The 282,095-nt window shown below is 41.4% G+C and overlaps 25 protein-coding genes and 1 long non-coding RNA gene across 42 annotated transcripts; 13 read left to right on the top strand and 13 right to left on the bottom strand.

The window, feature by feature from the left end:
* Positions 1-49,611: 49,611 nt before the first annotated feature.
* LOC125769787 (sodium-dependent transporter bedraggled) lies at positions 49,612-81,624 on the top strand. The gene is made up of 7 exons (XM_049438645.1): positions 49,612-51,136; positions 61,159-62,488; positions 76,098-76,872; positions 77,674-79,007; positions 79,355-79,858; positions 79,941-80,248; positions 80,323-81,624. Exons 2-7 carry the CDS (start codon positions 61,399-61,401, stop codon positions 81,187-81,189), a joined length of 4,878 nt encoding a protein of 1,625 aa, XP_049294602.1. The 5' UTR covers positions 49,612-51,136; positions 61,159-61,398; the 3' UTR covers positions 81,190-81,624.
* Positions 62,520-63,657, top strand: LOC125769819 (uncharacterized). The gene has a single exon (XM_049438702.1). The coding sequence runs from the start codon at positions 62,713-62,715 to the stop codon at positions 63,502-63,504; it is 792 nt and encodes a 263-aa protein (XP_049294659.1). The 5' UTR covers positions 62,520-62,712; the 3' UTR covers positions 63,505-63,657.
* On the bottom strand, positions 64,217-66,077 carry LOC125769804 (probable cytochrome P450 9f2). The gene is made up of 2 exons (XM_049438669.1): positions 65,820-66,077; positions 64,217-65,761 (listed from the first exon to the last, which is right to left on the bottom strand). The coding sequence occupies exons 1-2, from the start codon at positions 66,029-66,031 to the stop codon at positions 64,357-64,359; spliced, it is 1,617 nt and encodes a 538-aa protein (XP_049294626.1). The 5' UTR covers positions 66,032-66,077; the 3' UTR covers positions 64,217-64,356.
* LOC125769803 (probable cytochrome P450 9f2) lies at positions 66,198-73,543 on the bottom strand. 4 transcript variants are annotated; one of them, XM_049438668.1, is made up of 3 exons: positions 73,354-73,439; positions 67,778-68,055; positions 66,198-67,709 (listed from the first exon to the last, which is right to left on the bottom strand). In XM_049438668.1, the coding sequence occupies exons 2-3, from the start codon at positions 67,987-67,989 to the stop codon at positions 66,314-66,316; spliced, it is 1,608 nt and encodes a 535-aa protein (XP_049294625.1). In that variant the 5' UTR covers positions 67,990-68,055; positions 73,354-73,439; the 3' UTR covers positions 66,198-66,313. The 4 variants fall into 4 exon arrangements, with proteins under 4 accessions (XP_049294625.1, XP_049294624.1, XP_049294622.1 ...); XM_049438667.1 differs by lacking the exons at positions 66,198-67,709; positions 67,778-68,055 and adding exons at positions 68,232-69,751; positions 69,823-70,106 and having other exon boundaries at positions 73,354-73,427; XM_049438665.1 differs by lacking the exons at positions 66,198-67,709; positions 67,778-68,055 and adding exons at positions 70,883-72,360; positions 72,445-72,702 and having other exon boundaries at positions 73,354-73,543.
* Positions 73,828-75,916, bottom strand: LOC125769802 (cytochrome P450 9e2-like). The gene is made up of 3 exons (XM_049438664.1): positions 75,480-75,916; positions 74,159-75,411; positions 73,828-74,098 (listed from the first exon to the last, which is right to left on the bottom strand). The coding sequence occupies exons 1-3, from the start codon at positions 75,689-75,691 to the stop codon at positions 73,929-73,931; spliced, it is 1,635 nt and encodes a 544-aa protein (XP_049294621.1). The 5' UTR covers positions 75,692-75,916; the 3' UTR covers positions 73,828-73,928.
* Positions 81,625-82,421: 797 nt separating the features above from the next.
* On the bottom strand, positions 82,422-88,440 carry LOC125769786 (endoribonuclease Dicer). Its single transcript, XM_049438644.1, has 7 exons — positions 88,308-88,440; positions 87,885-88,223; positions 87,127-87,787; positions 86,706-87,046; positions 86,371-86,625; positions 85,835-86,282; positions 82,422-85,523 (listed from the first exon to the last, which is right to left on the bottom strand). The coding sequence occupies exons 1-7, from the start codon at positions 88,317-88,319 to the stop codon at positions 82,525-82,527; spliced, it is 5,055 nt and encodes a 1,684-aa protein (XP_049294601.1). The 5' UTR covers positions 88,320-88,440; the 3' UTR covers positions 82,422-82,524.
* A 310-nt stretch (positions 88,441-88,750) lies between these two features.
* Positions 88,751-93,651, top strand: LOC125769796 (vang-like protein 1). The gene is made up of 2 exons (XM_049438658.1): positions 88,751-91,779; positions 92,181-93,651. The coding sequence occupies exon 1, from the start codon at positions 89,895-89,897 to the stop codon at positions 91,656-91,658; it is 1,764 nt and encodes a 587-aa protein (XP_049294615.1). The 5' UTR covers positions 88,751-89,894; the 3' UTR covers positions 91,659-91,779; positions 92,181-93,651.
* Positions 93,652-103,039: 9,388 nt separating this feature from the next.
* On the top strand, positions 103,040-105,867 carry LOC125769805 (aarF domain-containing kinase 1). The gene is made up of 3 exons (XM_049438670.1): positions 103,040-103,354; positions 103,713-104,970; positions 105,038-105,867. The coding sequence occupies exons 2-3, from the start codon at positions 103,756-103,758 to the stop codon at positions 105,377-105,379; spliced, it is 1,557 nt and encodes a 518-aa protein (XP_049294627.1). The 5' UTR covers positions 103,040-103,354; positions 103,713-103,755; the 3' UTR covers positions 105,380-105,867.
* A 1,217-nt stretch (positions 105,868-107,084) lies between these two features.
* On the top strand, positions 107,085-109,981 carry LOC125769795 (uncharacterized). The gene is made up of 5 exons (XM_049438657.1): positions 107,085-107,400; positions 107,595-107,633; positions 107,866-108,137; positions 108,201-109,573; positions 109,640-109,981. Exons 1-5 carry the CDS (start codon positions 107,293-107,295, stop codon positions 109,783-109,785), a joined length of 1,938 nt encoding a protein of 645 aa, XP_049294614.1. The 5' UTR covers positions 107,085-107,292; the 3' UTR covers positions 109,786-109,981.
* A 1,057-nt stretch (positions 109,982-111,038) lies between these two features.
* On the bottom strand, positions 111,039-112,517 carry LOC125769823 (60S ribosomal protein L18a). The gene is made up of 3 exons (XM_049438708.1): positions 112,402-112,517; positions 111,697-112,053; positions 111,039-111,602 (listed from the first exon to the last, which is right to left on the bottom strand). Exons 1-3 carry the CDS (start codon positions 112,417-112,419, stop codon positions 111,444-111,446), a joined length of 534 nt encoding a protein of 177 aa, XP_049294665.1. The 5' UTR covers positions 112,420-112,517; the 3' UTR covers positions 111,039-111,443.
* A 307-nt stretch (positions 112,518-112,824) lies between these two features.
* LOC125769793 (cysteine--tRNA ligase, cytoplasmic) lies at positions 112,825-115,461 on the top strand. The gene is made up of 2 exons (XM_049438654.1): positions 112,825-114,836; positions 114,914-115,461. Exons 1-2 carry the CDS (start codon positions 113,109-113,111, stop codon positions 115,406-115,408), a joined length of 2,223 nt encoding a protein of 740 aa, XP_049294611.1. The 5' UTR covers positions 112,825-113,108; the 3' UTR covers positions 115,409-115,461.
* Positions 115,462-115,607: 146 nt separating this feature from the next.
* LOC125769798 (uncharacterized) lies at positions 115,608-125,278 on the bottom strand. Its single transcript, XM_049438659.1, has 5 exons — positions 123,843-125,278; positions 119,565-119,732; positions 118,465-119,494; positions 118,236-118,387; positions 115,608-118,151 (listed from the first exon to the last, which is right to left on the bottom strand). Exons 1-5 carry the CDS (start codon positions 124,032-124,034, stop codon positions 118,029-118,031), a joined length of 1,665 nt encoding a protein of 554 aa, XP_049294616.1. The 5' UTR covers positions 124,035-125,278; the 3' UTR covers positions 115,608-118,028.
* A 184-nt stretch (positions 125,279-125,462) lies between these two features.
* On the bottom strand, positions 125,463-127,369 carry LOC125769813 (eukaryotic translation initiation factor 3 subunit M). Its single transcript, XM_049438688.1, has 4 exons — positions 127,223-127,369; positions 126,822-127,102; positions 126,266-126,747; positions 125,463-126,193 (listed from the first exon to the last, which is right to left on the bottom strand). The coding sequence occupies exons 1-4, from the start codon at positions 127,265-127,267 to the stop codon at positions 125,844-125,846; spliced, it is 1,158 nt and encodes a 385-aa protein (XP_049294645.1). The 5' UTR covers positions 127,268-127,369; the 3' UTR covers positions 125,463-125,843.
* Positions 127,370-130,169: 2,800 nt separating this feature from the next.
* Positions 130,170-187,601, bottom strand: LOC125769816 (uncharacterized). 4 transcript variants are annotated; one of them, XM_049438694.1, is made up of 8 exons: positions 187,429-187,600; positions 177,596-178,069; positions 139,545-139,768; positions 138,612-138,756; positions 138,233-138,520; positions 137,455-137,568; positions 136,045-137,233; positions 130,170-135,669 (listed from the first exon to the last, which is right to left on the bottom strand). In XM_049438694.1, exons 2-7 carry the CDS (start codon positions 177,795-177,797, stop codon positions 137,169-137,171), a joined length of 1,038 nt encoding a protein of 345 aa, XP_049294651.1. In that variant the 5' UTR covers positions 177,798-178,069; positions 187,429-187,600; the 3' UTR covers positions 130,170-135,669; positions 136,045-137,168. The 4 variants fall into 4 exon arrangements, with proteins under 4 accessions (XP_049294651.1, XP_049294652.1, XP_049294653.1 ...); XM_049438695.1 differs by lacking the exon at positions 187,429-187,600 and adding an exon at positions 187,328-187,419; XM_049438696.1 differs by lacking the exon at positions 187,429-187,600 and adding an exon at positions 187,127-187,149.
* Positions 155,529-162,291, top strand: LOC125769831 (uncharacterized). The gene is made up of 2 exons (XR_007419109.1): positions 155,529-156,428; positions 156,504-162,291. It is a non-coding gene; the product is annotated as an uncharacterized LOC125769831 (long non-coding RNA).
* LOC125769799 (pickpocket protein 28-like) lies at positions 165,767-171,761 on the top strand. Its single transcript, XM_049438660.1, has 5 exons — positions 165,767-169,936; positions 170,004-170,252; positions 170,357-170,798; positions 170,893-171,053; positions 171,119-171,761. The coding sequence occupies exons 1-5, from the start codon at positions 169,773-169,775 to the stop codon at positions 171,753-171,755; spliced, it is 1,653 nt and encodes a 550-aa protein (XP_049294617.1). The 5' UTR covers positions 165,767-169,772; the 3' UTR covers positions 171,756-171,761.
* A 2,874-nt stretch (positions 187,602-190,475) lies between the features above and the next one.
* On the bottom strand, positions 190,476-196,097 carry LOC125769791 (uncharacterized). The gene is made up of 5 exons (XM_049438651.1): positions 195,738-196,097; positions 194,628-195,504; positions 193,678-194,553; positions 192,742-193,608; positions 190,476-192,664 (listed from the first exon to the last, which is right to left on the bottom strand). The coding sequence occupies exons 1-5, from the start codon at positions 195,982-195,984 to the stop codon at positions 191,986-191,988; spliced, it is 3,546 nt and encodes a 1,181-aa protein (XP_049294608.1). The 5' UTR covers positions 195,985-196,097; the 3' UTR covers positions 190,476-191,985.
* A 702-nt stretch (positions 196,098-196,799) lies between these two features.
* LOC125769790 (uncharacterized) lies at positions 196,800-200,806 on the bottom strand. Its single transcript, XM_049438649.1, has 5 exons — positions 200,457-200,806; positions 199,536-200,397; positions 198,567-199,472; positions 197,612-198,487; positions 196,800-197,554 (listed from the first exon to the last, which is right to left on the bottom strand). The coding sequence occupies exons 1-5, from the start codon at positions 200,701-200,703 to the stop codon at positions 196,885-196,887; spliced, it is 3,561 nt and encodes a 1,186-aa protein (XP_049294606.1). The 5' UTR covers positions 200,704-200,806; the 3' UTR covers positions 196,800-196,884.
* Positions 200,807-204,942: 4,136 nt separating this feature from the next.
* Positions 204,943-209,022, top strand: LOC125771602 (uncharacterized). The gene is made up of 5 exons (XM_049442376.1): positions 204,943-205,447; positions 205,520-205,623; positions 205,685-205,756; positions 207,360-208,214; positions 208,291-209,022. The coding sequence occupies exons 1-5, from the start codon at positions 205,357-205,359 to the stop codon at positions 208,915-208,917; spliced, it is 1,749 nt and encodes a 582-aa protein (XP_049298333.1). The 5' UTR covers positions 204,943-205,356; the 3' UTR covers positions 208,918-209,022.
* LOC125771601 (uncharacterized) lies at positions 208,957-220,832 on the bottom strand. Of its 6 annotated transcripts, none has more exons than XM_049442375.1 (9): positions 220,524-220,832; positions 220,174-220,474; positions 213,147-213,990; positions 213,022-213,079; positions 212,299-212,917; positions 211,697-212,210; positions 210,105-211,020; positions 209,464-209,577; positions 208,957-209,287 (listed from the first exon to the last, which is right to left on the bottom strand). In XM_049442375.1, exons 2-9 carry the CDS (start codon positions 220,340-220,342, stop codon positions 209,108-209,110), a joined length of 3,414 nt encoding a protein of 1,137 aa, XP_049298332.1. In that variant the 5' UTR covers positions 220,343-220,474; positions 220,524-220,832; the 3' UTR covers positions 208,957-209,107. The 6 variants fall into 6 exon arrangements, with proteins under 6 accessions (XP_049298332.1, XP_049298329.1, XP_049298331.1 ...); XM_049442372.1 differs by having other exon boundaries at positions 220,174-220,468; XM_049442374.1 differs by having other exon boundaries at positions 220,174-220,832.
* A 542-nt stretch (positions 220,833-221,374) lies between these two features.
* Positions 221,375-229,654, top strand: LOC125771657 (mucin-19). Of its 2 annotated transcripts, none has more exons than XM_049442485.1 (6): positions 221,375-222,510; positions 223,296-223,390; positions 223,482-227,506; positions 228,272-228,442; positions 228,524-228,652; positions 228,728-229,654. In XM_049442485.1, the coding sequence occupies exons 1-6, from the start codon at positions 222,215-222,217 to the stop codon at positions 228,875-228,877; spliced, it is 4,866 nt and encodes a 1,621-aa protein (XP_049298442.1). In that variant the 5' UTR covers positions 221,375-222,214; the 3' UTR covers positions 228,878-229,654. The 2 variants fall into 2 exon arrangements, with proteins under 2 accessions (XP_049298442.1, XP_049298441.1); XM_049442484.1 differs by having other exon boundaries at positions 223,455-227,506.
* LOC125771659 (BET1 homolog) lies at positions 229,268-230,581 on the bottom strand. The gene has a single exon (XM_049442488.1). The coding sequence runs from the start codon at positions 230,282-230,284 to the stop codon at positions 229,931-229,933; it is 354 nt and encodes a 117-aa protein (XP_049298445.1). The 5' UTR covers positions 230,285-230,581; the 3' UTR covers positions 229,268-229,930.
* Positions 230,582-230,809: 228 nt separating this feature from the next.
* On the top strand, positions 230,810-232,419 carry LOC125771658 (transmembrane protein 19). Of its 2 annotated transcripts, none has more exons than XM_049442487.1 (3): positions 230,810-231,076; positions 231,150-231,325; positions 231,393-232,419. In XM_049442487.1, exons 2-3 carry the CDS (start codon positions 231,205-231,207, stop codon positions 232,268-232,270), a joined length of 999 nt encoding a protein of 332 aa, XP_049298444.1. In that variant the 5' UTR covers positions 230,810-231,076; positions 231,150-231,204; the 3' UTR covers positions 232,271-232,419. The 2 variants fall into 2 exon arrangements, with proteins under 2 accessions (XP_049298444.1, XP_049298443.1); XM_049442486.1 differs by having other exon boundaries at positions 230,811-231,076; positions 231,147-231,325.
* A 15,077-nt stretch (positions 232,420-247,496) lies between these two features.
* On the bottom strand, positions 247,497-248,615 carry LOC125766922 (uncharacterized). The gene has a single exon (XM_049433019.1). It carries the CDS (start codon positions 248,405-248,407, stop codon positions 247,565-247,567), a length of 843 nt encoding a protein of 280 aa, XP_049288976.1. The 5' UTR covers positions 248,408-248,615; the 3' UTR covers positions 247,497-247,564.
* Positions 248,616-263,375: 14,760 nt separating this feature from the next.
* Positions 263,376-281,096, top strand: LOC125771510 (uncharacterized). 4 transcript variants are annotated; one of them, XM_049442194.1, is made up of 5 exons: positions 263,376-263,702; positions 263,786-264,647; positions 264,713-265,600; positions 265,662-266,507; positions 266,585-267,997. In XM_049442194.1, the coding sequence occupies exons 1-5, from the start codon at positions 263,459-263,461 to the stop codon at positions 267,231-267,233; spliced, it is 3,489 nt and encodes a 1,162-aa protein (XP_049298151.1). In that variant the 5' UTR covers positions 263,376-263,458; the 3' UTR covers positions 267,234-267,997. The 4 variants fall into 4 exon arrangements, with proteins under 4 accessions (XP_049298151.1, XP_049298150.1, XP_049298153.1 ...); XM_049442193.1 differs by lacking the exon at positions 266,585-267,997 and adding an exon at positions 280,352-281,094 and having other exon boundaries at positions 263,395-263,702; XM_049442192.1 differs by lacking the exons at positions 263,376-263,702; positions 263,786-264,647; positions 264,713-265,600; positions 265,662-266,507; positions 266,585-267,997 and adding exons at positions 276,959-277,421; positions 277,505-278,366; positions 278,438-279,385; positions 279,447-280,274; positions 280,352-281,096.
* Positions 267,991-275,302, top strand: LOC125771511 (uncharacterized). The gene is made up of 4 exons (XM_049442197.1): positions 267,991-268,386; positions 268,473-269,331; positions 269,398-270,306; positions 274,263-275,302. The coding sequence occupies exons 1-4, from the start codon at positions 268,143-268,145 to the stop codon at positions 275,140-275,142; spliced, it is 2,892 nt and encodes a 963-aa protein (XP_049298154.1). The 5' UTR covers positions 267,991-268,142; the 3' UTR covers positions 275,143-275,302.
* Positions 281,097-282,095: the final 999 nt, after the last annotated feature.

The raw sequence follows: 282,095 nt of genomic DNA, 5'->3' as shown, positions 1-282,095 counted from the left end.
TCCTCGAATAACTTCTGGCACAGACATCTGAGGGCATGGCCGTCCAAGAAGAAAATGTAGCCATTGGTGCCATCTATCGACCACAGGTTAAAGATTGGCGATCCGTTGGATACCGACCGAGTTATAGCCAAAATTTGGTGCAAAATTGAGCCTTAGTAAATTTTCATTTTTTTGATTTTTTTGATTTTTTTATTATTTTTCACTCTTTTTTTTTATTTAAAGCATTACTTGAGTGAAAAGAAACACATTGCAACCAATTGGCATTAAAATAAATCAATTTTATTTTTTTTGCAAAATTTCTCAAAAAAAAACGTAAGGGGTAAGCCTTATGAAATTTTCGAGTGGAAAATTTTTTTGAAATTTTTTTCTGATTTTTTATTCTTTTGTTTATTTAAAGCATTATTTGAGTGAAAAGAAACTTATTGCAAACGAATTCGCAATAAAATATATCACATTTAAAATTTTTGCTGAATTACTCAAAAATGAGGAAAATTTTACATTTTCTCAAACAGGGTAAAGAACTTGGTTTCTCGAATAACTTCTGGCACAGACATCTGAGGGCATGACCGTCCAAGAAGAAAATGTAGCCATTGGTGCCATCTATCGACCACAGGTTAAAGATTGGCGATGCGTTGGATACCGACCGAGTTATAGCCAAAACTTGGCGCAAAAATGAGGAAAATTTTACATTTTCTCAAACAGGGTAAGGAACTTGGTTCCTCGAATAACTTCTGGCACATACATCTGAGAGCATGGCCGTCCAAGAAGAAAATGTAGCCATTGGTGCCATCTATCGACCACAGGTTAAAGATTGGCGATGCGTTGGATACCGACCGAGTTATAGGCAAAACTTGGCGCAAAAATGAGGAAAACTTTACATTTTCTCAAACAGGGTAAGGAACTTGGTTCCTCGAATAACTTCTGGCACAGACATCTGAGGGCATGGCCGTCCAAGAAGAAAATGTAGCCATTGGTGCCATCTATCGACCACAGGTTAAAGATTGGCGATCCGTTGGATACCGACAGAGTTATAGCCAAAATTTTGTGCAAAAATGAGCCTTAGTAAATTTTCATTTTTTTGATTTTTTTGATTTTTTTATTATTTTTCACTCTTTTTTTTATTTAAAGCATTACTTGAGTGAAAAGAAACACATTGCAACCAATTGGCATTAAAATAAATCAATTTCATTTTTTTTGCAAAATTTCTCAAAAAAAACGTAAGGGGTAAGCCTTATGAAATTTTCGAGTGGAAAATTTTTTTGAAATTTTTTTCTGAATTTTTATCCTTTTTTAAATTTTAAGCATTATTTGAGTGAAAAGAAACTTATTGCAAACGAATTCGCAATAAAATATATCACATTTAAAATTTTTGCTGAATTACTCAAAAATGAGGAAAATTTTACATTTTCTCAAACAGGGTAAGGAACTTGGTTCCTCGAATAACTTCTGGCACAGACATCTGAGGGCATGGCCGTCCAAGAAGAAAATGTAGCCATTGGTGCCATCTATCGACCACAGGTTAAAGATTGGCGATGCGTTGGATACCGACCGAGTTATAGCCAAAACTTGGCGCAAAAATGAGGAAAACTTTACATTTTCTCAAACAGGGTAAGGAACTTGGTTCCTCGAATAACTTCTGGCACAGACATCTGAGGGCATGGCCGTCCAAGAAGAAAATGTAGCCATTGGTGCCATCTATCGACCACAGGTTAAAGATTGGCGATCCGTTGGATACCGACCGAGTTATAGCCAAAATTTGGTGCAAAAATGAGCCTTAGTAAATTTTCATTTTTTTGATTTTTTTGATTTTTTTATTATTTTTCACTCTTTTTTTTATTTAAAGCATTACTTGAGTGAAAAGAAACACATTGCAACCAATTGGCATTAAAATAAATCAATTTCATTTTTTTTGCAAAATTTCTCAAAAAAAAACGTAAGGGGTAAGCCTTATGAAATTTTCGAGTGGAAAATTTTTTTGAAATTTTTTTCTGATTTTTTATTCTTTTGTTTATTTAAAGCATTATTTGAGTGAAAAGAAACTTATTGCAAACGAATTCGCAATAAAATATATCACATTTAAAATTTTTGCTGAATTGCTCAAAAATGAGGAAAATTTTACATTTTCTCAAACAGGGTAAGGAACTTGGTTCCTCGAATAACTTCTGGCACATACATCTGAGGGCATGGCCGCCCAAGAAGAAAATGTAGCCATTGGTGCCATCTATCGATCACAGGTTAAAGATTGGCGATCCGTTGGATACCGACCGAGTTATAGCCAAAATTTGGTGCAAAAATGAGGAAAACTTTACATTTTATCAAACAGGGTAAGGAACTTGGTTCCTCGAATAACTTCTGGCACAGACATCTGAGGGCATGGCCGTCCAAGAAGAAAATGTAGCCATTGGTGCCATCTATCGACCACAGGTTAAAGATTGGCGATCCGTTGGATACCGACCGAGTTATAGCCAAAATTTGGTGCAAAATTGAGCCTTAGTAAATTTTCATTTTTTTGATTTTTTTTATTTTTTTATTATTTTTCACTCTTTTTTTTATTTAAAGCATTACTTGAGTGAAAAGAAACACATTGCAACCAATTGGCATTAAAATAAATCAATTTCATTTTTTTTGCAAAATTTCTCAAAAAAAACGTAAGGGGTAAGCCTTATGAAATTTTCGAGTGGAAAATTTTTTTGAAATTTTTTTCTGAATTTTTATCCTTTTTTAAATTTAAAGCATTATTTGAGTGAAAAGAAACTTATTGCAAACGAATTCGCAATAAAATATATCACATTTAAAATTTTTGCTGAATTACTCAAAAATGAGGAAAATTTTACATTTTCTCAAACAGGGTAAGGAACTTGGTTCCTCGAATAACTTCTGGCACAGACATCTGAGGGCATGGCCGTCCAAGAAGAAAATGTAGCCATTGGTGCCATCTATCGACCACAGGTTAAAGATTGGCGATGCGTTGGATACCGACCGAGTTATAGCCAAAACTTGGCGCAAAAATGAGGAAAACTTTACATTTTCTCAAACAGGGTAAGGAACTTGGTTCCTCGAATAACTTCTGGCACAGACATCTGAGGGCATGGCCGTCCAAGAAGAAAATGTAGCCATTGGTGCCATCTATCGACCACAGGTTAAAGATTGGCGATCCGTTGGATACCGACCGAGTTATAGCCAAAATTTGGTGCAAAATTGAGGCTTAGTAAATTTTCATTTTTTTGATTTTTTTAATTTTTTTATTATTTTTCACTCTTTTTTTTATTTAAAGCATTACTTGAGTGAAAAGAAACACATTGCAACCAATTGGCATTAAAATAAATCAATTTTATTTTTTTTGCAAAATTTCTCAAAAAAAACGTAAGGGGTAAGCCTTATGAAATTTTCGAGTGGAAAATTTTTTTGAAATTTTTTTCTGAATTTTTATCCTTTTTTTAATTTAAAGCATTATTTGAGTGAAAAGAAACTTATTGCAAACGAATTCGCAATAAAATATATCACATTTAAAATTTTTGCTGAATTACTCAAAAATGAGGAAAATTTTACATTTTCTCAAACAGGGTAAGGAACTTGGTTTCTCGAATAACTTCTGGCACATACATCTGAGGGCATGGTCGTCCAAGAAGAAAATGTAGCCATTGGTGCCATCTATCGACCACAGGTTAAAGATTGGCGATCCGTTGGATACCGACCGAGTTATAGCCAAAATTTGGTGCAAAAATGAGGAAAACTTTACATTTTATCAAACAGGGTAAGGAACTTGGTTCCTCGAATAACTTCTGGCACAGACATCTGAGGGCATGGCCGTCCAAGAAGAAAATGTAGCCATTGGTGCCATCTATCGACCACAGGTTAAAGATTGGCGATCCGTTGGATACCGACCGAGTTATAGCCAAAATTTGGTGCAAAATTGAGCCTTAGTAAATTTTAATTTTTTTGATTTTTTTTATTTTTTTATTATTTTTCACTCTTTTTTTTATTTAAAGCATTACTTGAGTGAAAAGAAACACATTGCAACCAATTGGCATTAAAATAAATCAATTTCATTTTTTTTGCAAAATTTCTCAAAAAAAACGTAAGGGGTAAGCCTTATGAAATTTTCGAGTGGAAAATTTTTTTGAAATTTTGTTCTGATTTTTTATTCTTTTTTTAATTTAAAGCATTATTTGAGTGAAAAGAAACTTATTGCAAACGAATTCGCAATAAAATATATCACATTTAAAATTTTTGCTGAATTACTCAAAAATGAGGAAAATTTTACATTTTCTCAAACAGGGTAAGGAACTTGGTTTCTCGAATAACTTCTGGCACAGACATCTGAGGGCATGGCCGTCCAAGAAGAAAATGTAGCCATTGGTGCCATCTATCGACCACAGGTTAAAGATTGGCGATGCGTTGGATACCGACCGGGTTATAGCCAAAATTTGGTGCAAAAATGAGGAAAACTTTACATTTTATCAAACAGGGTAAGGAACTTGGTTCCTCGAATAACTTCTGGCACAGACATCTGAGGGCATGGCCGTCCAAGAAGAAAATGTAGCCATTGGTGCCATCTATCGACCACAGGTTAAAGATTGGCGATCCGTTGGATACCGACCGAGTTATAGCCAAAATTTGGTGCAAAATTGAGCCTTAGTAAATTTTCATTTTTTTGATTTTTTTGATTTTTTTATTATTTTTCACTCTTTTTTTTTATTTAAAGCATTACTTGAGTGAAAAGAAACACATTGCAACCAATTGGCATTAAAATAAATCAATTTTATTTTTTTTGCAAAATTTCTCAAAAAAAAACGTAAGGGGTAAGCCTTATGAAATTTTCGAGTGGAAATTTTTTTTGAAATTTTTTTCTGATTTTTTATTCTTTTGTTTATTTAAAGCATTATTTGAGTGAAAAGAAACTTATTGCAAACGAATTCGCAATAAAATATATCACATTTAAAATTTTTGCTGAATTACTCAAAAATGAGGAAAATTTTACATTTTCTCAAACAGGGTAAGGAACTTGGTTTCTCGAATAACTTCTGGCACAGACATCTGAGGGCATGACCGTCCAAGAAGAAAATGTAGCCATTGGTGCCATCTATCGACCACAGGTTAAAGATTGGCGATGCGTTGGATACCGACCGAGTTATAGCCAAAACTTGGCGCAAAAATGAGGAAAATTTTACATTTTCTCAAACAGGGTAAGGAACTTGGTTCCTCGAATAACTTCTGGCACATACATCTGAGAGCATGGCCGTCCAAGAAGAAAATGTAGCCATTGGTGCCATCTATCGACCACAGGTTAAAGATTGGCGATGCGTTGGATACCGACCGAGTTATAGGCAAAACTTGGCGCAAAAATGAGGAAAACTTTACATTTTCTCAAACAGGGTAAGGAACTTGGTTCCTCGAATAACTTCTGGCACAGACATCTGAGGGCATGGCCGTCCAAGAAGAAAATGTAGCCATTGGTGCCATCTATCGACCACAGGTTAAAGATTGGCGATCCGTTGGATACCGACCGAGTTATAGCCAAAATTTGGTGCAAAATTGAGCCTTAGTAAATTTTAATTTTTTTGATTTTTTTTATTTTTTTATTATTTTTCACTCTTTTTTTTATTTAAAGCATTACTTGAGTGAAAAGAAACACATTGCAACCAATTGGCATTAAAATAAATCAATTTCATTTTTTTTGCAAAATTTCTCAAAAAAAACGTAAGGGGTAAGCCTTATGAAATTTTCGAGTGGAAAATTTTTTTGAAATTTTGTTCTGATTTTTTATTCTTTTTTTAATTTAAAGCATTATTTGAGTGAAAAGAAACTTATTGCAAACGAATTCGCAATAAAATATATCACATTTAAAATTTTTGCTGAATTACTCAAAAATGAGGAAAATTTTACATTTTCTCAAACAGGGTAAGGAACTTGGTTTCTCGAATAACTTCTGGCACATACATCTGAGGGCATGGTCGCCCAAGAAGAAAATGTAGCCATTGGTGCCATCTATCGACCACAGGTTAAAGATTGGCGATCCGTTGGATACCGACCGAGTTATAGCCAAAATTTGGTGCAAAAATGAGGAAAACTTTACATTTTATCAAACAGGGTAAGGAACTTGGTTCCTCGAATAACTTCTGGCACAGACATCTGAGGGCATGGCCGTCCAAGAAGAAAATGTAGCCATTGGTGCCATCTATCGACCACAGGTTAAAGATTGGCGATCCGTTGGATACCGACCGAGTTATAGCCAAAATTTGGTGCAAAATTGAGCCTTAGTAAATTTTAATTTTTTTGATTTTTTTTATTTTTTTATTATTTTTCACTCTTTTTTTTATTTAAAGCATTACTTGAGTGAAAAGAAACACATTGCAACCAATTGGCATTAAAATAAATCAATTTCATTTTTTTTGCAAAATTTCTCAAAAAAAACGTAAGGGGTAAGCCTTATGAAATTTTCGAGTGGAAAATTTTTTTGAAATTTTGTTCTGATTTTTTATTCTTTTTTTAATTTAAAGCATTATTTGAGTGAAAAGAAACTTATTGCAAACGAATTCGCAATAAAATATATCACATTTAAAATTTTTGCTGAATTACTCAAAAATGAGGAAAATTTTACATTTTCTCAAACAGGGTAAGGAACTTGGTTTCTCGAATAACTTCTGGCACAGACATCTGAGGGCATGGCCGTCCAAGAAGAAAATGTAGCCATTGGTGCCATCTATCGACCACAGGTTAAAGATTGGCGATGCGTTGGATACCGACCGAGTTATAGCCAAAATTTGGTGCAAAAATGAGGAAAACTTTACATTTTATCAAACAGGGTAAGGAACTTGGTTCCTCGAATAACTTCTGGCACAGACATCTGAGGGCATGGCCGTCCAAGAAGAAAATGTAGCCATTGGTGCCATCTATCGACCACAGGTTAAAGATTGGCGATCCGTTGGATACCGACCGAGTTATAGCCAAAATTTGGTGCAAAATTGAGCCTTAGTAAATTTTCATTTTTTTGATTTTTTTGATTTTTTTATTATTTTTCACTCTTTTTTTTTATTTAAAGCATTACTTGAGTGAAAAGAAACACATTGCAACCAATTGGCATTAAAATAAATCAATTTCATTTTTTTTGCAAAATTTCTCAAAAAAAAACGTAAGGGGTAAGCCTTATGAAATTTTCGAGTGGAAAATTTTTTTGAAATTTTTTTCTGATTTTTTATTCTTTTGTTTATTTAAAGCATTATTTGAGTGAAAAGAAACTTATTGCAAACGAATTCGCAATAAAATATATCACATTTAAAATTTTTGCTGAATTACTCAAAAATGAGGAAAATTTTACATTTTCTCAAACAGGGTAAGGAACTTGGTTTCTCGAATAACTTCTGGCACAGACATCTGAGGGCATGACCGTCCAAGAAGAAAATGTAGCCATTGGTGCCATCTATCGACCACAGGTTAAAGATTGGCGATGCGTTGGATACCGACCGAGTTATAGCCAAAACTTGGCGCAAAAATGAGGAAAATTTTACATTTTCTCAAACAGGGTAAGGAACTTGGTTCCTCGAATAACTTCTGGCACATACATCTGAGAGCATGGCCGTCCAAGAAGAAAATGTAGCCATTGGTGCCATCTATCGACCACAGGTTAAAGATTGGCGATGCGTTGGATACCGACCGAGTTATAGGCAAAACTTGGCGCAAAAATGAGGAAAACTTTACATTTTCTCAAACAGGGTAAGGAACTTGGTTCCTCGAATAACTTCTGGCACAGACATCTGAGGGCATGGCCGTCCAAGAAGAAAATGTAGCCATTGGTGCCATCTATCGACCACAGGTTAAAGATTGGCGATCCGTTGGATACCGACAGAGTTATAGCCAAAATTTTGTGCAAAAATGAGCCTTAGTAAATTTTCATTTTTTTGATTTTTTTGATTTTTTTATTATTTTTCACTCTTTTTTTTATTTAAAGCATTACTTGAGTGAAAAGAAACACATTGCAACCAATTGGCATTAAAATAAATCAATTTCATTTTTTTTGCAAAATTTCTCAAAAAAAACGTAAGGGGTAAGCCTTATGAAATTTTCGAGTGGAAAATTTTTTTGAAATTTTTTTCTGAATTTTTATCCTTTTTTAAATTTTAAGCATTATTTGAGTGAAAAGAAACTTATTGCAAACGAATTCGCAATAAAATATATCACATTTAAAATTTTTGCTGAATTACTCAAAAATGAGGAAAATTTTACATTTTCTCAAACAGGGTAAGGAACTTGGTTCCTCGAATAACTTCTGGCACAGACATCTGAGGGCATGGCCGTCCAAGAAGAAAATGTAGCCATTGGTGCCATCTATCGACCACAGGTTAAAGATTGGCGATGCGTTGGATACCGACCGAGTTATAGCCAAAACTTGGCGCAAAAATGAGGAAAACTTTACATTTTCTCAAACAGGGTAAGGAACTTGGTTCCTCGAATAACTTCTGGCACAGACATCTGAGGGCATGGCCGTCCAAGAAGAAAATGTAGCCATTGGTGCCATCTATCGACCACAGGTTAAAGATTGGCGATCCGTTGGATACCGACCGAGTTATAGCCAAAATTTGGTGCAAAAATGAGCCTTAGTAAATTTTCATTTTTTTGATTTTTTTGATTTTTTTATTATTTTTCACTCTTTTTTTTATTTAAAGCATTACTTGAGTGAAAAGAAACACATTGCAACCAATTGGCATTAAAATAAATCAATTTCATTTTTTTTGCAAAATTTCTCAAAAAAAAACGTAAGGGGTAAGCCTTATGAAATTTTCGAGTGGAAAATTTTTTTGAAATTTTTTTCTGATTTTTTATTCTTTTGTTTATTTAAAGCATTATTTGAGTGAAAAGAAACTTATTGCAAACGAATTCGCAATAAAATATATCACATTTAAAATTTTTGCTGAATTGCTCAAAAATGAGGAAAATTTTACATTTTCTCAAACAGGGTAAGGAACTTGGTTCCTCGAATAACTTCTGGCACATACATCTGAGGGCATGGCCGCCCAAGAAGAAAATGTAGCCATTGGTGCCATCTATCGATCACAGGTTAAAGATTGGCGATCCGTTGGATACCGACCGAGTTATAGCCAAAATTTGGTGCAAAAATGAGGAAAACTTTACATTTTATCAAACAGGGTAAGGAACTTGGTTCCTCGAATAACTTCTGGCACAGACATCTGAGGGCATGGCCGTCCAAGAAGAAAATGTAGCCATTGGTGCCATCTATCGACCACAGGTTAAAGATTGGCGATCCGTTGGATACCGACCGAGTTATAGCCAAAATTTGGTGCAAAATTGAGCCTTAGTAAATTTTCATTTTTTTGATTTTTTTTATTTTTTTATTATTTTTCACTCTTTTTTTTATTTAAAGCATTACTTGAGTGAAAAGAAACACATTGCAACCAATTGGCATTAAAATAAATCAATTTTATTTTTTTTGCAAAATTTCTCAAAAAAAACGTAAGGGGTAAGCCTTATGAAATTTTCGAGTGGAAAATTTTTTTGAAATTTTTTTCTGAATTTTTATCCTTTTTTTAATTTAAAGCATTATTTGAGTGAAAAGAAACTTATTGCAAACGAATTCGCAATAAAATATATCACATTTAAAATTTTTGCTGAATTACTCAAAAATGAGGAAAATTTTACATTTTCTCAAACAGGGTAAGGAACTTGGTTTCTCGAATAACTTCTGGCACATACATCTGAGGGCATGGCCGCCCAAGAAGAAAATGTAGCCATTGGTGCCATCTATCGACCACAGGTTAAAGATTGGCGATCCGTTGGATACCGACCGAGTTATAGCCAAAATTTGGTGCAAAAATGAGGAAAACTTTACATTTTCTCAAACAGGGTAAGGAACTTGGTTCCTCGAATAACTTCTGGCACAGACATCTGAGGGCATGGCCGTCCAAGAAGAAAATGTAGCCATTGGTGCCATCTATCGACCACAGGTTAAAGATTGGCGATCCGTTGGATACCGACCGAGTTATAGCCAAAATTTGGTGCAAAATTGAGCCTTAGTAAATTTTAATTTTTTTGATTTTTTTTATTTTTTTATTATTTTTCACTCTTTTTTTTATTTAAAGCATTACTTGAGTGAAAAGAAACACATTGCAACCAATTGGCATTAAAATAAATCAATTTCATTTTTTTTGCAAAATTTCTCAAAAAAAACGTAAGGGGTAAGCCTTATGAAATTTTCGAGTGGAAATTTTTTTTGAAATTTTTTTCTGATTTTTTATTCTTTTTTTAATTTAAAGCATTATTTGAGTGAAAAGAAACTTATTGCAAACGAATTCGCAATAAAATATATCACATTTAAAATTTTTGCTGAATTACTCAAAAATGAGGAAAATTTTACATTTTCTCAAACAGGGTAAGGAACTTGGTTTCTCGAATAACTTCTGGCACAGACATCTGAGGGCATGGCCGTCCAAGAAGAAAATGTAGCCATTGGTGCCATCTATCGACCACAGGTTAAAGATTGGCGATGCGTTGGATACCGACCGAGTTATAGCCAAAACTTGGTGCAAAAATGAGGAAAACTTTACATTTTATCAAACAGGGTAAGGAACTTGGTTCCTCGAATAACTTCTGGCACAGACATCTGAGGGCATGGCCGTCCAAGAAGAAAATGTAGCCATTGGTGCCATCTATCGACCACAGGTTAAAGATTGGCGATCCGTTGGATACCGACAGAGTTATAGCCAAAATTTTGTGCAAAAATGAGCCTTAGTAAATTTTCATTTTTTTGATTTTTTTGATTTTTTTATTATTTTTCACTCTTTTTTTTATTTAAAGCATTACTTGAGTGAAAAGAAACACATTGCAACCAATTGGCATTAAAATAAATCAATTTCATTTTTTTTGCAAAATTTCTCAAAAAAAACGTAAGGGGTAAGCCTTATGAAATTTTCGAGTGGAAAATTTTTTTGAAATTTTTTTCTGAATTTTTATCCTTTTTTAAATTTAAAGCATTATTTGAGTGAAAAGAAACTTATTGCAAACGAATTCGCAATAAAATATATCACATTTAAAATTTTTGCTGAATTACTCAAAAATGAGGAAAATTTTACATTTTCTCAAACAGGGTAAGGAACTTGGTTCCTCGAATAACTTCTGGCACAGACATCTGAGGGCATGGCCGTCCAAGAAGAAAATGTAGCCATTGGTGCCATCTATCGACCACAGGTTAAAGATTGGCGATGCGTTGGATACCGACCGAGTTATAGCCAAAACTTGGCGCAAAAATGAGGAAAACTTTACATTTTCTCAAACAGGGTAAGGAACTTGGTTCCTCGAATAACTTCTGGCACAGACATCTGAGGGCATGGCCGTCCAAGAAGAAAATGTAGCCATTGGTGCCATCTATCGACCACAGGTTAAAGATTGGCGATCCGTTGGATACCGACCGAGTTATAGCCAAAATTTGGTGCAAAAATGAGCCTTAGTAAATTTTCATTTTTTTGATTTTTTTGATTTTTTTATTATTTTTCACTCTTTTTTTTATTTAAAGCATTACTTGAGTGAAAAGAAACACATTGCAACCAATTGGCATTAAAATAAATCAATTTCATTTTTTTTGCAAAATTTCTCAAAAAAAACGTAAGGGGTAAGCCTTATGAAATTTTCGAGTGGAAAATTTTTTTGAAATTTTTTTCTGATTTTTTATTCTTTTGTTTATTTAAAGCATTATTTGAGTGAAAAGAAACTTATTGCAAACGAATTCGCAATAAAATATATCACATTTAAAATTTTTGCTGAATTGCTCAAAAATGAGGAAAATTTTACATTTTCTCAAACAGGGTAAGGAACTTGGTTCCTCGAATAACTTCTGGCACATACATCTGAGGGCATGGCCGCCCAAGAAGAAAATGTAGCCATTGGTGCCATCTATCGATCACAGGTTAAAGATTGGCGATCCGTTGGATACCGACCGAGTTATAGCCAAAATTTGGTGCAAAAATGAGGAAAACTTTACATTTTATCAAACAGGGTAAGGAACTTGGTTCCTCGAATAACTTCTGGCACAGACATCTGAGGGCATGGCCGTCCAAGAAGAAAATGTAGCCATTGGTGCCATCTATCGACCACAGGTTAAAGATTGGCGATCCGTTGGATACCGACCGAGTTATAGCCAAAATTTGGTGCAAAATTGAGCCTTAGTAAATTTTCATTTTTTTGATTTTTTTTATTTTTTTATTATTTTTCACTCTTTTTTTTATTTAAAGCATTACTTGAGTGAAAAGAAACACATTGCAACCAATTGGCATTAAAATAAATCAATTTTATTTTTTTTGCAAAATTTCTCAAAAAAAACGTAAGGGGTAAGCCTTATGAAATTTTCGAGTGGAAAATTTTTTTGAAATTTTTTTCTGAATTTTTATCCTTTTTTTAATTTAAAGCATTATTTGAGTGAAAAGAAACTTATTGCAAACGAATTCGCAATAAAATATATCACATTTAAAATTTTTGCTGAATTACTCAAAAATGAGGAAAATTTTACATTTTCTCAAACAGGGTAAGGAACTTGGTTTCTCGAATAACTTCTGGCACATACATCTGAGGGCATGGCCGCCCAAGAAGAAAATGTAGCCATTGGTGCCATCTATCGACCACAGGTTAAAGATTGGCGATCCGTTGGATACCGACCGAGTTATAGCCAAAATTTGGTGCAAAAATGAGGAAAACTTTACATTTTATCAAACAGGGTAAGGAACTTGGTTCCTCGAATAACTTCTGGCAAAGACATCTGAGGGCATGGCCGTCCAAGAAGAAAATGTAGCCATTGGTGCCATCTATCGACCACAGGTTAAAGATTGGCGATCCGTTGGATACCGACCGAGTTATAGCCAAAATTTGGTGCAAAATTGAGCCTTAGTAAATTTTCATTTTTTTGATTTTTTTTATTTTTTTATTATTTTTCACTCTTTTTTTATTTAAAGCATTACTTGAGTGAAAAGAAACACATTGCAACCAATTGGCATTAAAATAAATCAATTTCATTTTTTTTGCAAAATTTCCCAAAAAAAACGTAAGGGGTAAGCCTTATGAAATTTTCGAGTGGAAAATTTTTTTGAAATTTTTTTTCTGATTTTTTATTCTTTTTTTAATTTAAAGCATTATTTGAGTGAAAAGAAACTTATTGCAAACAAATTCGCAATAAAATATATCACATTTAAAATTTTTGCTGAATTACTCAAAAATGAGGAAAATTTTACATTTTCTCAAACAGGGTAAGGAACTTGGTTTCTCGAATAACTTCTGGCACAGACATCTGAGGGCATGGCCGTCCAAGAAGAAAATGTAGCCATTGGTGCCATCTATCGACCACAGGTTAAAGATTGGCGATGCGTTGGATACCGACCGAGTTATAGCCAAAACTTGGCGCAAAAATGAGGAAAATTTTACATTTTCTCAAACAGGGTAAGGAACTTGGTTCCTCGAATAACTTCTGGCACATACATCTGAGAGCATGGCCGTCCAAGAAGAAAATGTAGCCATTGGTGCCATCTATCGACCACAGGTTAAAGATTGGCGATGCGTTGGATACCGACCGAGTTATAGGCAAAACTTGGCGCAAAAATGAGGAAAACTTTACATTTTCTCAAACAGGGTAAGGAACTTGGTTCCTCGAATAACTTCTGGCACAGACATCTGAGGGCATGGCCGACCAAGAAGAAAATGTAGCCATTGGTGCCATCTATCGACCACAGGTTAAAGATTGGCGATCCGTTGGATACCGACCGAGTTATAGCCAAAATTTGGTGCAAAATTGAGCCTTAGTAAATTTTCATTTTTTTGATTTTTTTAATTTTTTTATTATTTTTCACTCTTTTTTTTATTTAAAGCATTACTTGAGTGAAAAGAAACACATTGCAACCAATTGGCATTAAAATAAATCAATTTTATTTTTTTTGCAAAATTTCTCAAAAAAAAAACGTAAGGGGTAAGCCTTATGAAATTTTCGAGTGGAAAATTTTTTTGAAATTTTTTTCTGATTTTTTATTCTTTTGTTTATTTGAAGCATTATTTGAGTGAAAAGAAACTTATTGCAAACGAATTCGCAATAAAATATATCACATTTAAAATTTTTGCTGAATTACTCAAAAATGAGGAAAATTTTACATTTTCTCAAACAGGGTAAGGAACTTGGTTTCTCGAATAACTTCTGGCACAGACATCTGAGGGCATGGCCGTCCAAGAAGAAAATGTAGCCATTGGTGCCATCTATCGACCACAGGTTAAAGATTGGCGATGCGTTGGATACCGACCGAGTTATAGCCAAAACTTGGCGCAAAAATGAGGAAAATTTTACATTTTCTCAAACAGGGTAAGGAACTTGGTTCCTCGAATAACTTCTGGCACATACATCTGAGAGCATGGCCGTCCAAGAAGAAAATGTAGCCATTGGTGCCATCTATCGACCACAGGTTAAAGATTGGCGATGCGTTGGATACCGACCGAGTTATAGGCAAAACTTGGCGCAAAAATGAGGAAAACTTTACATTTTCTCAAACAGGGTAAGGAACTTGGTTCCTCGAATAACTTCTGGCACAGACATCTGAGGGCATGGCCGTCCAAGAAGAAAATGTAGCCATTGGTGCCATCTATCGACCACAGGTTAAAGATTGGCGATCCGTTGGATACCGACAGAGTTATAGCCAAAATTTTGTGCAAAAATGAGCCTTAGTAAATTTTCATTTTTTTGATTTTTTTGATTTTTTTATTATTTTTCACTCTTTTTTTTTATTTAAAGCATTACTTGAGTGAAAAGAAACACATTGCAACCAATTGGCATTAAAATAAATCAATTTCATTTTTTTTGCAAAATTTCTCAAAAAAAACGTAAGGGGTAAGCCTTATGAAATTTTCGAGTGGAAAATTTTTTTGAAATTTTTTTCTGAATTTTTATCCTTTTTTTAATTTAAAGCATTATTTGAGTGAAAAGAAACTTATTGCAAACGAATTCGCAATAAAATATATCACATTTAAAATTTTTGCTGAATTACTCAAAAATGAGGAAAATTTTACATTTTCTCAAACAGGGTAAGGAACTTGGTTCCTCGAATAACTTCTGGCACAGACATCTGAGGGCATGGCCGTCCAAGAAGAAAATGTAGCCATTGGTGCCATCTATCGACCACAGGTTAAAGATTGGCGATGCGTTGGATACCGACCGAGTTATAGGCAAAACTTGGCGCAAAAATGAGGAAAACTTTACATTTTCTCAAACAGGGTAAGGAACTTGGTTCCTCGAATAACTTCTGGCACAGACATCTGAGGGCATGGCCGTCCAAGAAGAAAATGTAGCCATTGGTGCCATCTATCGACCACAGGTTAAAGATTGGCGATCCGTTGGATACCGACCGAGTTATAGCCAAAATTTGGTGCAAAAATGAGCCTTAGTAAATTTTCATTTTTTTGATTTTTTTGATTTTTTTATTATTTTTCACTCTTTTTTTTATTTAAAGCATTACTTGAGTGAAAAGAAACACATTGCAACCAATTGGCATTAAAATAAATCAATTTCATTTTTTTTGCAAAATTTCTCAAAAAAAACGTAAGGGGTAAGCCTTATGAAATTTTCGAGTGGAAAATATTTTTGAAATTTTTTTCTGATTTTTTATTCTTTTGTTTATTTAAAGCATTATTTGAGTGAAAAGAAACTTATTGCAAACGAATTCGCAATAAAATATATCACATTTAAAATTTTTGCTGAATTGCTCAAAAATGAGGAAAATTTTACATTTTCTCAAACAGGGTAAGAAACTTGGTTCCTCGAATAACTTCTGGCACATACATCTGAGGGCATGGCCGCCCAAGAAGAAAATGTAGCCATTGGTGCCGTCTATCGACCACAGGTTAAAGATTGGCGATGCGTTGGATACCGACCGAGTTATAGCCAAAATTTGGTGCAAAAATGAGGAAAACTTTACATTTTATCAAACAGGGTAAGGAACTTGGTTCCTCGAATAACTTCTGGCACAGACATCTGAGGGCATGGCCGTCCAAGAAGAAAATGTAGCCATTGGTGCCATCTATCGACCACAGGTTAAAGATTGGCGATCCGTTGGATACCGACCGAGTTATAGCCAAAATTTGGTGCAAAATTGAGCCTTAGTAAATTTTCATTTTTTTGATTTTTTTATTTTTTTATTATTTTTCACTCTTTTTTTTATTTAAAGCATTACTTGAGTGAAAAGAAACACATTGCAACCAATTGGCATTAAAATAAATCAATTTTATTTTTTTTGCAAAATTTCTCAAAAAAAACGTAAGGGGTAAGCCTTATGAAATTTTCGAGTGGAAAATTTTTTTGAAATTTTTTTCTGAATTTTTATCCTTTTTTTAATTTAAAGCATTATTTGAGTGAAAAGAAACTTATTGCAAACGAATTCGCAATAAAATATATCACATTTAAAATTTTTGCTGAATTACTCAAAAATGAGGAAAATTTTACATTTTCTCAAACAGGGTAAGGAACTTGGTTTCTCGAATAACTTCTGGCACATACATCTGAGGGCATGGCCGCCCAAGAAGAAAATGTAGCCATTGGTGCCGTCTATCGACCACAGGTTAAAGATTGGCGATGCGTTGGATACCGACCGAGTTATAGCCAAAATTTGGTGCAAAAATGAGGAAAACTTTACATTTTATCAAACAGGGTAAGGAACTTGGTTCCTCGAATAACTTCTGGCACAGACATCTGAGGGCATGGCCGTCCAAGAAGAAAATGTAGCCATTGGTGCCATCTATCGACCACAGGTTAAAGATTGGCGATCCGTTGGATACCGACCGAGTTATAGCCAAAATTTGGTGCAAAATTGAGCCTTAGTAAATTTTCATTTTTTTGATTTTTTTTATTTTTTTATTATTTTTCACTCTTTTTTTATTTAAAGCATTACTTGAGTGAAAAGAAACACATTGCAACCAATTGGCATTAAAATAAATCAATTTCATTTTTTTTGCAAAATTTCCCAAAAAAAACGTAAGGGGTAAGCCTTATGAAATTTTCGAGTGGAAAATTTTTTTGAAATTTTTTTCTGATTTTTTATTCTTTTTTTAATTTAAAGCATTATTTGAGTGAAAAGAAACTTATTGCAAACAAATTCGCAATAAAATATATCACATTTAAAATTTTTGCTGAATTACTCAAAAATGAGGAAAATTTTACATTTTCTCAAACAGGGTAAGGAACTTGGTTTCTCGAATAACTTCTGGCACAGACATCTGAGGGCATGGCCGTCCAAGAAGAAAATGTAGCCATTGGTGCCATCTATCGACCACAGGTTAAAGATTGGCGATGCGTTGGATACCGACCGAGTTATAGCCAAAACTTGGCGCAAAAATGAGGAAAATTTTACATTTTCTCAAACAGGGTAAGGAACTTGGTTCCTCGAATAACTTCTGGCACATACATCTGAGAGCATGGCCGTCCAAGAAGAAAATGTAGCCATTGGTGCCATCTATCGACCACAGGTTAAAGATTGGCGATGCGTTGGATACCGACCGAGTTATAGGCAAAACTTGGCGCAAAAATGAGGAAAACTTTACATTTTCTCAAACAGGGTAAGGAACTTGGTTCCTCGAATAACTTCTGGCACAGACATCTGAGGGCATGGCCGACCAAGAAGAAAATGTAGCCATTGGTGCCATCTATCGACCACAGGTTAAAGATTGGCGATCCGTTGGATACCGACCGAGTTATAGCCAAAATTTGGTGCAAAATTGAGCCTTAGTAAATTTTCATTTTTTTGATTTTTTTAATTTTTTTATTATTTTTCACTCTTTTTTTTATTTAAAGCATTACTTGAGTGAAAAGAAACACATTGCAACCAATTGGCATTAAAATAAATCAATTTTATTTTTTTTGCAAAATTTCTCAAAAAAAAACGTAAGGGGTAAGCCTTATGAAATTTTCGAGTGGAAAATTTTTTTGAAATTTTTTTCTGATTTTTTATTCTTTTGTTTATTTGAAGCATTATTTGAGTGAAAAGAAACTTATTGCAAACGAATTCGCAATAAAATATATCACATTTAAAATTTTTGCTGAATTACTCAAAAATGAGGAAAATTTTACATTTTCTCAAACAGGGTAAGGAACTTGGTTTCTCGAATAACTTCTGGCACAGACATCTGAGGGCATGGCCGTCCAAGAAGAAAATGTAGCCATTGGTGCCATCTATCGACCACAGGTTAAAGATTGGCGATGCGTTGGATACCGACCGAGTTATAGCCAAAACTTGGCGCAAAAATGAGGAAAATTTTACATTTTCTCAAACAGGGTAAGGAACTTGGTTCCTCGAATAACTTCTGGCACATACATCTGAGAGCATGGCCGTCCAAGAAGAAAATGTAGCCATTGGTGCCATCTATCGACCACAGGTTAAAGATTGGCGATGCGTTGGATACCGACCGAGTTATAGGCAAAACTTGGCGCAAAAATGAGGAAAACTTTACATTTTCTCAAACAGGGTAAGGAACTTGGTTCCTCGAATAACTTCTGGCACAGACATCTGAGGGCATGGCCGTCCAAGAAGAAAATGTAGCCATTGGTGCCATCTATCGACCACAGGTTAAAGATTGGCGATCCGTTGGATACCGACAGAGTTATAGCCAAAATTTTGTGCAAAAATGAGCCTTAGTAAATTTTCATTTTTTTGATTTTTTTGATTTTTTTATTATTTTTCACTCTTTTTTTTTATTTAAAGCATTACTTGAGTGAAAAGAAACACATTGCAACCAATTGGCATTAAAATAAATCAATTTCATTTTTTTTGCAAAATTTCTCAAAAAAAACGTAAGGGGTAAGCCTTATGAAATTTTCGAGTGGAAAATTTTTTTGAAATTTTTTTCTGAATTTTTATCCTTTTTTTAATTTAAAGCATTATTTGAGTGAAAAGAAACTTATTGCAAACGAATTCGCAATAAAATATATCACATTTAAAATTTTTGCTGAATTACTCAAAAATGAGGAAAATTTTACATTTTCTCAAACAGGGTAAGGAACTTGGTTCCTCGAATAACTTCTGGCACAGACATCTGAGGGCATGGCCGTCCAAGAAGAAAATGTAGCCATTGGTGCCATCTATCGACCACAGGTTAAAGATTGGCGATGCGTTGGATACCGACCGAGTTATAGGCAAAACTTGGCGCAAAAATGAGGAAAACTTTACATTTTCTCAAACAGGGTAAGGAACTTGGTTCCTCGAATAACTTCTGGCACAGACATCTGAGGGCATGGCCGTCCAAGAAGAAAATGTAGCCATTGGTGCCATCTATCGACCACAGGTTAAAGATTGGCGATCCGTTGGATACCGACCGAGTTATAGCCAAAATTTGGTGCAAAAATGAGCCTTAGTAAATTTTCATTTTTTTGATTTTTTTGATTTTTTTATTATTTTTCACTCTTTTTTTTATTTAAAGCATTACTTGAGTGAAAAGAAACACATTGCAACCAATTGGCATTAAAATAAATCAATTTCATTTTTTTTGCAAAATTTCTCAAAAAAAACGTAAGGGGTAAGCCTTATGAAATTTTCGAGTGGAAAATATTTTTGAAATTTTTTTCTGATTTTTTATTCTTTTGTTTATTTAAAGCATTATTTGAGTGAAAAGAAACTTATTGCAAACGAATTCGCAATAAAATATATCACATTTAAAATTTTTGCTGAATTGCTCAAAAATGAGGAAAATTTTACATTTTCTCAAACAGGGTAAGAAACTTGGTTCCTCGAATAACTTCTGGCACATACATCTGAGGGCATGGCCGCCCAAGAAGAAAATGTAGCCATTGGTGCCGTCTATCGACCACAGGTTAAAGATTGGCGATGCGTTGGATACCGACCGAGTTATAGCCAAAATTTGGTGCAAAAATGAGGAAAACTTTACATTTTATCAAACAGGGTAAGGAACTTGGTTCCTCGAATAACTTCTGGCACAGACATCTGAGGGCATGGCCGTCCAAGAAGAAAATGTAGCCATTGGTGCCATCTATCGACCACAGGTTAAAGATTGGCGATCCGTTGGATACCGACCGAGTTATAGCCAAAATTTGGTGCAAAATTGAGCCTTAGTAAATTTTCATTTTTTTGATTTTTTTATTTTTTTATTATTTTTCACTCTTTTTTTTATTTAAAGCATTACTTGAGTGAAAAGAAACACATTGCAACCAATTGGCATTAAAATAAATCAATTTTATTTTTTTTGCAAAATTTCTCAAAAAAAACGTAAGGGGTAAGCCTTATGAAATTTTCGAGTGGAAAATTTTTTTGAAATTTTTTTCTGAATTTTTATCCTTTTTTTAATTTAAAGCATTATTTGAGTGAAAAGAAACTTATTGCAAACGAATTCGCAATAAAATATATCACATTTAAAATTTTTGCTGAATTACTCAAAAATGAGGAAAATTTTACATTTTCTCAAACAGGGTAAGGAACTTGGTTTCTCGAATAACTTCTGGCACATACATCTGAGGGCATGGCCGCCCAAGAAGAAAATGTAGCCATTGGTGCCATCTATCGACCACAGGTTAAAGATTGGCGATCCGTTGGATACCGACCGAGTTATAGCCAAAATTTGGTGCAAAAATGAGGAAAACTTTACATTTTATCAAACAGGGTAAGGAACTTGGTTCCTCGAATAACTTCTGGCACAGACATCTGAGGGCATGGCCGTCCAAGAAGAAAATGTAGCCATTGGTGCCATCTATCGACCACAGGTTAAAGATTGGCGATCCGTTGGATACCGACCGAGTTATAGCCAAAATTTGGTGCAAAATTGAGCCTTAGTAAATTTTCATTTTTTTGATTTTTTTTATTTTTTTATTATTTTTCACTCTTTTTTTTATTTAAAGCATTACTTGAGTGAAAAGAAACACATTGCAACCAATTGGCATTAAAATAAATCAATTTCATTTTTTTTGCAAAATTTCTCAAAAAAAACGTAAGGGGTAAGCCTTATGAAATTTTCGAGTGGAAAATTTTTTTGAAATTTTTTTCTGATTTTTTATTCTTTTTTTAATTTAAAGCATTATTTGAGTGAAAAGAAACTTATTGCAAACGAATTCGCAATAAAATATATCACATTTAAAATTTTTGCTGAATTACTCAAAAATGAGGAAAATTTTACATTTTCTCAAACAGGGTAAGGAACTTGGTTTCTCGAATAACTTCTGGCACATACATCTGAGGGCATGGCCGCCCAAGAAGAAAATGTAGCCATTGGTGCCATCTATCGACCACAGGTTAAAGATTGGCGATCCGTTGGATACCGACCGAGTTATAGCCAAAATTTGGTGCAAAAATGAGGAAAACTTTACATTTTATCAAACAGGGTAAGGAACTTGGTTCCTCGAATAACTTCTGGCACAGACATCTGAGGGCATGGCCGTCCAAGAAGAAAATGTAGCCATTGGTGCCATCTATCGACCACAGGTTAAAGATTGGCGATCCGTTGGATACCGACCGAGTTATAGCCAAAATTTGGTGCAAAATTGAGCCTTAGTAAATTTTGATTTTTTTGATTTTTTTTATTTTTTTATTATTTTTCACTCTTTTTTTTATTTAAAGCATTACTTGAGTGAAAAGAAACACATTGCAACCAATTGGCATTAAAATAAATCAATTTTATTTTTTTTGCAAAATTTCTCAAAAAAAAACGTAAGGGGTAAGCCTTATGAAATTTTCGAGTGGAAAATTTTTTTGAAATTTTTTTCTGATTTTTTATTCTTTTGTTTATTTGAAGCATTATTTGAGTGAAAAGAAACTTATTGCAAACGAATTCGCAATAAAATATATCACATTTAAAATTTTTGCTGAATTACTCAAAAATGAGGAAAATTTTACATTTTCTCAAACAGGGTAAGGAACTTGGTTTCTCGAATAACTTCTGGCACATACATCTGAGGGCATGGCCGCCCAAGAAGAAAATGTAGCCATTGGTGCCATCTATCGACCACAGGTTAAAGATTGGCGATGCGTTGGATACCGACCGAGTTATAGCCAAAACTTGGCGCAAAAATGAGGAAAATTTTACATTTTCTCAAACAGGGTAAGGAACTTGGTTCCTCGAATAACTTCTGGCACATACATCTGAGAGCATGGCCGTCCAAGAAGAAAATGTAGCCATTGGTGCCATCTATCGACCACAGGTTAAAGATTGGCGATGCGTTGGATACCGACCGAGTTATAGGCAAAACTTGGCGCAAAAATGAGGAAAACTTTACATTTTCTCAAACAGGGTAAGGAACTTGGTTCCTCGAATAACTTCTGGCACAGACATCTGAGGGCATGGCCGACCAAGAAGAAAATGTAGCCATTGGTGCCATCTATCGACCACAGGTTAAAGATTGGCGATCCGTTGGATACCGACCGAGTTATAGCCAAAATTTGGTGCAAAATTGAGCCTTAGTAAATTTTCATTTTTTTGATTTTTTTTATTTTTTTATTATTTTTCACTATTTTTTTTATTTAAAGCATTACTTGAGTGAAAAGAAACACATTGCAACCAATTGGCATTAAAATAAATCAATTTTATTTTTTTTGCAAAATTTCTCAAAAAAAAACGTAAGGGGTAAGCCTTATGAAATTTTCGAGTGGAAAATTTTTTTGAAATTTTTTTCTGATTTTTTATTCTTTTGTTTATTTGAAGCATTATTTGAGTGAAAAGAAACTTATTGCAAACGAATTCGCAATAAAATATATCACATTTAAAATTTTTGCTGAATTACTCAAAAATGAGGAAAATTTTACATTTTCTCAAACAGGGTAAGGAACTTGGTTTCTCGAATAACTTCTGGCACAGACATCTGAGGGCATGGCCGTCCAAGAAGAAAATGTAGCCATTGGTGCCATCTATCGACCACAGGTTAAAGATTGGCGATGCGTTGGATACCGACCGAGTTATAGCCAAAACTTGGCGCAAAAATGAGGAAAATTTTACATTTTCTCAAACAGGGTAAGGAACTTGGTTCCTCGAATAACTTCTGGCACATACATCTGAGAGCATGGCCGTCCAAGAAGAAAATGTAGCCATTGGTGCCATCTATCGACCACAGGTTAAAGATTGGCGATGCGTTGGATACCGACCGAGTTATAGGCAAAACTTGGCGCAAAAATGAGGAAAACTTTACATTTTCTCAAACAGGGTAAGGAACTTGGTTCCTCGAATAACTTCTGGCACAGACATCTGAGGGCATGGCCGTCCAAGAAGAAAATGTAGCCATTGGTGCCATCTATCGACCACAGGTTAAAGATTGGCGATCCGTTGGATACCGACAGAGTTATAGCCAAAATTTTGTGCAAAAATGAGCCTTAGTAAATTTTCATTTTTTTGATTTTTTTGATTTTTTTATTATTTTTCACTCTTTTTTTTTATTTAAAGCATTACTTGAGTGAAAAGAAACACATTGCAACCAATTGGCATTAAAATAAATCAATTTCATTTTTTTTGCAAAATTTCTCAAAAAAAACGTAAGGGGTAAGCCTTATGAAATTTTCGAGTGGAAAATTTTTTTGAAATTTTTTTCTGAATTTTTATCCTTTTTTAAATTTAAAGCATTATTTGAGTGAAAAGAAACTTATTGCAAACGAATTCGCAATAAAATATATCACATTTAAAATTTTTGCTGAATTACTCAAAAATGAGGAAAATTTTACATTTTCTCAAACAGGGTAAGGAACTTGGTTCCTCGAATAACTTCTGGCACAGACATCTGAGGGCATGGCCGTCCAAGAAGAAAATGTAGCCATTGGTGCCATCTATCGACCACAGGTTAAAGATTGGCGATGCGTTGGATACCGACCGAGTTATAGCCAAAACTTGGCGCAAAAATGAGGAAAATTTTACATTTTCTCAAACAGGGTAAGGAACTTGGTTCCTCGAATAACTTCTGGCACATACATCTGAGAGCATGGCCGTCCAAGAAGAAAATGTAGCCATTGGTGCCATCTATCGACCACAGGTTAAAGATTGGCGATGCGTTGGATACCGACCGAGTTATAGGCAAAACTTGGCGCAAAAATGAGGAAAACTTTACATTTTCTCAAACAGGGTAAGGAACTTGGTTCCTCGAATAACTTCTGGCACAGACATCTGAGGGCATGGCCGACCAAGAAGAAAATGTAGCCATTGGTGCCATCTATCGACCACAGGTTAAAGATTGGCGATCCGTTGGATACCGACCGAGTTATAGCCAAAATTTGGTGCAAAATTGAGCCTTAGTAAATTTTCATTTTTTTGATTTTTTTTATTTTTTTATTATTTTTCACTCTTTTTTTTATTTAAAGCATTACTTGAGTGAAAAGAAACACATTGCAACCAATTGGCATTAAAATAAATCAATTTTATTTTTTTTGCAAAATTTCTCAAAAAAAAAAACGTAAGGGGTAAGCCTTATGAAATTTTCGAGTGGAAAATTTTTTTGAAATTTTTTTCTGATTTTTTATTCTTTTGTTTATTTGAAGCATTATTTGAGTGAAAAGAAACTTATTGCAAACGAATTCGCAATAAAATATATCACATTTAAAATTTTTGCTGAATTACTCAAAAATGAGGAAAATTTTACATTTTCTCAAACAGGGTAAGGAACTTGGTTTCTCGAATAACTTCTGGCACAGACATCTGAGGGCATGGCCGTCCAAGAAGAAAATGTAGCCATTGGTGCCATCTATCGACCACAGGTTAAAGATTGGCGATGCGTTGGATACCGACCGAGTTATAGCCAAAACTTGGCGCAAAAATGAGGAAAATTTTACATTTTCTCAAACAGGGTAAGGAACTTGGTTCCTCGAATAACTTCTGGCACATACATCTGAGAGCATGGCCGTCCAAGAAGAAAATGTAGCCATTGGTGCCATCTATCGACCACAGGTTAAAGATTGGCGATGCGTTGGATACCGACCGAGTTATAGGCAAAACTTGGCGCAAAAATGAGGAAAACTTTACATTTTCTCAAACAGGGTAAGGAACTTGGTTCCTCGAATAACTTCTGGCACAGACATCTGAGGGCATGGCCGACCAAGAAGAAAATGTAGCCATTGGTGCCATCTATCGACCACAGGTTAAAGATTGGCGATCCGTTGGATACCGACCGAGTTATAGCCAAAATTTGGTGCAAAATTGAGCCTTAGTAAATTTTCATTTTTTTGATTTTTTTAATTTTTTTATTATTTTTCACTCTTTTTTTTATTTAAAGCATTACTTGAGTGAAAAGAAACACATTGCAACCAATTGGCATTAAAATAAATCAATTTTATTTTTTTTGCAAAATTTCTCAAAAAAAAACGTAAGGGGTAAGCCTTATGAAATTTTCGAGTGGAAAATTTTTTTGAAATTTTTTTCTGATTTTTTATTCTTTTGTTTATTTGAAGCATTATTTGAGTGAAAAGAAACTTATTGCAAACGAATTCGCAATAAAATATATCACATTTAAAATTTTTGCTGAATTACTCAAAAATGAGGAAAATTTTACATTTTCTCAAACAGGGTAAGGAACTTGGTTTCTCGAATAACTTCTGGCACAGACATCTGAGGGCATGGCCGTCCAAGAAGAAAATGTAGCCATTGGTGCCATCTATCGACCACAGGTTAAAGATTGGCGATGCGTTGGATACCGACCGAGTTATAGCCAAAACTTGGCGCAAAAATGAGGAAAATTTTACATTTTCTCAAACAGGGTAAGGAACTTGGTTCCTCGAATAACTTCTGGCACATACATCTGAGAGCATGGCCGTCCAAGAAGAAAATGTAGCCATTGGTGCCATCTATCGACCACAGGTTAAAGATTGGCGATGCGTTGGATACCGACCGAGTTATAGGCAAAACTTGGCGCAAAAATGAGGAAAACTTTACATTTTCTCAAACAGGGTAAGGAACTTGGTTCCTCGAATAACTTCTGGCACAGACATCTGAGGGCATGGCCGTCCAAGAAGAAAATGTAGCCATTGGTGCCATCTATCGACCACAGGTTAAAGATTGGCGATCCGTTGGATACCGACAGAGTTATAGCCAAAATTTTGTGCAAAAATGAGCCTTAGTAAATTTTCATTTTTTTGATTTTTTTGATTTTTTTATTATTTTTCACTCTTTTTTTTTATTTAAAGCATTACTTGAGTGAAAAGAAACACATTGCAACCAATTGGCATTAAAATAAATCAATTTCATTTTTTTTGCAAAATTTCTCAAAAAAAACGTAAGGGGTAAGCCTTATGAAATTTTCGAGTGGAAAATTTTTTTGAAATTTTTTTCTGAATTTTTATCCTTTTTTAAATTTAAAGCATTATTTGAGTGAAAAGAAACTTATTGCAAACGAATTCGCAATAAAATATATCACATTTAAAATTTTTGCTGAATTACTCAAAAATGAGGAAAATTTTACATTTTCTCAAACAGGGTAAGGAACTTGGTTCCTCGAATAACTTCTGGCACAGACATCTGAGGGCATGGCCGTCCAAGAAGAAAATGTAGCCATTGGTGCCATCTATCGACCACAGGTTAAAGATTGGCGATGCGTTGGATACCGACCGAGTTATAGCCAAAACTTGGCGCAAAAATGAGGAAAATTTTACATTTTCTCAAACAGGGTAAGGAACTTGGTTCCTCGAATAACTTCTGGCACATACATCTGAGAGCATGGCCGTCCAAGAAGAAAATGTAGCCATTGGTGCCATCTATCGACCACAGGTTAAAGATTGGCGATGCGTTGGATACCGACCGAGTTATAGGCAAAACTTGGCGCAAAAATGAGGAAAACTTTACATTTTCTCAAACAGGGTAAGGAACTTGGTTCCTCGAATAACTTCTGGCACAGACATCTGAGGGCATGGCCGACCAAGAAGAAAATGTAGCCATTGGTGCCATCTATCGACCACAGGTTAAAGATTGGCGATCCGTTGGATACCGACCGAGTTATAGCCAAAATTTGGTGCAAAATTGAGCCTTAGTAAATTTTCATTTTTTTGATTTTTTTTATTTTTTTATTATTTTTCACTCTTTTTTTTATTTAAAGCATTACTTGAGTGAAAAGAAACACATTGCAACCAATTGGCATTAAAATAAATCAATTTTATTTTTTTTGCAAAATTTCTCAAAAAAAAAAACGTAAGGGGTAAGCCTTATGAAATTTTCGAGTGGAAAATTTTTTTGAAATTTTTTTCTGATTTTTTATCCTTTTTTAAATTTAAAGCATTATTTGAGTGAAAAGAAACTTATTGCAAACGAATTCGCAATAAAATATATCACATTTAAAATTTTTGCTGAATTACTCAAAAATGAGGAAAATTTTACATTTTCTCAAACAGGGTAAGGAACTTGGTTCCTCGAATAACTTCTGGCACAGACATCTGAGGGCATGGCCGTCCAAGAAGAAAATGTAGCCATTGGTGCCATCTATCGACCACAGGTTAAAGATTGGCGATGCGTTGGATACCGACCGAGTTATAGCCAAAACTTGGCGCAAAAATGAGGAAAACTTTACATTTTCTCAAACAGGGTAAGGAACTTGGTTCCTCGAATAACTTCTGGCACAGACATCTGAGGGCATGGCCGTCCAAGAAGAAAATGTAGCCATTGGTGCCATCTATCGACCACAGGTTAAAGATTGGCGATCCGTTGGATACCGACCGAGTTATAGGCAAAACTTGGCGCAAAAATGAGGAAAACTTTACATTTTCTCAAACAGGGTAAGGAACTTGGTTTCTCGAATAACTTCTGGCACAGACATCTGAGGGCATGGCCGTCCAAGAAGAAAATGTAGCCATTGGTGCCATCTATCGACCACAGGTTAAAGATTGGCGATGCGTTGGATACCGACCGAGTTATAGCCAAAACTTGGCGCAAAAATGAGGAAAATTTTACATTTTCTCAAACAGGGTAAGGAACTTGGTTCCTCGAATAACTTCTGGCACATACATCTGAGAGCATGGCCGTCCAAGAAGAAAATGTAGCCATTGGTGCCATCTATCGACCACAGGTTAAAGATTGGCGATGCGTTGGATACCGACCGAGTTATAGGCAAAACTTGGCGCAAAAATGAGGAAAACTTTACATTTTCTCAAACAGGGTAAGGAACTTGGTTCCTCGAATAACTTCTGGCACAGACATCTGAGGGCATGGCCGTCCAAGAAGAAAATGTAGCCATTGGTGCCATCTATCGACCACAGGTTAAAGATTGGCGATCCGTTGGATACCGACAGAGTTATAGCCAAAATTTTGTGCAAAAATGAGCCTTAGTAAATTTTCATTTTTTTGATTTTTTTGATTTTTTTATTATTTTTCACTCTTTTTTTTTATTTAAAGCATTACTTGAGTGAAAAGAAACACATTGCAACCAATTGGCATTAAAATAAATCAATTTCATTTTTTTTGCAAAATTTCTCAAAAAAACGTAAGGGGTAAGCCTTATGAAATTTTCGAGTGGAAAATTTTTTTGAAATTTTTTTCTGAATTTTTATCCTTTTTTAAATTTAAAGCATTATTTGAGTGAAAAGAAACTTATTGCAAACGAATTCGCAATAAAATATATCACATTTAAAATTTTTGCTGAATTACTCAAAAATGAGGAAAATTTTACATTTTCTCAAACAGGGTAAGGAACTTGGTTCCTCGAATAACTTCTGGCACAGACATCTGAGGGCATGGCCGTCCAAGAAGAAAATGTAGCCATTGGTGCCATCTATCGACCACAGGTTAAAGATTGGCGATGCGTTGGATACCGACCGAGTTATAGCCAAAACTTGGCGCAAAAATGAGGAAAACTTTACATTTTCTCAAACAGGGTAAGGAACTTGGTTCCTCGAATAACTTCTGGCACAGACATCTGAGGGCATGGCCGTCCAAGAAGAAAATGTAGCCATTGGTGCCATCTATCGACCACAGGTTAAAGATTGGCGATCCGTTGGATACCGACCGAGTTATAGCCAAAATTTGGTGCAAAAATGAGCCTTAGTAAATTTTCATTTTTTTGATTTTTTTGATTTTTTTATTATTTTTCACTCTTTTTTTTATTTAAAGCATTACTTGAGTGAAAAGAAACACATTGCAACCAATTGGCATTAAAATAAATCAATTTCATTTTTTTTGCAAAATTTCTCAAAAAAAACGTAAGGGGTAAGCCTTATGAAATTTTCGAGTGGAAAATATTTTTGAAATTTTTTTCTGATTTTTTATTCTTTTGTTTATTTAAAGCATTATTTGAGTGAAAAGAAACTTATTGCAAACGAATTCGCAATAAAATATATCACATTTAAAATTTTTGCTGAATTGCTCAAAAATGAGGAAAATTTTACATTTTCTCAAACAGGGTAAGAAACTTGGTTCCTCGAATAACTTCTGGCACATACATCTGAGGGCATGGCCGCCCAAGAAGAAAATGTAGCCATTGGTGCCATCTGTCGATCACAGGTTAAAGATTGGCGATCCGTTGGATACCGACCGAGTTATAGCCAAAATTTGGTGCAAAAATGAGGAAAACTTTACATTTTATCAAACAGGGTAAGGAACTTGGTTCCTCGAATAACTTCTGGCACAGACATCTGAGGGCATGGCCGTCCAAGAAGAAAATGTAGCCATTGGTGCCATCTATCGACCACAGGTTAAAGATTGGCGATCCGTTGGATACCGACCGAGTTATAGCCAAAATTTGGTGCAAAATTGAGCCTTAGTAAATTTTCATTTTTTTGATTTTTTTATTTTTTTATTATTTTTCACTCTTTTTTTTATTTAAAGCATTACTTGAGTGAAAAGAAACACATTGCAACCAATTGGCATTAAAATAAATCAATTTTATTTTTTTTGCAAAATTTCTCAAAAAAAACGTAAGGGGTAAGCCTTATGAAATTTTCGAGTGGAAAATTTTTTTGAAATTTTTTTCTGAATTTTTTTTCTTTTTTTAATTTAAAGCATTATTTGAGTGAAAAGAAACTTATTGCAAACGAATTCGCAATAAAATATATCACATTTAAAATTTTTGCTGAATTACTCAAAAATGAGGAAAATTTTACATTTTCTCAAACAGGGTAAGGAACTTAGTTTCTCGAATAACTTCTGGCACAGACATCTGAGGGCATGGCCGTCCAAGAAGAAAATGTAGCCATTTGTGCCATCTATCGACCACAGGTTAAAGATTGGCGATGCGTTGGATACCGACCGAGTTATAGCCAAAACTTGGCGCAAAAATGAGGAAAATTTTACATTTTCTCAAACAGGGTAAGGAACTTGGTTCCTCGAATAACTTCTGGCACATACATCTGAGAGCATGGCCGTCCAAGAAGAAAATGTAGCCATTGGTGCCATCTATCGACCACAGGTTAAAGATTGGCGATGCGTTGGATACCGACCGAGTTATAGGCAAAACTTGGCGCAAAAATGAGGAAAACTTTACATTTTCTCAAACAGGGTAAGGAACTTGGTTCCTCGAATAACTTCTGGCACAGACATCTGAGGGCATGGCCGTCCAAGAAGAAAATGTAGCCATTGGTGCCATCTATCGACCACAGGTTAAAGATTGGCGATCCGTTGGATACCGACAGAGTTATAGCCAAAATTTTGTGCAAAAATGAGCCTTAGTAAATTTTCATTTTTTTGATATTTTTGATTTTTTTATTATTTTTCACTCTTTTTTTTATTTAAAGCATTACTTGAGTGAAAAGAAACACATTGCAACCAATTGGCATTAAAATAAATCAATTTCATTTTTTTTGCAAAATTTCTCAAAAAAAACGTAAGGGGTAAGCCTTATGAAATTTTCGAGTGGAAAATTTTTTTGAAATTTTTTTCTGATTTTTTATTCTTTTTTTTATTTAAAGCATTATTTGAGTGAAAAGAAACTTATTGCAAACGAATTCGCAATAAAATATATCACATTTAAAATTTTTGCTGAATTGCTCAAAAATGAGGAAAATTTTACATTTTCTCAAACAGGGTAAGGAACTTGGTTCCTCGAATAACTTCTGGCACATACATCTGAGAGCATGGCCGTCCAAGAAGAAAATGTAGCCATTGGTGCCATCTATCGACCACAGGTTAAAGATTGGCGATGCGTTGGATACCGACCGAGTTATAGGCAAAACTTGGCGCAAAAATGAGGAAAACTTTACATTTTCTCAAACAGGGTAAGGAACTTGGTTCCTCGAATAACTTCTGGCACAGACATCTGAGGGCATAGCCGTCCAAGAAGAAAATGTAGCCATTGGTGCCATCTATCGACCACAGGTTAAAGATTGGCGATCCGTTGGATACCGACCGAGTTATAGCCAAAATTTGGTGCAAAATTGAGCCTTAGTAAATTTTCATTTTTTTGATTTTTTTTATTTTTTTATTATTTTCCACTCTTTTTTTTATTTAAAGCATTACTTGAGTGAAAAGAAACACATTGCAACCAATTGGCATTAAAATAAATCAATTTTATTTTTTTTGCAAAATTTCTCAAAAAAAACGTAAGGGGTAAGCCTTATGAAATTTTCGAGTGGAAAATTTTTTTGAAATTTTTTTCTGAATTTTTATCCTTTTTTTAATTTAAAGCATTATTTGAGTGAAAAGAAACTTATTGCAAACGAATTCGCAATAAAATATATCACATTTAAAATTTTTGCTGAATTACTCAAAAATGAGGAAAATTTTACATTTTCTCAAACAGGGTAAGGAACTTGGTTTCTCGAATAACTTCTGGCACAGACATCTGAGGGCATGGCCGTCCAAGAAGAAAATGTAGCCATTGGTGCCATCTATCGACCACAGGTTAAAGATTGGCGATGCGTTGGATACCGACCGAGTTATAGCCAAAACTTGGCGCAAAAATGAGGAAAATTTTACATTTTCTCAAACAGGGTAAGGAACTTGGTTCCTCGAATAACTTCTGGCACATACATCTGAGAGCATGGCCGTCCAAGAAGAAAATGTAGCCATTGGTGCCATCTATCGACCACAGGTTAAAGATTGGCGATGCGTTGGATACCGACCGAGTTATAGGCAAAACTTGGCGCAAAAATGAGGAAAACTTTACATTTTCTCAAACAGGGTAAGGAACTTGGTTCCTCGAATAACTTCTGGCACAGACATCTGAGGGCATGGCCGTCCAAGAAGAAAATGTAGCCATTGGTGCCATCTATCGACCACAGGTTAAAGATTGGCGATCCGTTGGATACCGACAGAGTTATAGCCAAAATTTTGTGCAAAAATGAGCCTTAGTAAATTTTCATTTTTTTGATATTTTTGATTTTTTTATTATTTTTCACTCTTTTTTTTATTTAAAGCATTACTTGAGTGAAAAGAAACACATTGCAACCAATTGGCATTAAAATAAATCAATTTCATTTTTTTGCAAAATTTCTCAAAAAAAACGTAAGGGGTAAGCCTTATGAAATTTTCGAGTGGAAAATTTTTTTGAAATTTTTTTCTGATTTTTTATTCTTTTTTTTATTTAAAGCATTATTTGAGTGAAAAGAAACTTATTGCAAACGAACTCGCAATAAAATATATCACATTTAAAATTTTTGCTGAATTGCTCAAAAATGAGGAAAATTTTACATTTTCTCAAACAGGGTAAGGAACTTGGTTCCTCGAATAACTTCTGGCACATACATCTGAGAGCATGGCCGTCCAAGAAGAAAATGTAGCCATTGGTGCCATCTATCGACCACAGGTTAAAGATTGGCGATGCGTTGGATACCGACCGAGTTATAGGCAAAACTTGGCGCAAAAATAAGGAAAACTTTACATTTTCTCAAACAGGGTAAGGAACTTGGTTCCTCGAATAACTTCTGGCACAGACATCTGAGGGCATGGCCGTCCAAGAAGAAAATGTAGCCATTGGTGCCATCTATCGACCACAGGTTAAAGATTGGCGATCCGTTGGATACCGACCGAGTTATAGTCAAAATTTGGTGCAAAATTGAGCCTTAGTAAATTTTCATTTTTTTGATTTTTTTGATTTTTTTATTATTTTTCACTCTTTTTTTTATTTAAAGCATTACTTGAGTGAAAAGAAACACATTGCAACCAATTGGCATTAAAATAAATCAATTTTATTTTTTTTGCAAAATTTCTCAAAAAAAACGTAAGGGGTAAGCCTTATGAAATTTTCGAGTGGAAAATTTTTTTGAAATTTTTTTCTGATTTTTTATTCTTTTTTTTTATTTAAAGCATTATTTGAGTGAAAAGAAACTTATTGCAAACGAATTCGCAATAAAATATATCACATTTAAAATTTTTGCTGAATTACTCAAAAATGAGGAAAATTTTACATTTTCTCAAACAGGGTAAGGAACTTGGTTCCTCGAATAACTTCTGGCACATACATCTGAGGGCATGGCCGCCCAAGAAGAAAATGTAGCCATTGGTGCCATCTATCGACCACAGGTTAAAGATTGGCGATCCGTTGGATACCGACCGAGTTATAGCCAAAATTTGGTGCAAAAATGAGGAAAACTTTACATTTTATCAAACAGGGTAAGGAACTTGGTTCCTCGAATAACTTCTGGCACAGACATCTGAGGGCATGGCCGTCCAAGAAGAAAATGTAGCCATTGGTGCCATCTATCGACCACAGGTTAAAGATTGGCGATCCGTTGGATACCGACCGAGTTATAGCCAAAATTTGGTGCAAAATTGATCCTTAGTAAATTTTCATTTTTTTGATTTTTTGATTTTTTTATTATTTTTCACTCTTTTTTTTATTTAAAGCATTACTTGAGTGAAAAGAAACACATTGCAACCAATTGGCATTAAAATAAATCAATTTTATTTTTTTTGCAAAATTTCTCAAAAAAAACGTAAGGGGTAAGCCTTATGAAATTTTCGAGTGGAAAATTTTTTTGAAATTTTTTTCTGAATTTTTATCCTTTTTTTAATTTAAAGCATTATTTGAGTGAAAAGAAACTTATTGCAAACGAATTCACAATAAAATATATCACATTTAAAATTTTTGCTGAATTACTCAAAAATGAGGAAAATTTTACATTTTCTCAAACAGGGTAAGGAACTTGGTTTCTCGAATAACTTCTGGCACATACATCTGAGGGCATGGCCGCCCAAAAAGAAAATGTAGCCATTGGTGCCATCTATCGACCACAGGTTAAAGATTGGCGATCCGTTGGATACCGACCGAGTTATAGCCAAAATTTGGTGCAAAAATGAGCCTTAGTAAATTTTCATTTTTTTGATTTTTTTGATTTTTTTATTATTTTTCACTCTTTTTTTTATTTAAAGCATTACTTGAGTGAAAAGAAACACATTGCAACCAATTGGCATTAAAATAAATCAATTTCATTTTTTTTGCAAAATTTCTCAAAAAAAACGTAAGGGGTAAGCCTTATGAAATTTTCGAGTGGAAAATTTTTTTGAATTTTTTTTCTGATTTTTTATTCTTTTTTTTATTTAAAGCATTATTTGAGTGAAAAGAAACTTATTGCAAACGAATTCGCAATAAAATATATCACATTTAAAATTTTTGCTGAATTGCTCAAAAATGAGGAAAATTTTACATTTTCTCAAACAGGGTAAGGAACTTGGTTCCTCGAATAACTTCTGGCACATACATCTGAGGGCATGGCCGCCCAAGAAGAAAATGTAGCCATTGGTGCCATCTATCGACCACAGGTTAAAGATTGGCGATCCGTTGGATACCGACCGAGTTATAGCCAAAATTTGGTGCAAAAATGAGGAAAACTTTACATTTTATCAAACAGGGTAAGGAACTTGGTTCCTCGAATAACTTCTGGCACAGACATCTGAGGGCATGGCCGTCCAAGAAGAAAATGTAGCCATTGGTGCCATCTATCGACCACAGGTTAAAGATTGGCGATCCGTTGGATACCGACCGAGTTATAGCCAAAATTTGGTGCAAAATTGAGCCTTAGTAAATTTTAATTTTTTTGATTTTTTTGATTTTTTTATTATTTTTCACTCTTTTTTTTTATTTAAAGCATTACTTGAGTGAAAAGAAACACATTGCAACCAATTGGCATTAAAATAAATCAATTTTATTTTTTTTGCAAAATTTCTCAAAAAAAACGTAAGGGGTAAGCCTTATGAAATTTTCGAGTGGAAAATTTTTTTGAAATTTTTTTCTGATTTTTTATTCTTTTTTTTATTTAAAGCATTATTTGAGTGAAAAGAAACTTATTGCAAACGAATTCACAATAAAATATATCACATTTAAAATTTTTGCTGAATTACTCAAAAATGAGGAAAATTTTACATTTTCTCAAACAGGGTAAGGAACTTGGTTTCTCGAATAACTTCTGGCACATACATCTGAGGGCATGGCCGCCCAAGAAGAAAATGTAGCCATTGGTGCCATCTATCGACCACAGGTTAAAGATTGGCGATCCGTTGGATACCGACCGAGTTATAGCCAAAATTTTGTGCAAAAATGAGCCTTAGTAAATTTTCATTTTTTTGATTTTTTTGATTTTTTTATTATTTTTCACTCTTTTTTTTATTTAAAGCATTACTTGAGTGAAAAGAAACACATTGCAACCAATTGGCATTAAAATAAATCAATTTCATTTTTTTGCAAAATTTCTCAAAAAAAACGTAAGGGGTAAGCCTTATAAAATTTTCGAGTGGAAAATTTTTTTGAAATTTTTCTCTGAATTTTTATCCTTTTTTTAATTTAAAGCATTATTTGAGTGAAAAGAAACTTATTGCAAACGAATTCGCAATAAAATATATCACATTTAAAATTTTTGCTGAATTACTCAAAAATGAGGAAAATTTTACATTTTCTCAAACAGGGTAAGGAACTTGGTTTCTCGAATAACTTCTGGCACAGACATCTGATGGCATGGCCGTCCAAGAAGAAAATGTAGCCATTGGTGCCATCTATCGACCACAGGTTAAAGATTGGCGATGCGTTGGATACCGACCGAGTTATAGCCAAAACTTGGCGCAAAAATGAGGAAAACTTTACATTTTCTCAAACAGGGTAAGGAACTTGGTTCCTCGAATAACTTCTGGCACAGACATCTGAGGGCATGGCCGTCCAAGAAGAAAATGTAGCCATTGGTGCCATCTATCGACCACAGGTTAAAGATTGGCGATCCGTTGGATACCGACCGAGTTATAGCCAAAATTTGGTGCAAAATTGAGCCTTAGTAAATTTTCATTTTTTTTATTTTTTTTATTTTTTTTATTATTTTTCACTCTTTTTTTTATTTAAAGCATTACTTGAGTGAAAAGAAACACATTGCAACCAATTGGCATTAAAATAAATCAATTTTATTTTTTTTGCAAAATTTCTCAAAAAAAAAACGTAAGGGGTAAGCCTTATGAAATTTTCGAGTGGAAAATTTTTTTGAAATTTTTTTCTGATTTTTTATTCTTTTTTTTTTATTTAAAGCATTATTTGAGTGAAAAGAAACTTATTGCAAACGAATTCGCAATAAAATATATCACATTTAAAATTTTTGCTGAATTACTCAAAAATGAGGAAAATTTTACATTTTCTCAAACAGGGTAAGGAACTTGGTTTCTCGAATAACTTCTGGCACAGACATCTGAGGGCATGGCCGTCCAAGAAGAAAATGTAGCCATTGGTGCCATCTATCGACCACAGGTTAAAGATTGGCGATGCGTTGGATACCGACCGAGTTATAGGCAAAACTTGGCGCAAAAATGAGGAAAACTTTACATTTTCTCAAACAGGGTAAGGAACTTGGTTCCTCGAATAACTTCTGGCACAGACATCTGAGGGCATGGCCGTCCAAGAAGAAAATGTAGCCATTGGTGCCATCTATCGACCACAGGTTAAAGATTGGCGATCCGTTGGATACCGACCGAGTTATAGCCAAAATTTTGTGCAAAAATGAGCCTTAGTAAATTTTCATTTTTTTGATTTTTTTGATTTTTTTATTATTTTTCACTCTTTTTTTTTATTTAAAGCATTACTTGAGTGAAAAGAAACACATTGCAACCAATTGGCATTAAAATAAATCAATTTCATTTTTTTTGCAAAATTTCTCAAAAAAAACGTAAGGGGTAAGCCTTATGAAATTTTCGAGTGGAAAATTTTTTTGAAATTTTTTTCTGATTTTTTATCCTTTTTTTAATTTAAAGCATTATTTGAGTGAAAAGAAACTTATTGCAAACGAATTCGCAATAAAATATATCACATTTAAAATTTTTGCTGAATTACTCAAAAATGAGGAAAATTTTACATTTTCTCAAACAGGGTAAGGAACTTGGTTTCTCGAATAACTTCTGGCACAGACATCTGATGGCATGGCCGTCCAAGAAGAAAATGTAGCCATTGGTGCCATCTATCGACCACAGGTTAAAGATTGGCGATGCGTTGGATACCGACCGAGTTATAGCCAAAACTTGGCGCAAAAATGAGGAAAACTTTACATTTTCTCAAACAGGGTAAGGAACTTGGTTCCTCGAATAACTTCTGGCACAGACATCTGAGGGCATGGCCGTCCAAGAAGAAAATGTAGCCATTGGTGCCATCTATCGACCACAGGTTAAAGATTGGCGATCCGTTGGATACCGACCGAGTTATAGCCAAAATTTGGTGCAAAAATGAGCCTTAGTAAATTTTCATTTTTTTGATTTTTTTGATTTTTTTATTATTTTTCACTCTTTTTTTTATTTAAAGCATTACTTGAGTGAAAAGAAACACATTGCAACCAATTGGCATTAAAATAAATCAATTTTATTTTTTTTGCAAAATTTCTCAAAAAAAACGTAAGGGGTAAGCCTTATGAAATTTTCGAGTGGAAAATTTTTTTGAAATTTTTTTCTGATTTTTTATCCTTTTTTTAATTTAAAGCATTATTTGAGTGAAAAGAAACTTATTGCAAACGAATTCGCAATAAAATATATCACATTTAAAATTTTTGCTGAATTACTCAAAAATGAGGAAAATTTTACATTTTCTCAAACAGGGTAAGGAACTTGGTTTCTCGAATAACTTCTGGCACAGACATCTGAGGGCATGGCCGTCCAAGAAGAAAATGTAGCCATTGGTGCCATCTATCGACCACAGGTTAAAAATTGGCGATGCGTTGGATACCGACCGAGTTATAGCCAAAACTTGGCGCAAAAATGAGGAAAACTTTACATTTTCTCAAACAGGGTAAGGAACTTGGTTCCTCGAATAACTTCTGGCACATACATCTGAGGGCATGGCCGCCCAAGAAGAAAATGTAGCCATTGGTGCCATCTATCGACCACAGGTTAAAGATTGGCGATCCGTTGGATACCGACCGAGTTATAGCCAAAATTTGGTGCAAAAATGAGGAAAACTTTACATTTTCTCAAACAGGGTAAGGAACTTGGTTCCTCGAATAACTTCTGGCACAGACATCTGAGGGCATGGCCGTCCAAGAAGAAAATGTAGCCATTGGTGCCATCTATCGACCACAGGTTAAAGATTGGCGATCCGTTGGATACCGACCGAGTTATAGCCAAAATTTGGTGCAAAAATGAGCCTTAGTAAATTTTCATTTTTTTGATTTTTTTGATTTTTTTATTATTTTTCACTCTTTTTTTTATTTAAAGCATTACTTGAGTGAAATGAAACACATTGCAACCAATTGGCATTAAAATAAATCAATTTCATTTTTTTTGCAAAATTTCTCAAAAAAAACGTAAGGGGTAAGCCTTATGAAATTTTCGAGTGGAAAATTTTTTTGAAATTTTTCTCTGAATTTTTATCCTTTTTTTAATTTAAAGCATTATTTGAGTGAAAAGAAACTTATTGCAAACGAATTCGCAATAAAATATATCACATTTAAAATTTTTGCTGAATTACTCAAAAATGAGGAAAATTTTACATTTTCTCAAACAGGGTAAGGAACTTGGTTTCTCGAATAACTTCTGGCACAGACATCTGAATGCATGGCCGTCCAAGAAGAAAATGTAGCCATTGGTGCCATCTATCGACCACAGGTTAAAGATTGGCGATCCGTTGGATACCGACCGAGTTATAGCCAAAACTTGGCGCAAAAATGAGGAAAACTTTACATTTTCTCAAACAGGGTAAGGAACTTGGTTCCTCGAATAACTTCTGGCACAGACATCTGAGGGCATGGCCGTCCAAGAAGAAAATGTAGCCATTGGTGCCATCTATCGACCACAGGTTAAAGATTGGCGATCCGTTGGATACCGACCGAGTTATAGCCAAAATTTGGTGCAAAAATGAGGAAAACTTTACATTTTATCAAACAGGGTAAGGAACTTGGTTCCTCGAATAACTTCTGGCACAGACATCTGAGGGCATGGCCGTCCAAGAAGAAAATGTAGCCATTGGTGCCATCTATCGACCACAGGTTAAAGATTGGCGATCCGTTGGATACCGACAGAGTTATAGCCAAATTTTTTTTGCAAAAATGAGCCTTAGTAAATTTTCATTTTTTTGATTTTTTTGATTTTTTTATTATTTTTCACTCTTTTTTTATTTAAAGCATTACTTGAGTGAAAAGAAACACATTGCAACCAATTGGCATTAAAATAAATCAATTTCATTTTTTTGCAAAATTTCTCAAAAAAAAACGTAAGGGGTAAGCCTTATGAAATTTTCGAGTGGAAAATTTTTTTGAAATTTTTTTCTGATTTTTTATTCTTTTTTTTATTTAAAGCATTATTTGAGTGAAAAGAAACTTATTGCAAACGAATTCGCAATAAAATATATCACATTTAAAATTTTTGCTGAATTACTCAAAAATGAGGAAAATTTTACATTTTCTCAAACAGGGTAAGGAACTTGGTTTCTCGAATAACTTCTGGCACAGACATCTGAATGCATGGCCGTCCAAGAAGAAAATGTAGCCATTGGTGCCATCTATCGACCACAGGTTAAAGATTGGCGATCCGTTGGATACCGACCGAGTTATAGCCAAAATTTGGTGCAAAAATGAGGAAAACTTTACATTTTATCAAACAGGGTTAGGAACTTGGTTCCTCGAATAACTTCTGGCACAGACATCTGAGGGCATGGCCGTCCAAGAAGAAAATGTAGCCATTGGTGCCATCTATCGACCACAGGTTAAAGATTGGCGATCCGTTGGATACCGACCGAGTTATAGCCAAAATTTGGTGCAAAAATGAGCCTTAGTAAATTTTCATTTTTTTGATTTTTTTGATTTTTTTATTATTATTGTTCACTCTTTTTTTTATTTAAAGCATTATTTGAGTGAAAAGAAACACATTGCAACCAATTGGCATTAAAATAAATCAATTTTATTTTTTTTACAAAATTTCTCAAAAAAAACGTAAGGGGTAAGCCTTATGAAATTTTCGAGTGGAAAATTTTTTTGAAATTTTTTTCTGAATTTTTATCCTTTTTTTAATTTAAAGCATTATTTGAGTGAAAAGAAACTTATTGCAAACGAATTCGCAATAAAATATATCACATTTAAAATTTTTGCTGAATTACTCAAAAATGAGGAAAATTTTACATTTTCTCAAACAGGGTAAGGAACTTGGTTTCTCGAATAACTTCTGGCACAGACATCTGAGGGCATGGCCGTCCAAGAAGAAAATGTAGCCATTGGTGCCATCTATCGACCACAGGTTAAAGATTGGCGATGCGTTGGATACCGACCGAGTTATAGCCAAAATTTGGTGCAAAAATGAGGAAAACTTTACATTTTCTCAAACAGGGTAAGGAACTTGGTTCCTCGAATAACTTCTGGCACAGACATCTGAGGGCATGGCCGTCCAAGAAGAAAATGTAGCCATTGGTGCCATCTATCGACCACAGGTTAAAGATTGGCGATCCGTTGGATACCGACAGAGTTATAGCCAAAATTTTGTGCAAAAATGAGCCTTAGTAAATTTTCATTTTTTTGATTTTTTTTATTTTTTTATTATTTTTCACTCTTTTTTTATTTAAAGCATTACTTGAGTGAAAAGAAACACATTGCAACCAATTGGCATTAAAATAAATCAATTTCATTTTTTTGCAAAATTTCTCAAAAAAACGTAAGGGGTAAGCCTTATGAAATTTTCGAGTGGAAAATTTTTTTGAAATTTTTTTCTGATTTTTTATTCTTTTTTTTATTTAAAGCATTATTTGAGTGAAAAGAAACTTATTGCAAACGAATTCGCAATAAAATATATCACATTTAAAATTTTTGCTGAATTGCTCAAAAATGAGGAAAATTTTACATTTTCTCAAACAGGGTAAGGAACTTGGTTCCTCGAATAACTTCTGGCACATACATCTGAGGGCATGGCCGCCCAAGAAGAAAATGTAGCCATTGGTGCCATCTATCGACCACAGGTTAAAGATTGGCGATCCGTTGGATACCGACCGAGTTATAGCCAAAATTTGGTGCAAAAATGAGGAAAATTTTATATTTTATCAAACAGGGTAAGGAACTTGGTTCCTCGAATAACTTCTGGCACAGACATCTGAGGGCATGGCCGTCCAAGAAGAAAATGTAGCCATTGGTGCCATCTATCGACCACAGGTTAAAGATTGGCGATCCGTTGGATACCGACCGGGTTATAGCCAAAATTTGGTGCAAAAATGAGCCTTAGTAAATTTTCATTTTTTTGATTTTTTTTGATTTTTTTATTATTTTTCACTCTTTTTTTTATTTAAAGCATTACTTGAGTGAAAAGAAACACATTGCAACCAATTGGCATTAAAATAAATCAATTTTATTTTTTTTGCAAAATTTCTCAAAAAAAACGTAAGGGGTAAGCCTTATGAAATTTTCGAGTGGAAAATTTTTTTGAAATTTTTTTCTGAATTTTTATCCTTTTTTTAATTTAAAGCATTATTTGAGTGAAAAGAAACTTATTGCAAACGAATTCGCAATAAAATATATCACATTTAAAATTTTTGCTGAATTACTCAAAAATGAGGAAAATTTTACATTTTCTCAAACAGGGTAAGGAACTTGGTTTCTCGAATAACTTCTGGCACAGACATCTGAGGGCATGGCCGTCCAAGAAGAAAATGTAGCCATTGGTGCCATCTATCGACCACAGGTTAAAGATTGGCGATCCGTTGAATACCGACAGAGTTATAGCCAAAATTTGGTGCAAAAATGAGCCTTAGTAAATTTTCATTTTTTTGATTTTTTTGATTTTTTTATTATTTTTCACTCTTTTTTTTATTTAAAGCATTACTTGAGTGAAAAGAAACACATTGCAACCAATTGGCATTAAAATAAATCAATTTCATTTTTTTTGCAAAATTTCTCAAAAAAAACGTAAGGGGTAAGCCTTATGAAATTTTCGAGTGGAAAATTTTTTTGAAATTTTTTTCTGATTTTTTATTCTTTTTTTAATTTAAAGCATTATTTGAGTGAAAAGAAACTTATTGCAAACGAATTCGCAATAAAATATATCACATTTAAAATTTTTGCTGAATTGCTCAAAAATGAGGAAAATTTTACATTTTCTCAAACAGGGTAAGGAACTTGGTTCCTCGAATAACTTCTGGCACATACATCTGAGAGCATGGCCGTCCAAGAAGAAAATGTAGCCATTGGTGCCATCTATCGACCACAGGTTAAAGATTGGCGATGCGTTGGATACCGACCGAGTTATAGGCAAAACTTGGCGCAAAAATGAGGAAAACTTTACATTTTCTCAAACAGGGTAAGGAACTTGGTTCCTCGAATAACTTCTGGCACAGACATCTGAGGGCATGGCCGTCCAAGAAGAAAATGTAGCCATTGGTGCCATCTATCGACCACAGGTTAAAGATTGGCGATCCGTTGGATACCGACAGAGTTATAGCCAAAATTTTGTGCAAAAATGAGCCTTAGTAAATTTTCATTTTTTTGATTTTTTTGATTTTTTTATTATTTTTCACTCTTTTTTTATTTAAAGCATTACTTGAGTGAAAAGAAACACATTGCAACCAATTGGCATTAAAATAAATCAATTTTATTTTTTTGCAAAATTTCTCAAAAAAAACGTAAGGGGTAAACCTTATAAAATTTTCGAGTGGAAAATTTTTTTGAAATTTTTTTCTGATTTTTTATTCTTTTTTTATTTAAAGCATTATTTGAGTGAAAAGAAACTTATTGCAAACGAATTCGCAATAAAATATATCACATTTAAAATTTTTGCTGAATTGCTCAAAAATGAGGAAAATTTTACATTTTCTCAAACAGGGTAAGGAACTTGGTTCCTCGAATAACTTCTGGCACATACATCTGAGGGCATGGCCGTCCAAGAAGAAAATGTAGCCATTGGTGCCGTCTATCGACCACAGGTTAAAGATTGGCGATCCGTTGGATACCGACCGAGTTATAGCCAAAATTTGGTGCAAAAATGAGGAAAACTTTACATTTTATCAAACAGGGTAAGGAACTTGGTTCCTCGAATAACTTCTGGCACAGACATCTGAGGGCATGGCCGTCCAAGAAGAAAATGTAGCCATTGGTGCCATCTATCGACCACAGGTTAAAGATTGGCGATCCGTTGGATACCGACCGGGTTATAGCCAAAATTTGGTGCAAAAATGAGCCTTAGTAAATTTTCATTTTTTTGATTTTTTTGATTTTTTTATTATTTTTCACTCTTTTTTTTATTTAAAGCATTACTTGAGTGAAAAGAAACACATTGCAACCAATTGGCATTAAAATAAATCAATTTCATTTTTTTTTGCAAAATTTCTCAAAAAAAACGTAAGGGGTAAGCCTTATGAAATTTTCGAGTGGAAAATTTTTTTGAAATTTTTTTCTGATTTTTTATTCGTTTTTTAATTTAAAGCATTATTTGAGTGAAAAGAAACTTATTGCAAACGAATTCGCAATAAAATATATCACATTTAAAATTTTTGCTGAATTACTCAAAAATGAGAAAAATTTTACATTTTCTCAAACAGGGTAAGGAACTTGGTTTCTCGAATAACTTCTGGCACAGACATCTGAGGGCATGGCCGTCCAAGAAGAAAATGTAGCCATTGGTGCCATCTATCGACCACAGATTAAAGATTGGCGATCCGTTGGATACCGACCGAGTTATAGCCAAAATTTTGTGCAAAAATGAGCCTTAGTAAATTTTCATTTTTTTGATTTTTTTGATTTTTTTATTATTTTTCACTCTTTTTTTTTTATTTAAAGCATTACTTGAGTGAAAAGAAACACATTGCAACCAATTGGCATTAAAATAAATCAATTTCATTTTTTTGCAAAATTTCTCAAAAAAAACGTAAGGGGTAAGCCTTATGAAATTTTCGAGTGGAAAATTTTTTTGAAATTTTTTTCTGATTTTTTATTCTTTTGTTTATTTAAAGCATTATTTGAGTGAAAAGAAACTTATTGCAAACGAATTCGCAATAAAATATATCACATTTAAAATTTTTGCTGAATTGCTCAAAAATGAGGAAAATTTTACATTTTCTCAAACAGGGTAAGGAACTTGGTTCCTCGAATAACTTCTGGCACATACATCTGAGGGCATGGCCGTCCAAGAAGAAAATGTAGCCATTGGTGCCGTCTATCGACCACAGGTTAAAGATTGGCGATGCGTTGGATACCGACCGAGTTATAGGCAAAACTTGGCGCAAAAATGAGGAAAACTTTACATTTTCTCAAACAGGGTAAGGAACTTGGTTCCTCGAATAACTTCTGGCACAGACATCTGAGGGCATGGCCGTCCAAGAAGAAAATGTAGCCATTGGTGCCATCTATCGACCACAGGTTAAAGATTGGCGATCCGTTGGATACCGACCGAGTTATAGCCAAAATTTTGTGCAAAAATGAGCCTTAGTAAATTTTCATTTTTTTGATTTTTTTGATTTTTTTATTATTTTTCACTCTTTTTTTTATTTAAAGCATTACTTGAGTGAAAAGAAACACATTGCAACCAATTGGCATTAAAATAAATCAATTTTATTTTTTTTGCAAAATTTCTCAAAAAAAACGTAAGGGGTAAGCCTTATGAAATTTTCGAGTGGAAAATTTTTTTGAAATTTTTTTCTGATTTTTTATTCTTTTTTTATTTAAAGCATTATTTGAGTGAAAAGAAACTTATTGCAAACGAATTCGCAATAAAATATATCACATTTAAAATTTTTGCTGAATTGCTCAAAAATGAGGAAAATTTTACATTTTCTCAAACAGGGTAAGGAACTTGGTTCCTCGAATAACTTCTGGCACATACATCTGAGGGCATGGCCGTCCAAGAAGAAAATGTAGCCATTGGAGCCGTCTATCAACCACAGGTTAAAGATTGGCGATCCGTTGGATACCGACCGAGTTATAGCCAAAATTTGGTGCAAAAATGAGGAAAACTTTACATTTTATCAAACAGGGTAAGGAACTTGGTTCCTCGAATAACTTCTGGCACAGACATCTGAGGGCATGGCCGTCCAAGAAGAAAATGTAGCCATTGGTGCCATCTACCGACCACAGGTTAAAGATTGGCGATCCGTTGGATACCGACCGGGTTATAGCCAAAATTTTGTGCAAAAATGAGCCTTAGTAAATTTTCATTTTTTTGATTTTTTTGATTTTTTTATTATTTTTCACTCTTTTTTTTATTTAAAGCATTACTTGAGTGAAAAGAAACACATTGCAACCAATTGGCATTAAAATAAATCAATTTCATTTTTTTGCAAAATTTCTCAAAAAAAAACGTAAGGGGTAAGCCTTATGAAATTTTCGAGTGGAAAATTTTTTTGAAATTTTTTTCTGATTTTTTATTCTTTTTTTTATTTAAAGCATTATTTGAGTGAAAAGAAACTTATTGCAAACGAATTCGCAATAAAATATATCACATTTAAAATTTTTGCTGAATTACTCAAAAATGAGAAAAATTTTACATTTTCTCAAACAGGGTAAGGAACTTGGTTTCTCGAATAACTTCTGGCACAGACATCTGAGGGCATGGCCGTCCAAGAAGAAAATGTAGCCATTGGTGCCATCTATCGACCACAGATTAAAGATTGGCGATCCGTTGGATACCGACCGAGTTATAGCCAAAATTTTGTGCAAAAATGAGCCTTAGTAAATTTTCATTTTTTTGATTTTTTTGATTTTTTTATTATTTTTCACTCTTTTTTTTTATTTAAAGCATTACTTGAGTGAAAAGAAACACATTGCAACCAATTGGCATTAAAATAAATCAATTTCATTTTTTTGCAAAATTTCTCAAAAAAAACGTAAGGGGTAAGCCTTATGAAATTTTCGAGTGGAAAATTTTTTTGAAATTTTTTTCTGATTTTTTATTCTTTTGTTTATTTAAAGCATTATTTGAGTGAAAAGAAACTTATTGCAAACGAATTCGCAATAAAATATATCACATTTAAAATTTTTGCTGAATTGCTCAAAAATGAGGAAAATTTTACATTTTCTCAAACAGGGTAAGGAACTTGGTTCCTCGAATAACTTCTGGCACATACATCTGAGGGCATGGCCGTCCAAGAAGAAAATGTAGCCATTGGTGCCGTCTATCGACCACAGGTTAAAGATTGGCGATGCGTTGGATACCGACCGAGTTATAGGCAAAACTTGGCGCAAAAATGAGGAAAACTTTACATTTTCTCAAACAGGGTAAGGAACTTGGTTTCTCGAATAACTTCTGGCACAGACATCTGAGGGCATGGCCGTCCAAGAAGAAAATGTAGCCATTGGTGCCATCTATCGACCACAGATTAAAGATTGGCGATCCGTTGGATACCGACCGAGTTATAGCCAAAATTTTGTGCAAAAATGAGCCTTAGTAAATTTTCATTTTTTTGATTTTTTTGATTTTTTTATTATTTTTCACTCTTTTTTTTATTTAAAGCATTACTTGAGTGAAAAGAAACACATTGCAACCAATTGGCATTAAAATAAATCAATTTCATTTTTTTGCAAAATTTCTCAAAAAAAACGTAAGGGGTAAGCCTTATGAAATTTTCGAGTGGAAAATTTTTTTGAAATTTTTTTCTGATTTTTTATTCTTTTTTTTATTTAAAGCATTATTTGAGTGAAAAGAAACTTATTGCAAACGAATTCGCAATAAAATATATCACATTTAAAATTTTTGCTGAATTGCTCAAAAATGAGGAAAATTTTACATTTTCTCAAACAGGGTAAGGAACTTGGTTCCTCGAATAACTTCTGGCACATACATCTGAGGGCATGGCCGTCCAAGAAGAAAATGTAGCCATTGGAGCCGTCTATCAACCACAGGTTAAAGATTGGCGATCCGTTGGATACCGACCGAGTTATAGCCAAAATTTGGTGCAAAAATGAGGAAAACTTTACATTTTATCAAACAGGGTAAGGAACTTGGTTCCTCGAATAACTTCTGGCACAGACATCTGAGGGCATGGCCGTCCAAGAAGAAAATGTAGCCATTGGTGCCATCTATCGACCACAGGTTAAAGATTGGCGATCCGTTGGATACCGACCGGGTTATAGCCAAAATTTGGTGCAAAAATGAGCCTTAGTAAATTTTCATTTTTTTGATTTTTTTGATTTTTTTATTATTTTTCACTCTTTTTTTTATTTAAAGCATTACTTGAGTGAAAAGAAACACATTGCAACCAATTGGCATTAAAAAAAATCAATTTCATTTTTTTTGCAAAATTTCTCAAAAAAAACGTAAGGGGTAAGTCTTATGAAATTTTCGAGTGGAAAATTTTTTTGAATTTTTTTCTGATTTTTTATCCTTTTTTTAATTTAAAGCATTATTTGAGTGAAAAGAAACTTATTGCAAACGAATTCGCAATAAAATATATCACATTTAAAATTTTTGCTGAATTGCTCAAAAATGAGGAAAATTTTACATTTTCTCAAACAGGGTAAGGAACTTGGTTTCTCGAATAACTTCTGGCACAGACATCTGAGGGCATGGCCGTCCAAGAAGAAAATGTAGCCATTGGTGCCATCTATCGACCACAGGTTAAAGATTGGCGATCCGTTGGATACCGACCGAGTTATAGCCAAAATTTGGTGCAAAAATGAGCCTTAGTAAATTTTCATTTTTTTGGTTTTTATGATTTTTTTATTATTTTTCACTCTTTTTTTTTTATTTAAAGCATTACTTGAGTGAAAAGAAACACATTGCAACCAATTGGCATTAAAATAAATCAATTTCATTTTTTTTGCAAAATTTCTCAAAAAAAAAACGTAAGGGGTAAGCCTTATGAAATTTTCGAGTGAAAAATTTTTTTGATTTTTTTTTCTGATTTTTTATTCTTTTTTTAATTTATTATTATTAAAATGTAAGTATTATTTGAGTGAAAAGATACTTATTGCAACAAATTCGCATTATAATATATCACACTTAAAAATTTTGCTAAATTGCTCAAAAAAATGGTAAGGCTATAGCCTTAGGAAATTTTCAAATGGTAGCGCATCGCACAATCGCTCCTGTGTGTAGCGCTCCGTACGGAGCTACCTCTTTTTCCCGTGGGCTGTGCGGGAGCACACACAATAAGATGAGCGGAGCGATTAAGGTACCTCTTTCGCTCTTGACCCAACACTACTCACCACGGCTACATGCTGACACTCGTGAGTGAGTAAGTGAAAAAAGAACCGCTAAAACTCCTTGTGCTGAGTAAACGAAAATTGATTCAATACAACGTTTCAACTCACTATCTCACTCTTACTCACTTTGCACATCTCTACTACGCACAGCAATGAGTCATCCCGATCCATAGTACCGTGTGAATTTGATTGCCCCCAGCTGGTTACGGAGCACTGCTAAACGATTGATTGACGAAAGCGATAAGCGTTATCTTTGTAAGTGAAACAATTTTCATTTCAGTCGACTTCCATATGGATAGATAATTGCATTAGACATACTATAAAAAGATTTGCTAAACATAAAATCAATAGCTACTGATAGTGGCTATAGGCTACAGATTTATTGGCTGTATGACTACGTTATCTTTTTGCACTACAAGATACTGAAATCTGTGTTCAAAGCGAAATGAACTGGTATAATTCAGGCTTAGGGAAGTTTTCCATTTAAAAAAACCGTGTGTGAGGCTTATGCTACTATACATAACATGAGTTGTATGAGGACCTTAGTATTGCGCAACGAATTAGGCTATCCAGACAATGGTGAATTGGTCAGTTCAATAGACAACGAAAGACTCAAGGTTAACCAGTCTTCCAGCACGTGTTACTTGAAGTTCTGTATACTATGTATCAAGCACATGCGGACATTGCTGAGCTTCCGTGTATTGAATAGTTGTAGTGCGTAGATGATACTCCCATGGCCATGAATAGCATGAGATTTGTAGAAAGAAATCGGGATCCCATCGCTTGAGGAGAACACCTGTACTACACCTGAGTGCCATGATTGAAGTTGATGAGATGACAGTTTCGTGACGATAAATCTGAAGACGCTCAATCAAAGGCAAGTTAAAGTCGTCTAAACGTGAAGACATCCACTTCTGAAGTAATTCATTCCATTGATCTTTCGTAAATGTCGTCGTATGTCGTCTATTCTCGAGTTCGACAAGATTTCGTCAATATATTTTTATACCCATAGTCACATCTTTCAATATCCCTGTCTCCGTACACGACGCAAAGATAGTTAATGAAAAAATAATTCTTGAAAAATGTAATATTAACATGAAGTAATTGATGAATGCCTTGGACCTGGAATGCGTGAAACATAAGTCTTTGCGTACATTGTTTTATGATAAAAATTGATTAAAAAATAGAGCACAGAATCTGTAATCTGTAAATGGACGCACATTTCACAAAAACCGCAGCATAATTTTATGTTGACTCACAACATCATTGCTGCGCGTTATATGTTGTTATGCTCAATCTCTTTCTGTTGGTGGCAGTTTTCTCTCTTTCTCTCTCTCTCTCGCTCGCACAGAGCGGAATTGTACGCGTGTGTTGGTAAGGTTTCGATCGATCGAAACAGGAAACCATAGCAATGCGTCAACACACACTCCCACAGCAACCTAGCGAAAGAGTGAGCAGAGAGAAAGAAACACCGAAACAGCGTACAGTACGCACGTACACGCACTCGCGCGGGTGATCGTGTCCCGCTTTGCTGTCCCGCTCTAGCCGCAGTGCACTTGCCGCGCGCGCGTTAAGGGTTGAAAAGGAGGACCAAAAAAAAAGCAGATTTGTGCGTGTATTGTAATGCATTAATGCTTTGCTGAGAGTGTGAGCATGATCGCTATGTTTCGCGAGAGCGTTGTGCGCCCACTCAGCTCAGGAAATGGACTAACGGGGCACCATAAGACGTACCAGCAGCAGCACAGACAGCAGCACAGTGCGAGCGTCTTCTGGCAGTCCAAGTGCTACGCCACCACCACACTTCTCACCAAGCGTCCGGTGTGTGTGGCAACGGTCTGCACCGTCTTGTAGACACAGTTGCTGGTGAGATACGACAGTGCAGCTGCGAATGCAAATCAGCTTTATACGGCCAACGGTGGAACGGTGACGTACGTCCGTGCGTACCTTGCAGGATATCCGATCTGCGGAAGTAGGCAACACTTCGCCCACAACGTTTGCGAGTGGACCACATGGTTCGGCCTGCGGGGGGCCACAGAATTCAACGACCTTTTGACGTTGGGGCACGGTTTCGCTTCCGTCCGAGAAAAGTGCATCACAAAGCGGGTGTGTTTGTGTTTGTGTGTTTAGTGGGAAAGTGTTAGTTGCTGCAATCCTTTTCCCAAAAAAAAAAATCCAATTTAATTTGGCGATCAGTGCCAGAGAGGATACAGCAAGTGTTGTGTGTTTTGGCAGAGTGTGTACAACAAGATCCTCGAAAGAATCATTTGCGTGAAGAAGCTGTACAGAAGAAGGCGCTTTTAGTTTCGAGGAAAGAAAAAAGAGCAAAAAGAAATAAGCCAAGTGTAACTGAATTGTATGTGGAAAAAAAGAAAGTATCTCCAGCACAGCCAGTGTAATGTTATTCCTGTACATTGCCTTTTTGCGGTGAAGCATTTAAGTGAATCGAGCTGAGACGCGGTTATCGGTGCGTTCTGATCTGACACACGATCGTACGACGGTCCCGCGGTGCAAAGAGTGTGTGTTGGTGGCAGCGAGTGGCAGCGTACCATTCTAAACCTTCCACACGGAACAGATTGTGTGTGCGTGTGTGGTTGTGTTTGATAAAGCGACCGATTGCGTTAACGATCTCGTCATCTCGTCAGCGCATCTTCAAGACGGCGAGGAAAAGGCCCTGCAGCCCTGCTGCAACAGTAGCGTGTAAACGACTCAAGCTGATCGCAGACTAAAGATCGCGGGTACGTAATGATGTGTCACCAGGTGAAGTTCAAACCTTCAAAGCCGCGAGTTTGGTTTCTCTGTGCAGTTGTTGTTGTTGTTGTTGTGGGGGCTTTTTTTGTTCACCACTCTTGCATTGAAGAAACAGACCAAAGAGGCAAACGAAACCAAACCATCGAACCGGTTTAGATTTCGAATCGTAACTCCCGGAGGCCCAGAATCAGGTATATGGGAAACGCAGCAGCTCTTACGTCTCTCTGTGTGTGTGTTTGTTACCAAAACTTCATCCACTTGTTTCAGGTAGCTTTTGGTTTAAAATTTTGCCAAAAATTATTGCCCAATATATAAAACAAAAAAAAAACACAAACACAGGAAAATCCACCATACTGTGGTGAAGGGAACAAACACGGATCGTTTGCAGCCCGATTTTACTAACCGACCAGATTTGGTTGGCCAATCTTGGGCCGTTCCGAAACGGCACAACCGAGAACACCGTTGATGCCGTGTGTTTTATGGTGGTTGTTTTCTTCATTCTTTCTTTCTCATCGTTTTTGTTGTATTTGTTCACCTCCCATGCACTCTCTGTTGTGGCCATTTTCTTGTGCAGCACCAAACAGTTTCCTTCCAACCGGTGGGGTGGTTTTGTTTCATGTTATCATGTTTCGGGTGCAGAACTGGAGAAGAAATCAAGCACAAAACAATCCTCGCTCTACCAGCAGCTCACACGTTTCGATGCTCACGTTCTGGATGTTTGTATGTGTGTCGTTGGTAGTTTTATTAGCTTTTGCTAAGACCCCCTTCCCGAGCTCTTTATCTTACGATTGGCATCTTCTCGGTAGCTTAGATTTCCAAATGGCAACCGTGTAGTGCCTGCCAGTAGTGTCTTGCGAAAGTAACGGAAGCCTTCCACAACTGTGTGCACGGGAGCGAGCGCGCTTGGCGGTCTCTGGAATTAGACAATGCGCTATGGAGATTTTCATTGCGTAAAACGAGAAAAAACCAGGTCAATGAACAATCGGCAAGAGGGCTTCCGTCAGAGAGGAACTTGTTTTCTTTTAGTTTTAAGCCAAAATGGATGGGTTTTCCCTTCTGGAGATAGCTCTTTATCATGGGAGTTCTGGGACAGTAGACAGTATGTTAATAGACACAATAAATGTTGAGAGAAGAAGGCGAATGATCTTCTGAGGTCTTTTAGAATTTTGATGAAGACTTCAAGGGTTTTATTGGAGCAACAATGATCAACATCGAATGTCATCAGAACGTGGATGGAAATCTCTGGAGGAGGTTGGAGCGTCTCAGCTTTTCCCTTTGACGTACAAAAAGTAGATCATAAGTTTTCAAGATTTCTAAAACCTCATAATGCTTAATTGTTGATCGAAAAACAGGACCGGATATCACATGTGAATGTTGAGATACGAGTGACAAGTTTGACCTCGTAGATCGTTAAGTCTAGAACCGAGAGAAAGAGCCATAGACGACTCTCCATAGGTGACGAATCATTCTTAGCCTGAACTGTGATGAATCTATCACTATCATGCAAAGAAATAGACTAACCAGCATCTGGTGGATTGGTCAGGTCATTAGAAACACATCAGACGACCTAATCTGCGAATTCTCTTTACGCCGTTCACATGGACAGAGAAGTCACGGAAGGCCTCAGCTGAGCTCTAGTGAAGACGTTGACACATCGCTCGCAAGAAAGCTTGGGAAAAGTGACTCCAATATGAAAGTGCTGAATTTTGAGTAGATCAGCGAACTACTGCACACGAGTCCCAGGTTTTTGGCGTTGATGTCTTCGTTTTAACAAAAAAGGTTAAGGGTGAAGTCTTCGCACTTGACACGTCCCACATAATATAAGAAGCTCAGATTTTGAAAGTCCAACGTACATAGACTGTAGGACAAGCCCAATCTATAAAACCATAGAATGAGTAAAGTTACTAACACGCAATCTTCGCCAACATTTGTCAAATGGTACAGAACTAGCCAGTCTTTTAGTCAGTGTATTTCACTATCTCTCTCTTGTTGATCCTCAGACATCTGTTGATGTTGGATTTGATCCTCGGTTCTGCCGTACGGAACAGGTGCCGTTTATCACATACACTATCGGGTCGCCCCCTATCCTAGAGAACCTAGAGACTAGAGAACCTATCCAAGTCTATTTTACATATATGACTTTAAAATCAATAAAACCATAGAACGACTAAGTTACTGATGCGAGATCTTCTCCAACTTTAGTCAAATTTTGGAGCTAATGATCAGGCAAAGAAGTTCACTTACATTACACATAAGAAAATTACTTGAAGTTGCATTTTTTTCCAGTTGTTTTTTTTCATTAAAGCGTCCTTGCAAACACTTTTAAATACAACAGTCATAAGCTAATCAACTGACTAATGAAAACATTCCACTGCCCAGTTAGCATGAGGTTCAATTAATGCTGATGCCGTCTCGTTGTAAAGAACGAATGAAAGGGATCGTGTAGCATACATAAAAACAAATCAAGCACAACGGTAGCCAGTGGGCAATATCCGCGTCCTAATAAGGTCGCGACCATTTGCCTGCTGCTGTGAGACAACTAAACGTGAGTCACACTTTCAGGTCGATCGAGGCCACGGCATGATCTTGCGATAATAATAAAAAAACGCAGTTTCCTCTTTCCCCATCTATCGATCAAAGAAATTGTCATCATCAGCTCGGCTGATTGTCGGGTGGTTTATCCGACACTTTGTGAAGGCCATCATATCTCCTGCGTTTGACTCATTTGTGGCTGATAGTTCGGAACGTCGTTAATGCCATGCCATCCAATCTCTGCCCTTTTCATCGAGCGCCCACTTTCCCTTTACACACACATACACATATGCAGACACTTACTCTCACATACACGCGGTTTATCGTTTGTTTCCGCAAATTTTCCCTTTTTTACCTTTGCTCACACGTATGTGGTACACGGTTCAAATACGGCCTATTAAAAAAGAGAGAAAGACGAGAGAGAAAAAAAAACATCAAAGTACACAAAACAAAAAATAAATAATGTAAAGCAAGGTATAAAATTAAAGTAAAAACAACACACCGAAAAATAAACAAACAAAAAAATGGCAATAGATGAAAAAACTAAAAAAAACGATACCACCGGAGAGCAAAAGCGTGCTGTTAATCTTTGTCCGTTGAGATACGGGCGCGCGCGTATGTGATGTGCTTTTTTTTTGTTTGATTGTTTACTTATTGCCTTCTCTAGCCACTCATCCTATAGCTTTATTTAGATTAGGGCCATCATGGAACACTTTTTCCTCCGTGGCAGTGAAACTAGGCCACGCGGAACCGGGTTTATGATGCGCGGAGCATAAAATCGGCCCGATGCTGTATGAAGGCGTGCGCCCAGTTTGATTTTATTGTGGCGCTTCGCCGTGGTGTTGGTGGTGGGCGTGCGAAGGATGATAAGAAAATTTTTATCACCTCTACACTACGTGTTTAGAAAGGAAGGTGAACACTCTTTATACATAGTAAGAATATAATGTCTTTCTTGGTTGTGCTTTCTTTCTACTAAGTACTTTCTATTTGATTGCATCTTATATATGACAGTTAAGTGCAATTGCAGCGAAACCACAGTTTGTTTTCACTTGTAATTCATCATTGTGGGTACATGCTAAAATGTTTATTTTTTTCCTTAAAAGAAGGTTTATTCGCTTCCCAAATAATACACGCTACAGGGTGATTAGTAGAAAGTGTTAGAAGCTTAAAACACTGGCGGCCATATTTTTTTTATTTTGTTACGAGTCCAAACAAAGCTTTCAAAATGTGTTCCAGCTATATATGTGCTTCAAATTTCTACACGCTGCTCAAAAAAACGTTTATTTTGTGATTTTTTTTAGTAACATGAATCAACCGATAAATATTGAATAAAAGGTAATGGGGGAAAAATAATTAAAAAATTATCTGAAAGGAAAATATTCAAGTATTATAAAAGAATAAATAATTCTTTCTGCTAGACCTTATTGATCTCGATTTTATGACAAAATGGCGAACGTTTAAACGTTACTTTGTTGAAAAAAAAATCAAAATTTAAACTGAAAACATGTTCGTATTTTGTTGCATTTGAACAGAAACGAATTTAAAAAATGTGTTAAGAAAAACGATTTTAAATACCAAGAAAATATTTTTTTTAGAACATTTAGGCCCTTTGACCGTTTGTCAAATATTGACCACGCTGTATATTTAGCCGTAATGTAAAAATAACAATTAAAACCTGAAAAAGTAAATGGTAGACCATTTAATGCAACGGAAATAACTGTTCAGCAGAAGCGATGTAAATAACATTTTGTTTTTACTACAGCAGATGATTACATTAATTTTTCATCCATTGAAACCGGAAGTGGCGATCTTCGGTTAACTTCTCAAAAATATGAAAGTAGTTATACTCTTAATCAATCGCTCATTTTCATCTTCCCATTTCAGCCCCACGATCAATTTCCCTTTGCAATTGAGTAAATTTTCTTTCGCAATTTGCCCTCTGCACAAGCACAACAACTTTTGATGGGCCTTTGAACCTCACTCGAAGCCAACAATCGATTGTGTTCACATCAAAGTTTTTATGTTGCATTTTGGTTTTTTTTTGCAACCGGTGTTTGTTTGTAGGCCATTTATTTTGTTATATTTCGTTCTTTTAAATGATCGGTTTTTTTTTGTCTTTCGTGTATCGGGAGGAATGGAGGGTAGTTTTAATTTATTTTCGCAATGAATGTGCAAACGGTGGCGTTGTTGTAGCTGTGGCATGGGTACCAAAAATTCGTTGCACCCACCTTCCCAAGGACGCACTGGTTGAGTTTCGGGTGGAAAAATACGAACCACGCACACAACAGAAGCAGGGAAAGCCAAAGTTTTAAACTATTTGACGATAGGATAGGTTGGGTGGGACCCCCCGGTCAAGGGGGGTGGGTTGGGGGGTGGATTTTTCGCTACGCTTTGTATGGTTGTGTCGCGTGGCCAAAAATTAAATTCAAGGTTCTCCTTCCTTCACGACTCACTAGTCACACTCACACGTACGCACAATTTTTTTTCCAACTGTGGAACGGCGCAAGTTTTGCGTAATTGCACTTTTGCGCATATATTTCCTTTTTGTTGTTGCGTTTGTCACCTTTGGCGCGTTACGTTATGCATCCCATACAATGGTGAACACCTAAATGGGGAGCAACAAAACCTCGTGGCTAAGGAGGTTATTAGTATTAGCTGACAAAAGCCACCCGCAGCCAAACACAAATGGATGGCGATGATGAATGGAACAGAGCGGATCACGTTTCAACGGGCGAAAACTGTGACGTGTGCGGGCTGCCGCGTTTAGCACGTTTTGCCAGGCCAATCATATGTTTTGTGTGACGCATCTGCTTCGTGTGTGTGTTGCGTTTTGGCAGGTTTTAATTTCTTTTCTTGTGAACGTGAAGCAAACATTACAACATTACAGTTTATGAAACAGCGTTGGAGTTTCGAAGAAGTTCCAAATTTGATGGCTCAGTGGAGAGATGGAGATCAATGATGTACGCCAAAAAAGTGGAAAATACCCTGCGGGCAAAATAGCTCAGTTTTAGCATGCTGCCTCTGTTACTCCTACACGAATACAAAATTTTTTCGTGTAGGAGTAACAGAGGCAACATGCTAAAACCGAGCTATTTTGCCCGCAGGGTACTTACAAAGAAATGGGATTGTAATTTTTATATTTTTTATTGATTTATTTTTACATTTTTTATTGATAGAATTGAAAAATTGAAATCCCTATAACTATTCAATATTGCACCTTTAGATTTTCTTTAGACTAGAGATGAAAATAATCACTCTCTTCAAAGAGTTGAAACAGAGTGAAAGAGTTAATATAGGTATGGAAATCTTTTACTCACTCTTTTGAGAATCGTAAAAAATGCTCTTCGACTACACTCCTTTGTGTTTTAACTCACTTAGTTGCTCTTTTTAGATTTAAATCACTTTATTTCTGTGATTAGTTATTTAATTAGCTTCACTTGTGTAAGGGTAATTTATTCGAATTTCGATGGCTGAAAATAATTTTCTTCGTTCTTATTGAGTGATTTAAATTCAAATAGATAAAAAAAACATTTTTATTTACTCTTATTAAGTGATTTGAATCGCAAAAGAGCGAGCCGTCAGTCGGCGCAAAGTGTGAGTGAGTTTAGACGGCAAAGAGTGAGTAAATGATTCATAAAGTTTGAGATGAAATCATAAGGATTAAACACACTCACTTTAACTCAGTTTGCCACCCTGTAGTGATGTGAATTTAAAGGTGGATCAGTTGATCTTATCTGATCCTTGTCTAAAACATCTGATCCGATCTAATAATAAAAGATCAAATAATCCGGGATCACGGGATGGCGATGTGATCCGTTATGATCCGGGATCTCTTTTGTACGATGTGATCCGTAAACCTCGTCATCTAACGCGTCACATAAAACAAGTCTTATGATGGTATGATGATGGTTGAAGAATTCTTAAGAATAAATTTTTAATATTTTAATGCAGTTCAATCGAATTATTCAGCTTTTAACGGGAATAAGAACACAGTAAAAACCCCGAAAAAAACCCGAACTCATGGGACATCATTGTCAGAGAAGTATCAACACACTATTTCCAATTTAAATAATTTAGTTTATGAAAACTACACAAATGTTTCTTCTATACGTTCAGTCCCATAAATCCCGAGAACCTCACATTGAGGTCAGTGAGTGCTCGAAGCGATTAGCCGTTTGGCATTTTTCTTTTGTTGCTGTCTCTCGTAAATGTTTCGTCGCAAATACAAAAAAAGAAGTGAAGAAGCCACAATAATAGTCGGAAAAAGGAAAACCATCCATTGAAAATAAACACCACGATATGGGCTGTTTGGGCGCTTCCATGAGGATGGACACGGTGGAAATGGTTGGTGGGGAATAAACGAAGGGAAAAACCTCACACCCGCTTAAAGTGAAATCTGCTTCACCTTACCGGCGCCGGTACCGTTATGGGGGGCTGTAGTTAAGCTGTATTATTTTTTTTTTTGCACCTTCTGGCACCGGCTGTCTCGAGTGGGGGGAAACCATTCCGGTATATTCTCCCTTTGTATATGACCCGTGACCCAGGTGGACGAACGAACACCCAGCGCCATATGCGATGCGGGATCGACACGAGCCGTTCCTAACACCCCGAAAAGTGTGGTGTAACGCTTGTGGCCAATGCTGAAACCCGTAGCGTTTTTCATTTTATTACGAACTTTATACACACACACTCATATCCCGTACCGCATCGCGTCCAGCACACGGGGAACACAGGAAGGGACAGCTCGATTATGCCAATGTTCTGCTCAATTTCCGCCTTCATTAGTGTGATCCGCTATAGCACACGTGTGGCACCAGGCATGGACGAGATTGGGGTTTTGCCAGAATTTACCGAACTCTACTCATTTCCGGCCAAGAAATCTGGCGAGAGGAAAGGAAATAAAGAACACGAAAAACAGACCCATCGGTAGGGTTCGTCACCTGTGGACGAATCAAGTCTTTCATACGTACGTGATGCGGTTTGCAGGGGTTTTCGATTCCATCTGGGGAGGTTTGTACGGTGCGAAAGGGGGATTTAATTTTATACACCATGATGGGTGCAGTTGTTAATAGGATTTGAATGTAGGGACCGGAAATGAAACGAAAATACTTGATTGGTGTTTTTTTTTTCTAATGAAAAAGAACAATTTTTGAAGGGGTTTTTTTTCTTTCTTTGGCCCCAAAATGTAGCTTGACCTTATTTACTTTAGTAGTTTGTTAGTTATTAGTGTCGACACATCTTAAATATATTATGTAGCTCCTGCTTAAGTCATTCATCCCATTGTTGTATTCTGGATTTGTCTTTTATAAGAAGTTGTTTTACATTTTTTTTACACAGCTTTAAACGGTTACATAAATTACATAAACAATACAACCATGTGTAAAATTGAAGAAAAAAAACCCTTAAATGTTAAACTTTTTTCAAATGTCCAAAACCAACCAACCGTGACAGTGCTGGCAGGCACACAAGCATAACAGCAAAAACAGCAACGAAAAAACTCAACCCGCACGTGCATATGCACTCCCATTCGCACGTACGACACGTCGTCTTTCGCTTTTGTTGCAAACATATAGCTTGCTACAACACAGCAGCGACCTAAAGCCTGTGCGCGGTTCCCCAAGAACTCGGTACCGATGCCGCCGGTTTCATGCTTGGCTTTCATGTCCACCCGCTCGGTTTGTTGTGCACGAAATAGTTTCCTGTTATGGTTCAGTGCGTTTCGGTATAGAGTTGGCCGGCGATCCGTGGTTGAGATGCGTTTTTTTTTCATCGCAATTGGTGGAGTGAGTTGATGGTGGAAATCCAACTCCCTCTACTTTTGCAAATGGGTGGGGGTTAGGTTGAAGGTGAATAGAAAATGGTTAAAAAGTTGCAGCTGTCTCCGGTGCTGTGGTTGCGGAAAGCTGAACCAACCAACCAACCGACCGAATGATGTGGAAAGCGAAGGTGCATCGCACAACACAATTGTCCATTATGCTGATGCCATCCGATCCAACCCCAGCAACGCTTCTATTAGGAAAGGAAATTCGGTGCCCGATCGGTTGGCGCAAAGTAAAGCAAAACAAAAAAAGAAGATGGAAAACAACCACAAACCGATATTAGAAACGATCGATTTCGATGATGAAAATTTGATGGAAATATGAAAAAAAGGGAAACTTCTTCGAAACGATCAATTAAAAGATCGCGATTTCATACGATGCGTTCGTGGGTTTTGTTTTCTTTTGTTTTTGTTTTCGGTGAATTTAATGCAGCTTTCTTCTGTTCCGCCCATACGATGGAACTCTTTCTTTCGTCTTCAACTTGAAACTGTATGACACATCATACATTATTCCACCACCGAAAACTGCCATGCCTCTTTTGTAAATTTAACATGATCATTCATTATGAGCAATGAAGCGTTTCTGCTTCGGTCTGTCGTGTATCAGGAAGAGAAGGATTTTATTGTGAAATTCGCTATAATCCATAGTGCGCAAATAAAGGTGAACGGCTTTTTTTTCGTTAATCATTATCAACATCATTATCATTATGTTCTAAAATGATGTAAAACAATAAATTTCTTCATTGATATTTGTATATTTTTTAGTAAAGATTATGGATTTATCAGGTTTTTTGATTTTACTTTCTGCAATTAAGCAATTCTATTTTTTATTCCAATTTTTTAAACTTGGATTTTTTTCTGTTAAGAAACTAACCAGCAATTAAAAAACGTTCAAAACGCTTGGCTCTTCTAATGCTTGACAAAAATCAACGAAAGATAGGTTTCGTTATTTAAAAGTACAGTAGAACGTCGATTATCCGGGGGTCGATGATGCCGTTTAATCAATTTCCACTGATATACTATGATAGTCCTTTTGATGCTTAACATGATTCTGGATCAAGCAAACGATTATCAAATAACAATTAAAATTTAGAACGTAAAATAAAATCATTTCAAATATATCGTTTGGTGACAATTTTAATAATTTTAACCAACCTGACATCAGTACAAATGTTCATCACGGTTGAACAGCTGTCAATTTTCGGCGCACGGTTAATCCGCCCCCGTACGATCGACGTTCTACTGTAGTAGTTTTAACATTAGAACTACCGAACCCGTTATTTCGAAAGAGCCGATTGCTTATATTATTTTTTTTGCGTTAAACTTTTTATAAAACCGTATGGTAACCCCTGCCACATTTTTATGAGTTTAAATTTAGTTTAAGTTTTTGTATTAATTATAATCACACTTTTTGGGGATCCTTTTTTGTGGTAAAGCTAAAGGTTATTGTCTATCAAATCATTAATCCAATTATTTTTAAAAATTAAATACACATTATTCTTCAAATTACATTCCATTTGGTGATGTAAACTGTACAAATAAACAATTAAGAACAATAAAATAAAGAAGTAAAAGAATAATAATTTATTCTTCCATTCACGAAATTTACAAAAAGGTTAATACTTTGGTCTTATTTTGTTTTTTTTTTTGCTATTGCAGAACTACCTACCCAGCAGACTGCTCGTCGTACGCGATGTACCACGGTGAAGGCACAGCTCGTATGAAGCAGGAAGTGATTGGATCGGTACGTGGTACCAATATAGCACCAGCGTGCGAACCTGCCCGGTGCTAAGTTGGCAGCGCAGTCGATGGAAGGGTAAACGATCGTTAGTTCACTGCTGCTAACATCTACCACCTACGAGCGGCACTAAAGTCGTTACCGTTTGCCGGCTTAAAAACATGGAGGAAGCTGTAAATCATCTCGCAAATTCACAATCAACAGCCAAAACGATGGCGGACGGTGTGATCCCGGACTATTGTACGCTTCCGCGACCACCGCGACCGGCCCATCGGTTGGCATCGGTGGCAGAGTACACCGAGCAGCGACAGCAAGTGCCTGATCGGGATACAACCAGTGGTCACTTCTACACGTTACGGCCAAAGCCGGCCAACATGGGTGCCGTTGGTGGGCGTTTAAATCCCACCGTTGGTAGCTTCCGGCGGGAACCAACTTTGGAGGATCTTGCGGAATCGAACCGAAGCTTACTGTACGAGCAGAACATGAGCACGTTCGAGAATTTTTGCGAGCGGCGTAACAGTGAGCAGCAGCTACAAACGCACCAAACAGAGGAGAATGATTGTAGGCAAGAGCTTGGTCCGGAAGGTTTGGGTAATTTCTGTACGCTGCGCAAAGTGCGACGATCGCGCAGTGGAAGTGATAGCGTACAAACGCAACTGTCCGAGACGAGCCGGCATCCGTTCGGTGGTGCGTACTGTACACTCAAGAGGAAGAAGCTGCAGTTGAATCGAAAATTTGTGGAAAGCTTTCTGGAAGATCCAAATGCGAAGGTGGTAGACTATCTGTCCGAGTTGGATGCGTACCTAGACGAGATGGATGGTGTGGATGATGATGATGTGTGTGGTGAAGTTGATAGTGAAGGTGATAGTGGAAATGAAGATCACTCTTCCCTGCGAGAGTCGTCAGAGCTGGACGGCAAATGTCAAAGTGCAAGTGAAGAACCAGTTGGCGATAGTTTAAAGTATTACCAAACGCAGATACGGCCTAGTGACGCTAGTGAGAGTGGTGTGACGTTAAACGATGTTTATCAGGAGGATCGTATAAAGTTTGGTGACATCAAGCATTTCTGTACGCTACCGAAACAGAAGCGTACCCAATTTCTGAACGCGTTCAAGCGTGGTGCTTCCATGCGTAGATCGGTCGTTAGTCAACGGAAAGTGACCGATGACTGTGAACGGCATATCCAGCATCCAGACGAAAGCAGAATGATCGGGTGTGACAGATCGGTTGAAACCAGGCAAAATACTAATGGTGAGTTACTAGATTGTACCAGAGTTCTTAAAGTTAAGAAATGTTGGATTAATGTTTCAGTGATGAATATTGAAGGATCCAAGTAGCAACCGTGACTAGCTTTATATCCTCAAAAAATTCCTATATTCGTATCTCCAATCTCAGCAACCTTTTGCTAGTAGTTGTACTACCATCTCCATCGGTATCTAGGCGATGATGTGTACAGTAAAGTAAAAAAGAAAACAATGGAAGAACAACTACAAACATCTTCCACGGCCGAGTTTGAAGCACTCTCGGATCAACTGGCCGAGCTTGAGGAACATCAGCTCACGATTGCCGAATCAGACCGTGCCTTAGCCGCACTGGAAGCCAAAATTGCAGTTCGCAGACTAAAAAGTGGTCGAGCACCCGTCTCACCACTTCCATTCTCCCACTTTAAGGCCTTCTGTCTCGATTGGGTACGGAAGTGTGAAACGGCGACGGAAAAGATTCGCTTCGAAACGCGTGCCATCGAACGGCAGAATATCGACCAGTGTGCACTGATCGAGCAGAAGCGTCAAAGCATCGGTAACGATGCGCTCCGTGTACAGCTCGAGAGCTTCGCAATCGAACGGCTTGTAGATGAGCGTGATTTGCGAACCGCACAGCACACCGACTACGAACTGCGGCGGCTCGGTGCGGAAGTAAAGCGTGAGATGTTAATGGAGAAGTTGGCACTGTTCGAAACTATCCAGCACCATGGCCAGCTGAGCGAAACTGTGAACCAGTGGCGTAAAAAGCTCGAAGATGTAAAAGCCCAAATCGAACGTACCGATCGTGAGGTAGAATTATTGGAGCGTCAGAACGAATCGTTACGTGCCAAGTTGCTACAAAATCCACTGCCAAACGTACGGCAGATGGCTAACCGTGCGGAGGAATTGAACCGCCTCCAGACCCAACTCTTTCGCCGAGTAAAGCGTGGAGTACTGGATGGCACTATAAGAGTTCCCGTAGGCAAGGGCAGAACGGCAAGAACCGAAACCGAGAACAGTACGTAGCGACGCACCACCCAATTGCAAGATAATTCGGTTAAACTCAATTGACCTAAATTAATCGCACGCTGGTGTCGCGCACGAGGGTGAACGTGCTGGACCAAATTCAATAAAGTAAAAGCCCATTCATCAACCCGCACACGCTTTGGTGCAGTGAAACCGGCTGTAATCGGATTCAGTTCGTCACGATCGCGTTACGAGTTAAAGGAGTAACTAACCATGCCTTGAGTCAAGTTACCCGAGAGCCCTATCCTAAGTGTAGTCGTTGATCTCGGTTGACATGTTTCGGTCGACAGGGCACAATCGTTTTTTTGCATGCAACATTTGGAGTAGCTAACAAGGCTAATGTAGATCTTGTTAGGCGTTGCTCTGTTATACGAGAATAGCCCCCCGATTTCCCCCTCTTAGCAAATTTGGACATGAACTTTCTCAAAAAGACGCGATCTCAAGTCAGACGCGATTGCAATTAACACACCCACGGGGTGAGTGTGATTGTCAATGGAACAGAGTGCGAAACAATCGAACATGTTGAGTCATAACACGTAGTAGATGCATTGAATATACAGATTGAAAAGTAGATAACAGAATCACTCACCCGGTGGGTGACAACGGGCCGATGTCATTTAAAAGTTGTCTGCTATCCGGACGGAACTGGAAGAACTTACTATCTTTTGAAGTACCTAACCGATCAAGTACTTCCTGTACTCAATGGTATATACTTTATTTATAAAATGCTCCACGATACATTTGTATGCAAGTAGTAAAAATAGGCCTCGTGTATCATATGATTCCTGAGTAGACATCTTTGTAGACATAGAATATTGTTATTGTGTTCAGTACAACATTGATAGGAACCTCTCAAGAATGTCTAGGTTTAAAGTTTACGTAGATACCATTCTCACTGCCCAATGCTACGAACCCTTTTTGTAGTTGTACCGGAACTTCAGTGCGTGGAGTACGTTCGAACGTAAACTCCTTCAGCAGCTGGTATATGATGGCTTTTACCTCCATCAGTGCAAAGCGTGACCCTATACAGTTCCGTGGTCCGATCCCGAAAGGCAAGTATGTCCCCGGCTGGATCTTATCACGATTCGACTCACTGAAACGTTCCGGGTCGAATTTCTCCGGATCCGGATAGTACTGGGGATCGTAATGAAGGCCAACGATCGGGATAAACACTACCGTACCCTTGTCGATAGTGAACTCCACACCGTTCTCATTCTGTACCACGTAATCCCGGGTGCAGATCCGATCGGTTGACGGAGCGGGACTCCATTTGCGCAGTGACTCCGACACCACCATGTCCATGTACTTCATGTGCTGAAGTGCTTCGTAAGTTAAGGGCTTTTGTTGGAGATCAATATCCGTTGCTACTATTTCTTCATAAAGACGGTCCTGAATATCACGGTTGAGCGTTAGTTCGTATGCTAAAAATGTAAGACAATTCGCGACAGTATCAAACCCGGCCAGAAAGAAGATGAGACATTGGGCTACGAGTTCCATTTGGGTCATTGTTTGATAATGCTGCGAATCCACAGCGCCCACGTCGGATTCTTGTGCCGTGGCAAATCCTTCGGCGAGTGATTCTTCTTGCTCTTTGTGCCTTTTTAGTATTCCTTTTTTGGCTTGCATTAAAAGGTGAATCATGTCCGGCCGTACAATACCTTGCAGTTCTCGCGTTTTCTCCGTCTCGAGAACAATTTCGGCGAAGAACAAATTTAGCTCCCGATCGAACAGGTCCACTTCCAGCTTTTCCATTATCCAAGGAAACAGACGGTAGGCGAGAACTTTCAGCAAAACTTTGAAGCGTGCAAAATCGATCATACGTTGTCCGTTGGTGTAGAAGCTGTTGGTAGAATCTCGGAATGAATCCACCTTTAGTCCGAATGCGCACGATGCTATCACGTCTGTAGTGTAGCGAGAGAACACTTCCTTGAGTTCGTAGCACTGGCCATTCGTGTCCGTCTGCTTCTTGTAATATTGAACCATTCCTGAGCTACATTCGACCACCTGCTGGAACATCTGACGCATCTTGCTACCGGTAAAAGCGGGACTGAGCGTTGCCCTCATATCACGCCACTGCTGATCGGACAGAGCAAAAAGCGTCTTTCCAAACAGTGCAATCGAGTCGCGATCCAAGTTGCTTCCGAAGATAGGCCGATGGTTAACGAAATGGTCAAAATCTTTGACGGCGATTTGCTTTATAAGGTCCGGATCGCGCACCACAAACACGGGATTGATGAGGTCGAACATTCCAAACACCCTGGAATGAAACGGGCATAAATGTGTTTGTCTTCTGCTGCGTGTCCTAGTAAACTTACTTCACCCGTTCGAAGCGATTGTAGATGGAGCGCATAAAGTCGTACGAAGAAACCTTTCTCAACAGCAGGTGGCGAGAGCTACCGAATAGTGGTTCGGATGGTAGACAAGGGATGGGTTTACCCTCAAAGTACCGACTGTTGCGAGTGATGTACGCGTAAAACAGACCGAGAAGTAACAGCAAGAGCAAAGGACTAAGTAACAGCAACGCCATAATAGTGGTGTGAATTTACTGTCCAATTCCTGAAGGAAACGGTTGTCTATAAGTAAGCAAAAAATGCAAACAGGATTAGAATTAAACCGTTCATTCGCCGTCTCTCTTCATACACTGGTTAATCCATACGCCAGATAGAATCAGAATAAGAATCTCAAAAGTAAAGTAGTTTCAGTTTTTTTATTGTCCACTATTTGTGCAGTACTTCTGCGGAGATTATACATTGCTGGACGAGATTAACAAACATCAGCGATTATGCGCATTAACAGGTGCTCATCGTATCTAAATGCTCTTCCGCGGATTCAACTGCACGTAGATTCCTTTTTCTGGCTTAAGAGGTGTTAATCCTTTAGCCAGTTTTATCGGAACGGTTGTGCGCTCCGACCGATTAAACTCGTAGTTTAATAGCAAATGGTACACGATAGTTTTAATCTCCATCAAAGCGAATCGGGATGCGATGCAGTTACGTGGCCCTACTCCGAACGGAATGTACGCACCCAATGGAATTTTTTGTCTGTTCTCTTCATTGAACCGTTCCGGATCAAAACGATCTGGATCGGGATAGAAGTTTGGATCGTAATGAAGTCCGGCAATAGGTATAAACACGGTAGAACCCTTCGGGATAATGATTTCTGGATCGTTTGAAATTTTGTAGTCCTGATTACAAAGACGATCGGTACCTGGTGCTGGGTCCCATTTTCGTAGTGCCTCGGAAACAACCATGTCTAGATAGCGCATACCTTGCAGTGCATCGTAAGTGAGCGATTTTCCATCCAGCGACTCCGACACTTGTAGGATCTCGTCGTACAGACGCTGCTGAATGTCGGGAGCTATCGTCACCTCGTACACAAGGAATGATATCAAAGTCGCGAGCGTGTCAAATCCGGCCAAAAAGAACAAAAGACACTGAGCTACCATTTCGCCCTCACTAAGCGGCACGGTGTTCTTGGAAAGGTTCTTCTCATCGTTGGATTCTTTCGCCACGGCAAAGCTCTCCATCTCCTCACGTTCTTCGTGCTGATGGCGTAACCTTCCTTTGCTAGCTTGCATTAGAAGCTGAATCAGATCGGGACGTACGATGCCATGATGTTCCCTCTCCTGAATCGACTGTCTGAACAGCTGCGTGAAAAAATCGACATGTTTGCGATCAAAAATGTCCATCTGCAATCGTGCCATCAACTTCGGGAACACCTGAAAGCCCATCATCTTGAAAAAAGTCGTCCAACGACTGAAGTTCGATAGATCTTTGCCATAGCGCAAGAACACGTTCTGCTTATCCCGGAATGAGTTGATGCGTACGCCAAACGCGCAGCAAGCAATAACGTCGTTCGCGAAGCTTATAAAAAGATCCTTCACGTCACACTCCTGTCCAGGTGGGTCCGCTAGTTCTTGTACCATATTTTCACTGCACTCCACAATCATGGTAAACATTTGGCGCATCTTGCTACCGGTAAACGTAGGACTGAGCGTGGTACGTACGTCACGCCACCGTTGGCCGCTAAGGTTGAACAGTACTTTCGAAAACATGATAGTAGCGTGGTCGGAGTTCTTACTGTCTGCCGATATTAATGGTCGATGGTTGATGAAGTGATCAAAGTCTTTCACCATGATGCGCTTCACTAGCTCCGGATCGCGGATAACAAACATGGGCGTTAGCATCTCAAACATTCCGAACAGCCTGCAATGAAAAAAGGAATAAACGCATTTTAACCATCAGAAAACCTAAGACAAAAGGGACATGATTACTTTGCATCCGGGAAAAGTTCATAGTTGAAGCGTACGAATTCATTGAACGAAATCCTCTTCATCGCTAATCGTCGATAACTTCCAAACAATGGCTCTACCGGTAGACATGGTATGGGGAACTTCTCGAAGAATTTATTGTTACTCGTCAGGTAGATGTATAACGCCACCAGCACCGATACGAATCCAATCACAAACACTATGTTAACCTCCATTTTACAACAGCTTTTGTGTAGAATACTCCACGTCTACTACCACAATCACTGCTGCAATGGAAAGTTCTGGAAGAAAAGAACGTTGAAGATATGAATATTCACAAAATAGCTGTTTAGGACACTTTCCTTTTGTTCCACGTGTGTTTCATTTCTTTCATGAGCTAATCTTCCAATTTTTGGTTGGAATCAATCAAATCCATTCGTAACATGAAAATTCTTGAAGAATTAAAACTTCCGAAAAGTACATTATATCCTTGCTTTATTCCCATTTTTTGTGCAATACTGATCGTTATACAAATATCGTAGCGTGTACTAAAGGTATGAGATTCTTTGTGCATTTAAATATGACTTCTATTCCTTCTGCTCCTTCTGCCGTGGCTTCAACTTTAGATAGACGCCTTTCTCTGCTTGCAAAGGCGTGAACCCCTTTGCCAGTTGTATCGGTACTTGGGTGCGATCGCAGCGCTGAAACTCATAGTGTAGTAGAAGATGGTAAACGATGGCCTTTACCTCCATTAAGGCGAATCGGGATGCGATGCAGTTACGTGGTCCTATGCCAAACGGAAGATAAGCTCCCAATGGAATTTTATGTCGATTTTCTTCATTGAATCGCTCCGGATCGAACCGATCTGGATCGGGATAGATATGTGGATCGTGGTGCAGTCCAACGATGGGAATCGATACTATAGCACCCTTTGGGATAACGATATCAGGAGCATCACCCTCACCGACCACCTTGTAATCTTGGTTGCATTGTCGATCAGAAGCTGGATTGGGTGGCCACTTGCGTAGGATTTCCGTAACAACCATGTCTAGATAGCGCATACCTTGCAGTGCATCGTAAGTGAGCGATTTTCCATCCAGCGATTCCGACACCTGCAGGATCTCTTCGTACAGACGTTGCTGAATGTCGGGAGCTATCGTCAGCTCGTACATTAGAAAGGACATTGAAGTGGCGACTATGTCGAACCCGGCTAAAAAGAATATCAAACATTGTGCCACCATTTCCGCCTCACTAAGTGTTACTACATTCTCTGGAAGGTTCTTCTCATCGTTGGATTCTTTCGCCGTTGCAAAGCTCTCAACCTCCTCACAATCTTGTGGCTGATGGTGCAGCTTTCCTTTGTTGGCTTGCATAAGCAGATGGATCATGTCTAGCCGAACGATACCGTGCTGTTCGCGTTCCTGGACCGAATGTCGAAATAGTTCCGTGAAGAATTGTACATGTTTGCGATCGAATATATCAATCTCTAGCCAAGCCATTAGCTTCGGAAACACCTGATATCCCATGATCTTGAGAAAAACATGCAGACGACCGAAGTTCGTCAGGTTTTTGCCGTAGCGAAAGAAAACATTGTCCCTGTCCTGGAATGTGTTGAGGCGTACTCCAAACGCACAGGAAGCAATAACGTCATTCGTGAAGTTTATAAAAAGCCCCTTTAATTCGCACTCCTGAGCGGAGTGTGCTAATGAATGTATCATGTTTTCGCTACACTCCACTATTAGGGAAAACATTTGGCGCATCTTGCTCCCGGTAAACGTAGGACTGAGCGTGGTACGTACGTTTCGCCATCGCTGTCCGGTAAGGTTAAAGAGTGCCTTCGTAAAGATGACGGACGAGTTGTTGGAACTCGCGCTGTCTGTCGAAATTAACTGTCGGTGGTTGATGAAGTGATCAAAGTCTTTCACCGTAATAAGCTTCACTAGCTCCGGATCGCGAATAACAAACATGGGCGTTAGCATCTCAAACATGCCGTACATTCTACAAACAAACAAAAAGAAAAACGATTTAGTACCTAAAACAATTTTCAACAAAACGGCGGATGAACTTACTTTGCATCGGGGAATAATGCATAACTTGAGCGAATGAAGTCAGTTAGCGAAATTCGCTTCAGTAACATCCGCCGATAACTTCCGAACAATGGCTCTACCGGTAGGCATGGTATGGGGAACTTCTCGAAGAATTTATTGTTACTCGTCAGGTAGATGTATAACGCCACCAGCACCGATACGAATCCAATCACAAACACAAAGTTCACCTCCATTTTACAACACTATTACGTTAGATTACTCTACGTCCTCTAGTATCACAATTACGGTTTATGTTTATGGGTACTCTGTAATAAAAATAGATGAAGATTGACGTTATTAATGAATTATTAATTCATGTTGACTACCAGAAACCGTACGAAAAACATACACACTTTATCTACACAATGTTTTTGGCCTCCTGAGATGAAGTGCACAGACCCCAAAAAAACAACCACAGCCCTCCCCACCAAGCTGGCCACCACGTTTTCTAACTCCGATCGCAAATTGAACGCAAAATGAATAATTAAACACTGTCCTACTACATGATGAGCATCATCACCATGAGTAAGCTTCCCACACCTATCGCCATGTTGGTTATTAATTCCACTGTCTGATATATCTTATCAATGGTTCCGACTACACAGTTCATGGAGTTCAGTCAATTTAGATGTCGATTGGGTTATACCTCGTGTCTTGCTTCTGCCACACGTCCGACGACGTCATAGAGAGAGGAGAATAAAAAACAGCGAAAAGTTCATCTTTGTACAACTTCTCCTGACTCATCAGCCAATGACAATTATCATTCGTGAATTCTCAAAACTGGTTTGCTTGGAATGTGTTTCTACCGTTAATAAGACAATTTGGCAATGGAAGATAATATATTGGCGTTTTTTTGTATTTTTCGAAACGCCAAAGGTAACATCAGCTTAATTCCTGACCATAAAAGGACTACATGTTATCAATTGATGTTATCAGCCATTTTTAGATAACTGAACTTATCTCGCGATAGTCCCGAAGATTCCCTGGGGTAGTTTCTTTACCTATAACTTAACATTAAATGATAACGATACTAAAATTCCCCTTAGTTTTCATGATTGAATTTTATTCAAGGTGCTTTGTTCGATTATGCTGCACATTGGATTCCCTTAGTTACTAAGCTTACGCGGCTTAAAACGAATCCAGATGCCCTTTTCGGCTGCCAGCACAGCCGGACTATGCTTCAGCTTTAGTGGCACCTGCGTTTTATCGGAACGTTCGAATGTAAAGTTCTTCAGCAAGTAAAAAATAACTGACTTAACCTCCATTAGAGCAAACCGGGATCCGATGCAATTCCGTGGCCCAACTCCAAATGGAAGATACGCTCCCGGGTTGATTTTGTGACGATTTTCCTCATTAAAGCGCTCCGGATCGAATCGCTTCGGGTCGGGGAAGTACTTCGGATCGCTATGTAAACCCGCCACCGGTATCATGACGGTGACACCTTTTTCGAGTTTGAACCGCAATCCTTCGCCATCGTCGAAGGTGTAGTCCCGGTTGCAGTACCGATCGACCATCGGTGCTGGCGGCCAGAGACGCAACGATTCGGACACAACCATGTCCATGTAGCGCATACCCTGCACGGCTTCATAGTTCAACGGTTTACCATTGAGCTTCTCGTCCACCCCGATGATCTCCTCGTAAAGCCGGTCCTGTACCTCCGGGTGTAGCATCAGCTCGTACGCCAGAAATCCGAGTGCGGTCGAGATAGTGTCGAAGCCGGCGAGGAAAAACAGGAAGCACTGCGCTACTAGCTCCTTCTCGGACCATTCGCGTGTGATCGCCTTCTTACCAACGGCTGATTCGTGCACCGTCGCAAAGCCCGCATCCTTCACGTCCGGTTCGTCCCGCTGATGGCTCAGCATACCTCGCTTCACCTGCATCAAAATGTTGATCATGTCGTTCCGCACGATGCCCTTTTCCTCGCGCACCTTCATATTGTCCATAATCATAGCGTGGAAATGTTGGCACATCTCCTTATCCATCAGCTCGATGTTTAGCTTTAGCATTACCCGTGGCATCATTATGAACAGCATAAAACGGATGGATGGCCAGAACGAGGTAAAGTCCAGCAGCTTCTTTCCACGCTTGTAGAAATCATTTTCTCGCTCGGAAAACGAATTCACCTTAATGCCAAACGCAATCGATGCGATCACATCGTTGGCCAACCGGGTAAAGATATCCTTCATCTCGTGCACCTGCTTGGATTCGTCTGCCCGCGCTTCATCCAGAAGATGCTGCACCATACCCTGGCAACTCTCTGACATTAGCTCGAACATCTGGCGCATCTTGCTGCCGGTAAATGCGGGACTAAGCGTGGCCCTCATATCGCGCCACTTCTGGCCACGCAGCATGAACAGCGAGTTGAGGAACATGTTGTCCGACTGCATGATATCGTGTTCATTCGGCACGAACGGCGTGTGATCGGTGAAGTAGTCAAAATCCTTTACTCCAATCTGTTTCACACATTCCGGATCGCGCAGCATCAGGTTCGGGGTAAGGAAGTCGTACGCACCGACCACTCTTTAGCAATTTGTGAAGAATCGAAATCGTTGATTAATTTGGACAATAATGATGGCGATAGCCATTGCTCCTTCCACAACTTACTTCGCATCGGGATGTATATTGTACACTATCTCGACGTGCTCGATCATGTCCCGCTGGCGTAACATAATAGGACCGGAACTACCGAACGGGAAGGTAGGCTTCAGGTGTGGGTACGGTTTGTCCAGAAAGTAGCGATACCGGCTACGGACGTAGTAGTATAGCAAGGCCAGAATTGCGGCAATGGCCGTCATCGTCACCAAATCGAACGCCATCGTACTAACGTTGCTGCTTCTGCTGCTGTTCGTCACCTAAAAGTAACTGAGCACTTTTGTAAAGAGAGAAACTGGTTTTGCACTTTTTTATGGGGCTTCAACGCCACACCGGCTGTCGTTTGTTTGATAATGAAAGCAATGCGTGTGTGTGTGTTGGACGCTGTATACTAAGATTAGATTAGAACACACTTGAACTCTCGACTTGACAGACAACAAAACATCAAGTGTTTACTATGGGCGTCGATATGGCAACCATTCATGCTACTATAGATACATGGGATGTTACTGTTCGAATTAAAAATATTAAATGATAACGCATTCACACACATCACTGCGTACGCTATAAGCTTGTGAACGCCACCAGTTTTTTAAGTTTACTTGTAGATAAACGGTTGTAGTTAAATCTTCGTACTGGAAAAGTCCGTACTATTGTACACATATCCGAAACATTTTGCGACGCAAAACCATGGAACCATTTTTTGGGTAAAAATGACGCAGCATGCATACACCCTACATTCCCGCTGGTGATGATCTCACTTTTTGGGCAAACAATATGCCCCCAAGTGAAAGAATCCAACCAAAACGAATGTAAAACATGTGTTTGTGTAAAATTTATGTACACCAGCAAGAAAAACGATGATAAGAACACAACAATCTGGGACACATAAACACGATATTCACACTTTACTTCACTTACTTGACTTATTTCGAAAGCTGTTGAATATGTCCGTTCGGCCAAACGCGTTGTCCAGAACTAACCAGCGGCAAGCTGTCCGGAATACGCGTTAGTTGCCTAGCGTTGATTAATGAAGGCGTAGCGTTAGACGAACGTATATACGTACACACACGCATGGGGAAGGTTTGTATTGATGTGACCTTCAAACAGTGTGTGCCTTCCGGATGCCATACATACGGAGTGGAGTGGGAGGACTAATGTTTGCATGCTTATTTTTGGAAGAATCTGAACGGGGGGTGGTGGGGAGGGGTTGATACTTAAACTGACTCAGCATATTTTTTTCGGGAGTGTTAATTTCGGTTGACGAATGGAGGAGACAGAGAGCGATATTTTTTTGTGGTTGTATCTCTTACCAACCGTAATCTAATAATTATGGTCAAATACCGAAACGATCCGCAAACGGTCGGTGGCCAACAACAACGCAAACTCAACAGGCGTGATTGGATGATTATATATTATGCTGATATTTTAACCTATAACAACTACAGATATTAAAATTATCACCAACTTGTAGCATTGTTGCGTTGCGCTCGATTCTAGCTGCTTCTCGACTGGAACTCCAACCAAATGCCCTGTTCGGTTTGGAACTGGGTAGATGATTTTTTCAACTTTAATGGAATCTGCGTTTTCGAGTACGGTTTCACGTGGAATTGTAGCAACAAATAGTAAAGGACCACCTTCGCCTCCATCAGCGCAAATCGGGAACCTGTGAGATCGTGAACAATGCATTACATTTCGAATAGTACATTCGAATAGTGCAACTTACCAATGCAATTGCGTGGCCCAGCACCAAACGGTAAATACGTGCCACTTTGAATCTTTTTCTTGTTCTCCTCATTGAACCGTTCCGGATCGAAACGTTCCGGATTGGGATAATACTGCGGATCAAAGTGCATACCGACGATCGGTATGAAGATCAGCGCACCCTTGTCAATGGTAAACTTCGCACCGTGCCCATCATCGCACTGATAGTCCCGGACGCACTCCCGATTCAGCACCGTAGCAATCGGCCATCTTCGAAGTGTTTCCGAAATGACCATGTCCAGGTACGGCAGCGATTGCAGCTTTTCGTAGCTGAGCGATTTCCCTTCCTCGAGCGACTGTTCCGATTCCTGCACTTCCTCAAACAACCGTGTCTGGATGTCGTCGTTAACTGCCAGTTCGTACAGCGCGAAGGATAACGTCCAGGAGATAGTTTCAAAACCGGCAAAGAAGAATATAAATGCCTGCGCAATCAGCTCCGTGTCGGACCAGACACGGTCGTGAGCGCGTCGCCCAACGTGTGACTCCTCGACAGTGGCAAAGCCGTCGCCCGTTCCCGCTTCCTGCTTTGGTTCTTCTGCCTGCTGATGCTTCAGACTGCCCTTCTTCGCCTGCATCAAGAGTTCGATCATGTCCGGTCGGAAGATGCCCTTATCCGCGCGTGTCCGCATCGTCTCCAGAATCGTGTCGCGGAAGAACCGATTCTCTTCCGGTGTAAGAAAGTCTATGTTTAACCGCATCATAAGCTTTGGCGCGAAGGTAAAGCCTAGCATTTTAAGCACTTTTACAAACGATTCCTGATTAGTAACCGATCGGGCCATGCTGATGAACTGATTTGCTGGATCGCGGAACGAATCCACCTTGATACCGAAAGCGGCCGTTCCGATTACATCATTTGCAAAGCGCGTCATTACATCTTTCATCTCAAGCTGCACGCCGGTACCACCGGCCTTCTGCTCTTCTGACCGGAAATGGGCCACCATCGTTTGGCCGCATTCGGCTATCAGGGCGAACATGAGACGCATCTTACTGCCGGTAAAGGCAGGACTGAGAGTAGCTCTCATATCGCGCCACTTTTGTCCACGCAGCGCTACAAGCGAATTGGACAGCAGCAAGTGGCTGTTCCCCTCTGTATCCTCAAAACCGGTAGTCATATGGTCGACAAAGTAGTCGAAATCCTTCACCGTGATCTGTTTCACCAGGTCTGGATCACGCACTATATAGGCCGGCTGGCGCAAGTTAAACGTACCGTGTATTCTAATCACGAAAGAAAAAGATTATAAAAATTTCATATTCGTCGCAGGGGGCATTTATCTATCTCTTACCTCGCATTTGGAAATGCATCGTACAGATTTTTAAAGTGCTCAAACAGTGTCACCTTCTTCATCAGCATTGGACCAGCATTACCGAACAGAAACGATGGTTTCATGAACGGGATGGGTTTGTCCGCAAAGTAGAAGTTATTTTTCGTAACATACCGGTAAACTGCCACACACAGGCCGACCAGAAGGGCCAGCGTTATTAAACTGATCTCCATACTGAAGCCGTTTAGCGTCGCCTTCCTGGATGACTCACTCCAACTTTCAGTGTTGTGTTGTTTTTCCTCTTCTATCTCAATGACTACTTTGTCGAGCCGTTCGCTACGTACTGAACGTTTGGCAAACTTAACTGCCTGTTGCCTTTATATTCTCTATACACATTCGTATCCGCCCTCACAAACACTAGCAGCCGGGCAAAAAGTGTGTAGCTTTACATATAAAAAGATTACGCATCGACCGGGAGGTCCATACTATCTTGGGGAAAAAAACCGGCGTCAACTGTATTATTGAAGATAGGCATTTTGTTCGTGTGAGCGTAGCGTTTGTTCTCACTACCCCATGTGTTGGTTTCGTTCCGTTCATGTTTTCTCATGCTTTTTTTTTGTTTTCTTTCCTTTCTCCCAGGCCAAACATCGACCGCCACACTGCCCCGATATGGTCAATCATGGAACGATGACGACGTTCCTCCACATCATCATCCCAGCTGGCATCGTCATTCGATGCGCAAGAAGCACCTGATTGAATTGCCCGAACAAGAGATCATCGAGCTCAATCCGTCCGCAAATGTAGCAGCAGCAGCAGCAGCAACACTATCCAGTGTCGGTAGCAATGAATCTCTTTCAGGGAATAATGAATTATGCTCCATTACTACCCTGCCAATGGATGAAGTACTACCGGCAACCCAAACAACTAGCGTAATACCTTCGTTGGTAGTGGCGTTACCTCCATCACCGGTACCATATGTCGAACGAACTGATCGAGAACAGATCGTAGCGTCCGCTCCACCTGCCTCGGTTTCATCTTCACCCTCACCACAGCTGCTCGAAACCGATCTGGATGGGATCGTGCAGGAGCGTCCACCGCGACAGGCAGGACGTCGGGCACAGTCACAGCCACGCATCGGTTCAATTACGGTTGTGCGGGATGCAACCACGAACGAGCTCATCATACGTACGAACAGTGTGCCAGGGTCTCCTACGGCACCGCCATTAGAGGACCTGAGACCATCGCATCAAGCCAATCATCACCAGCATCGTCAACACCACGATGGCCGCTATACGGGCGAGTCGGAAGGTAGCTCGATAGGCAGCTCACGGAATCCGAGCCCGGTGTCGCTGCTATCTACGACAACTACATGTAGCTCGATTGCATCAGCTACTGATAACGCGATAACCGACAGGTACTTGCTTATCTATGTGTTCCCCTTTCACAGAGTTCCCAAAAAAGGAAATGTACTCACATGAATCACCTCGACCATTATCCATCCGGTGTATCGCTGATGATTGATGTTAGCATAACAACGTTGGGCAATACACCTCCACCAACCTGCAAGAGTATATATGCAAATAAAAATCTGTTTACTCTCACTCACGGTGACTTTGCAAAACGTCCACGTTTTACGTCTTCACTTTTCTTTGTATTGGAATTTTTGGCTGTAAATAAGCAGTTGACCCACAATGCCATTTTGGAAGCTCGGAAGACATTTTCATTCGAAAGCCAGATTTCTTGGCTGCTTAGATTATCAATTTCGAATCCCGCGTCATGTTATATTCAGCTCCTACTATCCTACCATACACTGTAGCTAGAACCGTGTACAGTGTGCCGTTACCGTGGCAACCACATTAAACAAACTTGCCTCAACTTTGCTGCACTTTGAAGCATATTGATATTTTCCCACCAATGCAGCGCAAGTAGGCAATGTCGTGACGTGGAGAGAGTGCTGCATAGCACAAGTTATTACGCACGGTGCACTCAGACTTGACCTAGTCCTTGACATTGGCCAAAAATCGCCCCACCCGGAAGTACGTCGGGGATATCAAAAGCAACGCCAGAAAAGTGCCAACATGTTTTACAACTGTGGTGCAAAAGCTTCAGTGTTTACGCTACCATTTAACGATCTGTAACTAGAAGTTATAAGAATTCGCTTGAATAATAGGTACAAGTGAGGTTATTAATGTTACTGTTTTGTCTTGCCTTGCAGGATACACCGTACATCGGAAGCACCGTGTGATGGATCTACGGATATCGGTTCCTTCTCGAGGAGCAGTGATGTAAGGGATGATCTCAGCACCGTTGTTAGTTCGATTCCCGCCCGTTCTTCTGTTAGCGGGCGAAGACTTCGTAACAGCTCAACCAACTCAACTGGACAAGGTACGCAGGTGGAAGAACCCTCGGGAGCTTCATCCGGACCGGAAGATCGTACTGTGACCGGCGAGGACGAATCGGAAGCCGATGCCAGCCCCCAGCGTAGCAGTAGCCGCCGTAGCGATGGACGACCGAAAGCCCGTTGGCCGCACGCCATCTCGCGCTCGCTAGCGACCACCTTCTGTACGCTTGGGCTGTTCAACATCTCACGCTTTGCCGTGTTTAGCGTCCATTTTGGGGCTAACTTTGTCGTGCAGTTTTTGATCTTCTCGCTCCTGTTCGGCATACCGATGCTGTGGCTACAGATGGTGCTTGGTGCACGGATTCGCGGTGGCCCTGTTACGATGTGGCGTATCAGCCCTATCTGCAAGGGCATCGGAATAGCGCTGCTAGTTGCGCAAGCCCTCATCACCCTGTACTCGGCGATCTCGCTTGCCTGGGTGCTGGTGTACTTCCGCGATGCGTTCATTATGCGCGAAGAGAAGTATCGCTGGCAGGAACCGTTCGAACCGTACCGTGGTGGTGTGGTGCAGGACAATCAATCCTACCGACTACCGGACACGGTGGCGGACTACTTTAACGGTGTGGTACTGCAACGCTACTATCTCGCACAGCAGGCATCATCCATTCCGGTCGGGTACGGTGGACGCAATCTGCCACCAACACCGACGGCTTCCCGCACCAGCGGCATTGGAGCGATACGCTTTCAGCTCGCGTTCAATATGGCCATCCTGTGGACGCTTGTGTTTGTAACACTCTGCCGTGGCATACGCTCACTAGGGAAGATCGTCATTGGGGTGTTTCTTGGTGCGTTCGTTGCCCTAGCAACGGTTTGCGCAAAGTTCCTCACCTTCATCAACTACGATAGCGTGCAGAACATTTTCCCGGCGACGGATTGGCAGGACTTCTTTCTCAACTCCCGCAGCTGGACAAGTGCGGCCCAGGAAACCTTCCTAACGTGGGGCCTACTCGGGGTGTCCGTCTATGCGATTAACTGTCGAAGCAATCGGAAGGGAAGCTGTAATGCGCGAACGCGCCGAGAGTTGCGACGTGACGCGTTTCTGGTGGCGTTCATCACCCTCACCGTGCTGATGCTGGCCGCCGTACTGGGCAGTGCCTGTGTGCAGATATTGAACAGCCGTGGCTATTACTACTTCCCAGGATCGTACGGTAAGTGTTTTGCAGAGCAGCAAGTAGCCTCTTCTGTTCCATTGTCTTGTATTGAAGGTTAGACATGGATAAAATGGATCTCAAATCATTTAAAACATTCATGACCATCGGAAGACTTATACCTACATCTTTGAAAACATGAATCTCCAAAGATTAATTGATCCTTGATTAATTTATGCTTGAATGTTTCGGGCTTTTGTAAATAATTCGAAATTCATCATTCATCAGAGAGTCACGAATCTTTGAAGTATCATGAATCTTTTAAGAGTTGATTCATGACTCGAATGGCTCCTTTATTGAAGATTCATATCAATAACTCCTCCATTATGTTTGCTTCTTTTTACCAGAAAATCTTGGCACAAACGTTTTCCTCCGGCCGGCCAATCAACCGCTTCCGCCACAACACGCGACCATGCCCAACCGGTGGCTGCTCCGCTATTCGACCGTTGTTGGTGAAAGCTTTAAACGATCGTACGCCGATCCGAGCCGTGAATCCGGCTACCAGGCACTGCGCCTCGTCACGGAACTATTCCCGGCAGCACTCGCTGCAGCAACACCGGAGCACATTGCGCCGATCTGGGGTTTGGTCGGCTACATGGCGCTAGTGCTGTTTGGTTTGGGACAGCTGTGCGTCATGTGGAAACCGATCGCTGGCGCTATCGGTGATGCACCGTCCTCCATCTTGCTGAGCTGCGTGACGGGACTGCTGCTCGGGATGCCACTAGCAACGGAAGGTGGCATCAATGTCGTGCATTATCTCGACACAATTCTCGGTGCAGCCTGGTGGGTTCTGTTGCTCTGGATCGGTCACATCCTTGCATTGTTCCTGGTTCGTGGTCGCCCATTTACGAGTAAGTGTAGCCGCGTGTATGGAACGCCACACAAACACTTGATCCTTTGGTGTTAATGGATCGTTTGCTTATCGTTTTGCAGGTGACATTCTAGTCAACGATCTGCAGATACTGCAATCGTTTTCGGCATTTGTAGCATTCGCTTGGAACTTTCTGCTACCGATTGGGCTTATCTTCATGTGCATCATCCAGTATCGGTTGTCTAACAGTGCCGCTCTTTTCAACTGGTCAACGTCGACGATATCGTCAGCGGGAGCGAACAATTACTGGCCGCTATGGGCTCGCCAGGTTGGTGGCTTTGTGCAAGTTAGCTTTCTGCTGCTAGTTCCAATCGTAATGGTAATACAAATCTATCGCTATCTGTGCCGCGGTCCACCTGATATTCTGGACGTAAGTTTAGCGCAACGAACATATATACATTATTGTCCACAAATTTAATCCCTCCCTTCTTTCTATATTTGTAGCGCGTAGATTTACTACTAAGACCACCGATAGATGGCGATACTAGCAACTCCATCCGTAATATGCATTCGCGCCGTGCAGCAGCATCTTTGCCACTGCAGCAGGGCACTTCTGGTGCCGGTTCCGGTCGGGACGGTTCCGAACCGACCATTACACTTTCAATGGATTCACGATCGGTTCGTGACACCGATGACGCACCCCCAAAGTATACACCACCACCGTCTTATACCACGGCCACCGGGGCACGCATTGCTAAGCTGTTGCGCAACAGTATCCGACGCAGTGTGCGTCGGCTAATAGGAGAACCGAGCGGAAGTGCACCATCTATCCGACAGCGCACAGCACTGCCCCAGACGGCAGACATCCAAGCTGCTAATCCTTCTACGGGCGATGAACTTCCACCGCCGGATTATTGTTCCGCCCTGCAGCAGTTCGGTGGTCCGTGTGTGAACACTGCAGGGGGACTCGAGCTAAGCCACCATCCAGCAGCACCTCGCATTCTCTACAATTCGGCCACGCTGGGCAGCGGTCGACGGTATCGATCGCTTAATGCAACGGGTGATACAGCACAGGAGACATCACACCAACCAAACTTCACAGCATCCGATGTGCGGCAGATACTGCGACCGGGCACTAACCAAGTGACGGGACCGAACGGTGGCTCATGCTTTACGCAAACGCTACGCAACACGCTGCTGCGCCGTGGGCACTCGATGGAAAATCTCGTCCTAGCCGCCGCTCCACTAGGGGATTCGAGCATTATCACACTGCACGGCGAAGATGACGATGAAGACTTGTACGATGATGGTAATCGAACACCGGGAACCAGAAGACGGGACGCCACAATGGGACGTGATTCGGTGATATAGATGGAATCGAACGAATGGTTGCAAACAGGGGAGGGGAGACCTGTTTGAGAAAGAAAAAAACAAACAAACAAAATACACTAATCTGTGTATGCTTGTGCAAAGAACAGCCGGTAGAAACTGTTGAGGAGATTATAGATTACTTATGTAATGAGTAGATAGTTGATGCGTGCAGGGAAACCATACCAAGGGGAATGGTGCCAGCATACGCTTTGTAGTAGAGTTAGCCCGTAAGACGAGCATTTTCACACACAAAAAACGTGCTCAAACGATAACGATTTCTAAACTGTCCATCTGCACCAAGTTGCTGTGGCTGGCTGCATGTAGCATTAGTTTAGTTCAGCTTGTACGAAAACATCGTAGACGACGACATCGCTGTGAGGATTTTTTTCTTCTCTTTAATAATAAAAAACATCGTTTATTTATTGGTTTCTTTAACATGCTTTACGTGTATCAAGCATTTATTCTTACTTACTCGTTATATAAGGCAATAATAATTTTATTTTTAATTTAAAATGTAACAATTGCGGAAGCTCTTTTCTCAGGATCAGTCACACATAGCTGGCTGTGTAATACGCGGACTCAGTAACACTTCCCGTCTGGGTTCAAATCACCATTTGGACCATGTGTCTTCCTAAAACGTGCGACCTAGTTTTGTTAATACGAATGTTTCATGCCCCACATATTATCGGCCCAGATAAGAAAAGCGTTCGGTTATTCTTCTTCTATATTCGAGTTTGGATTACATCCTCCTACATATGTTCGTTGAACTCTCCGTTGGCCCGTACATACTCAGAAAGCTTACCGAACTCTATGATTGCCTTCGACTTCTACGAGTCATATTGGCGGATTGGCTGAAGCCTTAGAGTACGGATGATTACATATAGCTAAAATAATGTATGCATTAACAAAATGGACAAATTATAGCGATCATCCTAATTAATTGTCGTCTTAGTGGTACTTCCTCTCTGCTACATAACTCTATTGTTATTTGTTTAAAAAAACCTTTGTTGGTATTGCAAGGTGGACCGTTCGAAGAGCCAGCTAAAACTAAACTGTCTTTATCACTCGAATTTTCAATGGTTAAAGCTATGACGACTTGAAATTAACATTGATTTACGGAAGTAGCAGTCGAGGCGGACCACATTTTAGGAATGATTACCAAATATCAATTTTTGTTCAACTTTCATCGTGAAAGTGTTGTAGCGTATTCTAAAGAGAGCAAAATTATATGATTGATCTAACACAAAACTAATTTTAATTAAACCCTCGTAAGCTAACAAAGACAGACACGGAAACATACAAAAAAACAAAACGTAAACATTACGCGTTAGCCATTTATGCCATTTTGCTCAAGGCAATCTTGGCGGCAGCACGGCGAGCATCTTCCTTGTTCTTGCCAAAGCCGAACACCTTTTGCCGCTGGGACCGATGAGTGTAGGTCAGCTTCACGTACACCACCTCATCATCGACAATCGGCGCACTGAAGTGTGGTTTCGCTTCCGGATGTTCGAACAGCTGCCGTACGACCTGAATCGGAGTATCGTGGCTGAACGAGGCAATTTCATCGCGCATCAAACGGTAGCACACCTGCCACACGACGTTCAGATCGTTCTTGCTGTCGAGGTAGATGGCACCGATCAGTGCTTCGAACACGTCGCCCAACACCTTTGGCACATCGACATATTCCGCCATCGGCATGTCCGACTCTTCCGTCAGCAGGCGGACCCAGTCGCCAGTGCGATTGTTGTTGTACCGCTGCACATCGACAAATTTGCCGATCGTATCGGTCAGCATCGGTGACTGGGAGAGGATGTATAGGTGCAGCTCGTACCGTACCAGCACGCACGCCAGATTCACGTTGTTGACCAGCGCCGAACGAAGATCGGTCAGCTGACCGGGTGACATCGTTGGATTGCGCTCGAAGATGTACATGGAAACAAGAAAGTCCAACACGGCATCGCCGAGGAATTCGAGCTGCTGATAGGACGAGGTCATAGATTGCGACATGTACGAACTGTGCGTAAACGCTTGCAGCAGGTAAAGGCGGTTCTGGAACTTATACCCCAGTATCGACTCGATCCGGTCCGGATTGCACAGCAGCTGGTCCACTTTGTGGCGGACAGGGTAGTAATCACCGATCGGGTAGTTAGCCGTACGGAGCAGCATCGATACGTCGGCGTTCTTCGGTATCACGCCTAGATGTGACAGAATGCGGAACGAACGCTCATACCCGACCGTCTTCACGCACACGCCCATCAGTGCTTCGGTCGCGTCCGCTACCACCTTGTCCGCGATTTGCACCCGCTGCAGCACGCTATGCAGTGTGGAACGGGGCGGTTGATCGATTTTTTCGATAAGCGGCAAGAAACACTCGATAGTAGCTGCCGTCGCGACACCCAGCTGCACTTCCTCCTCGGACAGCTTCAGATTGTACAGCAGCGCGGGCGACTCGTTCGCCTCGATCATCGCCTTGCGTATGGGGAGCGGTACGCTCGACAGCGGTGGCACCCAGTCGTTCTTCGGATCGAACGTGTGCACCTTTATCTTGCCGGGCAGCCCGCAGTTCATCGCACAGTACACCAGATTACGATTGCTCACCATGCGGCTCTTGCAGAACGTAAGGTACCCTTCATGCCAGCTGGTGTGCCGGAACAGGGTGAACACCGATACGCTGAACTTGAGAAACGCGTCCCCCAACACCTCGAACCGCTCGAGATTGAACACATCGCCGGACGATTTGGTGGTGATGGCTTGCAGCAAATCTGCCTGCTGCAGGCATACGTTGGCCGTATTTTCCATCGTTAGCTTCAGCATCTTTATCTCGTTTGCCCGCCCATACCCGTCGGTAATCGCGAGCAGTGGCCGCTTCGGATCTGCTTCCTGCTGTACCTCTTGCTGCAGGTTCAGCTTTGACAACTCTTGCTCAACGTTGGACTCGGTCAGCGAACGATATACGCTGTTCGTAATCGCATTCGCATTTGGGTTGTGTTTATTCACGAACAACGCATAATAGTCCAGATCGATCTTGCTCAACGTATCCCAATTGCGATCCAAATCTTTTGGCTCTTCTTTGCTCTCCCAGGGATACGTATACCGATCAACCACCGATGCCGATTCGCTGTGTATCTGTTCCAGCACGCTGAGCAAATGCTTACGATCGGGCTGTTTTACATCGCCCGGTACTGCGACCGTTCCCATCCTTTCATTGCACACTTCCTCCTCTTCCTCCTCCTCCTCCTCATCGTCATCTTCTTGTTCATATCTTTCATTCGATTTTTGACCCACAGCGGCCAGCAGCCGGTCGACAGGAAGATCTTCCAGTTTTACGCACTCCAAACATCCAACCTGTGCATTCGTGGCCAGATCTACCCGGATTTCTTCCGCCAGCAACAGATAGTGTACACGGTGCAACGTGCTCGGTAGCAAAGTTGCCTTCAACCAATAATCTGCCGGAAACTCATAATTATGCACCAGCTCCGGGATCAGTATTTCCTGAAACTCCCAGAACCGCGAACGGTTGGTAGTAGCACCGCTCGCTTCGCCACCCGGATGCAATCTGTTCAGGCTCGTCGTAATGCCTTTCACCTCGATCAGGAACTGATCGTCCCGTCGCACAACCACCTGATGATGTTCGGTCTTAAAGTAATCCTCGTACGAATCATACTTCTCATTCGGGAACGCACTCGTTGGACGCAAATCTTCACGCACCTGTATCACCACATGATTCTGATCCGGATCATTTTTGTACCATGGATGGACAACCCGGAGCTGATATTCTTGCGGCTCAAATCGCAACTGCTGTCTCGCACGAGTGCTCAGTTCCGCCGCCGGTCTTAAATATTGGAACTTTCTCACCAGCTCCCAATCGATCACCTCCGAGCGTAGCATCGGCACAATAAGAAACCCATTCTCTTCCGGCAGCGCGTCCAGTACCGTGAACGGTTTCCACACCTTTAGCAGATCGCGAAACAGCATCAGATGGAAACGCTTCAGTTTTTGCAGCTCGCCAGAGTCGGGAACTAGCGTTATTGGAACGGGTGTCGCCACTACATCCACCTCGATCGGACCGAGCGTAATGAACAGTTTCATCTTTGCCAAGGGAGGTAGCTTATTGCGCGTCAGTATGCCAAAGTTGTTGCCGCTGTTGTACAGCTCATTAAACAACCGTACGTTCTCGATACGATCGCGGGCATCGAAATCGGCACGCATGCGAATGATGTACACAAAGCAACCTTCACCGTCCGCACTCGGAGTACCACCCATCGTTTCCTTTGGGTAGCAAATTTTATGGCCACGTACGTACTTCATCGTTCCCGGTTGGCTGTTTTTCGGTTCTTCGGACATGAGGTGGGTAAAGAATAGAACGGATTAACGTTTAATTGAATGATTTTAAAGTACAGGTGTTTCCAGTGGAGCCAATTCTAGCTTATTATCAAGTTGAAGTGGAATATGTAGTGAAATATTTAATATTCTTTACACCTTTCTTCCTTGTATAACTTCCACAGCTCGAATACGTACTGTTCCATCCGTATACAGTGCAACACAGTGAGTGCTACACATTCCAGTTCAACTTGAAAAGCGTCCAGAAATGGCTTCAACTTTCTTACTTGAGCAAGAAATCATTGAAGTCACACCCATTGCTTACCGTTTGACATTTTGCGCCAATGCTGGAAGTACTGTTCGCTTAATTCATCTATCTTATCCCGTGTCGATATTGGTAGCAAATTCATATTCAATTCACCGGCCTCGTACAATTGCTTACACGCATTAAATGCGGCCGACTGTTTGGCCAGCTTCACATTAGCCATCGGCTGTCCGCAGATCGTTTCGCGCACCGTTGATTGCAGCGGCAGATTCACCGTTACGATGATGTTGTTTGGTGGCTGATCGATACGTTTCCACGTAACGCCACTATCCGTGAACAGATCGCGCGGCATGCTCATGCAGTACCTGTTCAGCAGCTGTACTGCGGAAAGCACATCCAGCTTGGCTCCGATCGGTGTATAAAACGGCGGTATCATATCATCTAGCAGTTCCTTCTCTACATCGGTTGCCAGCGGTTCTGGGCGATTAATTGTTTTTCCAATCAATTCCTATTTGGTAAAAGTAAACCAAAACGTACATAAATGAGATCACACACACACACAGCGCTATTGAGTGCAAAATGGCAAATCAATCTACCTCTTTCAGCCTAGATTCGATAGCTCGGTACGTTCTCATACGGCTTGTAAATGCTGCACTGTCCTCTATCGATGCCATCATGACATATTTGCTAGTTTTCATCCTAGCCCTTCCCTTCGATTGCATGAATGAGGAGTACGATTTTGGTTCATCGAACATGATCACCATGTTACATATTTGCAAGTCTATACCCTCTTCCAGCACGTTGGTCGAACACAGTACATTAATCTTGTGCTTGCGGAAATTTTCAAGTACCTACGAGAGGGAGAGAAAGAGAGAGAGAGAAAATATAAAACCAGTTACATTGCATCGATTCATTCTCCGTTAATCCATACCCGACGATCTTCCTTGTTAGCGAGTATCATTTCAATGGATTCCTCCATCGCTGCATTATTGCCTACGATAAAGTCCGGCTTCACAAATGGTTCCTCCGTCGGATCGTCGCTTTTTCTTTTAGCCAAAAAATAGATCTTTATCAAATGGTAAAGAACTTTCGCGGTAAAGCGCCGTGTCACAAACACCAGTGCTTGCTTCTGCTGGTCTTCCGATGTGCGATATGACATGTCAAGATACTGGAGCAGTTTGCAGGTTCGGTCACAGGAGAAGTTCATTATTTGCTTTTCCACGCTAAATCCGCTCATTGCCTCAACCAAATCATGCCGTATCACGTCGCAAACTATTCATGAAAAAATTGTTTATTTTTTGTTAGACAAAAAACAGCAAAACCTTTCGAGCGCACCATCTACAATTACTTACATGAAATCGCTGCACGATACACTTGTCGTGCTTTGTTGCACTGGGCCTGACGTTTGCTAACTTCCAGCTGCACAATCACCGCCAGTATTGCTAGTGATGCCGAATACAGGCCCAGTTCTTCCATTTGATTTTTGAACTCGTTTAGCGCCTTCCTCACTTCCTTGATCGGTTTCGAACTGGTCTTAGTCAATGTTCGAGGCGACTGTGTCGAATACTCCGGTAAGTATACATCCTCTATCCATTGCAAGAAATTCTGCATCCGCTTCAGTATATCAACACACACCGGTGACAAATGCATTGTTGGTTTCCGAAACGGAAGCATTATTTCTTGAGGGTTGGTGGAAAAGCTGCTCACATTTGCGTACTCTTCGTAGTTCGACACGGTTGCTATGGTTGCATTGAACGTATTTTCCAACCGCTCCAACTCTGCCGGCACTTGTGTCGGCATCTTTAGCTCCTTGTACAGCAACGTACCGGAAAGACCCATGATGCGTGGCCGATCCTTGGCGGGGGCCGCAATTATTTCCTTCATTATAGCATGCATCGGATGTTGTCCGACGGCCCGGTGACATTCATCGAACACAATCAGATTAATGTTTGACGGGTTCATGTAACCATGCCGAAGCACATCCAGCAAGATTTGGGCGGTGCTGATAATAATCTATCAGTAGGTACAGTTCAAAGAGAGAAAACATATTGTTCAGTAAGTGCTTTCTTATCCCAGCATTGTTTCCCTATTTGTAGACGTTTTTTCTTACCTGCCCTTCGGAAAACTCCTTGTGCCAACGATCGCTTTTCCAGGCATCTACATTAACTTCACTGGTGTACAATTTTACGTTGAATGGTAGATGGCGGACAAAAAACTGTGCCTGCTGCTTCGCTAGTGCCACCGTGTTTGCGAGGAAAAATGTACGCTTACCACCATCCTCGATCTTGTTCTGCACCTGGTAACTTATCTCCTTCATCACCATCAGTGCGATGAACGTTTTGCCGGAACCGGTCGGCAGATAAACGATGGTGTTTTTGGCCATACATATCTCCTTCAGCTGCGTTTGGTAGCTGCGTGGTGCGAAATCCTCCATCGGCGGTTGTTCTCTCTGTAGTTGTTGGTGGGTAAATGGTTACTTTAGCACGAACGAAATAGAACTGCATTCGGTCTGACGAACTGAGGTAATGCTTACCGTGGACAACATTGTATGCGCGTCGTGATGTAAAATTGCATCAACTATTTATGATTCATCAAATACGTGCCGGTCCAGTAGGCCGTGCGTTTTGAGCCTGTGTTGCACACTTCAATGTTTACAGTACTTTCGACAAACTTCATGACATCAAGGTAAATATAAAATATAAACATAAAGTTGAGCAAAGAATAATATTTAGAATAATTTGATATTTCGTGCAAAACAAAGTTAATTTTAATAAATTAGAAGTAAAATCTGTACTGAAAAAAGTGAACAAAGAATTACCGCCTGTTTTAAAACAATTTTAGAAAAAAAATCTTTCTCGATTGCTGTCAATAGCACGGTTTGACATTCGGCATGACGTCCCCTGTAAAACGTGTACGAACCTGCTATGTATGCACATTACGGGTCAGTCGCGTATTTCGGGCACTAGCGGTTGCTTCAACCAAATACACTTCCACCATTTTCCTGGAGTTTAAAGATGAATGAAGTCGTGAAGCTCGGTCCGTGTAATTTCACCTAGGAATCGAAACGTACTCCCATGGCAAAGAAGTGTACAAGCAATGGTGATATCGTGAATATTGTTTCGTTCTAGAATCTAAAACGGTAGTGCGTGCTTTTCGTGACGTTTTGTGTTTTTTTGCGTGTGGCGTTGTGTGCTGGGTATAGAAGTCATTCAACCTGAAACAAAATCGATGCATCGTCGCTATACCTCCGCCGTTGCCGTCGCGTTGTGCAATTTTTTTTTGTTACAATCGGCGTGTTGTGTGTGATGTGAAAGGTCTAACGAAAATGATGGCAAATTCTGCTCCTAGCTGTGCTAAAAAATGCTCTCCACCCTTATGGATGTGTCACGGGGAAACAAGTGCGATAAATTAAGTTTCGGTAAATTCATTCCATTCACCTGTGCCTACAATTAGTGCCGAGTGCATTCCATACATGTACGCGATTGTGTTAGTGTGTAATGCGTTTTTCGCCTTTTGAGCCGTTTTTGTTACAAAGAAAGCGAAACGTTCGTTGCGGGGAATATCTTTTAACGTGGTGAAACAAACAACGGCAGAAACAAAATCAGTAGTGACCGACATATTTGCGTGAACCGGACGACAAATTCCCTGCTGCCGCGAACGGACGCAGTACGGTCAGCGAGAACAAGCGAGAGAACGGGAGGCAAGAGCGCTAAATAGCTAACTGTAAGGGCCGGTTTTTTTCCCCATTTGTTTCGTCCGTCGTCACCAACACCAGTGTACGTGCCTGGGAAAGCGTCGTTCGTATGCGCACCGGGAAGAAAGAACGGAACGTGGTGTGTTGCGTTGTCGCTACGCAAGAAAAAATTAATCGTCCCCATCAGCGTTCAAAATAGTGAAAAATCGGAAGCGGATGTTTTGTTTCTGTTTATGTTAAACGAATTGTGACTGTTTCTGATCATTTTGATACATTTTAATAACTTGAAGTTCCGCTTAAAACCGGAAGAGCACGGTTTGTAGATTGCCTAGCAATCTAAAGGTGGCAGGTGAATAAAGGTGATAGCACAATAATACATTTGCCAATGAAGGCAGTAGCAGTAGCGCCAACATCACAATCGTTTCGATGGGCACGATGATGGAAACGGAATCGGTTAAGTCGGAACCGGGTAGCAAAAGTAGACGATCACGTACATCGCAAAATCACCACCAGCAGCAGCAGCAACAGCAGCACAGCACACTTGGATCGCATCGAACGCGCCATTCGCATCGAAACAGCAGCAATAATCATTCCCGCAGCGGCAACAACAAGCGTCCCGATATGGCACCGTTCCAGACGAGCGTCAATCTGGGCGACGATGGCCGGGATGGGCAGGAGATCATCGAGGTGTCGATCCTGCCGCAGGATGAAACGTGGGGCGACAACACGACCGCCATCACGGGCAACACGTCCGAGCAGAGCATCTCGATGGAGGACGTCAGCTACTTCCAGATGGCGGATGATCGTGGCGTCGGGTTCGCCTGCCAACGCTACCTCGAGCGCGGATTGGCCGTGCTGCTGTGTGCGGTCGCATTCGTCGGCCCGCTGGCCATGGTTGTACTGCCGCGGCTTGGCTTTTTCCCGTCCGCGTTCGAGAGTTTGGACCTGACGCAGAACGAGCGCGTGCGCCTGCTGGCATGCAATGCGGAGTGCAAAGGTATGCTGGTATCGCTGGCCGCCAGATTGCTGCTGTTGGCGATCGGGCTTTGGGCGCTGTTTCTCCGCCAGCCGTCCGCTATCATGCCGCGCATCTTTCTGTTCCGATCGTGCGCATTGCTGCTCGTGCTGATCTCTTCCTTCGCCTACTGGCTGTTCTACATCGTGCAGGTGACTGAGGGTGCCCGGGCGATCGTATCCGGTTCGTCGGTTGTCGACTACAAAACGTTGGTAGCGTACGCTACCAGCTACTGCGATACGCTGCTGTTTGTGCATTATGTGGCGGTGGTGCTGCTGGAGATTCGTCACCTACAGCCGTTGTACCACGTGAAGGTGATACGCAGCCCAGACGGAGAATCGCACAGCTACAGCATCGGGCAGCTCAGCATCCAGCGGGCCGCGGTATGGGTGCTGCAGCGTTACTACACCGAGTTCAGTATCTACAATCCGTACCTCGAGCGGTTACCGGTCTCGAAAGCGCAGCGAAAGGCGGCCGCCGTATCCTCGTTCAAGTACTACGATGTGGACGGTGCAACGCCCGCACAGCAGCAGAGTCAATCGCGTGCCGTTCTGGCCGCTCATGCTCGGCGCCGTGATTCGTCCCACAACGAACGGTTCTACGAGGAGCACGAGTACGAGCGACGGGTGAAAAAGCGCCGTGCCCGGCTTGTCACCGCGGCCGAGGAAGCGTTTACGCACATCAAGCGTATGCAGCAACCATCTTCACCGCAGCAGCACGATCAACAAGGCGATGGTGGAACCGCACCGCCGGCCATACCGCTCGATCCACAGGAAGCGGCCCAAGCAATCTTTCCCTCGATGGCGCGGGCACTGCAGAAGTATCTGCGCGTCACCCGGCAGCAACCGCGCCACACGGTCGAATCGATCCTGAAGCATCTGGGCCACTGTCTCAAGCACGACATGTCACCGCGTGCCTTCCTGGAACCGTATCTCGTCGAGGCGCCGGTACTGCAGAACGATAAGGAGCGTCGCACCAACCACAACTGGTCGCTGATCTGTGACGAGCTGCTGTCCCGGCCGCTCTCCGACGGCTGCACCTTCCAGCTGATCCAGAACGACGTTTCGCTGACGGTATCGATTCACCGGATACCGCACTTTACCGTCAGCGAGGAGGTGGTCGATCCGAAGTCCAACAAGTTCGTGTTAAAGCTTAACTCTGAGACGAGCGTGTGACCGGTGGCGGCGATGCGTGGGGTACGGAATCGCACCGGCAAGCCAGTACCGAATGCTGGTGATGGTGGTGAGCAGCGGCGGGCTGAAATTTTGCATCAACTGAATCATCTACTCATTACCGGTAAGCGCCGGAACCGAAAGATTCAGGACCGGTTAGTTTGAAGCGAAGGGCCGACAAAGGGAAGTGGTTGAATATTTTAGGAGATAGTAAAAGGACACACAGTAGATTCCTTCCTTACGTGATAAGAACTTAATTTAATTGCGGCTGGGATACGGGGCCCTGCTTGAGCAAACGCGCTTATCTGGTTCAGTTTGAGTCACTCGCCAAAGAGTAGTAGGAAGTAAAACGAAAAACGAACCCGGAAGCTAAGTCTCAATCAAACCAGGGACCAACGCCACCACATATCCAAATGCCTCCAGATTAGGTTTAAATGGTACTCCACATTCAATTCCTATCTTTTTCTCCTTTCTCGTTCTCTCACGAACACATATGCACGCACACACACACACGCATACGTACAGAAGAAAGAGTCAGATGAAAAGACAGACCCCCTGAAGGGATACGGTTCTTCGCCACCCAGGGTGGCTAATGACGACACAAGACTGTCTTTTGTCTTTGGCACAAGGGTTTTACGCGTTTAATGAAGATACATTGGACGAGTAAGGTAATTCTTCGGGAACGCATTATATAAAAGAACCGATCGATTAGATTCAACCATCCGGTCGAACGAAAGTACAACCCCGTACGAGAGGGAGAACGGTTGTTGTGTCCCAAAGGCTTTAATTCGTTTTTGATCGTGATCTTTTATTTCTTATTTGGTCGGAGAATGGGCAAGTATTGTAAAAGCAGCAAACGAAACCGTTTTTAAGCTGCTAGTGTTTATTGGAAAACAATCGAGAATTCCTCGGATGGGGATCTCATCAGGCCAACGGCAGACTTTCCCACTGGGGCACATAGTTCTTTTGTCGTTAAACGATCTTCCTCTACACAGTTTTCCGACGTTTAATTGCCGGGACGTTCGGAAACGGACGCTGCCTAGCCGTTCCGAGATTGATACCCGCAAATCATCTTCCCACCGGTCGGAGTGGTGGATGCTTTTCACCATTTTTTTTCGGCCGTTTCCATTCAATTCAGGCGTAACTGAGAAGAAACACGCAGGTGTATCTTCACGAAAGCCCGAACAGTTTGGATGGACTTTGCTTTCCTCATTTGGAGCGTTGATCGAATCAAACGAATGACAACCGGAACGGATCGAATTTGTAGCTTACCCCGTAGTTTCAACGAACGGAACTCGAATCGTGAATCGTGACCGCGTAAAGGAAGAAGCTACGAATCATCCGGTACGAAACCTGCATTACGTTACGATCGATCGAGTGTGGAAATTTGCAGATACGAGATCTCTTGTACCATCAATCACGGTACATTGTGGAATGTTTCAGTTTTGTGAGATTTTTTCATGGTATTTCAACGCATTGAAGTAACACAGAACTGTGGATTTGTCTCTAGTGGATCCAACTAATGTAACTAGATTCCAATTGGTTAGATATTTTAAAATTATTGTGGATACTTTTACACAGAATCCTTGATCCTAGAGAATTCAATCATAGGATATCTCAGACTGAAATCCTAGCCCAATTTATAGATAAGATCTCATCTGGGCAATCCTTGATTATACGCAAAGACATAGTTGTGTTCAAGGCAATGAAGGCAACAAAGGGCCCAAATAGATCAGCAACATCTTGTAGGTGAATTTCTGGATTCATGTTGCAGTTTTGTGAGATATTATACAAAGAATCTGATATTCGATCGTTTCACTTCCACCGATAGTGCCATGTAGACATGGGACAAACGATTCTTTTAAAGGATTGAGTGCGGTCCAGTTCGATCAGTGTTGTGAAGTGAATGCGTACGGCAGTTCTTCTGCACGTCGTCCGTGAGGCGGTGTTGATCATACAGTTGTTTGACTACACATGTGAAGTAGTAATGGGTAAATCTTCAATTTTCCCGGAGTCGTAGTAATCCGACTCCGAGACATTTCGTAGTGACTTCGGAGTAACTCCGGAGTAATTACTCCGGAGTAAACTTCGGAGTTACTCCGGAGTTTAATCCGGATTAATCCGGAGCAATTACTCCGGAGTAATTACTCCGGTTTTTATACGTCGGAATTGGAGTGGATTCAAGAATCCACTCCGGAGTTCCCATCACTAATGTGAACCGACCGCAACTGAACATGCTAACGTGTATTACTAGAAGTTTTAGTACGAGTAAAAGCATTTGTATGTGTAGTCGCCAAACTGAATCATCCTCACATTGAACTATTCTGCGGATCTCGTTCACTCAGTATAAAGATTGGAAGGAATCGAACGGTTCTGATTCAATACGCGGATGCTTAGTGCCCTGTGTGCACGCGCCTAAAGCTATGCAATTATTTCGCTTTCATCCGAGCACCGAGCACTTTTGTAAACGATTATGTTAGGCTGTCTACACATGAATCCGCGGACGCCGCGGTCCGCGGAAAACACGTATAACTTGTATACCAGTTGGGTCCGCTTGGCTGTCAAATTCCGCGGTGGGCTGTCAAACCTACCGCGGCACCGCGGAAACACAGTTTTGTTGAACATCAACAAATCTGCGGAACAGCAGGCGCGGCGGTAGGTTTGACAGCCCACCGCGGAATTTGACAGCCGAGCGGACCCAACTGGTATACAAGTTATACGTGTTTTCCGCGGACCGCGGCGTCCGCGGATTCATGTGTAGACAGCCTTACGCAAACCGCTCGATTAACGCCGCGAACAACTCTCTACGAAATTAGTGATGCAAATCACGCTTTGCTAGAAGCACCAATGTTTTGTTTGTCCATCGTCCAAACACAGATTAATATGTAACGCTCGTGGAAGATACATTCCATGTTTTGTCATTTCGAGCAAAGTTTTCATTACGTCGTTTACGCGTGTCTTTGCTTCTCTAGCAAGCCAATAATGGTGAAACCCAACATTTGTCGCCAGTATCGTACCCGGTCGGGTAAAAGGAATACATGCAAAATCGTTTGTTTCAGGAAACAACCATCACGATCTGGACGCTTCTTTACCACGGTACGGTCCAAGATCCAAGATCAAAGCAAAAATCCCGCGCAATCGCGAATCAAATTCCGTTTCTTTTTCATTTTTTTTTGTTTGCAGTTAGAATGTGTGGTTTCAAACCGAGGGTGCGAGCAGTCATTAACGTGTAGAGGGTGAATAAATTGGTCCGGGGTGGTCACTGGATGAAGATGGGCCCGTTCCCGAAGTGTTTGCTGGGCAGCATAAAAAACGAGATAGAGAGAGAGAGAGAAAAGCAAAAGCGCTGAAAACTATTAGCCGGATTTGCATATCATTTACTAATCAAATCATAATCCTACCAACCTTAATAATCGTGCGGTACGGTTTTGCACCGGCGATCACTGATGTTTCGCGGTACCCATGGGAAGCATTTTGTCGTGTGGTGTGTGACACGGTGGATTATTGTTTTAGTTTCCATTCCGTTCGGGATTTGTTTTTTCCTTTTCCTCTCGGACACCGGAATATAGTAGCGAAATACACAGCAACAACGTTCAGACCGGTTACCGGTAAGTGTGTATATTTATGTGTCGTCCCGTCTCGGGACAACTATTGCAATTAACGTCTTAAGACACAGATAAGCAGTAGGAAAAATTAACATTAGCGCTTCGGTGAGTTACTTTCTACTAATTGCGTTGCTGTTTGTATGCAGCCTATCATCGGATGAAAATCTAGTCCTACGCCATCATGCATCTGGCGCCTTTTGGTAAGAAGTTTCTGCTTAGGAAACCTGCAAACAAATTACCACATTCACTTTGTTAAACGAAAAGCACTCTGAAGATTAGACAAATTAGCAAAAAACGTGATTATTTGAACCATTAAATTGAACAAATTCAAGATTCAGAACAGCACAAAAAAACAGAAAATAAAACAAGCTGCAACAAACAGCAATTTTGAAAAATAATTTTCGATCAAAGGAATACGAAAAAACCAAATCTACTCGAGACCGTCACCTTTGGCACAGTCTTTCTCTCTGTGTGCCCTAACCGCTCGATCATCGGTTGGATAATTTGATGATCTTCGGGGGCAGATCGAGATTTGGTTTTGTGGTTTTTGTTCATTTTATACATTCTCAATAAGTTCTCCGTATGAGAAGGAGACTCATCGGGGTCTGTTGCGTGACACTTGGAAGGTTTCTTTTTTGATCCCGCTTCTTCAACCATTTTTTTTAAGGATGGGTTTTTGCTGTATCGGAATGTGGTTCACTTCATGCGTACCGGAAGCTGCTTTTCAATACTTCACGATTATGACCGTTCGGATTATACCCTGTGCGCTCACCTCACCATGGGAGACACATTCGATATTTTTATTCCTAGCAGATTAGTTATAGTAAGGTAAATGATGTTTTTTCTTCCGAATTCTCATTGACAAAACTTACGCATATTAGCTTTTTCCCAGGTGTAAAAATCATCACCATTCTTTCGTTTTAGTATTACCGTGAATGCAACCAACGAACCAGACATTCTTTACCGGCACGATAAGGCAAAACTTTTTTTTCCGGGATCGGCATCAGATAGTTGCGACCCTTCCAACAAAAAAGCCAATGCCGCACATCCCTTGACTTTGCGTTGAACCTTTTTTGTGCGTGTGGCTCCGCGGCTACCTGCTACACAGCACAGGCGGATTTGTGCAATCGGAACCGATCGATCGACTCACCACCATAACACTACAGATGGCAACAGAATCCACACCCGTGAAATGAAGGGAAAAAAACATTATTCTGGTGTTTTGCGCCATTCATTTTGCTTCTTTTGGTCGCCCCGGCATTGAAGAACGCGCTTTGGGCGCTTTGTCCGTTTTGTTCTACACCATTGCGGACCCGCCGGGACCACGAGGGGTTTTATGGACAGTCGTGACTTTTATGACCAATACGTCGATAACAGCTTGTGTGCGCCCGTGTATTCCGGCGGGGATTGTAATTTTGTTTAAATTTTCCCTTTTGTTGTTTACCCTCTTTCTACCGGGTTTCCCTACGCGGGTCGGAGCAACCAATTGGTGGGAAATTGTTTTCTTTCTTTTTCTACACTAGTGAAGCTTCAAATGTTCTTATTCGAAAGAAGTAAATAGAAACAAATTAAATTTTGGATTTTCTTAAGAGTGATCGCTATATTTTTAAACTTAAGCTACTTGTTGCTTGTTTAAGAAAAAAAACACTATACATTGTATATTTGTATAAAGAACAAGTTGAGGAAAGGAAAACATTCGGTAGTTTTAGTGTCGAACAGACCTGAAAACACAAGACAAACATCCCCATCAAGCGCACAACGGACGCACACTACGTACGTATTGGTAGGTGTTGCCCTCGATCAACCCATATATCGCATCGTGGCCATCGAAGGTCAATTAGACCTTTCGTCGAGAGAAGCCGGCCCCTTTGTGGTGTTTCCTTTTTCCCTCTTTAGCCGGCTCTTTCCGGTACACCGGTGTGTTTCGGGCGATCGATTATAGTGCCTTCCCATGCGTCGATAACCGTGAGTCACACAGAAGTGCAGAAGTTACAATGAGCCAGATAGCTTTGCGCCCTTTTCGATACCGCCCGGATACCTTTTCCTTTCTAAACCATCGTTCTCCATTTGGCGCCCTTCTACAAACTATCGGATCAGAGAGATCGGCGTTAGTTTTCGGGTGCGAGAAGCTTGAGACAATCTTCAACATTAAGTTCCCCTCATCGGTGGCTAGTTTGTGGTGACACCCATGGGTACGGTTTGGTAGAATAAACCCCTTGACCAACAGTCCACAAACAATCTTCACAGCACAACAACATCCCAGGGGCCACGGACAATCATTAGCTTTTCCTCACCCAAGTGGTGTGTGGGTTAGTTTTTTTTTCGTTTGACTTTCGTATTTAAACAGCACACGTGAAGAAGAACAGGTAAAAAACGGCACAAAGGTAATCACATAAGTGGCCACTTCCGTCACGATCCGCGGATGACGATGCAAACCGATTCGATTGCTTGTGTCTTGCCGTACCTTTTTTCCAAACACTTATAAAAGACCGAAAATGCGACGAACTCCACCGGACAAGAGGTTGTGGCCAACTCTGGTAGTGCTCTGTGTGTGTGTGTGTGTTTTGTCTGTTTGTATGTGATTAAACCAGTGGATGGGAGATGTTTTTCTTTCGACATCTTGTGATGGCCGTTTACCTTTTCCCCTGCTGTCAAATTGCTCAATAGGAGTTGTTTGTACTTTTGGTGCTGGGTTCCGTTTCTGGAGGTGTTTTTTTTTGGTTTGTTTGAATGGAACATTAGGGGGCATCTTTTCGGATATGGGGACAAGCAATACAGTAACGACGGGATGTTGAAAATGATGGGAAAAAGGTCACATCGAAACGGTCGGAGGGTTTCTTTTATTTTGGAAAGAGAATTTTCCTAACGCGGGAAGCTTCTTTTGTGCTTCAATGGAGGAAATCTATTTCAATCTGGGTTGAAAACTTGGGAAGACATATAGCTTGATGGCCAGTACGATTTGTTTCAGATTATCTGGTTGTATAACTTGGTTTTGATTTGTTAGCGTTTAAGGCAGAAAAAACGGATAGCAAAAGATTCATGTTATTGAGTCGGACCGGGTTCAAATCTTGAATTTAGTTTTAAGGAACATCATTAGACAAATATGTATAGCACAGTTCGAGTTCAAATCAAATTTATACAGCCTCGGAGCCGGATAAATGCTTTGTTGCTCTTTTTCCGCAATACTCAAATCGCTTTGGCATAAACCCAATCAAGGTGTTATATTAAAGATTTTTTATTATTTCACAAATAGTAAGAACTTCGGACTATTTGTGTTTGTTGGACATCTCAAGCTCATGAAGGTCCAATCGATCTCGTCGCCAGGTCGAGTCCAGTCCAGAGAGACATATATCCTTTGCCATTACCATTGTCTTCATATATGGTGGTTGCTTTTTTGCCCATTTCCTCCAGAAGAATTCTCAGCCATGTAGCTTCTTGTACTGCCTCCGATAATGCAATGTATTCGGTTTCCATGGTCAACATTGCTACGCAGCTTTGTTTCCGACTTTTCCAGCATGTAGTTGCTTCTCCTAATCTGTACAAGTATCCACTGCAAGATTTGCGATCTGCAGTATCTTCTGCCCAGATACTCTACATAGTCTTTCAAAATTCGACAGAACCTTTCAAAATGTTTAGAACCTATAGCTGCTTCCATTCCAAAACGTTTTATGATGTCTTTGATAAAGTGACTTTGTAATAGTGTATAAAATCCATCTTTATCCTTTTTGATTCGGATTCCCAGAAACCATTTAACGTCTCCAAGCGTAGTTATAGAAAGCTTTTCGCGCAATGCTTCTTCGATCTGGGTTCTTTCATTGCGATGTTTTGACACTACAAGTATGTCATCTACATAAATGAGTATTTGTTGAGCTGTATGAGTATTCTTGAGCTTTCTTGAGTTAGTTTCGACAATCACTTCGTTGTTTATATTAGGGGTTTCCAAAAATTTTACATCTCTGCTAATCATGGTACGATCAGTATCTGTATTTACAAATCTGTCCGCCTTGTGGCTCTTTGAGTATCCCACAAAGGTCAATTTCATAGCCTTGGCTTGCATTTTCTTCCGTTTTTCTGCGGGTATCTGTGCATATGCTTTGCAGCCGAATATACGAAAGTGTTCGAGAGATGGTTCTTGTTTATGGCATTTTTCGTAAGGTGACATTCCTATCGATTTGGATGGCAATCGGTTCTAGATGTAAGTTGCGGTCATTATAGCTTCACCCCAAAAGCGTTGATCCAATTCTGCATCCTATAACATGCAAAGCGCCATTTTTTTTTAGGTAACTATTTTTCTTCTCTGCTACTCCATTTTGTTGCGGAGAATATGGTGCCGTGAATTGACTTACGATGCCTTCATTTAATAGAAACTTTTGTAGATTTTTGTTCATATATTCCCCGTCAGATCTGATAACTAGCACGTGGTTTTCGTGAGAATTGCCATGTTGAGAATGTGTGTGTAAATAAGTTCACTATAGAGTTGACATCAAAACCGAAGATGTTGAGATCAATGGCAAAAGCGTTGAGTTCAATCGAAAAACGCTGTATAACTCTTCAGAACTAGTATAACAGTTTTTCAATCATTGGCTGTTTGATAAAAACAGGTAAATGTGGATTGCAATAGTATGTCCAACATTAATCTCATGACATGACTATTCTATATAACGTTGTCACAATTCACAGTCAATGATACCCGTATTGGTACCACCAATTTGAAATTTATGCGATATGTCCTGAAGGAGGAAAAAAGAACAAACTTTTACATTGTGTGTGGTGTGTGTGTGTGCGTTTGGATATGGAGGAGAACTAAATAGCCTGATAGGAGGAGTAATTTAATTTTAAAACATCACTTTAATTGGGCAACAAACACCGACGACCCACATATCCTGCTTTTTATTCGCATTATCACCAACTGAAACAGTTTCTGGAGCGTGTTAAATCGCACTTTAATTCTGGCGTTAATTCGTTTATTTATGAGTGAGTGTGCAGTTTTTCCTTAATGTGTATATATTTCAAACACCGCAATCGAACAAAAACAGAGCGAAAAAATAATAATGACCCGCCTATCGTCACACATATTAAGCACACTGGATGGTAGGTAACAGAGAAAATTCATATCGTTTCGAGATTGACAAAATAATTCAAGAAAAATCATAACACTGTCAGTTTGTAGGGTGATAACATATTTAGAAAAAAAGATTAAATCTTTGTGAAAGGAAAAAGTTTGATCATGTGTGTGAGTGCGTTTTTTGCACATATTTTTCTCATTTGACCTAGTAAATAGTAAGTGAGTTTCTAACAAACGGTACTCCAGTGCGATCAACCCGACCCAGTGAATTTTTGTTAGGGAAGTAAAAACGTAATGATCATATAAAAATGAATTAAACTAAAATCGGCACAAGAGAGAAACATGGTCCGCAAACGGTGAACGGTAGTAAGCACCGGCACCCGGAAAAGCGTATCACAAGCGTACGATCAATTTATTGTTTTATAAGCAGCGTATAAACCCCGTAAGTCATTTATATTTGCCAATTTCCCCTTTTTCCATTGTCTTTCTCGTCACTGAGCTGTGGAATGCAGACGGTTGAGTGTGAGCACAATTAGTTTCTGCCTAACGAATCGCATACCGCTAATGGCACAAAAAGTGTGTATTAATGAACAATTAATAGATTAAAATTAAAGGCTGACAATACGACACAACAATTTACTATTATCACTGCCACACTTTCTCTGCAAGACACCATGACAGGTTTTTTAGGGCAACATTCGTATGTTTAACCGTGCGCATTTATATCATCGAAATATATCATGTAGGCAGCGCTGCGCAAATAACACAGAATCAATTAAAACTGCATTTAACTCATGTAACAACCTAAGCGGTGTAATATTTTTACTAGAAAAAAAAAACGATAAGCGCATTTTCCGCTTGCTGAAAGGTGCATAAGCATGATGGTTAGTAGTGTGACGAGTGTGTGATAATCTAATGTGAGAATTTTTGAATGAAAACAAAAAGAATAAAACAGCAGCTGTGGAAGAAGAGGAATCTTAAAACCCGATAAATGCTGTAATAACTGATTGCAATTAAGAAGTAAATGAAATTTGTGAAAAAAAATCTCTGTCTTTCTATGCTTATATGTAAACAAAAATGAATTAAAGGCGCTTATTGCCAACGACTGTACTTACTGCTATTTATAGATAAGTAGAAATAAGCCAAACGAGTAATGTACGTTTACAGTTTTTTCGATACGACAGTTTCCCTGCTCTGCATACAATCATTAGGACAAATAGGAAATGAATAGATCGAAAACAGAAACGCGCACAAACAAACAAAAAAACAAAACACATCTGAATGATAATTTATTAACGAAAATCTCTATCTAATTGACATTATTAGTTGTAAGTTTATACTTCTTAAATAATTTCTAGTTATATACAGCTTTATGCAATTAAGTAATTAGTTTATCGAAATTGTATGGAAGATGAAACAAATAGACTAATCGCCGGTACTATTGGAAAAATGTTTCCACGAGCGTATTATACTCTTCCACATCCATCAATCAATACTCCTTTATTCGTACTCTCGTATCATTATTTTACAAAACATTAAACTGTACCGCACATCGGTGTCATGGGTGTGCAGGTCGGTATTTTGACCGGCACTGCCAGAACGCCAGGCATGAAAGAGATGAAGCAGTTAGCATAATAAGGCATTTTTGATTCTACAAACAACTGAACACCGAGAAGAGTCAGTGAAAAGAGTGTGGTACGCGTGAAGTGAGCAGACAGACGGAACCGAAAGTCAATGAAACAGAAAATAAACAAAAACCGAACAAGTTTTAAACAATGCACGTGTGTGTATATTTATTTCTGTTTGCTACTACCTGGTGGGAGGTCGAAAGAGGATGTCACATTAACATATGTTTGTATGTTTCGAGGGAACCTTTGTACGCATGGAATGGCAGGTAAGATATATGGAATGGAAGAGACGGTTTTTAGAATTACATTCAGTACGTCGCTGGAAGTAATTTAAGAATGTGGCGTTGGAGGGGACGCTTTACCGTACCGGAAATCTAAATGCAGCTGATCTAAGACTCAGTCCTAATGTTTCCACAATCAATGGGTAAAATATGTTGATTTTTCCTTAAACAGACATTTTGCAATTGAAAGATATCACCAAAAAAATGATTGTTAAAAATGTATTTTTATAATTAAACTAATCTGATTGTTTAGTTCGATTGTTGAATGAATTATTTGAGTAATCCCTGCTATTAATTATATTTATTAAAGCTGCATAATTTTTCTAAATGTAAGTAAACAATTTTAAAAGTAAGTATTATCGTTTCGAAAGAAAAAGAACCTTTTTAAAATCTTTCTTACCCCACGTGCTTTAGTTTAAATTCACACCAATTTCGTGGACCGGGTTTGAATGACGTTTCGATGACGTTTAAAAAAAGGTTATTTGTGCTTTCGTTCAGTATCGGGGTAATTTTCTTCGTTAAATTTGAACTCATTTTGACATTTGCTTTCGTTCAAACTGGTTTCGTTTGGCGCTGAAGCAAACAACGCAAATAAATTGAAAAAATACAGACGTTTGCAGCATTTTTACACATTAAAACACAGAAACGAACGTTTCTGCAATTCCTATTCGTGCCTCGAAACTATAAAGCACTCACAAAACACATAAACAGACCGGTAAACTTTGGTATTTCGGACTATAGTTGGAATGTTTACATTTGTGTATTCGTTTGTTCGATGATGAAATTCTTGTAACAAAAAAAAAAAGCACGCACACACAAACACACTCTCCCTCCCATAATGTTGTAACTTTCCTGGTGGAGAGGGAGTAAAAAGGAAGATGTTTACGAGAGAAACAAATGCACACGCACACCATGCCAGACAGCCGGAGCTGTGCGCGAGACGGTTCGCTTTCACGTGCGTGAATCGAATACACCACTTTCCCGTTATCTTTACGCGAGAGTTGCCGCGTGGAATTAACGCGCAAGCGAACAGGTTCGGATGAGCCAACGGTGGGTTAATTCTGCTTATCCTTGACGTTGTCCTCAAGATTCCTGCCCGATTGATTGAACCCAACCGGGGGTAAGTTTATGCGGGGACAGGTGAAGGGATGCGAGTGTGGTGTTTTGTTTGCATTTATTTACGTAAGTGTTTTACCGTATGTTCACGCGAGCACCACACGCGGGTGTTTGGTATGGTGTGGATGACAACGATTTCATCATCACGGGCAACAGGCGCGGTATACCCACCCAGCTGATGTGACTTTCTCCTGGATTCCTATTCCGTTGGTGATTGTTTGAAAACAGAGTAGCGTGCCAATGTAGTGATTCAGCCGTGCGCTTGTTTGACACACTTTTTGCAGCTTAATTAGTTCCGATCATCGAAAATATCCGACGAAATGGTAACGCACTAATCGTAGTTATTACTGTATTTGTTTCAGATACGCCTACGTCCGTGGATGTTCCAGCGTGTGTCACACAAAAATGTCACTCCGAAAGGTGCTAAAGTATGGAATCGTCGGTAGTGCCGTGCTCGGGACGGGGCTTAGTTTACACGCGAACGATTACGACCTCAACTCGGTCGGTATCGTACGGCTTGGGCGTGCCGGTGCCACCGTATTCGACATTGCCGCCACCTACCAAGCGAACCTGTACAGCCGCGAATGGACGGACAAGAAGTCGCGCGAGTATCTGCAGCTGAAAAGTGACACACATCGTGCGGCGGCCGAAAAGCTGCTCAATCTCTGCCGCACCAATCGTGGCGTATACATAAAAGTTGGTCAGCACATCGGTGCGCTCGAGTATCTTCTGCCGCCGGAGTACGTCACCACGATGAAGGTGCTGCACAGCAATGCACCGCAAAACCCGGTCGAAGATCTGTATCGCGTCATACGGCAAGATCTGCGCGTTGATCCGAACGAACTGTTTGAATCGTTCGATCCGGAACCGCTCGGAACGGCTTCACTGGCACAGGTGCATCGTGCAACGTTGCGAGACGGACGGGAGGTAGCGGTCAAGGTGCAGCACCCGTACGTAAAGGGCAATTCGATCGTGGATATTAAAACGATGGAAGTGCTGGTGAAGCTGGTCGCGTGGACATTTCCCGACTTTAAGTTCCAGTGGCTGGTGGACGAATCGAAGCGCAACTTGCCGGTAGAGCTGGACTTTGCCAACGAGGGTCGCAATGCGGAGAAGGTGAAGGAAATGTTCCGCCACTATCGGTGGCTAAAGATACCGGGCGTGATCTGGGAGTACACGACATCGCGCGTCCTCATGATGGAGTACACGAAGGGTGGCCAGGTGAACGATATCGAGTACATACAGCGGGAAAAGCTCGATCCGTACGATATCGCGAACAAGATCGGGCAGCTGTACTCGAACATGATCTTTCTGAAGGGTTTCGTGCACAGTGATCCGCACCCGGGTAATATTCTGGTGCGCCGTAGCGAACAGAACGGTGGGACGGAGATTGTGCTGCTGGACCATGGTTTGTATGCGGAGTTGAGCGAGAAGTTCCGGTACAACTATTCCAAACTGTGGTTAAGCATTCTGCGCGTTGATCAGGCGGACATGAAGAAGTACGCACACGCGCTAGGCGTTGAGGGCAGTATGTGGGGATTGTTTGCCTGTATGGTGACTGGGCGACCCTGGAACTCGGTCATTCACGGTGTGGACAAGGTGCAACAGGATGATGCTGAGGTAAGTGCTTTGATTTTGTGGACCTTTTTGTCTTATTGCGCTAATATCGTGTTCTGTTTCATTGTAGAAAGAATTGATCCAGAACGAGGGTAAGATGGTACTGCCACACATTTCCGATGTGCTGGAAAAAGTCGACCGCCAGATGCTGCTGGTGTTGAAAACGAACGATCTAATACGAGGCATTGAGACGACACTTCGCACTCAGAACCGCATGACCGCGTTCTGGGTGATGTCTAAGTGTTGCGTGAAAAGTATCGGCAGCCAGGAATATCTCGGTGCGGCTGATACGTGGAGCAAGCTGGGCACCTGTCTACGTGAGCAATGGTGCATACTGAAGCTGAACCTTTACTACCTTTACCGGGGGATCGTATCGCTTCATTTGCTGTCCGCGCTGAAGATGATCTTCTGAAGAAGCTTTAAGAAAAAAAAAACATCCATTAACTTCACCATTATTAAACTCAGGAAAAGGGCATACTTCTTCGGGCATATGACGTACAGTGTTTAGCTTTATTCTGGAGCAACAAAAAAAGATCATTAAGATTTTTTTTAGATGAAACTATAATTAGCGTACGGAACCGTGGCTTTTGCACGGTTTTAGATAATGATATTGTTCTCTTGCGTTTGTTACCTTTTTAGTATGGCCAGTTTCATTTATTGTGACGGAATATTTATTACACGCTAGTGTTTGCTCGCTTCATCATTATTAGTGAGAAATTAATTATTGTTACGATTCGAGCTAGATATCGAAGACGGGTCAGGGGGTTTAGTTCTACCGGCGGGTTGGAACGAACTGGTAATTAAGTGTTCATAATATGTAAAGGAACAAAAAAAAATGCTTCCGAAACATTCATTTCGCTGTTGTGGGCAATATTGTGCAGAAATAAAACGATTGTATGAATGCAAAGTTTTTGCAATGATTTCACAAAAAAAACATGTCTTGCGTTCAGCAATTTTATTTATCGACACATTGATTAGCTAAATTAAGCGTTTTTGTTTCAAATGATTTATCTATTTCTGATAAATAAATTATTGATCAGACGTTAAAGTTCTGGCTATATATATGCCATATGAGGCAGATTGTGGAAGGTAATGGCTTTATTTAAATTTAAATTATTTTAATGTGAACAAAATTTAATAAACTAAACGAGTACGAGGAGTTCCAAAAAAATGTCTGGCCATGTTGCTAGAAGAGAAGGAACTTGCCGCATTGCTTGATGGAGGTGGTAGCAAGCGGTTTTCAAAAATAGGAAGCGTTTTCATAGCCCTTTTACCTGTAAACTATGAACGATATTATGTCCTAGAGAATATAGATTCATCAGTTGTTTTGGGAAGAAACCATACCTATATGGAGAGCTTAGTACTTATTCATATTATTCAGCAAATGTATAATTTTGTGCCTCTCATATAAAGAGTTTAGAAAATGGCTAGATTCGTAAACACCTTCCAAGCATGGCCCGTTCTACCAATAACGTTTGTAACCTAGCAGTGCCAAAAACAGAAAAAAAACATTCTATTTCATTAAATATTGTTATAAAAGATGCTTTAATGTAAGCTAGGTATGATAATTTAGAAGAACAGTTATCATATTTCATTCCAGATCACATCAATGAAGAAGGCCAAAATGCAATGGCGACAACAGGAAAAAGAATAACCCCGATTGTTGATGATGACGTTATGTTCAAAATGTTCCACACAATGTGCTAATTAAATATCTAGGAAAGATTTGGAGGAAAGTTGTAGAAATGGTAATTTTTTACGACCGAATAGGCAAACAACCATGATCGGCAGGGTAGTAAAATAATCTTTTTCAAACAAAGAAGCCATATGTTGAACGCCAATGCTGAAGTTCCCTCTCTGTACATCAATGCTTGATATTTCGTAGGATTTGTATGAAGGAACTAAACTTCCTTCATTCCTAACAATTATTCATTAACAAACGTGAAAAATTCATCTCTACTTGTGCTGAAAAACTTCCTAAAACAATTTTTCTATTTGCAAAGATTTCAAAAAAACACGACATTTTTGTTGAGCCCTTTTTCTTCCTCTTCCCCTTGTCAAACGACAAACACGGTACAATTTTGACAGTTCGAAACAGAAAGAAAAACCGCGAAAGAACATTGCATTCACCAGTTCGTATTTTGCAAAGCAGGCCGTGATTTGTGTATTTTCTTCACGACCTGCAACCACACCGGCAGGAATAATTACAGCAAAGGTTTGAGGAAAGTTTACTTCCATCGGTGCATCGCAAACTAGCGCAGACTGCTCGGTGGTGAAATTATTGCGGCCCCAACAGTGCATCGCAAACCAAAAATTCTAACCATCATGCAGGCACAATTGGCACTGATCAAGGAATTTTCCATACCGGGAGAACTCTCGCTCAGCATCACGTATTTGCAACGAGCTTTGCGGGACTGTGTATTCCAACATCAGGTAAGCATCAAGAGTTCGGTTCCAGCTTTGTGTTTATGTTTTATTTAATTTTTTTCCCAACCAAACCCTCGAACGGCCGATTTCACAAACATGCGACATTTGGTCGCAGTACAATTTTCTTCTACCCACGGACGGTGTACGGGAAAATGCTAAATTAAACGTTTCATATCTATTTTCTCTCCACCATGTGACAGGTTTTGGCTTCTAAAATCAATAACTTACCGATGCACCAGGTAAGCAGAAGTTTATAAAAAAGAATGTTTTATATAAACTAAAAGCAGGGCAACAGCAACGAAAAGAAAAAAAGCAAAAAATTCACAACTGTCACATTCAAGAAACGCATATTAACGCCTAATCACGAATCTCTTCCACTTTTTTCCTCGCTCTTTATTTGCCGTGGTTTTTTGGGTGGAAAATAAAAATGAAACCCATTGCGTCTACTACGTTACCTATTGGTTCGCGTAGCGCCCTAAAGTCAAACAATACATGCTGGAGCTGGAACGGGAAATGCTATCGATCGGACAGGAACAGGAAGGTTTGGTACGGCAGTTATCCGAACGTGTGAAACGATTCCAAATGACCATTCAATCGCAGCATCTGGTTACGATATGCGATGATGAGCTGTACGGGTACGTTTCGCGGCAGCTTAACATTCAGCACGAAACGGCCGTTTTCTCGGGCACACCGAAACACATTTCACCACGCTGGAGCGCAACCGAGCTGGCTCAAAAGTACAGGTAAGCGGAGTGAACCAACGCCTACTGCAATTGGTTACCAACATCTTATCCCAATCTTTTTAGTTTGGAAACGATCCTCGAAACGGCTTGTGTGAAAACAGAAGAAATTCAGTTGGAAAATCACGAATCTCAAGATTTCGATGCGGCCGACGACGATGATGATTGTTGGAAGCCCGTGATGTCATCCAACAAACGAACCAAAAAACAATCAAAACCAGCCTCGAAAACATACACAAGACCATTCGCAACAGCAGATGCAAGCTTTCGTTCCGTTTTAAAGACGAAATCATCCCCACCACAGTCAACCGTTGCACCGCAAGAGCGTGCATTTGCTAGCATTTCCGGCAAGAAGCCAACCACGCTCGAGAAAGTGAAAACGGAAAGTAAGTTAAACGTTCCGAAGGAACGGGAATCACGCGAAACGACGGAAAAGTCATCGGAGGAAGAGCAGCAGGAGCGGAAACCGGTGGTAAAGACGGAAGATTCCACGAAGGTGGAAACCGTTACGCGAGGTGTATGGGTACCGGGATGTCCGGGACGTCCGCCCAAGGCGGCAAACTACATATCCGCGGCGAAACTGGCCGCAATCAGAGCACGGCGTGCATCGGTCCCATTAGCGCAACCCATCGCGCAAAGGCGTGCCTCGAAAAGGATGGAAATGTTGGCGGAAAAAGGGAAACCAACGGAACCGATAGATGACTCCCCCGGTGAGGATGATGATCAATTGCCGGAAGTGTTGGAAACGTCGGCTGCCGTTCGGCGCGGGCGTAGTAATCTTTTGCAAGCGCTCAAAAAACAGAAGCGCGGTCCGGGCCGTCCACCGAACTCAGAGAGCATGGCCGCGCAACAACGTGCATCGAAACGTGGTCCCGTCCCGGGGGTTAGTAAACTCGTCAAGCACTCGTCGTATGCTTCATCGGGTTCGTCACCGAATTCCCGATCGTCTACACCCACGTGGGGAACGCGTCAACATTCGGAAGATTCGTGCGATCGCCGTTCGTCCTCTACCGAGTATCCTTCACTGAACGATCCTGGCGAAACGCCCGGATTTACGGCGACCAGCATCTACGACATGGGACAGGTTTCGTTTCTACGCTACCACGAACTGCACACACCGGAAGAGGCGCAAGCATTAAAGGAGCGAAAACGGGAACGAAAGCGTCGCAGCTGTTACAGCACGGAGCGCAAAGACTTTCATTACGGCAAGTTGGATTATTACGAGCAGCAGCAACAGTACCAGGCTGTGCGTGCTTCCAAACGGACAAATCAGCGTCCGGTTCTATACTCACCACCAGTAGCCGCCGTGAAGAAGCGAAAGCAATCAACGCTGCCCAGCTGTAATGCGGCCACAACTTCGATCGTACGGCACCGACCACAGCCAGCGAACATTTTCGCCGCCATGGATAAAAGAAGTTGCTTCGTATGCTTCAAAAGTGGTAAGTGCAACAGACGGTGCCTCGGCATAGAAAGTCAATGCTCATGTGATGCTGTAATTGTTACAGGTACAACCGATGAGTTGGGCGCTTGTATGAACTGTTGCAACATTTACCATCTCAGCTGCCACACGATCGACGAACAGTCCGATGCGTATCGTCAGCGGGATGATCTGTGCCCGGTTTGTCTCGTCTCGGACGACGGTAACAAATAGTGGCAGTGATAGTGGATACCGTTCCTACTTATTTCTTACTCTTTATGATCTGCATTAAAAATAGCTATTTTATTTGTCGTTTAACAATTTAACATTACGGTTAAATTACGCACGCGATCTGTATATGCGAACGATATGCAGAGTATGTATATTGTGTTTATTAATGTAAATTTTTCTTGCTACAGAAAAACTGAAATCATAACGCGTTGGTTTTGTAAATATTTTAATGAGTGTGGATGTGTGAGACGGGTTAAGCGTGTGTTAGAGATGATAATCACGCTTTCTGTTTGGGTTTTTAAGTTGTTTATGATTATTAAAAGTAATGATACTTTAAGTTTAATATATTCAATAAATTAATCGTTCCGTAATCGATTATTAGCGTTACAGTGATGCCGGTGAGAATAAATATATGTAGATTAATCAACAAATTGATTACTGGTCGAGATTCATCCCAAGAGGACCTGTGGAATTAACTGCCAGAAAGTGCTAGAAAAACTGAGAATCGGTACTTAAGCTCATTTAAACTAATAATTCATTCGTCGGATACAGGATTACGCAACGTTTTAGACTATACGGGGCTATCTTCTTTTTTTTTAAATCAGAGTATTTCTGCCAAAAGATATTGAAGTGGTTTTGCGGCTAATTAAAAAATGGTAGAATTGGAAATTGAACTTCATCTTCATACGTCAGACGCGTTCTTTCCCTGTTAAGAAAAAGTATTTCTGAAATTTTCTCGACCTCTCGATCAGTAACGACCTCTGAGGTTCATGCCATCCATTTCTGGCTTGTGAGACTTACTTTTACCGTTTAGCCGGATAGTCAGTCCTTGCTCCGGGGGACGGTCCGTATGGAATTTGATCCTCGCTTCTGCCGTGTGGACCAGCGCCGTTTATCACATACACCATCGGGCCGCCCCAATTATTTCTACGATGGCTTATTAAGAGATACTTACTGCAGTTTCTCAAACAAACGACTAATCCTCGTGAAACTGAGTTTGGTTTACTCAACAGATGGTTCTAGTCCGGAGAAGTCCGGAAATAGTTGAATCCAATATTTCATCAATACAAAGGATTCATATTACTACCTTGAATCCTTCGAGAGGCTTTTTATTGCCGTTTATTCGTAATTTGATTATGTTATAGCAAACCACCGGGAAATATTCTTCTTTGCTATTGGATGAAGCATATCAGAAGTGAAATAAATGCCTCTTATGTTTCCTTCACACACAAAACATGAAAAAATACACGAAATCATGCGTTATTTCTTCGCCTCTCATCTTTTATTCACTCTTTCTCCTTCTCTGTCTCTCTTATTCCGCATCGGACTGCCCCCGGCATAGTTGTTGACATGTTTTCCGGAGCAAATAAAAAAAAAACATTTGTCCAGCTGATCCTTGCCCACTGTTACGTACGCACACACTGACCAAAGGATCGCTGCATCATCACAGCACACACGTAAACACGCACTGAATCGTACAATTATGCACAGTGTTGTACACAAAGCACTACGCAAGCACAGCAAGTGTACCACCACAGGCCCCGGAACATATCCCGTCACTTTTCCATCATCAAACGACAAGGATAATGATAATGACGGATGCATATACACAGAAGTACGGTAACGTGGTGGGTTGACGATGATCTTCCAAATGTTGCTTCTTACTGGAAGAAGGTAACCGGGCGGCGGTAAGAGAACAGCTTCCGGTAGCGCTTGTGGTGGTATCGCTGCACCAGCGGGAATCGGATCTTCGGGTTGTGGAACTGCTTGATGTGTGCACGACGCGTCTTGGACGCAGGGATCGCTTCCACCTTGATGATCTATAATTGTTGTAATTGAAGAAAGAAAAACAGAGTGTTAACAACTATGATGATGTTGTGCCTATAACTTGGGATAATGAGGAACAAATAATACCTGGATCGAGTGAGCACGGGCACGATGGCGCGAAGCCATGTCACTGTAGCACTGCGTGACGGCACCACCAACAGTCAGGTCACGGTACTCGCGGTACATGTTGTGCGTACCGGAACGCGAATCATAACGCAACCAGATGCCGAAGTTCTTCACCTTCAGCGGCGTCTTTTCCATGATGCGCTTCACCGACACGATCTCGCCGGTTGCCTTCTTGAACTTGCGCAGCTGACGCAGGAAGTACCAGAAGCGCGACTTGGCCACGATGTGGTCCGGGGCGAAGATGTGCATCTTAAACAGTGGAGGGTTCTTCTCCTTCTCCGAGGGCAGCTTGCGCCCGATCACCTGGTATTCTTTCAGCTGAAATTATACATCGAGTGCGATTAGCATGATGTCCATTATCGATTCGCATTCGAAACGCGTAGGGAAAGGGTAGCAAATAACGATGCAAATTATGCCATCTGCCTGGATCTATTCATTTCGTCAACAACATGGTTTTGTGGTGATGTTGCTGCTGATGGTATTGCTGACCCGCTGTCACTTTGCCGACTATGAATACAAGTCCCGAAATGAGTGTAATTTCGTTGCATTTAAGCCGCAAATACACCGCGTTCCAACGCCAGCTGGCGAACGGCACTTATGTCCATCAAAATTTGCATCCCTTTCACTAATAATTATTGTAAAATTCAAAGAAAAACAGAAATTTACCACTCCTTTAGCTTTCATCTTGACTGCGCTTCGTTAAAGAGGAAACGGAAAAGGACTTTGACAGCAGCACCTTGAACTGTAGTTGACAGTTTGGAGATGAAATGTCAAACCGATTTGTAACATGGCCGTGTTGCCAATTTTGGTTAAAATTGTAGAACATTCAATTTAAATTATTGTATCATGCCGTACTTTATCTGAAAAGAATAATGCGCTGTTCTAATAGCTCAATTTTCGATGAAATAATTAAATCACACTACAATAGAAGAAGGGGCCAGCTTTTGAGATTAACATTCAAACAAGTGTAACGATTTACAGCAAATTCCTCATCAATAAATGAAGAACTAAAGATTAAGTATCAGGCGATCAATTCAACTGATTGAAAGAGTTTGTTCAAAAGTAATTTATATTTAAATTGAACTTATCCGAGCCTTGCACATGCATCCCACGAATGAGATCATAACGATTCCCAGAAACAACGAATCAACAAATCCCGATCATTTTGACAGTTGGTCAGTTGGTTTTGCGCAAAGTGGGTGGGAGCTGCATTCAAGATTTGCTCAGAGCCGGATTAGGCAAAAACAAACACAGATTGCATCTTGTTTTCTTCGGCGAATAGTGCCACTTTCCTGCTGTGCAACCTGCTGTAGATTTTCGAGAAGCTTAAACGTTAAACGGTAAAGAACCTGCAACTGACGTACAAAAACGAAATGGCAAAACGTGTGCAACCGACGTGGCAAGCACCGGAGGAAAAACCCGCACCAAAGTTGTACCTTTACAACAGTTTGACCAGGCGGAAAGAACCGTTTGTACCGCGAGACGGTCGCAATGTACAGTGGTACAGCTGTGGCCCAACGGTGTACGATGCATCCCATATGGGGCATGCCCGGTCCTACATTAGTTTCGACATTCTGCGCCGGGTGCTGAGCGATTACTTCGGCTACAACGTGCTGTACGTGATGAACATTACCGACATCGACGATAAGATCATCAAGCGCGCACGCCAGAACCATCTGTACGAGCAGTACCTGCAGCAGGCCAAGGACATGCCACTGGAGCGATTGCTGGACGACAGCAAGGAAGTGATGGCAACGTTTCGCGAGAATGTGGGACGTACGACTGACGCCGACAAGAAGACGATGATGGATCGTATGCTAGAGAAGTTGACTGCGGCCGTGGACAATCTTTCGCTCGCGGTTAAGGACGGTGACGAGAGCCGTATTCGGCAAGCGCAGGATCAGTTTTTGCAGGATTCAAAGGATCCGCTGGCGGATCTGCTGGACAGTAAGCGGGGCTCATCAGTGACGGAGAATGCAATCTTTGAGACGTTACCGCGCTACTGGGAGGATGCCTTCCACAAGGACATGACGGCACTGAACGTTCTCCAGCCGGATGTACTGACGCGCGTCAGTGAGTACGTGCCACAAATCATCGTTTACATAGAGAAGATTATTGCGAACGGATTGGCGTACGAAGCGAACGGGTCCGTATACTTCGATGTGGCTGGGTTCGATCGACGGGAGCAGCACCATTACGCGAAGCTAGTGCCGGAAGCCTATGGAGATGCGAAACAGTTGCAGGAAGGTGAAGGAGATCTTAGCGTCGGTGCGGACCGGCTGACGGAGAAACGATCACCGAACGATTTCGCTCTGTGGAAAAGCAGTAAGGCGGGCGAACCGTGGTGGGACAGTCCTTGGGGTCGTGGACGTCCCGGCTGGCACATCGAATGTTCGGCAATGGCATCGGATATCTGTGGCGATTATCTAGACATCCACACCGGTGGAGTCGATCTGAAGTTCCCGCACCACGACAACGAACTGGCCCAGAGCGAAGCACACGATGGAAGCGCCGAGTGGGTGAAGTATTTCCTCCACACCGGCCATCTCACGATCGCTGGCTGCAAGATGTCCAAATCGCTGAAAAACTTCGTCACGATCCAGCAGGCACTCGAGAAGCACACGGCAACGCAGCTGCGGCTTGCCTTCTTGCTACACTCGTGGAAGGATACGCTCGACTATTCGGACAACACGATGGAAATGGCAGTTCAGTACGAACGTTTCCTGAACGAGTTCTTCCTCAACGTGAAGGATCTGACGCGCCACGTACAAACCGGCCCGGCACGGGATGCGTTCGATCGCTGGGGATCGGTTGAGGCGGAACTGCAGCAAAAGTTTGCCGATGCACGTGCGGCCATCCATGAGGCGCTCTGTGATAACGTTGATACGCGCACGGCCCTGGATGTGCTGCGTGGGCTTGTTTCCGCCTGTAACGTGTACATCAAGGCACATCGATCGTCCGGTTTTAATGCACTCTTGCTACGACGCATTGCTAGTTACTGCACGGACCTGTTGCACATATTTGGCGCAATTAGCGGACCACGTGGTGGAATTGGATTCCCCATAAGCGCCGGAGCTGTCGGCGATGGCACGGCTGGAGATGTAAGAATAGTTGAATATTAATATTAATTCACTTTTACGTAGCTTACTAATAATGGTTTACTCACGCGTGTTTTTAGCTCGAACAAACCGTCATGCCCTACCTGCAAGCGTTGGCCGAATTCCGCAATGCCGTACGGGAACAGGCACGCGGTTTAAAGGCGACCGAAATTCTACAACTGTGCGATCAGCTGCGTGACGACGTGCTGCCCGGTTTGGGTGTACGGCTCGAAGATCGCGAAGGTGCTCCCACCGCCTTGAAGCTAGTTCCGGCCGAGGTGCTGCTACGGGAACGTGAAGCCAAACGTGCCGAAGAGAACCGTAAAGCGGCAGAAAAGGAGCGCAAAAAGGTGGAAGCAGCAGCGGCACAGGCCGCTAAAGATGCGCTGCGTAAGATCAATTCGATCGATATGTTCCGCAGCGAGACGGACAAGTATTCGGCGTTTGATGGCACAACCGGCCTGCCGACACACGATACGGAAGGGAAGGAAATTAGCAAGGGACAGCTGAAGAAGTTGCAAAAGCTGCAACAGGCACAGGAGAAACGCTACCAAGAATATCTGGCTTCGAAGTAAAACCTTTCCTTTGGTGAACACTAAAAGGGAAGATGAAATAAATGCATTTTTTTTAAAGTTAACAATCTTTTTTTCGGATGCTAAAAACAACCCGGTTTCGAAATGTGTTGGATTCAATTCTCGCTCTACTACGTGCTCAGGGAGGGTGTTTTGTTTTTCGCAGAAAAAAAAACTGTTACACATCTTTAAACTTCTTGCTTTAGTTTAATATACATATGCATTGGGCGTATATATATATATAATATAACACGTTACTAGTATGCTTGATTAATCGCTGCGGAAAGGATACACTACACACTGTTTACCTTGAATCCTGCTTTGTTTCTCGTTTTGCTCGGATTTGGGATGAATCCGATTCCCAATTAATCAACTGATTGCGATTTCGACAGTTTCGATAGACAGACTAACATTCATGATAGCATGATTTGGACGATTTGTTTAGCAACTACTTCAAGTACTAGGGAAACCATCGTTCGCTCTTTGTCCCGTTTTTTGTTGTTTTTTTTTTTGCTACATGATTGTTTAATTGATTATGACCTTATATGTCCTTGTCCGTTTTTGCCAGCTGCTAAAACTACTAACCCATTAACAAACACAAGCAAATTGATCGGTAAACCGAACGGTAGAAAACAAATAGTTGGAGGTAGTTTAGTTATTGTAGGAATAGGAGTCATCCGTGACCAATCCAGACCAGATGAAGGATGGCAATGGGGAGCAGCTTTTGATGGTTTGATGGATTCAATTCCAAAATGAACGAGGTATTGTGTGTGTGGGAACAACGGATCGGGATAAAAGGATCAAACGTTGGATTTCTTTAGTAGTAAAATCTCCTTCTAAACGGTGGTGCTTCTTAATTCTCTTCGCTGCGTGTGAAGATCCAAACCTTTGGTCCAGCAGGTACTTTTGTCTTCGTCGCAAGTTGTTACGTCCATTGATGATATTCGCGCCAAAAGCCAACAAATGGAAGACGCATGTGAAAGAAACGGAAAATCCTGCCACGCCTGTCGTCTCCTCTTTTGGTGCTCAGCTTCCAACGGTGAGATTCGAACGCATCCAACCGATAGCATACTTTATTATATAAACAGGATGCTTTATTATATTAGTTTAGTAAAAAAAAAAAACACGAACTGGACCCACAGGTAGATAATAACATGGATGAATTGTACTTGAAAACATGGCATATTGGGAGTGTCGATCGATGTTCTTCTGACAAGCGCAAATCCCCCCCCTCTACTACATAAGGGCGCTTGCCCATTCCGTGTACTTTCCGATGCGCATTACGCATTTGAGAGATTGTTGGAAAGTTTGTCCCCCAAAAAAAATAGAGCAGTTTAAAAACCGTTAAAAAAAAAAAACAAAACAAACGCTGAATCGATCGCGTTTTAATATTGCAATATTCGACAATTATTGTTTCATCTTGCACGATTCCGCTCATTACTGCTCATTTATCATTTATCGCCTGATTGTAACATGCTTTCATTTTTCCTGCCCTTTTTCTTATTAGCCCTTCCGTCTGCAATCGCTTCAAAGCATTGCGTTCTTCCTGTCCCTTTGTTTTTTCTCTGTTTGTCTGTTATATAGCATACTCTTCATTTCGATAAACACTAATATTGTAACGACTTACAAATTAACCGATAGTCACTAGGTAGTAATTAGTACACTGCATTGAATGGTAAAGTTACAACCAAAAAAAAAATAAAGCAGACAGAATTCTCCCCTTTTTTTGCGTTTCGCGCACGTACCTGGTGGGGGCGCTGGGTTGTGTTTAGGGGTTTGCAACGCTAAAAAGTATGCAATCGTTCTCACGTACACAACTCCATAAGTTTTTTTTTGCGGTCGTGTGTGGTTGATAACCCAGGAAGTACCTGCTTCAGTTGATTGGCGATTTAAAGAGGATGTTTTACGTACGCAAAACACACGATCCACGACGTGGCGTGTTTGCCGATAGTGAGGTGAGGTGAGATGGACACAATGTAGAACAATTTGCCCTTTATAGTTCAACTTTCAAAAACAAAGTTCATACTAAAAGAATAGTTCTTTTCCTTTCCCAACACACAGATTCGTATCATTTGATAAAAGCAAAATGAATAAAGGACAGATAGAGTAAAAAAAAAATATAATCCAACTCGTACATTCGAGTTAAGTTCTGGTAGGCAATTATTGCAACGAAACATAGGAAATAAATGATTGCAAATGAATGTGAATACAGTTAGAGCACATATCATTTCTTGTACTCAACTACGGTCAATCCTTTGCCGTAAGCAATAGTACATTGACAGAGCAAACTTTTCTGTTTGCGTTGCACACAAAAAAAACAAAAACAAACACATTAAAAAAAGTGTATCCATTTTTGTAAAATAAAAAAAAACTTAAATTTAGATTAAAATGTTGAAAACGCTTGCAAAATGACCAAAAACAACTTAATTTGTGGGTGCCGGTAGGGGAGCAATCTGCAGTGTACTAAACGCAACGCATTTGCATATCACGAGGATCCGGATCGTATCATATCCTTTGTCGGCTGTCTCCAGGTTGACCCACTCGGGTGCAGAGAGTGGTCTCAACGCAACAGTAACAGTCAGGGGAAAGTAAAGATGAGATCCTCTGCCGTGGCGTAACACGCTCATATCTGTGAGGTGAACTTTTGAATTTGCCGACGTGGCAAATCACCAAACACTGCCTCGCCGTGTACGCTTTTGGCGAGGGCCTTGATACTGGCCGCAATATCGACCGTATCTTCCGCCATCTGCAAGAAACGGTTAAAGTTGTAATTAAAAAAAAAACATTTGTTCGCGACAGGGGCAAACACACAAACACACGACGCTTTTACCTCATCGAGATCTTCTTCGTTCATCCGGTACGGTGGCATCATTTTCGGCATTGAAATCGGAAGACTTTTTGCGACCGAGCTCGTCTGTCGTCCGTACTGATGGCGTGGGATAAATATGCCACCTTCCGCACGATTGTTGTTTTCCGGTATATCTGGCGGGAAGACGAAAAAGCGTATTTATTCGAGAGGATCTTGCTCTGTTTTTGGTTTGCTTTTGTTTTTATCTTACCATCATAATCTGATTGCTCCTCGTCAGAAATATCATCCGGTGGTGGCGTTTTGTCATTCTCCATCCCATCAATGTCGAACATACAGTCCGAGTCGAACATTGTCTGTTGCAGCTGCGGCTGCGGCTGCTGTTGTCGCTGATGGACATTGCTGTTAAATCTATGTGTAGCTCCCGTTAGGTTGCCGACACTGCCGGCAAGCCCTGGTACCGTTGTGGCCGCCCCCAGGGTATTGCCGTGATTGGCAAAGAGATTTGTACTCATGGAATGTTGCTGCTGCTGCTGCTGAGTTGGTGGTTTGCTAATGGCACCTTGGTTGCTGTTCGTAGTATTATTGTTGATCGTATTGGCGGCACTGTTGCTCAGCTGCATTGGCGCCCGCTGATTGTCGGTAGCCGGCTTGAAGCCGTGCGTTGAATCCGCACCGTTGGAAACGCTGCTAGCGTTCTGGTCGGGGCTAACCGACGTACCGTTACCGTTCACAATCGACGGTGGACTGTTGCCGGTTGACATCGGCATACACTCCGGCGTTGCGGGTGGCGTTTCCAGGTGACTGTCCGCGACATCCGCTGGATTTGCTGGTACCGGCGTACCTAAGTTCGTTAGCAATGGTTGAAGCGCTTTCTCCACCACCGACGGACTGGTGGTGGTGTTGTTGGTCCCGGTACCATGCTGTTCGCCGCTTGCATTACTAGCTAGTAGTTCAGGTACGAATGTTTGCGCCAGAAACAGATAATCCTGCTCAGCCCGATCGCGCACATTGCTCAGCTGCTCGTTCAGCTCCTGCGTGACCCGGGCGATCCGTTCGTTAGCCGACTGCGTTTCGGCAAGCATAAACGCGCGCAACGATTCGAGCAGCTCGTTCCGATCGTTCGTACTGTCGAGCGTGTTGGCCGCCGCCGTAAACAGGCTGCGGCACTGGTCCTTGCGATAAAATCCGCGAAAATCGGCCGCACGCCGATCGAGCACGATCCTGAACGCGGGTGAATAATTTTCCTGCCGTTTACGTCGATTAATTTCGTCTGCGGTGAGCTGGAAAGTGCGTGAAAAATTGCATTGTGAGAAATTTATTTACAATCGATATACAAAACAAGCGTCCTACCGCAAGTGTTCCATTGATCAGGACAGTGGCCGGGTTGGTGATATCACGGGCAAACGTGACGGAACCACAGTACAGACATTTGCACACATTCCAGCCATCGCACGAGATTGTCTTTAGCATCATTGTCAGCTGCATTGTTACGCTGGCATCTTGCAGGGGTCCAACCGACTAGAAGGATACAGAGAATAGTATTATTTAGAGAAGTTATTAAAAATATAATTTGAAATAAAAATGGCACCTAGCGTAATAAAATTAATAAAAGATTCATTGTGACAGCCTTCGATCATTCTTCGATCACAAGCAAACAGGTGAATAAATGTTTGTTTGAAGATCATCCTTGATGATCCTTCTCTTTGATAATAAAAATCTTTTTTTTATTAAACCTATTTTTTTTTTGTGATCAGACGGTTTTTTATTTTGTACACTTGATCGTTCAGATGCGACAGATTATTATAGCAACAATCTCGCTCTCTCTCTCGCTCTCTCTTTCTTTCGATCTAGGTCGATGTTTCTCGCACTTTTTTCCTCTCGGTTACAATAAACAACGCAGCTATAAAACAACCGATCATCCCTTTTACGCTCAGCTGATGAAACGGGAACCTAAAGTCACTTTACCTAACACCATCAGCACCCCTACTGATCGCCAACCCCACTGTCTCATCCCCCCACTCTCTTCACGCTATCCCCCCGAGAAAACGAGCCAAAAACAGACGAGCGCGTCATATTCACCGTGATTATATTTTCGTTCATTCGCGCTGCGCCTTTTTAGCTTGGTTGTGGGGTTTCGGGGGGGGGGGGGGGGGGGGGGGTGGGGCGGTTGTGTATGTTTTGGTATTGGGATTGGGAGTTGTTCTTCTTGCCGTTGTTGCCTTATTTCAGTTTTGTGTATGCTGATTTCCGTATGCATTGCGTTTTGCCTCATCCCTCCTCCCCCCACAAGTTGTATGTTGGACAGGGGGGGTTTAGGATTACCAAGCACCAAACAAAGCGATATTTGCTGAGCGGTTTTTTGGGGGTGAGAAAAGGGTGGAAAATTGCATACATCGACAGTAATATTATCGTGAACAAATTTATATACAAAACTTTATCATGCGTGTTGTTAAGTACAGCTAATAAAATTGCGTTTTAGTACATAGAACATACTTTAAGTATTGTAATACTTCCAAGAGCGATTGTAGAACGAAAATCTTTATGGGGAACAAACAGCGCAGCATTACAAATTCGATTTCATATCAAAAACTTGCCTCTGCTAATACCCCTGTTTTGAGTACTAAAGTAGCAACTCCCTTAAAAAGAATAAACCGTCCGATCTTGGTTGTTAAGAGAAGCGAAACTTTCATCACCGTGTGCCCGGCAGTACACACCAACACGTGTGCAGGCGGACGCAATAATCGTACCACACCGCGCGGAGCGCAAAGATGTGCGCGGCGAATATTCTTTTCTTTTCCCATATTTCTTTAAGAAGAAAGAAAAAAAAAACACCGTTCAGATGAAAAGCTGAACGTGCGATAAGTGCGCTGGGAATGGGGCTGATTATTGTATAGAACGGAGTAGCGCACACCACCTTGTATGTAGGTGCCCACACCGAAACGCACACCGCAATCGAATGTGCGTCCGTGTGCGTGCACGCAAAACTCGCTCCGGGCAGGGTCCCGTAATGGACGGTAAGAACGGGGGAAAAAAGTTAACCAACCTGCGCTCTCGGAACTCTCGGAACCAATCGCGAAACTATAAATGTTGATAACTTTGGCCCGTAATTGTCGGTATGCTTCCCTCGAATATTCTATTCCTAAGTCCTAATATTTCTTGCTGCTTACTGCAGCCAATCGTAACCCATTGCTGGCTGCTGCTACCGCCGAAACGTTCCTAGCCACGAAAGAGTTTCTTCAACTTACAGCTAATCGATTCCCCCCTCAATACAGAGCTCCGGTTTAGAGATAATAATCCGCACCACCGGCTACGCATTATCACAATGACCGCAAAATGTGGAGGCCTTGGTCGGTGGAGGGAAAGCAAACCGAGCGCAAAATGCCGGCCGGCATAATTATAGTTCGGTGCGCGAGAGCCATCCTGCGCTGATGGAATGGACACAACTTGTGGAACAGTGGAAATTGCATTGATATTTTCTGCACCTTCTTCAGTTGCATATCTTTCGCAAGATGACGGATTCTTTCGCTTCATTGCGATACCTCAAAACAGCAATGTTTCTTATCGTATTGATTTGATCATTATCGAACAAACGTTATTGCATTTGTTCTTGCAGCTAGTTCTGGCATTCGGCTAAAATGGTAGAACATTCTTGTTAACATAAATTGTTTCGTTAGCAAATTTGATTAATTGTTCAATAGGGATGGTGAATTAAGATAAGTGTATAAGTATGTGATTTGAACAATCACAACAAAGTTGGTATCAACTGGAAATTTAGCTGTAGAGTTACCTGAAACATTCGGAAATTGAAGTTAAGGTAATTAAAATTTAAATGTACCTTCTAGCAAAAGATTTACAAGCTCCAGTATGAAATAAAAGTAATGAACATTTTGGCTTGTAATGTCTTAAGGTAGTGCCGATTAAACTTTAGAATTTTCGAACTTTTGGGTCCTTCAAGACTGCCAATTGGCCATTTTGAACCATCAGGAAACTTCTCCAAAACTTCTCTCTACGACATCAACTCTTTCGAATGCGAACTCTTAACGAAACGTGGAGAAACAAACTGTACAAAGCTCGATTCGGCGGGTTCTCGGTCATGTAACTAAAATGATGCCATACTACCACACCTCTTTAACTCTTTATAGTTAGTCCTTATTGAGCAAAACAAACGTGAGAAGGCTGCGATAAACCCGACAGTGAACGATTTAAGAGACTTGGATTCTCCTCTGATGAAAAAAGTTAGAATTTTAGTCCAATACATAAGGAGCAGGGAAAGAAGTGTCATAGCCTGTTGTGTAGGCCAAATTATCTTTAGACCTTTACATATAATCTACACTTTAATGCCATGTAATATTTCTTATCTCTAGTTGTACCGTGTACCAATATACTTGATAAATGTTTTGTTGATTGTTTTTACAAATCCTTCTCTCGATCAGCAATGAACTCTTGTTTATGCTGTGCTTAAATCATTCCTTCGTGCCTTGCGTTTGTGATTCTTTGTATCCAAAATGTAAACGCTTGATTCTCACCCTTCCTGGAGGTATTTCTAATCATGCAGTAAGCAACACACCACCGGTCGGTATGACGCGCTGCTGTCTGATAACGAACCGCGCCGCCCGTTGTTCCGCATGTCGATGCGCTCCAAGAGTCGCGACAGGGAAAGTGATTATTTGCTTTGCATTCACATTTTGAGCATCTCACACGTTCTGGGGCTGCGTTGCATTGTAGCCGTCCATGTCTGCCATGTATGTAGAATCTGATTAAGCGATTGGGGTGGTGTTGCTTTCCGGCCTGAAACCGATCGCAAGTAATGTGTAGCCGAATGTCGTGATCGCAATGTTTATTCAACATTCTTCATCTGTGAACAACGGAATCCAAGGTAGTTTAGCGAGGCGGTTTGGCAAAGGAGGTGAACAAGTGATGCACACACTAAAAAAAAAGTGTACTACCACACCACCAACTCAGTCGGATTGCTACGATTATGGAATTTGTTTTCTATTCCAATTTCAACGTCACACTGCTGTAACATCATCGTATCGCTATGTTTTCCCATTTGCGATGACGTATAATGCCGTGTTTATTCCGTAATATAGATGTAGAAAAATCCAGAGCAATCCGTACCGATGTATTGTGCGAGATGAATCAAACAAGAAAAACAAACAAAGGAGAGACAGCCAAAAAGTGGATACACACAATCTGGACAACAGGAAAAAAAGATTAAAAAATCGATTTGGAATCGGCAGGACGACACGGGATGATGCTTTTTTTTTGTTTGACGGTACTGCGACGCAATAAACAAACACGCTCGTGTGTGCACTTTTACGAAATTTTCCAACCCGCGTGCGTATAGCACCAATCAATGCTGGATGTAAAAATACACAAAAAATCTCTAGGGATGTTTGATGAAAAAGAAGAAATAAACACTTTTTCTAAATAAAAATTGCCGGCCGGCAAACTAGCGTGGAAAACTTTTCCGCTTCTTTGCACTTGGTGGAAATGATGGAAAGTGAGAAGCAGCACAAGCACGGCGACTGACGGGACAATGCGCAAACAAAGAAAAATTGTACGATTGTACGAATAGGTAACCCAGTAGGCATGATGTATTTCGTTACGCTGTTTTTCTTTACTCACCTCCTGGAAGAAGCTGGCCAGCTCGCGTGATTTTCCTTCCGCAAGTCCGGCAATCACGGCTGCTGGTGGCCGCGGCAAGCTAATTTCGCTCTTCAGCGTCACTGGTCCGGGATCGGTGGCGGTTGTACTGCTGGGGACGGTGCTCTCATCGTTTACGGCTATCGACACGTTCAGGCACGGGCAGGCAAACATCTTTGTTGACCGACCGGGCACCCAGCTGGCTGCTGCCGGACAGCGATGGTAGATTTTCCGGACGTGCAAAATCCGTGCGGCACCCGGTACACACACACACACACACGCGACACACTCGACGCTCGAGCGTTAATAGTGGTGGTAGTGGTGCTTGGTGTTAGATGCGTTTGTTGCGGGTGTTCGTGTTTGTGCGTGTATGGGGGATTTGTCTTTCTTTTTCTTCCCGATAGCTTGCGAGTTACGAATGTTCCACCGATACCGATCCGAACTCAACTAACCAGCTAGCCCGAAAAATGGAAATCAAGACCACGAACAAAAGCTGATGTTGATGAAAACTCAAGAGCGCACCGAACCGTCGAACAACCACTAATCGCTGCACACTGGTGTCGCTCTGTGGCCCGAAGGGTTTTCGACAATGTAGGGCTATATGGTACGCGATATATAAATACGCACACACACACAGCTACACGCACAACGGGGGTTGGTTTGTTGTTTTGAGAAGCCGTCTTCCTCACGCTGAAAAACGATCGAGCGGATCGAAAGGTTCGGGAACAGGCAGAATGCGACGCAACGGGAAACGATGGCGACGAAAAGCAATTGGTACGTCCCTTCCAGTGTACGTTCCCTTTCCCGGCCAAATAGACAATTTTCGACGCACGTAACTACGCACGAACCGCACGCACGGATAAAGAAAAAGGATCTGATCCCGCTGGAGCGCAGAAGAGGCAGAAGAAGCTGCGCTTTTTACTACAAAGCAGTACGATGCAATCGTCTATTGTTCTCTTACACACTCGGTTCCTCTCTGTCTTTACATCTGCTGGTCTTCTTTGTACTGTTCTTCTGCTCTTTTACCGCAAGATGACACTTGAAGGTGTACGCAAAATTACCCTCTCTTGCGCTAACTGCCGGTTCGCTTCGCGTACAAAGGACTTTGGAATTGTACTTTAATGGCAGGAATAGCGAATAAATTCGTAATTCTACTTTATTTTGTAGATTTTGTGCTCTGCCCGTCCACTTGTAGGGTTTGTTGTGAGAAACGGTTGCGTTGTTTTTGACAGTTGCTCTGTCATCGATTGTTTATTGTGTAAGGTTAAGTGCTGTGTATTCGGTTGTTCTGTGCGTTGTTGGTAAATTTCTGGTAAGCATAAAAAGGGAATAAATGTTTCCGCCACTGTTTTAAAATATATAATCGGTGTTCAAAGATATAAAGCAGACGGAATCAGGTAGATTTTTCGGATGCGAATTCCTAGTATTCCACATTGTTCCCCTATAAGGATCTTCGTAGATGGGTGATAAACGGATAAGATGACTTGGATAAGCATTCTTTTGTCCTTTATCTCATCAGCAGTGAACGCAGGAAAGACATAAAGAGATTGTTAGGAGAATGAAGGAGGAAGTACCCTAACGAACTAAACAATAAAACCAACATTATTCTCGTTCATATTGTACAAGAGTTTATTTAATCGGCGGTTGTTGTTCGGCGACGCCAAACGACAAACTCTCTTTTGCTATGATGGAAGTACGAACTGTATGAACGAAAACGATGATGAGCGTTGATCACTTCCCTCAGGGTCCTGGTTAGAAGATATGATAATCTTCTAACTGGTATTTTCCGCTGATAGTTTCACACGCGACGTCTGCTCGTAATTGTTATGATCCTTCTCCACCCACACACGTTACACCTTATGCTTTCTTAATACGATTCGGAATTTATGTCTCTACTGAGTTTATGGTCTAGCTGAATCCACACACAAACACGTTATATCGCGCAACTGGTTTAATCGCTTTACGGGACACACGCGTACACAATCACTGACGCTGGGACAGTTGCACCTGGGCGGCAGCTACCGAATTGATGTTTTCCTGTACGAGTGTAAGATTAGTTTTCCACGAAAGCAACAGATCGTGCAGCTGTTGCCACTGGGGACGTCCGAACGTTCGGTGCATTGTGCTGGAAATGTGAACCTTGCGGGCCCGCTGATCCATCCGCGCACGGACAAGCTTCGTCTTCAGGACTTCGATAATGAACGGTTCCACTTCCTCCTCCTTAATCTGCAGCTCGTCCTGCAACTGTTGGAAGGACATTTCGGAATTGCGCTCGGCCAGTTGCATGAATGACAGCAAGCGCATTTTCTTGATGTTCTGTTCATGATTCAGACCTGCCAGATTAAAACGGTGTCATTAAAATCGGTACGCAAAGAATTCAACCCTCACCGAGAATCCAACCATACCTTGCGAATTCACAAACTCCTTGTGGTCCTTGTAAAACTTCAAGTAGCTTGGCAACTTTTCTGAAACAAACACCGAGAGCAGATCATGGATGAGCTCTCCCTCCAGAAACCGAACCGGCTTCAGAGAGAGTAGCGGGTCGAGTAGGAAGGTGTTGGGATCGGCCAGCGCCGTTACGATGCACTTCATTGCATCCTCGCGAGCGTACGATGCATTCTCGACAGTGTACGTTCCAAGCAGCTCGATCATTACTTTCGATGCCAGTTCGCTGTTCGTATCCTTCAACACATCGTGCAGCAAACGGTACAGCTTTTGCATTTGCTCATTTGATGGTGGACACTGAGCGAATTGAGCCTTCAGCTGATCCACTCCAGTGAATACTTCCTTCACTTGGTTCACCTGCTTTGCGACCTGAACCAGATGATAGTAGACATGGTACCGGAGGGGAGAAGTCACCTCTAGGTTGCTGAACAACCGCCACAAGCTGAAAGTAAGCAATTGAGAAGGCGTTTTCGGGTGCACAATTCAACATGTAATGCCGTGTATCGTCACACTTACGACTGCAGGCAGACCCGAGCAAGGCTGGGTTCCTTCGCTTTCGTCATCTTGTCGCAGAACGACAGAATCAGGTTTTCGCCTCGCTCCAACGGAATGGACACGATGATGGAAACGATACTGTTCAGCACGGCATCGATTTCTTCCGGCGAGTGTGTGCTATCCTTCAAGCAAACATCGCACACACCGATAATCTTGTGCAGATCATCCTCGATACCCTTGGTGGACTTTTCTTCACTAATTTCGGCACCCAGCTGCTTCAAAAACTGTCGCAGCTCCTGCGCCTAAAAAAGACAAACCAAACATAACCTCAATCGTCTGTTGCCGACACGGAGCGAATGGCATCGGTAATCGGTGCACCGCAGGATAAGTGGGCCGGTTTACATAATTCGCTGCATCCTTACCTGATCGTCGAAATCAGCATCGATAAAAACAGCGGGTCCTTGCATTGTGCAGTCGATTTTTTAAGATAAACTCACGCACTGCAAACGAACAACACGTCGCAAAGATTTGCTTTCTTCTTGTCCCTTTTCTTTGGATTGCTTTGGTATTGCTGTCAAGTGTTATTGACAGTGTAGGTTTGACAGTAGAGTCACCGCCTCGAAATGAAAAGGAAAGTAATGAAATGTTTCAAGCAAGAAGTGAAACATTTCATTCAAATTATCATCCTGAAGAACGTGGTACTTTGGTGCAACGTGCTGCATACATTGGTGCATCATGTAAAGAAATTGATTTAGAACGTAAAACACAAGTATAATCACGATAATATCAGCTTTAGGTATATGCATTTAAAGAGGGAATCTGTTTTACATGGTGCGGAGTACATGGTGCATGGTACATGGTGCATGGAGCGAATTTTCGCACTACAAGGAGCGCTGCACGCAGGAGCGATCCCTGCGATACAGCTACCTCTTTTTCCCGTGGAGTGTGCGGGAGCGCGCACAATACCGATCATCTTATTCAAGTAGCTTTGTTGAAAGCGATTGAAATACCTCTTTCGCTCTTGACCCACTATCTAAAGCCTTGTGAAATTTTCAAATATTTAGATTTTTTTGTAATTTTTTATAATTTTTCATCCTTTTTCTTATTTAAAGTATTATTTGAGAGAAAAGAAACTTAGTTCAACCAATTGGCATTAAAATAAATCAATTTTATTTTTTTTGCAAAGTTTCCCAAAAAAAACGTAAGGGGTAAGCCTTATGAAATTTTCGAGTGGAAAATTTTTTTGAAATTTTTTTCTGATTTTTTATTCTTTTTTTAATTTAAAGCATTATTTGAGTGAAAAGAAACACATTGCAACAAATTCACAATAAAATGTATCACGTTTAAAAATTTTGCTGAATTGCAGACAAATGAGGAAAATTTTACATTTTCTCAAACAGGGTAAGGAACTTGGTTCCTGGAATAACTTCCGGCACGGACACCTGAGAGCATGGCTGTCCAAGAAGAAAATGTAGCCATTGGTGCCATCTATCGACCACAGGTTAAAGATTGGCGATCCGTTAGATACCGACCGAGTTATAGCCAAAACTTGGCGCAAAAATGAGGAAAACTTTACATTTTCTCAAATAGGGTAAGGAACTTGGTTCCTCGAATAACTTCTGGCACAGACATCTGAGGGCATGGCCGTCCAAGAAGAAAATGTAGCCATTGGTGCCATCTATCGACCACAGGTTAAAGATTGGCGATCCGTTGGATACCGACCGAGTTATAGCCAAAATTTGGTGCAAAAATGAGCCTTAGTAAATTTTCATTTTTTTGATTTTTTTGATTTTTTTATTATTTTTCACTTTTTTTTTATTTAAAGCATTACTTGAGTGAAAAGAAACACATTGCAACCAATTGGCATTAAAATAAATCAATTTTATTTTTTTTGCAAAATTTCTCAAAAAAAACGTAAGGGGTAAGCCTTATGAAATTTTCGAGTGGAAAATTGTTTTGAAATTTTTTCCTGATTTTTTATTCTTTTTTTAATTTAAAGCATTATTTGAGTGAAAAGAAACACATTGCAACAAATTCGCAATAAAATATATCACATTTAAAAATTTTGCTGAATTGCAGAAAAATGAGGAAAATTTTACATTTTCTCAAACAGGGTAAGGAACTTGGTTTCTCGAATAACTTCTGGCACATACATCTGAGGGCATGGCCGCCCAAGAAGAAAATGTAGCCATTGGTGCCATCTATCGACCACAGGTTAAAGATTGGCGATCCGTTGGATACCGACCGAGTTATAGCCAAAATTTTGTGCAAAAATGAGGAAAATTTTACATTTTCTCAAACAGGGTAAGGCACTTGGTTTCTCGCATAACTTCTGGCACAGACATCTGAGGGCATGGTCGTCCACGAAGAAAATGTAGCCATTGGTGCCATCTATCGACCACAGGTTAAAGATTGGCGATCCGTTGGATACCGACCGAGTTATAGCCAAAATTTGGTGCAAAAATGAGCCTTAGTAAATTTTCATTTTTTTGATTTTTTTGATTTTTTTATTATTTTTCACTCTTTTTTTTATTTAAAGCATTACTTGAGTGAAAAGAAACACATTGCAACCAATTGGCATTAAAATAAATCAATTTTATTTTTTTTGCAAAATTTCTCAAAAAAAAACGTAAGGGGTAAGCCTTATGAAATTTTCGAGTGGAAAATTTTTTTGAAATTTTTTCCTGATTTTTTATTCTTTTTTTAATTTAAAGCATTATTTGAGTGAAAAGAAACACATTGCAACAAATTCGCAATAAAATATATCACATTTAAAATTTTTGCTGAATTGCTCAAAAATGAGGAAAATTTTACATTTTCTCAAACAGGGTAAGGAACTTGGTTCCTCGAATAACTTCCGGCACAGACACCTGAGAGCAAGGCTGTTCAAAAAGAAAATGTAGCCATTGGTGCCATCTATCGACCACAGGTTAAAGATTGGCGATCCGTTGGATACCGACCGAGTTATAGCCAAAATTTGGTGCAAAAATGAGCCTTAAGAAACTTCAACTAATTCGCACTAAAATAAATCAATTTAAAAAATTTTGTTTAATTTCCCAAAAAAAAAGTTAAGGCCTTAGGAGATTTATGCCGAGGTTTTTTATGACTCTGAAATGAGTCGTTAAGTGAGCTGACTCGTAATAAGGACTCATTAACTCTGAGTTAACTCACTAAAAAGAGTTGTTATTCTCATCTCTAAACGAAACTCGTTCAATACAACGTTTCAACTCACTTTCTCACTCTTATTCACTTGGCACATCTCTATTTGACTGATCTCTTAAATCTGCGGTTGGTTTTGCAAATTAAACACCCAATTAGTTTTATCATCAAAAAAACAGTTCCGCAAGGAAATAACAGAAACTACACCCGTTCGCTTTATATGTCAATATTTATTTTTCCGTTTTTTTGCCGTTCATTTGTTTCGTTCCATCTTTTCTGGTCTCTTCTCGACTCTCGTATCAATTTCGAAAATTGCTCTATAGACTTACATGCTACGGTGGCTCGCCGAACCGCACTACTCCCCGGAACCGGACCCTTCGCGGGGCATACCTTAATTTCCTGTCCTTCGTGTTTCCTTTCCCAACACCTAGCGTCTGTTTCAGGTTATCTATGATTTTCTCGTCACGTTTTTTTGCACGCATGTCTAGCTTCCCGAAACGTCCTGTATAATTGGCCAACAGCTGCATTTCTGCGCTCCATTCCTGCTAACCTGCCCTAACCAGAATCGATATTTCCAATAAGTAGTTACAGCAGCTGCTTCCAACATGTTTGGTGGCGTTAGTGTTGTGCCATGCGCCACTACTATTCGCAAACGTTTCCGTCCCGCCATTTTGCTTGCCGATAAAATATACTATTTGTTTTGTTTGGTTTAGTAGAATTTGGGCTTCTTTGTCAAATGTCTTTTTTTTCTTGTTTTGCTGCGGTTGCTGTTACAGTTTTGTTTCCATTGTTAATTACCATACACACACGGACAAATGTTACAGATGGTTTATTTCGATAGAGTTACGATAGAGTTGTGTGTTATTCTGATGGATAACGTTTTTCGTCGACTTCCACTGGTAAGGTTTTTTGCGGGTATCCATCTCAAACACTTGGCATTTGTTTTTTTTTTGTTTCTACTGATGACGGTGCTGTTGCTTAACTATATTATCGGGAACGGGGAAAAGGGGTTGTTTTCTTTTTGTTTACTCTGGTGATTGTATATTTTTCCGGCTAAGACTTAATTTTCGCTTAAAGGGTGTTTGAAATGTTCGGTTTCCGTACTTCAATATGAGTGTCGTATTTAAGTGATGGCGTTTAGCTAAATTTCGGATTCATATAACGTTTTTTTTTGTGTTGCTTTGTTTGTTGGAACGTGTTTCACCAAACTCTAAACATTCGTTTTTTTTTTATCCCCGTATGCCTATTACATCATGAACTAATGAACTTATTGTTTATGAAACAAAAAACACAGGGATGAAAACGATGCGAACGTATTTTCGCGTATTTCGTAGTGCTTCCGCTTCCGCATGGCTATAACGTATGAATCTGATAATTTCTCTATTTTGTTATAGGTATCTATGTTATTATGTATATATAGTTAGATTTAATCATATGTATCGTTGGAGCTGTATAAAATTATGTACAATCGGAGTGTAAGTGTGTTTGTGTCTGCTAATAAAAACAAAATCCGTTCCCCCATAATTTCGATTCAAAATGACAAATAGTAAATTAACTATACAGAAAAAAAATATGTTCTCTTGCTGTCTTACTAGTAGTAGCCAATGAATACTAAAAAAGAGGAAAATTAAAAAAAAAACGATTATCTTTCTAGCAAACAATATTACAGAATTGGTTTCATGTTTTAGTGTCGTACGTTTTAGTTCGTGAGCGTTTATCGCTTGGTTTAGTGTGTGTGTTTTTTTTTGTTTCCATTTTTAAATCTATCTTTGTTTCACCCTTCAGTGACATCCGGATATGTCGGCCATAAAATGGTCCAAGTTCGTGCACTTCTGCCATGATATAACATTTGCCATGATGATGGTTTAGTTTGCATGTGTTTTCCATTTTCTTTTCTTTTTAATACATCCTGTAATTTTGTTTTCCGATATGTGGGAATAAATGGGTGATATAGTGGAGCCATTAGCCATTAGGATTGACGGTTTTTTCTCTCTCTCTTGAATTTCTTGCTTTGAATTTAAAAAATTACCGACAATGTTTTAAGTTTTGTTTTCAATCTCGCTCAAACCACGGCATGGCCCAGCATGCCCTTGTTTCACGTAGCTCTAACTTCGGTGGCGCATTTGAAAGCAGATTTGTAGAGCAAATTCTGATACACCTATCGTTTATTTCGCACTAAAGAGCGTGGAGTGAGAAAATGGTTCATTTTAATGGTCAGATAACGCGTACATCCCTAGCCTTTAAAGATTACTATTGTCTCAGAGAATTGAAAGGTTCGTTGGCGATTGGATGACCCCTCGGGTTTTCCGAGTGTGTTTGTGTGTTTTTGTTGGGTCAGGTGTGTAGTTCCAATTTGGTTCCTCGTTTATATTCTATTGCCATGTTTTATTTTTTGTAGATATGGCATAAATTGAACAAAGTTAGTAGTTGAAGTAGATCCTTGCTTTCTTTAGTTCGACAAGCAGATAGCCGATCGGTTGTGTGCTTGCATTTTAAAAATTGTTTCTAAATGGGCTAACAAATGGTCTAGCGACACATTTGATGCTATTTTCTTTTGCCAGTTGTTGCCTCTCTTTGAAAAGTTTGACCTGCTAACACCGATGTTCGTCTGCTGCTTTACTGTTTCGTTTAAACTGGCTGCCAGTGTTGTGAACAGGTTGACAAAAACGTAAGAAAACATAAAGCTTACACCTTAACTACACTCTGTACACATACAGTCACGTACATACACACAGGACATGCAGTAAATGAAGTAAAACCTCGACTATTAGTCCCCGATTGCCTATATGTAACAGAATCTTCAGCAGAGTGTTTTGTTTCTTCTCCTTTCGATGCTTTTATCAATTCAGACAAAAAAAAATTGAGCATCTGTTGTTGTTTGACGCACTTCAAGGATAATAATTTCGCTGTTGCCAAATGTTGAAACACACATCGACATTCTTTCGATGTTGAAACATGCTTTCGGTAAGTGGACAGCAAGGGATTTGTGGAAAGGGAACGTACGTAAAAGGTCGTTTTGTTCTATTTATCGGTTAGAGGGTTTCTACTATTTAGTTTAATTGTTTTACGTTTTTTTTTGTTTTCTTCTACTGTTTAGGGCTAAAAGTATGCTTCCCAACCTGCGAACATGCTCCCCCGGTGTTCCAGTGTTTCGGAAAGCAAAGACATACCGTTTTAGTACATCTTTTCTGCTGCTCGAATTTACCCGCCACTCATTCTCTCGCTCTCTCTCTGCTTCGCACTATATCTAATAAGTAAGTAGCGTTATCTTGCGTTATTGTTCTAGTTTCTGTTGTGAGTGCTGCGTACCTGGAATAATGGCGTAGCCATTTAGAAAGCTGCAAGCAATTGCAAAATAAATAAACGCCAAAACAAAAAGCACACACACGTGGTGATTTCCTAACCATTCATCGGCCATCTTGTGGTGCCGACTCGGAAAAGATTCAACCACAGGTGGATGAAGAGTGGGAAAAATACCAAACAGGAACTTACCGGTACGCACCGGTAAGAACCAGTGAGACACTGTCAGTCTCGCTTGCTGTCACTGCCGATTGTTTTTTTTTTGTTCATTTTCTTGTGTAAAAATTCTAAAAACGGCAAAACCTCCGATCAACCTTGATCCCCAATAGGGTCAGGACAAATGTGAGGGGTTAGTGGGTGATGTGTTTTTTTGGGGAGGAGGGGGAAAGAAGAAGCCTAAGATAAACGAACGTCTTCATGTAGGTGTTTTTTTGTTTTGTTCTCCCTTTGCAAAACCCTTTTCACCTCTACACTGCCATCCTAGACGGCAGAAAATGGTTCCTCACGAAACTCAACTAAAGCAAACGTCACATCCTAATGGGATGTGCGCATTAGCTAATGATTGTATTTTGCCATCTGTCAATATTGTTTTACGCTGTCAACTACTACACCCACGAGTGTCACAAAGCTACTAAGGTTAGGATGCTACAGTCGGATGAGTGTATGAAGATAGTGCTCGAATGATTCCGTGTGCAATTGGGCTTACAATTGGGTGTTACAATGATGTTAGTTGGAGCATTCACTCAAAAAGATTCCCCTTCTTTCTCGTGTGGGTGTGAGTGTGTGTGAGTGCGTATGTGATTATTCGAAGCGCAAGCTGATGGGTAATGATGAGTTCGAAATATTATCTGATTTCCCTGTTTCCTTTTGTTTTTTGCTTCTTTGCTGTAGGATATACTACTATTTGCACAGTTTCCTTTTAGTGCCCATCGTATTGTTTAGTGTTTCAGTCATCTGTCACTTTGACAATCGGTAGTAGTAGGCGACGCCTGTCAAAATATTTCCCGTACAATTATTGTTCCTACAAATACACGTGTGATAAGTAGCGGGTACGGGCCGAAGCACTAGACGTTACTAGAATAATTAGTATGTGTCTAGCAGTAAAATGGCTTCTCTAGGGGTGCGAATTGGCATCCTGATGCGCACTGCTTTGCTCTGGAGTAAGGTGATGAAGATGCAAATACTGATCAATGGAAGATAAATGCTGTAGTTTTGTATGGAACAGATCTGGTGTTGAACTTTCCCTGACTGTAGTATTTCCCTGGCTGTATTGGTTCAACGGAAAGTATTAGGATAGCTTCATCTCGATAAAATTAACAACAAATTACGCGCCCATAATGTGTTAGCTTTTGTGTAGGTTAGGCTTCATCAACTATTACTTCCTTCTTCGGTGTATAGCTATGTTCTCTAAATTAGGGTGAGATTTTTACTACACACTGCTGTCTTTAATTTTGTATCAATTCTAATGGCTCTCCCTGAACCGCAGCATTGAAAATTTAAGTTACCCTTTTTGCTTATGCTGTCAGTAATGTACACTTAACGTCCCCGGAATTGCCAGATAGCTTGCTAGTGGGAAAATACTGGAGAGCCAATAACGAAGTGAAGATAAGCTACTTTTTCCTAAACACGTTTGACGTTTGATGATACTCTGATATAGAGGACGATCTCTACAGGCCGCCGCCGAGTATCGTAGGTACGAAAACGCAGCAGCGGGTAAAAATGGATTTAGCGCTCGCACTATCTGCTTTCTACCACCAAATTAAAACGAGTATCAACAGAAAAGTTGATTTTAACCGAACATTGTAAGAAGAGACAAAGCAGATTCTGGTGAGGCTTTCTATGACATTACATTAATTATTAAGCTAAGCTTTCATCTCCGCAGAGCCTGTACACGATTAACATTAAAAAGTTGGATAATTTTCCTCTTCTTTGCCTTGACCGGATTTTTGGGTTTCTCCCATCCAGTTTCGAGTTTTGTTTTGTTCACTTTAATATTTTCTTCACTAACGCTACAATCCTTGCTATGATTTATTACATATTCGACTCTTGTTTTCATTAGTTTCTACCGATTTCTATATCTTTTTTTGTTGTTGTTTGTTTTTGTTTTACTATGATAAGGTTGATTTCTTTTCCGTTCGTGTTTTCTTTTTTCACTTTAGTTTTCTTTTATATTTACCATAATGTTCATTATGTGGTATAATTGTTTTCATTAATTGCTAGAGTTCGTGTTCTTTGATCTCCTTCTTTGATCTCCTTCTTTCTCTACTTCTTTACAGTTGATGTTGTTCGTGTTGTTCAACGTGTTCTTCGTGTTGTTCGTTTTTTTTTGTTTGTTAGTTTTGGGTACACTGTTTACTCCCTTTTTTTCAATATACACCCTGCGCGGTTTTTGATGACCAACCAGACGGTCCTGCAAAAGGGGGAAAAGGTGAAAAATGAAGGTGTGCAAATATTAGTGTATGCTTTAGAATGCTTCTGATTCGTTCATACGAAACAAAAGGAAAACAATCGAATGCATGTGTTAGGTATGCACGTTTACTTAGTTATAACAACAACTTCATCGCTGCCTATTGTAAGATTCGAAGCCTTAACTGCCCATAACGAGGGCATACTAGAGATGCGATATTAAGTCAAATGTCTACCATTGATTGGATGAGCGTGGAAAATGGATGTCAGAGCAAATAAAGCCGAGACGGAAACAAAAAACAAAAACCAAGAAAAGAAGAGAAAAAAAACACTAACAAAACGTCATTCGCTGACGCATATGTATGTGAGATATACTTACTTCATATAGTGCCGAAAAATTTGTTCTCCAATTAGCGTGATTTTTGTTTGCGTCGTTCTTTGAATGAATGATGTACTGTAAGAGATGTTTTTTTTGCGTCGATATTCCGAATTCAGTCGTGTGTTTCGGTGGTGGTAGTGATGTAGTAAGTAGCTGTGGCTGTTATTAATAACGGTGATTGTTGGTAGAGGTGATGGTGACGTTAAATTTGCTGCACTCCATTTGCCAATGGATTGAAGTGTTCAGTTTTGCATTGCGAAAGATGGTAGTGGGACTTGGCTGCAGTACTGACTCTGCTGCTTGATTACTTGTTTCGTTCTGTTGTTGCTGTTGTTGTGGTATAGCTGTGTGTTCTAGTCGTTACGTGTTACGTATTCGAACAAATAATATGCAACAGGACCGAGCAAATCCTTCGATGAAAACCATTGCTACGGGGCAGACTTTCTTGCCATACGTATTAAGTGATCTTTACTGCAAAGCAGCACTTGTATAGCAAACACTAGATCAGCTTAAAGATGGCGAATGGCTTATAAAGCGTGTCGTTGGCAATACGTGATTGCTTCAAAGTGTTACAAGTTGTCACTCATTCTGCCAAATAGCTCAGGCGTCGTTCACCGTTCGACGACCTGTCGATGATCGATCGATCGTTATCCTTTCGTTCTAGTGTCGCTCGGTTGTGTTGCATACTATATTGTCGATATAATTTCTCTTCATCATTTTCCTCATGTGTGTCGCGCTGTCTTGTTTGCTACTAGCCGATATCGATCCGTTCCGTGTGAGTGCACACCGAGCCATTGATGTTGTTTGGACGTTGACGACCCAACTGACGTTATGCCGTGTTGGGTGTACTAATACGTTGCACTTAGTATCGAACCGGATTCGTAACGGATTTGTTGTTTTTAATCTCTTGTCTCTTTTCGATCGCTGCTTTCATTCGCATTCATTCGCTCGCTCTCTCTCGCTGTCTGTCACATTCGCACTCGCCGGTACAGTTCTCACGTTTGGTTTTGTTTTCGCTTGCTAGTATCATTCATTCACTTGTCATTTCTGTCTGTCGTACGCTCATCAGACAAACCACTCGTCTTTCTGTGAGGTTTGTTGCGATAAATCCGGACCTAATTGTCTTAATTTGCCAGGCACCAAATGGGACGGACTTTGGCCATCAATTTGTGTGGAATGCGGAGGTACCCTGGAATAAGATACGCACGTGTACGGAGGCGGTGATGGCGGTAACCGAAAAGAAGAGGATTGAATTTTTGTGTATTTAATCGAGCGGAGTAGGAAATAAAAGGAAAAGGGGATGGTAAGTTTTATTTTCCCCATCCAAACGGGTGATCACGCCAAGATCAACCGGAGGAGCAAGTGAGGCAAACGGGGTTTGTGATGGGTAGTGGAAGCAAAATTAATTACCTAATGGTCCCGCAGGGTGATGCAAGTTTCCCGAAGCAGGTAGTGTTGTTGTTTCCCGCGGCAGAGTTCCTTGTAGATGCTTCGATGAACCGTTCGATTCTATCATCTGGTTCACTATATTTTGTGAGTGTGTTTTTTTGTCCAGATATGCGTATATCGCGTGCGGTGTGCAATTAGTGCAACACAATGCATATGCATTTTTCCATCCAGTTAGATATTTTACATTCACGGAATACGACGCCGAAACCGTATCGTGCCAGCAGATCGTACAGATGGGTTTTGTGTCCCGATATTCAGAGCATTATTATGCGCATTATTTGAGTTACCATAAGGAAACAAAATGGATGACGAAAATGAAGCATGAGCCATATGAAAGAAAGAAGAAAAGAAACAAATAGAAACAGTATGAGACACAACTTTCATTACGTGAGTAGGCGATTCAATTCAGCATCCAAAAATACACAACTCTCGGGATCATTAGCAGGCATTAGGAGAGGGGGAAGAGGGGGGGGGGATTAATTTTGGGAGGAACACGTTTACGTACGTACTAGTATACTGAACTATTAACCATCTAAGAAGCATCATACTCGAACGGTAAGCCTACAAAATGAGCTCTACATGAGATACCCTGAGGATCTCAACTTCAGGGTTGTAACTGGATCAGAATCAAACGTTTTGAAAGGAACAACAGATATGGTAAGGGTCAGAGCACGGTAGTAAGCACAGCCAGTCACACTGTTTTACGGTTTAAGTAACTAACACCGACATGTAAACTTACACTGTATCGAAGAGTTTAGTTGGTTGGGTGTATTGCGTGCGTTGCGCACGTACACGCAGATCGTGATGCCGACGATGCATCCGCAGACGATCAAGCTGCTCACGCCTATCAGTATGACCCAGGTCAGCTCGATACCGAAGATCGTGTTGATGTATCGATCCGGACCGGGGCAGTTAGCTTCGACGGTTTCGTCGGACCCATCCGCACAGTGGTTAATGCCGTCGCACCGCAAATCCTGATGTATGCAGAAGTCGGGCAATCTACACCGGAAGTCTGCGCAGTTAAGCTCTGCAGGGGAAGGGGGGGAAAAGAATAAACCAAAAAAAAACGGGAACAGATGTTATGATACCGTGCTTCAACTGGGTGGCGTTAAACGTACTTGAATCTTTCACGGATGTTATGACCATCTTGAAACCGTTTGTTTCCGTGCCCCAGTTGTCGGTCACGTACTTGAAGGTGAGAAAGTTCGTCTTCGTCAACAACGCTCCCACTGATTGTTTTGTGTCCTTACAGGTCAGGTCCGCCTGTATGTGTGTGTGTGTGTGTGCGTGGAAGAAAAGAGTGTAAAGTGGAAAACTTTAAAACCTTTTTCCCCCATTTACCGAACTCGTTAATCGTTTAATGGAGGTGGAAGTCAGGTGGCCGGCACAAAAAGAAGGGGGGGGGGGGGGGGAGTGTCTGGGAGATAATAAATGAGATAAGTTAAGGTAAAGAGCAAGATCCGGGTCGCTTCCCATATAGACTGTGCCTGGGGAACAGCGCATGATAAACGGAGTCCATAATTTGTCGAACGGATTCCTTGCTCGGTTTCGCAAACTATTCACATTCTTTAGACAAATCTTTTGCTGCAATCTACTGAACCCGGTTGCCTGGTAAGAACCCTGGTGAGCCGGGTAGGAAGTGATGGTACGCTGCTGATTGGCGTAATATTTAAACCTTCTGTGTTGTTCCATGTTGCCTAACGCCTGGTGACAGTTTCCTGTCCACCCTCCAAGGGGGAGAGTGTCACTCCGTCCGTGGTACGAAACGTTAATGGCGATAAGCTTTTATAATTGTTTTTTAAACTACTTGTAAGTGCAACAGCGCGAGAAGGCAAAGTTTCGTACTGGACGCCTGTTTGTCATGCGAACAAAGTTATGGTTTTTAATTTCGCTCTGATGTTTGGATATTAAATATCACTTTGAATATTACTTTTCATCGAACCGGTGCTCTTTTTATTTTTAAAAGTGTATCAAACTGTTCTATGCTGTAATTGGGTGAGTTTTAGATTTTTAGGGTAGAGTTTTTTGAAGGTAAATAAATTTCAACTTACCTTATGCGTACCGACAGCATGTGCACCGTCATATACATACAAATGATCATTACAGTCTAGTTGTAGCATATCGAAACGTAACATAAATCTCTGCAGTATGGAGTGCGTTTGAAACGTGACCACACAGTTAAGGTTCCTTTCGTTCCTCGACAGAAGGGTAGCACCATCTATTTTTCTATAAAGTAACTGTAGAAAATGATTTTTACAGATCAATTCCATGTAATCTGCAAATGGAAAGAAAACCAAAGATGGTGGAAAGGTTAGTGGTTAGGTCCTGCGGTTTTGCTTGGTTCATTGTGTACACGTTGATTGATATATATGTATATACACACACTATATGTGTGTGTGTGTGTTTTGGGGGAAAAGAGATTGATTGGAAAGATTGGCTGTGGGACGTTTTACTGCGCGAGTTGTGTTGGAAAGTTTTCGGTTAAAAGTTTTTTTGCCGAACTTGTGCTCTGTTGACGCAGAGTTGACTCAGAGATAGTAAACACGGAAAGTTTAATTAACCTGCAATATGGTCAGCTTTTAGAGCGAGAAATGGCAGTGAAAGTTGCCTTCTAAAATGATACCTTTGAAATAGAAGCAAAAAAAAACAAGGATGTACAAAATGAAGGACCAACAAACCAAGCGCACTATCAACATTGTTTTTACCGGAAGTAGAAAAGAGGTAGAAAATAAAGCTTTAAAAAACACACACACACGTAACAAACCACGTGGAGTAACTTTTATTTGTGGCTAAGTGTAACAACTAAATCTCTACCTTCGGTTCGACCGTTTGTCCACTTTTTCCATTGAATCGTGCGGTAGGCTTCATACGGAAGGATGTGGTTCATTTTTCATTTCGTATCGCGTTCACACGGGTTTGCCGTTGGCACTCTGTCACTTGGCAAATCGACACACCAAAAAGTCCCTCGTTTGTCAATCGAACAGTGTGCTCAGCTGGTGGAATGACTTTTTCCACCCTAGCTCTTTCTCTCTCTCTCTCTCTCTGGTTGGTAGATTAGGATTAGTGTGCAGGGATGACTGTCTGACTAGAAGTGGAATGAAGTGTACCGATCGACATTTCCGTTTTGGAGTAGCGAGTTAATAAAAGTTTACAGCCACCGCACACAAAGACAGAGAGAGAGAGAGAATCAGACAGAAACGGGGACAACAGCAAAAGCCCAACAGTGCTTCCAGTCGATCTATCACTGTATCGATAGCCTTCGGGCGGTTGACGATGAGACTGCCAGATGACGTGTATGAGTGCCAGTATCCCTATTTTTTTGAGCTATGGTTTGTGTGAGGCTACTACCAGCTAGAACTTTATCGTACAAAATAGATGAACTGGGTAGTGTATCGCATACATTGCGCTTATAACTTCCCGGACGACAATTTATCAACCAAATTGTAGGGGATGCGTTCATTCTTTGGAAGAATTCCAATTTTGGGAATAGATTTACCGGAACAGATAATTTTATCCAAACTTTTTAAACATATACCAGTTTTGAGGATATATAGTAATACGAATAGTGCTTTTAAACTTAATGAAATATTACTACAAAACGTCTCGAGAAGTTCTGGTTAATTGGTGTATTAAAGTGGCAAAGTTCCTCAACATGTCGGAGTAGAAAATTTGAAAAGGATTGACACACAGGAAAGAATCCATTTATGCACTTAACCCTCCATTTTCCCCCTCACCAAAAAAGGAACCAATGTGTGGCACAAGCGCTTCAATGTCACCGAACTACACGTCGGCTTACTCCCGGAGTGGTAATTGGCCGTTGATTACGGTTCGTAAATAATACAAAAACTTCCCCCCATCTAGCCCGGCGCTCAATTATGCTCAATTAAAAAGTAATTACTGTCCAACTGTCCATGGGGTGGACCATACGTAGCATCTACTAAGCACTGGTTCGCTGTCAGGTGATGGCGGTGACATTAGCGAAGAAACACCTATCATCACCATGTGCGGACATCGTCGATGTTTTGTTGAACACTTGCGTGTCGCGTACGTCCCTTTATACCAGAGCGCCAGTGATGATATTTTGTCTCTTGATTTGTTTTTTATTTTTCTTGGATCGACCAATGCCGCAATTGCAAATCACGTTTTGGCGGCAGTAAAACGGCATTATCAAGATTTTATCGATTACATCGCATTAGTGGCCCACAAACAGCACCGAACGGTCAGGGACTTTGCACTTAAATGTTAACAACGTTGGAGAATTCGAGTGGTTATGGGTTTTTTTTTCCTTTGCTTCGCACGTACGAATACGCAGTGACCAAGCCGTGTGTTGGAATGTGCCGTACTACACCATCCTCAAGCCGTGATAAGCTGCTGTTGACACTTCAGGGACACAGGGCATCGGTTACGAAGAAGCCGGGGTGTCATGAAGGACACTCCTGACACACTTGACACGCCAGACTTTCTTATGTGCGATACGTTTCCAGCTTTCTTCGCTTGCCGTGGTACAAGGGGACACACCGAAAATGGTACGCCGCGCACTGGCAACGATAGGAACGATTCAGGACGGTTGCAGGGAAAGGACAACTGCAAGCAATCGGTTCGTGTGCGTGCCCGAGCTCGGATTCTTTGCTCCGGACGTCACTCAGCAAGGGGCGCCTGTCGGTGGGCTTGTTATGATGCGAATTAGTAGCAGAGTGCTCCACACGTCACACGGCACGAAACAATGGCGGCATCCATGCAGAGGCTATTGAGACACATGTAAAACGTTTATGGCCCGTTTCGACGCTTGGGTGCAACCCGGTGTGGTAAGCAGGGATGCGGTTCTTTAAACCAACCCTTGGGTAAAGTTTAAAACCAAGCAGAATCGCAAGACAAAACGCCAAGAAACCATTCAGCCGATTTCTAAGCGAGAGATATTGAGGTAACGTTTGCCCTCTGGTGTATGGCGAAAGCAAAAAGGTAAAACCATCCTTCTTCAGGGTGATGTTTTTCTTCACGCAAAAAAAGTATGCTCTCTCACTATCTCTTTCGAAAAAAGTATGTTTTTGCAGTGTGCGGAAAAAGTCGGTTTTTTGCTTTTTTTTTACTCTTTCGCCCGTAGTTTAAGTAGATACTTGGTCGGGTATGAAGTTTGTTTTTGTGTGGGGCTATTGTGTAAAGTTTACACACCATTGTCACCCGCGCGAAAATACTGGCCCGATCCACTTAATCTCTTACATACTTTGCGCGTCAAGTTGCACTTGGCGCCACGGCGGTGGAAGACGGAAACAGATAAGCAATTAGTAAACCACTACAAAACATGCCCTTCAGCAGCTGGTGCTTGGTTCAACCGTCGTATAAAACGATTAAAATTTGTTAGTCTTGTTTGCGGACGTGCGAGTGGTCGGGTTCGGTAGCTTTGTTGGCGCGTAGTTGATGTGTGAAATATTTCATCGCCTGTTGTTCGGTGAAATCTTTCAATAAGTGAAACTGAGCTCTTTTTTGAAAGTGAAACAAAGGACTGGATGTACTTAAAATACTCCCTTCACAAACTCTATTATTTATAGAATAATCAAGAACTAAACATTTCTTTCACTATTTTCCACCCACAAATGATGTCTTCATTTTATAACTTTTAGCCCAACCACACAGACCAAACCGTTTCGCCCAAAACTGCCGAGATTAGCACGCGCACATCATGCCCTCGTGTATCCTTAGCATCGGACGATCTTCAGTTGTGCCGGGAATCGAAGAAAAGTTAACTTTTATCGCCAGGTGTGGGATAAAGCCTTCTTTACAATTTTCCTTTATTTTTTGGGTTCATCTTTCTGTTCGAGCCAGCCATTTCTGTCGGGCGCCCGAAAGGTGCGTGGGTTGAATAGAAATAAAAAAAGACTACCAAGAAGAAAGAAGGAAATAAAAAGAAGGACAAAGCAGGTTTTCTTCTGATAAGGTTCTGAATATCCGGTCTCTTTCAAACCGCATAACCGTGCACCGATTCGTCGTTCGGTTCGGTCGGTCGTTCGTGCGGTTCCCACTTGAGCTCAGCGTTGCGTGAATTTCATCAGCGGTAATACTTCAGTCCTCCCCCCCCCACCCCCCTCTTCCTCCCGTCTGCCACTGGTACGTCTCCCAGTGTGGTGTGGACCGGAATGATCAAAGGACTAATGTGCCAGTTTCGATTCTCTTCCTACTTTTCCGCATGGCTTACGATTGGAAACATGGCTGCGGATGTTGTCCGCCTGATGCCGGGATTTGCTGTACCGGCTGGCACGGTACAAAAGGGCTTCGGCAACACATTTGCGGCAGGGAGTAGAAGTTAGGCCGCTCTGTACTGCCACGTCCAAATCATTGAAGTCGTCAACGGGCACGAGAAACGTACGAAAGCGCCATTATGACAGTTGCGTATGTTATTCTACGGTCGTCCCTTCGGGGTAGGTCCACCCCAAAAACCCGGGAACCGGTGGCCGTGGCACTAGTAGTGGTGGTGTACGTTAGGGGTGTGAAATGTTCGAATCGAATCTGTGTGCACACATCTTGGTGGTTGTCTCGCTTTTTGTGTGTGTGTGTGATGCCCGGCACTGGCAAGCACATAGCTTTTATGAGGCCAAATCCCTTTAATCATAGCAATTTATAAATTTCTATACCCAAACTAAAACCGCTAGGAGGAGTGCGAATTCGGATGCGGACCGGAGTTACCGGAATTGGGGAGCTTTTTGTTGGTCCCAAATGGATATGGCAATGGAAATGGTGGCGGCATGGGTTAAAGATATTCGTCGACAGCAAGGGTCGCGATTCTCGTGAGGAATTGAAAGATTTGCGGACCCGGGTTTTGTTCGATATCAATTGAACCGAACTCGGACGGGGATGGGAGGTCAATAATCTGTTGGAAGTAGCGCGACGCGAAGAACCTTGCATTCAATTATACGTCCTATATCGCCATTTATCTTTCGCGTTTAATGGAAGAGCGACCCGTATGTGTGTGGTGATTGGGTTTTGTGAAAGGTTCGGTCCAAGATCTGGAGGCTTAAGTGCAGCTGAGCTTGTGTGTGAAATTTAAATAATCTTGAAAGCATCCGATGGACAAAGGAAGACGTCACTAGATATCGGGAAAATTAAGTTGTATTAAAATTTCCTTCCAGATGGAAAGGACTCTCTGGAGCTTTCGTCTAATCTCAGCTTAAAAGCAGGAACTCAAGAAACCCCATACGTTGTATGCATTGTTGTAATTAATTTTAGTTTTTTAAGTTTAAAATACCTTTTTGCAAGCATTAAGCTACTTCATGATTTCATATTACAAGTGTATTATTAAAAGATTCTTTCAAAGATATACGTTGGGCGCAATCCGAACCGATCAGTTAGCCTTTTAACGAGTGTCTAGAATGGATGGCAGATAGAGGAATGGACCGGCAGATGTATAAATATATATGTATGCACGCCGAGCCCCGGTAATGAGCTTAAATTAGAACGAATAATCCACTCTCATTTCGCTTCCATTAGTGCTTCGGATCACGGACAACGTGCTTGGGGTGGTATTTTTTCTTCATCTATCGAACATTATCGTGCCACATTTACATCTATCCTTTCCGAAGGGTTCTAACCTAACCCTGGGGAGGCTGGTGGTGGAGGACATTATAGACTGGAATCAGCGGTGTATCTTACCTCAGCTGCACAGTCGAGCGGTGGAATCCTTTCGAAATTTAAGCGGAAACTTTGCGAGTCGGATTTTAGCACGCAAAAGCCGAGGACGGAAGGGAAGAGTGTGTGTGTGTGAAGCAATCAAATTACCACACAACGTTGGCAAGCGTTAATGGAAATCTGGAATCTCCGTTTGCTGAAGGAGTACGGTCGGGGAAAAAAAATCGATCGAACATCGAAGATATTTCTCCATAAAATTCTCCCTTTTTTTCACGCAAAAATCTGTACCGTGTGCGCCGTTAGTGGCTCCGTCCGTTATCCGACGCAATGTTACGATGATGAAATTAATAACCTTGCTTATCGGTGAAACATTAGCCTGATACGCCGGATAGGATAATGTGTGCCGCGTAAAATACTATCTTTCTTTTACCAGCCTTGTATTGTATGTAGCGTAAACCATTTTTTACTATACCAGCCGTGTAAGCGAAATGGTTTGCCCCGTTTTTGGGGTAATAGGAAAAGTGAACGAAACCCTACAACAGTGAGGTTTTTTCGGTGATGAGAACACAGCAACGTACAATAGGCTTAGTGGTAGAAAGGTAGGCGGTTTGTTTAGTAGTAGAGATAAGCAGATGCTACTAGATTAACTTTATCACGGCTTTATCTCTTTTTACAACGATTTCCAATCATTTGAAATGGAAAATATCTTCCATGTCTGAACACAGTTCTAAGACCGTTGTTTCCTTACAGGCTTTGTGTTGTTGTACAGGAGTGGGCATAACACAATAAAAAGAAAGAAAGGCAACAAAAAACCAGTATGTTGCACCAATCATACCAACGATCGTTTACTTAAACCGGCTACAAGAACAACATTCTCTACCGAACGAGGTAGCTGCATGGGGCATGGTATGGATGGCGATGGTTTGCCTGAACAACTTCGTTACCACGGCAGTATGTACGAATGTGAGGGATTTGTGCTTTTCATTCCTTTTGACCCACCATTACCTCGTAATCCTGCCTTAACCTAACTTAAGCTCGTACATGCCCGGGTTCGGGTTTTGTAGTGAGCCAAAGCGGCCTAGTAAAACGGGGAATGTACGTGTGCAATGCGGTTAGACAACAGGATGAAAATGTGTTCCGAGAAACTTTCAAACAGTTATGTGCAGAAATGTACCGACTGTGCAATGTTGTGGATTTGTTGGAAAACTTAAGTAAGGCAAAAAGCTTTCGGAATGATTTATACAAAAAAAGAAACGTTACAGAAATACTAAAATTATTATCACTTTTAGTAGAACAATGTATGGCCTAAAACAAGCAGATGTTAGGATTGTTTTTTTGTTTTGGACGCAACTGTTTTCGTTGAAGCACTATCAGTTGCTCAGCTCCATATATGACTAGTTTGAGACAGTTTGCAGTACCGTAACACATCCCAACATACCATACCGGAAGCTCATTCCTATGGTTTTGATCTCAGCGCGCAACCGGTCGCGGAAAAGTGGTTACCATTTCCTCGACATCGGTTTTTGCGTTCCGGGTCTCCCATCCGGCCTTTCTTAAACCTTTCTCCACCCCTTTCCCCGGACAGTTCGTCCAAAAACTTCATCCACCCGGTATATGGTTTGCCGTACATGATACCGTACCGTGTCGCGAACTAGGCATTTGTGACTGTGCGTGACGTCCTTTTTATGTGCTTCCATTATAAATATCGTCATAAATAATACATACAATCATATTCAATTTCCATTTCCATGACTTCTTCCGGTGTGCGGATGTACGGCAAGGGTTTCTTTGCGCATTCGTTTCGTCCATACCGCCTCTTTTGCCGCTGTCCTTCGAAACAAAACAAAACTCCCGCTATCACACACTTGAAGTAGTTAAGGTGTTTCGGAATTTAGACTACATCGATGGAATGTACTTTCGGTGCGGCTTGAGACATTGGTTTGTGTTCTTCTATATGTATATCTGCCACGAAAAAAAGAACCACCTTCGTGAAGGGTGATTTGCCTGTATGGAGACTTTTGTTTGGAAGCCTTTCCTCAGAAATCCCGGAAGAGTTTCTATGGCACAGGAACTGTGCAGATTGTACCGATGTCATAAATTATTCCTACTCTAATTTAGCTTCAACTTTAGCCGAGTGTGTGAGTACGTTGGGAAATCAATGAATGAAGTCTAGTGGAATGGGCCTCCGTATAAAAAGCAGCGATTGATATCCATCATTTGATCGTTTCAATTGGACCGGACTCGGAAGTTTTTGGTAGTATCCATTTAGTCTTTGGAAACAATTTTGACAGTAATTTTGGCTATAGCATGGGAAAGGGAAGGGATCTAGCGCTTTATTTCTACGTAGCCATCCACAGACTACGATAACCACCATATGTCCTGTGGCAGAAAAGGAAACCGGTCGGCAAAGCAACAACAGACTAAACGGCTGCAGCCTGACCTAGATCACTATTTTTAGATTAAGCAATAGAAGTCTGGCGTCGATATGAGACCATGGTCTGGCTTCGTGGAAATGATACATTTGGAGAGAGTTGTTCCGCAGGACGTCGCAGGGAAAAAAAACGCTGCTTCTTGCTGGCTTCTTTACCCTCTATATTTCTCTCACTTTCCTATATTTCCTTTCTTCTGGCAATGGAAAAACTTTTCTCACCATTGCAACGATGGGGGGAGAGACGGTAGGACGTGTCCATGGACGTCTAATATTAGACGCGCAGTATCTTTCATTTAGAATTCGGTTCGCGAACGACCACCCCACACACCGTGTTGCAGTGTGAGTAGAAAGAAACTGAGGGCATTATTGTTTGTGGAAACCGATCACGTTCCTTCCATTTTTTCGCTCCCGCTAAGGTATCGCGTGGTGGTTCGCACATGATGAAACTTTTGTGCTTGAGCGAGTATCCGCTAGAGGGCGCTTGAGAGAAGCGGTGCAGCAAAACAGAACACCCGATGCCATCGGAGCACTTGGGTTGCCATGCTTCCAGTAGCATTGCATGCTGGAGGGTGTCCGCATTTATTAGCACTGGAATGGGGTTTTGTATCGTCGCAGGTGTATTTTCAATGCACCCCCTCCGCAATCGGTGTTAGCTCCATAAACATCAGCCGAATGCCGGGCTACGGGGTTTTTGTGTAGTATGCTAATGGACACCGAAAAACCTGGATGGCATGCATCCATCCTTCCCCATTTTTTGGCTAATGTATAAAATCGATGCACCACTCACGTACTGACATTATGGTGACACTGTCTTCCTTTTAGGACGCTTCTAATAGGCGTTAGGTAGTGTCGTTAAGATGCCCAAGTCGTCTTAGTTTCCAGTATGATATCACAACCCGATCAGTGTCGGGGACGCTACTGTCACCTAGTACACCGAATAAGTAATTATTAAAAGAGCGAGTGGATGGCAAACTTTTGACACTCTGACACAACTACCAAGTGGCTACTGGTGCGGGTGTTGAAAGATACGCAATGAATAATGACACCTCAAGCACACGCTGAACTACCCTGGTCCGTTCCGGAAGCGTTTACTTTCTTCCGTTTTTAAATGCCAAACGGAAGCAACACAAGTTTCACCCCGAGGGGCAGTAAAGTTCGCTGCGGTATGTGGATAGGAAATGAACTCTTGCAAGTATTTTCGACCAGTCGTTGGCACGAGACGAAGGTCCCATCTTTACTGGTGCGAAGTGAACTTTCGCGAATGTGCGGCAGTATTACCATTAACTCGCAACTCGGAAGCAAGCGAACCAGAGCGAACCAACGGGTTTTTCAGATAGTTTTTCCGTTAGGGCAGGTACGGTCGGGATATGAAAAGTTTTCACGAAGTAATTAATGATGCTTCGTGAAGATTCGTACGCTAACAGTGTGCAGAAAGTGGTTTTGCGTGTGGATAGAAAAAGAAGAGCGTCCCATCGCATTAGCAGCAGTTTGACGTTATTGACAGTTATTAATTGTCATTCGGTGGATCGTTTAAGTGTGTTTGTGGATGAAAGAAATTATGGCCGTCAAAGAGTGTAAGAATCGCTTTTTTTTGCGGTAGAAACAAAACAAAGACCTTAAAGACGTTCTGCACGTGAATACTTAAGGTTAGTCTACTTGAACTATTTTCTTCGCGCGTTTCTCCACTCGTTTTCATCACGGCAAGTTGTATACTTAGGGGTTATACGAGTTGAAACTGACATGTCTGCCCGTTGTGCTGTCAATTATGGTTGCACATAGTTTTGACAACTAGTGGCGGTTGTGTGTTGGTTTGCTGTTTGTATGGCTTTTAGAGCGATTACTGTGACCGTGCTACGGAATGGGAGACATTACATATTTATAGACGAATCAAGAACATGATGTTTGTCTAAACGAACCATGTTGTGCTGGAAGTGAACCTTGTAATTTGTGGAATGGAAAGGCTAACTATTCGCACGTAAAGGTGTAGGCTCTGTAAACCTGTTTCAATGTTGAAACATTTAGAGTAGATGTTCTCCCCATGCCCAATCATGCTCAGGAAGTTTACATTCCCAAATGGGTTCGTTTATGTTAAGATGTTTCATCTTCTGAGGAACTAAACTTTTTCGTTAGTGAGCTGTGATGGTAGAATAAATCAATCGCAGGATTTCTCTAGAAGCATTATTCCCTTCCAAACCATTTTTCATTAAAGGTATTTTGCGAAGATAATTCCCTTCCAACCCAATCACAGCGTACGGGTGCGTCCCGCATGTCGCACCATCATCATCATCAAAATCGATGAAATGATTGCCAAAAAAGGAAAAATGGATAAAAAATAAAAAATCCCAATCGATCGACTACAAATGGAAAAGACGGGAATATTAAAACCGCCAACCATAAAGCCCTCCTTTATGCATTTCGAATTATCCTTTGCCGCCTTTTCGCCATCGCGCCTGATCAAAGTTGAATCTTTGCTGCTAACGACTTCGTGAGCTGGGGACACAGTGGGTAACAGTCTATTCACCAGGTTATTGGTCGAAGGTGAGCCGTAAAATCAATTCTTGGAGGTAGCAAAAAAAATCGAAGAAAAGCTTTCTTATAAAACTGCTACCTAAATGGAGGACAAAAAAGAGCCTTACAAATGTGGTAAGATTTGCAAGGTTTATCATGTTGCAAAGCAGACAGGTATAGTCGCCATCAAGGTACGGTTGATAAAGCTATTACCATACTAAAGGCGGACAGAATGCAAAGCTTAGCATTATTTGGAATGCTGTTGGTTGTTGCTCTGGTGAAGAAGAAAGTACAATTTTTCGGTTTTTTTTTGCTTCAAACATAAATGAAGTGAAAGTAAAATTCTATCCATACGAGTTCTGCTTAATCCCAAGACATTTAAGTTCGGCTTCATATTACCATGCAGGAGCAAAATCTCCAAAAGCAAAGCTTCAAAGCGAGTGGGTAGCTGTAAAGTCGTTAAACTTGATGAAAGCTCAATGATGTGGGCGATTAGATTCGCTACCATACATGGAACCACACGGCGATCGCCCGAATGGTTGTCGACCGTCTGATAGTCTGCGCGGGCTAACAAATTCATGGAAAACGTGTAGTTGACATTTAAACGCTGCCCAAGAATTCCCGAACGTGGGAGCCACCACGTCGAAGGCCGAGATCCCGAAAAGTTTACCCACCACACCGAACGAGACCGGCAAATATCAAACAAAAGTATCAACAGAAGCGCAAATAATAACAAAACCTTGGGGGAGAATGCTATTTTTTTGCGTCTTCGCTCGAAGTCGTCCACCGTGACAGTGTTCTACCTGTGCGATGTCGAAAGGAAGGAATGACCTTTTTTTTCTCGAAAACACCCACAGCAACAAGTTTGCCTGCCAATTCATTTTCCATATAAGGCCCCGAAGGTGATTTTTTCCTTATGGCGCTGAACCAAAAGGTTTTTTTTATTGCGCTGTTGTGGGTTGTTGATTCTAAGTTGCTATCTGGAAGGTAGATCTGGAGGTTAGACGATGCCAACATTAAAAAACAGCTTCCTAAAATAATCAACCGTATGCTTAACATTGCAGATTTATGTACTCGTTTTTTCCTGTCTTTATCTACCCAGTTAGGGAACACGACAATTTCTAACCAAATAGCATCCTTCTTGGAAATTGGAAGTCCAGTTGATTATCACCAGGCGGTGGTAAGCAACTAGGGACACAAGCATTATCATTTCGTTCGCAGCATGAATCTTTAATCGACTGTGAAGAAATAACTAGCTCAAACATTAACATTAACACCTGCAGCTGGGGCCAGTAGTTAGACACGTACCGATACGGGGTAGCATTATGATTCCTCCGGTGAAATCACCAACCAACAAGAAACAGCTAGACAGCACACAACCACCGATAGACGCATTTCCGTTGCCGAATGGAATAAATTGGTACACTTGGATGGACAACATCTTGGACATAGTCGGTATGGAATGGTAACCTTTTCTTTTCCCGGATCAAGCGGAAAAGGGAACCGTTCTGCTGCTCGTAAACAACATAACTAACGCCAGTGGCAGTTAACAGGTTCTCGCTATAAGTGTAATAACGCATCGTTTCTTTGTGGACGTTTCGGAAACCTCGGTCCAGGTGGTCGTATCCGAGAAAACGACCACTACCACCTGCACCATCACCGTTTTTGCCAGGGAAGGGAAGAAAATATGGAAGATAGAGCGAAATGGGTAAAACTTTAGCTACCACCGGGAGTGTTTCTTATCCAATTCCAGTGGCTATATTTTTTCCCCCCCCAAACCTCAGCATTCTTAGTTCTCTGATTCACGGCTATCTTTCTGCTACTACCTTTCAGACTCGCTGCTTCGCAGCTGAATGCTTTCGGAATCGAGCACTTTGGTTTGCACTTGACGTAGAAATGATGGTGGAATAATGGCAAGACCGCTCTGTTTGATGTTAGAAATGATGCCACAGCAACGGTGCTGGGGAAGTAATATCATGGCCCGAAGTGTCAGGAACAGTTTAGTGAAGTGCTTTTTATTGTTTCAAGTCGTGCATTGTATTCATTTGCCGGGTATATTATTACTGTAACAATCGTTGCACTCCGTTGCAAATGAAACTCAGCTGCAATTGCTTGTTGACAGGATGGCCTTTGTGCAACCGTATATCAGTCGTGTGAAACTGTTATACAATGCAAGTTTGTCGCGCAAACTTATGTTATTAATGTCTAATAGTCGTGTTACTTTTATACTATTTACTATACTATACTCAACCTTGGCATACACACGAGTATAACAGTATAAAGTAAAACTGTTATACACCGTATATTGTGGCTTTGGCTTATGTCATTCGCTTTTTTTTTATACGTGCCGTAATACGATACCACTTAAATTCTGAAATCGTGCCCACCCCAACCACGTCCAGATTGGTGAAATAATCTTCCAAAAGCAAGAAAACTTGCCTTGTCAGCAAAAGGCAGCAAAAGGTTTTCCGATTGGCAGGGGTTTTTCCCCGTAAATCGGTACCCAAAAACCATAAACATGGAATAATTACCATCAACTTTCCACTCCACTCCGCACGTGAAGCGTCGGCCGGAATCATATAATTTCGATTTTGGGGAATTACGGGGCTGGAAATGATAAATTATACCTCGCGATTGCGTATAATGCTATACACGCTGTGCCACGACGCACATGATTGACTCGATGCTCTTCTCCACGGTCACGATGCGAAAGAGTCCGGGTGATGGAGGCTTAAGTTTCGCGACCGTGTACATTTCCACCGGCTAAGAATCACACATGAACCATTCGGGTGGGCAGGGAAAACAAGTTGGACAAGAAAAGAAGTCCATCCTAAGCCTGTCTAATGGAAAAGGCATTTCGTTCGGTAACGGTATCAATCGTTTACCTTCCCTTTTTTTTGCTGTTATTATTATTATTTGCTCCTCTTTACTCCCGTCACTTATTGTGGAGGTAATGGTAAGGACATACACGCACTCACCATCAAGCATTGGAAGTGATACTAAGGAAGCGACACCATTTTGCACCCCCCCCCCCCCCTCGCGTATGACTCATTTGAAAAGCAATTTCATTTTCCAATAATACCGGATGAAACGTGATATCTTTGCGAGAAAAGCACTCGATTTATGATATTTTGCACCACGCGAAGCGAAACGCAAACGCAATAACGATGGTTCGGTTCCCCCGAACTGTCGTCACCGTTTGTCGACCTTAGTGTTCTCCGGGGTTTGGGTGTGTGTGAGTGTGCGGTGTAGTTTCTGTCGATACAGCAAAGTTGAAGGCGTAGTCTCGCATGACAGACGGACTGACAGACAGGATGGTACGGAATAAAAGGAAGCATGCGAAAAGCAGGAGCGGAAAAAAAAGAAACTTGATAGAGTTATTAGAAGAGGAACTGACACGCTCACACTATCGACGCGTTCGACGCGTTATAGTTGTAGCAGCAGCAGCAAGTTTGCCGTTAGAGGGCGTGCACGTTATACATCAACTGCAGTGCAACTCAAACAAAAGACGACCGGACGGATAGAAAGCTAATGGATCGAAATGGAAATTAAGTACGCCGTCGAAGAAAACTTCGTTTGTTTTGCGAGAGAGTTCCACAGTGCGCCCAGAGCCGGACGAAATGTTGGGCAAAAGAATATCGAGCAGGACTCGTGCCCTTGGCCGCTCATCCGGAGATGTGGCCGTACGTGGAGAATGGTTTGTGTTCCTATTAGTGTAACAAGATCCGATCGGGAAATGGGATCGGAAAGGGCGCGTAATGTTGCGCGTAAATCAGGCACGTGTCGTTACCCGATGGTAGGTGCTGGAGCAATGGGCAGAATACGCAGGTGGACTCCATATGACAAGGCATGCACACATATGGTCTAACGTTTGGAACGGGTGGAGATTTTTGCTACAAATGCAAATTGGATTCGATCGAAGCTTTCGGTGTTGACATTGTGAGTGGAATATCATTAGACGGACGGTACGGTCGTATACTACGGTTCTGATCTCCTGTGAGATGTAGCTTCTTGGAATTCACATCCATTAGGCCCAGGACGTTAGAAATATTTCGTCCCGAAAATGAACGTACTTGGTAAGGCAACACAGAAAAGCTTGTTGTGTTTGTTGGCGAATAAAATCTTCATTTCAAGATGCTTTCTCCAACTGGTTAAACTGCATCCAGGTTTTGGTCGACTTTAGCCAACCAATCCCTTTTGCTCCGGTGTTGCCTTAAACCAATCCTAACCTGCTGTTCCCACAACTGCCCCAAACCCGGGCTAATCCAGTTTCATCCAATCCCAAACCTGGCAACGGTAAAGCGAACGATGAGTACTCACGAAACGGATTCGTATACTTCAACTAATGAGTCTAAGAGTCTTCAACTTTAGCACCAGTACCGTACAGTGTCTGTCCCACTCTCGTACGATTGGTCCTGAAGATTCTCCCTGGAAAGAAGGAGGGAAGGAAGGTGCTTGCCCCTCTCCGCTGGATGATCTGATTTAAATGAAGGCTGGCATCGTTCATCGGCCCACGCAAAGGCCAGCTTGGAGCTCCACTCCAAGTGTTTGTTTGGTCGCTTTTCGACCAAAAAAAAAGGAAACCTTTCCACAACGCTTTCTTGCTTCATTTTCCGATGCACGCGATGTGGTTAAGCTAATTGTACGTGATGAGTACTAATGGATTTGTAAAACACGAGCTTATCAACGGTGAAGAAAAAAAATAACGAAAAAAAGGCAAAAAAGGAGCAAGCTTATGGTGCAAGGTTGCGATAAGGATCATCGAAAATAAAAGTTGCCGTTATGGAGTAACTCTTCATTATTTTACAGAGAAAAAATTATATTTTTTCTGTGAAGTACCTATCATAAAGAAGGTTTTTTGAACCATAAAAACAAAATAATAATAATAATTGAATGAGGAAGATATGGATCTTGAATGGTTTGTTTTACAAAATATAAATGGATTCTTATTACATTGTAATGTCGATTATTCGGGTACTATTTAACCGGGTGTCGGATTATCCTTGCAACTGGGAGATAACAATTTGTGAAGAAAGGGAAATAATTCGTATTTATCCACTTTATCAACCAGGGCTGAGTCCCGATGAGCACGGATAATCGTTGTTCGACCTTTTTTGTTTATATTTTACGCTATAACTGTTTCACTCGAACATATCGAACACGTCGAACTTTTGTCTCCGTTGTCTGGAGTTTTGTGTTCGACGTGGGGAAATAAGTCCGATCCATTACCCTATTCTATTTCTGTACCCTTTCTATCAGTGTTAACTGTCAAATGACTAAACAAGTTGCTTGTCGAACAAACACGTTGTGGTTGTGTTGTTTGCCGAACATTGTTAAAACATAAGAATGAATAAGTTGTATAATTAAATTATTTTTTTCATCTTTTTTCCAAGATATTTTTTCATTACAAATCACTTAACGAGGAAAAATCTCTATATGCTGATATCAACAATCGACGTGACATTTGAGCTGTCATGTCTTGCGGACATGAAGTAACTCAGACTCGAAAGAGCGAGTTCGTTTGCATGGAGCAACACAGTAATGCACAAAACATAAAACCTTCAACATTAGCAAACCACCAACATGTGACAGGTATGTTAGAAGAACCGTTTCTCGAACGTTATTCGGCTTAGTGGTAAACATTTCTAAAAACTCGAAAAAGCTTTTATTGCTCATTAATTGCTGCCGTGTGCTATTTTTACTTAAATGTTTAAACGGACAATATACACCACCACCACTATCGAGGCTTTTAGTGATGGTGAATATTTCATACCCATCTCCAAGTACTACCACGGATACTGTCATGGGTAAGTGTCTTGAATTTTAAAAATAACTTCCACTGTGTGTGCGTATGCTTTTTTAAATAATGCTGGTGTACTATTTTTGGTAAGTGTGAAATATTTCGATCTCACTTCTCAAACTGTCGTCATGTGCATGCTGGCACGATTGTTGGTGTGAAAAAAAGAAATGGAAGCGCCAACGTACGTATTCTAGTGGGCCCTCGCGTGAATAATGGTCAAACAAAATATAAATATAGCCGTGAGAAAGCAGCTTTGCTAGGCGGATTGCATACATTGAGGAACTATTATGGGTCACAATAATCATTCACAACAAAACGCCTGCAGCTATGCTAAGTTAAGCGTTATTTGTCATATTTAGCCAAACCCACCCTTCGTCACTCGTTTAGGTATGGCTTTAAAATACAAAACTCTTGTGTTGCAAAAACTAATGCCACTTTAAAATGTTTTTACAGGCGTACGAATGAGATGGAATGTGTAAAAAAAAACAAACCCATCATATCTTCCTGGCCTTGCAAAGAGACAAACCTGGGAACACCATTTTCGGCATTAGAAATTCCGTCAACATCACTCAATGGAAGGTTCGGTTTTATTGTCATCGCATTGATCCTCCTCTATAATGTGTGCGTATTTTATTTTGCCATTTTTTTACGTAGTTGTTGTTGTTGCCCTGAACACCACACTCATTGATATGGAAATCCAATTCCATATGCTTCGATGCGCGTTCGTTACGTACGATTCTTTCATTTTCTGTATCCCCGTGTGCGTTTCCTCACCCGTACGTGTGTTGCTCAACACATAAAAAGGACATGCTCAAAAGCAAATCCTCCAGACACCGGCCGAGACGTCAACATGCTGGAGCGGGAACGGTGATGGTGGTCTTCCATTTATGATATTAAATTTTATTGTAAAGCCTCACCGACGTTTGGACAATGTTTTGCATGACGGGTATGCAACATGTGTGGTGTAGGGTAGAAACCCCGTCTAATCTAATATTACTTTTCTGTCCTCTTTGGAATTGATGCCCTTGGTCAGTGGATTGCAAAATGTTTGGGAAACTTTAGGAGCATTGTTTAATTGCTGAGGCTTCTGGAATAGTTGATCTTTTGATCGTTATTTCAGTTGTGATAATCAACACAAGCAGAATCTTCCTTTAAATTCTAAATTAAAATTCCCCAAGGTGTCAGTAAATTAGTCAGTACTCAGCGCTAGTAGCCCAGAATATATTGAGTATTGACGCCATACTTATTATATTGTCACAATTCATGATTAAAATGACTGTAAACATGTATTTTGTTAAAATCTAAACATAACCCACCATTTCTTCGAAAACTGCCCACTGTGCTCAACACCGAACCTAAGCCGCACGTTCGCTCATTTGTCCACCTCGCTCGGGGCTGTAAAATGGTCCAATTGCATTTGCGACACAACGTTTCGCAAATCGAAACCGAACTTCCGCTTGCCGCGTCTACGGTGCGGGCTTTTCACATTTACGCCGACGTTATGAAATGCGCCTGGATTACTGCACGTCCAGCAGTATACCAGCATCCCGTAACCCGGGGAAACTCAGGAAGGTTGAGTGGAATTTGAGAAATGTCAACAAACGGCACGAGTTCCCTTTTTTGTTGAGCCTGCTTTGTTGGTCTGATTTCCTTAGTTTAAGAACTACCTTCTGAGAAAATACGAAGGAGGATATCATCCCCAAGAAAACCAAGAATCGGTAGGATGGTTGTAGGATTTTGTTGTTAATTTTTTTTTCACTCTCTCTCCATTCCTATTTCTTTTCGTTACCTTCGTCTTATATGGACGTTTCCTTAGCATTTGGTAGTATTAGTTCCTCCAGCTTTCTGGTGGAAGGTGACCCTGCTAGTGGATGAAAGGTCCACACACCCGACCAGCGTGAAACCGCCTCGGATTGGTCATGCATGTGATGTATTTGATAGGTACGTGTGCTGATTTGCTAAAACCCCGAAAAAATTCTCAGCCCCAGCTTGGAATGACCAACAACATCCGATTTCCGGCTTTTTTGGGGGAGAATAAGCGATTGTGACCGGGGGGAGGGAGCAATGGAAAGTGGAAGTGGAGAGGATGTGATGACAAACATATTTTCACTTCGTTATTTTCCCTTCGGGGTGGCAGATTTGTTTTACTATTTTATTTGCCCGTGCGAGGTGTGATGTGCTCCAAACGGTTAGATTGGAGTAAAGCGCAACTAAAACAGCAACAATTCGAATAGGAAAAAACAACACACACACAACCACTTGTACGTGAAACCGTTTAACGTCGATGTAGAATGTTGATGCAAAAAGGAAAGGGAGGACGAAGCAAGGGATGTGGCGGGAAATGGGAAATGGGAAAGTGGAAAATGGAAAACTATCTACCAACCGTGTTCCATCGGCCACAAAATGGTGCGGTTGTGCGGTTGTGTGGAAATATAAACTGTTTTATTTACCGAAAACATCGCTTTTTTGGGGGGGGGGGGAAGCAGCAACAAAACAAAACAAAAGTTGCACAAAAGAAGAAAAATCCCTCCAAGTAAGGAACGTCCTGACAGTGCACATATTGACTGTGCTTCGTGCCAGCAGAATATCTTCCAATCTTCAATATTGTCCAGTTCGGTTGTAGACATGGGGAATTCTGACAGCAAGTTCGATGTTTTCCATTGCTTCTTTTTCGACTTTCCTTTACCGGGGGAACGATTTTTGGTTGGCGTTGTTGTGGTGCTAACAGCTTTTTTTTTGTTTGGTTGATGCTTTGGGAGCGTTATTCGAAAATGGAGATTCTACCATTTGCCATTTGGGAGTTAGAAGCCTCGACAGCATGTAAGCGCGCTAAAAAAAGCGGATTGCATATCTTGCAGGAAAAGACATCGAAATGATAAACAGACAACAATACTCTGCATATGAATGTGTGGTTTAGCAGGGTTTTGACTGTTATCAGGTTCCGGGTGAGGAACAACAACAGCAAAAAAAAAACAAAACGAGAGTAAAACATCGACTAAGCTACTTTCGGAAGTGAACCTACCCACCCAGCAGAAGTGGCTTTCCTGTGGCAGCCTTGGAATCTTCCACTTCGTTAACTATAATCCTTTCGCGTGTTCTAGAGGGCAGGGGCGGTGGAGTTATCTCCTGGAGCAAGCAGTGAAAGAAGAAACGCAGCGTAAAATCCACGGAATTTCCGACGATATGGTATATAACTCCCGAGGTAGAAGCTAGTCCTTCCAACCAACCCTCTATGCTTTGGAATGTGGTCGTAATGTGTGTATGTGTACCCACGCGCGCGCGTGTGTGTTGGGAGTTTTCACCAGTTCCGGGCATTGGGCAGGTTTTGAAAACCCTTTTTTTTTGACCTCGGAAAATGGCGGAAAAAGCGAATGGACAGGACTGGAGATGGCGAATGTCAACTCTTCAAGTTGCATGTTTTATTCAATCTTGCCTATCAGGAATTTCTGGATTACTCATCCGGCTGACGTGACACTAAAGCACGAGACCGAATGTTTTAGGTGTAGTAAGAGCCGTGAGCACACACACACACAAAACACGGCGATGGCGAGAGCATTGAGAGCATCCTAACAGGACACATTTTCTGCAAATGTTTCAGCAACGAGCTGTGGTAGGTAGGGAAGCATTCCACGCACTCTAAGCACCCCCTTTGGGTCTGTGAAACGAAATGCCACTCTTACAACCTGCCGGTACCATCCGAAACGGTGTTCGGTGCGTACCATAGCAGCTGCTAGGATTGCTGTGCCCAAAATTCCATCCTTTGCTGGGGGAAAGAGTGAGGCCAACAAAAAAAAAATACGATAAAACATTAGAAAACACCGGGCACGTGTTCGTGCAATTCATTGCATACATATAGGCGTTTCAAATTGTGCTTGGGTCAAAACGCCGTCCGAGCTGCAATGACCGTTACTGGTTTAATTACGTTTGAATATAAATTGATTACATTAATGAAAAAAAAATCTTAAAATAGCCATATTTTTAGTAAATATTGTTAAAGTAATAACTTTGAACAATATTATGCATTAAACAATATTTTATATATTTATGGAAAATTTTTTTTTTTATTTCTACTTAAATATAAATAGTTTGTTAAAACATTATCTTCATTGTTAAAACAATTTACAGTGCTTGCCCAACAACATAATCAAATATGAAATTAAAACATCGACCGATCGTGAAGTTTTCGACCACGTTTTCGACCAGTCTTCGACCACGTTTTAGATCAGTTTTTAGCAAATACTTAGCACTTAAGTTCTTTTGAAGTACGTATGTATGTGTGACCGCGTACTTCATGTCACCAAATTGAGTGGTCGCAAACGTTAATCTTGGTTTCTAATTGAAACAAAACATGGCGTAATTATACGAATACGGGTGTTTTATGGTTGTGCCCGAAGTAAGTGGCAGGCCTGCGCTGTTTCTTGCGAGATATGGTATGAAAAATAAAAATAAACATCATTTTTTTTAATGCGAAGCAGCTTGCTGAGAAACTTCTGACATTCCTTTCGCGTATAAGAAAAAAAAGGAAACACACACACATTTCGGAGGCATAAAAAATAATGTCTTAAGAATGAAGAAGAGAGAGTTTAAAGAAGAAAAAAAAACCTCTACCAAGGATAAATTGAAAATGGTCTAAAAGAAACCGAAGCAAGCTTCCCGAATGCTTATCCCTGGTCGTTTCCTGGTTTCGCTGGTGAGTGTAAATCTTGCAACACAAAAAAAAACGCTCAGCTTCAAAAAGGCACCGACAAACGGCTCAAGAGATGTTTGGAATGTCCCTTTCGGGCTTGGGTGGAAAGAGAGTATAAACAAAAAAGCACAAAAAAGAAGATGTTCGCGCTTTCAAGTTTTGTGCCGCATCTTCGAACGAGCAAGAAAAAAAAAAATCCTCCGGAAAAGATATCCATTCGTCCATTTCCCATTCAACAAGTTTTCATCTTCACTGGCTTTGAAGCACTCGAGCTACAAACTCGCACACAAGAAAAGCAGCAAAAAAAAAAATCTCTCCCATCCCTCACACACAAACATTTTCTCCTTCGCGAAAAGAAAATCGAGCCACTTTTCGGACCCGGTTGCTTGAAGATGGATTTACGGCCGTCAAACCGAATAATGTGCTCGGGCCCTTAAAAGGAAGCAAAACCGTGGCCCTAGTGCTGGTGGTAGTCGTAGTATCGGTCTGTGATGAAACCCATAAAAAAGCGTCCATTTCTTCTCACAAATGAATGAACGAATGGTTATCACTAGGAAGAGGACAACACAAAAAAAATTCTTCATCATAAAAAAGAGCTGCTTCCATGCCGTGAAGGAGGGCGCTAGCTTTACATTGGTCAACGAAAACATGCAAAAAAAAAAGAGTAAAAGTGTGAAGATGCTGAAGCAAAAGCCCGATGGATATAAACACAACTCAAATAACTAATAAAGAAGGCCGGCAAGTTTGTTTTCTTGCCATCGGTCCCCTTACGGTGCTCTCCTCTGCTTCGGATTTATTCGTCATTCGTCCACGCGGGACGTATAAAATCCAAAGATATTGCATTTTCACAGCATGTCCACGACGTGTCACATCGGCGTAGAAGCGCCATTGGAAAGTCGGGCTGCTCGTATCTGAAATGTCTACATCATAATAAAGAGTAAAGAAACCTTTCTGGGCCGAGCTGACGCTAGAGTGAAGAAGGAAGTGTAGTGACAGATTTATGCCTTTGTACAAGGAGAAGCAACTTTCGGCCGAGAGTAGTTACAAATTGGTATAAGGATGTGTACAGTTGATGCAATAATGTAGTTGTATATATTTTGTTTAATAGTTTAAAATGTTTGTAAAACATTTAAAATACATTCTATTGTTTTAAGAATATAAATCTTCTGCCAAAAGTCAACACAACATGATGGTGATTAATATGCTGCCATTTGTACGATGTAATGTAAGGATTTCGGTGGACTCCCTTATCTTTCGCCTTGGCTTACACCGGTCGGGAAAAATGTAAACTAGTGCGGTGAAAAATTCTCCCAACTCACAACATCCCAACTAATCCCCCCGGGTATCAATCTTCACCGTCTGGTTTAACGGTTTTTTTGGGGGCTGATTATTTCATTTCCCACCCGTAATCGTACCCGGCACAGGAATGAGCTCCGAGCGTTGTACATGGCGACCCGAAAACGAACCAAGCCGATGGAATTCTTCGACACCGAAAATATGTTTTCACTTCCCCGTTTACGTGCCCGTCGGAAGGTGGCCGGTACAGGCGCACACCGGTATGATGCTCATTCCGATTTCCGAAAAAGATGGGCGAGATTTAGCGCCACATTGGATGGTGGTTTTAATGGCGAACGGTGTAATGCTATGTTGGAATACGGTGAAAATTTTCACTCACCGTGGTTACAAATTCCACCTAGTTTGTTACCGGAAGGTATAAAAGTGGCTATCAATAAGGTGGATGAAATAGCTCATCCTCACAAAAAAGATAATACATTTTGTCGTACGGATTGCATACTTTCAGGCACATAATTTGATATTATAACGGTTTTAGTAACTTCAATTAGAAATAACGTCTCAATATGCGTTCGATATAGTATAACTTTAGGCGCCAACGCGCTCTTATTCGTGTTCAACACTGTCAAGCAAACAAAATTTGCACATTGTTACGTTTAAAAAATCGTTTAATTTGATTTATTTCCCACCCTTTCAAAACAGCTAAACGACACATCAAAAACGTGACGTACTTTGTAGAACCAGTTTCTCTTCAGCTTTGGCAAGAAGAAATGTGCCACGTCGGCGGAGCAAAGAAAAGCGATAAAATTAAACGTATCGAACGTGTTGACAATGGTTCAATCCACAATTCTCAAACTGGGCAATCGTTATTGCTCTTTATTTCGTTCGTTCTGAGCAATGGAAGCGAATGAAATGATGCCACCTTACAAAATACAAACGAAAACACAGAATTGCTCTTGGCTCTTGGCGTTAGTTTTCCTTTAAAATAAAAGCACCATTTCAAATCAATTGAAATCATGTTCAGCTACATACACACTCACACACACACATCTACCATTAACCTCGTACCGAAGATGGAGGTTAATGATTTGTAATGTTTTACCGCAGGTCATGTTAAATTGAAATGTAAATTGAAAACACATTAGCTTTAAGTGCTTCTACTTTTCTCTGTCACCTTTTGTTTCCTGTTTGTTGGTGTGTGTGAGTACTTTTTTCTTACTCTCTTTAATTTGTGCTTTCATCCTTCGCTGAACTAAAATGCCAAATGAGATGGCAATAAAATACGCTTAACTCTTGCCATTCCCATTCCATCTGTGTCTGTAGCGATAAATGGGACGGTACGTGTGAGCAAAAATAAAGAAAAAATCGGTAAAAAATAAAACACTTTATTTAAGTGCATTGTACTGACCTCGATTCTATTAAGCTTGGTGGCACTGTGTGTCGGAACTGGTACCACTTTTCTTCGCTTTAACAATCGTACCAAAATGTTGTCAATAAATTTTGAAACGTTTCGTTTTTTTTTGGCTTTGTTTTTACGCTCATTACTAGTGCGCTACCCTCGGCCGGGAAACGGAAGCCGAAGCGTGGAAATGATTTGCAATAATTATTACCAACTGATCGTTGACCGTGTTTTACGTTTCTTTTTTTTTTGTTTAGCAAATGGGTACACGTATACTATAACGAGCGCAACCGAATCCGAATTGTGAACATGTACGAAGAAACTGCAACAAAAAAAAAACCGCCTCATCGGTTCGCCTAAATCTGGGTGCGCCCAGCATTTTCCCGTATTGCAGTAAAATGCTTTGCTCACAAATGCGGGCACCACAGAAGCAACCAGAACAGCTCAAGAAGGACCGGAAGGACGATAAATTTAACAGCCGAATGAAGTTTTGCAATTGTTCGCAACTTGGTTTATTACTGTTATTATTACTTCTGGTTTCTGGTACGGGTACGGCCGTGCGGACGCGAATGCGTTTTCCGCTGGCTGGCGTTCTGTCGGCTGCTCGAAGCTGTCGGTACCAATTAACGGTTGGAAGTTAAATTTAGTGCGCCCGTTTGCTGTTGCAAACAGACGTTGCAGCAGCAGCTGCCGGAGGTCGATGCGTTCGATTAAAGTGTGTGCTTTCATGAATGTGAAACGCAAGTTGTTTGTACTTGGATAGAAGTTTGAAATTAAGACAAAAGGTTTATTCTTGTTTAAACCCAACGAGGAAAATTAGTTCGCTGCGATGAATAAAGATGTTAAAGATGGACCAGAATTCAATAAATTTGACATTTTTTGTTGGGTTTAAGTTAAAGTATATTAAAAATAAATAGTTCACATATAATAATTTCTCACGTAGTGTTGTTAAATTATAATACGAGTCAAAAATATTTTTATAATTTAATAAAGCAACTTAACAACGTAGTTAGAAAAAAAAAAACATTTTTAAAATTTGCATAATTTTTTTAAAACAATTTATTACAATTTTTTTCAAAAAAGCTTCCCTTTAATACCGCGCAGCTTATGAACCGACCGCCAAGAGCGAAAATAATGCAAATTACGTCCATTCCCGTTTCATTTTCGGCTGTCCGAGGTTTTTCTTTTTAAACCCTCCATCCATTCACTTCACTGTATACTTTGTTGTACCTTTCGAAGCAGAAGGCTTATCAATATTAATGTTAAGCCTATTCATTCATCAAGTTATTGACCTCGGACCAGAATGGCAAATAACAGCGAGCAGAGTGGGTGGCTTAAAAGTTCATTTCAAAAACATACGCCCACACGCCCTTCTCCCCTTTCCTCTCCTCGCTTCACCAAAACCAAACTGAAGCAAAGCTTCAGCGAACAGACAACGGAGTGGGTAAAGAAAAAAAAAAACGAGTCCCTTTTCATATTCGTGGGAGAAAAAATTGGTAAAGGCAGGAGAGAGAGAAAAAAAAGACAAGAAAACAAAGTTTCCGATACTAATTTTCTCGCCGTACACGTGAAAGGCCGTGTGCGTGAGTGTCGTGAAAGCGATGGCAGCATTGTTTTTATTTCGTTGCTTTGTTGCCTGTATACACTAGTTACAGCAGCATTGAAGTGGTAACGGTGGCGGCCCTCTCACGACGCTGAAAGCATTAATCAGTTTTTGCATGATGAGAACGTAATATATTGCTCCGGCTGTTACGAAGTGCACACATAAAAACACACAGATACACGCACAAAAAAAAATCGACAAACATGGTGGGCGGAGAGTTGGCGGGAAAGAAGCGGTTCGATAATTTGAAAACCACCGGTAACAAAGTGGATTTTTATGGGTAAAAGGGTAATTTGTTAACCATTTTGTAGTGATTTTTTTGTCTGTTTACTTTGTGTGTTTCGTTTTTAACTTTTGGAAGTGTGGCTAGTAAGCAAGATGGAAGGTTTTTTTTCTCATTTTCAACAGGAAGGCGTGAATTGACACAGTAATGAGGAAGGAAATTATTGCGAGTGAAGTAAGGCTAATGTTCAAGTAAAGTTGATTAAGTCAGTTTTGACCCAGTGCGAAAGTTTACACAAAAACAATCGAATTTTTACTTCAAGGTATCTGTCTTTGTAAAAGACTAGGCGTCTCCATCGGTTAGGTCTCCATAAACAACCAGGCGTCTCCATGAAGTGTTGCACGTGTTCCTCAACAGTGGAATTATTTTACTCATAAAGTAGCATTGATCTGACCTTGACCTTTTTATGACCCATTGTGATAGTTTATACAAAAACAATCGAATTTTTGCTTCAAATGTATCTATTATTGTAAAAGACTAGGCGCCTCCATCAAGTAGGTCTCCATAAACAACAAGGCGCCTCCATGAAGTGTAGCACGTGTTCCTCAACAGTGGTATTATTTTACTCACTCGATTAGAATAAAAGGTTAAAGGGTAATTTGTGAATCATTTTGTAGTGTTTTTTTCTGTTCGATTTGTGTGTTTCGCTAGTAATCATAATGGAAGATTAGCATCCTCTTTTTCAAAAGCAAATGATTGCGAGTGAAGTATGGGTAGTCAGAATTATGTTAAAACACCATTGATTAAGTTAGTTTTGACCCATTGCGACGGTTTTTACAGAAACAATTGAATTTTTGCTCCAAATTGTCTGTTTTCGTAAAACACTAGGCGTCTCCATCGATTAGGTTTCCATAAACAAAGTGTAGCGCGTGTTCCTCAACAGTGGAATTATTTTATTCACTCGATTAGAATAATATTTATGTGCATTTGCTTAAAGAGATTATTTGTGCCGTAATGCTAACCAGAAATGAAGCCTGGACGGCCATTTATTTACACCTCGAATGGTTAATCGTGAATGTCAGCAGCGAACAGGTTCGAGATCGGGAACGTGTTTACTTTTTGCCCGTGCGTTGCTGCCGTTAGCCAAACCTTACTTTTTCAGCCTACACGCTTGACGATGATAATAATAAGTGATTATGGTTCCATCCTACCAAAACTGGCCGCTGCTAATGCGGAAGCAGCGAGCGCCTCGGTAAGGAGATAAATCTAATTTCAACTTCCATTAATAATTTTTTTTGTCGCTTCGTCTTTTTCTTCCCTTTTCCCTTTCTAATGTGTTCAACGACGTGGAAAACGCTGTCGAGTATGGCATTGGTTTTCTTGGGCGAATAAAACAAAAGTTATTCCTTTATCCACCGTCCGATGGACACGGACGCCAAGAACCTACGGTTGCATTTGTGTCCGAGCGATTTTTTTGTCGTGTCTTGGTTTGTCATAGAACGCCACAAGAATGTTTATTTCGCAAGAATTACGCACAGCGGTGGAAAAAGAAGATAAAAGAAGAGAACATTCCATTTCGATTTTCATTTCCACGGTGGTCCATTTCTTGGATCCGCATGTTTTGGCTTACCTTCTGGGAGGGTTTGTGTTTCATGATATTAAAATTATGCTCGAGTTTGGGATGGCTTGAGGGTGGCAAGGGAAACCCGCGTGGATTCAAGGTAGTACCACCGGGCTACGGGTAGTAATATCAATTTGGTGAATCTTGAACGGTTGTTGAAAATCACCTTTGATTTTCTTTTTTGTTCCATTTGACGCTATTTCTTTGAAACGGGCCCCAGCAACAACCGTGAAATGTATATCGTGGCAAATTAAATTAAGGATACTGCCACCGAATGAGGCTTTTGGTTTACCGTGTTGTTGTTTTTTTGTTTGCCTCGTTTCGGGAAGCAAGTGCGATCTTAATTTATTTTGCCACTACTTGCCGAAAACGGGTGGCCAATCCAATCGGGGCCCGAACTGGACAGGCAAAATTTCATCAATATAAAATTAAATTTATTAATCCAAACAGATGTAACTTTAGCGTGGTTTGGCGCGGTTTTTTTTTGGGAAGGTTTTGGAAGTGGAAATTAAATTTCGGCCCTTCAAACAATCGCCACATTCAATGCGGGTTGGTGTGTGGTTGGTGTGTGAAAAGCAACTAAACCCGAACGGTGCTGATAGTATTGCTGCGTCTCATGAATGTGTACATAATTTAAAACACCCACACCACCGGTAACGAGAAGAGTAAATAGCATGACCGTAGTCTTGCTGTTTTTCGTTCATCATCATCGTCGTCGTCGTCAACATCATCTTACAGTATTCCTTTCATTTGCACAAACATCCAACTTGCCACTTTCACCTTCTCCCCATCTTTATCTCTCTGTCTCGCTCCTTCCAAACGCTTCGAGTTTCGTAATGGTTAGTCAGTCGTGACATTTTTTAATCAAAAGAGAAAAAAAAGCAGACCAAAAAAAGAAAAGACCGCTAGGCCAACATTCGTATAGAACCATAGAATTTTGGATAAGTAAAAAAGAGGAAATAAAACCCTCTAAGAAAATCCTTACCACCGCACAGCCGAACGGTACCGGTACCATGGTGCAAGGGGTGGAAAAAATAAAATGGCTAACGGAAGGAAAAGAACGAACGCAGCATAAAATCCGGAACATGGAAAACAGGCAACCGAGCAGAGCGAAAGCGTTGTAATGTTTGATTTTCATTCGGGATCCCTTTTTTATTTGCCTTTTTCCCGTTCGTTGCAATAGCCCCTGTGGGTAGGCAAACCGGGAAAGCAAAATAGGACCGTGCGAGCTTTCGCTCGGTACGCGGTACCGTACTTTTGATTAGAGCTTTTCCATCATCGGATGCTGCTGGCCCCCGTGTATGAACCCAGTGCCTTATTGCATTGAACATCCGTTAAGCTTTGAAAGGTGAGCCATGTACCGTCGTGTCCTGGTTCACCGAACCCAGACGAATTACCATCGATCTTAACAATTAATCTTTTACGTTTGGTACCTTTTACACCGCCAAATGGTAACTCAATAAAGATTGCAGCTGTTGTCCCATTTATTGGATCATATAAAGATTGCCCCAAAAATTGCCTTTTTTAGGAAAACATTAAAAAAGCTAATTGCGTAATGCGGAAAGCGTGACTTTTAGGCGCAAAATTTCTAAAACTTTTTACTCAATTCCGCCTAAATGTATGCTATCGTTATTCCGTTACCACTTTTTAATCCTCTTCTTAACTAATTCGCTGCCGTCAAATAGAAACTAGCTTTAAACTGCTCATCCCGAGCTCAATTAAATGTCAGTTTGTGGATGTGTGAATAAATTACTATCCCCATGCCATCGGCGGTCATTGTACGTTTTAGAGTCAATTTCCCCCGCGGTATGGGCACACCTTGGTTTCACTTAGCCGTGGCAAAAACCATGTACTATTGGCCTTTCAAATTAATCCATTCGTAGAATTGGGGATTTTATGTTCTTTTTTTTATGCACACACACACACGTATAGAAGCACAGAAACACGCTCTGAAAGCCGCAACGAAACGGAAGTAACACCGAAACTGTGCACAATTTATCAATCAAATAAATCATCCACGTGCCGACCGGTGTACGCACCGCGTTCGGAGCACCATTTTGGGACGGTTTTATTTTTGATGAATATTGCTAATAAAGCAAACTTTGGGTAAGGGTGGGAGGGCAACAAGACGGGAAACAAATGGAAAATGAGAGAGTAAGAGAGAGAGAGAGAGAGAAAGTGGGAGAGAGAAATGTACAGCGTGCTAATACGAGCGGTTGATTTATTGAACATTCTCTATTCGTCTGTGACAGATCTGCTTTGTCCAGCTGTCAACTGTTCCGTTTTTATTTGTGCTGTGTGTGTGTGCGCGCGTTTTTGTTCCTCTTCTTCTTCTGCTCTTTTGCTTGCCTGCTTTCGCTGTCTGTCAACGACGCAAGTGATGATTAATTGACTAAAGTGCCGCAAAATGCTGACATTGCTGTACGTTTTGATGTACCGCGCGCCCGCTATTGTTTAATGTTTGCCGGGCGTGGATCTCGATACCAGGTTTTTTGGGGGCAGAATTATTACACCCAAAAACAATTGCCTACCTGCAGGATGATGTCAATTTGGTGCTAAATAAAATGCGTTTAAAACAAAAAAAAAAAATAAATATAACAATACTTTTACTTTAAAACATTCACAGCAGGTGTATAGTGTGAAGGCAGGGTTAAAGGATACACACCCTGACGCATGTGCATGTTCCCCGTCCATGGAAGACAGGTACCTCCCCTGTGGTTTGTGTTCCTGGTCGGTTACAGCACACCCATCCCTCGCTCCGCTTATCACTGGGCGGCGTCAGTAGCGCAGATAGCTAACCCATAAGCAGCCCGAAGCTTGGCGTGGCGTTGTTTTACACCTTTCAGCAGTAGCGCCCCGACATGATCTCACGAGGTAGGCGCTTTTTACGCGCGCGTTTAAGGTGTGTTAGCGTAGCCTAGAGGGAATTTGGCGTGACAACTCGGTTAGACGTCCGCGAGCATACCAGCTATAGCGGGTATGATGATGCCCGGTGCGGTTCACATTCGGTAGGATCGTACATATATATATATAGGACCGCTTCGCTACCGTTTCGTTTATCATTCTGTGAACCGTTTGTTCGTGCGCATCGTTCGTTATGGAGTCACGGTCGGTGAGCAATTTCGAGCTGAAAGCAATCACTGCGTGGGATAAGCGTAATTTTGCGCGCGGTGTTAAAAGTTTGTTTTTGGAGTATTGCTCCAACAGTACGGTGCACGGTATTAAGTACTTTGGCTGTAAGCGACGAACCCGGTTCGAGAAGTATGTGCGACGGTGTGACAAGTTTATCGTACCGGTGGATTAATAACTGGTTGTGATCTGTTTGCAGGATATGGTGGATTGCAACCTTCCTCCTATCGGTGTACGGCTGTGGCCGGTTGATCCAGAACATCTATCGCAAATGGGACCAAACACCGGTGATTGTGAGCTTCGCTGAAAAATCCACACCGGTGTGGCAGATCCCATTCCCGGCGGTTACAATCTGTCCCGAAACGAAGGCAAGCAGCGAGTACCTTAACTTCACCCAGATATACGCACAGATAAACGAAACCTATCGGGAGGAGATGTCAAACGAAACGTAAAGTTCTACTAAAGTCCGCGATTCGTGTTTAGTGTCAACGAAGAATAACGCTGGTGATCTTTATGTGTGTATGTGTGTTTTTTTCCGTTGTTTCATTCTAGCTACGATCGATTCCGTGCGGTTGCGCAAGTATGCGATGCGCACATTCTCAGCGGTGTTAGCCTGAATCAAACAACCGATCCGAACTGTGTCGATCTGCTGCGGAACGTATCGAGACCGCTCGAATCGTTACTGTTTTTCTGCAAATGGCGCAACGATGCACGGCTTTGTAGCGAGTTCTTCACGGAAACGATCACCGAGGAGGGTATCTGTTTTACGTTCAACGGCCAATCTGCCGGTGAGATGTTAAGATTAGACAAGCTGCACAGTGACTATGAGTACATATCGGAGAAACGGGAATCCCCGAAGTGGACACTGGAGAAGGGTTATGCGGAAAATACCGATCTCAATACGTACCCGGTACGGGTGCTGGGTGCCGGCGCGCGAGCCGGTCTTAACGTGTTGCTAAATCTGTTCGCACAGGATACGGACTTTATCTGTCGTGTAAGATACAACGTATAATCCAGGAGAGAGAGAGAGGGGCGTGTGATGATATTAATGTTTTGATTTTTTTTCCCGTCCAATTTGATGTTTCAAGGGACCGGTGCAAGGATTTAAAATCTTGCTTCATACCTCAAGCGAATATCCGCAGGTATCGAAACAATACTATCGTGTGCCACTCCATCAGGAAGTGATCATATCCGTGAAACCGCAGATGATTACCACATCCGATGGGTTGCGTGATTACACCCCCGAACGGTAAGATTTGAATATCCGCAAAGGCACTTAATGTCGGAGACTAACACTTAGGAACTCACTTTTAGACGACAGTGTTTCTTCAACCACGAGCGCCATCTGGAGTACTTCAAGGTGTACACACAGCAGAACTGTGAGCTAGAGTGTATCACCAAATATACACTGGGAAAGTGCGGTTGCGTCAAATTCTCCATGCCGCGTGACGATCGGACGGACATTTGTGGCGCTAGCCAGATCCAGTGCTACAACGATGCAGAGGATGAACTGCTGGCGGAAGACGTCAAGTACATCGGGGATAAATCGTACGATTTTCGTGCAAAGTGTAACTGTTTGCCGGCCTGTACCTCGGTACAGTACGATGCGGAAATCTCGCAAGCCGATCTCGACTGGAAGAGCATGTTTGCGGCGTACCGCCAATCGCTCGGTGAGATGGAAGGTGCACAGTTTGCGCGGCTGACGATCTACTTTAAGGAGGCACAGTTTATCACATCGAAGCGTAGCGAACTGTACGGTGTGACCGATTTCTTGGCAAACTGTGGCGGTTTGCTTGGGCTGTTTATGGGTGTCAGTTTGCTCAGTCTGGTAGAGCTGATTTACTTCTGCTCGATCCGTCCCTTCACCATACTGCGTGCGTATCGCACCAGCAGACGCGAGTCACACGTGTTCGATGCTCCGCCAATTGTTGACAAAGCGAAAGATTTTTAATCCGGTGAAGGGTCGTACATTTTGTACCAATACCAGAGTTGTGTCTTCATATGTGTCAATATTAAGCACCCTAAGTATCATGCTCAGGTCGAGTTGACAGGGCAGAATGTGAAACAGCCAACGCGCAACACCTGCTTTATCCTGCTGATCCTGTTGTTCAAGTGACTAAATAAAATTGTTTAATATTTTCTCTTCTTTCAATAATTGAGAATGTTTTGCATTGTCGTTGCACACAAAGCGTGCCATTATCTACCAGCGAAGTTGTGTAGCATTTCTCCCGCCCTGGCTGCCAGGTGCCAGGCGACGTTTGGGTTGCATCCTAAAAGTGAATGAAAATTCTTTGCCCAAAGTTGATGAATCTGTTCGGAAAAGTTGGTGCACCAAATCCGTACAGAAAATGTTCGAACGAAATGTTGAAATTGAATCAGGCACCACCAACTCTATTCTACCTTCTCCTCTATTCTCGGGCATACAGCAGCACATCATTGCACCTTGATTTGCATCACATCGCTCACAACCGGGTGGGCGAACCTTGGGCACCCGGGGGGGGGGAGGTATGTACCGGGATCGACCGGGACGGAACGATGCATTCGAAAATTGCACTGCTCTTATCTAATTTATATGCAAATGAAAAGCATTTGTGGCTTCGCGGATAGATCGGGAACGTCGCAGCGGTGGCAGAAAAAGAAAGCATCCTTCTCCCATTCTCGATGATCTTTGCACGTGGCAACGGTGTACTACAATGAAAGCACCGCCAGTCATCGACGGGTGGGAAATGAAAAAAAAATAAGGGAACCACTCTGGCAAAGACAATCTTGCCCAGGGAACGAAATCGCTTTGCACACAGAACACACAATCGTTCATCTTCGTCTGCACGGTTGGTGCTGGCTTTCGGTTCGGGCACATATTAGGATCTTAAGCAAAAGGACATCTCCACTTTTGCAAGATGCAAAATTCTATCGACACTTTTGAAACTTCTGCTCTAGATTTTGCTCACACACAGAAAGAGAGAGAGAGAAAAAACGGACGAGATGTACTAGAAAAGAAACACCAGTATGATCGATAGTACCTTTCTTCGATCTAGGTCGATTGGCTGATTCGATACCACGTACACAGGGTTGCGGAAGAAGTGTCGGCCCTGATACCAACACACCAGGAAAAAAAGGAATTTATTTTCATTATAATTATATTATCTCTTAAAGTGCCCTTTTCATTGCACGTTCCATTCCCGTACGTTCCCCCATCTTGAAGTGTCTCCCAGCCGGAGTCCACGTACTTGGCTGATTGCAACAAACCTTCGGATCACAAAGTAGATGCACGATAGAGCATCCTTCGTACTTGTGTGTGACAGCTGAAAACATCGTCCAACGGATGAAAGGCAACCGAAGTCTCATCCTTCAGCACTTTAGCCTTCGTTGAATAGTGCTGGTACGTACAAAGCGATTGAAGCGGTTGAACTACTCCCGTAGAAGAGGACAGTATGAAGAAAAAAACACTTGTCATCACTGGAATGACCATCATCAGTGTCGCCCAAGAGGTTCCGAGCCTCCAATCAAGGACGACAGTCTCACGGGACGATGTCCACGTTCAGGTGTGTCTTCGGTTTTTGGGAAACACCAAAATAACATTAATTCGTCCTGTTTACCGAATCTACGCTTCACGAAAAATCACACAAACACACACATACACGTAGTACTTAGTACCTCTCTTCCTTCTCTGGGGAGATACTAGGGAAGAAGTGGAGTAAGCTGTCAAGTTCCAAGAAGCACCCAAAATAGACCGTTCTCCAGTATCAAACTGTCGACCGAGACCTGAGCTTTGCCTCCTCATGGTGCTGTTGGTGTTTTGCCACTTTTGCGTACCATAACAATGACATCATACACATACGAACTCCGGAAACGAGATATGTACCAACACCGGGGTCACTCACACCCACTCCCCTCACAGTACCGGGAGGGTATGGAGTACAAGTACTGGTACATACGTATCAGTTCCGGCCAGTATCCAGCCAACAAACTGCTTGATGTTACCATTTCATCCGTTTAATGACTCTTCCGGAAAGATCACACATGTTTCCGGGTGGTCCGGGTTGTCTCCACCAATGGAATAACAGGGCATAGAAAGAAGATACTGGAGCGGCTGATGTTGTTTGTACGATTGTTTGTCCAGGCCCTCCCCATTCACAACTTAGGAGTGAACGGAATGAAGAGAAGAAAAAAACTAGAATCACAAACCATCACATCTTAACTCGGGCGAATGGAAATAAGGGCGTGTGGCAGGGTTGGGTAGGAGATTCATTTTGCGACAAACGACAAACAAACAAAACGCCCACACGGATGCATCGTTTTGGGTTGGGTCGAGTTACGGGCTAAAGGGGGAGGGGGGGAGGCTAGGCAAATGCACTCCCACACACGCAAACGAGGAAAGAAGGAATGAGGGAAAATACAGCCCTTTAGGGAGATGCACGTAAAAGCAAACCGAGGTTTCGTGTTACAGTTGTGGAAGTAGCAATCGGAAAAGAATTCCACCGGGAGACACCGGGTTAGTTGGAGTTGTCCAACTTTCACATGCAAGGGTTTGTTTGAGTGGCGAAGGTACTACGCATCTCATTCATGGGCGTGTGTGTGTGTTTTTTTTGAAGGGGTTTTCGAAACGATGAGTCACTTTCAAAATGGTTCCCTGCCATAATGGAATAATCCACAGCAAGCCAGACTGTACTTTTTGCTGTGAGCTGTGGAACATGTCGAGTACCTTTCCCAGGGTTTCCGGAATCTATCGATTGTCGAACGCAATTGGCAAATGTGCTTTTATTGTTTTGGTTGCATAAGGTTCGGTCGTACCCGGAGATCCTCTTTACCATCATGAGGACGAGGATGATGATGATGACAATGGTAATGTTTTCCCAAAGTTCTTGTAGGGTTGTTGTTTTTGGGGAGTTTCGATTTTACGCTAAAACACGTACAAAAGGTCAGACATTCTGCGACACTGGGACAAGATTTATGTCTGCACCGAGAAGACTTTCCTCCACCAAGTTGCCTGAGTCGTTCGTTGGAAACCGTTCACAATTAGCTTCAAAAGGGAACGAACGCTTCGTGATACGTGATCTGCCTTTAGGATAGATGCAAAGATCCCTCCTCCCTTCTCGTCAATACATCATTACTTTATTGCCACTTTGTGCAACGATCTAACACGCTTCCGGAAGCGACTGAATCCGGAACATCCTGAAGCGCTTGGTACAGAAGGAGCTTGGGAGTCGTGATTTAGTGCGATGCATAAACAAATAAAAGCTTGGCCCCAATAAACAGAAACTCAAACCCCATTTCCTGGTTGGGCTAGTATCAACAAGTAAAACCAATCGGTTACACTATTTCGTTCAGTTCTTCACCTTAACTTCTGCACGGAGTCTGGAGCTACTGAGAAGCTTAGAGGCAAGTGAACACAGAAACAGAACGTTTCCCTTTTTTTTTGGCCCTTAAGACACGAAACCGTACGTACGCTGGGACGGTACGGCATTCATCTCGGGGGCTCGTGTTCGTGTTACTTGTGGAGAACATATTTATGGTGCAGCACTTAAGCGAAATGTTTCGCCAGCAATCGAACATTAAGTGAGGTTATAAGCCGCACAATCTTTCGTATCAGCGTACGCGATAAACACGTGCCTTGGTGGTTGGCTAGCACGAAATGGTAGATTACTAGCTTCATAAAACCAAACTTTTCTCTCTCTCTCTCTCTGTCTCTCTCTCATCTCTTTCTGGACAACACGCAAATTGGAATCGAAATTGGACAGGTGTGTTAGGTTATGTTTCGCACAATGAAAGCTTCCTTGCGTGTGCTTTTGGTTCCGCATTTGCTTCTTGGCAAATCCTTGTTTCCCACATCCCTACTTTTCACACATCCGCCCACATCCGTTCCGGGAGGGAGGGAGGAGGGGCCATGCTAATTAAATACACCAACATTCAATTACATATTACAGCGTTGCCGTCGTTTCCGGTGAATTGTTGTACGGTGCCCCATCACATCCGGACCAAACCGAACACACAATTTCTTTCCATTTTTTTTGTTGTTGTTAGTGCTTCGTTTGTTCTAGCACACCCGTCGTACAGTTAATTGCACCCGATTGCGTTCCCTGTTCCCGGGTGCCTGTTTGTGTGATACTGCTTCCGGTTCGGGATTGCGGCCGGGGTCGAGCATTCAATGGGACTGCTTAAGGGGCCGTTGTATAGGGCGAAAGTTAAAATTACAACGAATAATTTTGGGCTTTGTTTTTTTTTAAATTCCTGATTGGATCAGTTGCTGTTTTTTTGGGTTGTTATTTTCCATTGTAAAGATGGAGCAAAAAAAAAGAACAGGATGTGATTGTTTATTTTGTTTTTAATCGTGTTTTGTTGTTCTACTTTGCTCAAGCGCAATCTGTTTTCCGGCCGTAGAGTAAACTTGTTCATGCAAATAAATTGGAATTTGTTCCGCTGTCGTGTTTACAGAGAAGGGTTCAAAGTGTGAAGTATTGTTTGTTATACTTTGTTCTTAGTACATGTATTGTACTAAAAATATTGCACTTTTATTTGTTACAAAATTTAACGCTAGAAAATGATTTTTTATATTGACACATGTATAATGCTACTTTAAAGTTTATTTAAAAAAAGTCAATTTACTTTAAAAAAAAGCCAAAACAGAGAAGTACTAACAATAAAGAAAGGGTTCGAATTGAAAACCTCAAAGAACCCTTCACCACAACTTTTTTGTTTCTCTTCCTCTCTCACTCCCTCCACCGTGTCACAAGCAAACGATTGATGGAGTTTTCATACAATGCAAGTTCGTTACCACAAAGTGACCCACTGATACAACTGTTTCTTCACCTTAGGCATGGAATAGAAACCTTCCCCTACCATCCGCGTTTTGCTTGATGTCACTCGCATCACGATTCCGGACGGCTTAAGGACGACGAGAAGTGATGAAGGTTGCTGTTGCTGACTTGTACTACATTCGATGCCACTTTCCGGTCTCCATAATACGCCAATGTACAGGTCTACTACCGTCACTGTCGTCGTCGTCGTCGTCATCGTCGTCTCCGTGTGTATGTCGGGGAGCGTTTGTATGTTTTATTGGTCTGTGACATGAAAGCTGGGGGGTCGATGGTTTGGGTCGCGCGCCCCAGCTAATAATAAGCAGTAATGATGGTGATTGGAGGTGACTACATGGGGTAGCAAAAATATATGTACAAAGTTCACCCCTCCACCGTTCTAGTGCTTGAGCCACCGTGCCGCGTGTCTGGCCGGATCGGTCGTCGCCGGAAGACGGAAAACGAAACCCAAGCCGCCAATAAACCAGCACGCTCATATCGAATGGCTTTCGCGTGTTTCCGGTACCGGGTTGTGTTGAGTTTGGCAGCGTGTTGTACTTTTCAATGTTTACAGAAATGCAATTCCGGTGCAAAACGAACCAGCGAAGGGTGAAGCAGGGATTAGCTGGGCTTTAATTTAAAACTTATTTAATCGACTTTGATTCACGTTCTGGTGATACACAGGTCACGATGGAAGCATTTGATGTTGCAAAAAAAAAACAAACATGTTTCGTCTTCAGTTTTGTTGAACAAATTTCATGGAATTGAATTTTTAAGCTTACGGGATTCAGAAGAGGTATTCTAGTGAATGATTAACTGCGACAGCTGTACTAAGAACAGAGACCGTTCGAGACAGTGTTCGTTCGTCCATTACTTAATCGTTCGTAGAAATTATCCCAAATTTGGAATCGATTACAGATGAAGATACTAAACGATTTCTTGATAATAAGTGACTAAGACACTCGTGTTCGCCAAATTTGGAATCATCAATGGTACTTACATGTTTTCGTTTTCTCCCCGTGTACGCTGCCAAGTTGTCCAACGGTCAGCAGCACTAGCAGGAGCGCCACCCAAACAGTACCGAGCTGCATCCAGCGACACGGCCATGATCTCCCCCGTTGCGATGATGTTGTTCGCTCCCCTCGAGCAGTTGGTGGTGGTCTTCCAGGGCCACAGGACGTCACTTCCGACGTCGCGGCCATATTTTGTGTGTGTTTTTGACGTTTCAAGCCCGTCACTGGCTCTCACTGGTGCACTGCACAATCACTTCGGTGCCGTTTTGCTGTGGCAAACCGTAACACACCTAGTAGATTCATGACTGCACATGCACTTCATATGCAAAAGGGCACATCACAACAACGGCACACACCGAAATACTCTTTCACCATGGCTTAGTGCACATTGTCTGGTAGTTGTTGCACAGTCACTTTAGAAGTTTGTTTAACACCTTTGCACTGTTTTATATGCTTAAACGCTGTGAAAAAAAATCGTCAAATAAAGAAGGTTGAGTATACATTACGTACTAAATTTACTTTGTATGATTTTGCATCGATTATTCTCAGTTAGCGCCATTTTGAAGGAGTAAAAGCACTCTCTCAATCTCGCCTGTCTTCTCTGGATTAACGACCTATTACTTTTGCACCCAGATAGAGATAGTGAGACTTAGAAGGATCGGGTCCATTATGAGATTTGAACCACAAACCTCGGTGTAGCAGACCGAGCGCCGTGACTCAAGACCATGGAACCGCTTCCTCGTTATCATCGCAGAAACCACACAAACTTCTAATGTTGAACATGATCTTCAGTTTTTTAAATCTCATATATTTAATTTTACAAAATATGATTACGGTTCCGTACGTTCCAATCATTTGGCTAGCAGAAAATTAATAACAAGCAAAACATTTACTTCAACAAAAAATAAATAAACAAGCACACATATGAACGCACTGGTTGAGATAATTACGAAATGTACAGATTCTGGCCGAAACACAAACACACGCCACCAACGCTAATTGGTTTGCTTGCCTTTGTTATCATTCGCTTCACTTTGGATGGTGGCCTGTTTCTATTAGTTCCACTATCAGTTCACTTCCCATTCGTTTGCTACACCTTCCATTGCATGCCACGTATTCTGGATGGGGGGGAACGTGATCACAGGCACGCATACACGAAATTTAAAATAAATTGCATGGAAAATTGATTTTTTCCACCACATACTACGGTTGTGCTTTTTCGTAAAGTTGACTTCATGGTGAGATCGGGTGTCTTTAGTTTGGTTGCCTCCATTAGATCGGAAACTGGACCCATTTGTACACAGACACTCACACACATACATGCATATAGTGCTGTGTATGTGTGTTGGTGGGGTACAGGTGAGTCTGTGGTACTGGTAGGCGTCGCCGAATTCAATTAAGTTCCGTTGAAATTGAAATTACTTCTTGCCCATCGGGAGGACACACGCAACAGGGCAGCATCCGATTCGGTGATGAAGGTTCGCCTCTAGGAGAATCTTTGAATATTCTTTTTTTTGCCGCTTTTTCAAGTTTTTTTTTGTTGTAAAAATGGTCTCCCTGCTGTTGCTGATGCTGGTGAGTCTTCTTGTGGGTTTGCAGAAGGTAAGGTAGCAAAACATGGTTATGTTTACGTGCGTTGGTTTTACCATCGAGCTAATGAACTGACCAGACACCAACACACACAGGGGGATCTAGGATCCCCTGGCGGTAGGAATGAAAGTTTTTTTTTCAACTACCCCCGATGGAGATGAATTCCATTTCTTTTTTTTTCACCTTCCGATTCCGGCCGAGACCCAGGAAATCACGTCGGGACAATAATTCATTCACACGTTGTTTGCTAGAATGTGATTATTAGGAAGCAAATCTGTGCAGGTGTCTGCTGGTGGAGAGTTTTTGATTTTTTTCCCCACATTAGTAAAATACCCTCAGGGCTTCAACAGGGAGGTTAAAAATAAATTTCGGTCATCTTACTCAACACCAACGTGCCGTTACTGATCTTTATCCACCCAAGCGACCGACTGAGTGTGATCGTTTTGCCTGTGGTTGATTAAATTTTAACTATTCGTTAAATGCCGCAGGTGTTTAATTTAAATAACGACCGTTTATGTTAAATGTTCAGTGATGCAGTAATAGAATTTTATGACGATTTAATTCGGTTCATGGGTAGTGTTGCCTTTAAATATTTTGCAATAAAACACGTCCGATGTAAAAGGTATGTCTGAAAGAGAGAGAGAGAGAGAAACAAAAGGGCAAATGTTAGATTTGTTGCTTTACAGTTTACTAACTTCTCATTCTGCGTCCCTTGCGATGTGATTTCGCCTGGCAGTATGCAATTAATTGCTAAAAAACCTTTTAACTGGTTTATGAAGCGCAAGCGTATTTGAATTGCATACTTTCAGGCGTAATGAGAACCTTTTCTTTAACTCGTTCTAAGCTAAAGCGATGTTTATAATTCTAGAATACAAATTTAGTAACATAATTTACTGAAAACATTTTTACGTGATGTTACTTTCCATTAAATACTTGCTGCTATTCGGTGTTATCTTTAATTCAGTGTTTTTATTGTTCTCACTTAAAATAAACTTAAAAAAGGACACCCAGTTCCTGGAATTGTTTTGGAGAATTGTTTCTTAATCCAAAAATGTAGAAATTCACAGTACCAGCTAGTAAGATACCTCTCTACAAGAGATAAATTAGAAATTAATTAAAAACTCCTGCTTAAAAGGGCAATAATACATTCACGTACTTCAAGTCATTAGTCACAAAACAATGGAACGAAACGAAAGGCAGCCTCATTTTTTCACTGCTGTATCGGCGTGATGGATTCAACCACAGCCAGACCAGAACAATGAAATCTACCGAAGCACAAATAGACAAATGCAACCGAATAAAATAATAAAATGGAGCAACCAGACTTGCGGACTTGCCTAGCAGCTCTCGGTTTGGTATAAACTAACCCACTATCTTTTGCTCCCGTTCCAAAATGGACCTAGTTTACAAATGTGTGCACCAAAGACAGGTTTATGTGGTTTACCTTATTCAATAGAACACTTATTGTGCTTCTTGGGTAGTGACGCACCATTACAATCGATAACCATCCTTGCTCGTTTGGAAATGGAAATCTTTGTACTGCTGCAAGATAGGTTGCAGGGTTTATAAGACGATATCTGCAACGTGTCTGTGTACCTTCATATCGGATCGTTCCAGCAACTCGACTCGCAACAATGTACGGCCGATGGGTTTGGTTTAACTTCGCCATTTTCCGCTCAACCAAACCAGCTGCGCGACACATTCACCTGCCCGGGACAGGTATGTGGCTGTGGTAATTGTTTGTGACAGCAGCACTACCAAGGCTCCGAGATCGGAACCGACGCGAGCAATATCTTTCGCGTGGGAAATTTTAAGCCGATAACCGGTCCTGACCGGGTGATACGCGTCGTAAAGGACCGCCGTCTTGGGTAGTCGCTACGTAAAGGTAGTCGCTACTTATTTAGATCGGTCGGTTACACCTGCCCGTCCCAGTAAGAGTGGGGTGTTCGTCTTTTGCATTGCACAATCGCTTCCTGGCCGTTTATCCGCTTATCCGTTCCGTACAAAATGGGCCCGCCGTCGGTTGGATGGTAGCGGATCGATGAAGCCGGGGCACATTCTTGCAAACAATGGACCGCAACATGAGACGCGCTCTCGGAAGTAAAGTTTTCTTCGTCGTTTTTTTCTTCTTCTTTGCAAAGTTGTCTCAGTTTTCATAGCATTTTTCTTCTTTCTTTATCCACGCGGGCCTATATACTTTCCGGGCCGACGAAGGGAAACTTTTGATGGAAAGTCTTACGGTCGGGGTATTATTGGGGAAGTTTGTTTTTTTCTTCCTGTGTGAACGTCTCGCGCCAGAGGAGGAACAAATTTTCAATTGCTTTTGGTAAATTATAGCAGTTGTTGTTTGTTTGTTTTGTTGGTTTGTCAATCATTTAATCGCTGATTTAGGTAGTTTTATAGCTCGTTTAAAATGTATTAAATTACCACGTGAATTTGGCTTTCTTAATTCGATGTACACAACATTTTGTATCGTGTTTTGTTTGTAAACTTTAGGAAGAAATCCTTTTTTTATCTTTTCTATAAAAAGGAAGACATCCATTTCTTTCTTTTTTTTTCTTTTTCTAAAAATAACAATTGTTTTAATTTGTAATATAAACCCAATAAGAAAAAGTAACTAAAAGCGATAATTCTCTAAATATTATAATATGATTGCAATGAAAAGCGCCTAACTGCTTGTCTGAGGGTAGTTCTCTAGTGTTAGAAACACTAGTGATAAGATTTAGTGTAGAGAAATAATTTCATTCTGATATTTTCCAGCAGGAGATTTGAACTCCTAACTTACGAAGCGTTACGCTCCCACGCTAACATCATGCTATGCCCGTTGCATAACTGCTGGGGGTTAAACGGTTATATTAAACTACTTCTGTCTGTTAGTTATCACAAAATTCTTAAATAAAGTAATAAAATTTAAGTGTATACAGTCTTCATTTACGTACTTTTAAAATAAGGATCGAATTCAACAACAAAATTTATACACCCTCTTTCTACCTTCGCTTCAATAGAATGCTCATTAAATAAATATAGGGTTTCCTTCTAATCCATCCCAGCCATTCCTTAAAGAACTTTTTTCCAGCCGGAATAAGTTATCTTTCTTCTGTTGTTCCCACAGCAAACTGACGAGGAAATAAACTTCTTGCGAAAGTTTTCGGTGGACACCATAACTCATGAAAGACGCCACAAACTGTCCGGCAAAGTGGTAAGTTCTGGTGCAAGTTCAGTTGGTGTCAATAAGTTGGTAAGGAGTAAGGAGTTTTTTTTCCATATATTTTCGGTTCCATGTTTATGCTGGTTTCCTCTTACCTAAAGCGCTATACTGTTTAGCAATAGCATAGAGTATGGTTTCAAATTTTAGGTTAGCGCTGTCCAACAATGCATCGCTTCACGTACTACTTGTACCAGCACTTCGTTAGATGCACACTACTAGTTTAGCATAGCATTCTCATCACACACATTCCATTTCGAGCGAAAATTTCAAGGACGCGTACGCGTAGTTCAAACCACAAGCACTTGCTAAACGGTGCGCAAGAGTGTTCTATTCCAAAACTTGAAATATGTTAATCATTCACTTCACGGTGTTTCGGGCACGAAATTGTTGTGCCAACAGTACGCGAAGGTCACTCCGAAGCGAACTAGTACGCGCATGCAAACCCCTTGAAGCGTACAATTATGAAACAAGTGTACCGAAAATGGACCCGAAAAAGCATAACAACAGCACGCGTTGTGAATGTTTTCGCTATTGAAATGCAAATATTTATGCGAAGTACTATAATGGCCGTACAGTAGAAGTGTCCTTAGCTCTGTTTAAAACAGCCAGGAACACAGGAACTGAAGAAAACAAACGATTTTGTTGAAGTGCCTATGGTGAAGGTCTTTGTGTACGTTTCGTGTTTTACCAGTTCCGGAAGCTTCTCATTTGTGTTTTTGCTTGTTCCGTCTGCCTGTGTACTTTGTGGTAAGTGGTAAATTAATTTTATCATTACACCAAAAATCATTCTTTTGGCCAATGGGAGGGTTTTTTTTGGGTGGTTTGTGGAAAATAAGATGATCAAACTGTCAACTAAAGTGACGCATTTCCCATAAGCCCATAAGTGACGTTTCTGTCAAGTTGACAGATATGTCAAACGGAGCTAGTGTTAGTATAAATAAGACCTTCCACTACAAGTAATAATTAAAGCAAACAACAAATATAATAAAAAAATTACCACTAAAGCTGCAAAAAAACAAACACGTAAGTTTATCTTCGCTACGTATCTCTTAGCCGGCGAAAAGCACCGGTTTTTTTTGCAAACTGTACCGAGATAAATGTTTCTTCCTGCGCACACTTCACACTAATGCAGTTTGTATCAAATTTGCGCGCTTGGTGGTTTCAAATTGTACCGCACAATATTCATTTCACCGTCACGGCGAGACTTGCTGAAGGCGTTTCGGACGGAAAAGCGTCCTTTTCGCATTTCCCCCACCGGGAATACGCGTTGCCCCGCCAATATGCAATGTGAGAGTGTGTGCTTTTCGGTAATTAAAACTACATTTCAACTCTCCGGGCACGTGTCCTGCGCCTTCCCGCTTGAGGTTTCACGCTTCAGCTTTCACCGTTCGGCATCTTCCGAAGGGAAACAGGTGGAAAATTTGAATAAAATATGACCCCGAAAGTGGATCTCACAAGTTGGAGTGTGTTGAGACGAGCTTAAAGGGGTGATGGGTGTGGGTGTGTGTGTATGGGTGGAGATTTTTTTCTTGTTCATCTGCTACTACTCGAGTCATGCTCGAGCTAGCTCGTTCGAATGTTCTACAGACAGATGGCAGATTCTTATTGCCGGGATAAATCTCGTTCTACGTACGTGCATATGCCATACGTACATACGGCCAGCTGCAAACTGCATGGATCCATCACCCACTTACCAACACATACCTCCGGCCTTAAGGATGTGCCGACACAAAAACACACTCCCATAGCACAGCGGAACTATGGAAATTCTACTCCACAGAGTACGATTGTAAGGGTGCGTCTTGTTTTCGTTTTTTTACTCTCTTTAAGTCACTTGTACACTTGTTCACCTACTGGATACTGCTTACAATTTCGGGAAGCACCGTAACGAATCGATTTCCGCATTAATCTGGGATGGTGGAGTGGGTGGCTAATACGCCCACCAACCTGAAACTTGCGATTGGATAGTTCGTGGGAAATGGCGGGAGAAATGTCGAATCGTACAGCATCACTGGGTTATGTTAACATCCTTCCCTTTTGAACCAGTACACCTTATCTAACCCCCTCCCCAGAACTAGTTGAGCAAGCTTCGAGCAATAGAGTGAGCGAGTGTGTAATATTCAACACGGACCTGTCAAATCCCATTGATTTACGCGCCTAGTCCACTGAGCATGGGTTTATTAGAAAAAAAAACTTCCCCGTGGTAAGTAGATAAATCAAACCGAAACTATGTTCAGCACTTTTCGTTTCGTTCGCTAACTTTTTTATCCGATAATCTACTACCTACTCCATTTCGATTCCTTTATTTTCCGGTTCAGTTTTACAAGTCTTTTTTTACTTTTGCTAAACGAAATTCGTTTCGGTAGCTTTGGAGAAATTGTAAATCGAAACTAGCATACGAAAAAAAGGTTGAGAATGATATCTAGAAACATTTTCCTCTTTCTATTGTAATTATTTCAATATCTTCTTCACCTTTATATCGATTATTAAGAAATGTTAAAGTGTTTATATATTTTTTTTAAAATAAATTTTTAAGTTTTTGTTAATAATTGCTACATGATGTTAAACTTGAAATGTCAAACTATATATTGAAGAGACAAAAAAAAATAAATTCAATACACTACCACTCATACGTCACACGACACAAACATCACCGAAGGAAACCATGGAAATGAGAGCCCGTTCAGCGGAAAGAGTGAAGCAGCGCGCATACACAACCACACACACTCTCACTCATACACAATTTGTCACTCATTTTCCTCTTGGTGTCATGCGGGCGAAAGACTTCCCGCGCCTTTCACAGCGCTGATGGTGTGTGGTAATGAATTATGAATGTTTATTACGCATGTAGACGCATATTACTATTACGCGCAGAGATAATTTAAGAAACGGGTAACAGTGAAGGCGAAATAGTATTTTGACTGTTCCAAGAGTGTAATGCAATCTGGAGAAAAATATAATGGCCAACATAATCCTGATGTTTCAGCAACATTTCCGGGGGGAAGAAAACCGTGCCATCGTGTCACAATTGAATTGGCAATTTCGATTTTTATTGGATTTCCACACTAAACTCATCCCCCCCCCCACCAGAAAGGGTGAGGAAAGGGTGGACAAAGCGTAACGGTTCTGCTCAATAATTTTAATGAGTTTTTGTTTCGTTTCCGCTCGGCGTAATCGGGAGCGACCCATGTGCCCGTACACCATTTGTCATTTTGTTTCCTGGCTTTTGGTCTCTTGTACCTTTCTACTGCTTGCAAACCCCCATTTTCCAAGGGCTAGAAGGGGGGGGGGGGGGGGGGGAAGGAAGGGGGGGGGGTTGACGTGCTTTTTTTTGCTTGCTTCTCCCCACCCACGAACGACGGCTCACATGATTTCGGACATCTCTCGGCGGCGCAGAGTACTCTCGGGAGACTTTGATTCAGATTTGCTCTCTTTGCCCTTTTCGTGTGCCAGCTGCCCCATTTCATGTGCTGGGCGGCAAAGCAAGGACGCACTCAGCACCACACACGCACACAGGTGCACAGGTTGAATCCTTTGCTGGGCAACTCTTGTGTGCCATTTTCGATTGCATATCTTGTGCTCTCGTTCTTTTTTTTGGAAATTTGTTTTTTACTTTTTGCTTTATCATATGATGTATTTCAATTTGAAGCAAACTTTTATAAATAAATTAACACTTTGATAACACTGATGGACACTTATGGAAAAGAATTGTTTTTTTTAAGTAAAATAATCGAGCCAGTTTTGCAAATAAAATAATCTACTTTTATTTGCTACTTCACTGTCTATTTCTTTTGTTTTCTCCTCTATCTAGCCTTTTCCTAACAAATGCAGGCTGCATCTTAGTGGTAGTGGTAAATTGGTAACACTAGACGCTACGCTTCGATACGTAAAGCCAGTCAAAAAAAAAGCAGGACAAACGAAACAAACACACTCCCAGCCACTATTTGTACTTGGAACTCACCTGAGGGTGGAAAAGTTTGTACGTTTCCACATCCCGATTAGAAACGATTAACTTTCGTCTCTTTAACTGCACTTCCCAGCATCAAGAAGGATACATTTCTGCTTTCTTCTGCTCACGGTACGAGGTGAAAAAAAACCTTCCTTTTCTTTAAAGAGTTTGAATTTTTCCCGTTTGTTTGTGGCCCGTTTCTGCCGCCCGAAACGAAGCTGCTGCTGCTATCCTGTCGGAGTTCTGGATCACACCAACACCCACATGACTAACACATATCGTTCTTACACAAATACCACTTCCACACACACACATATTGTTGTAAAGGTTTGGAATTTGCTCTTGTTTTATTGGCAAATTAGGGTAAAAAATAATTTGCAAAGAAACTAACTTTCTTCCAAGTAGACAGGATATTAATGGAAGTTACCGCGTAAGATCCTGTGTCTTACGGTGTCATCCATTTCTAGAAAGCAAAAAGCAACACTCACACACACAAAAATCATGTCGTCACACACACACACATGGTTGGTTTGGAAAGAAGCCACAGGACAGCCGTCAGAATTGTGGAGGAAAAATCGATAAAAGTACTACACAAAAGTGTCAAACGAAGAGGGTACTAAAACAATTCTATACCCAATTTGGTAGGTTCAATAGATAACACCTTTAGATAGTTAGAGCCGCTAAACACACTAGTTAAGGATGAAGGGGAAAATATACTTTTCGAATAATTACTATTTTCTTTTCACGCAAAAAGTTGCACGACAACATTACCAAAAAGGTCAGGTTTCTTGCATGGAGAGGGAAAGATTGTCACTTTTGGAGTTGATATTAGAAACTTGCACAATCAGAGTTGTTACATTACTGTTGTAAAAAAAACATTTTCCATTAAAACACAGCACTTCTGAATGCTTCTTTTCTAATAGCTTGAGTGCACAACAATGGAATTTATCAGCGATTTCGCACACAACTCACAGAACACAAATGTTCCACCGAATGGGAGGAAATGGTTGAAGAGTTTTTTTTGGTTTCTTTTCTAACATCCACCACCCTAATCACTTGTTGGGGAGACGTACCATTCGACACTGCATTTACGAAGCGCCGTACAGTGTTAAAGCAGCAGCAAGCAGCAGAAAGTAACGTGTGGCCTGCTCCAGTGTAGCACACAGCAGGCCGTGCGTCGATGTGAAACGTTATGAAACGACTTCACCGAGTGTGTGACCGATACTGAGACAACCGGAAAAAAAATCCCGAATCCGCTCCGTTGAAGGCAAACGGTGAGTACCGTATCACTGAGTGACTCATTAAGGAGCAAACGTGCGCATGTCCTTACGCATCGCATACGAACACTGTTACACACGCTTGTATGCGTGTGTGAGAGATACAAAAACGGGATAGAAAAGTGCGGGTTTCCGTTTTTTGGGTTCACACTGCATAACCCTTACCGGGCGTCTCCATGCCGTGTGCACGGTGGTCGGTCGGTCACTCAGACCGTCGGGGGTTTTCGGCGGAGTTGTCGCCGTCTTCGTGGGTGTGTGAGTTGTGTGAATGAAAATGCAAAATTCATCAGCGTAGGCCGCGTAGCGGCATTGCTATTTGGGAGGGTTGGGGGCAACCCTGTGTGTGAATGATGACCGACGTTCATGATGATGATGATGATGATGATGAGTGGATTCGAGTAGGGATTTTCTCGTAAAATCTCTCGACATAAAACCGATGGTGGTGTGTGGTGCGGTGTGGCGGTTCGAGGTGAGATGAGACTAAGAGAAATGGCGGAAAAAGAAAATCTCACTAAACAATCAGGCCAATCTAGAAAAAATGAAACGGGGAGGAGAAAAAAAAACATGCAAACGTTGTTGTTTGTGGGCAAATGATAATAATTTCTTTTCGCAAACATAGTTCTTTAATTGTTTCTGTATTGCACTCTTTTTGTTGATTTGAATGGTCATTATATTTAAGAACCAAAAAAAAACTGTATGACCTACTTACGATACAAATTGTATTTTTAGGATTAGTATGTAAATATGCTGTTATTTACAATTTCCTGCCAAATACATCAGTTTTACTTTGTTTCTACTTTCTCCTAACCGATTAATAGGATTTTTTTTCAAGAATTTCATTTTCTTGGTTTTATTGTTTTTTCCACTTTTTTCCAGTACTCTAATTAATTTTAAAATTAATTAAAAACCGTAGAAAAATCAGTAAAACAGCAGAACATCTTGCTGAAAAAAGATGTAAAAGCGTGTAATTATTTTTTCCTTCCCCATCTAACACTGTCCCTTACTATATTACGCTACGCTACAAACCTTCGTTTTGCCTCGAGGTGCATTTCTTCGTGCTGCATTCACTGCAGCAGTCCGCCCAGACGCGGTGTGCGCTTTAATCGTGTTGGTAAATGGCCCGAACACCCATTCCCAACAAGGTGGGTAGGGCTAGTAGGTCGAAATCGTCGGTAAAGACAGGTGGACAAGGCATCAGGAAAAGCTTTCGCGTGGAGGCAATTTTTAGTACTCCGGCTCGCGTAGCGTTGCGTGAAAATCGATTTTACGGCGATACAAATTCCGGCCTACGACGACGTCCGATCGCTTGTCGCCGTTGCTTTTCCCCCTTGCGCGTGTCGCACTTTCCTCATTATAAACGAACAAACGCGCACATGTAGGCACGTGTAGGTACGTGAACGCATCGCACGAAGGTTACGCATACTTTCGTTGGTCCTGTTCCCGACATGAGCGAGAAGGAACTCACGCGCCTCATCTCGTCGCTGGCGCTGGAGCTGAATGTGAGGTAGATTTTATTTTTTGTTTTGTGTAACACATTTTCCACGTACATTCGTTGAGTGTGCGCGTCTTCGAGTGAGTGCGTACGCACACCAACGCGCACACAATATTTAATTGCTCTCGGAGGCGCTACATTGATGATTGCTCGTCCTTTGACGTACTACAAACAAGTGTGAAAAATAGGCACACGCACACCAACCAGCTTCTGCTCATGGCACTCATTTCGTCTGCACTCATGGCGTTTGTTTTAGTCTCCCAAATCAAACTATATATTCTCCCATTTTTCCCTTCTTCTATTGCTCCCAACACTAGCTGCAGTAGTATGTGTAAACATTTTGCAATCTTCTCTCACTGCTGCGACCGAAGAAAAGATGATAAATCAGAGGCGGCCATATTTTACACTCATTTTCACGTGGGTGTCTCTGGTTCACTCTTTTTTCTTGGTGCGTAGCCATGGAAAACGGGCTAGCGTCACCTGTTGGAGAATAGTGGAAAAGTCACGTTTGTGGTTTGAAATAGAGATGAGCAACTCTTTTAAGTGAATCAACTCATAGTGATTGAGTCGTTATTATGAGTCAGCTCGTTTAACGCCTCATTTCGGAGTCATAAAAAACCCCGGCATAAGCGTATAAGTTAAGGTTCGGTCATTTTACTCACTCGTAAGTGTAAGCATGAAGCCGTGGTGAGTCGAGTTGCAAAAAGAGTAAATACATCAGTTGAAACGAAAATATGCGAGGGAGTTGAACCAAATTTTTTTGTTATTTGTTATTCTTTTTTTTATTAAAAGCAATATTTAAGTGAAAAAAACCTATTTCAAGCAATTCGCATTAAAATAAATCAATTTAATTTTTTTTGCAAAATTTCCCAAAAAAAACGTAAGGGGTAAGCCTTATGAAATTTTCGAGTAGAAAATTTTTTTGAAATTTTTTTCTCATTTTTTATTCTTTTTTTAATTTAAAGCATTATTTGAGTGAAAAGAAACACATTGCAACAAATTCGCAATAAAATATATCACATTTAAAAATTTTGCTGAATTGCAGAAAAATGAGGAAAATTTTACATTTTCTCAAACAGGGTAAGGAACTTGCTTTCTCGAATAACTTCTGGCACAGACATCTGAGGGCATGGCCGTCCAAGAAGAAAATGTAGCCATTGGTGCCATCTATCGACCACAGGTTGAAGATTGGCGATCCGTTGGATACCGACCGAGTTATAGCCAAAACTTGGTGCAAAAATGAGCCTTATGAAATTTTCTAATTTTTATACTTTTGTATTTTTTTTATAATTCTTTATTTTGTTTTTTATTTAAAGCAATGTTTGAGTGAAAACAAACTTTTTTGAACCAATTGGCATTAAAATAAATCAATTTTATTTTTTTTACAAAATTTCTCAAAAAAATTGTAAGCCCAAAAAAATGGCCGACATGATCTTAGAGATCGTTATCCCAAGAAGAGAGTGCGTGTGTGTGAGAGAGAGCGAGAGAGAAATTCAAAAGTGATAATAATATCGTAATTTCTAAATGATAGTAGTGCTGAAACTCGTACCTGACTGTAGTGCATCTTACACCTGTTTCCAGCTACGTTCAAATATCGTGCCATCTGCCTCAAACCGCATGCCGTTTGCTTCAAATCCCGTGCCATTACCTTCAAAAGCGTGCCACTACGGTCAAATCGTGTGCCACTACGTTCGAATTTGACAGCTGCTTGGATGCATGTTTGTTGTTTGTTAACAATTTGCCTATTTTTTACCCGTTTGATGAAAAATAGAGTCAAAATGCAATTAATCCATAGTTTATTCGTTTAGCTATCGAAAACCGATTAAAAACAATGCAATGTTTGCGAATCATTTAGTAAAAGTGTTTGTTTTGTTTTGGTACGGCAATGCCTTCAGCTCGAGCTGTCAATTTTGAACGTAGTGGCACACGATTTGACCGTAGTGGCACGCTTTTGAAGGTGATGGCACGGGATTTGAAGCAGACGGCATGCGGTTTGAGGCAGATGGCACGATATTTGAACGTAGCTGGAAACAGGTGTAATATGAAAAGAAAGACATTCATGCGTCACTTGATTACCTGATTCATTCTATAAATAGCCACCCGTCACAAACTGCCTTATCAGCGTCGATAGTTCATCGGTTCCGGCGAGGCCCTACGATGATAAGGGAATGAATGCACTTGATGCACTATAAATGCATTTCATAAATTGCATTTTTGTTTTGTTAATAACCAGAAATTATTTTTTTTATATTAAACGTAACATAATTATAACATTCATAATTATAAAACAATCAAATAAGAGAAAACCCCTGCTGCTGCGTGTTTGGGGGGGAATAATTTGCATACAGCGTCCCAATCGGCAATGGTTTGCAGTGGTCTCGAAACTACGCACCCGGGAAACTTTTATGCTGCCTGCTATAGTTTGCCGCTTCGGTTTGGTGTTTTGGGATTTGAAGCTTCTTTTTTCTCACCCACGTAAACTATCGCGCGGGTACAATTTCGCGATGCATATTCGAACCTTGGAGGCGCAACGCAAACGCAGCGACTTGGCAGCGATGGGCACTTTTGCAAACGCTGTAGTTGGCGAGACCATTTCAAACACGATAAGACTGCAGTTTAAAATGCCATCTAGTGCAAATGCAGCAGCGGTACGGGGTTTTTTTTTGCACTGCATCAGATTGAAGCAGTGACGAGAGAAGGTGTGGAAAGTGTGCAAAAGGGGGGAGGAAACTGAAGGGTGCGCACTAAGATTACGTTGAAGTGCTTTCCCCATACTACTTTGTCTGCCCTTGCAAGAGTGAACGGTGCGCGTTGCATATGCATAGTGTATGACTAAAATGGGGCAAAAAATCAGCAAAATATTAATCAGTAAAAACAAGCTCTTTGCGCAAATCGAATCGAGCATCCGATCGAGGTTGATGATCGTCATCCATGTTTTCCAATATCCAACTCAAATAATCATCTGTGCTGAGGTATACAGCAGGGTAGTATAAACTACAACCTCTTGGTAGGAACAAATCAAAACCTCGTAGAAAGTGTCTTTCACGCCAATCCAGCTCTTGAACCGTATGCATCGAACTTCCGGTAGCGATACTGATGCAGTCATCATCATCTCTTAGTTTGGTGATCACACAAATGTTCGATTCCCCAACGGCAAAGCTTACTGCCAAACCCTTCCAGCGTTTGTGACATTCAGCCGGATTGATGTATCGGTTTCCTACTGCCGTAATTCTACTGTTGGAAGTGCTGGACACTGAAGAACCCACCGCCAGACTGGATCTGTTGTAGCTGCGGATTTCGTCCAAAATAGGAAGGCAGATAGGCCTTACATTTGGTTGTGATGTATCGACGGCTCTGGCTAGCTTTATCAAAGCGATATCGTTTCTATAGCTCGCACGATCGTACGCTGGATGGAAGGTGATGTTCTGTACTAAAATTCGTTGTGTCGGAAACTCACAATCGGTAGTCATATTAGCTTCAGCACAATGGACAATTTCACTGAAGTTCCTTTCACCACTAACACCGAATAGTATCACATGTCTGGAACGAAAGAGAAGATTGGAGTTTTAGTTTACATGGAAAAGATTTTTAGTACACATCCACACGAACGTGCTTACTCTTGCTTAGGATCCACAAAACAGTATGCTGGTCCAACGGCGTACCATTCGCTGATGAGCGTTACGGAGCATCGGCTTAGATTGAAAAATGGTGCATTTGAAAAGACATTCCCTATCCACGGATTAGGATACGTATAGGCTGTTACGCTCAGTAGATTGTTTATACCGCAGGTGTTAAAATTAAACAAATTTCGCTTGGACGTTGCGGTTTGTAACGGTGCTAAACTAACGCTCCCAAGGTCGACGTTATCCGTCACACTAGGGAACGATGTGTTGTGTTCGTGAAACTGCATATTTTTCAAAACCCAATCAAGATCTGCCGTCTCAATTGTCCCAAACAGGTACGGACCGTACATAACTTCAGACAAAAAAGTTTCTTCATTCGTATCCATTCCGTAAAGAAAGTAGCGCGTACGTCCACCGAACCGTACCGATGTACCGTACGGGCTACCCAAGGCAGACGGTAAAGGTATTTGTCTTAACTTTTCCGCCTCAATCGCGCACGGAAAGTCACCGTCAAAGGTGACGTAGTAATTTTGCAGCAGCAACCGTTGCTGGCAGTTCAGATAGTCGATCATCGTGAGCTTTTTGCTAACGATGTTAAACGATCGGTTCGCCCCTACTACGACTTCGGTCGGTTTCCGTCGGTGCAGCTGCTCCATGAACGGTAAACAGATCGGTCTGATGTACGGAATGGTTAGATTCGCTGGAGTTAGCAGTTCTAGCAACGCAACCATTTGCCTGGGATAATCTCTCGGTGGAAGAATAACGTTCCGGATTTCCACAAATTGATGCGTTAATTCGCATTTGCTTGTTAAGCAGTTGGTAGGATCATCTGGATTATATTTCCCCAGTATGAGCAATCGCCTGGAATGGGAAATACATTCAATCAGTAGCGGACATAACTACCATACAAAAAACAAACAATTAACTCACCAAGATATATTGTCCTGTACGCTACGTCTCGGAACCAGTGCGTACCATTCGCTTATCAGCACCGCCAAGCTTCTCGTCGTAGATGCTTCATCCGTCACATTTTCCGCACCTTGGAAAAAACCAACCCATGGTAAGATGGTAACTTTACCCAAGTTTTCGTAGCGTGTTGCCATTAAGCCACAGGTATTCATGTTGAACAGGCGCAAATTTTCCTTCCCGGGCTGTTGCTGTAACTGAACCCATTCCGTCTCCAGCGTTTGAGCCGTCGATGCGTTAACAGCTGAACGTATAATAGGAGCGGCATTTTCGCGCATATTGTACTGCATGTTGTACAGCAACCAGTCCAGATATTCATCCAAGTTGTTGTACACGGGCGGCGTTTCTGTCGCACAAGCCAAACCAAACATTTCAAAGCCACGCAGAAAGTAGCGCTCGGCACTACCAAACGTTCGTAACTCTTGCAGTGGTGCACCACTTCGCAGTGAGTTACACTTTGGTCCATCCTTGGGTACTATTTCGGCACAGAATCGCTTATTGTTCCAGCTTATTGTAAACCCCAAATCAGCATACTGTGCCTTACAGTGGTCCGTGTTTGCGAGACGTACCGGATGGCCGCCGTACGAGTTGGAATGCGTTGAGAAGGATGCGACCGACAAATTGATCAACTTATTCGTACGGAGCTCTGGTGTAGCAGGTATGCAGATGGGTCTTACATTCGGCACGGTCGTATTGGCTGCGTTTAGTAACTCAATCAGTACGATATTATCAGCAAAGCTATTGCTGTTATATTTTGGATGTGTGATTATTCGTTCGATTTGTAAAACTTGCGTGCTGGAAGATGACGATTCGGATGTACCTCCAAGTAGAATCCAGCGTCTTTTACACAAAAAAGAAAGAAAAGTTAAAAAAACTGAATAAACAGCAATTAAAAGAAATCGTTCCCTACTTACTCAACACCATCATTATCGAAACAATGTGCAGGACCAATGGCGTACCAATCACTTATTAGCGTTACCACGCACCTTGTGTTCTGCACACTGTTCGACTCGCGTGACATGATGACAAACCCAACCCACGGTAATGTCCAACTACTTCCATCGTTCAGCTGCGTGGAGGATGCCGTGACACCGCATGTGCCAAAATTAAACAGCCGCAACTTTTCATCATAATCTATATCCAGCACGTCGTTCTCAAACGATAGTACACGATTGTCCACGTACCGTACAATCCATTCGAAATGTTTTGCCACATCGGTGTAAGCGGTGTACTTCAGCGGATCGCATAGGCCGGTATTACCACGCAGCGGTGTAAACGACACCAAGCCACGTACGAACCATTTGCCACCGACTTCGAAAAACATACCACCACCACTATCGCCGTTGCAGGCACTCACACCGGTTTGTCCTTTGCCGCAGTACATATCCGACGTCAGGTGAGTTCCGAACACAGCACGATCGCTTGCGATACATGTTAACGGATCCACCACACCGATCAGTGCTTGCTTCAGCTGGTTCGATACAACATCGCGTTCGTTTAAACCGAATCCAACGACGGTTCCGTTTCTGCCTACGATTAGCTCCTGATTGCTGTCCATCGTCCACAGACATACGGGCTGTACGTATTTCGTCATCGTGATGTTAGTGGACAGCTTTAGTAGAGCAATGTCGTTGACAATGCTCGATAAACCGTACCTAGGATGTACTATCATTTCGGACAAATTGTGTGTCTGTTTGTACTCGCTCTCTTCCTTCAGATCTATTTGTCCGACATTCACCGTGATCTGGTTGAGCGGGATTTTCCCATTGGTGGTGTAGACACAGTGAGCAGCTACAAGTGAGAAAATCACATCGATTCTCATTAGAATAAATGTTTAAAACTATTGGTAGTGAAGCAATTGCACAGCAATATAGAACCTTACAACAGTGTACCAGTTATAATGTTTTGTTTTAGATCACTTACGGCGGTTACCATGGTTACCAGTCTGATCACTTCATTTATATAATTGCAGCTGTTTTGCTTATTTACACGAATCGGAGAATATTAATTTCACTTTTACATACCTGTGAGTACAGTATTCTCATCGACGATCACACCTCCACAGGCATATTCATTGTGGCCTTGCTTTTTATGGAATATAGCCACATGCCATGGCCAATGGCCTGCCTTAGCATCGATGCCATTATGGATGAGGTACACCGATTTCACTCTACGTCTACCACAAGTCAAACGTCTTTCTTGACCATACGTTTGTGACACTGCACTAAGCAAACCGAAAAGTAGCAAGAGTCTTACAAGTGTAGGGAACATGATGGCTACTACAACCCTACAGTGTGAAATTTAATTTCAAGATCAAACCTAAACGATCGATCACGAACAAACGTCTGTTCCGTGCCGTTTCGCGCTAGTGAGTGATCCCCACTTGCCGCGATCGTTACAGATGAAACGAGATAATCAACGCACTGTAAAGAACGTCGTTTTTGCCGTTAGCCATGCGGACTGTGTGTCTGTGTGTGTGTGCTTTACGTTGTAAGAACCTTCAGCGGGTTTGAAACGGGTTTTTGCATGTGGAAAATTGAGTGATGTGGTAAAACCGGAAACAGGTTTTTATTGAACCAGGGATATTTTGCGATTAGACAATGAAATTAGACTTGCTTAAGTGTTTGCAGCAGATTAGTTTGATATTATTGTTTGTTAGAATTTTAAGTGGTAATTGCTAAGATATTTCACATAATTAAAAATAATCTACTTTGCGTTAGGAGCTGTTTCAATCTCGTCTAAATGAGTCATCAATTGGGACATCAATTACGTCCTGATACTCTCTCTCTCTCTCTCTCTCTCTCTCTTTTTTTTTCTTCTGAGTTTTACGACCTTAAGAGGTCATGTCGGCCATTTCTAGCTTACTAGACTCATAATCAGGCTTTGCTACGGGGAGATGGTCCCGGATGGGAATTGATACTCAGTCCTGTCGTGGGGAACCGGCGCTTATTATCACACATACCACCGGGACGCCCAGGCGAGTAGTAATAGTTGATGATCTTCAACCATTATTATTAACTTTCTTATTTTTCTCATTGTCTAAGATCGATATGTATCAGTAATTCTGATAGAAAGCAACATAATGTATGTAAAGTTCCATTTTGTTAATATTTATTTGAGAGAATAGTTTAATCTTACCGGAAAAGTAATAGTACAACAACTGATCGTACATCATTTCGAGGCGAAAATCAGTTGTTTTCTCAAATCGTATGACAATCCGAGAGGATAGCTGCTATCTTCCATATTATCCAATATCCAGTCCAGATAAAGATCCGTCTCTACATACACTACCGGGATATGTAGGGTGCACATTTTAGGTTTAAACTGCTGAATACCGCGCAGAAAATGTCTATCTGCCGAATTGATCCGTTGAATCGTGTGCAAAGATGAGCCACGCAACAAATCGTAACATTCGTTATTCGGTGCTATTTCCAGCATAATACATATTTTACCATTTTCTATGGCGTACTGGATGAGTATATCATCCCAACGTTTCTGACACTCGGTGGAATTAATGTCTCTGCCATCTATGCGACTTATTAGATAGAGGGAACCCGGTTCATTTTCCGAAACCGCAACCAAACTGGATGTATTATAGCTGCGGATTTCATCCAACAGGGGCAAACAGATAGGTTTCACATTCGGTTGTGATGTATCGACGGGACTTGCCAGCTTTACCAACGCTATGTCGCCATAATAGCTGGAACTATTGTAATGCGGATGGATGATGATCTTGTCTACTGGAATTTGTTGTGTAGGATAAAGGCATGAGTTGGACCCATCGGTTTCAGTACATTCCATCGGTGTTTCAACACTGTTAACTCCAAATAGTACAGAATAGCTGAAACGAGAAAAATTAATTATAAAGAGTTGTAAAAATAACGTAAACGACACTTACTTCTTGCTGCTGCTACTACTACTACTAGGAAAACAGAACGCTAGACCGACGGCATACCATTCGTTGATTAATGTGACCGCACATCTGGAGTCTTTGCTTGCATTAAGAAAAATTTCATTTGAAGACAAATACCCCATCCATGGAATGAAGGTAACGTTCTGCGTAGTTGGGATGATTCCACAGTTGCTAAAGTTAACCTGCGTTCGCTTGGATGTGTTCCGTATTGGCAGCACATTCACACGCCTAGACTTTGCACGCTCCGTCGGGTATGGAAACGTTACGTTGAGTTCTTTAACCTTCATGCTATCCAGTATCCAGTCGAGGAAACGATCGACATTCGTGAAGAGTTCCGGTAAGTATGGCAGCTCATTGGGCAGGTGATTGCGCAAGTTGATACCACGCAGAAAATAGAGTGTTTGTTCATCGAACTGCAGCAATGCTTGCAGTGGAGCACCACCATTTAACTCTAGCTGTGCTTGTCCCCGTTGATTAGAATCCACGGCACACCAGGGGACGGTTTTTGCGGAGGTAAGAAAACCCTCCTGAGCCAATTGCCGTTGACAGACCGTTGCGTTCAGCTCGGTTAATCGCTTGTGTCTTATGTCTATCTCCTCGTCCGACGACACTACCAAATTTAGTGGCTTACTTTTGTGAAGATCGCGAAGAAATGGCAAACATATAGGGCTAATGTGAGACTTGGTAAAGTTAGCCGGTAGTTCAAGCTCAATCAGTGCAATATTATGATTGCGCGGGTCTTTACTGTAGGCCGGATGAATGGTAATGCTTTTGATGGATGCTTCGTGATACGCGAGACAATCATCACCCACACATTGGGCCTGAAGTATCGAATTGTACAATCCGAAAGCAACTGAACGCCTGAAATATATACATTTTTTTCATTCTCATGATCGTAATCAAAAAGTTCTAGTACTTAAAAGTATTGGACAACACTTACCAGGATTTTTTTTGAAGCATAGCACTTGCGCTTGTCAGGATGTACCATTCATTGATTAGAACCCCTATACCGGTCACTCCAACATTTTTACCCTCTAGATCCTCTGCTCCGACAATTATCGCCAGCCAGGGAAAGATTACGATATTTCCTATGCGTTCCATTCGACTAACAGTTACACCACAAGAGCTCATGTTAAATAAGCGTAGCTTCTCGTTTCCCGGTTCTTGCTGTAGCTGTAACCATTGCGATGTTAAAGAGGAGTTGGTGGAGTGCTTAACTTCTACATCCACAGTGTCCGGTTCATTATATCTCATATTGTACAATATCCAGTCCACGTATGGTTCGATGTTGTTATAAACGGGCGGTGCCTGTGAATAACAGGCAGCACCAAACAGTTCGAATCCCCGCAGAAAGTATCGTTCCTTAGTACGCAGCATTATTCTTTCCTGCAGCGGTGATCCTGCGATCAGTTGATCACAATCCTGCAAGTCTAGTGCGTTGGATATTTTGGCGCAAATTCGTTTGTCCAGCAATTGCAGCGTTATGTTGCGATCGGCGTACTGTCTCATACAATCGGCGGAATCGAGCAAGGTGACAGGTACATTTTTATAGGCACCATTTGCAATTGAGATGTACGCCACATGCAAATTGATCTTGGGGTTTGGCCGCAGCTCGGACGTTACCGGCAAACAGATGGGCTGTACGTTCGGTTGCGTGATGTCTGCTGGGTTAAGAAACTCAATCAATGCGATATTATCCGCCGAACTGTGCGTTCCAAACTGTGGATGAATGATAACGCGCTGGATGCGTAACGTTTGCGTTGGCTCGGTACATCGTGTCGTTCCATTGCGATCGAAACATTCGGACGATGGATTATCTTTCCCGTTTCCTACTAAAACAAATGCCCTGACAAAAAGAAAGGATGCTCTGCTTATTATTGCGCCACACTAACGATCTTTCGGTACTTACTCGACACCATCGTTTTCGAAGCAAAACGCCGGACCAACGGCATACCATTCGCTGATAAGCGTTACTACACATCTCGATTTGAATTCCTTCCTTGCTCGAACAAATCCAAGCCATGGTAAGGTCCAGTTGGTACCATCCTCAACAAAGGTAGACGATTTTACGCCGCAGGTGTTGAAGTTAAACAGCCGCAACTTTTCCTCATAGTCTACCTCCAGCACATCTGACTCGAACGACAGTACCTGCGGGTCTACGTACTGTACAATCCACTCGAGATACTTTGCCACATCGGTGTACACGGTGTACTTCAGCGGATCGCATAGGCCGGTATTACCACGCAGCGGTGTAAACGACACCAAGCCACGTACGAACCATTTGCCACCGACTTCGAAAAACATACCACCACCACTATCGCCGTTGCAGGCACTCACACCGGTTTGTCCTTTGCCGCAGTACATATCCGACGTCAGATGCGTTCCGAACACGGCACGATCGCTTGCGATACATGTTAACGGATCCACCACACCGATCAGTGCTTGCTTCAGCTGGTTCGATACAACATCGCGTTCGTTTAAGCCGAATCCAACGACGGTTCCGTTTCTGCCTACGATTAGCTCCTGATTGCTGTCCATCGTCCACAGACATACGGGCTGTACGTATTTCGTCATCGTAATGTTAGTGGACAGCTTTAGTACAGCAATGTCATTCATGGAGCTGCTTCTACTAAACCTAGGATGCACTATTACCTCCTGCACAGTGTGAATCTTTGTGAATTCGCTTTCTTCTCTTAGCTGGATGCGTCCCACGTGTACCAATATTCGTTTTGCTGCCAATAGCCCTCTTTCTGTGTGTACGCAGTGAGCCGCTATAAGGAAGGAATAGGTTAATTTTAAGGTAAACGGCGTAATTTCTGTGAGTACATACCTGTGAGTACAGTATTCTCATCAAGAACGGCTCCTCCACAGGCATAATCAAGTCTTCCGACCTTTTGATGCGATACGGTTGCATGCCATGGCCAATGGCCTGCCTTAGCATCGATGCCATTATGGATGAGGTAAACCGATTTCACTCTACGTCTACCACAAGTCAAACGTCTTTCTTCACCATTCGTTTGCGAAACTGCACCAAGCAAACCAAAGAGTAACAAGAATCGTACGAACGTAACGCACATTATGTCTAGCTGAGTGCAACTTAATCTCGTCTAAGCAGATTCAAGATCAAATCTGAACGATCGATTACGAACAAACGTCTGCTCCGTGCCGTTGCGCGCTAGTGAGTGATCCCCCGTTTGCAACGATCGTTGCTGATAATGGAAGTAAACCAATACAATCCGATCGGTGTTAGTATTCTATTCTCGAGACGTTGCAGTGCTTGAAGGGCACACTGTGCCGTGTGAAGGCTGCATTGGGGTACATCCTAGAACAGGTTTTTGAAACATGCTTTAAGCATTTATTCACTCTCTATCACTGAACACAAAACAATTGAACAAGTGCCGTTAGCCGATTTGATTGTCGTTCGTCAGTATATGTGTGTTATATTGTAGTTATTCAATTTTTTGTTAATAAATAAATAAAATACTTTTTGATATATGTTTATTTTCTGTAATTTATTTACAAAAAAACCGTCTTCCCAAAATACCTGGACGAAAGGTTACATTCAACTTCGAATTGTCACTTTTTAATTCCATTAGCGCCGTTTTTACGATGCCATTTTAGCGTTGCAACGCTACCGATAATCACCGGCCAAAGGCTCTGATCGGCAGATTGGGATTGGAAATAGAAAAAGGGAAAGAAAAAAAAACCATACAGAGATGAGATGCCGTTGATCAGCAGAAACGACCGTGAGAGGACAAAAAGATAAAAACCTAACCGGGATTTAACTCGTGAAGGTCTCGAATACCGTACGAAAAAACGCCTAAGATCGGTACGTTCGAGACCACAGCGAATCGATAAAACAGCCCGGCTAATTTCGAACAGTTCAAAATTGGGCAGTTCGTAGTGGTCACATGCGAAAGGGACGTAGACAAAAGGGGAATGCAGAGGGTTGTACGGTGGTTTGTAACAATCAAACATCTTATCATGAGGGGCTATTTCTTTTGCTGCTCATCACCACCCCTCCCCTTCGATTTGATTGGCCAAGCGACAACCTGTAGCGTGTGGCTTGTTTAATGAATCGAAGTCATCAGTTTTATTGCCTGCCCCTAGCCAATCCATTCGGATCGGTTGTTATCAACACGGGAAAGGGTAGCGTTCCCGTGAAAAGAGGGGTATGAGTTTGATAACGCTATTTGATACATTTTGGGAAGGGTACGAAGTACCATATGGGCAGGTGGGATTGAATTTGCAATTAGGGTGCCAACAAGAATTGAACCTACGTACGCTCTGGTGTTGTGTTGCGTACAGGCTCTAAAGCGAAGCGTATTTTGTTGGACGGATTGCATACTTTGAGGCGTATTCCAACATTTCTGACATATTACACTGAAATCAGATTTTTAATTCTATGTTTTGGTATTTTGGAGGATCATTTCAAGCGTTATCCACCTTATGCTGTACTTAATTCTAATTTGAAATTCGTTCAGTATGTGAATTATCTATAATCAATGGTTGAATATCGCTTAATGTTTGCTTAATTTATTACCCTGTGCTGGAACTATTCTAATGTCTGAGACTGCCGCGAGAGTATCCACGAAATCATGCACAATTGAGTGCTGTGGTGTGATTCATTAACGTTAATAAGGCAACATAGCCTCACCACATCCATAACAAATATGTGCTTTACAGCTTGGGTCAATTGTAGAAGAGGGTCTAATCATCTTCACAGTGTGAAGATTCTTTATATCTCGATTTCTCTGGAAATATTATAAGTTGTTGACGGGGACTGCAGATCAATAATGTCATTAGCTCTGTAGCTAAGTAATTCAAATTTGTACCGAACGGGTTTTACCTGGTGCCGGATAAACCGCATATGATGACATATTTATGAAATTCGTGCAGAGCTGGATATTGTTTGAGAGCTTGTTAGTAAATCACATTTGTATTAAAGATGTGCAAAGTTAGTAAGAGTGAGAAAGTGAGTTGAAACGTAGTATTGAATCGATTTTCGTTCACTCACCACGAGGAGTTATAGCGACTCTTTTTTCACTCACTCACTCACTGAGTGTAAGCATGTAGCCGTGGTCAGTCGAGTTGCAAAAAGAGTAAACACGTGAGTTGAAACGAAAGTGTGCGGATGAGTTGAAGCAAAAATGAGTTGAAACGAAACGTTTGAAACACATGAGTTGAAACGGAATATATCTGTACAATACTCAAACTAGCCAAATGAATAAACTTCTCGCTCGGTCTAACTATCAAACCTGTATAAGCGAACAAGCAAGCTAGTCTGATCGGCAAGGATATGAAACGGAATCCGCCTCTGCTTAGGAGATTGGCAAATTTATCGCATTTTTTTATATTTTTTTAAAGCATTATTTGAGTGAAAAGAAACTTATTTCAACCAATTGGCAGTAAAATAAATCAATTTATAAAATTTTGCTAAATTATTAAAAAAAAAGCAAAGCCTATAGCCTTAGGAAATTTTCTAATTTTTCGTTTTTTTTTCAATTTTTTATTATTTTTCATCCTTTTTTTCACTTACAGCATTATTTGAGTGAAAACAAACTTTTTTGAACCAATTGGCATTAAAATAAATCAATTTTATTTTTTTTGCAAATTTTCTCAAATAAAACGTAAGGGGTAAGCCTTATGAAATTTTCGAGTGGAAAATTTTTTTGAAATTTTTTTCTGATTTTTTATTCTTTTTTTAATTTAAAGCATTATTTGAGTGAAAAGAAACTTATTGCAACAAATTCGCAATAAAATATATCACATTTGAAAATTTTGCTAAATTGCTCAAAAATGAGGAAAATTTTACATTTTCTCAAACAGGGTAAGGAACTTGGTTTCTCGAATAACTTCTGGCACATACATCTGAGGGCATGGCCGTCCAAGAAGAAAATGTAGCCATTGGTGCCATCTATCGACCACAGGTTAAAGATTGGCGATCCGTTGGATACCGACTGAGTTATAGGCAAAACTTGGTGCAAAAATGAGGAAAATTTTACGTTTTCTCAAACAGGGTATGGAACTTGGTTCCTCGCATAACTTCTGGCACAGACATCTGAGGGCATGGCCGTCCAAGAAGAAAATGTAGCCATTGGTGCCATCTATCGACCACAGGTTAAAGATTGGCGATTCGTTGGATACCGACCGAATTATAGCCAAAATTTGGTGCAAAAACGAGCCTTATGAAATTTTCTAATTTTTAAATTTGTTTATTTTTTTATAATTTTTTATTCTGTTTTTTATTTAAAGCATTATTTGACTGAAAACAAACGTTTTTAAACCAATTGGCATTAAAATAAATCATTTTAATTTTTTTTGCAAAATTTCTCAAAAAAAACGTAAGGGGTAAGCCTTATGAAATTTTCGAGTGGAAAATTTTTTTGAAATTTTTTATTTTTTTTATAATTTAAAGCATTATTTGAGCGAACAGAAACTTATTACAACCAATTGGCAGTAAAATAAATCAATTTAATTTTTTTTGCTAAATTACTCAAAAAAAACAAGGCTATAGCCATAGGAAATTTTAAATTTTTTTTTATTTGTTTGTTATTTTTCATCCTTTTTTTTACTTAAAGCATTATTTGAGTTAAAAGGTACTTATTTTAACAAAGTCGCATCAATTATAAATGAGTAAAATGACCGAACCTTAACTTTTACGTTTATGCCGGGTTTTGCTTATGACTCTGAAATGAGTCGTTAAACGAGCTGACTCCAAATAACGACTCATGCACCCTGAGTTGATTCACTGAAAAGAGTTGTTATTCTCATCTCTAACTTGTATGATCAGATTTGATTTTACATTTAATACCTGGAACGTAATTGTATGGAATGGTTCCAGGAGAGATAAAACATATGTCGATGGGAAAGGTCACCATGTAAAAACAGCTGACAAGGTTTGAATTTGCCGGCGTGAGTTTTTGACTGAGCAGCAACTTGTTGCTTTCTTTTCCTCTCGTTTGCCAACGCTTTTCTTGCCTTTTACAGGTCGTATGTTCTTGTAACACAGAGGCAAATGGTGCATGAGGACGTACAAATCTCAACCATAACGCAACCCTTATAACACTTTGCAGCAGACCTATGAAGCGTTATTGCGCCATCTCGGCAATATGGAACATTATTAAACACGCAGACAGGTTTTCGTACATTCATAAATCTTTTCCTAAATTCCGGTGATGCGTCGTTACAACAACACATAACGCTCGCTGCTGTGAAAATGAAATGTGTTCGATGTACCAACAGCTTATCGATGCCATTGTTGCTTTGAGCCAAACTTGAACCGTATTGCTGTAGCACATGTTTTGCATTCGGCGTACTACAAACGTAAACAAAAAGCGGGCGCCTGGTGGTTCACCGGTACCTGTCAAACGTGTGTACAACCTGTCAAGTGCGAAGCGGCGATAAACAAAAAAAAGCAGCCAACGAACGGTTGTTGCTTGACGGCATGGATAGGAAGCGGTTAAAAACTATTGGTTACCGTTTCTTAGGCAACGGTCGAACACCGCGCTGCGAATGCGTTGTTTGTTTCTATACAGCGAGATGTGTCAGTCTTTCCAAGCCTTTCGGAACGTGCTGACAGGCATTTCTTTTCAGGGGGTGTACTTTTTTTTCGGCAGTAAATGTTCACTTGAAAACCACCAAAAAAGAAGCTAAATTCTCGTTGATTAATCTAAATCGGGTTTGTGTTTTAAATTGTTTTGGAAGTTTGATTTTAAACCATCCAATAAATGGCGAAAAAGGGAGGAGTACAGCAACTCCAGACGGAAATCAACACCGATGATGAGTTTGAAAAGTTTCTCGAACGTGATGGATTACTTGGTTAGTACAGCAGATACAAGTACAAGTTTGCCAAACTTAAAATTTTGTAATTTTATAATTACTACGCAACAGTGCTGGATGTGTACACGGAATGGTGCGGACCGTGCGTGGGTATGATTGGAAGTTTGAAGAAAATCAAGCTGGAACTCGGCGGAGACAATTTGCAGCTGGCTATCGTAGGTTGAGTAATTTTTTTGGAATGTACAATGGTTTAATTTTTCCTTTACCTTATTTTAGTGTAAATCAGACGAAATAGGTGCGCTCAAACGGTTCCGCAACAAAAGTGAACCAACGTGGCTGTTTGCTTCGGTAAGTGGTGGTATTTTAATATCATTTCCACAAAAATTTTATTGTATCCTGTTGAGTCCATTCCTTAAAGAAACGCCAACCAAATATATCAACCAGCAACAAATTACAATTTAAATGTTTTTGTCTGATGTTTATCAAACATAAACCCAAAAGACAAGTTCCACCGGGGCTAACAAATCAGCAACGACAGGTTTATGAAACTGTCTTGCCGGTGGAGCAAAACAAAAAGAAAATGATTAGAACTATTCGATACAACTGTCCCACAGAATTGACTACATTATGGCCATTCCGTTCGACGAATGGTAAAGAAATGCATTCAAAGCTTGTAGGTGGGTCTTGCCTTGGCACGCGATCGGTTGCAAAAATGCTCACTGTTAAAGCCTGACCGAGTCCGCTCCGGTTACAGTTACTGACAAGATTTTGGTGGAACTAGAAACGGACCGATTTGTATGATTATTAATGTTCGCAATTAGGCAATATGGAGTAAAAAAATAACATTTTGTTTCAGGACTGCTTTTGTACGAAACTTATACCACCTAAGTAAAATCCGCCTAAATGTATGCAATATACATGGCAAAACGTGTTTTCGTAATGTCAGCACCACGCGGTAGAATACTGTGTCGCAGCACAAGAGTCAATGCGTGTTTTTTTGACTGCTTCATTCTATTTCAACCTACAAACTTTGACCTGATTTACCTTCACCCGGTTCATTACATGCGGGTTGAAAGTTTTTGAAAGAATTTGTTGCACCAGTGAAGCTTGAAGGTTATTCTCGCGTATCCAAACCGGTGTCGTTCGGCTGTCATGTCGTGCTAGACGTGAATTAAACGAAAAAATCATTTTAATTGAGGCCTCCAACCGCCGGAGGAGAAAATTACAATTTAACTTACTCACTAATCGAAGCAAAGAAAGGGGTGAATAGGGCAGAAGTAGGGAAGATGGTGGTTCTATTTTTACCGCGAAAGCAAGCAGAACCGATTTTGTACCGCTTTCGCAAACAAATCGTTTCAATTTTTATCGAAATTGGTCACGCATCCGGGGCATCGGGTTTGACGCTCGCGGTGACTTGACAGAAATGAAGCCCAATACTAATCGATACATGCAAGACGCCGGTTTTCCAACGCAGATGGGGAGGAGGGAAAGTAAATATTTTCTCCCACCGAAATGCGCGTACGGGCGGACATAAAAGGACGTTTACGATAAGTCCATAAACCGAACGGATGAACTGTTTGGTGGTTTTCGGTTCAAGCCGTTCGAGCGCCCCGTTGAGGACGATGGTTCTTTCGTTCTGCTTTCGTTTTTGCATGCCCTTAAATGCCTTTGTGGGTTACGGAATGTAAACTAATAAAGTAGAAACATGCAATCAATTAAATCGATACGCAATAACACATGCTATTGGACCTACTTTTGCGCGCTCGTTTGTTTTCATTTGCCAAGCTTTTTGGTCATAAAATACCGCAAATGGGTTTCGGGAATTATGATATTTGATTTTAATTTCCGCGTAATCAAAAGACGTGCGTCCTGTAGCTTTTAAAAGGTAACGAATATGTTGAAGAATTTCTTAAAAGATGTCAATTTCTTCATCAACCCCCCTTTCCAACAGCATGGGAAAATCGTAAATCTAATGTTCGGCACTAATGTGCCGAAGTTGATCAATCTCATCACCGAGGAGCTAGACATCGAGCTCAAATGTCGGGCGGGTGAAGTCGAGCGCAGCTACTACGAGCTCTGGGAACTGACGCCTGAAGAGCAGGAACGTGAAGATGTGCGGCAGGAGCGGGAAGAAGAGGTGGCCCGGATCGAGAAGGAAGCGGCGGCGAAGAAGCGGCTCGACTACATCACACACGTGACGGACGAGATCATGACGAACATCCCGGACATGGGAATCACCCTGTTTATGCCGCACGTACACAAGGACGTGTTCAAGAAGCTGCACGATCATGCCGAAAAGCACGATCTGCACATGAAGGAGAAGCGGTTGGTGCATCTAAACCCGAAGATGCTGGAAGTGTTGCACTTTGAGTGCGAGAATCGGCTGGCAGATGATGTGTTCGAGCAGATCTACTACAAGGACATTCAGGCGTACGTGTGGAAGCTGACCGAGGGTGAAACTCGCTTGCCGGAAGAGGTGATCGGAGCGTTCGTGAAGATAATTACCGAACCGGTCGAGGTGCTGGATGCGGACGGTAACGTGGAGAAGGTGATTCCACGCATGATCGAACCGCTCGAGATGATGTATAACGCGAACGATGGCACTTGGAAGATGGTTTCGAAGCTGCCACCGCAGAAGAGTGCTAGCTCCATTGCGACGACCAACTCGTCTGAGTCTCAGGCGTCCCAGGACGCGTCGAAGGAAACGTTCGACGAGGACGCTTGTCCACGGTTGATCATACCGGGCGTATGGACACCAACGAATCGGCGGGCAAATGCGGCACTGTTTTATCTGCTTTTCCGTCATGTAAGCTTCTGCAAAGTTATTTGCTTTACCTGAACAAAAGTAGTTGCTAATATCCTGTTCTCTTTCGCACACACAGCTAACGGAGCACTTTTTGCCACCGGATCCGGTACCGGAACCACCCCATATTTGTATGGTGTTTGACGCTTACAAGAAGCGAGACGTACTCGAGGTGGCAATGAACGAGAAGTACAAAACGCAGGTCATGGCGTTCGGGTACTTCAGCACCGGTGATCCAAAAACGGCAGAGCTGATCGCCAAAACAACCGAGCGCTACACGACCAAGCGTCCGAACGTCAACGACAAGCTGATCATGAAGGTGTCGAAGGCGACGAGCCACGCGATGCTTGCCCTCACCGCGATGGGCCCTTGCTATGTGAGCCAGAATGCCGTCGAGGGACAGGAGGAGTGTGCGGCCCTGTTCCCACCGAACTACAACTTCGTCGAGGAGGAAAATGAAACCGGCGAGGTGGAGAAGAAGAAGCACAAAAAGAAGCGGCGTGGGAAGAAGAGTGACACATCGGTATCGTCCGCGGCAGATTCGGCCGTCTCCACAACACCGTCGGCGGAACCGGGTGCGGACGGGCAGGGCGAACTGGGTACGATCGGTGAGGGTTCCACCGGGGAGGAAGGCGAAACGACATCCTCCTCCCAGAACTCGCCAGAAAAAACGGGAGGCGATCCGGAGGAAGGTGCTCCTTCCTAAAACGGAAACAGTAGAGGATAAAAGAAATTACACTATAAATCGAATCAAACCACTTTTTATTTTTCTTACAACTGCAAATCATAAAACACTACATTTAATAATAAACATCGTCTATTATTAAAATAAAAATACACAATGCATTGGAATGGCATCGCCGGATGAAGCGACGAACACAGTCGAATCGTGCGCCCTACGTTCGTAGTACCCGTACACGCACAAACCCTGCCTGGTAGCCGATGGCGTAGTACATGTACGAGGAACTGTTCGGATTCCATCGGATCTGATTTAACCGGATTGCAGGATAGTGATTGAACTTGGCCCGATGCCACGTTTTCAGATGCAGCGCCGCCGTATCCATAGCGGTGGGAACCTGAAGATACAATAGTCATGGACGTGAATGTGATTTTATTGAAGATTTAAAAAATTGCAGCTGTTAAAGTTTGGTGAATACAAATAAATAGAGCGATAAAGTATTCTATGCATAGATCTATAGGAGTTGTATTTGGTGTAAAGTTTGAATTGTGATGCATCTACACTACTACTTACCTTATCGGTGTCGGAAAATAGGAGACCATATTCTTGGGAGAATGATTTGTAGCGCGAAACATCAACAGAATCGTCGATTGCGTTTAACTTCATCGGGATTGTCGTCGTTAAAATCTTATGGAACGAGAAAGCACAAATAAATTTTTAGTATGAAGATGCACAGTTGCTATACCTGTAGGGTATTTTGCGCCTCTTCAAACACTGTCGCTAACAGTACACTTGCTAGCGTGCCCGCTTGCTGACAAGACGGTACCTGGTTCAATTCTACAATTCGCTGATCCTTATTTACCCTCACATGGAAAAGTGTGTGACAGTGTGTATCAATTCTATGTAATACTCCCGTCTCCGCTCTCCTCTCTCTCTCTCTACTCTCACGTGAACTCCTAAATCATCCAACCCCTACGTATATTAATATATGTAGTATAAATAATTTACTGTGTTTTTCATGTCTTTTTTTTGTTCACACTTTTACGCAAATCTACTTCCCATCATCTGATCAGCATAATTTTGCCGTTATCAACATGCATTCTCAAAACGAATAGAATTGATTTCTTCGCACATAAAATTATGTGGCATAAAATCGGTCATTTGAAGATTCTTTTATCACTAAAAACAACTCAATATGTTGAATTGTATCTTACCTGTGCTAACTTTTTGTAGTTCATGCCGTAAACGAACGGTACCGGACGGTGACATACCAAATCTCCGCCACTGGTCGCTACCGCATTCACGCTATACCAATCATTCGGGCCCAGATCGGTCATTTCAGAGCCTACCGTAAATATACTGAACATTCGCAACCCAATGTCCCGCGGCTGATGCACACTGTACGCACACCGATCGATGTACAGCGCATCATCGTACGCAATCACCAGCACCGGAAAGTGTAGCAACCAGCGCACGGAAGCGACTCGGCTGCGCATTATTATACTTAGCGATTCTTGCGGTTGATATAGACTGCTGCGCAGATCGTACACCTTCAACCGTCGATCGACATTACAAACGACCAGATACCTTGAGCCGGCGCTGTAATGTAGATCCAGTGCCGTAATGCACCCGCTGCTCGAATGTAGTATTTTGTGTACGGGCAGCAGTGTTCGGATACCATTTTTCATTCCGCAAAGCAATGGCGATGTGGCGGCTAGATTCCATACCGCGACGACACCATTCGAGTAACCGGCCGCCAACACGGTGTGTCCCTTTTCGCGGCTCCAAGTAATGCGTACTACACTTCGTCCGGTAAAATCTGAAGCAGGAGAGATTTGTGGTCCAACAGTAACACTAAGCGACAGGAGCAGCACCGGTTGTAGAGGTAAAATTCGAGGCGCGGCGGTACTATTGTCGCTCTCCGTTGCCGCCATACTACGACTCAGTGCGTAAAGATGAACGTCTCCATCGGAACCAGCTACCGCTAGCAGACCTAACCGGTCCAGATCGTCTCCCTGGGCAGGATCATTGTAGCACCCGCTAGGACAGAAGGCTACCTGCCAGATGGGACCATATTCACATGCGATGGCGAACGCTAGTCGAGGGCTGCGTAGAGTAATCTTTGTTGTTCTATTAGAAATCAGAAAGCGAAAAATACATTATATTTAAATGGAATAGGACAACCGAGTTTTGTTTTTCAACTTTGAAAGCTTTCAAATGTAAAAATGATAGCGTATTTTTTATATTTAAATAAATTTAAAATTTAAATATTTTACTTTTGACCCGTGTTTCAGTTAGATTTTCTAGGCGTTTTTAGGTATGACAAAAATTTTAAATTGAAAGAAGTAAAAGTAAATTAAGAAGAAGTATAAAATGCGCAATTTAATGTTCCTAAGTAACATTTACCGTATGACGCACTAATAAGACTATTCTTATTGAAAAATACAAAACAAAATCAGGCATGCGTCCATAGTGAACCGCGTAAACGCAAGATGGCATCCCTTCCCACGAAGTCGTAGGTTCGAATCTCAATCTTGTTCACCAAGGAATTTGATATGATTGAAAATTTAAATCCCCTGCCAACCAATAAATATTATGACACAAAAATACCAACATGAAAAAAAGGTAAGTATAATTTTTAAGTAAGAGAGAGGTGATGTTTCACTTATTTTTCTTAAACTTGCTACAATTTAAATATTTAAAAAAATTTAGCAAATAAATCTGCTACAATTTTAAAATTAAAAAAAAACTATATAAAATAAATCTGTTCTGTATAGCGGAGAAAACAAATATTCCAAATACTAACCCAAGGTTTTGTATGGGACCAACGTTCCAGATCTGTACTAGGGACTTGCGCGAACGGGGTATTGCCAGCTCTTCACCGTTGTAATACTCATCGTAGCTCTGCTTGCAAGCTACGGCCAGGAATTGATCACATTCGTTCCCACAATCGTCCGGCAATGGTAACCAATCGATCGATACAACCGGACCACCGCAGTAAAAGATCGACTCACAACCAAGCGCTTCCCCTTCGAATGTGTTCGATTGTTGCCATCGGTTTGCAAACATTTCCGGTTCGTATACCGGATCGTACTGTTTCGAGTTGCACTGCACGTATCGCAACGACTGAGTTGCTTTGGGGAGGTAGTCCCGTAAGTTATTAACCGCTCGCAGGTACGATATATCCACATCCGGACGAAGGTCACTGAATAGCAACCGTACCGCATAGTGTTCCCGGCGAAACTCTTGCGTCCAGTTCACCGTCATGAGATGATAGTTGCCCTTACCCTGCTTATATTCGATCGACTCCTGGAGCACCACTAGAAAGTAGTTTGAAAAAAAAAGAAGGAATAAATTATATTAATCACATCGAGATCATTCATCAAACTATTAAACCCACGATCTTACTTTCTTTGTACACTTCCGTTTCCTCCGTCCCGACAGAAGCAATTGTAGTGTCTAACAACTCCGATGAGATCGCCTTACTTCCTCCTGTCTGCTTTCCAGTGCTCTTCTTGCTATTGCTTTTGGGACTTTCGCTTTTACTCTTTTTCGATTTTGATTTGTTCGATGATGCACTGGTTTGCTTTTTTCCCTTGCCCTTTTTCGATTTACCACCCGGCCTTCCTTCATCTTCCTCCTCTAGTGCACTGCTGCTGAATGTATCATCCGCACTGGTACTATCATTACCGCTGACCATACATACATCGGAGTCGCCGTCGCTGGTAAAATTAGACATCATGTGCCGCTGTTCGGCAACCCTACGCAAAGTTTGCGGATGAACAATCGAAAGATGTTCATATATCGGATCCTGATTCGTTGACATGTACGCACATTTGGCGCACTGGTACAGTGGTTTCGGATCCGCCGCGTCATCATTGTACTCCGTTTGCATGTGGGCGGACGTCATGCCAAAGAATGGGCAGCCTAAGTACGCGCAGACGGCTTCGCTTGATTGTTTCAGATGGGACAACCAACATTGCATGATGGCATTGCTAACACCGCGCCCGTATACTTCCAGCACCAGCTGCAGACGGAAGGAATCCACATGGATAGAAGAATGAAAAAAAGCTCATATAAATCAATCCGCTGTACCGCACATTAGGCTTGTGTTATAACAGCAAAACGTACCTCGCCATTTAGCTCATCGATGGTTTCTTTGGCAATCGTTTTAATCTTCTTCTCAGCCCTAGAAATAGGGAAAAAAGCATTTTAAATGTACCGCATCAAAAAACGACCTCCACAGGCCCTCTTACTTGGCGACCGATTTCCGTTTCCGTCGACCACTTGCCGTCGTCTCTTTGGTTGGTATCGGCTCCTCCATTGGAGTAGTTAAGGCAATCTGACGCTGCTGTTCCTTCAGTACTCGGCAATATTGCTGCTGGTGTATTAACAGGCTGACCGCTTTCATCTTCCGCCCGCAGTGTACACAGGTCATTTTGCTCTGTTCCAGCTCCTGGTCCGACAGTCCGCACTGGTTCATATGGGATGCCATACCGAGGCCGGATTTTTTTACTATCCCACATCGTTCGCATGCCACCTCCGCACGGCGCTGTAGCTTCATGAATCGTGCAATCGCTCCTGATACCGCTTTCACATCTTTCATATCGAGCGGCGTATCGATACCGACGCGAAATGTTGCCCCGTTGTGAATTCCGCAATGGTCCTGCCAACTCGACTGAAGCATCTCCTTACCACAGTTACCACACGTGACTGGTTGATTTCCAAGTTCGTCTGCATCCATCGGTTCAGAAGGGGCAGGTTCGGATTGCGATTCCCCCGTTGCATTTTTCTCGCTCGCAGTTGATTGTTGCTGCCAGTCGTCTATTGTGCTATTTGGGGTGATGAATTCTTCGCTCTCAACGTTCGCTGCTTGGTTCGACTTTTTTGCCGATCGATTACGATGGCGTTTCGGCGCATCCTTTCCAGATTCTTGTGGATTCGACAGCACGTTCGTGGTACGGTTTGAGCGGGTGCTAGGTGCTCCGGTTGACAGTACACGATTGTTCCGCACGTTGATAACATCCAGTACGCGCGGTGGTGCTGTCGCTGACTTGGACGCGACCTCTGTGATCACGTACTGTGCATCTAGGTTGGAAGCTTTGGAAGGTTTGGAGGAAGCAGTGGGCAAGTGAGTGCGTATATTGCTAGTGTTACTACTAGTGGTAGTGGACAGAGAACGTTTGGTGTCATAATCGACGGTAGCATCATTGGTCCCCACCTTCTCCTCCTTCACCTCCTCCGGTGCACGGTTAGCACGCGGGCCACCTCGCGTCGAACGTTTCTTTCGCCGCAATTTACGCCGCCTGCCAGGTTTCGTTTCATCGCTAGACGATAGATCGCCATCACAGCTAAGACTATTCGGCCTGGTGTTGCTACTGATGCTGTTGCTACTGCTCGAGTGTCTTCTTTCGCTTTTCCTACTCCTGCCCGGTCGATTTGACGTGTCACGTGCTACCGCAACAACCGATAAACCCTTACCTCTTATGTTTGCTTTACTTTCATCCCTTACACCGCCTTCATCAACATCAACAGAACCGTTTCCATTGCCCATGCTAAGCTTTCTCGCTGGGAGTGATGTTCGTGTGCTCTTTGCCAACACTTCACCGGTAGATAAACCATCCGACGAACAGTCAGAAACTACCTCGTCGATGTTGAATGCGTCCGAGCTATCGAACAGTGGCATCTCAACCGGTGGAGTAATGTTGTACCGCGGTCTCTTCCGTTTGTTCGCGTAACTGACCATTCTCGTCGCTAACCGTTTAGCGGGGGGTCGCTTCCTGCAACTAGCTCGCCTCAAAAGCGTTCGCCTCGTACGACGCTGAAGTTGTACTTGTTCCGCGTGAGTATTGATCGTTTTGACTACCTTCGACAGTGAAGAACTTGCTTCAATTGCTTCTTCTTCAACTAAAGCACCGCTTGGTGTATCACAGGTTGCGGCATTTGTTACGATTTTATCACAGCTTTTGTAGCGCTCATCAAGGCTAAAATCATCGGTAGCCAGAGGAATTGGATCGACGATCTCCATTTCAATATCGGACAGTTCTCGTAAGGTTGGCGCTTTGTTAGTTCCTGCTGCAGCATCTTCGGCCGCTTTATCACAGATGTTGGAACGCTCTACGTCATCTCCTTGTTCATCTGGTACACCGGGTGATAATGTACCATCATCACTGTCGGCACAAATGACTTTTTGTGGTGTACCACTACATACCGCCGTTTGTTCGATCTGTAAAGGGGTGCTAGAAACATCATGCGCAGCAGAAACGCAAGCACGTTTGCTAAGAATGCGATTTAAAATCGTTTCTTCTACCAACGATTCGTCGTCCTCGGATGTTATCGTTGGGGTTGATAAATAATCGCTCGCCTCCACGATCGCCGCTGATCGTTCTTGTTCCCGTTCTTGCTCTCGGATGTAACGTTGCAAGGGAGAAATGGTACGCACTTCCTCGTCTGATGACGAAACGTAATTGCAGCGTCGTTTCTCTTGATTCACCAAATCCTCTATGAGCGTGTCATAGTTTACGTGCTTAAGTAACAGTTCCACAAATTTGTCTCTACTTTTTTTCCTACGCCTTTTCCGTTTCTTTTTACCGAGCTGCTCATCAGCGTTTGGGGGTGTCGTTAGCTTAGTCGGTGTAGCAATCGGTTCATCCATCCAGCCAATATCTTCCCGATCGGATCCGTCATCCAGCGACAGGACGCGGTTTTCGCGTCTTAACTTTGCCATAGCCATGATCACATCGACACCGGTCATTGTTTTGTCACTCGATTCTGGAGCAGAAATTGTTGGATCTTCTTCTTCCATCGTTGTCTCCACATTCGGATTAACTGTATTTAAAGGTTCGTTTACTTCACCGCTAGCTGCAGTCCCGTCAAGAACTGCTTCCAAATCTTCATTATTCGATTCATCCGATCGATTAGCATCAACAACGATTTCCTGTGGTACGTTTGTCTCGTGACCTTTCGTGGCATTTTCATGTTCGACTGTTGTGATTTGCTTATTTGGCTCATTTTCAACCTCTTCGCCACTATCCAGTATGATGATTTGCTCTTTGGCCAATTCTATTTCCTTTGGAGTGGTGACATTTATGGGTACCTTCTTAATAGCAGCTTCTTCATCCTGCAAAGATGCTGCTTCAGGATCTATCTTTTGAGTATTAGTTTCACTTTCATCATGTACTGAAGAAGTTTTATTTTTGCCACTTGGTATATCTTCTTGAGGAGGATCAGTAGAATCGGTACGATTTTGATCATTAGAAGCAGTTTTAGCAACAGATTCTCCTGCTGGTTCTTCCATTACTTCCGTCATTGGCAATGGTGGTGTAGGCTCGCGTTTGCTTCCTTCATTTAAAGCACCTGTTTCGATTCCTTCTATCGCCATTTCATGATCTTTTGCATCTTCCAACGATTTCCGTCTCGCTTCCAGAACCGAATCAATCATCCTGGTCTTATGCTTAAAATCTCGTACCGCGCATTCAATGGACGAAGTGGAAAAACCTAAAAAATCATTCTTCTCTAATACTTTTGCTTGCTCGCAGTTGGTTTTTGCTGGTTCTGAATCACAAACACTAACGTTGGGAAGTTCCGGTTTACCAGGAATAATGGTTGTGCTTTCGGCCAACAACTTATTGTATCGATCTACGATCCTGTTCACTGTGTGATCATGCTGAACATTAGTTTCAGTGTTTCCTCTCAAGCCCTTCAAGTTACTCGCACTACCGTACTGTCTTATTGGCGTTTGGTTGGAATTTTTATCCACAACTCTCGGAATAATGTTTCCAATTTTCATTCTTAAATTTTTCAGCGATTTTGCACGCAACTTGTGCAGCGTATAGGGTGAGCAGCCCGTTCCAACATCCGTACGATCTTTAGAACTCGTTTGAATAGAAACGGAACGATCGTTCGATTCTTTCTTTAGCGCGGGTGTTGCTTGAACCGACGAAGATGACGATGAAGTAGAAGTGAGCGAAGATTGACTGTCGTGATCGTTTGCATCACATCCATCGATCACGATCTTGGGCACGATGCGAGGATCAACCCGTACTTTCACCGGGGTGGCCGATGAACTACTGCTGCCCATAGGCGAAACGGTCACGGAAATGATTGGTGTCGGCAGAGGAGAAGTATGAGCAGTATTTGCGTAAGCTGTATGTTTCGGGGTTGTTGGCTGAACGGTTACGACCGGCGTGGGAAGGAAATAAGGTCTCGACGGTACGGAGTTACTCGGATAACCGGGAACTGGATGATTAGTTGTCGGTAGCACGGTAACACTAACGGAAGGTTGAATCAACTGACATCTTGCTTCAACTGGACTAGCGGGAGTAGGAAATTGTTGCAGGATCGGCGATGACATGGTTTCACCACCAAATGCTACAGCGGGTGCAGGCTTATGGCAAATAAACAGTTTTGGGTATTGGTTAGAATTATTCGAAGAGAGCGTAGAAGAGGTCCCTGCCATGAACCCCGTAAGTTGTTGTGATGGTGCTGTCGGTACAGCGGTTGGTGAGCTATGTGACGCAGCAGGAACCGTGACGGAAAGATCCGAAGCATTAAACACGCTCTGCTTTGCCGCTTCTCCAGGCGAAGAAACCGTAAGACGGGGCAGAATTATGTGTGAAATAATATTTACCCTGTGTTCGTCCTTCGGAACACTGGACACTGTCGGTGTGGGTGGTATAATAACAGTCGGTAAAACCGTAGACTCATTTGACAATGCATTTGTAGTACTTTTAATCGGCTCCTGAGCAGTAGCCACATTATTATCCTTTGTAACCGAAGCGACATCTGGCATCTTCACCGATCGTTTGACTTTTCCTTTCTTTAAACTATTAAGCACCAATCGCTGCTGTTCGGCCGTAAGTTGGTGTACTTTTTGTATTTTTTTAACACCAGTAATCTGTCCACTAGCTGGCAGTTTTGCGGGTGAAGAGGCAGGCTTAACAGGTGATTTTGGCTTCGTAACGATTGTTTCTTTAGATGCAATATTATCGACACGATTTTCAAGCACTGACAAACGGTCTCCTGCTGATGGAACAGTAACATTGTCTTCGATGGACTTCGGTTTATCGGACGGTGCTACAACTAGCTGTGTTTGAGTTTGATTTTCTTGATTTGCTTGTGATGCTTTTGGAAGCAAACTAACGCTTGGAAGTGGTTTAGAATGTTCCGATTGTTTCGATACAGTTGCCTTATTGGCTTGCAGTGACTTTGTTCCTTTTGTCGGTTTCTTACCAAGGCTACTCTTTAGCATGTTCGCTATTTCTGGTGATAGTGTGCTCAAGCTAATAGTACGTTTAATGGTTTTAGTTGCTGTTGCCGCTTTTGCATTGTTGGGAGTGCTTTCGGGAATGTGTTGCTTGCTGGTATCTTCAGCGGGCGGAATAGAAACAGATGTAACGTTATCCATTTTACCGAGTGGAATGGAAGTTGTCTGTAATGATACCACCGGTACGGAACTATTCGATTGTCCCTTTTCCAATGTCGAAGAGTTTTGTACATCGGGACACTTTTTTACTTCGTCGGCATTGGCAACCTGTTCGGAAGTTTGAGGAGTGATCATACCCTCAATATTAACATTGGTTTTACTTAAAACAGGATCAAGCTCATTCTTGTCTGTCGGTTGTATTGATTTTGATTGATTCACCGATGTTTCTTGTTTGGATTTTACCGATTCTTCACTTTGGGGAGTTTGTTTTGGAAGATCCTTTTCAGCAATAATTTCACCATGTGCAGCTAACTTTGAATCATTTTTAACTGACGTTTCATTCGAGCTTTCGCCAACATCCGTACATTCCGTGCCGGAGTTTCCCTTCACCGGTGTCGTGGGATTTTTCAGAATAGATTTAGCCGGTTTTTGTGTTTGCGGTATTACAACTTTCGGTTTTATTCGCCGGAACGCAGCCGGCGGTTTGGTGGTGGTATTGCTTTTTTGTGCTTCCGGCATTTTTACACCTTTCGATTCTTCCGCTTGTAATGTGGGTTTGTTTAAAGTAACATCTGCCACAGCTTCCAAAGGTTGTGAAGTTTGCTGCTGCAAATCGACCGTTTCGGTTGCTTCTTTCAGTGTGGCACTTGATTCTTCATGGGTAGGAACATTCGTTGAAATTTCCTTGCATGATGCAATTTTGGCCGTGTTCTTTGTATTGTTGTTACTGATTTTTCTCGCCACCACAGCGGGCACTATTTTTTTCCGACGAAAGTAGGCACTGCCTCCTGTTCCGCTTGTGCTTGCAGTACCTGCGGCTGCAGCAGCAGATTGCTGTGCCTTCTTTGATGAAATAGGCATTGCGGTGTTGTAATGTAATGTCGCTCACTAGTTCACAGTTTGTTGTTATCACTGTGCTCCCCACCGTTGATAGAGGCGGGGGAGATGAATGGGTCTGCGTGTACCGGTGTAAAAAGTGACGGAAATCGAGCTGGCGTTAGGAGTGCGGGCAGAAGTAGCAGCGGAAGTCGTAGTAGCAACAGCAAAAGAGGCACTTTTCCGGCTGTGGATTAATGACGAGAAACAGAATTAGAACGAGAAATGCGTACACAGGGCTTTCTTCTCGTTTGTTTTTTTCGCTTATTTAATTGCCTTCACTGTTGGCGATTGGCTGCCCCAATCGACCGAAGGTACAAAAAACGCAACACTGCGATGAAAGGCAACTTGATAGAACGGAAATAAAAACACGTGGAGATATGACTTACGTTCTATTTTTTTGGCACTATGTCTTTCTCCCTGCCTCCTGGCAGCAAAATAATTTCATACGAGACACCTTTTTCCTCCTCTGCACAGCCCCTCCTAGCCGAACGCGGGGTTGGCAGCACGTAGAGTAGTACGTAATACGCAAAAACCTTTCTGATTTGTGACCAAAATCCGGGGCTAAACGTAATCAGCTGTTTTCAACGTGTACCCCCGTCGGCAATAGAAAGGAATCACAAACCTCACACGACCGGTATTCAGATTCGAACCTTCAACTTGTCTCGCCTGCGTGTTATTAGGCTACCAAGTTTGCCACGAGAAAACGATCCTATCCTCACACTGAAACGCAATCAAGTACGCCAAGCTTTTGACAGCGCTAAAAATAGAACTGCGCTGTGGCTGCATGCGTGTGTGTGCACTGTATCCGTCACAAATGTCACGAAATGTCAAAACGTTCGATAGAAGAAAAAAAACACACAGATCTTCGATTACATTTTTTCCATACCCAACCAGGCAAATTTTGCAGATGTATGATACTTGCACCGTCGATTTGTACACCGTTCCGTTCGTTCGTCCATTCAGCAAACGATCCATATTACCTGTCATCTCGGACCTAATCATCATACCGGCGACGTTATGGTCAATCGGTTCGGAAGGAATGAGACTGGCTAAATCCGGCTTGATGTCTTCTGTTTCCACATGGACGCTCTCCACAACTTCCGCGGGTTCTTCTTTGATGCATGTGAGGACAAAGTTGGACGCATCCATTGCTACCGTTTGGATGTTTATATCAATCCCACAGGTTCTTGTCCGATCAAATGATTTCAAACTAACACGCACACAACTTCACCTGCTTACAAAGATGCCACAACGCGCGAAACACTTTCACACCACCTGGAACTACCGTATATTACAGCCACGGGAACATTTTACAACGAATCACAATTACCTCTTGTACTGCGAGCAATTGCAACAATCCTGCCAGCTGTAGTCTGTGTTTCGCTTTCTGCCAAAAAGTGTTATGTCTCGCTCATCGCGCACGTTCCATGGGAATCGCTTCGTGTTGTTGTTCGTCTGTTTTGTGATTATTATTGTGTGATAAATGGAAAGCAATAGTGATAAAGCACTGCTTGCAGTAATACCACAGCAATAGCAATACAACAGACACCTTTGTATAAAAGTTTTACAAACAGCGGCACTCAAACCGCTTTGCAATGGCGTTGGCGTATCACCGAAGTTGTACGCGCGTACATCGCGAGTGACATTATGCGTGAAATATTGTTTTAATTTGTTCGCCATAAATAATATGATGATAATTATGTATGATAAGTGGTAAAACTATTAAAGAAATTACATTATTTACCGTTAAAATGAGAGGGAACCTTACCAAATGCAGTGCACAAATCACTGTTTTATACTGTAGAAGAAATATAACATAATTGAACGTGATTATTTACAACTTCTTATCTTTCCATTCGTTAAATAAGAGGTATTAAAGTGAGTTTTGCAAAATTTTACTATTGTATATATTTTATATTGTAATTATAAATATAATATGCTTAGCACCCATAGTGCGAAACAGTTCCCTGTAAATGTATCATAGATGTAGTCGCCTGGATGACAAAACGAACAAATGGATTCTTTTTCTTCATATAAATTTTAGTTTTTAACTGCATAAAACAATTTTAAATTAGCAATCATTAGCTACTACGCCACAAACATTTGTAAACTGTGGAAAAGAACTGCATTTGCAGGGGAAAACTATACATTTTCAGATATGTGTGAGGTCCATAATTTCTCAACTGTTCCCCTGCAGTCCCACTGTGAGGAATGTTATTGACATGGTTTCGTGAACGGGTGGATGTGTGCGACATGCGAGTAGGTTTCGTCAAATGAAACCAACGCGTTCAGTGCGTGCAGTGAAGCGGAGTTGCGATATCATTTAGAATAGTGCCAGCTCGTTGGAATTCCCTAAATAGCACAACCCACCGTCCCATACCAGGCTGCAATGCAGCAAAAGCAGATATTACAACAAAGTGAAGTGTTTGCTGGCAGCAGAATAATATGGCGTTTCTTCCCTCGCAGCGGAAAGTGATGTACGGGAGCTGCGTGAATTGTTCCAAATACTTTGAGCAATTTTCACGTCGGAAAGCGGAGTAGAAAGTGATATTTCTTGTTTTGTTCGTTTGCCATCGAAAACCGGAACATTTGGTAGCCGTGTGGTGGGATGGACCGTTCTTCCGTTTTGGCAAGTTTTCACCAAAAGCAGTAAAAACGAAAAAGGAGGTATTTCGCTGATGAGAGGGACGTTGCATATAGGAGCTTTGTGTGTTGCCAAAGAAGAAAGCACAACTGCAAATAATCGCCGAGAACGCCATCTGCTGGTGTGCGTGTAGTGTCGAGTGTGCCCGTTTAGCACAGTATTGGTGAGCGGACGACGTTGGACGTTGAAAGAATTTTTATTTACTAGCGTGTCGCGCGCGGATTGTGACCGTGTGTCCGTGTAGCGCGGGAGCAAATATTGCAGAATTATTTCGCGTTTTCTTTTTCGCGAAAGTGATTGCTCGGCGGGAGCAGGAATTTTAAGCGAGCGAGTTAGAAATTGCGTGTGCAGTGAAAATCGTGAAAAGACAGCACAAAATGAGTACACAGGATGCTGGTTCTACGGGTGTCGGTGGTGGTACAGGAGCAGGCGGGGGAGATAAGTCAGCATCTTCCGGAACGGTGAATGTTTCCACCGGAGCAAAAGCAGTAACATCACTGTCTGTGGGCGGTAGTAGTGGTGGTACGGGAGCAGGAGGTCAGCTGAGTGCAACGGCTGTCGTTGGTGGTGGCGGAGCTACGGTGACCACCACCACCATTCCGATCGATTTAGCTTCCGCATCGAAGGTTTTAGTACGTCCCGAAAAGACAACGATGCCCACAACGACGTACAGGTTAGTATTTGCGAATTTGGTTGGCTGGGACAGGGTAACAGCGGATACGCATTTTTTGGCCGCCACGAATCGCGTCACGGTCGTATGTGTTGCGAATGTGTGCGTGCGATGGTGAGCAAGTGAAAAGGCGAACACGCACACTGCGATCGTAGCGCTACCCGTCGGCACTCACACACGTAGACAGATTCGCTCATCCGATGCTCTAATTCTCAACGAATGAACGAACGAGAGAGCGAACAAGAGAGCGAACAAGAGAGCGCGAGATACTGCAAAACGTTCTTATCAAAGGAGTATTTATTTTTATTATTATTTTGCTCTTTGCAGTTACGGATGGTTTTTTTTGTGGTGTGGATTGAATTTAGTTTTTGTTAGGAAATTTATTCGTAAAAATTGAATTTTCTGTGTGAATAATTCCCTCCCCATCTGCTAAGAGTTGTCTCAAAAAGTGCTCCATAAAACGCGTAAATGAAATTGTGAAATTAAATTCCTTTTTCGCATGCTTTATTTGAAGTGAACAAAAAACCCTGTAATAATCCGCAAGTGGCCACACAGATAGTCAGCTGAAGTGTGGTAGACAAAGTATAACCAGCACAGGCTGACAATTTTCCTTCATTTGGAATGTTGGACGTTTATTTATAAAAATTTAGAATTTTCACATAAAATGTGCAATTTGCACAGTTATGAAATGGTTCATTTAGCTGGATGTAGGTTATTGGAGATGTAATCGTGAGGAGAAATGACTAAATTTTTGCTATTTTCTGTTTTCCCTTTTCTTTTCCGACCAGATTCGGCTCTGCGCCCGGCAGCCAGATGCGTGTCGTGATACCGAGCAGTGCCGCGCAGCAAACATTCTACCGGCAGCCGGCCAACATTAAGCAAGGTAAGGTCAAATAAGCTTCCCATCCCCAATGTACGGTTGTGTATAATTGAAAAAATTTAAAAAGTTTTCACCTCCTCCCACGTGCTTGCAGATGCGACGACCAATCGCACACAGATCAGTACGCTGCCGGCCGCCCGTACCGTCACCCAGAACGCATCGCTGACGGTGTCCCGTGCGCCGCAAACCACACCAACCACCGTATCGTACCACGTGTCGAATCGTGTTTCGGCCACCCCGGTTGTGCCGGCAAATCTGCAGGCGACGACCCGTGCCACCATCAATGGGCCGATACGCATCTCCACCCCACCGATACAGGTAGCGACGAACAATAACACGACCACGTACGTCCAGCGCCAGCCGCCGACCGTTGTTCCTTCGCGCAGCGTTACTTCCGGCACGGCAACGGCTGCTACGATCATATCGCAAAGCAGCACCGGTGCCACGACAACGCTCGTACCGAACTTCCAGATGGCTGCACCGTTGTTCCGGGCAAGCAGCATCGGTACGGGTGCGGGCCAAGTTGCGACCGGTGCACCGAGAGCGCGTGTTGTCACACAAACGACACTGTCCGCCAATCACCATCAGGTGACGGGCGTGGCCAATAGTACCGGCGGCGCTGGTGGCGGTGGATCGACGGTGGTTAATAATGTAGTAACACCGGTGGTAGGCGGTACCGGAGCAACGCCGCAAGCGGTAGCAATTAGTTCCGCATCCGGTGGGGCTGCAGTAGCAGCGAGTGGAACCGGCACGGGAAGTGGACAATCGCAAGCACTGGTTGCGACACTCTCGGCCGTGTTGCAAGGACCACGGCAAGTATCGACACTGCTGTACACGAACAATAGCAACGCTCAACAGTACACGATCGGACCGAACCAGCAACGGTTGGCACTGGCGACGACTCTTTCACCCCAGCGCCCACAGGCCACGGTAACGACAGGCATTCGGCCCACGATACAGCGCTTACCGACTGCCGGCATACGTGTCAGTACGGGCAGCTTAAACTTCCGCTCGCCGGTGTTAGCATCCACCACGGTGTTGACGACGATCGCTTCCAACACGGGAACGGTCGGTACGGTAACTAACACCCAGCAGCAACAGCAGCAACAACAACAGGTACAACAACAAGCGCAACAGCAGCTACAGCAGCAACAACGTACCGTAACGGCAACCGGCGCCCCGACCGGTGCAACAGCCATTTCGAACGCCATCCCGGCACGAATCATACAGGTGCAGAATCCACCCAGCGGTACAACCGGCACGGCACAGATAGTGAACCGCTTACAGACGAACCTGGTCAACATTCAGCCACTGATCGTGAGCAACAGCCGATTGCCACAAAGTGCGCTACAGCCCGGCATAACAATCGCCCAAGTAGGCAAACTGACTCAAGTCGCTACGGCGGGCGGTGTCGTTGGAGGTAATGATGGGAGTGCGGGTGGAAATTCCGGTAACAGTGCCTTAACGACCACAACGCTGCAAACTGCATCCGGGCAGCAAATTGTCGTCACCTCGGGCGTAATAGGTCCCGGTGGTGGTGGTGGCGGTGGTGGTGGCGGCGGCGGTGGTGGTGGTGGTGGTGGTACCGGTACCGGTGCCGGTGGTTCCCCAGCAACAACAGCCATCATTGCCGGTAATCTAATCGCGGCAAATCATCCCGCCTCGCAAGCAACGCACCAAGGACAGATAACGCAAATCGTTAACGTTAATGCCGGTCAACCGACGGTTGTATCGGCGGCTGTAAGTAGCGGTGGACAACAGCAGCAACCACAGATCGTCACCGTCAGTCAAGCCGGTGGTGGATCGGCACCAACCGGGACAGTTATTCCTTTGCCGCTTGCGCTTACGAGTGCAAGAAATGTTGGTGGCGCTGGTGCCGGTGCTCACAGCCCGCTCAGTATCGTTGCGGGTGGAATAATGCGAACGGCGGCAGGTGCTACCGGTGCCACAGGAGGTGTGGCCACTTCGATTGGGTCCGTGCTACCGATTGCTAAAGTAACACCGCAGCAGCAACAAACATTGGTGTCGATGGAATCCGTAACGGCGGCTAGTGGCGTAACGCAGCATTATTCCGTCGCGAGCACCGGTGGCGTATCCGGCGGACCGTCGCTGTACATACAAACCCGACCGGGCGGTGCTGGGCTGGCAGGTGCCGCCGGTAAACCGGGTGTACCGACCGGTGCAACACTAAGCGTTGTTTCGTCCGGACCGACCGGTGCCGGTGGTACCGGAGCGGGAACAGTTGGATCGGCTACGTCCGCTACAACGTTCCTGCCTACGTCCACGTTTTACTACGAGCGTTTGACGTCCTCTCCGGCCACGAGCGTACCATCGTCAACCGGTGGTGCGGTAACCATCTCTTCCACCGGCATTCCCGTCTCTTCGTCAACGTTCGTACAAGCCGTAGCTGCGTCATCATCGACGATCACCACGGCGAGTGCGATCAGTGGGCCCGTTTTCTCTATACCGGCTTCTTCCAGCGTGATCAACAGTAGCGGCAGTGGCAGTGGGGGTAATACGACCGTGGTCACGGTAGCAGCTGCTGGAAATCCGACCCTTGCACCTTACGGCAATACCGGCTCGTTTGCAATCGTACAAGCATCACCGGCTGGATCAACTGTTGGCGCACGTACGACGACACTTGCGACCGGTCCCGTGCACGGGATTGTACCCGCATCCGTACAAACGGCACCCGCCGGTGCTAACTCATCCGTACCGGGAAGCATTGTGTCCGTATCGCAACCAGCATCCAGCGGAGTGTCGGGTACATCCTCAACGACGACCCAAATCGTGCGGTTCCATTCGCAGATGCTTATCGATAGTAGCGGTCAAGCGCAACAAATCATTGTTTCGAGCGGTGGTGCCGGTGGTGCTAGCAGTGGTCCGACCAGTATTGTCCCCATTATCCCAGTCGGTACGGGCGGTGGTACGGCAACGGTCGTTACAGCCACCAGCAAGCAACAATCCGCCCAGCAAGAATCACCCCAGTCAAGCATTCTGCGCAAGCGAACGCTCGTCGAGACGACGGGATCGGGCACTATTAAAGCGACACCGGTTGGAAAAGATCTAACGGCGGCACTGATGGCGGTCGAACGGGAACGTTCCGTACGGGAACAGCAAGAAGTGCAATTTAAGCTTCTCAAACATCAGCAACAGCAACAGCACCATCATCTGGTGGCGGAACTACGAGATTTAGCCAATGCATCACCGCTCCATCTTTCGCGCCCACCTTCCACGGATGGTTCGACGACGGTCAGTGCCACTTCGAGCCCCGGGTTAGACGAACAGGAAGAGGAAGAGTTGCGTGCGCAAGCGTACGCAAACCGAGCGAGTAATGCAATATCGGGCGATGGACATTTTAAACCCGTCCAGGATGAGCACCATTTCATGCAGCAACAGCAGCAACAGCAGCAGCAACAATCATCGCAACAATCGCATTCACAACATCAGCGTGAAATTCTTTCACTACACTGTACGGAAAGCTTCCCAACAAACCTTGGAACCAGCACAACACTTTCGGTTGTTCCGATCGCGAATCACACCTCGCTGGTTACGATTGGAGGCACCGGAAGTAGTAATGGTGGTGCTGGCAGCTACGAACAGTCACCGCGCAAAAAAGCCCGCAAACAGCTGCTGCTACCGATGACGGACGGACATCATCATCACTTACCGTCGCTGAAATCGAACTCATCCTCATCGTCCTCATCGTCCTCATCATCGGTGGTGACAAATTCATCCACCTCCTCGACGAATACGACCATTAGCCAGCAGCATCCGTACCTCGGTTCTGTCGGTGGTCCCGACGATGAGCGAATGGATACGACCGGAACCGGACTGGTGGTGCTTGGTAGTGCTTCGAGCGGTGCAACGTCGGCAGCCACGAGTGGAAGTAACAGTGGAGGAAATAATTCCTCCCTGACTGGGCATCATTCGCTTGTGAATAAGCACAACAGCAGCAATAGTATTAACTCGTCGATGAATAGCAACAGCAACAACATACGAATGGATCCACCGTCTGGTTCGGTTTCCGGATCGCAAATCGGTAGCAGTGTCATCTCGGTGGTGGCTACAAGACAAAATATGACGCTACGTAAACCACACAACATTAGCTTGCTGCAGGTGCGTACCAATTTTCGATGAACGTTTAAACGGGGGGACAATGTTGCATGTTCGATGATTCGGCCGGCATAGTCCGGCCCGCTGGACGATTTGATTCGGCCCGCGAGAAAATTTTTGTAGGACTCACGAAGAACAAAAAATCGAATTATCACGATATCAGATTATGTTTAGTCCTTTGAATCCAAATCAACATCAATTATGTCGTATCTATATATATTTTTTCTAAAAAAAATCATCTAATCTCTTGTGGAGTAAGCCCTGTATCCACATGTTTCAAGATTTGTTTCAAGTATTTGGCACGCAGTTTCACGTTAATTTTTACTGCCTGGCCCTGATGAAAACTCTGCCGACCCCTGGCCTAGGTTTACGTGGAAATCACAACTCTTTGTAGTGAGTTAAATCAGAGTGAGTGAGTTGTAACTCAATTCTTGAACTCACTCTTCGAAGAGAGTTTGTTACAGTATGTGAGCGGATTGCTACTCAACGGCGGAGAGTTAAATCTTCAATATTATTCCTCATCTTTGGTGGCACTAAACCCTTTTCGGGATTTCCTTGACTTTATTAACCCGCCACAGGATAGTCTCAATCGCTGTTAGATACCTCATTCATATTAAACTCATGAGTGATTCATGTTAACTCACTCAAGATTAATTGCTCACTAACAAAAGAGTGATTCAAATTTCTGTAATATTTTTTCTGGACTGCTCTCACGATTTAATCGTTACTAATATTAACGACGCTAATTGCTATTCTTTGCTTTTACAGTCCTACAAGCAAACTTGGAAATCGGCCAACAATCACTTCCAGCGGTATACGGATGTGAAACAGCGTGAAGAGCGGCGGCCTACGGTGATGGACATCGCCAATCAGTCACACATTCTGCAGAAGGTGAACGGCTGGAAGATTTATCATCTCAGCGCACAAATAGAGGATCTGGTAAGCGTTGTGTGGCAGCCGTATTGCTCGTCCTTTGACGAAACTAATTTAATGTTTCCTTTCCGATTTTCGTTATTCCAGTGCGATCTTGAATCTCAAGCCTATGGCAAATTGGAAAAAATGCTACGTTCAATGGAAAGTAGCACCGGGAGTAATGGCAGTGCGGTAAAACTTTCAACAGATGTAGAGCGCATCAATGAGCTCTTGAAGGTGAGTTTTTTTTGTTTTTGCATTAAATGAAATTCGAATATGTCTAATTTATTCTCTTCTCTTTCTCCTCCATAGGGCAATATGCAGCGAAGTAAAATCATCATCGATGGAATTAATGATGCGCGCACGCAGATAATGAAAATATTCCAACACAAACCACACGTATCGGATATAATCCTCCGATGTGCTTCAAAGCGTAACTTTAAAAAGCGAGAAAAAACCTAAATTCACAGACACACACACAGATCGGTATTTAATGGATCAACTCTGAAAGCTTTGAAGGGTTCTACCAAACAATGGAAGTATTGTTTCAGTGGTTTGCATTAAATGCAAAGGCGCGCTGGAAAAGTGGATGTATGTTTTGTAACTTCGTGGCGCACCGCAGCAATTTGTGTGACTGCATCTAATGCAAGTTACAATCGTGTGAGCGCGTTTTTTGAAGATTCTTGAATAGCTGAGAAGCTGTCAGAAAATCCTTCTGAACAAGTCTGTTTCTTTTGTGCTGGTGGAATAATTGTAATTGATTATTTTAATCGAAGCAATAACCACCGCGCGAGAACCGGATTAAGGTTAGTTTCGATAGAATGCACCGAAAAGTGAACATTGGTGTCCATGTTGTGTCATATAGCTTGTACATTAGTTACTATGTATAGTACATTTTAATAACGAAACTTGAGATTCTATTTCGAGATAGTTTCATTGTACATAATTTTTGTGTGTGCTAAAGTGTTCTCGATCGTTACGGGAAACACAGCTGTTGTAAAAATAGTGTAGCGTTTTTCCACGGACCAGCCAATGTGTGTCCATTGGCGGTAAATTCGTGATTGTGTGCAGCTTGCTTTCAGATACTTGCGCTCCTGTACAGGATGAAATGTGCGGTGTAAAATAGAACAGTTACAAAACCAGTAAGGGATGTTAGTTAAGTTGTTTAAGTTGTAAGCAAAACTATCGCCTGGTTGGGGCATAGCGCAATGTTTGAAAATAAATTATGTAGATACTTAATCGAGCATGGGACGTAGTAATTCGAGTAATGATACATTCGAACCACTCACAATAATTCTTCATTAGCTTCAGGATCTGTTACTTATGTTGAAAACATTTTTGATATTTTTTTTCTAAAGGATATTTCGAGCTTTAAAAATACAACACGCGTCCGGGCTTTCTTTTTTCCTTTTTTCGTAAAGAATAAATGTATTCATAGTTAGTTTAATATAACAAACATTCGTATTGAGGGAACAGGATTGGAACAGTTTGACCCGCATGTAAGGGAATACGCTATTATCGGAATTTTAGTATCAGATATAGTACGAAGAACACAACCATGACAAAGAGAAACATGTAGCACATATAGTTCCGGTGGCCGCCCTTACCCAACCGGACGACCCGATTTATCGTGTTCGACATGAAGCCTCCCGTCCGGTCCATATCCTCGTCAATGCCACGCAACAGCCGGTCCTGGTATCGTACCTCATTCCCAATGTCGATCGTAAGCGATTTGAGGGCACCGATCTTTCCTTTCAGCTCTTCCGCCATACGTTCGTTTTCCTCCTCGAGTGCATCGTGGCTAGCGTTGCTGGGACCTGGAGCTTGCTGTGGAAGCGGTTGGTAGCTGTAGCCCTGCGTTCGGCGCATTTTTCCACCCGCTGTACCCGATCCGGTGAAATTCGCCACCTTGCTGCCGTCTGTACCACCTCTTGAAGCTACGACAGACGAGTCACAATTTACGCGGAAGTTTCCGGATAAATGATGCAACGATGTATGCAGCTCAAGTAAAACAATTACACTTTATCGTCACATTCGGCTTTTTATGAGTGAAACAATGCGCTGATTAATGTGTTTGTAGACGTAAAATTGGCCAGCCCGTGTCGTGAATTTTGTGTACGATGCAATATTTACAAAAACACTACCGTCATCAGCTAAATGTCAGCTGTCAAGCAAAGCAACTGTCAATTGCCGGCATTCATTGCCCGATTATTCGTACAGTATTGTAAAATATTTTTGTAATTCTTATCATTTGGGTAACTTTTTGTAATTGAAAACATGTTGTAGGTAAAAAGAAACGGACCGAATCAATGAATTGTTTTAATATTTCATGAAATTTGCCCGATTATAATATTAAAGTGCCCGAATAATCGAGAACGCACAATCAACAACAAAAACGGACGCTTTTCGTACGACGACGTTTAGCACCCAAAATCCAAAGTCCAAGCTCATCCGAAAATCAAAACACCAAAAAGTAAACAATACTTTCTCTCGCACTTTCATTTCGTCTGCATTGTTTGCGTGCGTGTGCGTTTAGTTCAAATTAATTTATGTAATTATTCTCGATACAATACTGGAGTTTAAGAAGAAGGTAGAAGAAGAAACTAAAGCGAAAACGGCTGGATGTGTTTTTGGTGGTGATCTATGGATTGTTAGCCGGAGGTACGTACCGGGATTTGAACCGGGAGGACCAAGATGTGTTAAAACCAAAGGAACTTTCTCTTTCTTACAGCAGCCTGAAGAAACAAGAGACGGAAAAGAACGATATACATACAAGATAAAGGCACATCATGCAGGAAAGAACAATCTACGAGATCCTACCGGTGTTGCTGTGCGGGCTGTCGGTTCCACTGTCCATGTTTATGTGGATCGGTAATGTGGCCTACTCGAAGATAGCCAGCGATGATTCTAGTGAGTTGTGAACGAAACCATTCCCTTAACAATCTTTTCCCCAAAAGCCGTCTCTTTTCACTCGCAGATAGCGTTATTCCACCGACCCGCTGGCTGTTTTCAGTGCTCGTGCCCGTCCTGCTCATGGTGTATGGGTTGAAGCGAAAGGGCGTAAATAAATCCGGTGCCGCACTAGGGTTGCTTTGTGCCGTGATACTTTCCATCGCATCGCACGCCTTCCTGGGTTGTTTGGCGGCCTTTTTCTTCAGCTCGAGCCGGGCGACCAAATTCCGTGGCCACGCGAAACGGAAGTTCGAGGAAGATTTTAAGGAAGGTGGTCAACGTAACTGGGCACAGGTAATCTGTAATGCCGGCATGGCGACACAGTTGGCGTTGCTTTATCTGCTCGACTGTGGATACGGCGAGCGGCCGATCGATTTTGTGAATGAGTACCGTTCCAGCTGGCTCGGTGTGGCCGTGATGGGATCTTTTGCATGCTGCAACGGTGATACGTGGGCGAGCGAACTCGGAACGGTAATTGGAAGTGGTGATCCGTTTCTTATCACCACCCGGAAGAGGGTTCCGCGCGGTACGAACGGTGCCATTTCGTTTGTGGGAGTGTTGGTGAGTTTCTTGGGCGGCACACTGATTGGGCTGGTATACTTCCTCACCGTCCGGTATACGGTGGAAGCGAACGTATACCAGAACAGCCCAAATCAGTGGCCTTTGATTGTGTTCGGTGGTTTGGCGGGTTTGCTAGGTTCGCTGGTAGATTCGCTGCTTGGTGCGACGTTGCAGTATTCTGGCCAGAACGAACGGGGGATGATTGTGGAGCGACCGGGTAAAAATGTGCGCCACATCAGTGGGATACGGATTTTGGACAATCACAGCGTTAATCTGATATCTACCATCGTGATCGGTATCGTGATGCCCTCGATTGCGATGAATCTCTGGCCGATGTTCTGAGGGAAGCGTCGGAAGATCGGAGCCGTATGGCACGTTGCTCAACCTTGCGGGCGATAATAGTGAGTAATAGCGGATTCTTAATATATACCAAGTGAGTTATTTTCTAATGGTGGCAAGTGAATACATTTTACAACTAGGATTTAACTAAACGGTAGTTTAGTTTTATTTGTGATTGAGAAAGTACTGATCGCAATTTAGTACAAATTGTGCTAAAACGTGCTTTAGAATTTTGCGTCGATAAACTTCTTGATAAATGGTAGACAGATGCGTTTTAAACAATAATACATCTTTTTAAACTTATTTTTAATTTTTTTCTTGGAGTAAACACGACAAATGTACGATGATACTGTTGATGGCGTTGAAGTTGAAAAACAACGATTTAGATCGTATTGGTTAAGCCCCTAAAAGTATGCAAAATAAGTTCATATGAAGGAATATTATTCTCTCCTTCTATACTTAGTGATCTACTAAGTCTTGCTAGTCAAAATAATGCCTTGTTAAAGCTAATTGTACCGTAAATTAAACCCGTAGATCATTGTTACTTGTTGCTTGTTACTTAATTAAATGGAGTTACTTTGAAAGCGGTAATAAACTTTATCCTAATGATGCTGATCAGTAACAAACTGTTCCCCTAAATTATAGTACAATCTACTAAAGTAGGACCGATCTTCAAAACACAAAGAACTTGGTATTGCATTAATCCAGTACATCCATAATACATTCGGCAGCGTTTCATTACGCTTATGTAGATCAACTCTTTTGCGTACGAAACGGTCCTTGAAATTAACAGCCCAAGCGAAGTTGGCAACGTGAACGTTAATTAGGATGATTCGCTCCAGTTCCAGTTGCAGTGCTGAACCCATAGAACTGCACCCATGTACTCATTAAAATGCTACAAAAAGTTGGTCCGCACATTTCATCCTTTCTGGTGCATGTTGTGTCCTTTCCACTGGAGAGTTCTTGTGATTACATGCACAACGTGTCGTTGTGGCTCCAGCTGTTTTCATCGCCGTTGTTGTGTTTTATCCTTTCTGAAGGCATCAATCGAAATGTTGGTTTCGGTTGCAACGCTAACGATACGTGGCAGGAATACCTGTGGAATGCAAGTGTTCGTTGGTTTTTCTCTCTTGTATTACCTTCCGAATCTGCAATGCAGCCTTTGTGGCAGTGCCCATTTATTGCCTTACATCGCTTCACTGTAATAAGCTAACGGATGTTGGGAAAGTTTTTTAATCATTTTCCCCCCATTCGACATTCCAACCATCTGATGCATTTGTTCTTAGCCCGCTAACAAAGCACGGTTGGTGTAGTCCAAATGAAGGTACATTTTTGTGTTGGAATGTAATGGAAAAGTTATCAAAAAAACTGACAAAGCTGTTCTGTTTTCAGTAGATCCAAATGTCGAAAGTGTGCTACAGGGTTTGCACGAGATGAAATGTGATGAATTAAAATTTAAATCATTATGCACAAATATTTCTCAACTCGAACCAAGATTATCCTATAAAAGCTATAAAGATTCCTCATCTACTTTATCATATTTAACTTTTACACCAAGAGGTAAAATATTGCATACATGCAGGCGTGCAAACAATGTTAGGTGATGCGTTTAAAAATAAACCTTAAAGCTTTTAATGAGTAAAAATCCAATACAAAATGAAAAATGTTATTACTATAAAAAAATAAAACATTCAAAATAAACGATAAACGACTCAAACAACGATTTGCCCTTATACTACAATTTGTACGCCTAAATGTATGTACGCTACACCAAGATCACATAGTAGGCGCTTACTAGACTTTTAGCAAACAAAAGAATCAAGAAAAGGATCGAACTTTATCACTTTAATCCGAAAACCCTGTAATCAAAAAGGAATGTAACGTTCAAAATAAGAAACCACCTTGTTTTGTATCCTTTTTTGTTTCTCGTTCCACCGTTCACGTGTTGCGTTGCTGCAGCGAGTTGTTTGTGTTGCTATGGAACGAGGGGCAAAAAAAAAGAAAGAAAACATAACAGACACTATCCTGAATAGATGGTTAGGAAATGAGTGCAACATGTAGAAGGTGTGACCAAAGGTGTGTGTGGCTCCGGTTTGTGCTTAATATTCCGGGTTATGAATAATTTATGTGTTCCCGTTCGTCCTGGTGCTTGATGTTCAAGGTCACCGTGATGTTACTCTCGCCCTTCCCGCCGTTTCACCCTTTAGGATATCCTTCTTCACCGTTTGTTAAAGATGATGGAAAACCGATAGAAAATAACAACCTGTACCGTTTTACCTTTGTTTTCCTGTGCATTCCTTTATTCCGGCTGACCGTTCGAAAAAAGGGAAGCGTAGATAAAGAAGGCATTAATGATGCACTTTTAATGTTGCGCTTACTTTTTTCTCCCCCCACCCCGGACTGCAACAATGGTTTACACATTTCGCTAGACAACAAAAATGTTGGACAGCTGGGACAGAAAAAAAAACGCAACAACAAGCGGCAACAATCCTTGTGGTACACCACAAAAGCAATAATAAAGTGTCAGAATTGGAATGGAAAACTGTCTGCAAAAAGGTGTTTTTCTTTCCTCGCCTTTGTGCTGCCGCTGTTCTTTGTAATCACGTGCAATACCGATGGTGGTGCAGACAGGTGTTACAAAGCATTAATGTGCAGCTTTTTTTATTGGTTTCGAAAGCGATGGTTTCCTCTTTTCCGTTTCCCTGTTTCAGTTTGCCTCTCCGCCGTGTTTTGCAAATGGTGGGGCGGAAAATGTTTCCCATTTCATGACTTGCTTCGGTTTTTCATAGTGGCGGGGGAAATTCGGGCCCGTTAGTTCACTCTCCTATTTGCCGAAGCAACAGTGTGCGTGTGTGCAACGACCGGTTAGGGGAAAACCATGCCATTGTTTACGTTCATTACGCTTTCACCGGGCGTGTGTTCGTACGTATTTCGGTGTTTTTTTTTAAAGGACGAAAGTGACAGCCGATGTGAGTGGTTGCCATGGTGATATGGTGAGGTTAGACGATTTCCAGTGGCGTGGAACATCATCTCGTGTGGAATAGTGTGGAATTTGTGGCGCCGATTGCAGCCATTTAGGGGTTTATATTTTTCTCACTTTGTGCGCGCTAACAGCGCGAAACGAACCGCCTACGCGTGTCTTTTGGTGAATTGGTTGGTGGAATTTACACAAAAAAGAGGGCAAAGAAAATGTAAATTACAAAAATATACACGTACAGTGAGAAGCACGGAGAGCGAAGAGCTTCAGGTTTGATGTTGAATACCTGTGGCAGTGAGACCATAATAAGGGATGTTCGTTGAAATGGATGTTGTTATTGCCAGTGTTTGGTTTCTTAGTAGTACGCGCTTCGTGCCTTCAGCATGTTTCTCTTGATTCTCGGAAAGCATCCCAAACATGGCACTTTTCAGCACTCTGTGCAATAGCGTACGCAGAAATTTGTAATGAAGCTAAAGTGTTTGAAAAAGAATGGAAATAAAAAAAAGAAGAAAAAATCCAAGAGATAAAGAAATACAAAAAAAGAACCACCCAAAAGATCAGCAAAGTACAAGGCTTTAAAAGGCACGGTGTCTGTGTGGTCTGTGTGGCAATTGAAAATGGCACCGGAATATGATTTCAATTTTGTGTTCCTAATGGCATTTCCGAGCCTACCATCTTCGAATGGAGGCAGAAGATGAAGGCATTAGAGGGGGTTTTGTCGTGATGATTTTCTTTTCCGCATAACGTATTGAGGGAAATATATTTCGTTTGCGGAGGGCTTGATAGCGTGAAGTCGCTTACAAGCGAGGTGGAAAATGAAGACCTTAATAATACAGTTCGTTAAGTTGTCCCATTCGGAGTGGGATTTTATTCTTTTCACTTCACTTGTGCATGAACACGCTAAGTACCGGGTCGTGTGAGATTGTGCTCGACGGTAGCAATGAGGACTTGCATCCGAGGAAACATTTATTACACGAGTGAGTTACGAGCTGAAAATTGTCCTTCCGAAACCGGGGCCGGCATTGGTGGAATGTTTGAACGCTGCTTTATGATATTGATAGCATTATGCTTGGTGTTTGATATATTGTTCTGATGAGAGATCTTTTTTTTTATTTCGCTACACGTCTCTTGACGTATTTAACGGTAAGAATATAAGGAAATTATTCTTTGGGAAGATTTACTCCTTGTGCTGTTGAATAAATGCGCCTAAAGGTATGCAAAGTAAAAGATTAGTATTGCAGAATTTGATTAAAGACATTAGAAAATGATACTTTGTGGTTTTGCATACCTTTCGGGGGCAACTCCAATACACCATATCGAGAAGAATATGACGAGAACAAAAAAAACTTAAAACAATCAATAATAAATATGAATCTTTCAAATTGCTCATACTTAAGCTTAAATCAATTTAAGTGTAGAAATTAACCGAACCAACACTTTACAATCATTTATATCCTCAATCAGCTATTTATTGGCTCGCATCAAACTCGAACGACGACGCCGGTTTTTGAACACACATAATTGAGCAAAATCCATCTTAATGTAGTTTTAAAATTTATTCTTCACGTCGTTCGTTCGTTCCCCGAAGGTCATGATCCATCCGGCAGCCAAACCCTCGCGACTGGCTAATAAAATGCGGCAAAATCGCCATCATCGCGAATTGATTTATGATTATGTACTCTCGCACAGACAAAGAACACTGGCCCCAGCCAAGGCGTTCACTCAATTGCCAAAAGATGAGGGTAGTTTGAAATGAATCGAAGCAGGATCATAATCTTCTGCCGTTCTGTTCGCAACGCTTGTTCTCAACCATTGCCAAAGAAGCTGTTCCAAGTTCCGTGTGGTGTAGAACTGCAGCAAAAGGAAACAATGCCCTTTTATGCACAGCTCTTTAATATAGCAGGTGGGGAATACAAAAAGCTGGTCGTTTTCGCTGTGGAGTTTTTGGGGAAGCTTTTCGACAGCAAAAAGGAGCGGGCAAAGGAGCAGCAGTGGAGAGTGAAGAATGGTCATAAAATTGATTCAGATAAAAGCAATTTTCGCCTCATAATTCTCACCATCATCTGTTTGGCGGAACCGACGACTTACGGGGTTTTTGCTGAAAAGTGTAAGCTACAACGTTGAAGGTCGTAGCTTAGACCGTGATGTGTTCCGGATTGCGTTTTGTGTGTTTAATATGGCGTAAAGATTGTTATAAAAAAATTCAAAAATTGCATAAATGAAACCGATTTTTAAATTGTTACACGGATTGAAAAATTCGTAGATACGTTCTTTTATAAATATGCAATCTTTCAAAATAAAATGAATCACATTTGTCTCTTTCAATTAATTAAAATGGGCTTCATTTAATTGAACCTTAAAGAAATTTAATTATTTATTAAATTAACAGTACAATCAATTCCAAAGATCAGTTGAAATTGTTCGGTTTTTGTTTTTGAAACGATTCAAAACCTTCGCAACATTTTTTACGCCTACATCTATGCAATCAGAATAACATTCTTCTGCTGTACATTTTCTACGGGCTTTTTAAGTTTTTTTGGTTACTATTTTTACAACACTTTTAAAGTATAATTGTATTATTTAACACTATTTTTAAATGTGTTGAAAATGTTCTCTAAATCTGTGCTTATAATATCTCAAAACTTCTAAGTTTATTGTTCGAAAATGAGCACTTACGGGATACATACGTAAAGCTATCCTATCCGTAGTATCATTCTAATTTGTTAATTAAATCCACTCCCCGGCAATTATTCCTGGCATGCTTACCAGTCCAGTTAGCTTCGTGCTTCATTCCGGGAAGATTTTGCAGTGAATACTTTGTGCACGCAGGAAGCGCACAATTCCGGAAACATATAAAGCACTACGGGAAATCAGCATCAGCGCCTACACGGTGTTGCATTTGCCATCTCGTAAGAAAGGTCCTCACAGCTCGCAAGCTAAGGCAAAGAAGTGCCTGGCGTGTGTGTGGCGACAGGTACGTAGCATAATAAACTTTGCCAAGAATATCCTCGTGCCGGCTGTCGGTTTAAGACCAGTTTACCATTGGACGGTGTACGAATGTCGGGAAGTAAATCTTGCCACTGAGCACAACTTTTCCCATCCTGGGGCAGGAACAGGGGACGTTCCGAGTTCCAGTCTGCTGAGCTGGTGGTGGGAAAAATCGATAAACCAGACTAGACAGACAAGGATCTCGCCCTGGTAGAGTTTCCTGTTCCTGGTCCTGTTTCATTCGTCGGCATTCGTCGGCATCGATGTCGGTGGGTGGAACACCCGAAAAGCGAATGGGAGCCACAAAACGGGGACCACAAACTGTACCATAGTTCGCCATCTAGCGAAACACTTTTGTCGGGGTGCAAAACTTTGTTCCTCAACGTTCCAATCGTGCAATGCTCGGGCTTTGCAGTAAATCGTACCTCTTGGCCAATCTTGCCCAAGGAACCGGTGTCGAAGAAGTGTAAAGACTATCTTGCTGAAGGAATCTCTCTGGCAAAAGTTTGCCTTTTGCCCGAACCGGATGAACCGATTGCACCCGGTTCAGTTAGAAGAAGAACCAAAGGAGAAGCCTTTGGATGTAATGCAAAAAAAAAGAGAATAAAAATCAAGCTCCACTTTTTCCACTGGTGGAATATTTTCCTTTCTATGCACTTTATGCTTTCTGCCCAAGCCACAGCCTGCGTTTTGGAAGGCAATTTTACCAATCGTAACCGACAGCAGGAAGCTGCCGTGGCCGTTGCCTACACATCCGCATTGTGGCCAATAAAGGTCGGGACGAAGGGAAAAGTCTATTAGTTTTTAATTAAATTTTACATCCTGGAACAAGCGGTAAAAGGACAATTGGCAATGTGAAAAGCGATCGGGGCGACAACTTTATCCGAAAGCGTTTGGGTGGATGGTTTGTGTTTTTTTGTATGGTACATAAAATTAAGAGGGCGGATTTGATTTTTAATGAATGTTTTTGTAGGATTCCATGGTAATGCTTCTTGGCACAATCTTACCCTTTGATGGTAGTTTGACGAAAGTGTATTTGGGTTTGAAATTAGTTTTGTTAAAAATACTTTGAAATTATTTTACGTAAAACACACACCAAAATAATAAAAATATGTAGCAATAATAAATTCGAATCGTACGAAATGATATAATCCAAAAGCAGATAAAAAAATAAATTTATTTTCTGAGAGAAAAAATAAATTTTGCATAAAGCTTTCCAAGAAGCCGAAAAGTGAAATGGAAATGGTGGAATAATTAGCGAAACATATTTTCCCAATTTACGGAAAAGTGAAATAAACAACCCCAAAACGATATTAGCCTTTTATTCTGGTTTTGTTTTGTCGTGTTGACGACAAAGAAGAAAGCTTTCAAGTAGAAAATTAAAATGAAATTTAAGAGAAAAAACGTTCGGAATGAAGTTAAGCCGATGAAAGTGTACTAACGTACTCGTATAAAAAAGTAAGTAACCGGATTATCAACAAACGCCCGGAAGGTATGCAAAAAATGAAAGGTTGCAAAATACAACGTAAAAAACCATCGATTTTCCACGCTAGAAAACAAAGTTCAAATCGGTTTTACGAGTCTTATGAAGATGTTACGATCGAGCATAACGTTTGCATATGATTATCTATCGATCGATGGGATATTCGCAAACCGAACGTTAGCCTTGATCCGTTGACGAGTATATTGAAATTGCATCAATGTTATTGATAGGTAAACACTGTCACCCTTACTTCCTCGACAAAGATGGCCGTCCCCTTCCCAGGCAGGCGGGTACAAACACGGTAAAGGTTATGCCAAGTTCTCGAAAGGTCGTGATTGTTTTGTAGAGGATAGTAGGAGTTTAAGAGAAGAGAAAAAATGCTCAGGAAAACAACGTTACTGCGCTAGCAATAATAGCCCTCTTCTGGGTTGAGCTTAATGGAGCTGAGTTGGCAGCAAAATTGCATGTGCACGTGTTATGCATTGCGTTGCGGTTATTCGATGGCAAACTATATCCTTCGGGAAAATGGTACTACCTATGCTAGAGAGCACAAGGGTTTGCCAACAATCAACCGTATTCCGTTCGTGCCGATCCGTTCCCGTCGATACTGGTTCGATTAAATACTTAACTATGGGCTTATGGATGAAACATTTCAAGTGAAATATTTCACATGCTTAGTAGTAGGCTTAGCTCTTGTAGATTTTATTTCACTAGTAGAATAATGAACATCGCATGAAAAAATTAAAATAAAATGGAAAATATTTCATTTCCATTGTGAACCGTTCAAAACACGATGTTCGGTAAAGGAAAGGACCAGATTCCCGGATGGAACAAGATGAACCTCTTCGGCACATCGTCTTATTACAACGATACAACCACATCCTGCGGTTTTGGGTTTAAACTATTGTTTATTAGTGGGCATGTTGATGAGTTACGGTATAGTTATGGCAAACAATTTCCATTAACTTCATCGTAATACATCCATGTACTAAAGAGGGACGTCTGTACACGATGGTAAACATCCTTTATCGACTCTTCAAAGAGAGTTGCCCCGTGTTTCGATACCTTCCTTCAATATATTTTCCTTCTTTTGTTGCCTTTTTCGCTTTCCCGCTGAGTTTGATGCACTTTTTGCAAATCCCTTGACAAGGGATACAACTCTTTTCCAACAAAATCCTACAGAAAAAGTGTCGCAGAAAATTGCGGATAACATTCCGATGCGTTGATGAATACGGGAAGGGACCGTTGGCCATTTACTCCCCCCCCCCCCCCCCCCCCCCCCGATCGAGTGCCACTCCTATCCGTGCTTTAACCGATAAGCACAAGCTGAAAGTAAAGTGCAAATAAAAGTCACACTGCAAGCTGATGATATCATTCCGGTTGCCGCTGTTTGCCTTTCATTGCCATTTGTTTTATCTTCGCTGCAACGGTGCATAAAGCAACGAAAGTGTTTGTGTGTGTGTGGCTGTGTAGTTGTTCGAAGCCGGGTGAAAGCTTCCAGTGATTTCATGGTTTTATTTTATTAGTTTTTCCGCGACCGGTGATAAAACCGGGAAAGGGCCAATGGTCGATGCCATTTTAATTGCACCCAAAGGAAATGGATGCAGCATACTGTGTGGTGGTGTTTGAAATTTATTTCACCGCTACGAAAGAGTTCCGTGATGCGCGTGATCCTTGGCAATACATTGTTTTGTTTAGATAAGATTGAACGTTTCTTTTTGCTGCAGAATTGTTCGGAACGGGGAAAGACGAAAATTTAAAATCTCAAACAACATTGTAAGTGACATAAAGTTTCACACTAAACGGCATTTTCGGATGTGCGGATTGCATACTTTTAGGCAACTTGCGTGATAATGTAAGAAAGTATGCAATTTGATGTTTTTTTGTTGCCATAATTCCATTCCATAATTAATGTGATAGCGAGAGGAGAAAAAAATCTCCAAACATTCGCGCAAAACATGGAAATTGTTTCCCCCCCCCCCCCCCCCCCGTAACAATCTTACAAAACGAAAAGCTCCGATCGCTTTAACATAAATCCAATCTTATGTTAAACCTTCCCCTAGCGTTGAAACGCAATTAAATTCAACACATTAGAATGGTTCTTTCTGGAGAATGAAGAGAACGACATTCAATCCCATCATGCGGTGGTGTTCGTTCTATGAAAATTGATTGTCCTTAAATCATGCTCTGACTCCGGGCCAACGTCTCGCACGGGAAGCTCATTGTCGCCGGTTATGGAGCCGTTTTTTTTTCTTCGTTTTCGTAAGTATGGGAGTATTAAATCACAGACACTCCAATGGCGGTGAAGTGCTAATGGTAACATTTTGAAAGATGTCTTACGCAGAGCAAAAACCGAACAATGTTTGAAAACGCTTCATGGAAAAGGTGTTGATTTACATGGAGCGCGTAATTCAATTGCTTCCACCGTTGAACGGGAGAACGGTGTGCAACAATGGCGAAACATGCTGCAAATCGATTACTAAACTGTTGAGGAAATGAGGGTTCATAGGCTCGAGAATTGGGTAGAATAATATCTACGCAGCGCTTCACGACGCTTGGGACGCCGTAACACATTGGCCAGGATTAAGTTTCCATTTTGTGGAAAAGAAAGTAGACGGTCGGGAAAGTAAAACCTACGCTCAACCAATGCTTACACCCCCGTGAAGTTCTTGGTTTTTTTTTTCGCCTTCCAGGAATATTGATGCACGCAACGGTACCAGATTGTTCACGCAAGCAGCGGATCGAATTCGCGCACGATCCGAAAATGCTATCAAAACCAATTTCAATCAATCAACTGCCATTCAGGAAAGGTACGGCGTGGTGTGTATGTATGATGAGGGATTGGCGAGGAAATCCTTTTACCATCATAACTTTAATGCCTTTCATCAGTATCGGTTTTTGGTGGCGTCTACTAAATGGAAGGACCTGCGACCATCTTCCATTTCACGTTCGATGCTGAAGCTGAAGTGGCCACGGTTAAAAACATGTTAACACTCTAAGGGTTAATTGTACTAAGAGTCTAAATAAACAAAATGTTAAATAATTAAAGCTATAAGTTGGTATTAACATATTGAAAAGAAATAGTTAAATTGTGCAAATGTCAAATTTCATCGGTATTTTAGTTTGTTATACACTAAGCGGTAGTATAATACTTTGACAGTTAGATTACTTTATTCTGGTATATCTGTTATATTAAATCAATAATCGTAATTATCTGCCTAATATATCGGAATAATATTTACCACAATTTTGTTTGTGTTTCATTTCCACACGGAAGGGTTCATTGTGGAGTCCCTGGGGGGGGAGGGTGTAGCACTTGTTTGTTTATTTGATTGAAACCAATCGATGGATTGGCTGGTAAATATTATTCTAAGGACCATGCGTTTGCAGATGAGCGAGGGAAGAATTGTGGCGTAGGTGCAAAATGAGAAGGTTCCTTCCGGAGTGAGGAAACTTTTTTTTTGCTTCTGGCAAACTGATTGACTTGTTTGGCGATAGCTAATGGGGCAAAAGAGTTACTATTAATAGCGATGTTGTGGCTCTTGCCTACGGCCGAAATAATACGCAAGTGAAAAACGTGTACAAAAAGCATAAATGGAAAACCGTTACGAATACGTGAAGCTCGATTTGTAGGCGATACGATACATACGAAACTTCTTTTCCAAGAACGTGCACACTTGAGAGGCTTAGGAAAAGTTGTCGATGAATTTGTTTTATCTGTAATCGAGCTGATATCCGAGGTAGATTTTTTGCTTTCCCAAAAAGCCAAAGGTTGATCGTTTGGGATGATGTAAATGTTAACCTTATCTTATTCCGATGATAAAAATAAAATTATTAATCAGTTATTAAATACCTTAACCTAAAAATAGCTTCTAAAACGCGTACTTATTTTCGTTTCTTAAGGACATTAGTTGAAAGATAGATAAACATTTTAGCATACAGGCGCCTTTAAGTATGCAATCGATGTGTAATAATAATTTGTATTACTTTTTGAAGTTAGGTGAGTACTTAAAAAGGAGATCGAGAGAAAAGGAAAGGAAAAAAAATATATAAAAAAGGGAAAACAAAACAAGAAAGATTAAGTAAGAAGGAATAGAAACTTGTATAGCAACAATGGTGGACGTTGGATTCAATACTGTAAAAGTTTGCTGAATAGGCAAAAACGAACAGAAAGGAGCGACGATTTACCAGGTGATTGGACTGAGTCTTATGATGGATCTCTACATAGATTATTCAATGAAGTTAGTTATAATAGAGTATTGAAAAGATCAATAAAGAAATGTTTAGTGAATAGTCCACACACACTCAAAAGTTTAAAAACAACATATTGCATACATTCAGCAGTTCGTTTAAAACAATCTATCAGCAACTCTTCCAGCGGGAGTTATACACTTATGCACTAAACTACTTATTCGAAAGCTTCTCTTGCGTGGGTTATAGTAATACAATTTGTCAGGAGTGGTCGTGTTTCATCGGTTGAAGAGTATTTCTCCATTGTCCTTGTCAAGGTAAACAGCTACACAGCAAAATATGATCGCCCCTGTCAAAACCAAACGGTGCGGCACATACAGATGAACCGTCCAAGACGCTTGTGAACAGATGGAAGGGAAGTGGAACACACTAAAAGATGCCCGTCGATTAGCCTCAGGAAACAAAGAGACAACATCGACATTTGCGCAAATCTAAACACAAATACACATGTAGACACTACTTGCCCGTGGGGATGGGTTGAATGGGACGGGACAACAACGGGATGACATCGTACTTAATTGCTATGAAAACTTTCTATGCGCTTCCTGCGCTTTCCACTTTTCCCTCTAGTGACACACAAAAATTCACACAACACAAAGGATGCAACAGTGGCTCTGCAAGCCGGAAAAACCGTGGGGCAACATGCTAAGGGGAAACTTTTCACCACTCGGTAACGTACGAATATGGTAAGATAAGGAGAAAAAAAACAAGAATACAATTTTATTTAATTATCCTCACCGAATAGAGACAAGTTCCACGAATCGCTTGAAGTTAGACGAAGGTTAAGACGCATCGTACTCTGCTTAACTTTTGCTTCGAAACAACGGGCCAAGAATTGGAAGGAAAATGCTAAGCCAGCCAAAAAGGTGGCGAAAGCGAATGGGAGGAGACGGTTGTCCACCAGAATAGGGGTGAAAGAGTGTTTAGATCGCTAAACATAAACTTTACAACTAAGTCGAGCAGAAAAATGAGCATACCACGGGAAAGTTTTTGAACTTTGTGTTCTAAAACGGTGAGCTTCATGTTTTTTAGGCACACTCTACGGATGTGTTGCTGAAGAATATCTCGAGTGTACTAAGCACCAATAAGGATAGTCATCCATCACCACAAGGTTAGTATGTCTGGGAGAAAAAAAAACAATTTCTGTAAAAAAAACTAATAATGTGCAAAAAATGGAAACAATAAGATAACACGAGGGGCAAATGAAATGATAAATTTATTGACAAATTAGTCTCGACAGCAATTAATCATGCGGATCATCGTTTGGCGCTTTTCTTAAAGGTGTTAAAGTAGAAAAGAAAACAAATTGGTGTAATTTTTTTCCACTTCTTTGCAGTAAATGAAGTCAACAAATAATAAGTCAGTAATGGAGCGTACTTCTACTATTCCCTGTTGATTAGCTGGTGGTAGAAGATATGATGGCAATGACCGGGACTGACATATCAAATTGTCTCCTTCTTGTACAGTGGGAAAACTCCCATGTGGTTTTTCCAGTAGAAATTGTATCGCTCGTTTCATCGCACCAATTAGTTCTTCCCATCTTTCAAAATGGGTCCGGGTATAAGGTGCTGTGTTGCATCAAACAAGGCAAAACATTCAACAGCTTGACACATTTTCCAACCCAGTGAGTGCTCTTTCGGTCGGGGGGAGCATTTCTAGACCGGGAACGAAATAGCGTCGAGGTCATCGTATCCACTGTTGCCGTACACCAAAGCATCAATAATTAGCCTCGGGATCGAACTTTATTTTACATCACCAAACGTCTCTTTTGCCTGAGTGATTTTGTTTCATATTTCCTATGGTAACTCTAGGAAATAAAGCGGAGGATGAATTTTTGCTGGCCAATTCATGTTCCAAGAGCATCAACGAAATGTTTTTTTCCGTGGTTCGATTTAGTGTTGTTTTGTGATGATTTTTTTGTTTCCCAAATTGAATCCTGAATGTATTTTGGATACCATATTTTGTGCCCTTTCTTCTCTTTTCCCTCCACTCGAGTGTTTTTTCCTTTCATGCTTTTGCAACAGATCATGGTTTATGGTTTACGTTTGGCTTGGCTGTCCATAATCTGATTCGCCGGTACGGTATCGTAGGCAAATTTAATACATCGTCAAAATTTTACGTCGACAGCAACGGTGAAACGGTTTCTCATGCGAGCATAAGACCATTATCGTTGGCAAAATCGAAATCAAATTTCGGCGTACATGTATTCCTCGATATGGCAATGAAGAGATGAAGAATTTTGCCGGAATAAAGCTGATAAAAAGAGAATATTATCCACTTTTTTGTGGCGAAACCGAAAGATATACAAATTATGTCAAATGGTATAAGTTGTAAAGAAAGTTGGTTCTTTTTGGTTGTTAAAGAAAATGAATATTACTTTAAATATAAAAGTTTGAAGTACAAAAATATTCAAAACATGAAAGCTGTGCAAAGTTACTAACAAGCCTACCAATAGCCTTGAAAATATCTTCAACAGTGGACAGTTCACTTTTTTCGCTAAACCAAAACGAAATAACGAGCAAATGTTTAACATTATTGCGAAGCAGTTATGAGTTTGTGCGCGACAGTGAAACAATATGTCTGTGAAGAAGTAAGCTTCCCCGAATTGATGATTTGGCCGGGTGTATAAATAATATTGCAATTTGGTGATTCTCGGAACAAATTTACGGCATGTCCTTGACTGCTTCACGGTCGGTTGGATTGCATAAATATGGCGCGTAGTACACTGGTTGAATATACTATACCGATGTTGATTTGTAAATAAAGAAATAAAAAAAGTATATTTGCAAACTCTCAAACATACCAGGAAGCAGTAGGAATGGAACGTCAGTTATATCGATATAGAATTTCTGCGGAATTTTCAATCCCGCGCTGAACGTACGCAAGAAGCCACATGATAGCAATGAGTGACGCAAGGAAATCGATGCCTGTCTTGAACGCTTCTTTTGTGTACGGTAGCACAAGGAAAAAAAAAACGGGACCATCGTGGGAACGTGTCTGCTTTGATCTTTGCCCGCTTTTTGCTGAACGGGATCGGGTGACTTATTTCCTTATTTTCCACGGCAAGTGGTTCCTCCCCCCGCGGGGGAGAGGAACGGGCGCGAGAAAGGTGATTGGAAAATCGATTCCGAATTAGTTCGCCAAGTGTTTGGCGTGCTAGCTACGATCTCGTATAGTTGGGAAGAAAACGAATTTATTGACCGATAGTTTCGTGACGTACAGGGGGGTAACTTTGAAAGACATGGAGTGTTAGAAAGTTCGCGAGCTTTTTGAACTATGATGAAAAGCGACAATTTAATAGAAAGTGAACCGTATTTACTGCTAGTGGAATGGTTTATCGCTGTATTATGTACTTGAGACATACCTATTCGAGTGTAAAGAAAATGTCAAATCTATTTTGTTCTTAGTAGTGGTGTCAACGATCATTCTGTTCGGTATAATAATAAATGCTTTAACTGAAACTTATACGCGTACTATTTCAATTCTGTTCAAAAGGAATTGTTCCTTTTTTCTCACTTCTACATCTTTAAACACTAACACAAGCTCTTAATTCTATTCCAAACACTAATTTCTTGCTTTACCAGTTGTGGATTGTATCCTAGTTGAGTTTTAGATTTTGCATGTATAACTTTTTCTTTGTGCGACACATTTTCGAAGCGTGTCCCTGTTTTCCACACATACAACACTTCCATGCTTTCGCCGGACAGGCAAACCGATTGTGCACACAACCACAGCGTTGACAGTTTCGATTTATCATGCGCCGCCTATTCCACGCATACTGTTGTACCTTCCGCGCGTGAATCGGTTGTTCTACCGATGATCCACGATCGTTCACAACCGTACATAGATCGATCTCTTCCTTCACATCGCTTTGTAGCTTTGACGCTTCCCAGGCACGAGCAATTTCACAAGCTTCCGCTAGCGTTAGCTTTGGCTCGCGTAACATGCGCATCCGTAGCTCATGATCGGTAACTCCCGCCAGAAACTGATCCCTTAACGCATCGGTTAAAAATTGCCCATAGTCGCACGATTGGGCTTGCACCTTAAGACTGATTAGGTAATCGTTGATGGACTGTTCGGACGATTGTTTCAGCTTGCGAAACTGGTAGCGCTCCGACACGACGTTCACCACCGGCGAAAAGTAATCTTTTAGCACCTTGATTAACTCGGCGTACGTTTTGTTACCTGGATCATCCGGTGCACACACTGTTACTGCCACGGAATAGAGTGACGCACCGGCCATTGTTACCAAGATTGGTACTTTCTTCTCCTCCGGTATATCGTTCGCTTTGAAGAACATTTCGATACGACTTGCGTATTCCGTAAAGCACTCTCCCATCACGTACGGATCGATGTTTCCGATCGTGTACATTGTGTTTTCCACCTTGAAGCACCTTACTAGCGTTGGAGTGACGTTATCCTCGCCGCCTGATCGAGACATCTATACTGAGTAACTTAGCGGTACTGCACCTGTACTCTTGCGCCACATTCATGTTTCACGTACACATACGCATCTGTTATTAATGACATTTCACACATACTTACCAATAACGATGAACTATTATCACACATACACTACAGTACTAACATTTCTTTACTATTTAAATTAATTTCTCTTACTAGTACAGGGTGTACCATATAGAGGTCATTGGTAATTTTTCTTTAGTAACTTAAAACTAATTAATTATGTTATATACAGTGGAAAGCCGATAATCCGTGCTCATCGGGACTTGGCCCCTCCCGGATAAGCGAATATCACGGATAATAGGCATAACTCTTTTATTGATAAAGATTAATGTTTAGTGAATTTTTTTTCTAAAGCAAGATGTTAATTTTCTGCACTCAGTTGCACTTTGCAAAATAAATCTGTCCGATTTGGTCGAACTTGAGCCAAGTTTATCATTTTCAATTGAGGCTTTTATTTCTTGCCATCACCAGTTGGCAGTTAATATGTCAATTCGCCTTTGGAACTGTCATTTCCGAGCTGCACGGATAATGGGACAGCCGGATATAAGGTACCCGGATAATTTTTAAAATTTAAAATTAACACTTTCTGGTTGAATGACAGCAATATCACGTCATATAATTTATTGGAGCATGGCTTTTATTCTACTTATCAACATCTCTTGCTATGTCCACAAAAAGAACAGAAGGATATTCAAATCTGCTTAACGAGTCAACAGATCGAATGCACTATAATTTTCGGTATCAGGCAGTTGTGGACCATTGCATCGTGGTGTGGCTTATAAATAAGCATTACTTGTTTATCATTTTATGTGCTCTTAAGGAGTTCCTGTCGAGTACGTTGTAGAGATGTGCAAAGTGAGTAAGAGTGAGATAGTGAGTTGAAACGTTGTATTGAACGAGTTCACTCACCACGAGGAGTTTTAGCGACTCTTTTTTCACTTACTCACTCACTGAGTGTAAGCATAGCCGTGATCAGTCGAGTTGCAAAAAGAGTAAATATGTGAGTTGAAACGAAAATGTGCGAATGAGTTGAAAAAAAAATGAGTTGAAACTAGAGATGAGACTCAACTCTTTTTAGTGAGTCAACTCAGAGTGAATGAGTCGTTATTAGGAGTCAGCTCGTTTAACGACTCATTTCGGAGTCACAAAAAACCCGGCATAAACGTATAAGAGGACTAGGAGGGTTGGGACCTTATAAAATTTTCAATTTTTTTTTATAATTTTTTATTTTTTTTTTATTAAAAGCATTACTTGAGTGAAAAGAAACACATTGCAACCAATTGGCATTAAAATAAATCAATTTAATTTTTTTTGCAAAATTTCCCAAAAAAAACGTAAGGGGTAAGCCTTATGAAATTTTCGAGTTAAATTTTTTTAATTTTTTTTTCTGATTTTTTATTCTTTTTTTAATTTAAAGCATTATTAGAGTGAAAAGAAACACATTGCAACAAATTCGCAATAAAATATATCACATTTATAAATTTTGCTAAATTGCTCAAAAATGAGGAAATTTTTACATTTTCTCAAACAGGGTAAGGAACTTGGTTTCTCGAATAACTTCTGGCACAGACATCTGAGGGCATGGCCGTCCAAGAAGAAAATGTAGCCATTGGTGCCATCTATCGACCACAGGTTAAAGATTGGAGATCCGTTGGATACCGACCGAGTTATACGCCAAAATTGGTGCAAAAATGAGCCTTAGTAAATTTTCTTTTTTTTGATTTTTTGATTTTTTTATTATTTTTCACTCTTTTTTTTATTTAAAGCATTACTTGAGTGAAAAGAAACACATTGCAACCAATTGGCATTAAAATAAATCAATTTAATTTTTTTTGCAAAATTTCCCAAAAAAAACGTAAGGGGTAAGCCTTATGAAATTTTCGAGTGGAATTTTTTTTTGAAATTTTTTTCTGATTTTTTATTCTTTTTTTAATTTAAAGCATTATTAGAGTGAAAAGAAACACATTGCAACAAATTCGCAATAAAATATATCACATTTATAAATTTTGCTAAATTGCTCAAAAATGAGGAAATTTTTACATTTTCTCAAACAGGGTAAGGAACTTGGTTCCTCGAATAACTTCTGGCACAGACATCTGAGGGCATGGCCGTCCAAGAAGAAAATGTAGCCATTGGTGCCATCTATCGACCACAGGTTAAAGATTGGAGATCCGTTGGATACCGACCGAGTTATACGCCAAAATTGGTGCAAAAATGAGCCTTAGTAAATTTTCTTTTTTTTTATTTTTTGATTTTTTTATTATTTTTCACTCTTTTTTTTATTTAAAGCATTACTTGAGTGAAAAGAAACACATTGCAACCAATTGGCATTAAAATAAATCAATTTAATTTTTTTTGCAAAATTTCCCAAAAAAAACGTAAGGGGTAAGCCTTATGAAATTTTCGAGTGGAAAATTTTTTTGAAATTTTTTTCTGATTTTTTATTTTTTTTTAATTTAAAGCATTATTAGAGTGAAAAGAAACACATTGCAACAAATTCGCAATAACATATATCACATTTATAAATTTTGCTAAATTGCTCAAAAATGAGGAAATTTTTACATTTTCTCAAACAGGGTATGGAACTTGGTTTCTCGAATAACTTCTGGCACAGACATCTGAGGGCATGGCCGTCCAAGAAGAAAATGTAGCCATTGGTGCCATCTATCGACCACAGGTTAAAGATTGGAGATCCGTTGGATACCGACCGAGTTATACGCCAAAATTGGTGCAAAAATGAGCCTTAGTAAATTTTCTTTTTTTTGATTTTTTGATTTTTTTATTATTTTTCACTCTTTTTTTTTATTTAAAGCATTACTTGAGTGAAAAGAAACACATTGCAACCAATTGGCATTAAAATAAATCAATTTAATTTTTTTTGCAAAATTTCCCAAAAAAAACGTAAGGGGTAAGCCTTATGAAATTTTCGAGTGGAAAATTTTTTTGAAATTTTTTTCTGATTTTTTATTCTTTTTTTAATTTAAAGCATTATTAGAGTGAAAAGAAACACATTGCAACAAATTCGCAATAAAATATATCACATTTATAAATTTTGCTAAATTGCTCAAAAATGAGGAAATTTTTACATTTTCTCAAACAGGGTAAGGAACTTGGTTTCTCGAATAACTTCTGGCACAGACATCTGAGGGCATGGCCGTCCAAGAAGAAAATGTAGCCATTGGTGCCATCTATCGACCACAGGTTAAAGATTGGAGATCCGTTGGATACCGACCGAGTTATACGCCAAAATTGGTGCAAAAATGAGCCTTAGTAAATTTTCTTTTTTTTGATTTTTTGATTTTTTTATTATTTTTCACTCTTTTTTTTATTTAAAGCATTACTTGAGTGAAAAGAAACACATTGCAACCAATTGGCATTAAAATAAATCAATTTAATTTTTTTTGCAAAATTTCCCAAAAAAAACGTAAGGGGTAAGCCTTATGAAATTTTCGAGTGGAATTTTTTTTTGAAATTTTTTTCTGATTTTTTATTCTTTTTTTAATTTAAAGCATTATTAGAGTGAAAAGAAACACATTGCAACAAATTCGCAATAAAATATATCACATTTATAAATTTTGCTAAATTGCTCAAAAATGAGGAAATTTTTACATTTTCTCAAACAGGGTAAGGAACTTGGTTCCTCGAATAACTTCTGGCACAGACATCTGAGGGCATGGCCGTCCAAGAAGAAAATGTAGCCATTGGTGCCATCTATCGACCACAGGTTAAAGATTGGAGATCCGTTGGATACCGACCGAGTTATACGCCAAAATTGGTGCAAAAATGAGCCTTAGTAAATTTTCTTTTTTTTTATTTTTTGATTTTTTTATTATTTTTCACTCTTTTTTTTATTTAAAGCATTACTTGAGTGAAAAGAAACACATTGCAACCAATTGGCATTAAAATAAATCAATTTAATTTTTTTGCAAAATTTCCCAAAAAAAACGTAAGGGGTAAGCCTTATGAAATTTTCGAGTGGAAAATTTTTTTGAAATTTTTTTCTGATTTTTTATTTTTTTTTAATTTAAAGCATTATTAGAGTGAAAAGAAACACATTGCAACAAATTCGCAATAACATATATCACATTTATAAATTTTGCTAAATTGCTCAAAAATGAGGAAATTTTTACATTTTCTCAAACAGGGTATGGAACTTGGTTTCTCGAATAACTTCTGGCACAGACATCTGAGGGCATGGCCGTCCAAGAAGAAAATGTAGCCATTGGTGCCATCTATCGACCACAGGTTAAAGATTGGAGATCCGTTGGATACCGACCGAGTTATACGCCAAAATTGGTGCAAAAATGAGCCTTAGTAAATTTTCTTTTTTTTGATTTTTTGATTTTTTTATTATTTTTCACTCTTTTTTTTTATTTAAAGCATTACTTGAGTGAAAAGAAACACATTGCAACCAATTGGCATTAAAATAAATCAATTTAATTTTTTTTGCAAAATTTCCCAAAAAAAACGTAAGGGGTAAGCCTTATGAAATTTTCGAGTGGAAAATTTTTTTGAAATTTTTTTCTGATTTTTTATTCTTTTTTTAATTTAAAGCATTATTAGAGTGAAAAGAAACACATTGCAACAAATTCGCAATAAAATATATCACATTTATAAATTTTGCTAAATTGCTCAAAAATGAGGAAATTTTTACATTTTCTCAAACAGGGTAAGGAACTTGGTTCCTCGAATAACTTCTGGCACAGACATCTGAGGGCATGGCCGTCCAAGAAGAAAATGTAGCCATTGGTGCCATCTATCGACCACAGGTTAAAGATTGGAGATCCGTTGGATACCGACCGAGTTATACGCCAAAATTGGTGCAAAAATGAGCCTTAGTAAATTTTCTTTTTTTTGATTTTTTGATTTTTTTATTATTTTTCACTCTTTTTTTTATTTAAAGCATTACTTGAGTGAAAAGAAACACATTGCAACCAATTGGCATTAAAATAAATCAATTTAATTTTTTTTGCAAAATTTCCCAAAAAAAACGTAAGGGGTAAGCCTTATGAAATTTTCGAGTGGAAAATTTTTTTGAAATTTTTTTCTGATTTTTTATTCTTTTTTTAATTTAAAGCATTATTAGAGTGAAAAGAAACACATTGCAACAAATTCGCAATAAAATATATCACATTTATAAATTTTGCTAAATTGCTCAAAAATGAGGAAATTTTTACATTTTCTCAAACAGGGTAAGGAACTTGGTTTCTCGAATAACTTCTGGCACAGACATCTGAGGGCATGGCCGTCCAAAAAGAAAATGTAGCCATTGGTGCCATCTATCGACCACAGGTTAAAGATTGGAGATCCGTTGGATACCGACCGAGTTATACGCCAAAATTGGTGCAAAAATGAGCCTTAGTAAATTTTCTTTTTTTTGATTTTTTGATTTTTTTATTATTTTTCACTCTTTTTTTTATTTAAAGCATTACTTGAGTGAAAAGAAACACATTGCAACCAATTGGCATTAAAATAAATCAATTTAATTTTTTTTGCAAAATTTCCCAAAAAAAACGTAACGGGTAAGCCTTATGAAATTTTCGAGTGGAAAATTTTTTTGAAATTTTTTTCTGATTTTTTATTTTTTTTTTAATTTAAAGCATTATTAGAGTGAAAAGAAACACATTGCAACAAATTCGCAATAACATATATCACATTTATAAATTTTGCTAAATTGCTCAAAAATGAGGAAATTTTTACATTTTCTCAAACAGGGTATGGAACTTGGATCCTCGAATAACTTCCCACACAGACATCTGAGGGCATAGCCGTCCAAGAAGAAAATGTAGCCATTGGTGCCATCTATCGACCACAGGTTAAAGATTGGAGATCCGTTGGATACCGACTGAGTTATACGCCAAAATTGGTGCAAAAATGAGCCTTAGTAAATTTTCATTTTTTTGATTTTTTGATTTTTTTATTATTTTTCACTCTTTTTTTTATTTAAAGCATTACTTGAGTGAAAAGAAACACATTGCAACCAATTGACATTAAAATAAATCAATTTAATTTTTTTTGCAAAATTTCCCAAAAAAAACGTAAGGGGTAAGCCTTATGAAATTTTCGAGAGGAAAATTTTTTTGAATTTTTTTCTGATTTTTTATTCTTTTTTTAATTTAAAGCATTATTTGAGTGAAAAGAAACTTATTTAAACCAATTTGCATTAAAATAACGTTCCTAAAAAAGAAACAAACATGGCGTTCTGCATCCTGGTTTTCAGGTCGGTTACATATCCCGCAAAAAAAAAACTTCGGTGGCACATCCTGCATATTAACATCCTGCATTGCATATTACTAGAGTTTTAAGCGTTTTTTATTGTTGCAGCTGACTTGTTTAGATACATAACTGAAGTAAATTAGAATGTTTTTTTCTAGTTTAAGAGTTCTAGTGTAAAATATATTTCTCTATCCCAATGAATTATCATTTCTTCATCACATACAGAGCACAAAACATAAAGAAAAGACAGACTAAATTGCTTAACATCATGCGCTTTGCTCAAAACGGTGAAAGAACTTCGAATTATAGTCCACCATCGTAGCTCAGTTTTCAAGCTTAATATAAAGGAAAAAATGGCGCTTACGTAGAAATAGAAGTTTTCTCACGGTAACAGATGAAAATCATAATTTAATTTCGTTGAATATTTTCACCTTTATAACCATTTTGCCCTAACTTAGCTAGCTTTGCTGGAATATTTCTAACTGAAACGTGTTTGAAATTGCTCAGAAACAAATGCAATCATACCACAAACACGTTTTTGGGTCGTTTGGTGTTGAGATTTTCCATTCCATCCTCTATTTCACCTTCCCTTCTCACCTTCAACGGATTTTATGAACCAGTATTAAGATTTCGTAGCATAAGAGACGGAAACCCAGTTCAGGGTAGTTATTCGTAAAATTTTTCCACTGAAAAATGCACCATCACTAAACAGCTCGAACCCATTTATGAATCTGGTACGGTTAACATTGGTCCTAAACCGTAGTAGGTATGGATGAGTTCCTTCTCACCGATTTCGTCCCGAAGCAAAAACTATCCCACTCTTAAAATGTGTCTGAATTTTTGGGGAGAAAAAGCTTAACTTTCCAAAAACTTTTCCGTGCATCTTGTTCCCGGGTTCAAAAACACAAAAAAAGAAACAACAATCTAAAAGTCGTTCGTTCCTCGTTTGTGTACCGGGAACCAAGATTCCCTGTACGGTGCAAAACATTTGCCGTGGACTAAAAAGCACTTAGTCTCGTTACCGTCACCGGTTTTATTGCGCTTTAGTAGCATTGGTGTGGGTGATAGTGTTCGCGATTTTTCCGCAATAAAAACCTCCAGTCGTGAGGGAAACAAGCAAAACGCAGGAGAAAAAAAGAGAGGAAACATCCCGTCACAAAGACGACGAGAAACGTGTGATTGTTTCGGTGTTTTGTATGCGAAATGAGAAGGTGCAGGTCAACTGCATATGAAACAAGTACCTGCTATTTGCAGGCACCTTGCAGTGTGCAAGATGCACATGCGGAACAAAGGAACACTCACGCCGAAAGTGTGGTGTCCCAAAAATGAATCCCCCTACCTTCGCATGGAAGGAACTAAAAACATAGCATGAAAATTTGAATTTAATTGTAGAAACTGTCTAGACAAGTGCCCGCTCCTGTTCAACCCCCTTCAGAAGAGAAACTAGGCGATGCTGACCCGGAATATATCGTTCGGGTTAACCTTTTCTATTTATTTTAGTGCTAGCCGAAACGGGACGTTCGTAAGAGTGGCCTTTTTTGGCTCGAGTGGTTCCATTCCGCATCCAACAACAAATGTTGGTACGTGTTTCGGTTAAGCTAAGCTGAAAATCGGCTATATTTTACATCCGATGCTGTGCCGGAAGGAGGATCACGGAATAAATGAAGCAGTAAATTGCTCATCAAAAATTCAAGCAACAGTTCACCGAAATAAACGCAAGGTTTATGTGCGCAAGAATGGAAGCGCATGTGTCTGGAATAAATTGGAATTGTTTTTCTTTTCACCCGAGCGGGGGCATTCAATTAAAATATGTAGATTTGACAAATTTAGTGGAAGTTAATTTTGACAACGGGTTTAATTGAGGGGCGTAAAAAAATAAACAATGTTTGAGGTTGATTGAAATAATGATCAAATCTTAAACATTTTTAAAAGATGGTTTTGTAATTAATATTGCGTAGTTTTACAAAAGCTTCCTCCTGAAGGTATGCAATTTGCACGGCGTTATTACTAATGTAGTGACCACTAACTTACTATGGTTCCGGATAAACAACCTAGTCACTGCATCAGTGTTTTTTTCGCGAATGTCTTCGAAAATAGGTTTTTCAAAATTTTGTTTCAAGAATATTTACCGGTACAGTCGTTCGCTTTAGGAATACTGAATGGAGAGAGTGTAAAAGGTTCTCTTGCTTTATATTTACTACCTAATAGGAACTGCTGCATGATAGGCCTTGCCGTCCAAATGGAAATAAAGAAAGGATCGATCCGATCAGATAGTGTCGGAGTCCACCTGTCGGAGCTTTTACACCAACATTAAATTTTCCGACAACTTTTCTTGTGGTTTGGTAAAGTTTTCTTTCTTCCCGGTTTTTACAGTTGTCTTGAATTTTGAGGTACTTGATTAGCTATAAGCCACATATGACTTCGCGGTTTCGGAAAAAAATATGTAAAAAAAAAATCTAAAACAAGGTTTTCCTCAATTCGGATTTCAACCATTTTTATCGACCATACAAAGCCATTCCTTTAAAAAACTTGAACCAAAAGTAAGTTGTTCGTTGGCGCGCGCTTATCACTTCGTCAACCAAATACATTATAATTACAATTGCAAACATTTGATTTTGTCTTTTTATTGTAAGCCACAAGCTGTTCTGGTCGAAGGATTTTTAGTCAAACTAAAAATTCAACGTACAAAAAATACAATACATCAATTCACGACTGAAAAACCTCTCCTCGATAGGTTTCCTACACCCAGACCAAACGATCCATCCCAATCAATATAATTTAGACATCTCGATGTACAAAAAAGGAATGCAAGCACGCACCGGAAACCTTTCTTTTCCACCTCGGTTAACTTTTGAAACGACCCAGATTGGCCACGTGCCGTATTCGGATATCCATTATCGACTAAGGTACAATATTTACAACATTGACCTGGCCTTTCTAGAAGATTCAACAACAAAAAAAGGAAGGGACACAAAAACGTAAATAACAAATAAACAGAATCCCGTACAGTGCGGGAAGCAAACCGAAAAAAAACCTCCAAGACATAGAAAAAGTCGACCCAAAAGCCAAACACTTACGATTTGGACACGGTGTAGCAATATGTTGTAAAAACGAATTTTTTGTTTGTTTGTACGTTCTTATGCTTGAAACCTTCTTTTATTCGCATAAATCAATGTCAAGGTTGGAGAAAACCGAAATGCTAAACGCAACCGACCTTAGATCAAATCCCGTTTGACCTGCGGCATGCAGAGAGTCCTCGCGATGATTTGTCGTCCTTCCACCGTTCATTTCCTTTTTTTTCCCCGCGTGGGGTTTCCCTTTTTTCGAAGAAAACCGGACGTTTATTCAGTTCCTGGAAAGGAAGTATTGAATTTAGAGCACCCCTAAGCCAAAAAAAAAAGATAAACCTGTAGCAATCCGTTTTACGATGGATTGGCATTATTTGATCTGCCTGTGCCCTCGAGCCAGCAAGGACAATGTCTTATCTGTCGGGAAATCTGCCTACTAACGGAAAGGCTGAAGGTTGACATTGTTTTATTTGCAACACCGTTTTTCTGCTCCCAGTCGAAACAGGAAGCAAAACAAAACCCTCAAGTACTTCCGCTATTTATCGTATTGTTTCCATCTTCCAATGACACGTGTTTGCTTAAGTTTTTTTCCCGCATTTGTTTGATGTTGTATGTATTAAATCCAACTAATCCTCCTACTCCCCTAGACAAACAACATTTTTCTTGTGAACCTTGATTTCCTTTCCTGTATCACAAGTTATTCATTTTCAATTGCTTTTTTTTGCCTTTCCTTTCGGTAAGATTTTTCTTGCACAGTGGTCTTTCAGTGCCATTGTTCGAGCAGCTCTATTCGGGGCAGAAGCAGCACGCTAAGTAGACACAAGCGGGACAAAAACTGGGTTTTTTCCCTCCCGCAGACGGGTGCAGACGATCGAGAAGCAATAAATCATCGCGGCAAAAAGTGTGATTACCGTCCACCACTGACACTACATTTTTGTCGACTTCTTTTAAGGGGAGTTAGTTAACGGAAAAACAAAAGAAAAGCGCTACCGAAACGAATGCATCGTCAGCAATGGGACGTTGATTTATGCTGAGTTAAATGCAGTCGACCTGTTCCTTACTAGCCTTTCGTCGAGTGTTGTCAGCCGGTGGCTGTTTGTGTGCTGCAACTTTCGCTTGTAACTGAAAGGGCTGTCGGGTTTCATTTTTCACTCTACAACGTTTTTCCGGGAGAAACTATTTTTTCGCTCCCTCACTTTTCGTTCCATCTTTTCCATGCAATCGCTTTTATCTGTGGTACAACATATTCTGAAAGGCGGAAACAACATTACGGAAGGGATGAGGAAAAGAAACGAATAGAAGCAAGAAAAGTTTGTGAACGAACAATTCTCGTACGAAACGTCCAACTGTGTCTTTTGCCCTACACACATTTACCAAAAAAAAAAAAACAAAGCATCGAAAGCCTTACGGCAATACAAATCAAGCACATCAGCCACGATTGCTCTTTCATGTTAAAGGTTGTGGGTTGTTGTGCTTTTTAAAATAAAGTGTGTTTTTAATTAGATTTTTCATTTCATCTTATTATACCTATACCGATTGGTGCGGATCGTGGAAAGTTATTTTTCCACCAGTGTTTCTTTTCCAGCGAGCTGAACGTTACAACCGTCGTTGCGACCACACTTCCACGTGTCCGCACAGTGTCCAACTCATTTTACGTACTTTTAATTAAAGCACATACATGGTGGCAAATTGTGTTTACCTATCTTTTTTTTTTCACTCTCTACTAATTATGTAAAGTAGGGGGGGGGGGGGGGGGGAGATTTTTTCCCTACCGTTTGTGGATGTAACACATTCCAAATTGAGTTTTGATTAAAGCTATTATCATGTGGGAGCAGCACTTTTGTATAGCCAGCACAGCGTGAAGGTTTTAATAATGTCATTCATACTTTTAATTGTATTTATTTGTTAGTTTTTGCTGGTTCGACCAGACGGTGGTTTAGTGTACTCACAGAGAAGAACGCATTAATGAAATAAATTTAATTATGTATTTACATAATTTATTATTATTATATTTATTATTATTTGATGTGTTGGAATAAATACAGGCGTCCCCCGAGTAACGACTGTATTTGGGACCGAAAAAAAGCCCAAAGCAAGGCGTAAGTCAAAATCGTCGTAAGTCGAGAATACATCGTTTATAACCATACGTAGAGAGTCGAAAGCTTTATTCAAATGTTCTAGAGGAAAAAATAATCTAGAAATCATTTTGAATTGTATATTAATTAATCTTTCTAATCTCTATTCAATATTTCCTTAAAAAATTTATCGAGAATGTATCAGTTTATTCCAATAATTTAATTTTTATATTCAATGAAGACCATGATTTTAAACGATTGCCTGTGAAAATTAAAAAAAAACTGACAATTTGAGCAAAATAACAACTGTCAACTGTCAAGATCAAAATAATCGTATCTGCGAATCGTCGTATCTCGAGGGGGTCGTAACTCGGGGGACGCCTGTACTTGCCAAGCGTCAGCTGTCAAGTGGATGCTTACTTATACTATCAAACTTCAAGTGCTATAAAAGCTTTCAGATAGAAGTGATACTTGAATACTTACCATTGTGCCGTACACGGCAAAATGATGATACATTCAACGAGAGCAAATGAATTAGAATGTTCAAAAACATGTTTTTCTATTTTCCTGAAAGGAGCAAACCATAAATAAATAAAAAAAAATATCCAAAAAAACACCGTTGTACAGACGAGATAGTAAACAAAAAGTTCAATTCGCCAAACGCAACCAGAATTACTATTCCGACGGTATTGTATAACAATGGAGCAAAAACATCACCCACTCAAAAAGATACAATCGGCTTGCAGGGGGGACAGTACAGCCAGTACCGTCAACGAACGAGAAAATCGTTGGCATCGATGAATAAATGGATGACACGACAGTTTGGAGTACTTTCACCACTAATTCATGCGCATATCATGTGACAGTGAAGGACCCGTGAAAGGAATCGTTGATGTGCGGTATGCTAGATTGGCCGGGATTTGTGTCGAACCGTGGTATAACATACATGGGGCAGTCGGGTTGGTTGGAACTTGACCAGCAGGAGATTAGGAGATTGATGAGCAAAAATAACTTACTGCGTCGTGCCGTGGGCGATACATCTCCGGAACGCGTGGTTTCGCTTGTTGATGTCTTCATGTCGTACGGCAAAGTACGAGTAAACTGTGGTCCGCCGGCTACAACATGTTCCGGAAAGGCCTGAGACACTCCTTTATGGTTGTCTCCCGAAAGCCATTAATCATTGTACCGCAAATAATTAAGCAATATGGAGAACATAGCTACATTGTCGGACCTGTTGGAACGTTCGGCTGGACGTGTAAACCGATGCCGGTACCGAAAGCAATCGGTTGCTTGGTACGAAATCGGTTGGTGGTCAAGTAGGAAAAGGGAATTGATTATTTCACTGCGAGTCGATGGAGATGTCCTACTTTTGGGGTTTTTGTATCGGCAGCTGGATCGGCATCAGCATCATCATCACCAGCCCAGTTCCGCTTCTCGCTGAAGTTACTGGAATGTCTGGCAAGGGGCTGGCTGGGAAAAAAAGGATGATAGTATTTTTTAATTAAGAATCTGGAACAGTGCGCTTTGGAGCTGTGGTTTTGTGGGTTAATTAGATTAAAGCTATTTGTCATGCTTATCACGCTGGTCGGTGGAAACGGTGGCGATGGACGAACAATGGAGTGAACTGGATACAAAACTGTCCTCGAGATGATCGTCACACCGAACTCTACGTGGGTTTGAGCTGGTGTGAGACAACGAAACAAAAAAAAAAACGATAGACTATTGGAGCCATCCTTGAAGCAACTCCGAATCGTTCCCATTTTGCAAGATGCTAATTAAATAAAGCAGCTCCAACCGGTACCGGTACTGGTGTCCTTCCATTTGCACCTCAGGATGTCTTACCCTACATCGGGCTGAAGTGTGATTTTTCGGTCTACCTTCTTAGGTCATGGTGGAAAGTGTCCGCTAGAAGACGTTGACAATTTCTCACTCGACGGGACGTTTCATAACGAGCGGCCATTAGTGCTTGGTTGTTGTATTTTCTTCCGCGTTCAGCCGTGACGGCAGGACATGGACGACAAAATACCAATGTGCCCATAAATCAGTACACTGAACTAGGTTAAATGCCGAGCAATGCAATATCCCCAAGGAACTGTAAAATTGAAACCGAAAGCATAGAAAACTCCCTGCTGCTGATTGTGTCCCAGTGAGCCAAGAACCTTTCGATGGTCGTTGGGTATATTAACTCTTCCTGTAATGTAGCAGAAGAAAGCTGCCCAACCTTTTTCGGTAGAGTGAAAAGTGTCATTCATGATTGTACGTCCGTTGAAAGGTGGATGTGGAAGTAAAATGAAATGCTGGGAAAATTATTTCCTTCGCAATGCACAACTCCAAATGATATTGTAAAGCGGGCTTGCTGGGTGTGAAATGGGAATGTAATCATACCTATTTAAAGAGAGTATATTTAATCTCTGTAAGTAGGATAAAATGGAGCAATTCGTATTCTAAGAAATCTATGAACTTAGGGAGTCATAGAAATATTTGTGATATGGCCAAAAATAAGACGGACTATTTTCAACAGTAACTGACCTACCGTGTAGTATGTAGTCAATGTGTGAAACACCTTCAGTGACATAGGAGGCGATCGATAACGATACTTCTTTGATAAATTTTGTCTTCGTGTCGTGATGGGCAATCACTTAAGAATGCCGGCCATGTTACATCTTCTGGACATCGTCCTTTTATACGCGGTAAACAAGAATCGACAATTGATTCATTGAACAGCTACATAAAGATATGTTATTCAAGTTGAAAAGTTATAGTTCAAAGGTCACATCATCTCTAAAAGGACTTAAACCATCATGTATGGCCTGAAATAACATTGGAATGAGTTTCTTGCCAGAGTCGCAATTCGCAATGCACCATCAGTGTGAGATCTTACAATAATCTTGCTTGTCCGGTTCCGTGCAAATTGAGACTTTGAAGTTTTTGTTCACTCAACTTCAGTTGAGGTACAACTTCCTACTGAGTTACTACGTGGTGCAAATATTTGATGGCAAACCTCCAAAATGTGCTTCAAACTGCGTGCCGTTGGCGCATAGAACTTAATCTTCTACCGAAACCAGTTTAGGTAGAAGATCCACAGAAATATACATATGTGTGTGCAGCACAACTATCATTGAGCACGTGCTGACAATCCGTGACTTGTATAGTACGTCATCAAAAGATTAATAAAATCAGTCTTTCACTGTGTGTGTGTGACAATGTTTGACTTATTTCTTTGCCTTTTTCTTTCCCTCTATTAAAATCTCGAACAGCATGAAATTGAACTCACCCTGACTTAATGTTGAGCGATAACGTGTTTATACTGTTATTGGGAGATCCCAAATAAATTTAACTGACGTAACGGACAACGGAAGGTAGATGACAGAAAAAAGAGAATAAAAAAATCATTATCAAAATCAGGTTCAAGGTCCTCAAACTGGTTTGCCAGGTATCAACTGATCCAGGCGTAACAAATCGAAAGTATCAGAAATCTTGTTATATTTGGCACCAGAAACCTGTTTGAAATCCACATGGTATTGGGTTTTCCAATATTTTACTGAAGCACGGCTAACGACGATCATTCGCAGTTTGACAGTGGTAAAGTCAAGACGTCCGGATCGAAATTAGAAGCTCTCCGTGAATGGCAGTTCGGTAGTGCCTTAAGCTTGTGTGTAGTACATCATGCGTTATCAACTGCGATGGTTCATTCTGCTGTCCACTGTATTGTGCACGATGGGCGAAACAGTGGGTGTTAATCGTTTAGTGTGTGGAAGGCGTAAGGTAAGATCTGTTTACCTCATCCACAATGGTATTGATGCGAGAGCCGGGCACTGGCCATGGCATGCGACCATTTTTCAACGAAAGAACGGTGAAGAAGACTACAGCTGTGGAGGAACCATCATTGATGAGGATACAATTCTTACATGTAAGTAAAGACCTAGTAACAGGATACTGGCTACGGTTGATCACCAAGATTGTCGATGTATTTTTTGTGCTTTTCGTTTATAGCTGCTCATTGCGTTGTAGTGTCCAATAAAGCAATTCCAGCAAATCAAATCTCAGTGCATGTGGGTCGTATGCAGCTAAAAGAATCAAACCAATATACACAGGTCCACAACGTGCGAGAAATCATACCACATCCTGGATTCAAATCAAGAAGATTTGTGCACGATATCGCACTGATCAAGCTTGCCACAAACATTACGATGACAAAGTTCGTTCAACCAGTTTGTCTATGGACGATGGACAACGAGCAGGAGTTGATCGTGGGCAAGAACGGTACAGTGCTCGGGTTTGGCCTAACTGAGCAAGATGTTGTGGCGGAACACCTGAAACAGGCACTGGTTGGTGTAGTGGACACATTGACCTGTATCGAAAACGATCGGGCAGCATTCGGAACACAGCTCACGCAGGAGATGTTCTGCGCTGGTGGAGCGGAGGGAGTCAGCGCGTGCAATGGCGATAGTGGCGGAGGTTTATTTTTAGAAATCGATGGCAAATGGTTCGTACGGGGCATAGTCTCGTTTATACCAACACACAGAAAGACAGGCCTGTGCGACACATCGAAGTACACAGTTTTTACCGATGTGGCGAAGTATATGGAATGGATCGAGCAGTACATTAACCGAAACGTGTTGGTGTTTGACACGGATGACTACGATGTGGATTATGAGGAGAAGCTTCCGCTGTTTAACTTGAGCACGTGTGGCATAAGCTCTACCACCTTTTGGGCTGACGAGTCACGATCGACGTTACCTTGGTTGGGGAATGTCATTGTGTATCCTACAACTTTCGCTAAGTGCATCGTTACTCTTGTGAGCGAATGGTACGCTATTGGTCCTGCGAGTTGCCTGGAGAATGCTGGAAGCGAGTAAGTATGACGGGTTACAGTACTGTGAGCAAAGCAGATATTAACAATACTACGTTTAATTGAAGGCTTCGTGTAAGATTAGGTGATTATCAGCATTCACCAGAGAGCAAGTGTTTCGATCGCAATGGAACGACGGTGTGTTCCACCCCATCGCAAACTCTACAAATCCATAGAATAATCATCCATCCAAGGTACAGCAGAAAACAATTCACAGACAACATAGCGCTGATTGAGCTACTAACTCCTGTGGACACAACGCAGCCGAATGCGAAACCCATCTGTGTGCCGATTGTAAAAGAGCTTTACACGAACCAAACGGCGAACCTATCGGTTGTCAGTTATTCATCGAACAATCGATCATTCGAAAGTAAACCCATAAACTATGTGAACGCCTCATACTGTGCAAGTGTTTACTCGGAAAAAGGATTGAAACTCAGCTTGGAAGAGAAGCGAATTTGTGGAACATTGTCAGCCGAAGATGCAGTGGACTGTACTGCACTTAAGGCAGGTGTGGCTTTGCAGGAGTTGGTTACTTTCGGTACAAGCGAACGATATGTTCTTCGTGGATTGGATGGGTTCGGGCTTTCTTGTGGAGAAGATTTACCACCGACTGTTTACATTAATTTGTACGCTTACCTCGATTGGATGCTCCATAGCATGAGATCCAATGAGCTGGATGAGTCGGCCTTCGATTCCGCCATCGAGTCAAAATGGAAGAAACTACAACAGCAAGAAGGTAAAGAAAAGCTGCGTATCTTCGATATGGAGTCTTGTGGTGAGAGCTTAACCTTGCAAGGAAATGCTCGATCGATTACTTATATGCCTTGGATTGGTTCGCTAGAGGGAATTGAAGATGTGTTTAATACGGCGGAGAGATTACAAAGCAAAATAGTACTCATCAGCGAGTGGTATGCATTGGCACCGGCTCATATTTTCAACAAAACAGTATCTTGGTAGGTACACATACCTCGTCTCAGTATTATGACATTGCTAATCAAAAGTTTGTACTTGCAGGCGTTCAATTACTCTAGGCTATCACGATGTGCTTTTGGAGTTGCGTTGTGACATTGTGGGATGTGATCGTCCTTATCAGAAAATAGCCATCAAACAGGTTATTATTCATCCAGATTACGATGGAACGTTACATTCGAATAACATTGCCCTGATCGAGTTGCTGGAGCCCGCCAACACGACTAAACCTTTCATCAGTCCCATCTGTTTGCCGCTTATGGAAGACCTTCGCAACAGCACACCGTTGGAGTTCCGGATGTCAACCAGTCTGTTGGACAGTAGAAGGACGATCCGTTTAAGCTCACTCAACTGTCAGGCACGGCTCATCCATCGATCTTATTTCTTTTCTAGTCACGAAATTCCACTATGTGCAGATGACTACGAAAGTGGTGTTAAGCGGTTTGTAGAACATGAAGGTTCTGCACTGCAAGCACTTTTATTTTTTGCCGATCAGAAACGTTTCTTTCTTAACGGGATAAGCTTTCTGTTGAGGACTGAAAGGTCAATAAATGAACAGTTACCTTACTTTTACACGGATACAAACCTGTATCTAGACTGGATCCTGGATAATATGAACAGCAGAACAGATCGTAATATTACAAACAACGAACGGACGTCACAACCGAGCCGATTGAGTCGAACACCAGTGCGAAATGTGTCCAAGAGGAGGCTTTTCAATTTTAACACATGCGGCTTACATTCGAATGGTTCGGCAGAACCATGGATTGGTTTCGTGGAAGCTTGGGATCCTGCCTATCAGTCATATCAATCTTCGAAATGTGCTGTCACCCTTATCAGCGTTTGGTATGCCGTAGGTCCAGCGCGTTGTCTAAATCATGAAGTTGATCAGTAAGTTTTATATAATTAGAGTTAGTGTTATCAATTGCATAATCATGCTTGGTTGGATTTGCTTAATCTTATTACAGGACATTTGTTCAGTTTGGTGGTTTCGAAAGATTGGGAGAGATGGAATGTAACGCTGAGATCTGTAAACCTCCAACACAGACCATTCCGATCGAGAAGATCATTCTGCATCCTGGCTACAACACTATGAACCATGACAATAACATTGCTTTGGTGCAGCTTGTCACACCTGCCGACATTACCCAAGATAACGTAAATCCCATCTGCTTACCCGTTATAGACGAAGTACGCAGTTATGATGTATCCAGTATGAGGGTAGCTTCATTTGCTGCAGTGTTAGAGAAATCCTTAATCACGACGGAGATCGGTGATAAGTACATGGATCCTGCCGAGTGTCAAAAGCGATGGGATGGATTAGCATTGAATGTTCCGATACAGCACACAAAACTGTGTACACTTAGGCTAGAAAGTCTCGAATGTTTCAGCATAGGACAAGGTTTTCCACTTCACACGACACAAGCATTATTGGGAATAGAACGACGTTTTCTTCGCGGAGTAATGACCGAACGACCAGGAGACTGTGACACATACTATCCGCTAGTCTATACAGATGTTGATGTTTATCTTGATTGGATATTGGAGAATATGAATGCGACGTTAAATACGCAGGGACTGGCAAGTAATTTAACAGAATATTTAATATTTGTGTAGCTTGGGGGTATTTTTTAAAGTGTAATAAGTCGCGAGTAATAAATTCCGAGTTATCGATCGGAGAATCGATGTCCCGTAATTGGATTGTAAGCAACTTATATTCTTTATTCAAATGAACGATAATACGACGGTCCTTATTAGTTATGAAAAGTAAGTATATAAGTAATAATTCTACAATATAACAATTTTGGAAAAGGTCATTTAAGGTCGTCAGAGAATGCGTAGTAGATCTAAACTGAGATAGAGTGATGACGTTGATACATCCACTCCTGTGACCAGAAAGCGGTTAATGAGCGGTTTAGAGAAATCTCCTGCAGCAGGCCAAGACTGCAAGTGGTTATAGTGCAGGATAAGTTAAAAAATATGATTTATAATAGTAGTAAAAGTTTTCTGTTTTCCAATTGAATACTTTCATTCACGTTGTGTTTGTAACTAGCTTGGATGTCTACAACACAACTTGTTAGGCCGTATGTTTCTTCTGACGTCAAGGTCACAATCAAAATCCTAAATCTGCAATGACCGGTTTTAAGTTGTATAGTTCAGTTAGTCAACCAGTTCGTTATGTGTTCCAAAAATAAAATAATGGGTTTTTTCTTGGCTGATAACTGTTCATGTAGTAGTAATTAAACCTGTTCCAATATTTGTTTCTTTCTGGAAATCCTCAAATCCATACCGGAAACCAGTTTCCCAAATAAACCACCAGACTTGACCTGTCTTGGCGAACTGAAACAGAAGTCTTTGAAAAAACCTGTTTCGATTATCCAACACACAGATGAAGAACTTCACCACTTCACATCAGCAATCATTCCATGTTTAGCAGTGGTGCAGTGAAGGCGTAATCAATGCGTAAAGGTGATAAGGATTTGTAATATTTCATTGCTGAGCAGAGTGACATTAAGAAATCAAACCATGAATTGGCCACTGATAAGTGTCTTAATGCTGTCCAGTGTTTTGTGTACGTCGTCTCAATCGCTAGGGCCCAACCGTATAGCTTGTGGCAAACGTAGAGTAAAGACAATTCATCTGATACACAAAGGTGTTGACGCGAAGCCAGGCCACTGGCCATGGCATGCCGCCATCTTCCATCGTGTGCGTGGTAAGCTGGAGTATGCTTGCGGTGGATCAATCATAGACGAGGAAACTATTCTCACGGGTATGTAGAGATGCGTGTTAAAGGGGCCATCATCTGGCCAGTATATCTGCATAGGTACCAACAATTGTGTCATTTCTTATCCGAAGCCGCTCACTGTGTCTTCCTTGAGAATGGGCCTATCCCAGAGAACCGGATATTGGTGCGTGTGGGTGCTCTTCATCTAACCGAGGAGAGTGAATACGTGCAAGAACACTCGGTGGATGAGGTGATAGCCCATCCAGGGTACAACGCGAGCAGATTTATGAACGATATTGCCCTGTTGAAGCTGACCAACAACATCACAATGACGCAGTTCGTTCAGCCGGTTTGCCTGTGGACGATGGATGACGGTCAGGAGATGATCGTGGGTAAGAATGGTAGTTTGGTAGGGTTTGGACTAAACGAACAAGATGTTGTGTCTGACGAGCTGAAGCAGGCAACGATCGGTGTGGTGGACGCATTAACATGCATCAAAAGTGATCGAGTATCGTACGCTAATCAGCTTACTTCGGAGATGTTCTGTGCAGGAGGACAGCAGGGAGTTAGCGCATGCAATGGTGACAGCGGCGGAGGTTTATTCTTCAACGTGGAAGGCAAATGGTTCGTGCGTGGCATCGTTTCGTTTATTCCTTTCCGAAGAGGAACGAAGCTTTGCGATCCCACGAAGTATACTGCCTTCACCGATGTTGCAAAGTACATGGGATGGATCGAGCTATTCGTTAATCCGCGTGTGCTATTGTTTGACACTAACGAACTGGAGGTGGATTACGAAGAAAAGCTTCCTCTGTTTAACCTTAACACTTGTGGAACTCATGCCGAAACATTTGCCGCTAATGGAAAACCGACGCCTCTACCTTGGCTAGGAATGGCCGTAACGAATGTTCCGGAAATTAAGTGCTACGTCACGTTGATAAACGAATGGTATGCTGTAGGTGCAGCAAGCTGCTTCAAAGAGGGTGGCAAAGAGTAAGTAAGGACTATGATTTAATTGCACAACTTTTTGCTTGTTAATGACTAACATTTCGTTTAAAGTTTGCGCATTTTGCTAGGCGGACAGTCAGAGCTACACGAGCGGAAATGTTTCGAACGGAATGGAGTTACGGTGTGTGCCAATCCAACACAACTTCGAAATATTCAACGTGTGATCATCCATCCCAGATTTACCATTAACGCCATTAACAACGATATAGCACTGATCGAGCTTCGAGATCCCGCAGACACTACGCAGCCGAATGTGAAACCCATCTGTTTGCCAGTTACGCCGGCTCTGTACACAAATCTAACGACTAATTTGTCAGTGATGTCCTACTCCTTGGATGAAGGTCGTTACAGAGACCAGATCGTAAACTACGTGGATTTGAGGTTGTGTACAAAAGCATTCGTAACGTCAGGGCTGCCAGTAGAAGAGAAGAGCCTTTGTGTGGTAGTTCCAGATGAGGATGTCCCGAAGTGTGCTTCCATAGGTAGAGGAGCACCACTTCAGGAGCGAATTATGTTCGGTGCTGACGAGCGATACATATTACGAGGCTTAGACATACTAGGACTCACCTGCACAGGTGTAACGAGTATACTGAATGCCTATATTGATCTGTATGGTTATCTTGATTGGATGCTGTACAACATGAAACATCATGTAGCACGAAACATCGAAGCGGAAGCAGCGAATGCCACTTTAGACGAATGGATCAAGTTGCAGCACGAACCGGGCAAGGAGAAGTTGAAATTGTTCAACATGGATACCTGTGGATTAAATGTAGTTACTGCTAGTTCAACTATCATACCCTGGATCGGGACATTAAAAGCTATAAAAAATGCAACGACTCTGTTGCCTCCTCTTGGGCGGTCAGTGGTTAAAGCAGAGGAAAATGCAAGTATAGTAGTGCTTATTAGCGACCGATATGCGTTAGCTCCGGCTCATGTTTTTAGTGAAGCGGCATCTTGGTAAGTATCGTTCAATTACGGGCATTATATTCGTTGCTTGAGTGGGAGGAGCACAGCTCCAATAGAGTACGGTAGAGAGAGCAGAGTCATTAATCATTAGTCGTTAGCATTTTTTTATATAAACATGGGGCTTCTCATTGTGAGCTCCAATTCACGTAAAAAAAGTAGGCAATGTTTAGATCGATTTTTAAAACTTTGCATAACATTTAACGGGTTAAACAGCATACTAGAGATGTCCAAGTGAGTAAGAGTGAGATAATGAGTTGAAACGTTCTATTGAACGAGTTTCGTTCACTCACCACGAGGAGTTTTGGCGACTCTTTTTTCACTTACTCACTCACTGAGTGTAAGCATGTAGCCGTGGTGAGTCGAGTTGCAAAAAGAGTAAATACGTGAGTTGAAACGAAACTGTGCGAGTGAGTTAAAACAAAAATGAATTGAAACGAAACTTTTGATATACATGAGTTGAAACGGAATACATGTGTACAATACCCAAACTAGCCAAATGAATATACTTCTCGCTCTGCCTAACTATCAAACCTGCATAAGCGAACAAGCGGGATAGTCTGATCGGCAAAGACATGAAACGGAATCCGCCTCTGCTTAGGAAATTTTCGAAATTTTAGATTTTTTTTTGAATTTTTCTATTATTTTTCAATCTTTTTTTATTTAAAGCATTATTTGAGTGAAAAGAAACTTATTTCAACCAATTCGCATTAAAATAAATCAATTTATCAGCCTTAGGAACAGTGGCTCAAACTTCTCGGAGGCCTTCACCACCGACTCTGGCCATTCTCCCAAGTCGGGTGGTTTCCCGTGAGCGTGCGTAACATACCCCAGTCATGCAAAAGCGAGTTCATGCGGTCGGTATTCTTTTGTTCTCATGGTCGGTAACGAGCCCGTATGGAATCCACCGCGGAGTCCCGCAGGAAGACATTTACCGACCTCACGCACACACTCAAACCGGGTTGGTATATAAAGCCCCGCGTAGCCACGCCCGCTTCAGTCGCCCGCGAGCGTTCGTAGCGTGAGGACCTACGCCGGATTTTAGCAAAAAAATGAATGAATTCCAGAAAATAAAAACGCCAGGGGGGTTCCTCAAATTCACTCTCTCGTGAGAGCGTGAGAGAATCTTTTTTCCCCATACAACTTCCTTGGAGCTTTTGCTGAAATGATAGAGAACATTGGATTAGAAATTGGTGTAGAAGAAAGTCATGCTTACATTTGCGCCATCCGACCAGTCGTCGAGGGGGTACGTTGTGTACCGTATATAAATGAAGCTGAATGGGAATGGATTTCACTGCACGTATGATGCAAAAAATAATTCTTTCGTGCTTTTAGATATTTTTGGGGGAAAATATTGCATGACAGGTTTGTTTCCTACCATACCAATTTGTTCCGCTAAAAAATATTAGACGCTGTTTGGACCTTTTTAACTACCCTTAAGGTGTGGTTTTATGGAAAATTTCTTTAAACACACATAAATACAAGGTAGCTGCTACACGTGCTAATTTTTTCCCATGAGCATTCACACAGACGACAGGTAACTAGCACTGTTCGTTGTCGCTACGCGCCTATGCATGCCGAAGGTGTTACTGGTTCTTGTAGGCAGGTAATGAACACAGGATGCTATGTAGGTGCGACTAGGGGAAACCGAATAACTCTGACAAGAATTGAGTCATACCACAAAGCCTTGCTTGGCCAAGAAATGGTTACCGGCTAAACACCGACTCGCGTACCAGTTATGCGTTCGGGTACATAGGTAAAGAATATGAATGTAACAGGATGCGTCGATTAGGTGTCGAACGATGGGACTACAGGCAGTGAACGATCAATTTAAAAGCTGTTCAGAAGTCCAAAATTTTTCATAACAGTTGTTCATAAGTAGGTCAACACTGTCCTTTACACTTTTATCCAAATCGTATGTTTGAATGAATTTAAAAATTAAATTTGTGACGCTAAAGCAATCCCCGATATATTTAATCAAAATAACATGGTTAATCATTTGTATAAAAATCTATAAAAATCTTTGAAAGATGCAAAATGTTATTCTTTACAACTTTGTAGAACACCATTTTTGTCTAGCTCTTCAACTTTTTTAGTTATTCGATAAAAACCAAAGCCAGTACGTTACGGGCGGCCACGAGGAAATAGCTGAAGCAAGGCATAGAATTGTAGCGAAAAATACCTCGTTTTTGTCATTGAAATATAATACTATTTTATTTAAATATCTCACGGGAAAATCTTGCAACTATTAGCCCAAAGTGTGGCCAACATATTGTAATCGGTGGTTTGTAAATAAATAATAATTTTGATACAAATAAATGAAGAAAACTGAACGCGCTTTTGCACGCTGCGCTACGACCATCGCGACCAAAACACCGTCCACTGCGAGCGGTCTTGCAGCTTTCCACATGGACTCATTCACCGGCATTAAACATTCACCCACAAGGATCGTGCAAGCGCCCGTACACTGCGAGGGCTAGCGTTGCTTTCCACATGGACGCCGTGAGGATTCCATATGGATTCCGACAGGATTCCACATGGACTCGAAAGCTTCCATATTCATCCGCCAGGATCGTGCATGCGCCCGTACGCTGCGAGCAATCCCGATGCGTTCCACATGGATTCCACATCGACCCGTGTCACGCCCCTAGGATCGTGCAGGCGCTCGTACGCTGTGTGCATACATGGTTTCTTTGAATGTGTTAGTGTGTATCGACGCGCGATCCCAACACGCATTCTCGCTTTAGCAGGATGATCGTTAGTTAGGTAGAGGGAGAAAGGGCTAATTGGGATCGACAGCGTACCGTGTATATGCGTATGTGCACGTTTTTTATCTCACTTCGCCTGTAGGCCAGAACATAGCGGCAATAGTATTTATTAGCAGGCGTGGTTGAATTGCACATTGGGTTCCACATCGACCCGTGTCACGCCCCTAGGATCGTGCAGGCGCTCGTACGCTGTGTGCATACATGGTTTCTTTGAATGTGTTAGTGTGTATCGACGCGCGATCCCAACACGCATTCTCGCTTTAGCAGGATGATCGTTAGTTAGGTAGAGGGAGAAAGGGCTAATTGGGATCGACAGCGTACCGTGTATATGCGTATGTGCACGTTTTTTATCTCACTTCGCCTGTAGGCCAGAACATAGCGGCAATAGTATTTATTAGCAGGCGTGGTTGAATTGCACATTGGGACTAGAGCGCGGAGACGACAGCATGTCCCTTCCCCCATAACACCTCGCTATATCAACCTGGGAGAATGAGGACTGCGCACATCGTGTGTTTTTAGTCGGTAAAAATCCGGCATGCGGTTTCGCCCGTATCTTTGGAAGATTTCATACGATGTAAAAAAAAAAAAAAATTCGGGGCCCCCTGTGTCTGCTTAATTTGCGTAGTGGATGATCCGTCTCTGAGTAAGATAATAAATATCCAAAAAGTATCCCGTTTCATGTCCTTCAGACTAGCCCGCTTGTTCGCTTATGCAGGTTTGATAGTTAGACAGAGCGAGCAGTATATTCATTTGGCTAGTTTGGGTATTGTACACATGTATTCCGTTTCAACTCATGTGCATCAAACTTTTCGTTTCAACTCACATATTTAATCTTTTTGCAACTCGACTCACCACGGCTACATGCTTACACTGATGAGTGAGTAAAATGACCGAACCTAATCTTATACGTTTATGCCGGATTTTTTTATGACTCCAAAATGAGTCGTTAAACGAGCTGACTCCTAATTACGACTCATTCACCCTGAGTTAACTCACTAAAAACAGTTGTTATACCATACTACACTTTACCCTCGACGTGCCAAGATATCAACGATATCTCGAGAAGTCAAAAACTCCGTATGCACAAGAATTTAACAGAACTATTTAAATTAGAGCATTTATTCTAACGCCATTTTCCGTTATTTCAACGGAAGTAATTATTGTTTGGTTTAATAATTTCAGGCGATCCATTATTATAGGCAACACAGCTTACGATCCGCTAGTAGAAATTGGATGTGTGTTTCAAAAATGTGATCCTGCGTACCAGGAGGTGCAAATAAAAAATATTACTATACATCCAGGCTACAACTCAACTACAAATATGCATAATCTCGCTCTAATTGAGCTCCTAGAGTCAGCCAACACTACAAAACAATTCATCAGTCCCATCTGTATGCCTCTGACGGAGAAACTTCGCAATAGTACACCATTTGAATTGATAGTGCCGTTGTATATTTATCAACAGCAAAGTAGTGCATTGTTACCTCTTGATCTATTGAACTGCCAGGAACGATTCGCACAGGAGAGTTACTTAGTGACGTTGACCGATCATTTGCGCTGTGCCGTGTTGGATAAAGACTATGGTGAAGCAGCAACGGTGAAATCGGGCGCTCCATTACAAACATTGTTGCAGATTGGAGAGAAGCAGCATTACTTTCTTGGGGGTATAAACAGCTTCAAAGACTTGGTTAACTACCACAATCCCAACTATCCGTATCTGTTCACGGACATCAATCCGTATCTCGATTGGATTCTGGAAAACATGCAGCTTCATGATCGTGATACTCCGTCTACCAATCTCCAATCATCGGAATTGATCCGTGTGGATCGTATGCCAGTGCGGAAAACATCGAAAGGAAGACTTTTCAATTTTAACACATGTGGCATATACACAAAAAGTACGACGCCGGACGCAGTCTATGAAACAGAGCCTTGGGCAGGATTCGTACAAGCCTGGAACCCAATGTACAATTTCACTAGCTTTGACAGATGTGCCGTGGTGCTGATTAGCGAGTGGTACGCTGTGGGAATCGCGAGTTGCTTACAGCAAGAAAAAAAGTAAGTATCGCACGAGATTTCAAGTTTGCAGTACTTATGTGATCTTTTGTTGCAGACTATTCGTTCAGTTTGGCGGATACATTAATCCAACCGACGAGAATGGTTACGAATATGACGGAATGAAGTTTTCCCGACCGGCAACCCACACGGTACCAATAGAAAAGATCATCGTTCATCCACACTATAGCAGGGCAAGTTATGCCAACGATATTGCACTGGTACAGCTTGCAACACCGGCCGATATCTCACAAAACCACGTAAAACCCATCTGTTTGCCAATCATAGACGAGATACGTAGTTATGACGCATCAAGTATGGCAACAGTAACTTTTGGTATGTTGACGGGTTCCTTCGAAACGACAAAGGTCGATCACAGATATATCAATACGACCGAATGTCAAAGGCGCTGGGATGGATTAGCGTTGAATTTTGAGATACAGCATACGAAACAGTGTAGCTTGTTGCTGCATGATCCTGAGAGTCCATGTTCCAGTATTTTGGCTTTGCCAGGCTTTGCACTCCACACAACGCAAGACCTGCGGGGGTCAAAGCGTCACTTTATACGCGGTTTGCTTGTAATGGAACCCAGACTCTGTAGCTCTTACTTTCCTGCGATCTATACTGATGTAGATGCTTATCTTGACTGGATATTGGAAAACATGGATGAGAAATTAAACACATTCGGTCAAACATATGACTTAACGGAACGGTTGATTTTCGTTTAAATGCAATGTGAAGTATGCACTATTATTAAGAATGTTAGAAAGATAGAAAGTATGTAGTCGACGCAATAACAGTGTACAATATAAGGTGAGATGAAAAAAAACTGTAACGAACTTTATACTGCTCTTAAAGGACTCCGAATATGAATGTGCCATTCGAAAAATCTTGAAAAAATGAGCTAGGACTAAAGCCATTGAAGTTCCAAAAGGTGCATGATCTTACTGATGTACAAAAAAAGGCTCACAAGAGCCTAAGAGTTGCTTCGCTTGTCCGAAAGTGGTGAAATGGCGAATTTGGATTTCTCCGATGGTAAATCATTCGTTAAAAAGCAGTTTCTTAACAAAAAAAGATCGTGTTTGTTTGCCAAAGGGATGAAAATTTGCAACTTCCGTTGGCCACCAGAACACAAAAGCCGCTATAACTGTTGATGATTGGTCGCCGCTTGTATTCATCGACCGTGGGGTCAAAATATATGCGCAAATCTTTCGAGAAAATATTTTGGAGGGAGTTGGACACGCCAACATTTCGGCCGCAGACCTTGGACATTCCAACAGGACTCAGCACCATCGCACTCACCACAGATCACCCAAGAATGGTTATGAAATGGGGTCCCTCATTGTGTCGATCACCTCATGCAAAGGCTTCGTCGAGTATGGGCCAAAACATCGCATTGCCACTTTTGGGCAGAATGTTTTCGCTCTATAAAATTTAAAAAAATATATATAAAGTTTTACTTTATTGCAGTTATTCCATCCCACCTTGTAGTTAAGTGAAGTGGCAAACTTATTGAATTTCTGGGAGCGACAATTGATAAGGTTAGCTAAGATTTCATTACTCAACAGAGTTGTATTGTGCAATCGTACCATGAGTGACGCGGATAAGTGTCCTACCCATATAGCAAAAAAGCTCTTTTTTGTAACAATATGTGTAACAACGCACGAATACTGTCGAGTGTGTTGAGTACGATTCCTGCGGGATCAGAGGCGGCATGCTAAAACAGAGAGAAATTCAGCTGTTTTGCCCGCAAGGCGCTTAATGGTAAACGTAGAGCAAAGATAATTCATCTCTTCGTCGGTAGCGTTTGAGAGCGTTTGGATGCATAATCTTTCGATGATTACAAAACCTACATAGTATAGACAAATCTGAAATAAGAGGAGTAGTGTAACATATAAATGAATAAGTTGTGTCGAATTTCGACAGTAGTGATACTGGTTCGAATATAGTCGGGCGTTAGCAGTTCGGTAGTGGTAAAAACGGTTTGGACGGTGATGTCCAAGTGAAAAATTACTCTGCATAAAACATCTCAGTGGCAAATCATGCGTTATCAACTGCGATTGTTCATTCTGCTGTCCACTGTATTGTGCACGATGGGCGAAACAGTGGGGGTCAATCGTTTAATGTGTGGAAGACGTAAGGTGAGATCCATTTACCTCATCCACAATGGTATTGATGCGAGAGCCGGGCACTGGCCATGGCATGCGACCATTTTTCAACGAAAGAACGGTGAAGAAGACTACAGCTGTGGAGGAACCATCATTGATGAGGATACAATTCTTACATGTAAGTAAAGACCTAGTAACAGGATACTGGCTACGGTTGATCACCATGATTGTCGATGTATTTTTTGTGCTTTTCGTTTATAGCTGCTCATTGCGTTGTAGTGTCCAATAAAGCAATCCCAGCAAATCAAATCTCAGTGCATGTGGGTCGTATGCAGCTAAAAGAATCAAACCAATATACACAGGTCCACAACGTGCGAGAAATCATACCGCATCCTGGATTCAAATCAAGAAGATTTGTGCACGATATTGCACTGATCAAGCTTGCCACAAACATCACGATGACAAAGTTCGTTCAACCAGTTTGTCTGTGGACGATGGACAACGATCAGGAGTTGATCGTGGGCAAGAACGGTACAGTGCTCGGGTTTGGCCTAACTGAGCAAGATGTTGTGGCGGAACACCTGAAACAGGCACTGGTTGGTGTAGTGGACACATTGACCTGTATCGCAAACGATCGGGCAGCATTCGGAACACAGCTCACGCAGGAGATGTTCTGCGCTGGTGGAGCGGAGGGAGTCAGCGCGTGCAATGGCGATAGTGGCGGAGGTTTATTTTTAGAAATCGATGGCAAATGGTTCGTACGGGGCATAGTCTCGTTTATACCAACACACAGAAAGACAGGCCTGTGCGACACATCGAAGTACACAGTTTTTACCGATGTGGCGAAGTATATGGAATGGATCGAGCAGTACATTAACCCAAACGTGTTGGTGTTTGACACGGATGACTACGATGTGGATTATGAGGAGAAGCTTCCGCTGTTTAACTTGAGCACGTGTGGCATAAGCTCTACCACCTTTTGGGCTGACGAGTCACGATCGACGTTACCTTGGTTGGGGAATGTCATTGTGTATCCTACAACGTTCGCCAAGTGCATCGTTACTCTTGTGAGCGAATGGTACGCTATTGGTCCTGCGAGTTGCTTGGAGAATGCTGGAAGCGAGTAAGTATGATGGGTTATAGTACGGTGAGCAAAGCGGATATTAACGTCAACAATACTACGTTTAATTGAAGGCTTCGTGTAAGATTAGGTGATTATCAGCATTCACCAGAGAGCAAGTGTTTCGATCGCAATGGAACGACGGTGTGTTCCACTCCATCGCAAACTCTACAAATCCATAGAATAATCATCCATCCAAGGTACAGCAGAAAACAATTCACAGACAACATAGCGCTGATTGAGCTACTAACTCCTGTGGACACAACGCAGCCGAATGCGAAACCCATCTGTGTGCCGATTGTAAAAGAGCTTTACACGAACCAAACGGCGAACCTATCGGTTGTCAGTTATTCATCGAACAATCGATCATTCGAAAGTAAAGCCATAAACTATGTGAACGCCTCATACTGTGCAAGTGTTTACTCGGAAAAAGGATTGAAACTCAGCTTGGAAGAGAAGCGAATTTGTGGAACATTGTCAGCCGAAGATGCAGTGGACTGTACTGCACTTAAGGCAGGTGTGGCTTTGCAGGAGTTGGTTACTTTCGGTACGAGCGAACGATATGTTCTTCGTGGATTGGATGGGTTCGGGCTTTCTTGTGGAGAAGATTTACCACCGACTGTTTACATTAATTTGTATGCTTACCTCGATTGGATGCTCCATAGCATGAGATCCAATAAGATAGATGAGTCGGCCGTCGATTCACCCATAGAATCGAAATGGAAGAAACTACAACAGCAGAAGGGTAGCGAAAAATTGCGAATGTTTCATATGGATTCTTGCGGTGAGGGCTACGATGCACAATACATCGAGTCGTCTCATATTGCTATTAAGGGTCCGTTGGAGGAAAATCAAGATATATTTGAAAATAATCCGAAGTTGACTGCTTTCATGCCTTGGATTGGAAGGCTAAATGTTGGGAGCGGTTCCCCAAGCTTTACTTCTCAACGTAAAAACATAGTACTCATAAGCGAGTGGTATGCATTGGCTCCAGCTCATATATTCGACGAAAAAGTGGGATGGTAGGTACACATACCTCGTCTCTATATTATGACATTGCTAATCAAAAGTATGTACTTGCAGGAGTTCAATTACTCTAGGCAATTTCGATGAGCGGTGTGACGTTTTGGGTGGATGCGATCCTCCTTATCAGAAGATAACAATCAAACAGATTATTATTCATCCAAAATACAACGGAATAAAACATTTGAATAACATTGCCTTGATTGAGTTGCTGGAACCTGCAAATATGACAAACCCCTTCATCAGTCCTATCTGTTTGCCGCTTATGGAAGAGCTTCGCAACAGCACACCGTTGGAGTACGTTCTGTCAACCACTACTTGGACCACTTCAAGGGTGGTGCCTTTGAGCCCACTCAACTGTCAGGCACGGCTCATCCATGCGGGACGATTAGCTTTCAACCGCAAAATTCCATTATGTGTAGATGCCTATAGTAGAGGCGTTAAACGGCTTGTAGCCAACGAAGGTTCTGCACTGCAGACACTTTTATTTTTTGCCGATCACAAACGATTCTTTCTTAACGGGATAAGCTTTCTGTTGGGGTCAGCATATGAACAGTTACCTTACTTTTACACGGATACAAACCTGTATCTAGACTGGATCTTGGATAATATGAATAGCAGAACAGATCGTAATATTACAGTCAACGAACGGACGTCCCAACCAAGCCGATTGAGTCGTACACCAGTGCGAAATGTGTCCAAGAGAAGACTTTTCAATTTTAACACATGCGGCTTACATTCGAATGGTTCGGCAGAACCATGGATTGGTTTCGTGGAAGCTTGGGATCCTGCCTATCAGACATATCAATCTACGGATTGTTCTGTCACCCTTATCAGCGTTTGGTATGCCGTGGGTCCAGCGCGTTGTCTAAATCATGAAGTTGATCAGTAAGTTTTGTATAATTAGAGTTAGTGTTATCAATTGCATAATCATGCTTGGTTGGATTTGCTTAATCTTATTACAGGACATTTGTTCAGTTTGGTGGTTACGAAAGATTGGGAGAGATGGAATGTAACGGTGAGATCTGTAAACCTCCAACACAGACCATTCCGATCGAGAAGATCATTCTGCATCCTGGCTACAACACTATGAACCATGACAATAACATTGCTTTGGTGCAGCTTGCCACACCTGCCGACATTACGCAAGATAACGTAAATCCCATCTGCTTACCCGTTATAGACGAAGTACGCAGTTATGATGTATCCAGCATGAGGGTAGCTTCATTTGCTGCAGTGTTAGAGAATGATGATGATGATGATGAGAAATCCTTGATCACCACGGAGATCGGTGATAAGTACTTGGATCCTGCCGAGTGTCAAAAGCGATGGGATGGATTAGCATTGAATGTTCCGATACAGCACACAAAACTGTGTACACTTAGGCTAGAAAGTCTCGAATGTTTCAGCATAGGACAAGGCTTTCCACTTCACACGACACAAGCATTATTGGGAATAGAACGACGTTTTCTTCGCGGAGTAATGACCGAACGACCAGGAGGCTGTGACACATACTATCCGCTAGTCTATACAGATGTTGATGTTTATCTTGATTGGATACTGGAGAATATGAATGCGACGTTAAATACGCAGGGACTGGCAAGTAATTTAACAGAATATCTTATATTTGTGTAGCTTGGGGCTATTTTTTAAAGTGTAATAAGTCGCGAGTAATAAATTCCAAGTTATCGATCGGAGAATCGATGTCCCGTAATTGTAACTTATATCCTTTATACAAATGAACGATAATACGACGGTTCACTGTATCTCCTTATCAGTTAAGAAAAGTAAGTATATAAGTAATAATTCTAGAATATAAGTTTTTTAGAAAAGATCATTTAAGGTCGTCAGAGAATGCGTGGTAGGTCTAAACTGAGGTGGAGTGACGACGTTGATACATCCACTCGAATGACCGCGATAATGAGCGGTTTAGAGAAATCTCCTGCAGCAGGCCAAGACTGCAAGTGGTTATAGTGCAGGATAAGTTAAAAGATATGATTTATAGTAGTAGTAATCTGCGATCCAGAAGGCTCCAGCAACACACGAAATGTACGATATATCGCACACTGATCCGGTAGCCCGGTAGTCCTCTACGGGTACAAGTCCTGGACTTTGTTAATGGAGGATGCCAATGCATTCACTATTTTCGAACGGCGGGTGCTAAGGACTATCTTTGGCGGTGTGTGCGAGCAGGGCGTGTGGAGAAGGAGAATGAACCACGAGCTAGCTGAGTTCTTTGGCGGTGCAGATATCCTGACGGTGGTTAAAGCCGGAAGGATACGATGGCTGGAGCACGTGATGAGGATGCTGGACTCATGCCCCACCAGGAAGGTGCTCGTCAGCGATCCGTTCGGCACGAGGCGGAGAGGAGCACAGCGAGATCGTTGGCTGGATCAGGTGATGTCAAACCTGTCGGAGATCGGATGCAGCCGTGGATGGAGGACTGCAGCCCTGGACCGAGTTTCCTGGAAACGGATTGGCGACCATGCCATGTCTACGCGACGTGCTCGACCGTGAGCAGGCCAGAAAAGAAGAAGAGAAGAAGAAGTAGTGGTAATAGTTTTTTTGTTTTCTAATAGAATACGTTCACTCACGTTGTGTTTGGAACTAGCTTGGATGTCTACAACACAACTTGTTAGGCGATATGTTTCTTCTGACGTCAAGGTCACAATCAAAATCCTAAATCTTCAATGACCGGTTTTAAGTTAT

Source organism: Anopheles funestus, chromosome 3RL, assembly GCF_943734845.2.
Source record: "Anopheles funestus chromosome 3RL, idAnoFuneDA-416_04, whole genome shotgun sequence".
NCBI classification, from domain to species: Eukaryota; Metazoa; Arthropoda; class Insecta; order Diptera; family Culicidae; genus Anopheles; species Anopheles funestus.
The sequence above is the reverse complement of the archived record's forward strand: the minus strand, read 5'-3'. Positions and strand labels throughout refer to the sequence as shown.

What these genes read in the sequence shown, in the direction of transcription:
- LOC125771659 (XM_049442488.1), bottom strand. Translation starts at nt 230,284, where the DNA reads ATGCGCCGAACGCAGGGCTACAGCTACCAACCGCTTCCACAGCAAGCT.
- LOC125769790 (XM_049438649.1), bottom strand. Translation starts at nt 200,703, where the DNA reads ATGTGCGTTACGTTCGTACGATTCTTGTTACTCTTTGGTTTGCTTGGT. An exon ending in TTCGAAAACGATGGTGTCGA is followed by an intron (nt 199,473 to 199,535) that starts GTAAGTACCGAA and finishes TCTTTTTGTCAG; the next exon opens with GGCATTTGTTTTAGTAGGAA. An exon ending in ATGCTTCAAAAAAAATCCTG is followed by an intron (nt 198,488 to 198,566) that starts GTAAGTGTTGTC and finishes TATATATTTCAG; the next exon opens with GCGTTCAGTTGCTTTCGGAT.
- LOC125766922 (XM_049433019.1), bottom strand. Translation starts at nt 248,407, where the DNA reads ATGTCTCGATCAGGCGGCGAGGATAACGTCACTCCAACGCTAGTAAGG.
- LOC125769798 (XM_049438659.1), bottom strand. Translation starts at nt 124,034, where the DNA reads ATGTTTGCCTGCCCGTGCCTGAACGTGTCGATAGCCGTAAACGATGAG. An exon ending in TGATCAATGGAACACTTGCG is followed by an intron (nt 119,495 to 119,564) that starts GTAGGACGCTTG and finishes CGCACTTTCCAG; the next exon opens with CTCACCGCAGACGAAATTAA. An exon ending in GGAGCAATCAGATTATGATG is followed by an intron (nt 118,388 to 118,464) that starts GTAAGATAAAAA and finishes TCTTCCCGCCAG; the next exon opens with ATATACCGGAAAACAACAAT.
- LOC125769786 (XM_049438644.1), bottom strand. An exon ending in AGGAGTTTTCCGAAGGGCAG is followed by an intron (nt 87,788 to 87,884) that starts GTAAGAAAAAAC and finishes ACCTACTGATAG; the next exon opens with ATTATTATCAGCACCGCCCA. An exon ending in GTATCGTGCAGCGATTTCAT is followed by an intron (nt 87,047 to 87,126) that starts GTAAGTAATTGT and finishes TTTCATGAATAG; the next exon opens with TTTGCGACGTGATACGGCAT.
- LOC125769796 (XM_049438658.1), top strand. Translation starts at nt 89,895, where the DNA reads ATGGGCACGATGATGGAAACGGAATCGGTTAAGTCGGAACCGGGTAGC.
- LOC125771602 (XM_049442376.1), top strand. Translation starts at nt 205,357, where the DNA reads ATGGCGAAAAAGGGAGGAGTACAGCAACTCCAGACGGAAATCAACACC. An exon ending in CAACGTGGCTGTTTGCTTCG is followed by an intron (nt 205,757 to 207,359) that starts GTAAGTGGTGGT and finishes CCTTTCCAACAG; the next exon opens with CATGGGAAAATCGTAAATCT. An exon ending in TTTATCTGCTTTTCCGTCAT is followed by an intron (nt 208,215 to 208,290) that starts GTAAGCTTCTGC and finishes TCGCACACACAG; the next exon opens with CTAACGGAGCACTTTTTGCC.
- LOC125769823 (XM_049438708.1), bottom strand. An exon ending in CCCGTGCTCACTCGATCCAG is followed by an intron (nt 111,603 to 111,696) that starts GTATTATTTGTT and finishes CAACAATTATAG; the next exon opens with ATCATCAAGGTGGAAGCGAT.
- LOC125771601 (XM_049442370.1), bottom strand. Translation starts at nt 219,175, where the DNA reads ATGCCTATTTCATCAAAGAAGGCACAGCAATCTGCTGCTGCAGCCGCA. An exon ending in ACTACAAAAAGTTAGCACAG is followed by an intron (nt 209,578 to 210,104) that starts GTAAGATACAAT and finishes TCGTTCCATAAG; the next exon opens with ATTTTAACGACGACAATCCC. An exon ending in TATTTTCCGACACCGATAAG is followed by an intron (nt 209,288 to 209,463) that starts GTAAGTAGTAGT and finishes TTGTATCTTCAG; the next exon opens with GTTCCCACCGCTATGGATAC.
- LOC125769816 (XM_049438694.1), bottom strand. Translation starts at nt 177,797, where the DNA reads ATGGCCGCGACGTCGGAAGTGACGTCCTGTGGCCCTGGAAGACCACCA. An exon ending in CGGGGAGAAAACGAAAACAT is followed by an intron (nt 139,769 to 177,595) that starts GTAAGTACCATT and finishes TTCCATTTGCAG; the next exon opens with ATTACATGGAATTGATCTGT. An exon ending in TCACCCTGCGGGACCATTAG is followed by an intron (nt 137,234 to 137,454) that starts GTAATTAATTTT and finishes ATCTTATTCCAG; the next exon opens with GGTACCTCCGCATTCCACAC.
- LOC125769803 (XM_049438665.1), bottom strand. Translation starts at nt 72,656, where the DNA reads ATGGCGTTCGATTTGGTGACGATGACGGCCATTGCCGCAATTCTGGCC. An exon ending in AATATACATCCCGATGCGAA is followed by an intron (nt 72,361 to 72,444) that starts GTAAGTTGTGGA and finishes AAATTGCTAAAG; the next exon opens with AGTGGTCGGTGCGTACGACT.
- LOC125769787 (XM_049438645.1), top strand. Translation starts at nt 61,399, where the DNA reads ATGGAGGAAGCTGTAAATCATCTCGCAAATTCACAATCAACAGCCAAA. An exon ending in AACCAGGCAAAATACTAATG is followed by an intron (nt 62,489 to 76,097) that starts GTGAGTTACTAG and finishes CCTTTCTCCCAG; the next exon opens with GCCAAACATCGACCGCCACA. An exon ending in GATAACGCGATAACCGACAG is followed by an intron (nt 76,873 to 77,673) that starts GTACTTGCTTAT and finishes CTTGCCTTGCAG; the next exon opens with GATACACCGTACATCGGAAG.
- LOC125769795 (XM_049438657.1), top strand. Translation starts at nt 107,293, where the DNA reads ATGCAGGCACAATTGGCACTGATCAAGGAATTTTCCATACCGGGAGAA. An exon ending in GAGCTGGCTCAAAAGTACAG is followed by an intron (nt 108,138 to 108,200) that starts GTAAGCGGAGTG and finishes CAATCTTTTTAG; the next exon opens with TTTGGAAACGATCCTCGAAA. An exon ending in CTTCGTATGCTTCAAAAGTG is followed by an intron (nt 109,574 to 109,639) that starts GTAAGTGCAACA and finishes TAATTGTTACAG; the next exon opens with GTACAACCGATGAGTTGGGC.
- LOC125769819 (XM_049438702.1), top strand. Translation starts at nt 62,713, where the DNA reads ATGGAAGAACAACTACAAACATCTTCCACGGCCGAGTTTGAAGCACTC.
- LOC125771511 (XM_049442197.1), top strand. Translation starts at nt 268,143, where the DNA reads ATGAATTGGCCACTGATAAGTGTCTTAATGCTGTCCAGTGTTTTGTGT. An exon ending in CGAGGAAACTATTCTCACGG is followed by an intron (nt 268,387 to 268,472) that starts GTATGTAGAGAT and finishes TCTTATCCGAAG; the next exon opens with CCGCTCACTGTGTCTTCCTT. An exon ending in TTTAGTGAAGCGGCATCTTG is followed by an intron (nt 270,307 to 274,262) that starts GTAAGTATCGTT and finishes TAATAATTTCAG; the next exon opens with GCGATCCATTATTATAGGCA.
- LOC125769813 (XM_049438688.1), bottom strand. Translation starts at nt 127,267, where the DNA reads ATGCAAGGACCCGCTGTTTTTATCGATGCTGATTTCGACGATCAG. An exon ending in ATGCTGATTTCGACGATCAG is followed by an intron (nt 127,103 to 127,222) that starts GTAAGGATGCAG and finishes TGTCTTTTTTAG; the next exon opens with GCGCAGGAGCTGCGACAGTT. An exon ending in GGAGTTTGTGAATTCGCAAG is followed by an intron (nt 126,194 to 126,265) that starts GTATGGTTGGAT and finishes TTAATCTGGCAG; the next exon opens with GTCTGAATCATGAACAGAAC.
- LOC125769793 (XM_049438654.1), top strand. Translation starts at nt 113,109, where the DNA reads ATGGCAAAACGTGTGCAACCGACGTGGCAAGCACCGGAGGAAAAACCC. An exon ending in GCGATGGCACGGCTGGAGAT is followed by an intron (nt 114,837 to 114,913) that starts GTAAGAATAGTT and finishes GCGTGTTTTTAG; the next exon opens with CTCGAACAAACCGTCATGCC.
- LOC125771510 (XM_049442192.1), top strand. Translation starts at nt 277,178, where the DNA reads ATGCGTTATCAACTGCGATTGTTCATTCTGCTGTCCACTGTATTGTGC. An exon ending in TTGGAGAATGCTGGAAGCGA is followed by an intron (nt 278,367 to 278,437) that starts GTAAGTATGATG and finishes GTTTAATTGAAG; the next exon opens with GCTTCGTGTAAGATTAGGTG. An exon ending in CTAAATCATGAAGTTGATCA is followed by an intron (nt 280,275 to 280,351) that starts GTAAGTTTTGTA and finishes ATCTTATTACAG; the next exon opens with GACATTTGTTCAGTTTGGTG.
- LOC125769804 (XM_049438669.1), bottom strand. Translation starts at nt 66,031, where the DNA reads ATGGCGTTGCTGTTACTTAGTCCTTTGCTCTTGCTGTTACTTCTCGGT. An exon ending in AATCGCTTCGAACGGGTGAA is followed by an intron (nt 65,762 to 65,819) that starts GTAAGTTTACTA and finishes GTTTCATTCCAG; the next exon opens with GGTGTTTGGAATGTTCGACC.
- LOC125769791 (XM_049438651.1), bottom strand. Translation starts at nt 195,984, where the DNA reads ATGTTCCCTACACTTGTAAGACTCTTGCTACTTTTCGGTTTGCTTAGT. An exon ending in TGAGAATACTGTACTCACAG is followed by an intron (nt 195,505 to 195,737) that starts GTATGTAAAAGT and finishes TCTCACTTGTAG; the next exon opens with CTGCTCACTGTGTCTACACC. An exon ending in TTCGATAATGATGGTGTTGA is followed by an intron (nt 194,554 to 194,627) that starts GTAAGTAGGGAA and finishes TTTGTGTAAAAG; the next exon opens with ACGCTGGATTCTACTTGGAG.
- LOC125769799 (XM_049438660.1), top strand. Translation starts at nt 169,773, where the DNA reads ATGGAGTCACGGTCGGTGAGCAATTTCGAGCTGAAAGCAATCACTGCG. An exon ending in GAGGAGATGTCAAACGAAAC is followed by an intron (nt 170,253 to 170,356) that starts GTAAAGTTCTAC and finishes GTTTCATTCTAG; the next exon opens with CTACGATCGATTCCGTGCGG. An exon ending in CGTGATTACACCCCCGAACG is followed by an intron (nt 171,054 to 171,118) that starts GTAAGATTTGAA and finishes ACTCACTTTTAG; the next exon opens with ACGACAGTGTTTCTTCAACC.
- LOC125771658 (XM_049442487.1), top strand. Translation starts at nt 231,205, where the DNA reads ATGCAGGAAAGAACAATCTACGAGATCCTACCGGTGTTGCTGTGCGGG. An exon ending in GATAGCCAGCGATGATTCTA is followed by an intron (nt 231,326 to 231,392) that starts GTGAGTTGTGAA and finishes TTTCACTCGCAG; the next exon opens with ATAGCGTTATTCCACCGACC.
- LOC125769805 (XM_049438670.1), top strand. Translation starts at nt 103,756, where the DNA reads ATGTCACTCCGAAAGGTGCTAAAGTATGGAATCGTCGGTAGTGCCGTG. An exon ending in TGCAACAGGATGATGCTGAG is followed by an intron (nt 104,971 to 105,037) that starts GTAAGTGCTTTG and finishes GTTTCATTGTAG; the next exon opens with AAAGAATTGATCCAGAACGA.
- LOC125769802 (XM_049438664.1), bottom strand. Translation starts at nt 75,691, where the DNA reads ATGGAGATCAGTTTAATAACGCTGGCCCTTCTGGTCGGCCTGTGTGTG. An exon ending in GATGCATTTCCAAATGCGAG is followed by an intron (nt 75,412 to 75,479) that starts GTAAGAGATAGA and finishes TTTCGTGATTAG; the next exon opens with AATACACGGTACGTTTAACT. An exon ending in TGGGCCACGCAATTGCATTG is followed by an intron (nt 74,099 to 74,158) that starts GTAAGTTGCACT and finishes ACGATCTCACAG; the next exon opens with GTTCCCGATTTGCGCTGATG.
- LOC125771657 (XM_049442484.1), top strand. Translation starts at nt 222,215, where the DNA reads ATGAGTACACAGGATGCTGGTTCTACGGGTGTCGGTGGTGGTACAGGA. An exon ending in ACAACATTAGCTTGCTGCAG is followed by an intron (nt 227,507 to 228,271) that starts GTGCGTACCAAT and finishes TTGCTTTTACAG; the next exon opens with TCCTACAAGCAAACTTGGAA. An exon ending in GCGCACAAATAGAGGATCTG is followed by an intron (nt 228,443 to 228,523) that starts GTAAGCGTTGTG and finishes TCGTTATTCCAG; the next exon opens with TGCGATCTTGAATCTCAAGC.